The 288,358-nt window shown below is 41.5% G+C and overlaps 4 protein-coding genes, 1 long non-coding RNA gene and 1 pseudogene across 7 annotated transcripts; 1 reads left to right on the forward strand and 5 right to left on the reverse strand.

Annotated features, from left to right (window-relative positions):
- Positions 1 to 8,049: 8,049 nt before the first annotated feature.
- Positions 8,050 to 142,541, reverse strand: LOC133767106 (uncharacterized). Of its 3 annotated transcripts, XR_009866809.1 has the most exons (6): positions 142,257 to 142,541; positions 98,652 to 98,783; positions 27,939 to 28,053; positions 23,648 to 23,770; positions 11,995 to 12,249; positions 8,050 to 9,965 (listed from the first exon to the last, which is right to left on the reverse strand). It is a non-coding gene; the product is annotated as an uncharacterized LOC133767106 (long non-coding RNA). The 3 variants fall into 3 exon arrangements; XR_009866808.1 differs by lacking the exons at positions 8,050 to 9,965; positions 11,995 to 12,249 and having other exon boundaries at positions 15,771 to 23,770; XR_009866810.1 differs by lacking the exons at positions 8,050 to 9,965; positions 11,995 to 12,249; positions 142,257 to 142,541 and adding an exon at positions 131,632 to 131,707 and having other exon boundaries at positions 15,771 to 23,770.
- On the reverse strand, positions 61,708 to 62,549 carry LOC133766539 (syntaxin-3-like). The gene has a single exon (XM_062200215.1). The coding sequence runs from the start codon at positions 62,543 to 62,545 to the stop codon at positions 62,069 to 62,071; it is 477 nt and encodes a 158-aa protein (XP_062056199.1). The 5' UTR covers positions 62,546 to 62,549; the 3' UTR covers positions 61,708 to 62,068.
- LOC133766540 (syntaxin-3-like) lies at positions 62,579 to 62,935 on the reverse strand. Its single transcript, XM_062200216.1, has one exon. It carries the CDS (start codon positions 62,933 to 62,935, stop codon positions 62,579 to 62,581), a length of 357 nt encoding a protein of 118 aa, XP_062056200.1.
- Positions 142,542 to 184,391: 41,850 nt separating the features above from the next.
- Positions 184,392 to 190,863, forward strand: LOC133766682 (nucleophosmin-like; annotated as a pseudogene).
- An 8,969-nt stretch (positions 190,864 to 199,832) lies between these two features.
- On the reverse strand, positions 199,833 to 203,843 carry LOC133766269 (spermatogenesis-associated protein 31E1-like). The gene has a single exon (XM_062199974.1). The coding sequence runs from the start codon at positions 203,841 to 203,843 to the stop codon at positions 199,833 to 199,835; it is 4,011 nt and encodes a 1,336-aa protein (XP_062055958.1).
- On the reverse strand, positions 199,833 to 205,381 carry LOC133766683 (spermatogenesis-associated protein 31E1-like). The gene is made up of 2 exons (XM_062200330.1): positions 205,199 to 205,381; positions 199,833 to 203,885 (listed from the first exon to the last, which is right to left on the reverse strand). The coding sequence occupies exons 1-2, from the start codon at positions 205,379 to 205,381 to the stop codon at positions 199,833 to 199,835; spliced, it is 4,236 nt and encodes a 1,411-aa protein (XP_062056314.1).
- Positions 205,382 to 288,358: the final 82,977 nt, after the last annotated feature.

Raw genomic sequence — 288,358 nt, forward strand, 5'->3', positions numbered from 1 at the left:
TGTTTCTTAAAAACTTTGGAAGTCATTTGAAAACTCATTGAAGTTTCTCTGGTTTTACATTCCAGGAATGATTTCCTTGAGGGACTTGGGGACATTCCCTTAAAACATAATTGTGGAGCAAATAGCACCTGTCTCGGGTAGCTTAATTAGGTGCCTGGCTGCTACAAGTTGCAACTTCCTGGTTGCCGGATATGTGAGGAGTTTTTCTGTAGATAAAGAGAATCAGCTCATACAGATGGCCTCCCCCATTTCAGGGGAACTTGGGGTGATCTATGTGGGGCAAATTGTGCTGCTATGTCCTCATGAGCACTAGTTTCACTAGAGAACAGATCTGTGTATGTAATTGGCTGTATCTACCTGGCTATGTAAATTGAGATTTATTTCTGTCTTTTTTATCTTAATAGCAAGTACCTAAGTGTGCATCAAAGTCTGGCTTAATATTCACTCAATACCAAAATTACATCTTTTCTGCCTTGGGAAGGGGAGCCCCTAAATGGACAGGTGATTTGGTCTTTGTTTCCACAAAACAGCTTCCATTATTTGAGGAGTTGAAAAAAATATTTGAAATATGTTAATTTTGTAGGTGTATGGCTCATTCTTTTATTTTGAATTTTCAAAATACAAACACCATGTGTCCTGTCCCTGCTGCTGAATATCTCCAGGTCTTCCGCGGCTTATCTTACATCTAAGTGGAGACAGATCTCAACATTTCAGCTGCAGAATTGTTCCAGAAGTACTTTTACTTATTGTTTTAAAAAAGATCTGTTTAAAAAGTTAGAGTTACACAGAGAGAGGAGAGGCAGAGAGAGAGAGAGAGGTCTTTCATCTGATGGTTTACTCCCCTAATTGGCCGCAATGGCTGGAGCTGCACTGATCCGAAGCCAGGAACCAGGAGCTTCTTCAGGGTCTTCCACACAGGTGCAGAGGCCCAAGGACTTAGGCCATCTTCCACTGCTTTCCCCAGGCCACAGCAGAGAGCTGGATTGGAAGTGGAGCAGCCAGGTCTCCAACTGGCACCCACATGGGATGCCTGCACTGAAGGCCAGGGTGTTAACCCACTTCACCACAGCACCAATCCCCAGAAGTACTTTTAAATAACACTCCACCCTCTGAGTTCCTTCACAGATTTTGAATCATATATTCACCCAGCAACATGGTAACAGCACCTGGTCCAGTGTGTTCCTGACTTACAAAGGCATCCTTCTTTGATGACAGCCCCCTGGAGCCTCCTCCTTGTTAGACTCTCTACTATCTTAAGGAAAGCTTCCATTTTCTTCTGATGCTAACTTAAGTCTGATGCTGATTCAAGAGTCAGATCTTGTCCTAAATTTGCAAATGCAGTCTGCAACATCCAATCAGCTCTGTGTTTACTTGCCCACACCACACTGGACATTAGCAGCCAATCAGTCAGCGTATATTATTACTCAGTCTTACATTATGGGAATTAAACTGTCCTAACCCTGCTGTTAGGTAGGAAGTCAGAAATTGAGCCTATGTGTGTATGAGAAGGCCTGAAAACCAGCACCTACTGTGGAAGCTCCAGAAGCCCAGCATCTTGTACTTCAAAGTCCTGCCAGGACCTGATAACCTCCCAGATGGTCCCAACCCTTCCCCCAAGGAAAGCTCCCAGGAGAATTTTCTCTCCTCAGGACCAAAGGGGTTACCTGATTACATGAGGCAATAAAACCTTCTAAGACATGCCCTAAGGGAAGCCCCTCTACTCTGCCCAGCGCCAGCAAATCTGGGGAGGAATTTTCTAATTTTCACCCGACAAACCCTTCCACCAGGACTCTCCATCCTTTCTCTTGGAGAAGAGGAGGAGGTGTGTAAACAGAGTCCTTTAAAAACCTAGAGAATCCACGGGAGCGGCAAGATGGCGGAATAGGCAGGGAGCACACTTAGTCCGGGGGGAGAGAAAGTTTAATATAAGTGGAGATACTGCAGGGTCAAGGAAGAGTAGGGGATGAAACAGCAGAGGAAACTCTTCCGGAACTAGTGATTCACAGAGGACCTGCGTGGAGAGCGTGGGAGCCCAAGTTCGGACACCAGCGGCAGACTCAATGCACCAGCACTGGAACGCGAGGTGAGCCGAACCTCCATAGCCCGAGATACCAGCGAGCAAGCGGAAAGAGGAGGCTAGAGGGAACGAGGCTTGAAACTCCGTGGGGAAAAGTTCACCAGGCTAACTAGAAGAGAGAGAAAAAAAATAAAAAAAGTGACTGATACGGACACAAGTTTCTCTCTCTCCGCTACCTCCCAAAGGCGAGCAAGACAGAGCAGGCGCCATTTTGGACATACGTCATAAGCAGGGCGACCTCAGGTCTGCACCGGCCCTGAGCCTAGCAGAAACACCTGACTCTGTGGGGAGGGGTGAAATAACAGGAGATTAGCATCTAACTTGGCAACCCAGTGGGAGACTGCAGGAGAATTGGAGCCCACACTGAGGGCAGCAGAGATTCCCTGTGTGGTCCTTGGGAAAGAGCTTCCGATCTCTGGCTCCTGTGGGTATATCATTTGCCTGCTAACTACCTCCAATTACGTTCAGCTGTGCGGAATTACTTCCCTTTTGAATCAAAAAAAGAAAGAGAGATCTACCATGCCTAACCTGGGAGTGTCATCTTTGACACACCCTCAACCCTGAGGAACCAAACACAGCTCTCAGTCCACACTCATCTCAAGCCTCTAAGGCTCCACTGAAAGCAGACAGTCCACTTAATATAGAGCCATAGTGTAACAAGAAAAAACACCACAGTGAAGAAACCAAATATCTCCAACATGCCAAACAACAAACGCAAAAACCAAGCTAACAAGAACAAGGAAGACACTATGACGCCCCCAAATGAAAAAGACACCCCAATTCAAGATTATGAAGATGATGAGATCGAAGAAATGCAATAAGCGGATCTCAAAAAATTGATAAGAACAGTAAGAAGTTCTCAAAAACAAATTCTTGAACTACAGAAATCCTTCATGGACAAGATAGAAAATCTCTCTCGTGAAAGTGAAATATTAAGGAGGAATCAAAATGAAATGAAACAACTAGTGGAACAAGAAATTCTGATAGTGACGAGAAATCATAATGAAATGAAGAGTTCAATAGATCAAATGACAAACACATTAGAGAGCCTTAAAAACAGAATGGGCGAAGCAGAAGAGAGAATATCAGACTTAGAAGACAGAGAACAGGAAAGGAAACAGGCAAATCAAAGAAAAGAAGAAGAAATCAGAAATCTAAAAAATACTGTCGGGAATCTACAGGATACTATTAAAAAACCCAACATTCGGGTTCTAGGAGTTCCTGAAGGCATGGAGAGGGAGAAAGGATTAGAAGGCATTTTCAGTGAGATACTAGCAGAAAATTTCCCAGGTTTGGAGAAGGACAGAGGCATCTTAGTACAGGAAGCTTATAGAACCCCTACTAAACATAACCAAAAGAGATCCTCACAACGACATGTTGTAATCAAACTCACCACAGTGAAACATAAAGAAAAGATCCTAAAAGGTGCAAGAGAGAAACGTCAGATCACTCTTAGAGGATCTCCAATTAGACTCACAGCAGACTTCTCATCAGAAACCCTACAAGCTAGAAGGGAATGGCGAGACATAGCCCAGGTACTAAGAGAGAAAAACTGCCAGCCCAGAATATTATATCCTGCAAAGCTCTCATTTGTGAATGAAGGTGAAATTAAGACTTTTCATAGCAAACAGAAACTGAAAGAATTTGTTGCCACTCATCCTGCCCTGCAAAAGATGCTTAAAGATGTCTTACACACAGAAACACAGAAACATGGTCACCAATATGAAAGAAGGTAAAGGAAGGAAACCTCACAGCAAAAGATCACAGGAAGCTCAATTTCTCTTTGACATAGAATTAAACTCTGATGCTCTGCTAAAGCAATGTGTTAAAGTAATCTATTATGTTCTCTTGATGTCTGTTAAATTCTAATTGTTCAAAAACAGCTGAATTTTTATTAAGAGCTATGGGTTATTTAAATATGTGCTTTTTTCAAAAATTTGAATAATCACCTTGTAACAATGATCAAATTTGGTCTATGTTATGTCATGATTTTAAGAAATCTTATTTCAACCAGATATTTTGGATTTTGAGCCTTCTTGGCATTCTTGACAGGCATTCAAAAAATCAAAGTTTCAAACAATCTGGACTCTAAAATTTCCAGTAAATCCTGGACTTTGGTTTGTCCAGTTTGGGCCCAACTGAAAAAATCGAAGGACCTATGTCACTCATCTTATAGAGACACCAACTAATCAGTCTATTTGGATTATATTAGAAGGACTGTCAAGATGTGATGTGGTACCAGACTTTAAGTTTCTATAATGGAAAATGCTATTAATACAAATGTTTGAGAATTAAAAAGTCTAATGATCTTGTGTTACTAGACATGATAGTTATCTTAATGAGAAAGCCTCAGAGGCCTACAGGGTTAAATACTTGTAAAATCCTACAGGTGCTTTCAAAAATACTGTGAAGTAAGCAAGTGCCTCTTGTTGGTTGATGAGTTTATAATTTTAAACATGGCGACTTAAAGTCTTTTGTCATCCACAGTTATATATGATGTGCTGCTCATAAAACTAAAGCGTTGTTGGTTCTGTGTTTAGCTGTCCTCCTATAGGTTCCTATGGACTTTTTCCAGCCACTTTTATTGTATTCAGTACTTTGGGATGGCTCTGTAAACAGATGAAGCCAATAATGTATTAACAGTACCAACTGAGAGAAAGTATGGTTAACTGAGGTTACTAAAAAGAAAAAGCAATTCAAATCAATTGGCAATCTACAAAAAGAGTTAAAGATTTTAAAAGCTATTATTAAAATTGCTATATTGGTCTATTATGCTATATTATATGTGTGTACATATTGTATGTCCACATGGGGAAATTTTATTAAGAGTTTTATTTTAAATGGCTTATAGATAAGATTGTCCATAAATTTAAGCTGCTAAAATCAATCAAAGATACATTTTAATTTGTGGGACCTGAATCTGTGTATCATATGTTTTAGACTTGTTGGTAGAAAGAAACTAAAAACATTTTAGATGGTTGTGCTTAAGTTTACTGGCTAAACAAACTACACCATGTTAGATATTTAAGAGGTGTTTTCAAATACATGATTCTTAAAATTTATAGAAGGCATTGGACCTTCTGGTAAATGTTTTCTTAAGTTGTTATCTAAGGGTTGAAACGGTTTGCTAAGTATTCATATGATATTGCTATTGTCAGCAAGCGATCTAGGACTTGCTCCCTCATTTCTCTATTCTAAGCCCAACTTGTTCTTTCATTTCTCTATTCTCTTCAAGGTAGGAAACTAATTCTATTATGAAGGAATCTGTAGGACATACAATTTAATCTTTAGACCTTATAAAAGAGATGGCTAACATTTTTCTGCAATAGCATAGCCAAAATAAGAACTCAAATAATAATCTCATAGCTAGATTCACTTCGCCATCAGCGAAGTATACAGTAAGTAGAAAAAACCTCCCTTTCAGACCAAAGGGAAAGAAAGTTTTTAAGTGAGAATATAATTTTCCTCATGGGCATTGTCTACCTTAGAAAAACTACTACAGAACATGCCTGTGACTATAGACTTGTAGTTCAGGCCACCGAAGATTAGAGATGGGACACGGGCACTCCCTTGACTTGCATCCTCTGGTCTGCTTTAACACAAACCAGGAGGAAAAGAAAGCTCGGCATCAGAAGCAATGGGTGGCAGGCCTATTACTGGCTGATCTGTACAGTGATCTGCCCTCAAGGAGACCCAACAGGCCAGTCCACTGCAGTGGCTTTCAATGTGGTAAGCCTGGGCTTCAGCAGAAGTCAGCTTGTGAAGAGCCCTGGCAGCTCTGCCAAGAGTTGGATCACTGGAAATGGACCTGCCCTGGAGTCGAAGGATGCCCAGGTCAGAGCCACAGATCTTATTGGCTCTAAGCTGAAAAGCCCTTCACTCAGCCCAACTTCCAAAGGGACCACGGCAGCTGAGGGGATGGTCAAGTAGGGTCAGCAACATTGCAGGCAGAACTGTAAATTTCTTGTTAGAGATGCCCCCTGACTTTACCTGGCCAGCTCTCCTCCCAGGCCAGCCAAGTAATGAAAGTCAACAGAGTGCCTTCCCCTAGGAGGTTCACACCTCCCTTAGGATATACCCCATGTGAAGAGATAGATAGGTCTGGGCCTCTGAATTTACAAGGCCTAAAGCCCACCAGATTATTATCAAGCCCCTTCTATCAGGTTCTATTTGCCTCTCAATCAGAAAAATTACTTGTAGCTTAGACAGCACCTTTCTTAGCTCCTCTAATAATGACTCTGTCCTTTGTTCTAGGCCCTGTCTAGTGCACTTGGGCCTCATTCCTTTGTAATCATAACCTCTACTCTACCACCAATGGCTCTACTCCCAACCTGTGTGTACTGATGGTCCTCTTCCCCACTTAATGCTGTATAATTGTTCAAACCTGGTAAATGCCACTCTTAGGATCATTGGTTACTATCCTCACTCTGTCTTTTATGACCTTGTCTAAATATGATCAGAGTCGGCAAACTTGGAAGGCTTCCATAGCCTTGGCAACTCATGACAACAGCCTAGGGTGGTTACTGGCGCCATAAACTAGAGTGTCAATTTGTTGGGTCAACAACAGGAGCCCCTGTGCACTTGCTCCTCATGTGGGATCTCTGTCCTTAATGTGCTGTACATTGTGATTTAATGCTATAACTAGTACTCAAACAGTATGTTTCAGTTTGTGTTTCTATGTGGGTGCAAACTGTTGACATCTTTATACTAAATTGATCTTCTGTATATAAAGAGAATTGAAAATGAATCTTGATGCAAATGGAAGGGGAGAAGTAGCGGGAGAGGGGAGGGTTGCGGGTGGGAGGGAAGTTATGGGAGGGGGAAGCCATTGTAATCCATAAGCTGTACACTGGAAATTTATATTCATTAAATAAAAGTTAAAAAAAATAAAAATAAAAATAAAAACCTAGAGAATCCAAACGGACTACGCGCTCAGCTCTCTGTTCTCTGCTGAGCTGCCCGTCTGGCTTGCCCAGGTGTATTCTCCACTCAACCATGTAACCTTGCTCTTTCCCAGTCCTAGTGACTGGGCGCTCTCTCTCTCTGTCCCTTCCTTCCTGGCGGATGCCCTGTCCCCAATAAGGCCTTTTCACTCTGCTCTCTGTCTCACACCTGAATTCTTTTTTGCATGAATACAAGAACTCCACGGCTTCCATGGCCTTCCCTCCGGTAACACAGGGACTGACTATAGGGAAAGACTGGAATCAGAAGACCTGACCAGGAACTACAGCCACTCTCTATAAACAGTCCAACCTTGGATCCAAAAGCTCAACATCAAACTGGTATCAAGTTGACTTTGACAATCAGTTGAGGCCATTGTTTTCCCTAAATTTTCCCACCTCCCATTCATCCTTAAAAAAATTTTTTCCTTGCTAACTAGTAAGCTGAGAAAAGCAATTCTGATACTGAAGATGTCTGCTGTTCTCACTGCTCCCACCCTCCCCAACACTGTTAGTCTCTTGAATAAAGCTATGTCTTTCCATCAACTCTTGTCTCTGGTGAATTGAGATTCAGCAGCCAATAGCCCAGGCCTACCTTTTCCTGCATCTTCAGCATTAACAACGGAGTCTCAGTATAATGTAATTCAATAGGAGTTTATTCTGTGCCAACTAGGAAAGGACTTCAAAAAATTAAAAGTCATGAGAAAATGGAAATAAAAGGCAAGTTTATTTTGGTGGTAAGAGATTTCTAACTATCCTTCTATTTCCTTGGCCCTTGTATGAGGAATGAGGATATAGCAATGAAAAAGAAGTTCCCATTCTCTGAATTCTCCTAAATAGCACACTTCAAAATCCCTGGTGTATCAGTTTCACTGTGTTTACTGATTGTCTTTTTATTAATTAAATCCTTAACATATTGTTTTGGTATTTTTATGGTTCATATTTTTAGCTTTTTCAAAAATTTATGTTGAAAATCTTCCAAATGTTCTTCAAATCTAACAGTTTCATACAAAGTTTTCTTATAGTGTTTTCGGTATGAAAATGTTTTTAAGTCATCAATTATATCTACATTTTCTTGGGTAGATTCTGAGTTTCAGTTGTTCTTAGGAAGTTTCACACTCCCTTGGTCCTGCACACTGTCTCCTAGATTTTCTTCCAGGATTGTATTTTTGTTTCTTATGTTTTCCAGATTTACAAGTTTTTAGCAGATATGAGATAGTTTTACAGATTGGTGTGTTCTTTTCCTCAGCTTAGTATGGATGTAAAAAGCCAGGAAATGGTTGCAAGAAGGTGGAAGCTAGCTTTATCGTCAAAGTGAAAGTAAAGCCTGTTGTCTGAGAGGGACCAAAGGGAGTGCCCCATCAGGATGCTGGTTTTCAGGAAGTGCACCACACTTGTAGGGTCTTGCTCTTCTCTATTGGACGGGGGTCTTACAGACTGTGTCCTCGCTGACCTGGGGCCCAGGGTGACAGAGGAGGTCTTTGGTGTCAGCTGGAATGGGAGTCTCTGAGAACTAGCTTTCTCTTTTGACAGCCTCATTCCTCTCTGTTAGCTCTGAGTGGAAAATTACAACCAGATTGAAGATGCGACAAAACCACAGGTTCTTACACAAAACTGGATGTTAAAGTGAGGTGGCATGATAGAGCAAGTAGATTGTTCCTGAGAAATAGAAACTTGGATAGCGGAGAGGTAAGAGTAAGTAACCAGAGTTACTACATCTTAGGTCAGGCCTGCCTCTTATAGTGTTCAGCTGCAGGTACAAGGATTGTGCTAAAGCGTGAGAGGCCCACAAGCAGCCTAACCTGATGGTCTCAACAGTGATCTGACATGCATTTGTGCCAACTGAATATCTGAGGTAGCTCAGACCTTTCCTGCTGAACTGAACTTGGCACCTTGTCCCTGACCATTTTCCACACACCCTGGGAGCCTTCTGGGTTCCCCATATTGTTCCACCAAATCATCTACCCCTTCCCAATGTCCCCCTGACTGCTATACAGTGGTACTTATTGTGCTGCACGTCTGCTAACCCCCATGTGACTGCTCTCTTCCTTTTCAGTTTTTGTTTTAGTGGTGGGATGAAGGGATGGTTCCTGCATACTTATTATATACCTTGTTTTCCCTCCTTCTTCCTTTTCACCCTGCTCTCTTTTTGCATTTCCCTTTGTGGCGCTTCCCTCCCTGTAGGGGCTGAAAGGGTCTCACTCTGGCACAGCTGTCCTGGGTGACAGGAAGCCCAGTTCAAGCCCTGACAGTGTCACGATGGCCTCAGGTCCTGGGTTACCACAGACTCATATTCGAGCCTAGGCCCACACTTCTCCATCTTTAGTGGCTGCTACCTTGAGAAGAATGAGGCCTGAAAAGGTCCCAGGTGACCCTGGGCTCCTCTGTGAGGCCCACAGCTCTGCCTGGGAGGAGGAAGAGGAGGCAGGAGAGGAGAAGGGAGCTGCGTCAAGCTTTAAAGGCTCACTCAAAATACTGAGTTTGTCTCCCCATCCTTTTTTTCCCCTGGTGGCCAAGATTGTTGAGGATGAGAAAAGTCCAGCAAGGAGAGATCGGCAGGAAACAGTTTCTGTGGACGCTGCTCATGTGAAATTCTGAAAATGGACAGAATTATTCTGGATAATTTGAACTGGGAATCTTCACATGGTCACAACCATTAACTCAGTTTTCTCCCCATTTTCCATGCATTGTAGTGTTGCCTAGGACACAGTTAGTTTCCAGTGTGCCTAAATTGAGCACACAACATTTGGCAGTCCCAACTAAGCCACTCCTTCACTAGATGGCCTGCATGGTTGAAAGGATCCATGCTGGAACTGGTCATGGTTAGTCTGGGAATGGAGCCTCTCATCCCTCATTGGCTTCAGAAAGCCCAGATGGAAAGTTTGCAGCTGATACATCGTCGGGAACCTGCTGTGCATCACCTTACTCCACCTGTGTCTCTCCTGCCCCTGTGAAGAAACAACATTTCTTATTGCTCTTGTGGATTTATTTTTTAAATCAAATCTATATAGCAGAACACATTGTCCATCAAAATAAGTCACCTAATATCATAGGGAAAATGATATTAAAAAGCAATTCAAAGTATAAACATGATGTTTGAGTCAACAGACCACAGCACACAGGCAGAAAATAACATACTTTGTATTGTGGGTTGTATCAGTACCTAATAACCACTGGTAAGAATTTTACAACATTTTTTTTTTCAATTTTATCATCTAGAAACACCTTCACTGAGCTAATTCCAGTGGCTCCTATTTCTTCTCATTCTGCATTAACAAAAAACGAATAAAAGAAGTATTTCTACTACATAAGCTATTTAAGATCATTCTCATATTCAATAGCAATGTCACTCAATTTGATGGCTTTATTTCCAGTAGTGTAACTCATCTTAATCCCTTCACATGCACCCACTTTATTGAAGATTGTTTGTAAAAAAAAAAATTATACACATAGATACCATACTTACTACTGTTTTATACATGTAATAAAGGCCTAGGATTTTAAATAAATAAGCTAACCCACAACACTTTCTCAACTCTTGGCTAATAGTACTGCTAAAGAGTACAGTGATGTATCAACTTGACTAGGCCCCAGTACCCAGCTTTTGGAGAACTCCGCTATAGATGTAGCTGTGCAGATATTTTTTTTGGACAGAGTTTACATTGAAATCAGTAAACTTTAAGTGAAGTAGATCACCATTCTCAGTGTGATTGTTCAGCATCCTATCTGATGTGGGCATGAAGAGAAAAACCTGAGATTTTCTAAGAATGAATTTTGGACTTGAGCTGCTCTATCAGATCTTCACATAGATCTTCAGGGAATCTTCTGACCTGCCTTTCAGATTTCAGATTGCCAGCCCCTACAATCTAATGAGCAAATTTCTCAAAATCTCTCTTTTTTCTTTCCTTTTAAGTTCCCATTAGAACCAGCCTCTTGTTTCTCATTCCCTAGAGAATTCTGACTAATGAAAGCACACACTTGTCTTTTTTTTTTTTTCCTTTTGGAGCTTTGTTGAGGTTCTTGCTGCAACCTCAGAATGACAGTTACGCCATTCTCAGTTCTCTATCAGGGCATATGATTTCACTATAAAGGTCTTAAATATTCAGTTCATTCAAAAGAGAGTTATATAGAAAATCTAAAAGAACTGCCAAAATCAAAGGTGGAACAAAACAAAATCTACTAAAAATTGATAATTTTTTTTTGCTTACTTTTTTTTTTTTTGACACGCAGAGTGGACAGTGAGAGAGAGACAGAGAGAAAGGTCTTCCTTTTGCAGTTGGTTCACCCTCCAATGGCCGCCGCGGTAGGCACGCTGCGGCCAGCGCACCGCGCTGATCCTATGGCAGGAGCCAGGTGCTTATCCTGGTCTCCCATGGGGTGCAGGGCCCAAGCACTTGGGCCATCCTCCACTGCATTCCCTGGCCACAGCAGAGAGCTGGCCTGGAAGAGGGGCAACCGGGACAGGACCGGTGCCCCAACCGGGACTAGAACCCGGTGTGCCGGCGCCGCTAGGTGGAGGATTAGCCTAGTGAGCCGCGGCGCCAGCTTAAAAATTGATAATTTAAAAAAAAATACAAAGATGAAGAAGAAATTATGCTTAGAAGAATATATTTGTGTATTAAAAGAATAAGCACAAAAACTCCACAAACTACTTGAAGCTGGCTAATATCATTCAAGATAATTAGATGTAATTTCCTTAATTATTTAATTTCATGAAACATCACTGTTAATTTTTAATCTCAAATAAACACAGTAAACTGAATCCCCCCCCCCACAAAAAATCATCCATTTATGCAATTTGATTTTTTCACAGAGGGTTGTTTAAAGAAAATCTGAGAGCACTTTGGTTTATATGAGCAAGAGAAATATTCTATACTAGGGCAGAATTCCAGCCCAAAGATGATTCAGAATCTTCTTCGACCATTGGATAAGCAACTTCTATTGCAAGAAAGACAGGAAACAACATGCAAAGATTACCTGTTTGTGAAGACTGTCATTGGCCATATTTTGTCACAATCTGGCAGCTTTCGCCTTTGTTTGCCCATGGGGTTGGCTGCTAAGGTTGGTTGTAGATCAGTTTCTTATTTATAGGAGTATATCCTTAAGGTAGGTTGCAAGCTCCTTGTACATCAGGCTAGGTTACAGTTCACCACGTGTGTAGGCTCCTTTGTACCAAACTCATCACTTCAGTATAGAGGCAGGTTCAGGCTACTTTATTCCAGATCAGTATAGCTAATGGATTTATGGAGAATTAATATACCAATGCATATTGAATAAATAGCACATTCTTCATAAAATATATGTAAACCAAACAATTCTTTCTTAAATAATTAATTGTTTATATGTAATACAACAAAATCTGTTAAATCCAAAGGAAGCTATCTACGATTATTAGATGGCAATAAACTAAGGTAAATTCAAAAAGACTTTTATATTTTGGCAATACTATGATTTCTATGTTTTTATTGACCCTTATGGTGCTTAAAAACAAAGCTTTTATGTGGGATTTATTTATTTGTTTATTTGTTTTTTAAATTTTTTAAATTTATTTTTGAACTTTTATTTAATAAATATAAATTTCAAAAGTACAACTTTTGGATTATAGTGGCTTTTTCCCCCATAACCACCCTCCCACCTGCAACCATCCCATCTCGCACTCCCTGTCCCATCCCATTCACATCAAGATTCATTTTCAATTATCTTTATATGCAGAAGATCTACTTAGTATATACTAAGTAAAGATTTCAACAGTTTGCACCCACACAGAAACACAAAGTATAAAGTACTGTTTGAGTACTAGTTATACCATTAATTCACAGAGTATAACACATGAAAAAAAGTTGACTCAAGGCCAGGTACAGAGTGAGGAGAAGGATTTAGTGTGTTGCAACACAGGCACCACCTTTCTTGACTTTGAAATTGATTCTCATGATTCTTTTGTTGTAGACTGAGAGGTCAGTCTAGTTGAGTAGGAGCAAAGAGGGCTTTCCTCCTCTGATATGGCCTGTGTCCTGTATCTGCCATACAACATTTCCCAAGGGCATTGTTGGGTTAGCGATGCTTTAGACCAAGAGCCATGTGGTGAGCCTGGGCACCAGGTGGGAACATGTTCATGCTGGAGAACTTGTACCTGGAGAGAGGCACTCTGTACATTGGGTGCTGAGGGTTGGCATTTCTATGTTGTTCCATCACCCTGATCATGAGAGACAAAAACTAGAGACCTACTTCTTAGAAACTCAGTATCAAATTTCCTAGATTGTCCTAAAGGAGTGGTTGAATAATTCAAGCTGTACTTAGAATAGGTTTTAAAATCTGGCATCGGAATAGCGCGGTGCGCCGGCCGCAGCGCGCTACCGCGGCGGCCATTAGAGGGTGAACCAACGGCAAAGGAAGACCTTTCTCTCTGTCTCTCTCGTTCTCTCACTGTCCACTCTGCCTGTCAAAAAAAAAAAAAAAGAATAGGTTTTAAAATCTTGATGTGACCCTGAATCTGGTGCCCACAACAGGAAGTTAGATATATCCTCTGCCCAAATACATCTAACGGTAAATGTGCATTTATTAATTTATTTATTTTTGAAATTCTGAACATCAAAATTCTTGAGGTATTTTCCCCATTAATTTTTTTAATTTAACAATGTTTAACATTTTGCCAAATTGATTTCATAATAGGTATAAACATACACTTATATTATTTTTCCTTAACAATATTAATTGCACAAAATGAAAGATTAATGACAATGATCAAAATCTGAGAGAAAAAAGTATGTTGTAATGTACATGGTATAATTCAGTGAAGCATTTTTTATAATGATATACCTAATGATACAACGGCTACATTTTTATACTTGCTATATATTATAGAAATTAATTTCTCCTCTGCATCTGGCTTATTTCACTTAGCATAATGGCCTCTCCATATCCAATGAAGTGAAATCAGCATGTGAAAAATGTACATACACTCCTGTGTTTTATAGCAGTCAAATTCACAATAGCAAAGATAGGGAGTCAGACAAGATCCATCAATGATAACTGCACAAAGAAAACGTGATTTCAGTTTGCACAACTTGGGCAAGGATGCCAACTTTGGAAAGAATCCAGTAATACATGGCAATAATAATAGCTATGTTGAGAGATGCACTGGGATTATTCTGTGCCAAGTACAGTTGAAGCCCTGTCGGAAGATCAACTCTTTTAGTCAACAGACAACTCTGAGAAGTCTTTCCCTACTGTCTTGTTTCCGATTACATACTGGGAAGCAGCACAGAAAGGCTAAGCCAATCTCCTGAAGTCATGTTGCCAGTCAGTGGCAAAGCCAGGATTTGATCCTCACTCTGTGTGTGTGTGTGTTTAAAAATTTGCTGCAATATCATTTGTTTTCCCTGATTGGTGACAACTGAGCACCAAAGGGGAAACCTGTTGAAGTGAAAGGGACACTATAAGAAACAATGACCTGATCAGCTCTTGTCCTGACTCTAGATGTACAATGTAATACTTTATCCTTTTTAGTATTTGTTGTTGTTGTTGTTCTAGACTAGTGGTTGAACTCTGTAATTAAAACAATTATTCTTAGGTGTTTAAATTTTAACTGAAAAGTGATCCCTGTTAAATATAAAAGTGGAAAAAGAGGGAGGAGATGTACAATTTGGGACATGCTCAATCGGACTTGCCCCAAATGGTGGAGTTAGAAGTGTGCCAGGGGATTCCAATACAATCCCAACAAGGTGGCATGTACCAATGCCATCTCACTAGTCCAAATGATCAATTTCAGTTCACAACTGATGGCTCTGATAGGTCTAAGAGTCAAAGGGATCACACAAACAAGACAAGTGTCTGCTAATACTAACTGATAGAATCAAAAAGGGAGAGAAGGATCCAACATGGGAAGCGGGATACACAGCAGACTCATAGAATGGCAGATGTCCTAAACAACACTCTGGCCTCAGAATCAGCCCTTAAGGCATTTGGATCTGGCGGAAGAGCCCATGAGAGTATTGTAGGCATGGAAAGCCAAGATACCATGGAAAAGAAAAAAAAGAAGAACCTAAATGAAAGATCTCTGTGAGTGAGATCCCAGTGAAAAGAACGGGGCCATCAAAGAAGGAGGTACCTTTCTCTGAAGGGAGGAGAGAACTTCCACTTTGACTATGACCCTGTCAGAATAAGATCAAAGTCGGCGAACCCTAAAGGCTTCCATAGCCATGGCAACTCATGAATAGAGCCTAGGGAGATTACTGACGCCATGAACAGGAGTGTCAAATTGTTAAGTCAGCAACAGGAGTCACTGTGTACTTACATCCCATATGGGATCTGTCCTTAATGTGTTGTCTAATGTGCAGTGATGCTATAACTAGTACTGAAACAGTATTTTTACACTTTGTGTTTTTGTGTGGGTACAAACTGATAAGATCTTTACTAATTATATACTGAATCGATCTTCTGTATATAAAGATTATTGGAAATGAAAAAAACAACCTGGTGTTAAATTGGAAATGGCATAGAAAATTAATTAATTTTAAAAAATATATTATGTAGGATCTCTGTCTTTAATGTGCTGTACAATGTTATTTAATGCTATAACTAATACTCCAACAGTATTTTTTTTCACTTTGTGTTGTTATATAGGGGCAAACTGTTGAAATCTTTACTTAATATATACTAAACTGATCTTCTGTATATAAAGAGAACTGAAAATGAATTGTGATGTGATTGGAAGGGGAGAGGGAGCGGGAAAGGGGAGGGTTGCGGGTGGGAGGGAAGTTATGGGAGGGGGGAAGCCATTGTAACCCATAAGACGTACCTTGGAAATTTATATTCATTAAATAAAAGTTTAATAAAAAATTTGCTGCAATAATAATGAAATCCTGACATTTGCAACAAAGTGAATGGAGCTGACAATTTGTATTTAGTTGTATACTTCAAAATGACCTGGTACAATTTTGAAAGTAGTATTGCATAATACGGTAAGAATGCAGGTGTTGGTGTTAGATTTCCTGGTGTGAATCTCAGCTCTGCATTTTCTCACTGTGTGACTTGGGCAAGTTACTTAACCTCTCTGTCTTTCATGATAAAATAAAATACTTTTGACTCCAATGGATCATTAGGAAGATGCGAGAATGTTGTACTTAGAGCCCTTAATATATCTTTTAGCAAATGTTAAACACTAACACTAAATGGTAGTGTTTTTATGAAGAGATACTGGACACTTGGAATAAAGGTTTGTGAACTGTTTTAGTATCCACGTCACAGGTGTGGACAGAAGTTCTTCAGAAGAGGGGGCAGGGAATAGCACTTGTGATGAATGCTATAAAGAAATATCACACATGTCAGTATATCTCTTTGCTAAGGATTTAGAGAAAATGGATTACAAATGCTGTAGAGTTAATTTGAAAATCTAGTACTTTGGTGCCTTCTTAACTAATTTGAAACTGTTGAACCAACTGTTTGGATTGGTGTGTGATACAAGATTTGTTTTCTATAGTGAATTTAGTAAATATTAGCCCTATTTTGAGGTTAAACTTTTATTTTTAAAATGGAATGTTAGTGATCAAAGTACTTCTTTACGCATATTCTTCTCTGATAAACTTGATTTCCTTGAGGGATCTGAAATCCATTGCATGGGCATTACGCCCAGCATATGAAGTGGGGTTAGAAGTGAGAGAATGTTGGCTCCTGCTGTTTTAAGTTCCCTCTGTATGTTCCTGCACAGTAGGCCTGTGTAGGGGATGATAATTTTCATACACATTAAGTGCTATGAGGGACGTATTGAGGGAATAACGTGGAAGCACATTCAGGGATACCTGACGCAGTCCAGGGTGGCTTCCTAGAGGAAGGGCCCACCTCAGTATGGTCTGGCGTGTGAGTAAGAATTAATCAGAGTAGGAAGCAAACCATTTTCAGGAAGAAGGGGAAAAGAATGAGCCAATTCTCAAATATGTGAATCAGCTGGGGTGTGTGTGTGTGTGTGTGTGTGTGTTTGAGAGCAGCAGTATTTGGCATCCAGTTTAAGGCAAGGACTGGTGACATGTGACTGGGGTCCTGGGCTATCTGTCAGCTTAAAAGCTTGAACTCAATACACCAAGCAGTGGAGAGGAGGGATACCATACACCATACTCAGAGTGGTGAGTAAGTAATGTTTGTGTATTTGAAAGCATGATGGTTGTGCTTGTGTAAAGGAGTGACTTCAGAAAAGCAGATATTGAAGAGCAGATTATAAGAGATGTCCAGAGGAGCAGTGATGGGCACCTGAGAGTGGTAATGGGGTAGGGAAGAGCAAATAGATTGAAAAAATATTTAAGAAGCCAGATGATGGTGTAGTAGTGGACTTGGGTGTGGGAGTGAAAGAAGTCTGGCTGTATAGAAGCCACCTCTAGCTAGAGGATATGTGTGTGATCCATTAGTTGTTCAGGTATAAATTAATTTTCCTATATTTATATGGACTACAAAGTTATTCTGTTTGTGATTTTCAGTGTTAATAGATTGTGTCCAGAAAGCATTGATACAGTTTCTGTTGTTTGAAATTGTTGAGGCCTTTTTGTGACCTTGAATTTGTTCTATCTTAGAGAAATTCTCATGGACTATTGAAAGGATTGTGTATTGTGCAACTTTTCTTAAACATTTTTAATTTCTCTTTTTTGAAAGATTATTTTATTTTAGTACAGAGAGGGAGAGACAGATACAGTGACAGTTTCTCCAGCCACTGCTTCCCTCCCCAGATGGCTAAAAAGCCTGGGGCTGGGCCAGGCCAAAGCTGGATCCTGGAATTCCTTCCTAGACTCCCACATAAGTGGCATTGGAAGAAGTAGTTGGACCATCTGCTGCTGCTTTCCTCAGGAGTAGAATTGAAAGTAGAGCAACCAGCCCTCGAACCACTGCTCACATGGGATGTTGGTGGTGGCCCAGGTTGTGGCTTAACCTGTCATGCCACAATGCTGCCCCCTATTCCACAGCTGTTTGAACGTTTTGTACAAGTGTGTCAGATCCCATTGTTCTAGAGTTCAGTTTAAATCTGTTGTTTGTTGATTTTCTGTTTGGATTAGCTGTCTACTTCCGAAAGTATTATATTAATATATCCTACTATCATTGTATTAGAACCTATCTCTTTATGTGTGTTAATGTTGCTAAAATATTGGGGTGCTTCAATATAGGTCCATGTATATACTTTCAATTATTTTTCCTCTTGCTGGATTAGACCCTTCATCATTGGTGACTTTCCATGCTGTTTTTATGCTTTTGACTAATTTATTTATTTATTTTTGTATTATTTCAAAGGTCAATAAAAAGAGACATTTCTCACCCACTGGTCTATCCCCCAGATGCCCAAAACAGCCAGAGCAAGGGAGCAAGGAACAAAATCTGAGTCTCCTGCATAGGTGAGAGTGACCCAACTGATCAAGCCATCATGTGCTGCCTCCCACAGTGTGCACCTACAAGTGGAGTTGGGACTAAAACTGAGGCCCTCTGGTATGGGATAAGGGCATCACATCTAGCAGCATGAAAGCACAATGACATTCCTGTGTAGGCTGTATTTACTGAGCACTTAGTATGTGCTAGACACTGTCCTACTTACGGTCTATACAGTGTTTCCCTTATGCCTCACAACAAAACTTCCTAAAGTATATTAAGTGATGCATCCATGCTATCCTCCTTGTAATCACTGGGACAGCTCACTTGGGAAGCCTGTGTTCAGTCACTTTTTAAAATCAACACTTCCCATTTACTATGTAATTAGCACATTACAAACATTACTTCATTCAATCCTGACACCAACTTATCAGATTGGTTAGAGTACAATATTTCTATTTTGTAATAGGGAAACTGAGTCATGAAAGGGCTTAGTGGCTTAGTTGAGATCACATATCTAGTAGTCAGTAGCCAGAATTCAAACCCAGGCAAGCCACATTCCTGCTATTTTCTCACAGCCATTGCATATGTTGTCACTGTGCTTTCTGTTGTTTACTAAGGAATCTTTCTTTTTTAAATTTATTTAATATTTATATACTTGAAGTTCAGAGTTACAGAGAGAGAGAAGGAGAGGTAGAGAGAGAGACAGAGAGAGAGAGAGAGAAAGAAAGGTCTTCTATCCAATAGTTCACCCCCAGTTGGCCACAATGGCCAGAGCTGTGCCGATCCAAAGCCTGGAGCCAGAAGCCAAGAGCCAGGTGGTTCTTCTGGGTCTTCTATGTGGTTTCAGGGGCCCAAGGACTTGGGCCATCTTTTATTGCTTTCCCAGGCCATAGCATAGAGCTGGATTGGAAGAGGAGCAGCCAGGTCTCGAACCAGAGCCCATATGGGATGCTGGCACTGCAGGCCACAGCTTTACCTGCTACGCCAAGTGTCAGCCCTGAAAGGAGTTTTTCTTGACTCTTAACCCTCCAGGTTTTTTACCTTCAACTTGTATCTGCATATTTTTCTCTCTTGGAAAGCGTAATGAGTGGCATTATGAAATCTGCCTGGGAGACCAGGTATGTGATAGTGAGGATCAGGACTTGGGACCAGTGAGGGCCTCTGTGGCATTCCCCCTGGCTACCTGGTATCTAAGAGCAGAGCATCCTGGCCTCAGAAGATTGCCAAGGCCTTGAGGCCAGAGAGTCTGATTCCTCCACTCATCTTTCCTCAAATATTTTTTGAGCACCAATGCTGTGCCAGCGTACATCCTAGGTATTGGGAGTAAAGCATATAGTAAGACAGACATAGTCCGTGCTGCCTGAAGTCAGAATCCAGATGGAGTCACAGTGACAGAATAGGTACAGGTAGACAAGTAAACCCAACAGTGACTGAGCATAACCCTTGTTGTGTTTAACACAATAGCCAACTGGGTGAGTGAAGGCCCGATTCCCTACTAGAGCCTGGGTGTGCTAGCATGCAGATTTGGGTGGCCTTTAGGAGCCAGTTATAGGAAGAGGCAGAGGAGAAACACTGTAACTACTGAGAAGAAAGGCTCTAGGATGTGAACAGTCGTTAACATGATAGGAGGAGAAAGTTTCTAAGAAATATGGTCAAGTCCTTCTTGCTAAAATAAGCATGCTTCTCAGTGCCATGTGTGTGTGTGTAAATCCACATATTGTTGGCTCGACCATGTCTCTACCTAAGAGGCAGTTTGACAATGGAATGAACCCAGTGTTTATAGTCAGATAGTCCTAGCTCTTCCATGACCAGGTTCTCAGTTGTTTAAATTCTTTGAGCCTCCCATTACACCCTTCTTCATAGGTGGAAAATGTCTGCCTCACCAGAATGACTAAGAATATAATGAAGGAATGTGAATCAAGGGCTTAGCACTAGATTGGGCATATTCTTTTTTAATAAAGATTTTATTAATTCTTCTGGGGCTTCCACTTGGATACAGTGCCCCAAGGACTTGGGCCATCTTCCACTGCTTTCCCAGGAATATATTAGCAGGGAGCTGGATTGAAAGTGAAACATCCAGGACTAGAGCTAGTGCCTGTATGGGATGCTGTCAATGCAGGCAGAGGCCTTACCTGCTCTGCCACAGTGCTGGCCCCAACTGGGAATATTCTTAAAACAGTACAGACAGCAATGAACTGCCTGGCTCTGCATAACTTCTTCACCTGTAACATTCATTATGGTCTCAATACCAGCTTGCATCCTTACCCTATCTTGGAGAGTCACCTCTAGATTACATCAGTTTTAAAAAGATTCATTTATTTTTATTTGAAAGACAGGGAGAGGAAGGGTGAAGGGGAGGGATAAGGAGATATCTTCCATTCACTGATTCAATCCCCAAATGACCCCCAACTACTTGGGCTGTTCTAAGCCAAAGGAAGAAGCTGCAAGCTCCATCAAGATATGTCATGTGGCTTGCAAGATTAAAAGTATTTATGATACCTGCTGCGTTCCTAGGCACCTTAGCAGAGCTGGATCAGAAGCAGCAGCCAGAACTCAAACCATTGCTCCAGAATGAGATGCCAGCACTGCATGTGGCGACGCAGAGCTCTGAGTCACAGCACTGGCTCCACTTCCTCTGATCGTGCTGTTTTTCTGTTGACTTTTCTGCCCGTTCACTGTCTGTGAGATGCTCCCCTGCACACTTCATACCTCATCCTTGTACACAGAACCTACATCCTCCCTCCATCTAATTCTACTCTAAGACAGTAGCAAGGAAGAAGGACCATGTCCCAGGCAGGACATCTCACTTCACATCACCAGGCATGGCCCCTCTCACCCTGTGCCACAGCCCTTACACCCTACTTTCAGTCCTTGAGCCAATCTGCTGCTGCTCCTTACTGTGCTTTTCCATATAACTCACCTGACGTGCTGTGCCTCAAACTGTGATCACCTCCTCCAAGATTTCCTAGTCTCTGCTCCCTTCGCTTAAACCTGTTTTCTTTGATGTTTTCACACCTTCCTTATTGCCTCTGTTCTTGTCTGTTTACTAGTTTTCTTTCAAATGGTACAAGATTCTCCTACTTAGCCCCATTCCAGTGACTGCCACTTAGTACTATAATAACCAAAATTTATTGACTACCATGTACAAGATACATTGTTTTAATCCTCATAATGTCTGTTAGTTTCAGAGGTTCCATAGTCTGCTTGAAGTCACAAGTTAACGAGCCACAGAATTAGGATGTGAACCCAGGTAGTTTGACTCTAGAAGCTATGCTCTTAATATCAACATCTAAATTGTTTAATGAATGAATGTTATTTTATGTATATAGGAATGTATCTGTTGCCATAGGAGTTAATAAATTGGCTGTATAATGAGCATGTTTGTTGTTTGTTTGATTGGTATTGGTCTAGTTTCCAGCATTAAAGTAGAGAACTCTGATGCCTGCTTTGAGGCCATGCTACCCCAAGAGAGCTCTGTCTGTTCTTCTGTTCTCTATTTCAGAGTGATTCTCAAACCCCAGGAATACTATCTGCAGATTGTTCTAGGTTATTATGACAACACATGAGCTCTGGTGTTTGTGTGCGCCACAGTGAAATAGGGTTGCAGTACACATTCAAACACTCTCTTCCATCTCTAAGAAACACCTTAATCCAGGCACCATTTAGTCATTACCATCTGGCCCATGCCAGATCTTGTTCTGTGTGTCATGGAACAAATTTAAATAAGCCCCCCTCAACCTCCCAGTCTAGAGAGACTTTGTCTAGTTTGGTGCATTAAGGGGTTATTTGAATGGTTGGAATGGATCAGGATTCCATAACCATTCATTTGTTTTTCTGAAATTAGTGGATGGGCATTCATACAAAAAGCAGTTCAGTTATTTAGCAAAATGAAGATATTGTAATTGCTCTGAATATCCAGGCTGCTGTAGACCACAGCTGATGAGGCACAGAAGTTGGGAGAAAAGTTCAGGAAGAAGGGACAGTGTTTATGGGAGAAATTCAGTAGAAAATATCATGATGTACTATGGAAATCCATTTAACTAAAATTGCAGGGTGAAAGGGGCAAATCTCTGAGGCCTTTGCATTGACTGACACACAGTAGTCACAGGAATCTTTGTTAAAGGCCTGTGGGCTATAGAGGGAAGACAATATAGGTGTGGATCCATTTAGGAGCCTGAAGGGGCCTTGAAATGCACAGTGTTAGTTTACAAGTTCAGCTCAGAAGCTTTGGAGCCACTCAAGTGTTTGACACACTGACATGATCAGTGTGGCCTTTTAACATAGCTCTATATCTAGTAGTGTTACACATGAGGGGTGGGGACAAGGAAGTTGGAAGGGTGTGAGAGCCCATTGAATCTATCCAGGCGCTGGTGAGATTTGATTGAGAAGCAGATCTAGGCACTAGGAAGAAAGAATTAATTGACTAGGGGTAGAGATGCCTCCATACTTGTGATGGAGTCTTTTGCAGTGAGGAAACTTGAAAGTATTGACTTCTTGGGTGTGTGAAGTGAGGGAGGAAAGCACGGCAATTAGTCAAGGGCTTCTCCCAGCAGAGTGAATGACTAGTTCTGTTAGTACAGATTTTCTGGAGCAGCAATGGGTGTGAAAGATGGTGCAGAATGAGCCTGATTTTAGCTTGTGAGTGGACTCCAATGTGACCCAAAGTGGTGGTTGTGGATTTGGAGTTCCATATGAGGCTCACATTTAGCGGATGCTGATGTTTCATGAATGTTGAGTGCACAAATGTAGTGAATTAGGAGTACTATGGGACTAGAATCCACAACCAAACTCTCCCCATCACTCAGGCAAAAGTAAAAGTATGAGGAAAAAACAATCCAGTAAACACAATTCTTCAAAATACAAAAATTTGGAAAACAGAATTGTAAAAAATTCAACTTTTATAATGCCCACTTTAGGCGACATGGCTACATTTCCATGCATGTAATATATGTGCTTTGATGTGGCTTCAGGGGTTCCTGAAGTATCCACTTTGGCTGGGCAACAAGAGGCATTTTCTCTTTGAAAACTGCAGTTATGAGTATTCCTTGTTCCCTAATGCCTTCTGGAGCACTGCTTAAACTTGTGGAGAAATTCAGCCAATGTAGCTGTAGAGTTTCTGCAATGTTGAGATATTTCTCTGAAAATCCTAGTGAGGTGATTGGGACCCAGGCCTTCTGCACTTTGGCACTGACATCCTTCTGCCATCTCTGGGCAGTGGCATGTCAGTGCACCCTCCTGGGACCAGCACTCCATGCTGTTACCCCACAATCACATCACCATGGCACACCATTGCCTTCCTGGCTCTCTGTCTTCAGGCTCTTGGCCGTGTGCCCGCCCAGCTTCTCAGGACTCCCTGGTACTGGAGCTGCTTGACTCATGGACAGGAAAGACTCCACCTCACGTGGCAAACCTAGAAGGTAAAGAACTGATGAGCGGATTTCACCTTGAATAATAAACCTCTGAAAAAAACATTGAATGAGTCAGACACAAATTTAAAGCAGATGCCACAATCAAAACCCTGTTGTCAAAGTGCATTTGTTTCTATTGAAGTACTTGAAAATAAACAGTTCATCTGTTTGTCTCTGCACTGTGAGTATTCCTGGGACAGTAAGGACAGATGTGGGTTTGGTGTCTGCTGGCTGAGGACATATATGACCTGTTAGCGTGATGGCTTCTCCTGTTTACCCTTTTATATAAACCTTTACATCATCTAGAACTCCAGAACCATGAACAGCATCCATCCCTTGCTGGTTAAGTTACAGAACCATCTTTAATACTTGCCATGGGGATCCTTTCCTGGGTCCCTTAGTCCTAGTAGCACGCAAACCACCTGCTGCAATCTTCACAGCTTCCTAACACTAAGAAGAAAGTGCACTCTCACTCTACTGAGAAGATACACTGTTAGCTGGGGAAGAGCCAGCAAGACTGTGCCCTGCCAGCTGATCTCTCCCTCCGCCAGGGCCAGCTGAAGAGCCGCTCTTGCTCCACATGGGGCAAAATTAGAATGAGACTGAGTCTCAGATGTAATGAGAATCTCTCATTTTCTCTGGTTATAGATCCACAATCTCATAATTGCTAGGGGTCCAATAGAGGCATTTGACATATGAGGTGACCTCAAAAATTTATGGAAAAAGTAATTGAAACATTAGTTTAATTGACATAAAACTTGATTATTTTTCTTAATATCTATACTTTCATTAATTCTTGAAAGACTTCTCAGAATCATGAATTTAATTATTTATTCCAAAACATCTGTAACCACATTCATCATCTCACAACTCTACTTCCCTGTGAAGTCTGAACTTTAGAGAGGCAGTTTGACAAAGGAATGAACCTAATCTTCATTTTCAGATGTTCCTTGTACTTTTACTAGTAGCCCCTTGACTTCTTTAGGCCTTACTTAACTCACCTATAAGTAGGAGGAAGATGTCTATCTTAACAGCATGCCAGAGAATCTAATAAAGGCTTGTGAATGAAGGCTCTAAATCTGACCTGGCATGTCCTTAATACAAGGCAGATAGCACGACTGCTCTGTTCTGAAAATCCTAATCACCTGTGTCATCCCTCATTGCCTCAAGTCTCGGATTGTATCATTACTCTAGCTAGGAGGCTCCCTCAAGATAACCCTGTGCTTTCTGTGCTTATTGTCTATTACTCTGTCCTCTGGTCCTTCATAATGCTGCCATAGAGGTGATGTAGCCTTAAGAAAACAGGCTAACCTGGACTTCCCTTACCACAGACAAGAGTCAAGCTATTAAAATACAGCCTGACACAAGTAGCCAACATGTCTGCCAGGAAAATTTGTACCAATTTTAAAGCAGGTCAACAAAATTCAGCATTTAACAAATTTTCATTCTCCATGAATAGCATCACTTAAATGTACAAATAGAGTATAGTAATGAAAGAGGAAATTAGGATCTCAGACCTATGGAAAAAAAATCCACAGAGACAGAAACCAAAATGACTGACATGGTGTCTGGTGCTGTGGCACAGTGGGTTAATGCACTGGCCTGAAACACTAGCATCCTATCTGGATGCTGGTTCGAGACCTGGCTGCTCCTCTTCCAATCCAGCTCTCTGCTACGGGCTGGGAAAGAAGTAGGAAATGTCCCATGTCCCTGGGCCCTTGCACCCGCATGAAAGACCCAGAAGAGCTCCTGGCTCCTGGCTTTGGATCAGCGCAGCTCTGGCCGTTGCTGCCAATTGGGGAATGAACCATCGGATGAAGACCTCTCTCTCTCTCCCCTCTCTATGTAAATAAATAAATAAATAAATAAATCTTTTAAAAAGAACAAAATGACTGATGAAATTAATATCAAGGAATTGAAAATGGTTATTGTTCTTTTGTTACTGTTCTATTTTGTCTTGTTAAAGATTAAGGTAAAACAAACATAATGACAGAAATAGAAAACGTAAAAGAATAAAAGCATATAGAATTTTGGACGCTAAAAATGGATGATAAGGAAAAAAATGAATGTTGTTAGCAATGAAGACACAAGCACTGATGAATCTTAACATACTTCAATAGGGATTATCCAGGCTGACACAGTAAAATGCATTCAAAGCAAAACAAGCTTCAGTCCCCAATGGAAAAAGCAATTCTTTAACACACATGCACTCGATCTCAGAAAGAGAGAAATGGAGCAATATGACTATATTCAAAGAACTAATGAAAGAATGATTTCCAATTTCCAGAAAATAATAAACCTTTAGAGCAAAAAATTTTAATGTATCCAAAGAAGGTTGGAAACAAAGAACCCTACACCAAGGCATATCATAATCAAATTATGCATCAAACCACTCATATGAATAGACACAGGTAATAAAAGATAGTGTACATAGAATACAAGTAGAGTATTTACAGGGGTTTGGTCAGAGATACAGAAAGACCAGAACCAATAAAACTTCAATAAATATCAAAAGAAAATAATCTTTCCAGATGAATTCTATAATCAATGAAAACCTCCGTCAAAATTGAAGGAAAATACTGTGGTAAGGGAAGTCCAGGTTAGCCTGTATTTTCAGGTAAATGTAAGCTGAAATTATTGTGCACTGGTAGATCTGCCCTATAAAAGTGTTCTAGAAATTTCCATGTCAATTTTCCAGCATTCACATTAAAAGGAGAAATAGATAAGATTAATTTCCATTTTTTAAACCAGAATATACTAATCTTCTTCATTTCTACATTTCCATTGCTTTTTCATATGTAACCAGGCACACACAGAGCAATTAAAGATTGCTTGCTTTTAAGTTTTCAAATGTGGATGTATTTTTCATGTAAAATATGTTCTTGATTATTTCTAAATAACTATTCATCTGTCCTAGCATGACTGTTGAATAGAAAGTCCTGTCCCCATCATTCTGCTGTGCTTTTGTGTCTTGAAGTGTATACTTGTGTCTATCTGTGCAATCTGTCCATGCTTGTGCCAACATTACACTATTTCAGCTAACCATAATTATTGTAATAAATATTGCTATGGGCCGGTGCCATGGCTCAATAGGCTAATCCTCCACCTGCAGCGCCGGCACACCAGGTTCTAGTCCCAGTTGCCTCTCTTCCAGTCCAGCTCTCTGCTGTGGCCCAGGAGTGCAGTGGAGGATGGCCCAAGTCCTTGGGCCCTGCACCTGCAAGGGAGACCAGGAGAAGCACCTGGCTCCTGCCTTCGGATCAGCACGGTGCACCGGCCACAGAGCACTGGCCGCAGCGGCCATTGGAGGGTGAACCAATGGTAAAGGAAGACCTTTCTCTCTGTCTCTCTCTCTCACTGTCCACTCTGCCTGTCTCAAAAAAATATTGATATCTAGGGAACTAATACCTACTTAAGAAAGTCTTGATAATAAGCTTTTCATCTTAGAAAAAAAAGATGTTTGTATTCTGATTGGGTTTATATTGAGTCTAAGTTTTTTTTTTTTTTATTTGACAGATAGAGTTAGTGAGAGATAGAGACAGAAATAAAGGTCTTCCTTCTGTTGGTTCATCCCCCAAATGGCCGCCATGGCCAGAGCTAAGCAGATCTTAAGCCAGAAGCCAGGAGCTTCCTCCTGGTCTCCCATATGGGTACAGGGGCCCAAGCACCCGGGCCATCCTCCACTGACTTCCTGGGCCACAGCAGAGAGCTGGACTGGAAGAGGAGCAAATGGGACTAGAACCTGGCACCCACATGGGAGGGCGGAGGATTAACCAAGTGAGCCTCAGCGCCGGCCCTGAGTAGATCAGTTTTGAGGAGAGGGGATAAAAATACTATCTGTTCTCTGATGCTATCATCTGGGTAGGAACTGGATGTGTTCATGCCATTTAGACTCTGCTACCTTTCACACTATGGGACATAATATGCTGAGAGGGAGGCTTAACCTTGGGAGCTTAGATCAGAACACAGTGGGTGGCCCCTCCTTTCATGGAGGCAAAAAAAGAAAGAAAAAGGAAAGAAAACAGCTTTGACTCTCCACTTGTAACAGTGGCCTGGTGTCCGAACACTTGTCAGGGGTCACCCTTACTCAAAATCCTTTGAAACTAAGACATCCCAACAGGACTTTCTCTGCCAGAGCAGATTTTACGTATTCTGTTCCAGGTTCTTTACCTTCTCTGTCATTAGTCCCAATGTCAGCTCTGTGATTTGCTTTCACTGAGTAGCCACTTGTAGGCCTGGAGGTTTGTGAAGGCTGATTCATCAGGCAAGAGAGGAATTGCAGAGTCTGTTTGGAAAAAGCACATCATCATTGATACCTCTGGTTCTGAAAAGGATTAACAGTTGAGAATGAAGGTAAAATAGAGTGGTATAATAACCAGGATCTTGTCATTGGGAAAAGGATCCTGTAATTATCTGAGCTGACACTATAGGCTGTTCGTCAGCTGGGCTATCCTCTCACATTCTCTTTACTCACCAGGCTAGGCTGCTGGGAAGCCACTGTCCTCTCGTCTGAATTGCGCCAGAACTGCCAAGGCTCTTAGAGAAGGTGAGATCTCAAAGTAAGATCTGTGAATCCCCAGGTCTGGGCTGGGGTGGGTGTCCGTGGAGAACAGAGTCCAGAGGACTAATAAGAGGGGCTGGGAGGAGGAGTCGGGGCCCAGATAGAGGAGAAGCAGGAAAGGGGAGCCAGACGAACAGGGCGGTGAGTGGGTGACTTGGAGGGGACAGAAGCCAGGGTGCGCTTGGAGGTCTTGGAGGTAGGAATGTCCTTGTGGGAAGACATGCTGGTCAGAGCAGGGAGACGGGCAGGGCAGGCAGCTGAAGATTTCTTGTGCTGGAGGACAGGCTTAGGTTTGCCAGAGGGAGGAGCGAGGTGAGGCAGGCAGGTTGGAAAGCGGGCATCTGAAGGAGCAGGACTGTGAGGCTGAGGTTGACGCGGAAAAAGTGGAGGTAATTTTTTCGTCATTTTGGGCAAAAATGCTTCTAGTTACACATTTGACCAAAGTGAATCAAAATGAGTAACTGGACACATGCCCAGGCCCACACCCACATTTATCTCCTACACCATCCCCCAGGTTATTGCATCACAGAATACCCATTATGATGTGTGCATGCCCCTCCCCACTTGAGATTCATCCCACGAGGGACACAACCCCATGGTGTAGCTGAGAGTCTTCATGACAAATATTAACCTCTGCCCTTAGAAATGGATGCACTTTTGTACAAAAGACAGACTATTGAACTGGAGATCATATGGATGCCACCATCACAGGCAGCAGTTTAAACCATGGTACCATAACACAGGCCCTTCTTTCAAAATAGGTGGCCAGTTATACTTCACTTAATTTTGTATTCTGACTTTCTTGTGCCTTGACATCATTTTGGTCATGTCTGGAATACTTTCTTATGATCATTGTATATTTGTTTTTCACCCCTTTCCAGAGGAATAACACTCAAATATCATTTCCTGATGTTTTCATGTCACAGTTTGTAAGCTTTTCAATCATCATTTTGACCTCTTTTGTTGTTTCATTAGGAACTTTGAATCTTATGACCATGAAAATCTTTAATCTCTAATGAGGAGATAAGCAAGCCATGTGGGTATATCCTTCATATCTCATATTTTCTTTACCTTTATATAGCACCTTCTGGGAGCTAACAAGAGACATCTCTTTCAGTCTGTATTTGTTTATATGCAAATACAAGCATTGTCAGATAGTGTGGGCCAGTCCTAACTTTCATATGAGGGACCAAGATAATACTCAGGCCTCTGCCCACTCAGGCATGTTATTTCCATCCACAGGATGCCCAAGAAATCCAAAGTAGTCCCATTCTTCAGTATATAGGTGGGGCTACAACTTCAGGGGCTGTAACTGAATTTATGCTTAACATTCCTAGGTTTCTCAGTCTTCTCAGTTATTGGCATTGTGGGTTCCAAAATTCATCATTGTTCGTAGGAAGATGTCCTATGCATGACTGGATGTTTAACAGCATCTTTGTTCCCCTAACACTAGTGGTCAGGAGTGGCATTTTCTTTTTCATACACACACCTACACACTGAAAAGTGAGAGCATACTCTTTCCTAATGTCATTATTCATAGGCTGGCCACTCTATTTTCTCCCACACACCAGTCAGGAACCTGGTACTTATGAAGTCCAAACCATTTCATCTCCTCACATTAAAAGTTCTACAGCTGTACACTATGCCTTGTAGAGCTCTAGAAATTTACCATGGTTTCAGGCAGGGATGTAGAACATTTTTCTCTGCCACAAGCCATTTGGCTCTTTATAACATTATTTGCAGACCATACAAGGCAGGGACCCAGCAGGCCCATGCGGAGTGTTCATGGCTTATACTTAGAGTGAAGGGTTCCATCTGTAGAGATCCTTGTGTAGTTCAAATTAGAGTTCAAATGTATAGATATTGAAAGCAAGTCAAAGACACAAGAACTCATTAGCAAGTTGCCAGAAACCTCTTCTGAATGACAGTATGCATTTCTTTAAAGGTTCCAGACCTTCATGCACCAATGGAGACAAGGAAAAGGAGAGACTGTTGTCAAGGAGGCTGAGGAAGTTGGGTTCTACCAGTCCCCATGTTAACCAGGTTTGGAAATGCACACAGGGGTCAACAGGTAAGAGATGGAAAAGGTTGATTGGACAGTACAAGGCTATTAGATAAGAGGAGGGTCTGCAAGGACACCTAGAGTGGCAGGGATTTTGGCGACCATCTTACGATGGAAGTTTCTCTAGTGATCACTTACTGAGGAAAGAGCAGATGCCTCTTACACAGATACCTGCAGTCCAGTCCCCTTTCCAATCACCAGGGTAGCAGCGCTGAATGTATAATGTGGCATGTTCAACTTTCCCCCTTCCTGTTCCTTCTGCCTACTCCTCTCTCAGTACCCCTTGCTGTTTCCCAAATTATGCAGTTTTTTTGTGTGCTCTGGGAGACATAAGTGGTAGTGAAATGCTCTTTTCTAAGACTGCCTCTAAAACACTATTGGAGTGAGTAGGCCTGGGAGATTGGATTCACAAGTGAGCATTTGCTACAGTACTGCAGGTATTAAGCATCTGTAGGATGTGAAGTGAGACCATAAAGGGTACTGAGAAGATGGGGCATTTAGATCATTAACTGTACAGAGAAGGTTGGGAGTCTCTAACTCTGTAAGTTTACTGAGCCTCAGCAGATTTGTTACTCCATTATTCTCATAAGTCCAAGTCAATAGCAAGGCATCTCTAATATTGTCCTAGTATTTTGATCTCCTGGAGGCTGGAAAGTCTGAGATTGGGGTACAACATGGTCAGTTATTATGAGGACCTCTTCCTATTTATCTCCTGACCTGTCCTCCTTTGTCTCCTCTGTTATGATGGCATTCATATAATGATATATTCCAATGCTAATTAAGTTCCTCAGAACCCACCTCCTGCTATCATCCCATTGAGGGGTATAGTTTCAACATACAATTGTGGAGGGGAGAAAATGGTGAACTGACATAAAATTGAATACTTTCCCTTCTAAGATCCTAAATTGTTTGCTATAAAAACAGACAAACTTGAGTAAACTTCTTCTAGACTTTTTACTGTGGCCCAAGAAACGGATGAGGTGAATTCTGTTTTCTGAGCTCCTGTAGCCATTGGAGACTCTGATAGCCTTTGGGTTCTTTTTTAGCTTATTTATTTATTTATTTATTATTTACAGCCAATGAGAGGGAGAGACAGAGAGAAAAGTCTTCCATCTGCTCAGTCATTCCCCAAATGGCTGCAATGGTAGTAGCTTGGTTCATCTGAAGGCAGGAGCCAAGCAATTCTTCCAGGTCTCTCATGAGGTTGCAGGGGCCCAAGTACTTGGTCCATCTTCCACTGCTTTCCCAGGCCATAGTCAGTGAGGTGGATCAGAAGAGAAATAGCTGACACACAAACTAGCACCCATATGGCATGCTGGCACCTCAGCAGAGGCTTAGTCCACTATGCCATAGTATCAGCCCCTACACGAAGTCTTGTAAAAGAAAATATTTACTGTCTAGAATCCAAAAACGTAATGAAAAAAATTCAAATGTAGGATTATCAAGGAAGACTGTGTCACTTAGAATATTTCAGAAATATAATTATGAACTGAGGCTAATGACTTTATCCTCATCCCCTCGGGTACTATGTCCATAATAAAACCTGCCAGTCTACTATCATTATGAATCACACATACACATACCCACATGACTCTAAAATATATTTTATGTTCTGAGATCCAGTTCCAAACTAAATTACTAATGAATCTAAATACTTAGTCAATGATAGTGATCTATCTTCTGGGTTTATTTATCCATTAAAATCCAATAGCAAAATGATCCATGAATAGTTTTAGACAGTAACACAGTTATCACAAACATAGAAGCATTTCAGAATTAACTACAAGATCACTTTCATAAGACTAGGGAATAGTTTCCACCATTAAAAAAGAGGCAATCATCAAAAGCCAGCAAAAGTTGCAAAACAGAGACCTTCATAGATCCAAAGACACAATTTAATGAGTTACTTATTGAAAATAACTTGGTCATTCATTGCCCAGAGTTCATATTTTTAAAAGATCTACATTTTTGCAATCTTCCATTTGAGTTGCCTTTGTTTGAGAAGCTATGATCATCAGTACAGAGAGCTTCTCTTCCTCTCTGTTTCTCTCTCTCTCTCTCTCCCCTCCAAATTTGCTTCACAAATAAATAAGAATTAAAATGAATGTTTCTCCTGTTCTGATACCTTAGAAATATGATACAAAATAAGTCCATAAAAACAAAAGTTACTTTACATAATTTGTATTCAGATTTTAAACAAAATAGGAGAAACATGGATCCTATTTACATTTGTCAAACTTTTTTCAGAATGAACCTATGTTCCACAGAAAATTAAGCACAACAAAACAAACAAAATTCATATTCTTAGGTTTATGACACACAATAAAATTCTACATCTAAATAATTCCAAACACATGGAAAGGAATGTTTTTAAATATTTACCCCTGTGAAACCTGTAAATGTACTCTGTAATGACCCCTACATTTGTGTGTTGGAATCCTGAACTTTCTGGAGTTTCTACTCTGTATCCTTAGACATTCAATCTTTTTTTGCCAGCACCAGGCTCTTTTGATTTTAACTGCCTTGTAGTATATCTTGAATATTGTGATGCATCCAGCTTTGTTTCTGTTGTATAAGATTGATTTAGCTATTCGGGGTATCGTGTGTTTCCATATGAATTTCAGCATTTTTTCTAGAGCTGAGAAGAATGCCCTGGGTATGTTGATGATTATCACATTGAATCTGTAAATTGCTTTAGGTAGTATGGACATTTTGATGATATTAATTCTTTCAACTGATGAATGTGGAAGATTTTTTTCCATTTTTTTGTCTTCTACTTCTTTCTTTAATGGTTTGCAATTTTCATGTAGAGATTTTTGGATATCTTTGGTTAAATTTATTCCAAGTTATTTAATTTTTTGTAGCTATTTAATATGGGATTGTCTTAGAAGTTCTTTCTCAGCCATGGCGTTGACTGTGTATACAAAGGCTATTGATCTTTCTGTGTTAATTTTATTTCCTGCCACTTTATCAAACTATTTTATGAGTTCCAATAGTCTCTTAGTGGAGTCTTTAGGATTCCTTATGTATAGAATAATGCAATCTGTAAATAGGAATAGTTTGAGTTTCTCCTTCCAATTTGTATTCTCTGATTTAATTTGCTTGCCTAAAGACACTGGCAGCAACTTCCAGAACTATATTAAATATTGATGGTGAGATGGGCATCCTTGTCTGGTTCCAAATCTTAGTGGTAATGCTTCCTACATTTCCCCATTCAGTAGGATGCTTCCCATGGGATGTCATAAATTGCCTTGATTTTGTTGAGGAATGTTCATTCTATACCCAATTTCCTTAAGATTTTCATTCTGAAAGGATGTTGTATTTTATCAAATGCTTTCTTTGCATCTATTGAGATAATTGTAGGCTTTTTGTTTTTCAGTTTGTTAATGCAATCACTCACATTGATTGATTGTGAATGTTGAACCATCCTTTGGTCTGGGTGAATGAATTTTCTGTTGTGTTGTTGTATTTTGTTGATAATTTTTGTATTTATTTTCATCAGGGAAACTTGTCTATAGTTCTCTTCCTCTGTTGCATCTTCTTTTGGGTTTTGGAATTAAGGTGATGCTGGCTTCATAGAAGGAGTTTGGGAGGATTCCATCCTTTTCAGTTGTTTAGAATAACTGGAGAGTAATTGTAGTTAGTTCTTCTTTAAATGTCTGGTAGAATTCAGCAATGAGGCCATCTGGTTCTGGGCTTTTATTTGTTGTGAGGGTTTTCATTACTGATGTAATTTCTGTCTTGGTTATTGGTCTGTTTTGATTTTCTGTGTCTTCATGGCTCAATTTAGGTAGGTTGTATGTGTCCAGGAATCTATCCATTTCTTCTATGTTTTCTGATTTGTTGCCATACAGCTCTTTGTAGTCATTTCTGATGATACTTTTTGTTTTTGTGGTGTCTGTTATTACATTCCTTTTTAATCTCTAATTTTATTGATTCTGGTCTGTTGCAGTTGATTCCTCAACAATGTTGCAGTGGATTCATTTCTGAGAGGCAGAGCGTGGTGAGGGCAAGAGGCACAGAGTCACCACACAGACCCCGGGAGTCGAGTGAAAGCAGGCTTGAGGCAAGCAGCCCGCAGACTCGTTTATTTCAGTTGGTACAACATCTTATATAGCCAAGACCAGCCAATCTGGTCAAGGGGCAGTCTATGCCCCAACCAATCACAGCCTGTTGCCAGGCAGTTTCCCAAGCCATCCAATCACAGCCTGTTGCCAGGCAGGCTCCATTGCCAGGTGGGTTTCAAAGCCATTCCTGAGTAACTAATGCTTGCTTGCCAGTGGCCACCTTGGCATGGCCTTTTCATTCCACCACACTGGTCTTCTCATTTTTACTGTTTTGGGCCAATGGTACCTCAATTTTGCTTATTTTTTTTTCCAAAAATTAGCCCTTCATTTCACTGATGTTTTCTATTTTTTGTTTCATTTCAATTTTATTTTTTCTTCTCTAAATTATTTCTTTCCTTCTACCAATTTTGGGTTTAGTTTGCTGTTGTTTTTCTAGACCCTTGAGATGCATTGAGCTCATTTATTTGTGTGTTTCAAATGTCTTGATATATGGAACATTGCTATAAACTTACCTCTTAACACTGCTTTTGCTGTATCCCATACATTTTGTAATGTTATATTGTCACCTTCATTTGTTTCCAGAAATTTTTATTTGCATGTGTCCTAGAGATTCTTGAGTTGTTGATTTACAGGTTCATTTTATGTGGTCAGAAAAAATGCATGGTATGATTTTGATTTTTTTTTATTTGCTGAGATTTGCTTTATGGCCCTATAGAAAGTTCAATGTACTGATGAGAAAAATGTGTATTGTGAATCTGTAGGATGAAAAGTTATGTAGATATCCATTGGGTCCATTTTGTCTATGATGTCAATTAACTCTGTTGTTTATATGCTGATTTTCTGTCTGATTTATCTGTCCATTGCTGAAAGTAGCGTATTGAAGTTCCTCATTACTATTGTATCGGAGTCTATGTTTCCTTTAACATTTCTTTTAAATAGTCATGGGCTCTGTAATTAGGTGCATGTACATTTATTGTAGGTACATCTTCCTTTGAATTGATCTTTTAATCATAACACAGTGCCCTTCTTTGTCTCCTTTAATAGTTTTTGTGTTAAAGTCTAATTATTTTAATACTGGGATGACTACACCTGCCATTTTGCTTTCCATTAGCATACAATACCGTTTTCAACCTTTCACTTTCTCTTTATTTATTTTTTTTTAATTTTTTTTTTGACAGGCAGAATGGACAGTGAGAGAGAGACAGAGAGAAAGGTCTTCCTTTTTGCCATTGGTTCACCCTCCAATGGCCGCTGTGGCTGGTGCATCATGCTGATCCAAAGCCAGGAGCCAGGGGCTTCTCCCGGTCTCCCATGCGGGTGCAGGGCCCAAGGACTTGGGCCATCCTCCACTGCCTTCCCGGGCTATAGCAGAGAGCTGGCCTGGAAGAGAGGCAACCAGGATAGAATCTGCTGCCCCAACTGGGACTAGAACCCGGTGTGCTGGCACTGCAAGGCGGAGGATTAACCTGTTAAGCCACGGCGCCGGCCCCAACCTTTCACTTTCAGTCTGGGTGTATGTTTGTAAGAGGTATTTCTTTTGGCAGGAAATATTTGGGTCCTTTTTTTTTTTGACAGGCAGAATTATACAGAGAGAGAGACAGACAGACAGACAGAGAGAAAGGTCTTCCTTTTCTGTTGGTTCACCCCACAATGGCCGCTGCGGCTGGCATGCTGTGGCTGGCGCACGGCGCTGATCCGAAGCCAGGAGCCAGGTGCTTCTCCTGGTCTCCCATGCGGGTGCAGGGCCCAAGCACTTGGGCCATCCTCCACTGCACTCCCAGGCCACAGCAGAGAGCTGGACTGGAAAAGGAGCAATCCGGTCAGAACCGGTGCCCTGACTGGGACTAGAATCCAGGGTGCCGGTGCCGCAGGCAGAGGATTAGCTTTTTGAGCCCCGATGCCAGCCTGGGTCTTGTTTTTTAATCCATTCAGCAGTCTGTATCTTTTAACTGGAGAGTTGAAGCCATTTACATTGAAGGTGACTATTGACATGTAATGACTTGGCCCTGCCATTTTTCAATATTCCTATTGTTTACTTTGAATTTCCTTTGTACTTTTATGGGAGATTTTCTTCTTTAACCTTTTTCCATAGTAATGACCATGTTTCTGTGTTTCTGTTTATAGCACATCTTTAAACATCTTTTGTGAGACTGCATGAGTGGTTACAAATTCTTTCGATTTCTGTTTGTTATGGAAAGTCTTTATTTCACCTTCATTCATAAATGATAGAATAGAGTACAGAATTCTGGGTTGACAGGTTTTTTCTCCTAAGACTTGGAAAATCATTCTCTTCTAGCCCATAGGGTTTTTGATGAGAATCAACTATGAGTCTAATTGGAGATCCTCTGAACCTAATCTGATATTTCCTGCACATTTTAACATCTTTTCTTTATGTTTAATTGTGAAAGTTTGATTAAAATGTGTCACCTTGTAGTGAAATGAGAAGGTCATGCCAAGATGGCCGCTGGCAAGCAAGCATTAGTTACTAAGGAATGGCTTCGGAAACCCCCTGGGAAACCTGCTGGGAAATCCCATGGGAAACAATCTGGCAATGGAGCCTCAGGAATGGCTTCAGAAACCCCCTGGGAAACCCCCTGGGAAACTACCTGCCTATGGAGCCTGCCTGGCAATGGGCTGTGATTGGTTAGGGTGTAAACCGCCCCTTGACTGTATTGGCTGCCTCGGCTATATAAGCTGCTGTACCAACTGAAATAAACGTGTCTGTGGGCTGCTCGCCTCTGGCCCACTTTCACCAGACTCCCGGGGTTTGTGTGGTGACTCCACGCCTCTTGCCCCCACTGCACTCCACCTCACAGAATGAATCCACAGCAACAGGTCATATCTGTTAGGAATTCTATTTTCTCTTGGTACTAGACATCCCTTTCTTTCTCCAAATTGGGGAAGTTTTCTATAATCATTTCACTATAAGAGTGCTTTCTAACCTGTTCTCTTTCTACACCTTCATGAACTCTTAACACCTACATGTTGGGTCATAAATCTCCAACACTGTTTTTAAGTTTTTTAATTTCCTCCTCCTCCTTCTCCTTTTGTTTTTTGTTTTGTTTTTTTGTTTTGTTTTGTTTTGTTTTTTTTTTGGTCGGACAATAAAATTTCCAGAGATTTATCTTCTGATATTCTTTCTTTTGCCTCACCAAGTCTATTGTTAAAGCTTTCCACCACATTTTTTATTTGATCTGTTGAATTCATTTCTTTTTTTAAAAGATTTATTTATTTATTTGAAAGTCAGAGTTACAGAGAGAGAGAAGGAGAGCTAGAGAGAGAGGCCTTCCATCCACTGGTTCACTCTCCAATTGGCCACAACAGCCAGAGCTGTGCCTATCTGAAGCAAGGAGCCAGGAGCTTCCTCCAGGTCTCCCATGTGGGTGCAGGGGCCCAAGGACTTGGGCCACATTCTGCTGCTTTCCCAGGCTATAGCAGAAAGCTAGATCGGGAGTGGAGCACCCAGTACTCAAACCAGTACCCATATGGCTTGCACTGCAAGCAATAGCTTTACCTGATAAACCACAGCACCAGCCCCTGTTGAATTCATTTCTAATAGTTCATTTTGATTTCTCTTTAAAATCTCAATTTCATGGGAAAACTTTTCCTTCACCTATGGATTTTATTTATGGATTTGCTTCTGATTACATCTAAGTAATCCTACAATCAATTTTTGAATTCCATTTCCAGCTTTTTTTCCTTCTCTTCATCTTCATATTCTAGTATTGAGGCATTGTTGTGTTTCTTTGGGGACATGATGTTGTCTTCCTTATTCTTGTTTCTTGAATTTCTGCCTTTATTTTTAGGTATTTGTGGAGATACTTGTTGGAGTTTTTTCCCTCTGATGACTTTTATCTTTGGACTATTCCTCTGTGGCTTATTGGCGTGTCTGCTCTTTCATTTAATTCAGAGAGGCATGTGCTGGATGTGGTCAGGGAACTTTGTTCAGTGCTCCAATGTGAGGGGAGTGCCTAAGGTAACACCCAAGTTGGGCGTGGTCAAGTTCCTCTTTATACATCAGAGGGGAGGTAGTGTAGTCTCATGCCACCTCCTCTCTTCCAAGGAGATCAATGCCTGGTCACCAGCCCCAGTGGCTACAATATTCATCCATGCTGCCACAAGAACCACACAAATATCCATGCAGTCCTTATTGTGAGCACAGATCCTGCAGCAGTGACCCTCACCAGGCAATCAGGGAGTCCAGAGCATGTGGAGCCACTCATGTTAATTGCCCAGAGACCCAGCAGAGTGTGCTCTGTGCCCTCCTTACAGCCACAGTGTTTTCACAGTCCCAGCAAACAATGTTCCCACGTCACAAGCACCGAGCCCCCTGTCAATTTTCTCAGCAAGACTCAGGTGTCTCCTCTCAGCTGTTTTCTGGGCACATGGACACAATCTGGCACTTCTGTTATGTATGTCCAAAATTATGTCTACCCTTTCTCAGCTAGTTATAGGACACTGGTGCCAGGTGATCAGGAGAAAGAAATATGCCCCTTGTTTTCCCCTCTAGAGCTGTCCCTCACAGAGCTCCAAGCTGGAATCATGCCAGGCTCTTCCCGAAGTTTTATTGCCAGTGGCTTGGGCTGCTGCTGTCTGGTTTCAACTCAGTCTCCAAGGCTGGTGCTGAGGATCTTGGCTGCTGGTGTCCTTTTGTGTGTCCACATTCATGCTGCATGTCCACACCCTCTACATTGATCCACATTGTCCCTCTAACTGCGTGGAGTTTCCTTTGAAGTATTCTCCCTAACTCTTCCTTGAGATTACACTCTATCCACCTTTTATTAAACTATATTACCCTCGACTACAGCAGTAAGCTCCCTCCCTATTGCATAATCCATCCAATGAATTTTATGGGTTACGTGTGTCCAGGTGAGGGTAAGTGAAGCCCAAGATTTATAGCCTTGGTATTTCTTCCAGCACTTTATCTCCTTCTCAGTGGTCTTCAGACTTCTCTCATAGTCTGTTTCTTTTTTTGCCTGAGTTCTCTGGAGCTGAGTAGTTAGAGAGCTTCCTGCATCATAAGCCAACTTCCTGAACCTTGACCTTCCTTCATTTCCACTTAAAAGAGCAGAAAGTGGAATGTAGAAGTTTCTCTACATAGTGGCCTTTATTAAATGAAGGAACTGAAATTATGCAAAATTTATTCAGTGTCTCGAGTAGCATAAGTTTTCTTTCCAATTAACTGAGACCAAAAGCAATTATAATATGGTAACAGTATAAAACAAAGAAATAAGGTGCTATCCTGAGTGTTAAATAAATAAATTCATTCCATTTAATTATTCTAATGATTTTAATCAGTTACCACTTCTTACAGTTTTTACATCATTTGAAATGTCATACTAACATTCTCTCTGTGTAAAGATGAACTCTAACAATATGTCACAGAAAATAAATCAAAATTATAAGTGTTCTAGAAATTTTCTAAAGAAGCAATTTAATTATATGGTTAATATCAAGATTTTTTTCTATGTGATTTCTTGGGAGGGGCAATATCATAATATAACTCCTAAGTTGAGAATTCAAAGCAGATATTGAGAGCAATTAAAATTAAAAATAATGTATTTGGGTCGTAAAACTTTATCTTCTCACTGCTCTCACTCTTAGGTGTACTGAAAACATTTTATATATAAAAAAGTTAAGAAATTTTAATAATAGGTTTCAAATTCTTAATTATGAAAAATGTAAGACAAAAATACTTAATCCCAAATATTATTTGAAATCAGGAGATAAAAGTGTGGCCAATATGTGGAATCAAAACTGAAATATATTGTCTCTACTATATATAAGAATTCTTTCATTTTTTAAATGACATTCCATTTCAGCTTCATTGATATTTTTGCCCATATTGAGTAATTGTATCTTTTTGGGTTTGTTTTGGTATATATTTCTCTTATGTTGTTTCTTCTCAAAATTATAAGTGTGGAATATGTTTTCTGGTATTGTTTTGAATGTAATAGGTTACAATAATGTCTTTTTCAATCACATGTCTTTATAATAACATGTTGCCCAAAGATATATCATGACAAATTCATTACTTTTTCAACACATGGAATTGCTCTTGCAGATTTGAAATTTTATTTCATTTTCTTCTGTCCCACTTGTCTCTCTTCATTCTATACCATAAACCTATTTACTGGAAGTGCTCCCAAGATATGAATTTGACAAAAATCCAGTAGTAGCATGAAAGCAGACAAAAGAAGCAAAAGGCCAATAAAAATTATAATTTCTGAACAACTACAAAAAATTTAAAAATTGCTTTTTTCGGGACCAGCGCTGTGGTGTAGTGGGTAAAGCCGCCACCTGCAGTGCTGGCATCCTATATGGGTGCCAATTCATGTCCCGGCTACTCCGCTTCTGATCCAGCTCTCTTCTGTGGCCTGGGAAAGCAGTACAGGATGGCCCAAGTCCTTGGGCTTCTGCACCCAAGTGGGTGACCCAGAAGATGCTCCTACCTCCTGGCTTCAGATCAGCACAGCTCCAGCCATTGCAGTCAATTGGAGAGTGAAACAGTGGATGGAAGACCTCTTTCTCTCTCTCTCTAACTCTTACTTTCAAATAAATAAATAAATCTTTAAAAATTACTTTTTTCATGTTGTACAGTAGCAGCAAGGACTCAAACAATTTTCATTCACAATCATAGGTAAAGGATGAGAAATATGGGATCTGGCTCCTTCCACTCCAACTATGACATTCTTTGTAAGATACTTACATTTTACATTATACCTTGAACTTATTTTAGATGATCATAAACATGCATTTTAGTGGTATTGCATGTTCCATTGTAGTAGGTGATGGGGACTTGGGCATATGTGTTACAACAATCTTTCAACAGAATCTGCAATCATAATCAATTAAAGATGATTTAATTGCAAAACCTCACATAAAAGAGTTTTATTACTATTATTCCACAAAAATCAGAGATCAATAATGTCCCAGCAGAGTGAGGCTAATTTGAATATGTTTATTCTTGAAAAAATACATGTCTGATGTTCATTCAACAAAATTTATCAAACATTTTATTAATTTATAGCATGAAGGGACTTATGAGAAATAAGTAAATAGAAGTCAGAGAATTTTTCTTTCTCTTTTTAAAATTTTATCTAGAATCTCTCTAACAAACCTATAGCCAGCCTGCACCCACATGGGAGACCAGGGGAAACACCTGGCTCCTGGCTTCAGATCAGCGCAATGCGCTGGCCGCAGCGTGCCAGCCACAGCAGCCATTGGAGGGTGAACCAACGGCAAAAAGGGAGACCTTTCTCTCTGTCTCTCTCACTATCCACTCTGCCTGTCAAAAAACAAAAGAAAACAAAACAAACAAACAAACAAAAAAAAACCTATAGCCAGGTAGCACAGAAACCACTGATACCCTTCTGTTATTACACCTAGAGAGGCAAAGGTACAGCCAAGTTTGTATGACAATAGCAAGTGGAGTGACCTTGTGATTTTAGTCACATCCTCCAGCAGAAAAATCATACAGTGCAACACTGCCAAATCACATTTACTTATTAATAGTTCCTCTTACATGCTTGGGACTTTAACAAAACAGAAATGTGAGATCCTACAACTAGGTATGAAGGCAAAAGCCCCACAGGGAGATGACCTAAATGGAGGAAGAGGGTCATCAGGGATAGGCAGAGGAGCTTGGGGCTACGTGTGTTGTTTGCACACCAGTGTGGTGTGGTTGGAAGTAGAGGGACCAATAGTGTTGAAGTCAGGGAAGACAGGTGTGGTCAGCCAGTGGTGGTACAGCAGCTTAGACCTGCAGAGCGTAAGTGGACAGGGACAGGGAATCTACAGTCTCTGCCACAGGTCGGGGGAAAGAAAGGTCAAGTGGAGAGAACACTGCAGGCTTCTCTGGCATCTATTACATCCCCCAAGTTCTCCTTTTAACCCTTCCAGTCCTTGAAGTACTTTCTTAGACACTCAGTGCCAACTCTCACCCTCAATAGCAACACAAGGCAACACAATACCAACACAAATTTAAGATATGGGACAACTAACTTGGGCATCTCAGTGGAAGAGTCCTATAGGAATCTGTAGTGGGAGCAACTTCAGCACAGTGAGGCCCTCCAGGCCCATTCGATGACCTGCAAAGACAGGTGCAGCACAGGGAGGTTTGGTGTTCACATGGGCCCTGCCTTTGTGGGCCTGGAAAGATGGGCTGCTCCTCCTTCAGCACCTCCACTGCACACCCCCTGAAAATGTAGTCAGAATGTCTATGCTTGCACCTTGTCAACAGGCAGGGCCCGGGCAATGCTGATACTTGAGAGGGAGACCAGTCAAGAGCTCCCAAAGGAGATTGGGCTCCAGAGAGAGCCTTGGGCCTCTTGATCACCAGGTGGTCAGAACTGGCATTTTTCCACCAGAGGTCCAGGACTTTCCTGGAACACAAGGCCCACTCCTTAGGCCTCTCAGGGTAGTGGTGATTCTTCACACACAGCAAGGCCCACGTCCTCCTCCTCTGCCTCTCCCTTCTCTGCCTTCTCCTCTTTCTTCCTCCTCCTGCCCTGCCCTTCCCAGTGCTGCTCCTTAGTCCTCCCTTGGGGTTCCAAGGTGCCTGGAAGGGGAGCATCTCTGGAATCCTCCTCCTCCTCTTTTTCCTCTGGTACAGAGGGAAGGACATTGAACTCCAGCCTTCCTTCCAAGAGGTCTGCTTTCTTCTTGTCCATTTCTTACAGCAAGGCCTAGGAAACTTGGATCTAGAGCCAGCAGGTCTGGGGTCCCTATACCAACTGGGAGAAGGTGGCAGGACATGGAGAATGTGGGTCACCCAGTCAGGAGGGCCAGTGCAGTATGGCAGGGGAATCATGCGGTTCCTGCAGCAGCACAATTTAGGACAGCAATTTCTCATGGCAGGGGCAAAGCATGTGAGTCTGGAAAGTGCAGGAATGAAGATTATTTTAACTCTGAACTCACTGTGTACTACTCAGCTGACAGCTCGTGAAGTGGTAGCAGTGTGGATAAAGCCAAGGTGTAGTGTGAGGTAGGTTACCTGGAAGCTGGAGTGGGCAAGGGATTTCAAAAGGGCACCCAAAGGCTTAGGGCCTGGCAAGGCACTTGGCTCCAGCTGGACTTTCTAGCACCTAGGGGCATCCTGCTGATGCCCTGGGAGTTGGTGCCCCACAGATCACTGCACAACCTGTTGGGGCCTATGGCTGAAATGTGCCCAAGCTCTTGTGACCTTGGGCTCAGCAGGCTCTTCGCCACTGTGTCTGGGGTCTAACTTAGTCACAGTGACCCTGTGTAGTATGCCCTATCACCTTCAGCAGAGCAAGCTCACAGCTGAGTCTGGGAACAACCCAAACTCCAAAAGGTGCATCCCAGAGTCCTGTTCTGCACCCCCTGAAGATAGGTGCTCCTTCTCCATGGACACCCTGGCAGTTCTCCATCACCAGGCTGGCTGCTGCCAAAGGTTTCCTGCGAGGGGATTTGTTGCCCTGATTTGAGTGGCTGCTTCCTGCCACTACACCCTTTCCTGGTATGCAGCTTTTCTTCCCTATGGGTTACAAATGCAACCAAACATTTAAGAATCAAACTTTCTTTTTTTTTTTCCATGATATCTTGGCTTTCCATGCCTGCTATACTCTCATGGGCTCTTCCGCCAGATCCGAATGCCTTGAGGGCTGATTCTGAGGCCAGAGTGTTGTTTAGGACATCTGCCATTCTATGAGTCTGCTGTGTATCCCACTTCCCATGTTGGATCTTTCTCTCCCTTTTTGATTCTATCAGTTAGTATTAGCAGATACTTGTCTTGTTTGTGTGATCTCTTTGACTCTTAGACCTATCAGAGCTATCAATTGTGAGCTGAAATTGATCACTTGGACTAGTGTGATGGCATTGGTGCATGCCATCTTGATGGGATTGTGTTGGAATCCCCTGGCACATTTCTAACTCCACCATTTGCGGCCAGTCCGATTGAGCATGTCCCAAATTGTTCATCTCCTCCCTCTCTTTTTCCACTCTTAGATTTAACAGGGATCACTTTTCAGTTAAAATTTAAACACCTAAGAATAATTGTGTGTTAATTACTGAGTTCAACCAATAGTACTAGAACAACAACAAATACTAAAAAGGATAAAGTATTACATTGTACATCTAAAGTCAGGACAGGAGCTGATCAGTTCATTGTTGCTTATAGTGTCCATTTCACTTAACAGGTTTCCCCTTTGGCGCTCAGTTGGCACTGATCAGGGAAAACAAATGATATTTTTCTCTTTGGGATTGGCTTGATTCACTCAGCATGATGTTTTCCAGATTGCTCCATCTTGTTGCAAATGACTGGGTTTCGTTGTTTCTTACTGCTGTATAGTATTCTATGGAGTACATGTCCCATAATTTCTTTATCCAGTCTACTGTTGATGGGCATTTGGGTTGGTTCCAGGTCTTAGCTATTGTGAATTGAGCTGCAATAAACATTAATGTGCAGATGGCTTTTTTATTTGCCAAATTAATTTCCTTTGCGTAAATTCCAAGGAGTGGGATGGCTGGGTTGTATGGTAGGGTTATGTTCAGGTTTCTGAGGAATCTCCAGACAGACTAAATGAATGATCTCTGTGTGTGAGATCCCAGTGGAAAGAACGGGGCCATCAAAGAAGGAGGTACCCTTCTCCGAAGGGAGGAGAGAACTTCCACTTTGACTATGACCCTATCGGAATAAGATCAAAGTCAGCGAACTCTAAAGGCTTCCATAGCCCTGGCAACTCATGACTAGAGCCTAGGGAGATTACTGACGCCATGAACAGGAGTGTCAAATTGTTAAATCAGCAACAGGAGTCACTGTGTACTTACACCCCATGTGGGATCTGTCCCTAATGTGTCGTCTAAAGCCAAGTGATGCTATAACTAGTACTGAAACAGTATTTTTATACTTTGCGTTTCTGTGTGGGCACAAACTGATGAGGTCTTTACTAATTATATACTGAAGTGATCTTCTGTATATAAAGAGAATTGGAAATAAAAAAAAACAACCTGGTGTTAAAATGGAAATGGCATAGAAAATTAATTAATTTGAAAAAAAATTATGTAGGATCTCTGTCTTTAATGTGCTGTACATTGCTATGTAATGCTATAATTAGTAATCCAATGGTAGTTTTTTCACTTTATGTTGCTATATGGGCAAAATGTTGAAATCTTTACCTAATGTATACTAAACTGATCTTCTGTATACAAAAAAAAAAAAAGAATCAAACTTTCACATGGATGGTAGTGGCTTTGAACTCATGCTTTGTTATTCTGACTACATACTTTGAAATGTGTCTCTGTGTCTTCATCCATGCATCAGGATTGTGATGTTTTCTATTCTCTGTAGGGTATTGAACACCATGGCATATCTCTAATGAGCACCTGTGCACCTCCATCTAGGCACATCTCAACAAAAGCATGGTCCTAAGTTGACCATGGCCCTGACTGGGCTCTAGTTTCATCCAAAGTTGTAGAGTAGGGGTAGGGATCACAGTTGCCTGTGTATCATCATTCCATATTCGTATTTGAGCATTGCAGCCCACATTGTTTTGGAGGAGGGTGAATTTGAAGGATCTAAAATGTAAAGACTGTATTCTAGATCAGTGTTTATCTCTTCTGAAAGAAATGTGTCAGGGCTAATTCCATGTAATAAGAAGACAATTTCTCTGACCTTCAAGGAAGATGTCCAGAAAGTAAATGCATGTCTTGTTTGCAAGTTCATAGTGGAGCAATGCATTGAGGGAAAGATGAACAGATCGTGCACATTGTGTGCTTGTCAACTGGATTTACTTTTTTCTGTACATAGGATTGTCACCTAAATATCACTCTGGATATTCTTGAGCCCAAGACAGGGCATCAGGACATGGAGAGAATGTGTTGTTAGCCTATGAGCTCAAAGCTTTGGCATGACGAGATACAAAAAGCCCTACACACAGCTTTATTTACTATGAATGTCATTTCTTTGGTTTACTCCATTGGGGTGTTTTTATCTCTCACTGACCTGATGTGTATCAGACTTTTGATAAGAAAACATTTCAAAAGTGAGAAAAATAGAGGAACATTTTAAATGCATGTTTTAGTTTAAACATCTGTTTATAATAATATTGAGCATACTTTATACATTGAAAAATTGGTTTTAGCCCTTGGTTCGTAAAATTCCTTTCACAGTGTTATCAAAACAAATTGGGGCCGGCACCATGGCTCAATAGGCTAATCCTCCACCCGTGGCGCTGGCACACCGGGTTCTAGTCCCGGTCGGGGCCCCGGATTCTGTCCAGGTTGCCCCTCTACCAGGCCAGCCCTCTGCTATGGCCCGAGAGTGCAGTGGAGGATGGCCCAAGTGCTTGGGCCCTGCACCCGCATGGGAGACCAGGAGAAGCACCTGGCTCCTGGCTTCGGATCAGCGTGATGTGCCAGCTGCAGCGTGCCAGCCACGGTGGCCATTGGAGGGTGAACCAACGGCAAAGGGAAGACCTTTCTCTCTGTCTTTCTCTCTCTCACTGTCCACTCTGCCTGTCAAAAAAAAAAATTGGGCCTTCCACCCCTAACACACTCTGAGATAGGTAGGAAATAAAAGGTTTTGCTACACCAAGATTTTTTTTGAGAAGTAATATCAGCACTTTCTGACCATTTTAGGGTCAGAAGTGATGTACAGTTACGGCACTTCACTGTAATTCTTTGACATCATTGGAGGAGAGTTGAACAATTAACATGATTTGTTTGAACAAAAATAATAAGTGAGTACACATTTTGGGTAATGGCTTACTGAAGGAAGTCTGGAAAAGATTACAACATGTTACATGGCATGAAGGAGGGTGGGGGAGGAATCACTCTGTTTCTAAATCTGTATACATGAATTGCATGAAGTTTGTATACCTTAAATAAAATTTTTTAAAAAAGAAAATGGCAAATTTCTCTCGTGTTATTTCCATTTTATTTTTCTCAAAGAGGAAAAAGTACATTCAACATGCAATGCATATTGGGGCATCAGGACAATAAAAGGGAATTCGGAAAGAGTATTTAAAAAATTACAACTCTTGATTTTCCTTATCTAATGGGAATACATGATCCAGAAGCTCTTTTAAAATCTACAGTAGTCTCCAACATGTTCCTCTAAGGCAAAATACCATTGGATGGTAAGAATTTACTCTGAGATAATTTGGATTGGCAGAAAAAAAGTGCACCATCAAGGCAAAGCATCTTAAAATAAATCAATAGCAATATTTACATAACTTGCAGTTCTAGATGAGATAGCTTTTCACTTGACAGTTTGTAAACAACACATCTTCAGTTCTATTAAATGATCCAAGGAGAAGCCAGCAGCAGGTGGAATTTTGGTTGTGATAATAACCACAGCTGACTACCTGTGGTGGAACTCTCTCTACTCCTGTTTTCTTGTCTTGATCTTCAACAGTTCATTGTAAGCCATACAGGATTCGTGCAGGGACACCTGAGTGACTTATTGGATTCAATAAATGAAATTTTTTCCTCTACAATGTCTTTTGCTTCCTTGTTTTAGCCCCTATTTCTCTGCTGTCCTTTCCGATAGCCAGGATTAAACAAAAACAGACTGGTTTTTGTGCAGCCCCTTTTTAGGATGCTCTTTTCCTGACTTATTTCTCCATGGGTACTTTTTGTTTCCAAAAATGTATCAAATCCTTCCTATGGTTAATGACTTCCATAATTTCTTGGCTTTTATTAGTTTAATAGTCTGAGTATTCCTACATTTTATTTAAGTGTCATTTCAATAAGAATGCACTAAATATGTCTTCCTCATCCAAAATTTGAATGGCGTGCCCAACCATCCCAAACAGAAGAAAACTAACCTTAGCATAACATATATAACATTGAAGACTTCTTTTCTTTAAAAGACAGTAAGTATTTAGGATGTGCTCATTTCTACTGGAGAAATAATTCCTTCCCTTGGAATTGATTTGAATACTAAATCAGATGGTGAATGTAAGAATTGTCCTATAACGTTTAACAAAAAATGCTTTGTGCTGTTGTTTACTTCTTGCTATGTCAAATAATTAATGCAAGTGTCCCTCTTCCCAACTTCATTGCGAGCCTATGTCCAATCAGAGGCTTTACTTTACATGTTGCAAACATTTCCTAAATTTGAAACTTTTGGCTCTATGAACCATAGGTCGTATGGATTTTCTGTACTTCCTCCAAACTTCTTCAACAAATGTCACCAAATGTAAGAACCATTCTTTGCTCAAAGCAATGCAAAAATTGCCTGAGATTCTGATTTGGCCTGTCTTTTTTTTTTCCATCCATACCTGATCTCCATCTTCACTGAATACAAGACACATTGGTAGTAAATCCCTTCTTTGGATCAGTTGTGGATCTTCTCAATCTTAGTCTCTTACAATGAATTGAAATGATAGCCCACAGTGTTCGGAGGGGAGGAGATTACTAAATTTGAGTTTACCTTGCAGAATAATGCAAAACTTTGTGAAATCTCCCCTAAGCTGTATACAACCTGCCAGAATTGCTGTTAGAAATGTGATACTGACTCATAGGATAGCTTATCATGTTTTGATCTACATACAGAGAACATGTTAAGACCACCATTTCTGAGCATAAGATGCATAAGGAGGCATGCAACTGACTTATAAGAAGACAACTCTCATTTTTAAGCTGTCCAATCCCAAGGCTCATTCCCTTCAATATAAACGTCTCTCACAAAAGCTACCTTTGTAGTAATATTTAAACATAGCTCCTGGCTTCTGCCTTGGCTGTCTTTTAATAGAATTTCTCTCCACAAAAGGGCATGACTTCAGTGTATGGTTTTCTCATGCATACTGGAAATTGAAATCATATGATTTGGTAACAAATTTGTGACCAGAGAGGGCCTTACTGTCCCTGTGTTAATGAGTATAACACCAGTTGGGAATCTAAGTGGTTGCTCCAGCATTTGGCTTGGTGATTCTCATTTCACTTCCTTCCCCCAACTTGATGTCATTGATCATTTGTTTCACTTTTGCAGGAGTCTATGGGGATGAACGACATCTCCTAGTGATCAAAGTATTAACATACATATATAAAGTGACATCTCAGAAATTTTCCTTTCTCTGATCTCCCCACATAGCATGCGGGGGGGGGGATTTTGTTTGTGGACATTATTCAGTTAGTTGGAGTTTTATGTTCCAAAGGCATTTTATCCTTTTGCATAGAAGAAAAAACTGATTGCAGATTGTATTCTCTGTTTCTCTTGTTATTCTCAGAAATGAATGAGAACATTGTATCTACTAAAGGAATCGAATGTGAGCATTCCACTGGAATTTATCTATAAGTTAGTATCTAATTACTGTTTTTCCCTTTATATATATAATATATATATATATATATATATATATATGGCCGGCGCCGCGGCTCACTAGGCTAATCCTCCGCCTTGCGGCACCGGCACACCGGGTTCTAGTCCCGGTCGGGGCACCGATCCTGTGCCGGTTGCCCCTCTTCCAGGCCAGCTCTCTGCTGTGGCCAGGGAGTGCAGTGGAGGATTGTCGGAGGCCACCCGACAAACCACATGGAGACACGCAGCACTCAGTCAATTCATCACCACGTTTATTGCCTCATCGTGTTCCAAGCCAAAGTAGGGGGCCCGGCGATGAGGGACTGGAGGCATTCTCCCTAAGGAAACCCTTCAGTCTCCAGCCCCGAGCACACAGAAAGACAAGGTTATATACCCCAGACCCCATACAGATAACATTCATTGTGTGCAATCAAGCATAGCACAGGAACAGAGCAAGTTTACAAAGTAGCAATGATCAGGGTACAAGCTCTGCAGATAGAGCAAAGAACATCATAAACCTTCATCAGAAGTCACATCCTGCCTGCAGGAATGTGTCTTGTGCCTTCAGAACAACAAGCACAGGAAACAGGATTAGATAAGGGACAGCCTCAGCCTGCTGCATCTCATGTCGGGCCAGGGCCACTGGCCCTGACAAAGGATGGCCCAAGTTCTTGGGCCCTGCACCCCATGGGAGACCAGGAGAAGCACCTGGCTCCTGCCATTGGATCAGTGCGGTGCGCCGGCCGCAGCACGCAACCGCGGCGGCCATTGGAGGGTGAACCAACGGCAAAAAAGGAAGACCTTTCTCTCTGTCTCTCTCTCTCACTGTCCACTCCGCCTGTCAAAAAAAAAAAAAGAAAAAAATATATATGTGTATATAATTATGATAAGTTTCTTCTGAGAACCCAGGGTTCTCTTAGAAAAAGGCTGAGAAGCTGGTGAGAGACATTTTTAAGCACCAGTGAACCCTTTATATGTTCAAGTGGATTTGGCCATACCAGGCTCTGTGGGGTGCCACCACCAACTTTCATACTACAGAAATGACTTTGCAGCAAGATTATTAAAAGGATTTTCAAAGCAGAGGAACTTAACAAGTTTCAATACATGAGACACAACCAAATGCAGACCCTGGAGAGAATTTGTAGGCCCACCACGGGTACATTAACAACTAGGCCCAGAAAATTTTTTAAAAATAAAAACATATCTAGTATACAACAGGCAGCCTCTGACAATGTTACAGAAATTGGTATGAGCTGTTTGGATACTCATGCCTGAGGTGCTGAAGATTGCTTTTTGGATATTAAGTAAATGGGACAGATGTTCCAAAGGAAGAAGAAAGGGAATATGAAGCAACGGGCCACCCTGCTGACAGTGGGATTGAATTAAGGAAGATCCAAACTTTATTTTTTTAAAGATTTATTTATTTATTTGAAAGAGTTACAGAGAGAGAGAAGGAGAGCTAGAGAGAGAGGTCTTCCATCCATTGGTTCACTCCCCAATTGGCCTCACCGTCCGGAGCTATGCAGATCTGAAGCTAGGAGCCAGGGGCTTCTTCTGGGTCTCCAATGCTAGTGCAAGGGCCCAAGGACTTGGGCCACCTTCTACTGCTTTCCCAGGCCATAGCAGAGAGCAGGATTGGAACTGGAGCAGCAAGGTCTCAAACTGGCACTAATATGGGATGCTGGTACTGCAAGCAGCAGCTTAATCTGCTATGCCACAGCACCAGCCCAGATCCAAACCTTATGCATACCCACCACAACATGGAGTCAGAACCAAGGAATACCACAGATACCTGATTCCAAACTGCAATGGTCAGCTGGTATTTGCCAATGCACTACTACCTAGGGATATAATTCATGAGCTCATCAACTGCCACAGATAATCATTAGAACTGTGGAACCCAGGGCCTCCCACAAAACTTCGTGGTTCTATAAAGGTTTCCTGGTCAGAGCCCCAGGTAACCATGACAATGAGAAATAGACTCACAGATATTTTGGTCCACACAGGTAACACCTACTCACTACTGAAGGCTGGAGTGGGTAAACTCTCAGAAAAATCCCTCCTCTGACTATTTCAAGAAAAATTGGCAAAAATATCACAAGTATAGTTTTCAATATATGCCTGAATACCTCATACCCTGTTGTCATGAGATTTGCTAACTAAATTTAATGCTGAAGTCTAGATATCCAGCTTTAACTTTTGAAAATGCCCATACCTTTCATGCAGTGCTACTTCAACAAGAAATGGACCTGGGAAATGTCATCGCTGAATAGATCTCACAGCAGGTAAGCATTCATTTGTGGACAAAAAGGGAAACCAGGAAGAGAGAAAACAGCCTTTTTTTTTTCAGGGAAGCAAAGGCTTCACCTCAATATTGAAATTCCACATTTGAAGGGCTGGTGCTGTGGCACAGGGCATTAGCCCTGGCCCGAAGTGCCGGCATCCCATATGGGCACTGGTTCAAGACCCGATTGCTCCACTTCTGATCCAGCTCTCTGCTATGGCCTGGGAAAGCAGTAGAAGATGGCCCAAGTACTTGGGACCCTGCACCCGCTTGGGAGATCTGGAGGAAGTTTCTGGCTCCTGGCTTTGGATCAGCACAGCTTTAGCCATTGCGGCCAACTGGGGAGTGAAGCAGCGGATGGAAGACCTCTCTCTATTTCTCTCTTTTATTTGGCAGAGTTGGACAGTGAGAGAGAGAGAGAGAGAGAGACAGAGAGAAAGGTCTTCCTTCCGTTGGCTCACCCCACAAATGGCTACTATGGCCGGAGCTATACTGATCCGAAGCCAGGAGCCAGGTGCTTCCACCTGGTCTCCCATGTGGGTGCAGGGGCCCAAGCACTCCACTGCCTTCCCGGGCCACAGCAGAGAGCTGGACTGGAGGAGAAGCAACCAGGACTAGAAACTGGCATCCATATAGGATGCAGACGCCGCAAGTGGAGGCTTAATCAAGTGAGCCACGGCACCCACACACACACACACACCTCTCCTCTTTCTGTGTAACTCTGACTTTCAAATAAATAAATAAATCTTTAAAAAAAACAAATTCCACATTTGAAACAATACCCTCTGAAAGCATGTGAAAAAGAGGCTCCCAAATGTGAATACTGGGCTTCCTTCAATACCAACACGTATGCTCCTGCCAATCAAAATATAATACCCTGATCCTGCCAGTACAGAAGTCAGGGACCATCTTCCCAGTTCCAAAACAGAAGAAAACCAGCTCAGAACTTGGCTCCACAGGATGATGAATTAAGTCCAGCAGGGCATGGTGAATGATCTGTGCAGCTCACTCTACACCCAACAGAGGATTTCACACCCTGCATGGTTCTCACTGAGCTCCCTTACCCCAAGCCCTCCAACACACAAACACATACAACATAAGCATGTACAATGTATTTTACTGGCTTCTCATAAGTCACAAGCAGGTGACAATAGTGTTCCAGGGGCTGTCTACAATGCTTATAGCACAGGCACAGTAGCTCTGACCCAGAGCTGTCAAAAACAAGGGTTTCAAAATAATGCTGGCTTCCCTAAATCAAAAGGGACACCCTATACCATCTGCATGGACCCATAAAATTTGCCTCATACCTTTGTGTATTTACAGATCTTAATTTAGATAAATTTCAGTTATTAAAATGTGGAGTGGAGAAAGAATGATTGAAGAACCAATATGAATTCCAAGATAAATGAGCCTTGACTGTAGGCTAAGTAAAAGAAAACCATCATAAAAGGATGGAGCATAGGATTTCATTCACACAGAATGGCCAGAGAAGAAAAATCTGTGGAGACAGCATTAGATTAGTGTTTTCTGAAGGTGGCATGGTGATTAAGATTGGAGGATTGTGGAACAGGGGATAAAGTTTCTTATCAGAGTACTAAAAACACTGAAATCAAGTGTGTTCATGAGTATACAATTCTATGAATACACAAAAAGTTACTGAATTGGGCACACTAGATAGCTTAAGTGTATAGTAGGTGAATTACATATAAAAATGATTTTAGGGGACCCATGTTGTGAAACAGTGGGTTAAGACATTACCTGTGAGTCTGGCACCTTATACTGGCACTGGTTTTAGTCCTGGCTGCTGCACTTCTCATTCAGATACCTGATAATGCACCCAGAAAAGTAGCAGAAGATGGCCCAACTATCTGGGTCCCTGTCAACTACATGGGATACCCCAGTAGAATTTCAGGCACCAGAATCATTTCCTGACACCTTTCAATCCTCACATAATGTCAGCATCAATTGATGTGCAGTTATTCCTGACTCACTAATGCCCCTGGTCATTAACTGCTGCATTGCTAGGTGTTAATAAATTCTGTCACATATGGAGGCTGGACCAAACTTGGACAGTCAGAGAGGTGGGTGGGGCCGTGGTTCCCATCCTCCTGCCCCAGGTGCAAGGGCAGAAACTGCAGTGGAGAAAGGGAAAAGGTAAGAGGAGGCTCCTAGTGCTTCTGCCTCACTATTGACTGCCTCCCCTGAATACTCTGGCATTAATTTTTTGTGCAAATATTTTTGCTATAAATTACAAATTTATCTCTTTATGAGGTCATGAAAAGGAAATCAAACCTGATGGTGCTTTTTTTTTAAAGATTTATTTATTTATTTGAAAAGCAGAGTTACAGAAGGAGAAGGAGACACACTTGAGGGGTTGGAGAGAGAGAGAAAGAGAGAGATCTTCCATCATTTGGTTAACTCCCTCAATGACCACAATAGCCAGGACTGGACCAAGCTGCACGCAAGAGTCAGAAGCTTCATCTGAATCTCCCATGTGATTTCAGGGTCCCAAGTACTTGGGCCATTTACGCTGCTCTCCTAGGCACATTAGCAGGAAGCTGGCTCAAAACTGAAAGTCAGGACTCAAACAGATGTCCATAGGAATAGTTTTACCCTCTGTGCCACAATGCCAATCCCCAGCCATTTTTCTTTTTAAAGTATCCTGTGAAGAGTCTACATCCATGGTGTTCTCAACTAGATATTTCTTATTTAAATTGTTGGAGAAATAAATGTAAAATCAGCAGGTGCTGGTTTTATAATAAAACAACAATACATTGCTAATCTGAACTGACTGCTTCAGAAGTACTTTATTAACAAACACATAGAGGACCCAGAAGATACTTTTATAGAACTGAGGTTCAGGCCTGGCTCTGAATTCCCTTCATATGTTTAAATAAATGTGTATATTCTCAATCAATAAAATAAATGTACATATGAATGATGGATTTTCTAATTAAATTTTACATGCTAATTTTTATGCAAATGATAGTTTAAATGACCAAATGTTGGTATTTTACAATTTTATTCTAAAATATACATGCTCCCAAAATGAACACTGTTTTTTTTTCACAATCAATACAAAGTCATTTATTTTTTAAGTTAGCAATAAAATAATCATTTACATTTTTAAAAATTATAAACAGAAAAAAACCTTCACATGCTGTATCCCAGTCTGTGAGCCCGAGGCCTCACTCTAAGTGGTCATTAAAGGCCTATGATTAAAGTTTGTTCCCCTGTTGCTGGATTCAGTCCACTATTTGACATCATAACCACGGGCAAAGGGGCAATCCGTTGGTTCTGTCTGATTGCTAGGTGATGACTAGGAGTAAGTAGCCTTTGCAAAAAAGCTAATGAGCAGCATCTGGATTAGGGTGCCGCTCACCCTACCCTGAAAAGCTTTAACGTCAAAGCTGAAATATAGCCGGTACCCCAAATCAGGGAGACTGGCCAAGACCAGCAGGGAATCTGAGGCACTTGCCACTGAGTTAACACAGACACTAGAAGATATCCTACCTGTTGCCTCCTGCATGATAAGAATTAGGGGACACAAGATGGCGGAATAGGCAGGGAGCACACTATTAGTCCGGGGGAGAGACAGTTTAATATAAGTGGAGATACTACAGGGTCAAGGAAGAGTAGGGGATGAAACAGCATAGGAAACTCTTCCGGAACTAGTGATTCACAGTGGACCTGCGTGGAGAGCGTGGAAGCCCAAGTTCGGGACACCAGCGGCAGACTCAACACACCAGCACTGGAACGCGAGGTGAGCCGAACCTCAATAGCCCGAGACACCAGCGGACAAGCGGAAAGAGGAGGCTAGAGGGAACGAGGCTTGAAACTCCATGGGGAAAAATTCACCAGGCTAACTAGAAGAGAAAGAGGAAAAAAATAAAGTGACCGATACGGACACAAGTTTCTCTCTCTCTGCTCACCTCTCAAAGGCGAGCAAGACAGAGCAGGTGCCATTTTGAACATATGTCATAAGCAGGGCGACCTCAGGTCTGCACCAGCCCTGAGCCTAGCAGAAAAACCTGACTCTGGGGGGAGGGGTGAAATAACAGGAGATTAGCATCTAACTTGGTAACCCAGTGGGAGACTGCAGGAGAATTGGAGCCCACACTGGGGGCAGCAGAGATTCCCTGTGTGGTCCTTGGGAAAGAGCTTCCGATCTCTGGCTCCTGTGGGTATATCATTTGCCTGCTAACTACCTCCAATCACATTCAGCTGTGCGGAATTACTTCCCTTTTGAATCAAAAAAAGAGAGACAGATTTACCATGCCTAACCTGGGAGTGTCATCTTTGACACACCCTCAACCCTGAGGAACCAAACACAGCTCTCAGTCCACACTCATCTCAAGCCTCTAAGGCTCCACTGAAAGCAGACAGTCCACTTAATATAGAGCCATAGTGTAACAAGAAAAAACACCACAGTGAAGAAACCAAATATCTCCAACATGCCAAACAACAAACGCAAAAACCAAGCTAACAAGAACAAGGAAGAAACTATGACGCCCCCAAATGAAAAAGACACCACAATTCAAGATTATGAAGATGATGAGATCGAAGAAATGCAAGAAGCGGATCTCAAAAAATTGATAAGAACAGTAAGAAGTTCTCAAAAACAAATTCTTGAACTACAGAAATCCTTAATGGACAAGATAGAAAATCTCTCTCGTGAAAATGAAATATTAAGGAGGAATCAAAATGAAATGAAATAACTAATGGAACAAGAAACTGTGATAGTGACGAGAAATCATAATGAAATGAAGAATTCAATAGATCAAATGACAAACACATTAGAGAGCCTTAAAAAACAGAATGGGTGAAGCAGAAGAGAGAATATCAGACTTAGAAGACAGAGAACAGGAAAGGAAACAGGCAAACCAAAGAAAAGAAGAAGAAATTAGAAATCTAAAAAATATTGTCGGGAATCTACAGGATACTATTAAAAAACCCAACATTCGGGTTCTAGGAGTTCCTGAAGGCATGGATAGGGAGAAAGGATTTGAAGGCATTTTCAGTGAGATACTAGCAGAAAATTTCCCAGGTTTGGAGAAGGACAGAGGCATCTTAGTACAGGAAGCTCATAGAACCCCTAATAAACATGACCAAAAGAGATCCTCACCACGACATGTTGTAATCAAACTCACCACAGTGAAACATAAAGAAAAGATCCTAAAATGTGCAAGAGAGAAACGTCAGATTACTCTTAGAGGATCTCCAATTAGACTCACAGCAGACTTCTCATCAGAAACCCTACAAGCTAGAAGGGAATGGCGAGACATAGCCCAGGTACTAAGAGAGAAAAACTGCCAGCCCAGAATACTATATCCTGCAAAGCTCTCATTTGTGAATGAAGGTGAAATAAAGACTTTTCATAGCAAACAGAAACTGAAAGAATTTGTTGCCACTCATCCTGCCCTGCAAAAGATGCTTCAAGATGTGTTACACACAGAAACACAGAAACATGGTCACCAATATGAAAGAAGGTAAAGGAAGGAAACCTCACATCAAAAGATCACAGGAAGCTCAATTTCTCTTTGACATAGAATTAAACTCTGATGCTCTGTTAAAGCAATGTGTTAAAGTAATCTATTAGGTTCTCTTGATGTCTGTTAAATTCTAATTGTTCAAAAACAGCTGAATTTTTATTAAGAGCTATGGGTTATTTAACTATGTGCTTATTTTCAAAGATTTGTATAATCACCTTGTAACAATGATCAGATTTGGTCTACGTTATGTCATGATTTTAAGGAATCTTATTTCAACCAGATATTTTGGATTTTGAGCCTTCTTGGCATTCTTGACAGGCATTCAAAAAATCAAAGTTCCAAACAATCTGGACTCCAAAATTTCCAGTAAATCTTGGACTTTGGTTTTTCCAGTTTGGGCCCAACTGAAAAAATCGAAGGACCTATGTCTCTCATCTTAAAGAGACACCAACTAATCAGTCTATTTGGATTATATTAGAAGGACTGTCAGGATGTGATGTGGTACCAGACTTTAAGTTTCTATAATGGAAAATGCTATTAATACAAATGTTTGAGAATTAAAAAGTCTAATGATCTTGTGTTACTAGACATGATAGTTATCTTAATGAGAAAGCCCCAGAGGCCTAAAGGGTTAAATACTTGTAAAATCCTACATGTGCTTTCAAAAATACTGTGAAGTAAGCAAGTGCCTCTTGTTGGCTGATGAGTTTATAATTTTAAACATGGCGATTAAAGTCTTTTGTCATCCATAGTTATATATGATGTGCTGCTCATAAAACTAAAGCGTTGTTGGTTCTGTGTTTAGCTGTCCTCCTATAGGTTCCTATGGACTTTTTCCAGCCACTTTTATTGTATTCAGTACTTTGGGATGGCTCTGTAAACAGATGAACCCAATAATGTATTAACAGTACCTACTGAGAGAAAGTATGGTTAACTGAGGTTACTAAAAAGAAAAAGCAATTCAAATCAATTGGCAATCTACAAAAAGAGTTAAAGATTTTAAAAGCTATTATTAAAATTGCTATATTGGTCTATTATGCTATGTTATCTGTGTGTACATATGGTATGTCCACATGGGGAAATTTTATTAAGAGTTTTATTTTAAATGGCTTATGGATAAGATTGTCCATAAATTTAAGCTGCTAAAATCAATCAAAGATACATTTTAATTAGTGTGACCTGAATCTGTGTACCATATGTTTTAAACGTGTTGGTAGAAAGAAACTAAAAACATTTTAGATGGTTGTGCTTAAGTTTACTGGCTAAACAAACTACACCATGTTAGATATTTAAGAGGTGTTTTCAAATACATGATGCTTAAAATTTATAGAAGGCATTGGACCTTCTGGTAAATGTTTTCTTAAGTTGTTATCTAATGGTTGAAACTGTTTGCTAAGTATTCATGTGATATTGCTAATGTCAGCAAGCGATCTAGGACTTGCTCCCTCATTTCTCTATTCTAAGCCCAACTTCTTCTTTCATTTCTCTATTCTCTTCAAGGTAGGAAACTAATTCTATTATGAAGGAATCTGTTGGACGCACAATTTAATCTTTAGACCTTATAAAAGAGATGGCTAACATTTTTCTGTAATAGCATAGCCAAAATAAGAACTTAAATAATAATCTCATAGCTAGATTCACTTGGCCCTCAGCGAAGTATACAGTAAGTAGAAAAAACCTCCCATTCAGACCAAAGGGAAAGAACGTTTTTAAGTGAGAATATAATTTTCCTCATAGGCATTGTCTACCTTAGAATAACTACTACAGAACATGCCTGTGACTATAGACTTGTAGTTCAGGCCACTGAAGATTAGAGATGGGACACGGGCACTCCCTTGACTTGCATCCTCTGGTCTGCTTTAACACAAACCAGGAGGAAAAGAAAGCTAGGCATCAGAAGCAATGGGTGGCAGGCCTATTAATGGCTGATCTGTACAGTGATCTGCCCTCAAGGAGACCCAACAGGCCAGTCCACTGCAGTGGCTTTCAATGTGGTAAGCCTGGGCTTCAGCAGAAGTCAGCTTGTGAAGAGCCCTGGCAGCAGCTCTGCCAAGAGTTGGATCACTGGAAATGGACCTGCCCTGGAGTCGAAGGATGCCCAGGTCAGAGCCACAGATCTTATTGGCTCTAAGCTGAAAAGCCCTTCACTCAGCCCAACTTCCAAAGTGACCACTGCAGCTGAGGGGATGGTCAAGTAGGGTCAGCAACATTGCAGGCAGAATGGTAAATTTCTTGTTAGAGATGCCCCCTCTCTTTACCTGACCAGCTCTCCTCCCAGGCCAGCCAAGTAATGAAAGTCAACAGAGTGCCTTCCCCTAGGAGGTTCACACCTCCCTTAGGATATACCCCATGTGAAGAGATAGATAGGTCTGGGCCTCTGAATTTACAAGGCCTATAGCCCACCAGATTATTATCAAGCCCCTTCTATCAGGTTCTATTTGCCTCTCAATCAGAAAAATTACTTGTAGCTTAGACAGCACCTTTCTTAGCTCCTCTAATAATGACTCTGTCCTTTGTTCTAGACCCTGTCTAGTGCACTTGGGCCTCATTCCTTTGTAATCCTAACCTCTACTCTACCACCAATGGCTCTACTCCCAACCTGTGTGTACTGATGGTCCTCTTCCCCACTTAATGCTGTATAATTGTTCAAACCTGGTAAATGCACTCTTAGGATCATGGGTTACTATCCTCACTCTGTCTTTTATGACCTTGTCTAAATATGAGCAGAGTCGGCAAACTTGGAAGGCTTCCATAGCCTTGGCAACTCATGACGACAGCCTAGGGTGGTTACTGGCACCATAAACTAGAGTGTCAATTTGTTGGGTCAACAACAGGAGTCACTGTGCACTTGCTCCTCATGTGAGATCTCTGTCCTTAATGTGCTGTACATTGTGATTTAATGCTATAACTAGTACTCAAACAGTATGTTTCAGTTTGTGTTTCTATGTGGGTGCAAACTGTTGAAATCTTTATACTAAATTGGTCTTCTGTATATAAAGAGAATTGAAAATTTATCTTGATGCAAATGGAAGGGGAGAGGGAGCGGGAGAGGGGAGGGTTGCGGGTGGGAGGTAAGTTATGGGAGGGAGAAGCCATTGTAATCCATAAGCTGAACACTGGAAATTTATATTAATTAAATAAAAGTTAAAAAAAAAAGAACTCAAAAAAAAAAAAAGAATTAGGGGACACAAGCGGTCTAGTTCATTAACCCAACAGGCAGATCTACTCTGTAGTTGCTGGTCTCTCCCAACAGACTCAGTCCTGGAGACACAATATCCCATAGGTCATGTGATAACATCAAATTGCTGTGGGATATTCTTGGGATGAGGCTATCATAGGCAGCAGATAGGGAAGATGTCAAAACACTACACTTCTCTGCTATGCAGAAAAACTGAGTAGGGATCAACTAGATAGATCTTCACTCCAAAAATCTCATTTGATCATTTGATTCTCCCATTCCTCAACTAGAAAACAAGTTTCTTGATGACATGGGAAGATCATATTCCTATAGTGATTCATTTGCAAGTAGGCAAATGTCTGCAGTTTTTAGCCTAATCTTTTTTTTTTGAGGTCATATATTTCACTTCTAGTTTCTTACTTCCTGAGACACACACACGTACATGCACATACGTCTAACACACACAGTTATATATATATATATATATATATATATATATATATATATATATCTGGAACACATGTGTGACCAAATACTCAAACTGATATAATACCAGTCTCAAATATTTCTGGAGTCTGAAACTCTAGCACCTTGTCCCTGGCCCAGTTTGAAATCCCTGGTTATTTTTGATCTCAAAGCAATGGCTTCACAAAGAATCACTCTCTAATAGCAAAGTTTCCAAGCCTCAGACATGGAAACAAATATGCAATACTCTCAGCCTTTGCAAATGATAGCCTCAGATGACCATATCATCCTGGTCCCTCCTTAGTAAACATGAGAGAATACGACATAGATAAAGAGTAAATTGGCCCCAAGCTGAACATATGAAATTAAGAATTTCAAACAAGTCAGCCTCTCCGACCAAAATGGCATCTGCCAGTCTGTGTGTTTTTAGAACATGGGGACAACAAACTGAGCATTGGCATCAGGTAGAAGACTCAGATCCAAGCCTTACTGTTGCCAAACTAAGAATCCCTCTGCTTTGTTAAAGATACTCTCCTAAAAAGTACATTGAAGTTGCCAGGAGAATACCCCATGAGGTAGAACATACAGCACCTTTGGGAGGGTCTCATGTGGGCTCTCCAAGGTGCAAGGCATAATTTGGCACACCCCAGGAGGAAAAAGAAGCCCACTGGTTCATATGGTCCAGGAGAATGGTACGTCAGAGCTGGTGGGACAGCAGGTGGTTCTGAGAACTCAGGGTTGCTTCAGGTAGATTAGATTCCTCCAGGGGTAGACTGTTTGCTGAGTCAGGTCCAAGGATGGTTTACAAGGAAACAAAGGAACAGGTCCCACGCACTCTCAGGAAGGCCATTCAAACTCCGTTCCCATCTGCAGACAACGGTGGCCACACCAGGATTTCACTGCAGCCGCCTTTTGGGGCACTCTTATTACAGTGCAACAGAAAGTCCAATAATCAATGCTAAAATGCCCAGCAACACAACTACTATCACAATGATAATTATCAATTTCTTCCGGGCCTGACTCTGGTATTTCACAGCTTTTTTAGTCTCATCTCGTGCCTTCTCCACATGGTCCACTGTGTGCATGACATTCAGCTCTATGTTATCTAACATCTCACTCTGATTCTCCACCAGCGTGACGATGTCCATAAGCATGTCGTGAAGCTCCTTGATGCTGCTCTCCAGCCTCACGATGTCCTTGTGCCGACCCTCGATCTCACTGAGCGCTTGTTTGGAAATCTGGGAGTCAATGATCCCAGAGGTGAAGATGGCTGGGTTGCCACTCTCTAACATCTCCTCCAGTTCCTCATCTGTTGTCTTTTTGCCAGTGATTTCAAGCTGCCGCTGGATTCTCCCTTTGCTGCGTTCACGGAAGTCCACCTGAGCTTCGTTGTATTTGGTCATCACCTCCACAAACTTCCGGGAGAGGACAGAGTGCTAAGATTTCCTAATCCCAAGGTCTGCAGATGACCGGACCTCATCTTCTTCAATGTGCCTCTCCATGCTCTTCAGCTTTTTCCGGACATTGTTGGCTCTTTTCTTGATCTCAGTTGTGAGCTGCTCTAGGTCATCCTTGGTTTTTGGCTCCGGAATTGGTGCGGAAAGAATGATACTGTAGAGTTTCTTGGCTTCCTCCACGTGCTCTGAGATCTTGTCAATGTTGAGCCGAGTTTCTTCAATCTCTGAAAAGAACTCATCCATGAAAGCTGTGTTGTCAATAGCGATCCCAACCTCATCAGTGTCATCATCCTGTGTCAGCTGCTCGGCCTTCAGCTGCTCCAGCCGGTCCTTCATCCTGCCGCAGTGGCGCCCGAGGCCGGGAGCGCGCCCCAGGTGAGCGCGCCCCAAGTGAGTGCCCGGAAGTGGCGAGGGAGCTAGGCAGGTGCATCCCACACCGAGGAGGCACCACCGCACCACCCCTCCGGCCCCCGAGGCCGCCGCGCGCTCCAAATCCAGAACTCTGGTTTTAAAACTGAAAGTATCTTATGTATTATTATTTTTTAATACAAACCTGTGTAGAAAAAAGTACCAAACAGCAAAGTGTGGAGAGAAGGAATCACCTAAGAAAGTGAACACTTTTCTTTCCGAGGTACAGGGACTCCCACACCCCGTCTGACCTCTTCTCTGCCCTCCCCTCCTCCCTGCCCTCAGAGTGCTCTGCATAACTGAAAGCCTACGCAGTTCCTGTCTGCCACTCCCAACCCTCTCCTTTGGACTCTTGACTCCTGACAAGCATACACAGTGCCTTGTCTTGACCATTTCCTCTTCATACCACAGTTTTGCAATATCTCAGGAAGGCTCAGGATGCTGCAGATGCCCAATATTTTGCTGTTCACTTCTTTTTCATGTATTTATGACCTTTTTAGGGTCCCTTTACTGGTCACCAGTATGCATGTGTCGAAATGCAGGCCATAACCATAGTTATTACTCCGTATGTTAGGGGAAACATTTAGATTCCCTTACATCAGGCTTTCTCTGGGTACTATGAACATCTACGTCTAAATTACGCACACATTAATCAATCTCAAAATGTTTGCCTTTGTAACTAAAGAATCTGCATGTTATATGGCATTGTGGATGACCTCATTTTCTCTAAATATTGACAAAAGTTAATATTTTAAGCCGGCGCCGTGGCTCAACAGGCTAATCCTCCGCCTTGCGGCGCCGGCACACCGGGTTCTAGTCCCGGTCGGGGCACCGATCCTGTCCCGGTTGCCCCTCTTCCAGGCCAGCTCTCTGCTGTGGCCAGGGAGTGCAGTGGAGGATAGCCCAAGTGTTTGGGCTCTGCACCCCATGGGAGACCAGGATAAGCACCTGGCTCCTGCCATCGGAACAGCGCGGTGCGCCGGCCGCAGCGCGCTACCGCGGCGGCCATTGGAGGGTGAACCAACGGCAAAAGGAAGACCTTTCTCTCTGTCTCTCTCTCTCTCACTGTCCACTCTGCCTGTCAAAAATAAAAAAAAAAAAAAGTTAATATTTTAAATTTTATTTAAGGTATACAAACTTTATCAGTTTCATATATATACAAATTTAGGAACATAGTGATGTTTCCCAACCTACCTTCTCTTCTATTCATACTCCCACTCTTCTGTCTCCTCCCTCTCCTATTCTCATTCTTACTTTTTACAGAGATCTATTTCAGTTAATTTTAGAGTAATAAGTTTAACCCTACACTAAGTAAAGAGTTCAATAGTTAGTATGAATAAAAACAAAACAAACAAATAAAAAAAAATCACTGTCCTCAAAAGTCAAGACAATGGCTGTTCAAAATCATTAGATCTCAAAGTGTCAATTTCACTCCTACAGATTACTTTAGGTACTCTATTAGTTGCCACAAATCAGAGAGCACATATGGTATTTGTGTTTTTAAAAGATTTATTTATTTATTTGAAAGGCAGAGTTACAGAGAGGCAGAGGAAGTGAGAGAGAGAGAGAGAGAGGTCTTCCATCCCCTCGTTCATTCCCCAGATGGCCGCAATGGCCAGAGCTGTGCCAATCTAAAGCCAAGAGCCAGGAGCTTCTTTTGGGTCTCCTACATGCACACAAGGACACAAGTACTTGGCCATCTTCCACTGCTTTCCCAGGCCATAGCAGATAGCTGGATCAGAAGTGGATCAGCTGGGATTCAAACTAGCACCCATATGGGATGCTGGCACTGCAGGTGGTAGCTTTAACCACTAAGACATAGAGCAAGCCCCCAGTATTTGGCTTTTTGAGACTGGCTTATTTCACCAACTATAATGGTTTCCAATTGCATCCATTTTGTTGCAAAAGACAGTTTCATTTTTTTACTGCTTGTATATTACTCCATAGTGTATATAAAACATAATTTCTTTATATAGTCAATAGTTGATAGACACCTTGGTTGCTCACAGATCTTAGCTATTGTAAATTGAGCTGCAATAAACATGGGAGTACAGATAAATCTTTCAAATACTGATATCTTTTGATTTGGATAAATTCCCAGGAGTGATATGGCTGGATCATATGGTAGGTATATATTGAGTTTCTTGGAGGTATCTCCATAACCTCTTACACAGTGGCTGTAACAGTTTACATTCCGACCAACAGTGAACCAGGGTACTTTTTTCCCCACATCCTCACCAGCATTTCTCATTTGTTGATTTCTGTATGTGGGCCAATCTAACTGGTATAAGGTGAAACCTCATAGTGGTTTTGATTTGCATTTCCCCGATGGAAAGTGATCCTGAGCATTTTTTCAAATGTCTGTTGGTCACTTGAATTTCTTTTCTTGAAAAATGCCTGCTCAAGTGTTTGCCCATTTCTTAACTGGATTCTTTGTTTTGTTGTTGTTGAATTTCTTAAGCTCTTTATAGATTCTTGATATTAACTGTTTATCAGTTTTGTAGTTTGCAAATATTTTCTCCCATTCTGTCAGTTGCCTCTTATCTTCACTGAGTATTTGGCAGTGCAGAAGATCTCAGCTTGAGGTAATCCCACTTCTCAATTTCAATTTTGGTCGCCTGTGCTTCTAGGGCCTTTTCCAATAAGTCTTTGCCTATGTCAATGTCTTTTAGAGTTTCCTCAATGTTCTCTAATAATGTGGTGGTATTGGGTCATAGATTTAGGTCTTTGATCTAATTTGAATGGATTTTTATGTAAGGTGTAAGGTAGGGGTCTAGTTTCATACTTCAGCGTGTTGAGATCCAGTTTTCCCTGAACCATTTGTTGAAGATACTGTCCCTTCTCCAGGGAATGATTTTAGCTCCTATGTCAAAGATAAGTTGATCGTATATGTGTGGATTGATTTCTGGAGTTTCTATTTTTTTAATTTTTTCAACTTTTATTTAATAAAAAAAAATTTCCAAAGTACAACTTTTGAATTATAGTAGCTTTCCTCCCCATAAGCACCCTCCCACCCGCAACCATCACATCTCCTACTACCTCACCCATCCCATGCTTCATTAAGATTTCATTTTCAATTATCTTTGTATACAGAAGATACTAAACACTGCACCCACACAGACACACAAAGTATAAAGTACTGTTTGAATACTAGTTTTACCATGAATTCGCATAGTACAACACATTAAGGACAGTGATCCTACGTGGGGAGTAGGTGTACAGTGACTCCCGTTGTTGATTCGACCATTGACACTCTTATTTATTTTTTTTCTTTTTTTAAAAACTTTTATTTAATGAATATAAATTTCCAGTGTACAGCTTATGGATTACAATGGCTTCCACCTCCCATAACTTCCCTCCCACCCGCAACCCTCCCCTCTCCCGCTCCCTCTCCCCTTCCATTTGCATCAAGATAAATTTTCAATTCTCTTTATATACAGAAGACCAATTTAGTATAAAGATTTCAACAGTTTGCACCCACATAGAAACACAAACTGAAACATACTGTTTGAGTACTAGTTATAGCATTAAATCAAAATGTACAGCACATTAAGGACAGATCCCACATGAGGAGCAAGTGCACAGTGGCTCCTGTTGTTGACCCAATAAATTGACACTCTAGTTTATGGCGCCAGTAACCACCCTAGGCTGTCGTCATGAGTTGCCAAGGCTATGGAAGCCTTCCAAGTTTGCCGACTCTGCTCATATTTAGACAAGGTCATAAAAGACAGAGTGAGGATAGTAACCAATGATCCTAAGAGTGGCATTTACCAGGTGTGAAAAATTATACAGCATTAAGTGGGGAAGAGGACCATCAGTACACACAGGTTGGGAGTAGAGCCATTGGAGGTAGAGTAGAGGTTATGATTATGAAGGAATGAGGCCCAAGTGTGCTAGACAGGGTCTAGAACAAAGGACAGAGTCATTATTAGAGGAGCTAAGAAAGGTGCTGTCTAAGCTACAATTAAGTTTTCTGATTGAGAGGCAAATAGAACCTGATAGAAGGGGCTTGATAATAATCTGGTGGGCTATAGGCCTTGTAAATTCAGAGGCCCAGACCTATCTATCTCTTCACATGGGGTATATCCTAAGGGAGATGGGAACCTCCTAGGGGAAGGCACTCTGTTGACTTTCATTACTTGGCTGGCCTGGGAGGAGAGCTGGCCAGGTAAAGGCAGGGGGCATCTCTAACAAGAAATTTACCGTTCTGCCTGCAATGTTGCTGACCCTACTTGGCCATCCCCTCAGCTGCAGTGGTCCCTTTGGAAGTTGGGCTGAGTGAAGGGCTTTTCAGCTTAGAGCCAATAAGATCTGTGGCTCTGACCTGGGCATCCTTCAACTCCAGGGCAGGTCCATTTCCAGTGATCCAACTCTTGGCAGAGCTGCTGCCAGGGCTCTTCACAAGCTGACTTCTGCTGAAGCCCAGGCTTACCACATTGAAAGCCACTGCAGTGGACTGGCCTGTTGGGTCTCCTTGAGGGCAGATCACTGTACAGATCAGCCATTAATAGGCCTGCCACCCATTGCTTCTGATGCCTAGCTTTCTTTTCCTCCTGGTTTGTGTTAAAGCAGACCAGAGGATGCAAGTCAAGGGAGTGCCCGTGTCCCATCTCTAATCTTCGGTGGCCTGAACTACAAGTCCATAGTCACAGGCATGTTCTGCAGTAGTTTTTCTAAGGTAGACAATGCCCATGAGGAAAATTATATTCTCACTTAAAAACGTTCTTTCCCTTTGGTCTGAAAGGGAGGTTTTTTCTACTTACTGTATACTTCGCTGATGGCGAAGTAAATCTAGCTATGAGATTATAATTTAAGTTCTTATTTTGGCTATGCTATTACAGAAAAATGTTAGCCATCTCTTTTATAAGGTCTAAAGATTAAATTGTGCGTCCTACAGATTCCTTTATAATAGAATTACTTTCCTACCTTGAAGAGAATAGAGAAATGAAAGAACAAGTTGGGCTTAGAATAGAGAAATGAGGGAGCAAGTCCTAGATCGCTTGCTGACAATAGCAATATCACATGAATACTTAGCAAACAGTTTCAACCATTAGATAACAACATAAGAAAACATTTACCAGAAAGTCCAATGCCTTCTATAAATTTTAAGCATCATGTATTTGAAAACACCTCTTAAATATCTAACACGGTGTAGTTTGTTTAACCAGTAAACTTAAGCACAACCATATAAAATGTTTTTAGTTCCTTTCTACCAACAAATATAAAACATATGATGCAGAGATTCAGGTCATGCAAATTAAAATGTATATTTGATTAATTTTAGCAGCTTAAATTTATGGACAATCTTATCTATAAGCCAATTAAAATAAAATTCTTAATAAAATTTCCCCATGTGGACATACAATATGTACACACATATAGCACAATAGACCAATTTAGCAATTTTAATAGTAGCTTTTAAAATCTTTAACTTTTTTTGTAAATTGCCAATTGATTTGAATTGCTTTTTGTTTTTAGTAACCTCAGTTAACCATACTTTCTCTCAGTAGGTACTGTTTTTTTTTATTTTTTAACTTTTATTTAATGAATATAAATTTCCAGTGTACAGCTTATGGATTACAATGGCTTCCACTTCCCATAACTTCCCTCCCACCCGCAACCCTCCCCTCTCCCGCTCACTCTCCCCTTCCATTTGCATCAAGATTCATTTTCAATTCCCTTTATATACCGAAGATCAATTTAGTATAAAGATTTCAACAGTTTACACCCACATAGAAACACAAAGTGAAACATACTGTTTGAGTACTAGTTATAGCATTAAATCAAAATGTACAGCACATTAAGGACAGAGATCCCACATGAGGAGCAAGTGCACAGTGGCTCCTGTTGTTGACCCAACAAATTGACACTCTAGTTTATGGTGCCAGTAACCATCCTAGGCTGTCGTCATGAGTTGCCAAGGCTATGGAAGCCTTCCAAGTTTGCCGACTCTGCTCATATTTAGACAAGGTCATAAAAGACAGAGTAAGAATAGTAACCAATGATCCTAAGAGTGGCATTTACCAGATTTGAACAATTATACAGCATTAAGTGGGGAAGAGGACCATCAGTACACACAGGTTGGGAGTAGAGCCATTGGTGGTAGAGTAGAGGTTATGATTACAAAGGAATGAGGCCCAAGTGCACCAGACAGGGTCTAGAACAAAGGACAGAGTCATTATTAGAGGAGCTAAGAAAGGTGCTGTCTAAGCTACAAGTAATTTTTCTGATTGAGAGGCAAATAGAACCTGATAGAAGGGGCTTGATAATAATCTGGTGGGCTATAGGCCTTGTAAATTCAGAGGCCCAAACCTATCTATCTCTTCACATGGGGTATATCCTAAGGGAGGTGTGAACCTCCTAGGGGAAGGCACTCTGTTGACTTTCATTACTTGGCTGGCCTGGGAGGAGAGCTGGCCAGGTAAAGAGAGGGGGCATCTCTAACAAGAAATTTACCATTCTGCCTGCAATGTTGCTGACCCTACTTGACCACACCCTCAGCTGCAGTGGTCACTTTGGAAGTTGGGCTGAGTGAAGGGCTTTTCAGCTTAGAGCCAATAAGATCTGTGGCTCTGACCTGGGCATCCTTCAACTCCAGGGCAGGTCCATTTCCAGTGATCCAACTCTTGGCAGAGCTGCTGCCAGGGCTCTTCACAAGCTGACTTCTGCTGAAGCCCAGGCTTACCACATTGAAAGCCACTGCAGTGGACTGGCCTGTTGGGTCTCCTTGAGGGCAGATCACTGTACAGATCAGCCATTAATAGGCCTGCCACCCATTGCTTCTGATGCCGAGCTTTCTTTTCCTCCTGGTTTGTGTTAAAGCAGACCAGAGGATGCAAGTCAAGGGAGTGCCCGTGTCCCATCTCTAATCTTCGGTGGCCTGAACTACAAGTCCATAGTCACAGGCATGTTCTGTAGTAGTTTTTCTAAGGTAGACAATGCCCATGAGGAAAATTATATTCTCACTTTAAAACTTTCTTTCCCTTTGGTCTGAAAGGGAGGTTTTTTCTACTTACTGTATACTTCGCTGATGGCGAAGTGAATCTAGCTATGAGATTATGATTTAAGCACTTATTTTGGCTATGCTATTACAGAAAAATGTTAGCCATCTCTTTTATAAGGTCTAAAGATTAAATTGTGCGTCCTACAGATTCCTTTATAATAGAATAGGTTTCCTACCTTGAAGAGAATAGAGAAATGAAAGAACAAGTTGGGCTTAGAATAGAGAAATGAGGGAGCAAGTCCTAGATCGCTTGCTGACAATAGCAATATCACATGAATACTTAGCAAACCGTTTCAACCATTAGATAACAACTTAAGAGAACATTTACCAGAATGTCCAATGCCTTCTATAAATTTTAAGCATCATGTATTTGGAAACACCTCTTAAATATCTAACATGGTGTAGTTTGTTTATCCAGTAAACTTAAGCACAACCATCTAAAATGTTTTTAGTTTCTTTCTACCAACACGTTTAAAACATATGGTACACAGATTTAGGTCACACTAATTAAAATGTATCTTTGATTGATTTTAGCAGCTTAAATTTATGGACAATCTTATCCATAAGCCATTTAAAATAAAACTCTTAATAAAATTTCCCCATGTGGACATACCATATGTACACACAGATAACATAGCATAATAGACCAATATAGCAATTTTAATAATAGCTTTTAAAATCTTTAACTCTTTTTGTAGATTGCCAATTGATTTGAATTGCTTTTTGTTTTTAGTAACCTCAGTTAACCATACTTTCTCTCAGTTGGTACTGTTAATACATTATTGGGTTCATCTGTTTACAGAGCCATCCCAAAGTACCGAATACAATAAAAGTGGCTGGAAAAAGTCCATAGGAACCTATAGGAGGACAGCTAAGCACAAAACCAACAACGCTTTAGTTTTATGAGCAGCACATCATATATAACTGTGGATGACTATAGACTTTAATCACCATGTTTAAAATTATAAACTCATCAGCCAACAAGAGGCACTTGCTTACTTCACAGTATTTTTGAAAGCACATGTAGGATTTTACAAGTATTTAACCCTTTAGGCCTCTGGGGCTTTCTCATTAAGATAACTATCATGTCTAGTAACACAAGATCATTAGACTTTTTAATTCTCAAACATTTGTATTAATAGCATTTTCCATTATAGAAACTTAAAATTTGGTACTACGTCACATCTTGACAGTCCTTCTAATATAATCCAAATAGACTGATTAGTTGGTGTCTCTTTAAGATGAGAGACATAGGTCCTTCGATTTTTTCAGTTGGGCCCAAACTGGAAAAACCAAAGTCCAAGATTTACTGGAAATTTTGGAGTCCAGATTGTTTGGAACTTTGATTTTTTGAATGCCTGTCAAGAATGCCAAGAAGGCTCAAAATCCAAAATATCTGGTTGAAATAAGATTCCTTAAAATCATGACATAACGTAGACCAAATCTGATCATTGTTACAAGGTGATTATTCAAATCTTTGAAAATAAGCACATAGTTAAATAACCCATAGCTCTTAATAAAAATTCAGCTGTTTTTGAACAATTAGAATTTAACAGACATCAAGAGAACCTAATAGATTACTTTAACACATTGCTTTAACAGAGCATCAGAGTTTAATTCTATGTCAAAGAGAAATTGAGCTTCCTGTAATCTTTTGCTGTGAGGTTTCCTTCCTTTACCTTCTTTCATATTGATGACCATGTTTCTGTGTTTCTGTGTGTAACACATCTTTAAGCATCTTTTGCAGGGCAGGATGAGTGGCAACAAATTCTTTCAGTTTCTGTTTGCTATGAAAAGTCTTTATTTCACCTTCATTCACAAATGAGAGCTTTTCAGGATATAATATTCTGGGCTGGCAGTTTTTCTCTCTTAGTACCTGGGCTATGTCTCGCCATTCCCTTCTAGCTTGTAGGGTTTCTGATGAGAAGTCTGCTGTGAGTCTAATTGGAGATCCTCTGAGAGTAATCTGACGTTTCTCTCTTGCACATTTTAGGATCTTTTCTTTATGTTTCACTGTGGTGAGTTTGATTACAACATGTCGTGGTGAGGATCTCTTTTGGTCATGTTTATTAGGGGTTCTATGAGCTTCCTGTACTAAGATGCTTCTTTCCTTCTCCAAATCTGGGAAATTTTCTGCTAGTATCTCACTGAAAATGCCTTCTAATCCTTTCTCCCTCTCCATGCCTTCAGGAACTCCTAGAACCCGAATGTTATGTTTTTTAATAGTATCCTGTAGATTCCCGGCAATATTTTTTTTTTTGACAGGCAGAGTGGACAGTGAGAGAGAGAGACAGAGAGAAAGGTCTTCCTTTGCCGTTGGTTCACCCTCTAATGGCCGCCGCGGTAGCGCACTGCGGCCGGCGCACCGCGCTGTTCCGATGGCAGGAGCCAGGTGCTTCTCCTGGTCTCCCATGGGGTGCAGAGCCCAAACACTTGGGCCATCCTCCACTGCACTCCCTGGCCACAGCAGAGAGCTGGCCTGGAAGAGGGGCAACCGGGACAGGATCGGTGCCCCGACCGGGACTAGAACCCGGTGTGCCGGCGCCGCAAGGCGGAGGATTAGCCTGTTGAGCCACGGCGCCGGCTACCCGGCAATATTTTTTAGATTTCTAATTTCCTCTTCTTTTCTTTGGTTTGCCTGTTTCCTTTCCTGTTCTCTGTCTTCTAAGTCTGATATTCTCTCTTCTGCTTCGCCCATTCTGTTTTTTAAGGCTCTCTAATGTGTTTGTCATTTGATCTATTGAATTCTTCATTTCATTATGATTTCTCGTCACTATCACAGTTTCTTGTTCTACTAGTTGTTTCATTTCGATTCCTCCTTAATATTTCATTTTCACGAGAGAAATTTTCTATCTTGTCCATTAAGGATTTCTGTAGTTCAAGAATTTGTTTTTGAGAACTTCTTACTGTTCTTATCAATTTTTTGAGATCCGCTTCTTGCATTTCTTCGATCTCATCATCTTCATAATCTTGAATTGGGGTGTCTTTTTCATTTGGGGGCGTCATAGTGTCTTCCTTGTTCTTGTTAGCTTGGTTTTTGCGTTTGTTGTTTGGCATGTTGGAGATATTTGGTTTCTTCACTGTGTTGTTTTTTCTTGTTACACTATGGCTCTATATTAAGTGGACTGTCTGCTTTTGGTGGAGCCTTAGAGGCTTGAGATGAGTGTGGACTGAGAGCTGTGTTTGGTTCCTCAGGGTTGAGGGTGTGTTAAAGATGACACTCCCGGCCGGCGCCGCGGCTCACTAGGCTAATCCTCCGCCTTGCGGCGCCGGCACACCGGGTTCTAGTCCCGGTCAGGGCACCGATCCTGTCCCGGTTGCCCCTCTTCCAGGCCAGCTCTCTGCTGTGGCCAGGGAGTGCAGTGGAGGATGGCCCAAGTTCTTGGGCCCTGCACCCCATGGGAGACCAGGAGAAGCACCTGGCTCCTGCCATCGGATCAGCGCGGTGCGCCGGCCGCAGCGCGCTACCGCGGCGGCCATTGGAGGGTGAACCAACGGCAAAAGGAAGACCTTTCTCTCTGTCTCTCTCTCCCTGTCCACTCTGCCTGTCAAAAAAAAAAAAAAAAAAAAAAAAAAAAAAAAAAAAAAAAAGATGACACTCCCAGGTTAGGCATGGTAGATCTCTCTCTTCTTTCTTTCTTTCTTTCTTTCTTTCTTTCTTTCTTTCTTTCTTTCTTTCTTTCTTTCTTCCTTCCTTCCTTCCTTCCTTCCTTCCTTCCTTCCTGATTCAAAAGGGAAGTAATTCCGCACAGCTGAACATAACTGGCGGTAGTTAGCAGGCGAATGACGTACCCACAGGAGCCAGAGATCGGAAGCTCTTTCCCAAGGACCACACAGGGAATCTCTGCTGCCCTCAGTATGGGCTCCAATTCTCCTGCAGTCTCCCACTGAGTTACCAAGTTAGATGCTAATCTCCTGTTATTTCACCCTCCCCCCAGAGTCAGGTTTTTCTGCTAGGCTCAGGGCCGGTGCAGACCTGAGGTCACCCTGCTTATGACGTATGTCCAAAATGGTGCCTGCTCTTTGTCTTGCTCGCCTTTTAGGGGCGAGCGGAGAGAGAGGAACTTGTGTCCGTATCGGTCACTTTTTTTTCCTCTCTCTCTTCTAGTTAGCCTGGTGAACTTTTCCCCACAGAGTTTCAAGCCCCGTTCCCTTTAGTCTCCTCTTTCCGCTTGCCCGCTGGTGTCTCGGGCTATTGAGGTTCGGCTCACCTCGCGTTCCAGTGCTGGTGTGTTGATTCTGCCACTGGTGTCCCGAACTTGGGCTCCCACGCTCTCCATGCAGGTCCACTGTGAATCACTAGTTCTGGAAGATTTTTCTCTGCTGTTTCTTCCCCTACTCTTCCTTGACCCTGCAGTATCCCCACTTTTATTAAACTGTGTCTTCCCGGACTGTCAGTGCTCCCTTCCTATTCCACCATCTTGGCGCTCACGTCCCTGGAGTTTCTATTTTGTTCCATTGGTCTATATATCTGCTTTTGTGCCAGTACCAGTCAGCTGTGAGTCTAATTGCAGATCCTCTGAAAGTAATCTTGAATTTCTCTCATGCACACTTTAGAATCTTTTCTTTATGTTTTACTGTGAAAATTTTTACGACAATGGATCGTGGTGAAGATCATTTTTAATCATGTCAAAGAGGAGTTCTATGTGCTTCCTGGACTTGGACATCCCTTTCTTTCTCCAAATTGGGGAAGTTTCTGCAATTATTTCACTAAATAGGTCTTTTAATCCATTCTTTCTTTCCTCACCTTCAGGAACTCCCAAGACCCATATATTGGGCAATTTGATAACATCCCATAAGTCTCCAAAAAACATTTTTAAGTTTTCTAATTTCTTCTTGTTTTGTTTTGTTTGTTTTTTAGTCTGATTGAAAGTTTTCTAAAGATTTGTTTTCTAGCTCCAACATTCTTTCTTCTGCCTCAAAAAGTCTATTGTTAAGGCTTTCTACCACATTTATATTTTGATCTATTGAATTCTGCATTTCTAATATTTCATTTTGATTTCACTTTAAAATCTCAATTTGATGGGAAATTTTACATTCACATTATCTATGGATTTGCTTCTGATTGCTTTTGAAGTCCTGTGATCAACCGTTTGAATTCATCTCCCAGCATTTCATCAATCTTTTCATCTTTACATTCTAGTGTTGAAAGTTTATTTTGTTTCTTTAGGGGTCACAATGTCTTCCTTATTCTTGTTTCTTGAATTGCTGCTTTTATTTTTAGGAATTTGTGGAGTTATTTATTGATTTTTTGCTTTTATGGCTTTTATCTTTGAATTATGCCTCTCTGAGTGGAATGATAAAGAATTTAATCCATTTACATACTATTCAATTTTTCATTGGATACTGGTGCTACCTGCTTTGTTAGTGAATTTGAAGATGTCATATGGAATCATGTTTACTTCTAATGCAGTGATGCCCTTCAGAATTCCTTGTAAGTATGGTCTAGTGGTGGTGAATTCTCTCAGTTTTTGCTTATTTGGAAAATACCTTATTTCTCCTTCATTTTAAGGATACCTTAGCTGGATATAAATTTCTTGGTTGGAAGTTTTTTGTTTGCTTGTTTGTTTGGCTCTTTAAGACTTTGAATACATCGTCCCACTCTCTTCTGGCCTGTAGGGTTTCCCCTGAGAAGTCTGATGTTAATCCAATTAATTTTCCTTTATATGTAATTTGATGTTTTTCTCTTGTTATCTTTATGATTCTTTCTTTGTCTTTATCTTTTGACAATTTTACTTTAATATATCTTGTAGAAGATCTTTCTTGTTCAAATTCTTCTTGGTATTCTTTGAGCTCCTTAGCTCTGGATATCCATGTCTCTTTCAAGACCTGAGAAATCTTCAGCTATTATTTCATTTAGCAGATTTTCAACTCCTTATTCCTTTTTCATCTCCTTCAAGGAGATCTTTAATACAAATATTTGGAAGTTTAGTGGTATCCTATATTTCACATAGATTTTCTTAATTCTTTTTCTTTTCTCTTTATTTTTTGTATAGTCGGCTTATTTTAAAAGCCTTATCCTCTGGATCAGAAATTCTTTCTTCCACTTGGTCTATTCTGCTTTGAAAATATCAGTTATATTTTTAATTTTAATTATTGAAGATTTCTTCTCTGGAATTTCTATCTGCTTCTTCTTAATGAGTTCTCCTTTGTTATTATTTCATTTATGTCACTCATTGATTTTCTCTTTTCTTTAATCTCTCTATATTCACTTCCATCTCATTGAGTTTATTTACAATAATTATTTTGAATTCTGTATCTGTCATTTCATAGATTTCCTTCATACCAGGATTTAATTCTGGAGGATTATTGTGTTCTTTTGGAAGTGTTGTGCTACCAGTCTTCTTCATGTCTCCTATCTCCTTGTGGTGACATCTGCCCATCTAGTGTAATCATCCATTTTGATGGAGTAAGTTTTATTTGAAAAGAGTTTATGTTTTAACTGGAATGGAGGGTGTCACTTTGATTGTTGCTTTGGTTCTAGATGTGCCCAGGAATGTAGTCTCTGAATTACTTCTTTTTATTCTTTTGCTTTGTTTTGTTTTAAGAATTTATTTGTTAATTTGAAAGAGAGAGAGAGAGAGTGAGAGAGAGAGAGAGAGAGAGAGATCTTCCATCTGCTAGTTTACCCCCAAGATGGCCACAAAAGTTGGTGGTAGGCCAGGCCAAAGCCAGGATCCAGGAGTTTCTTGCAGGTCTCCCACATAGGTGACAGGAGTCCAGACATTTGGGCCATCCACCACTGCTTTTCTCAGACCATTAGCAGGCAGCCAAATTAGAAGTGGAGTGACCATGATATGAACCAGTGCCCATCTGGGATGCCAGCGTTGCAGGCGGTGTTTTACCCACTATGCCACAATGACCCATCTGAGTGATTTCTTTGATCTTGATAAATGTCAGTTGTGTCTATAGCTGATACATTGATCTAGTCTGCTGCAGTTGTTAGGGGTAGAAATCTGGCTTTGAGATGAATATGTGTTTCTTACAGTGTGGTATATTTGTCTACAGAGAGTTCAGTGTCAGTACCTCTCATGATCTGAAAGTAATGACCTTGTTTTTTGGTGTTAAGAGAGACAAGGGTGGCTGTCTTCTTGTCCTACTCACATGCCTGAAAGGTGCTGGGACTTGTGGCACCAATTGCTGTGGCTCTAGGACTGTGTGATGTGAATGGACCATTCCTCTGGTCCTGCTATGGGAGTCCAATGTGATTGTGTCTCATAACACCAACAGCCCTAGTCCTAAGGCTAATGGATGTGAACTGCACTCCACTCTGGTCCTACAGATTAACTACTAGGTATATAGGATATTTTGTTCTGTAGGGTAGGAATCCAGGTGGAATGTGAGTAGGTTCTTCCTTCGGTCCACGGGGTAGATTTCAGTGGCATTGAGAAATTTAGAACTATCATAGTGTTGGTGTTGCAGAGTCTAATGGGGTCATTAACCAGATCTTTCAGTGTGGGAGTGGCTTTTTTATGTGCTGCTTCTGTTGCTAGCTCCCAGAAGCTAAGGTGAATCCCCCTGACTCACATAGAATGTGTAAGTGTAGCTTTGGGGCTAATGCTACAGAACTTGCACAATTGCAAGATGCAGGGATCTGACCTTTGCCCCACACATTGCACTGACTCTGTGATGCTGGTAAGAGTGGAACAAAGGCACACTGACTTTTCACTGCCAAGTACTACACTGGTAGGTGTGTAGGAAGGGAATGAAGTGGGGCGGCTTCCCTGCTTCTAACTTGGCAGTTGCTCAGAGCCCAGTCAGCTCCACCGGCTGAAGTAAAAGTCAGTGGGTGGTAGTGGAATTCTCTCTCAGCTAAAACTGTGAGGAACAGGGGATTTGGACATTTCTTCCTACCTTGAGGTGGTAAAATGGTGCTTGCAGGGTAAGATGTGGTAAGATGTCTGTCTGTGCTACAGGGCTGGCTACAGTGGTGTCTCTGTCTTCTCTCCTCTTGTCCCACAGACCCTTCATTGTTTTTTTCACTTCTTCACTGAAAATTTCTGTTAGTGAGGCTCCTGGAAAAATGGTCCTTCCATTGTTCTTCTCATATCCCAGAACAGCTGAAGTTAGTGTGGCTATACCCTACTGAGCCATCTTGGATCTTTCCCACACTTTATTTTTTTATTTATTTTTATTTATTTATTTATTTTTGGGGGGGGACAGGTAGAGTGGACAGTGAGAGAGAGACAGAGAGAAAGGTCTTCCTTTTTGCTGTTGGTTCACCCTCCAATGGCCGCTGCAGCCAGCGCATCTCGCTGATCCGAAGCCAGGAGCCAGGTGCTTCTCCTGGTCTCCCATGCAGGTGCAGGGCCCAAGGACTTGGGCCATCCTCCACTGCACTCCCGGGCCACAGCAGAGAGCTGGCCTGAAAGAGGGGCAACCAGGATAGAATCCGGCGCCCCAACCGGGACTAGAACCCGGTGTGCCGGTGCCGCAAGGCAGAGGATTAGCCTGTTAAGCCACGGCGCCGCCCTTCCCACACTTTATTTTTTAAATGCAAAATATTTTATTAAAATAATTATACATATTTGTGGGGTATAGTGTGACATTTTACTTTTTTATGTTCCTAGAACATTTTTAAATTTTATTTTATTTTATTTTAAAGATTTTTATTTATTTGAAAGAGTTACACAGAGAAAGGAGAGGCAGAGAGAGAGAGAGAGAGAGAGAGAGAGAGAGGAGTCTTCTACCTGATGGTTCACTCCCCAGTTGGCCCCAATGGCCGGAGCTCTGCCTATCCAAAGCCAGGAGCCAGGAGCTTCTTCCATGTCTCCCACGCGGGTGCAGAGGCCCAAGGATGTGGGCCATCTTCTACTGCTTTCCCAGGACATAGCAGAGAGCTGGATCAGAAGCGGAGCAGCCGGCTCTCAAACTGGTGCCCACATGGGATGCTGGCGCTTCAGGCCAGGGCATTAACGCACTGTGCCACGGCCACCAGCCCCTAAAATTTTATTTTCTTTTAAGGTTTAACAATATTCAACATTTTGCCAAATTTACTTCAGATGTAGATATTATTCTTGAAAACAGAAATATTAATACTGATTATAAGTAGGAGAAAGTAAACAAGGTTAGGTGAGACAGGCAGACGGCTAAGGATACAGGGAGGGCTATGTGATTGGAGTATAACCTCTGGTTTCTAAGCAAAATTAGGGCATGCACTTATGATAAATGCTTTACAAAACCCCAATAGGGAACTTAAAAAAAGCAAATGCCTGAAGACTTAATTAACAAGAGACATGAGCCTGTGTTCATAAGCTAACAAGCCCAAGGTCATGAACAAGGAAACAGGGAGAGACTAGCTCAAGAATGTGAACTCAGAACCATAAGGAACCATAGGATAACACACTCAGGATCAGAGATTGACCAAATAGGAGAAATGGAAGATAAGGAGGTAGGATGAGCTCACAGTAGGGTGGATATTAAACAGAGTTACTTAAAACACCTTGTGTAAACAGAGAATATAAATTCCTTCACTCCTCCTCTCAATGGTCTCCTTTCAGCAGGTCTCTCCTGCTGGGCTGCTGTGCCACAGGAGCTGTCTACATTTTAATACAGTCTTGTTTTATTCTTCACCCACTCCTCTGTGTTCCTACCTTCCTTGTCATGGAACACTAAGCCTGAGCATTTAAATGCTACTACCCAAGCCTCCTTCATTCTGGGGGACTTGTCCAGGGTTGTCAGAAGAAGAGTGAGGGAAGATAGACTGCTCATGTTTGTTTCAGAGATTATTATTCTCCAGTATGGTTTACATCAACTAAAAGACATTGGATCTCCAACAGTCAAAAACAGCACAGCTGCTGGTCTCAAGACCCAGAGGTGGGCTGGCATTGTGGTGCTGTGTGCTAAGCCAGCGTCTGAAATGCCAGCATCCCATTTGAACACTCGTTTGAGTCCTGGATGCTCCACTTCTGATCCAGCTTCCAACTAATGTTCATGGGAAAGTATTTGGTCTTCTACCCACATGGCAGACTGCAATATAACTCCTGGCTCCTGCCTTCACCTGGCCCTACCCTGGTCATTGTGGCATTTAGTGAGTGAACCAGCAAGTGGAAAATTCTCTCTCTCTCTCTGTTTATCTCTCTCTCTCTCCCCTTCTCCCTCTCCCTCTCCCTCTGTCTTTTCCTCTCTTTCTCTCTAACTCTGCTTTCCACATAAATACATTAATATAAAAAAAAGACTCAGAAGCAAGGTTTGCTGCTGGGGGACAGGCAGGTTGTAGAGGCTTGATCAGTCCCCCTTCACCTCCTGATACTAGGAAAGGTGCATTACTTTCACAGAAATCAGCGTGAGACTGGCAGAAGGTCTTGGAGCAAATGCTGGGGTCAGGCCAAGGCAACTCCTAAGCATCTTTCAAAGACTCCTTGAATGGATCCCAGACTCTGGCAGCATAATAGGGTATCATGCTGAAAACTGAAAAACTGTACTTTGTTCCTTCTACAGAGACCTGTCAATCACATGAGTCTGGGATAAGGTCCCATATGAACTGAAGATTTCAAGCTGAAACAACTATTTAGCACCATCTGATGCATTCCTGACTGGACCTAGACTCTGACAGCCCTTCAGGGTGTCACACTGAAATATGCAACCCATCTTTTGAACCTAGCCAATTGTACCCCTTCACACAACTTTTCATTGCCTTTCCTCATGACCTCTGAATGCCCCTGTTATAAATTATCTATGATAGACCAAGGTCTGGGAGGAAACCCCTTTGCTTTCCTTAAAGAGACTGAGAGAGGCCCTATTCAAGCATATGTCACTGTATCCAAACTCGGTGGAGGGACAGGAAATCATAAAAGACAGGTTTATATTTCAGTATGCTTTAGACATTAGAGGGGAAAAAGTTTAAAAAAAGCCACTGGGCCTGAGAGAACATTGGACAATCTCCTGAAGGTCACCATTTCAGTATTTTATGGTAGAAATCAGGATACTCAGGAGAGGGAGATGAAACAGGAAAAAAGCCACAACTCTGGTGCCCACACTATTGCCACAAAAGACTGAGAGTCACTGGGAATCTCCAAAGTGCTGTGCTTGTGGTTAGACAGGACTCTTCAAAAAGGAATGTCCTGGTACCAGCATTGTGGTGCAGTGGGTACACTTCTGATCTACCTCTCTGCGAATGGTCTAGGATAAGCAGCAGAAGATGGCCTAAGTGTTTGGGTACCACCATCTCATGTGGGAGACTCAAATGAAGTTCCTAACTCATGGCTTTTGCCTGGCTCAGCCCTGGCAATTGAGGCCATTTGGAGAGTAAACCAGTGGATGGAAGATCTCTCTCTCTCTCTCTCTCTCTCTCTCTCTCTCTCTCCCTCTCTCCCTCCCTCCTCCCTCCTCTGACTTCCAAATGAATAAATCAATCTTAAAAAAGAAATGTACTGATCAGCAGTGAAACCCCTTGAGACCCTGTCTTACTTACAACAGGGATCACTGGAGAGCTAGCTGCTGCCAGAGATACAGTGTTATAGTTAAATCCATATTGTAACCCAAAGAATTCATTTATTTAGTTGAATTAATTAAACATTTACTTACTTAATACCACATATAGTGTATTGAACACTACTAGCTACCAGCCAATAATCCAGGAGCCAGATAGCTTATATTTTTCCTATGGACTATAGAAGTATCTTGCTTTATGGAAACACAGGCTATTAGCTACTTTTGTCTGCAAGACTGTACCTAGAAGATCTCAAGGTCCTACACTGATGCATCCTATATTGGTTTAAAATGTTTGAGTTAAAAATTTTTAAAAAAGAATTACTTAGTTAACATAATTTCTTTTAACAGAAACCTTACTTTATTTGTAGTTTCTCTGTGTGGGCATACTTTTCTTTATATTTAACAGCTCATCTCAGATGTCATCTCCTCTTGAAGTTTTCACTGAACTCTGCATGCAGGAACGATTCTACTCCCTCTCATTGTTCCTATATCACTTATTAATGTTGTGTATGTGTGTTTGTGTGTGTGTGTGTGTGTGGATTGGTGTGGGTGTTTAAGGTTTAAAGGCATGAATTTTAATCATTTTACAAGGTCCTATCAGAATATCTCACACTTAGAAACTATTCAATAAATATTCAGTGAATGAAAAAAATCTTCTGATATTTTCATCAAATAACTGTATAAGTGGTCAAGCACAATTTAGCAGTGGATTTTAGGTACTATTGAAATTCAGACTAATGGCCTTCATTTGAAATATATACAAGTCATATGCAAGTCAGTAATAGCTCAATAAAAATAGGCAAAGATTTAAACAGATACTCCATTAAGAAGATGGAAAAATGACCCATATTCCTAGTCAAGTTAGACTCCTGACATATATTTTTGAATGTTGTCCTCGAGATGTGATTGGTTTGCTCAGTCTTCGATCTTGATTGGGGTCTGCAGTAAGCATAGAGTCTCCATAATCATCTCCACACTCCAGAGACCTCTACAATCAACTGGGCAACAGATTATCCTCCATTGTCATCACTTTGCATGGAGAAGGGCAATCCAAACCCAGGAGCGAAGTCTTTCAGTGAAAGCTTCAAGGCCCCTGAAGCTGTGCCTGTGATATCGGAGATGACTCCCTAAAATCTATACCCCCTTAAAGTTCCCCTTAAAGTTCCCCAGAAGTCCCATCTGGGGTGCCATATAGGCTATTGAAATTTGGGGTGCCATAAGATATCACCAAATGCTTATTAATAAATCTCCAATATTAATAAGCTTGAGAGGGTTTTTGCCTAATATTTAGAGAATAATTCTAAATACCAGCATCAATAAATGAGGCAGCATAGTGCATTTTAGGCTTTTATTTAGTGAGAGAAATCATAGAAGAGAGAGAGCTTTACTAAGAGAGAGGGGTAAATCTGGGTTCATACCGAGCATCAGGAACCAGCCATGTGGAGGAGCCTCTAGGCCAGGAAGCCTAGGGTGGGTGGCCCAAAGGCCACACGCCCTGGGGTGCAGGGCTATAGCAAGCCCCCTCCTGGCAAGAGGCCAGGGCGAAGAAGAGAGAAGAAGGGAGGGACACACCATGCCCCAGGCTTTTAACCCACTTCCAAAGGGGAGTGGTTAATTAACCTGATTGGCTGGTGGGCAACCAGGTGTGGCCAGGTAGGGGCATGAGGTCACACAGGGGCGTGGCTAAGGCGTCGTCTTCCAGCTCACAATCCTAATCAATTTTAACCTGTATGCCTGCCCATGTCACCTGAGCTGCAAGGAAAGGTTTCTACCCATGCTGAGACAGTGTGCAGACACCAGCAGACCCTGATGTCCCCTGTGACATTTGGTGTCATGGTAAGTTCTATTTGCTAATCTTCACTGGGGCCTGATTCTTGGGCAGAGATGCTTTGTAATATGGGGGTGGGCCCATTTAGGCTTATTTTTAGCACATATTTTGCAGTTTTGCATTGCCTTTTGAGTTGCTCTTTGCATATTTGTCTCAGAAACATAATTCCTTATCTACTGTAAAATCGCATTCCTGCCACAGTCAGTACTCTGGTGGATGTGCTCAGTGCCTCTCCAAAAGATGTTCAGGAATCACCATGGCTCCTTCTTTGCTGTGCCTAATTTTGGCAACCTGGGACTATGCTGGTCTTTTATCAAATCTCCATTCATGAGCCCTTTGTAGATCTTCTGGTGAAGATTTGAGTATACTTTTTGGCCAATCTATGTCTGATATAAAGGATAATTAAATTAGAGTTGTTGGAGTCTTAGTCTTTGCTGCCTGCCTATTTTGCCAGTTAGTTGGCCTTAGAGTTTCCCTTTGCTACCAGGTTGTCTGTCTTCTGATGGCTACAGCAAGGCTCTGTGGCTAGTTGTACAGGGTCCATTGCTGCATCTAACAGATCCTAGATCCCTATAGTGTGCTTAAATTCCTTCTTCCCCATTGTCAATATTCCTCTTTCCTTTTATATTATTCCATGAGGATGTCTCACAAAAGAGTGATATTTTGGAGAAGTACAAACTGTTATCTTTTCTCCCTGGCCTATGTGCAGGGCACACCTGAGGGGAATTACTTGTGTATTTTCAGCAGAGGTAGCTCAGGCTAGGGCTTCTGTTTCCAGGACCTCTAGATGAGTTGCCACTGTACAAGCAGAACCCCAGTGGCCTTAAACCATGAAGCTCTTTCCACTTATAAACATCTCCATGTCTGGTTTTCCAAGGGTTGATCTGTCAGTTCAGGTCTGTTGCAACAAAATTGTGCAACTATTTGTACACAGTCATTGGTATACATACTGCTTGTATGTATCAAGGTGAACTATGGTAGGTATCAAGGTGAACCCCAGTTTCAGCTTAACATTTGAGTTGTGAAACAGAATGGCCTGATTTTTTTTTCTAATCTCCCAGAGGTGAGTCAATATCCTCCTTGTTACTATAAAAGCAGCAGTCAATATTGTGGAGCATGCACTGTGGTAGGTTGGGTCTGGAGTTTGTCTCAAGCTGCTACCACTGCCCAAAGGCAGATGAACCACTCCTTTGTTACTGTGCCTGGCTGTGAGGAAACAGGCTGATACCTGAGACTCCTCACTCATGAACAAAGGGGTGCAATGCTGTATGAAATCTGAGAGTTTCAAATAAAAGGCCTTTATTACTATTCCCTTAAAAGTCTGGAATTCCTTCAATTCTTTAGTCCATTCAATGGTTTATTGTCTCCTTTCTCCAAAGCTTCATAGAGGAAAGGAAAGAGGAGGGAGGGTGGGATTGAGTGAGGCAAGGAGGGAACATCCAAGTGTTGGGTTCAACTTAAAACTGTACTTGTTGACTATTATGGTTAGTAGTACATTAAGGCTTGATTACAGAGTGGATTGAAATTATGTTTTTGCAAAAATTAAAGAGAAAAAGAAGCAATGGGGGGATTGAGGGAGGCAGAGGGGGAGGATGGGGGATATGGTCATCTTAGAGTTGCACTTATAGGGGGCTGGCACTGTGGCATAGTGGGTAAAGTTGCCATCTACTAGTGCCAGTATCATATATGGGTGCTGGTTCGAGTCTGCTGCTTCACTTCCAATCCAGCTCTCTGTTATGGCTTGGAAGAGCGGTGCAAGATGGCCCAAGTACTTGGGCCCCTGTACCCATGTGGGAGACAGACCCAGAAGGAGGTTCAGATCAGCCCAGCTCTGGCCATCACAGCTATTTGGAGAGTAAAGCAGCAGATGGAAGACTTCTTTCTGCCTCTGCCTTTACCTCTGTAACTCTGCTTTTCAATAAGGAATCTTTAAAAAATAATAATTTCACCTATGAAATATGTTCTTTATAATAAAAATTTTAAAAACTGTATATGTGAAATATATGAATATGCTCCCTTTATATAAATTTTTAAAAGCTTCATAGAAAACTGGGTGTTTGGTGCAGTGGTTAATTGCCACTTGGAATACCCCCATACCATATCCAAGTGTTGGGTTCAAGTCCTGGCTTTGATCCTGACTTTAGCATCTAGGTAATGCATACCCCAGAAGGAAGCAAGTGATGACTCAATAATTTGGGCCCCTGACAGTCATGTGAGGAACCAGGGGGGAATTATGTGCTCCTGGAGTTGGCTTGGTCCAACATTTATGATTAATCTTATTTGAGGAGTGAAGCCAGGAATGGACAATTTGTTTCTGTCTATGTCTCTCTCACTCTCTGTCTATTTACCTTTCAAATAAAATGAAATTTTAAAACCATAAAGGTTGATAGAGGGACCCAGCCATGAGTCTAAATGTAGCAAAATCCAGTCAGACAAAGTAATTATTTTAGTGGTTCTATGCTGACAGGCACCACTACTCCCGCCAAGCCTTCCCTTCCACCAGGTCTTTTTGTTTCTAATGTAATTGTAATGTACACATCTTCCTTTCTCTTTTCATGTTCTTTTGAACAAAAGCTAAGGGCTGATCTTGGGCTAATCAATGTTTGTTCAACACATTAATAATGGTTAAATATTCAGGGCACTGAATGCAGGGCCATGGCTAGAACTGAAGACCTCAGACAAAAATTTACAACCACCAGCTGGAAACAGCCAAGCTCTGTGTCAAAAAACTCTGCACCTAATAATGTCAGGATGGTTATCCAAACTGACTCTGGGATCAAGTCTGACAATCCATCAACTGAACTCATTATCCTTCCTAACCTTCCCATCTCCCTTTCTCTTTCGAAAGTTCTTCTCTTCACATGAGATTGGGAAAAGCAACTTGAGCCTGAAGATGCCTGTTTCCTGCTCCCAAAGAATGGTAGCCCCTTGAACAAACCTGTTTCTCTGATCAACACCTATCTCTGGTTATTTGGCTTTCCATTGCCAAGCATTCTGGGCTTTGTTTTACTTTTACCAACATCACTGAGACAACCCGTTGTGGAAATATTTCACAGTTTATTGGGAAAACTTGGACATTTTATTAGACACCTTATACATCTTCTCACCAGGAAATTTAAATTTATGTTTCTGTTTCATCTAAACTTTCCATACTTTTAATAGCAACAAGAATATCATCCACATACTGAAATGTCCTCTCATTTAATTGTAAGCTTCTTCTTATGTCTTTGGCTAAGGCTCCTCCTCCTCCCCTTGAGCATGGTGGGGGGACTGGGCAGTCATTGGCCACTGGTTTTACCCTCAATGTCCATGGAAGAGAATCAGCACCACACAGTCACTGGGGGCAATTCTATGAAGGGAGGGTGACGAGGAGCCTTCAGAGGAACCTAAGCCCATGCTGAAAGATCTGTCCATGGCTGATCTCACCCCTCATGTCCCAACATGCCTCAAAATGTCCCAGCTAAGGCTCAACATCACAGCAGTAATCTCCCAGGCACCAGAAAGTGAGGCTGGGGCCAATGACCAGGCTTAGTCTTTTTGCCATTCAGCATCTTCTACAGAACCCCACCCTGCTGGGTTTAAGACACATTATCTTCACTCTGTGTCCTTGTCACCTCTTGTGGTGTGACTTTCTGAGTGCATGACCATGTGAGTGCATGACTCATGCACTAAAGGACTGGGTGAGAGCTTCCCTGCCATACATCACTCTTGCTTTGTGACCACTCCCATTTGGCTCATCATGGGTAACTCTTGCATTCACTTGGTCATGACACCTACCATATTGCTCTGCTGCCCTGCGGTTATGCCCAATATGACTAGAATCCTCCCACTCCTCCTTCACTCCCCTAACCATTGCTGTGACTATAGGATCCTCAGAGTGTATGCTGGGTCTCAATGACGATGGCCAAAAGGAGGAAAAATCTCTTGGAAAATTCTGAAGTTTGGTACAAGCAAAAGCCAGGTGCACGGAGATAACTGAACCCTTGCAAGATGGGGTCTTCAAGGCTGAGGAGCCTTATACAGGTTTCATCCCGTCACTTTCACTTGCTGAAAGCAAGGTGGGGGCAAAAGGAAGACTCCAGGAAGGGAGAAGTGGAGGAGGAGAGGTGAACAGAGCCTCCCTCACTGTGGGGCCACCTGGTGGGAGAGGGATGCTACCCTTCTTGTGAAGCAATCCTGTGTACTCAACACCTACAGTCCTACATCCTTTAGCACCTTCTACTGTATACACACCTGCTGGTCTCAGGAGCACCCCCGTTGCACTGTGCCCTTCATCATCTGCTATGATGCAACTTCCCAAGCACTCAGCTGAATAATGTGTATGAATCACTGTTGGGGAGGACGAGAACTTCTCCACTATACTTTACTCTTGCCTTATGACCACTTATAGACATTTTGCATATCTCAGGCGCACTCAACTTGGTCATGGCATCTTATCATGAACTCCTGGTATTTGATGCTATCCCACTTGACCAGGCTTACCCCACCCTTCCTTCTCTCTCCTAGCCAGGGCTGTGACTATAAGAATCTACACCTTAATTGGCTATATCATCCCTTTTGGAGTTTGGGCTACTTATAAAGAAATCAAACAGGTACAAGGAAAAGAAAATGGCTGGCAAATTCCAGAGGTTGGCCCAGATAACAGCCAGGCACATGGATGTAACTGAACATAACCAGCTCATTTCATCAATGTTGAGGAGACAGACATAGGCATTGCCCATATCTCTGACAGAGACCAAGGTTGGAGCCAAAGAAAAGCTCCAGGAAGGAAGTGGAGAGGGAGGTAAACACAGGCCTCCTCACCGTGAGGACAACACACCAAGGCTACCAGGAGGCTGAGGGATACTTCCCTTCCTTGTAGCACAGTCCTAGGCCTTGTCATTCATTTGATACTGACCAGCATGGGTCTAGGGCTCTCCGAGGAATGTTGTCTCCAAAGTTATGAGGAGACCAGATCAAGTCAACTCCCCTTTTTCCTGCTTTACTGAGACCGAGGTGAGGGCCAAAGAGCACCCCTATGGAGGGATGGAAAATGAGAAGAGTAGAAAACCAGTCCCCTCTGTGTGAGAAAGAGTCCCACCCAGGCCTCTGGAGGCCCTAGAGACTGCCCTTCCTGGAGGGGCAGTCTGGCCTCCTCAACACTCATTCAACATCTGTAAGGAGGAGGCCCATGGCTCTCCTCAGAGCACTGCCTTGGAGTCCTGCTGTAGGACCATGCATGTTGGGCAGGCCCATGTAGAGCAATAGAGGCTCCCTAAGTCATCAGGCTGCTCACCAGTGCCTTAGGATGAGTCAGCAAACCAACCGAGCTCTGAGGCCTGCAGGAAGCTGAGGGCAGACATCCATCTGGGAACTGATGGTGCTGTGCCCCTATCTGCATGTAACCTGCTGCATGTGGAGAGAATCACTTTCCTAGGGCAGCTGCCACTTCTAACAGCCTTATTACTCCTGCCCCTCTGAAACCATGCAACACTGGCCCACCCCACTGGGCTGATCCCCACTGCCTGTACCACCACCCTTTCCCTGCAGGAATCACAGACCGTGGGGAAAGGAATCGGGGCTCCAGACCCTGGCTCCCCACTTTCATAGGATGCAGCAGCCGCTACTCAAGGAAGGTCCCTGGGCTGGGTGCTGTCAAAAGAACTGGGCTGACAAAAGTTTAAGACTTCCTAAAAGCCAGGCACAGGTGTGCATTTTTTTTCTATGCTTCAGGAAGAAACCAAGGAGGAGGATCTGGAGACCTGGCAACACCCTAGGCCCAGCCCCTTCAATTCTCAGGGGAGACCCGAAGAACAGCTCTGGGAAGGGCATGGTAAAAAAGAGGAAGAGAAACTGAGCACTGACCTATCCAGAGAAGATGCACCCATGACCAGTGAACTCAAGAGGATTAAACTTCATTCTGAGGAAGTCTTGGTCCTCTGTTGGGAAACTGCCACCATTTCTAACCACTGCACAATGTAGAGGCCCAGGGATCTCACAGAGCTTGATTCTCTGTGGGAGGGAATTCCAGGGGTGTGTCAGGTCAAGGCATTTACGTTGTTTGGGTCCTGACTATCGGAAAGGCGCAAATAGAAACAGCATGCCAAACTGAGCCAGCCTAGGCTGCTCTCCACAGCCTCACGAAGAATCAGTGGTAGAAATACTGAGGCAGAAACAGCCAAGTTCTTCAGGCACATAGTTCTGCAGCAAATCACCACTTGGAGCTTCATCTGCCTCTGCAGGTGATTGGGCTTGCTGCCACCACTGACTACTATCAGATTCCTGCTGATACACACAGGTGAGTTCCCCCCACCTCCTAAACTGCCTTGCATTGCTACTGAGGGAGAGATGGCATCAGTTTTCCAAGAGTGCCAGGGTCTTTGAAAATCAATCAGAGGCCATGGGGTTGTAAAAGGCACCAGAGTGTACTGCAGTGCCTCTCCACTGTCCCCTTCTTTCTCTCCAGTTGAGAACAACACTGCAGAATCCCTTCCACTCTCTGAAAGAATCAGCTTTCGCTACCACCACTGGCTTGCCAGAATGATCTTTGCCTACAAAACTCTTCCTCTCTACCCAGCTTCTCCTACCACATACATATTGGTATGGAAACAGAATACACATCCTTAAGTCTTTATCTCTGCCTGTCCTTGCCAATTCTCTTCCTGCCTTCAGGTATAGTCTCAGGGTGGGTATTCTGCATTCATGCAGAGTTGCAGCACCTCCTATTTCTGAGCTCTCCCAATCCAAGCCTTGCACCCTTCCCTTTCAGCCTCCCTCCTACAGAAAGAAACCTCAGAATCCAATGTGTATAGAAACCTTTCCCTTTTCTTTCTCATCCCTCTTGCAGGTCCTTCTGCCAGTATCCATGAGAGCCCATGCCTCCTACAGCAGTAATTTCTTCTGTTGCAGCCAATACATCTACACACTTAAGCCTTTCAGTCTCCCTTAGTCTCTGAGGTCTCTTACAAGGACAGTACCCTACCTCCTCCTGATGCTGTCATCCTCAGCTCCCTTCCCAGCACCAGTAGGAGTGGGAATCTTATCTCCAAGGCAGAGTAGATCAAGGCACCCTGCAAAGACACCACCAGCCCACTTACCCCAAGACTTCCCCAAAGCCCTTCCAATTTTTCAGTCATCCCTTTGGCCCAGAAACTGCCCTTCAGTCCGTGCTGGAGACCCTGGAAGGGCAGGAACACAGAGGTTCTCTCCAAAAGCCCCTGTACTTATAGGTCTTCCAATAACATCTGCTGCAGCCTGCTCCATCCCAGCAGGAAGGGTCTCTGCAAGGTCACTGTCCTCACTTGTCATGAGCAACAGCAGGGTGAGGCGCTACTCTTCCTTCCAAGGCTGGCATCTACCTCTGTCTCCATGGAGAACTACATCCCATTTTCCATGGTGCTGTGGACACCACTCAATGGCAGCATTGCCTCAGCACAAGTCTACGGTAGTTTTCCTGACCAGTCAGTTCAAGTACCAATTAAAACTTTCAGCCATTCCTTTATCTCAGGAGCTACCCTTAATCATTATCATATAGTATGCACTGTGGCTGTTCTTTCTTACTCAGGAGCCAATGGTCTCAACACAAGCAAATGACCTAACTCCTCCTGCTTCTCAGCCATTTAGTGCTTGCACAATGCAATAGTGTGAATGAGTTTGACATGTACACAGTCTGCATTTGTTACACCAGACAAAGTCAGACCAGGTTTCCCAATCGGAATGGCCCTTGCTTCTGGCTTAGGGATTGTTCCCAGTGTTCCCAGCACTGAGAAGACGAGTATCTCTTTGTTTTTCAACTTCAATCTAGAGCTGGTAGTGACAATGAAATTAGCAGAATTCATTTTAAAGGGAATTTTGGGATTTGAATGTTCATCCAAAGTACCACTTTGAGTGCAATGAATTTAGGAACATAATACCTAGCCCTCATTTTTGTTGGGGAGCTTTGGATTCATCTAGCCATAGCATGGCTGCTGTACTGCCCCTAATTTTGGATTTACATTCAGTGTTCATCTCATTCCAGGCACCTGGAGCTCAAGTGCCCACCACACAATGCCATGCTAAGAGAGAAGATGGTGCTACACTCATACATGTAGATCTTCATGTTTCAGCTTCCCACCAGTACATCTGAACACACCTGGACAGCAAAAACCTATATGTAGAGGATCTATGACCTTGTTCAAGAAACATATTAGAACACCTTTCTCCACATTCTAACCTGACATTGAGGCTGAGTGAGCCATACCACAGCTACTACAGTTGAAAATACCAGCATTGACCCTACGTATGGACACAGTTCCAAGGGTCACTATGTGACAGTCACTTGCTCAGAACTCAGGTGGTTATTTGGGCAGGGATAGAGCCATACACATGATGAAGAGCTCTGTACTATAGATTTTCAGTGCACCTACAACACAGCTGGAAAGGAAAAAGAAAGTTTCTACAGTTAGAAGAACTACTATGTTGGCCAAGAAACTTGTGTTGGAAGACTTGACTGCCTTCACCTTCCAGCCTAGCAGTTGGAGCTCTTTTGGTCATAACGAAGCCACTGTAGTTGAAAACACAGCAATTTTCAGGTGTATGGACACATATTTTGCTCTATCTTCAAGCCAGGAACTTAGGGCATACCTCTCCAGAACACAAGTGGTACCAAAGGATGGAATAAAACCATTCCTGTGAATGGAGTCCATTATCCCTCAGTACCATGGGGGACCACAGTACACTTGTTATAATGGAAAATACTTGAGGTCCCAAAAATAGCAATGCAGGCCCAGCTTCTAAAGCCCAGATTGTGGCAATGCAGGACAGGACCAGGCATTTACAGGAAGACAGCTCTAGCCTTGCTTTAAGTAAGAACATCAGAGGTCATCCCAGCCAGGGTGCCTCCTTTCATTTGAAAAGACCCAGCATCATTCATAAATGAAAAGTGTGTTTGGAGATTCGTTGTCAGAGCAACTGTGTCTGCTATGGGCTTGGTCAGCAGTCCCCAAGGCACCATCTTCACCTTCCCTGGGCTTTCTAGGAACCATCAACACCTTTCTTTCTCCTACTGAATAAGGTCCAAATGTCCTCCCATAGATGGTCCCCTGTGAATGGGCAATGATGGCTCACAGAGAAGTGATTCTGTACACTGAGACAAAACAGACTTACTCTATGGCCACAAAACCTCACTGGGTTTTGTGTGCATTGTCTGTGTATCTGCATGATGTGTGTGAGTGTGCTGGAGAGTGTGGGTAAGATAAGCACAGTAAGAACCACATAGGCAGAGAAACAGTCTCTGTAGAGAGATAACAAGGAGATCCCCAGCCCTCCCAGGTTTGCCTGGTGACCTGACTCATCACAGATCTCTGCTGTGTTACTACAGGCTTGGGACTGGCAGGATACCCCTGCTGTTCCCCGAGTACTCTCTCCTTGCCTTTTTCCCATGGTGGTTGTGATTTTCCCAGATGGTATCAGAAATGGGAATTTTGTGCTTGTTCCATGTCCTTTGCATCTTTGTTCCTTGACTCAACAGTGGTGGAAGATTTGACATTGGTGAGCCGTGGATGATCTGGGCCAGGTTCAGTGCCAATTTTCTGTGTTCTAGGTTGTAGGATGTGCAAGTGGTGTCCCACCACACCTGTACCTGCTGACATTGAGAACTCTGTGATTCCAGGGCCATGAGGAAGTCTGCCCTGGAGTCTCTTCCTTCCAAGCTTTCTTTCCAGCACTATGACCTCTTCAGAGGCCACACCCTCTCTGGTATGTTAGAACAGCACCCTTTATGATTGTCATGCTTAATAAGTGTCTGAACATCTTTTGGGTTGCACAATTTTCTCCAACTGAGAAATATGTCATATGTCATATGTCCTCACACTTTCTGCTGCTTCTTAGACAGTTGGCATGGAATCCAGATACATGATCTAGAGGAACCAAGAAAGAGAGTTCATGCCTGCTTTGCAATCATTAAAAATGAAAGTTATCTGAGATAGTTCCTGCTCCTTATAAATATCAGGAAATGTCTATCTTCAATAACTGGTCTAGCTTTATTATAAACCTCTAAAAGATCAACTTCTAATATTTACACCCAATTTTACACCTTGCAATAGTTCTTCTTAGTCCTCCCTCAATTAAATGATGCAAAGCACAGCCTTTACTTAGACATAGACAACCCAGGAGAACCCTGTTCAGGTGGGAAAAGAGAAAAGCACAACACTTGCCTTAGGCTTGTAACACATTACTGTGAAATATAAGATATGAAAATGCCACACAACACTCTATGCTGGTCTCTCAAGATGGAGTGTTGGAAGACTTCTGTTTGCACATGAGAGTTTACTATGTCCTGGATGAAACAGCTAATCTCACCCAAAATTGGAAATGGGGTGTAAGTGATTGTGAGGTACAAGTGATAAGATCCTTAGAGTAGGTAATAAGACACATGAATCATTTCTGGGGGATATGAAACATGAATGACACCTTAGAAAAGGAGGAGACAACCATCAAGTGCAGAAGGGCTATTTCTGGGTCTAAGCTACAGCATGTGAAACATTAGGGCAGGAAGAAATGGGGCAGCCAGCAGAAAGCACACAGCTGGGTGGGTGGGGCTAAGAAGTTAAATGAAAGCTGGAAGGTGCAACTTTAGGGTGAGACAAGGGCCAAGAGTGGAGAAGTCACACACTTTGTCAGGAGTATTTGGGGCATGTTTCTGTAAGTATGGGAGTCATGACAAGATTTCTAAACTAGAGGAGCATGCCTGTAGATCTCACAAACATTCCTGTGACTGTGTGACAGGGAAAATTTTAAAGGCATCACAGCAGAGGCAGTGAGCTTGTGGGAAACTCCACAGTGACTGGAGCAGAGAGGAAACCCTGATCTCCTGGTCCACAGGAGATGTCAGTGGGGATGGAGCAAAGGGGAGAGAAGAGAGAAGTGCACCCAGAAACGGCAATGAACCCAGGTCTATTGTGGACTTCTGACTTGGAAAAATGGACACCAATAATTTTGGCAAAAGTATATGCTCTATTTTTGTTAATCTTTACATTTAGTGGGAAGGTAGAGAGGCACAAATAAAGAGAACAGAAACAAATATACAGAGAATGCCATCCACTGGTTCATTTCCCAAATGTTCACAATGGCTGGGGCATGGATGGGCTGAACCTGAATACCAGGAATTCAATCTATGTCTCCCAACTTAGCAAGGCCCCCTTTACCTAAATGATCACTGCCACTCTTCAAGGTCTGCATAAGCAGGAAGCTGGTTTCAGGAGTCAGAGTGAGGAATCAGCCTCAAGTATTCTTGTATGGGATGTGGGTTTCTGAGCTTCTGGGCCTAATGACCACCCCAGGTTTCATTTGAGTTGTGTGAAAAGCCTGTGAAAGATCCCAATAGGTTTGGCAGGCAGTTCACTTACTGTCAACAACTTAATGTATTTGGTGAGCATCTGGGATGTGCTATGTAATGCTGTAGACAGTGACGTCAATGACAAGAAAGCAAAGTTCCTGACTCTGTGGAGCCTACATTCTAGCAGAGAGGGGAAGCAAACAACAATCCTCCATGAAATACCAGGTGGTTTAGCCACATGCTATGGAGACTTAAGCAGACTTGGAAGATCAAATCTGGGTAGACAGAAGCACGGTTTCCATTTATATCATGCACAAGACAAGGCTCACTGGAAACAGATATTTTAAACATGTCTGAAGAGAGACAGGGCAGAATTGATGATGGGCCCTGTCTCACAGGACAGCATCTATGGCCTCTGATGTGTGGGGTTACAGACCTGGGCCACGGTGGCCATGTTCTGTGTCCTGGTACAGAGCCAGGTAGAACGGAGTCTTTAAGAGGAAGCTTGGCTCTCATAGGTCATTAGCACATCCGGAGTCAGCCTGGCTCTACTGGCTAAAGAAGCTACTAAGTCCTATAGCTACTCACATATGTGAATGCTGACATGTGCTATACACATTCTAGAACAATGTTGTGGCATAGCAGTTTCACATCCCATATCAGTCACTGGTTCATGTTCTGGCTACACTGCTCCTGATCTAGCTCCCTTCTAATGTGCCTGGGAAAGCACAGATGATGGCCCAAGTACTTGGACCCCTTCCACCCATGTATGAGACCTGGATGGAATTCTTGGATCCTTGCTTTGGCCTGGAACAGTCAATATATAACACTCATTTGGGGAGTAGAATATCAGATGGAAGTCCTCTTTCTCTCTGTATCTCCATCTGTTTGTGTAAATCTGTCTTTAAAATAAACAATTTTTAAATAAAATTTCTGCAATATATTGTTAAGGAACTTTCAAAATATTTCTACCTACTTGAAAGGCAGAGTGAAAGATAGAGAAGGAATGCCAGGGGTGAGAGGGGAGAGGAAGAGAGGGAGGGAGAGAGAAAGAGAAACAGAGAGAGAGAGAGAGAGAGAGAGAGAGAGAAAGTCCTGCAGTCAAGGTACACCTACATAAATACCTGCAAAGGACAGGGCTAGGCTAGTCCATATCCAGGAGCCTAGAGCCATCATCTCTGATGGACAGGATGCATAATAGGAATCTGGAAAGCTAGCAGAAGAGCAAGGAATGGAACCGGTCATCCAGTATGAGATTCAAGACTCCAAAGTGGTGGCTTAAACTGCTTTGACTCAAGGCCGTCTCCTGTTAAGGATCCTGAGATGATGTTTTAAGGTTCTGTTTTCTGAAAGGGCCCTAAATACAACAATCAGTGTCTTTAGTAGAGGATAGCAGAGAGGCATTTGAGACAAGAGAAGATAGGAACACCCAGGGAAAAAGTGGCATGAGACAAAGGCAGAGATTGGGGCCACAGTCACGGAAGACAGCAACTTCCACAAGTTACAAGAGGCAAGGAGTGGATTCTCCCTCAGAGCATTTGTTAGAAGTGTGGCCCTGATGACCTCTGCATTTCAGACTTTTAGTCTCCTTAGAGGTACATGAGCAAGGCTGCATTGTTCAGAGCCACAAAGTTTGATATAATTTGTGACATCAAGCATGAGGAAAGAGAAAATCATAGGGGGGTAAGACAGTAGAGTTTCTCCAGGGCTCTAGGGATTTACTGTACATACCTGTCTGACCAAACCTCAGTATTTTCAAACTGTCACAGCTAAAGTATCTCACTGCACAATAAAGACCAACACACAAAGCCACCTTCCCACAATGCACTGCAAATGGGCATTTTTCTCCCTAAAATATGTCCCTTTCATTTCATTCCTCAATATGCCTGGATAATGCACCAAATGCTGGAATCCTGTTAAGGTTTTCAGAGAGTAACCCCTGCAACTCCCTAGGGCTGGGGCATACAATAAATAAAGAGAAAATGGATATTAAGATAGTCTTAATATTGGTGATGACCATGATGTAAGAGTTTCATTTTGAATGAACAAAATAGCCCCAAACAATCTCCAGAACTGCATAGATTTGCCAAGTAGTAACACACACGATTGCAGGCAGAAGGAGTCCAAGTGTAGCTTCAAAGAACAGAACAGAATTAGGGAAGCTGAACATGCCTAGGGAATTCTTCCCAAAGTTTCCTCATGAGCCACCAGCCCACCCCAGGAGTAGTCAGTCCAGGAACACAGCCTGGAGTGGCCTTAGGAGCTCCCTTGTCAGGAGGGAAACCCCAGGATAAGAGAAGATCACTTCAACATACCCTCCTCTGCCCACAAACCCCACCTTTAAACAGTAAGACATCAGAAACCACTTCAGCCTTGTTTACCCTTAGTTGATAATGGCCATCCAGGAGCTGAAACAGTGTGATCCCCTCCTGGGGCACCGATTTCTCCACACCCTCAAAGGAAGGAGATCTGTGCATTTCTGAATTCTTTCATCAGAAAAGCATACCACGAGCTTGCCATATCAGCCTTCCTCTCTGATCTCCTTGGGTCAGTCCTGAACTCTTTATTGGGAGCAAGGAATGGATCCAAGGATGATGCGTATAAGAGTGCAAAAACAATACACCTGGAGTTAAGCACTGGCACCACGGAACAGAGGTGGACATTAGGCACCATCAATAATGGGCATGTTTTTTCCTGCATATCTGTAAGTTGGTGGTAAGTGATCTGTATACAGATTTTCTAATGTGCTTAAATCTCATTTTGTGAACAACCTCTGCACTTCCACAAAAAGTCCAAGGCGACACCATTATTCATAAACAGGTAATCCTGGTCCCCAAGAAGCCTGTTGCCTAGGAGAGGAAATAAGGGGTCATTTCACTAGGAGCTCAACACTACTCTGAGAATGAAGGCTGAACCCTACACCAACTTGTGGTGTCCACTTCTTACATGACAAGATGCCATGCTGAAGGTACTCTCTAGAAAATGACTATTTGGTATAAATGTAATTCAAAAAGTGACAAACCTCAAGAGTTTCAAAGTGTTTGCTCCTTATTCACAAGTTCAGGTTTAAGCTCCTTTCAAACTTTACAGTGCATAACAGGTTAATACTCTGCAGTCTATGCATTGACAAAGAGAGCTTGAGGATGGGAAGGAACTTTTAGTTCCTTCTACTCTGGAGTTTCAGGTCAAGTCATATGCTCCTGCTGCATCTTGGTCGTATCATCTAGAAAATGGAGAAAACTCTGAAAACATATTTATAGAGCTGCTACTCTGTTCCATGTGTAATTGGCCTCCTATTTTAGAATACCTATGGTATTTAGGGTATTTCTGCAAAGGATTCAGATATACAAGAATAATTCAAAATGATTGAGAAAATAGATTTAAAAATAATTTTAGGAGTAGATATAGAATTAAGATGTTAAGACACTGATTAAGATGCCCATATCCCATGGTGGAGTACATGGATGTGATAGCTGCCTTTAGTTCCTGCCTTTAGCTTCCTGCAAATACCAAACTTGAGAGGCAATGGCAACTTCAAATATTGTGTTCCAGCCACCCATAGGGAAGATCTGGGTTAAGTTCCCCTCCCAAGCCGATGCAGGCAATTGAGTACTGAACCAGTGGATGGAATCAATCTCTCTCTCTCTCTCTCTCTCTCTCTCTCTCTCCCTCTCTCTGACACTCCGCATTCCAGATTAATTAATTTTTCATTATAAGTTTAGATTTGTGTGAAAATTTTGAAATCCATGTATGTTTTTTCATAGCATTCATTGCCCGTGAACTTTTCACAAGCCCATAGTATTTCAAGTCTTCTAGTATGACCCTGTCAAAAGACAAAGAAATAGGCCTCAAACTAGTAAGACTTTTCCAAGGGGACATCATTATGTTCTATTGGATCTGCTACAAGAACCCCATCTCCTTCATTTCACTCCAATGTAATTTCATTGGTTCCAAATGCAGTAAAATACAAGCAAAAAATATAATTCTTGTGTTCAGTGTAAATTGTGTGGGGCTTGGTAACTTGAAATTGGAGCATTGTTTGTTAAGCGGTATCAGGGCAAATAGGAACATTAAATAAGATACCCACCAGGAATGCAAAGAGGTGCCTCTGAGGATGATCTCATAAGATGGGCGTGGCTGACTACCACAGTTGTGTGTGGGCTGCAGTTCCCCAAAGGCTGGGTGAATTCTTGTTTTCCAGCAACCTGAAGCATCCACCCTGACAGACAACAGTAAAATAAAATCAACATTTGGAAAAAACCACATTGAATTCTGCATACCCATGCAAGTCTACAAAAGATTCCATGCACAGTTTGAGTTATCATTGAATTACTTAACAATAACACTTTCTTTTTTTTATTAAACTTTTATTTAATGAATATAAATTTCCAAAGTATAGCTTATGGGTTACAATGGCTTCCCCCCTCCCATAACTTCCCTCCCACCCGCAACCCTCCCCTTTCCCGCTCCCTTTCCCCTTCCATTCATGTAAAGATTCATTTTCAATTCTCTGTATATACAGAAGATCAGTTTAGTATATATTAGGTAAAGATTTCAACATTTTGCCCATATAGCAACATAAAGTGAAAAAAACTACCATTGGGTTACTAATTATAGCATTAAATAGCAATGTACAGCACATTAAAGACAGAGATCCTACATAATTTTTTTTCAAATTAATTAATTTTCTATGCCATTTCCTTTTTAACACCAGGTTTTTTTTTTCATTTCCAATTCTCTTTATATACAGAAGATCAATTCAATATATAATTAGTAAAGACCTCATCAGTTTGTGCCCACACAGAAACACAAAGTATAAAAATACTGTTTCAGTACTAGTTATAGCATCACTTGGCTTTAGACGACACATTAGGGACAGATCCCACATGGGGTGTAAGTACACAGTGACTCCTGTTGCTGATTTAACAATTTGACACTCCTGTTCATGGCGTCAGTAATCTCCCTAGGCTCTAGTCATGAGTTGCCAGGGCTATGGAAGCCTTTAGAGTTCGCTGACTTTGATCTTACCAATGCCATCGCACTAGTCCAAGTGATCAATTTCAGCTCACAATTGATAGCTCTGATAGGTCTAAGAGTCAAAGGGATCACACAAAGAAGACAAGTATCTGCTAATACCAACTGATAGAATCAAAAAGGGAGAGAAAGATCCAACATGGGAAGCGGGATACACAGCAGACTCATAGAATGGCAGATGTCCTAAACAACACTCTGGCCTCAGAATCAGCCCTTAAGGCATTCGGATCTGGCTGAAGAGCCCATGAGAGTATAGCAGGCATGGAAAGCCAAGATATCATGGAAAAAAAAAGACCTAAATGAATGATCTCTGTGAGTGAGATCCCAGTGGAAAGAACGGGGCCATCAAAGAAGGAGGTACCCTTCTCCGAAGGGAGGAGAGAACTTCCACTTTGACTATGACCCTATCGGAACAATAACACTTTCTACCATTTTTGGCTTAAAATAATTGAATAAGAGAACATTCCCTCAAAGACATACCTGAGCCTTCCACTTCCATTTGGTCAGAAAAATCCCGAGGTAAAAGTTCACAAAATCCCATTTTATTGTCCTGAAACCTCAACATTTCTCATATGTCTAATGAATTTTCTTCTTTGATAAAATCCATGGAAATAATATGACTATTTTTTTCTTTCTTTTTTTTTTTTGACAGGCAGAGTTAGAGAGTGAGAGAGAGACAGAGACAGAGAGAAAGGTCTTCCTTTTTCCGTTGGTTCACCCCCAAAATGGACGCCATGGCTGGTGCACTGTGCCGATCCGAAGCCAGGAGCAAGGTGTTTCCTCCTCGTCTCCCATGCGGGTGCAGGGCCCAAGCACTTGGGCCATCCTCCGCTGCCTTCCTAGGCCACAGCAGAGAGCTGGACTGGAAGAGGGGCAACCGGGACAGAATCCGGCACCCCAACCAGGACTAGAACCTGGGGTGCTGATGCTGCAGGCAGAGGATTAGCCAACTGAGCCACAGCGCCGGCCATGACTGTATTTTTTAAATCACATGTAATCTTTTTCAGAACTAGTATAGGAAAGGATTTTTAAAAAAATTAACGATCTTTTCCGCAAACAAAATATTATTGAATTCTGCTCAAATGATTTAAATGAATTAAAATGCAAAATTGCCCATAATTTCTGCTTCTGAAGAAATTATAGGTGGCATATAAGAGCTTATTTCTCCTGTCTTCAAATAGAATTTGGATCTGAAATAAAATCTTGCATCTAAATTTTTTTACTATAAAGGGATAATCTTACGAGCAGAGGGCCAAAATATATTGTGTAATATACGAATTATGTCAGATATAATTGTAAATAGATTTTTAAAAACTAAACAGAAATTTGAATGATTTTACAGATTCCTAGTCTTGAAACTTCTGCAAGTGATATGCTGGACACACATCAGCCCCAGTGAAGCAAACCGAGGAAACTAGGTTCAAGTAAATTAAGCCATGGGGGAGGACTGTCTCAATCCTTGTCACGCTGAAACAATGATCCATGTTTCCCTTGTCCTGACACCAAAGGACATTTGCTCTGTTGAGCAATAGATATCTCAGGTGGCATTCAGGTCACAATAGTGTACAGTAAGGGGAGCACCCAGCTGACATTGGCACAATGACTGAAAGGTATAAGTCTTCTTGGAATCCAATACATGACTACACTAATAACTCACGAGATGATGTGTTTGCTTTCCTGACAAATTCCTGGGGGTCAGAGAAAGTAGCTTTTAATTTACGAGGAAATTTCCACCAGAATGTTTCGTTCAAAATAAACCAAAACTGGTCTAGAATACAAACTTCACATGTTTGTGAGGGATGATGCTAGGATGACAATTGGGGATCCCTGTCCTGTATCTTTTCAGGAAACCATAGCCCAGTGTGTGTCCTGTGCCACTTAGGACCATGCTTTTGTGCCCTCTGCATAGGTGGAAGCAGTGCGTACACTCAAAGATATGTCATGGTGCAAGGTACCCTACAGATTACAGCACAGCAATGAGGAAAAAAATCAGAGTAATTCCCAAGAATATGAGGCAGCACCACTTTCAGACCCCCTGCTGTGGATACACAGCGTTCAAAGACTGGCAAGACCACTGCCATTGGCTGATCTAAGAGAGGGTCTAATTTTTTTTTACTAAATTTCTAAAAAGAGGGGAAGAGAACCCGCCTTCCAGGAAGGGAGATGGTGTTGGCAGCATCTAAGAAGCTCTGGGCACCACACACCTGCTAGGAAGCCTTTGCATCCAGGTGGATGACAGCTGTGGGCCATGGTGGGGGTGCCCTTGTCTCCAGGAGATGCACAGCAGGACACTCCAAGAAGCCTTGTGGGATCAGGATTGCCCCATCCCTGGCTTGCTGCAGGCGCTGCCTTCAGAGACCCAGGGAGAGCACCAGCAATATGTGGTCTCTGGGGCCCAGCCGGCGTCCTGGGCAGTGCATCAAGAGCCTGTAGAGATGGTGCCCAGGCCAGTCTATTCGGTTGGATTGGACCCGTGGGCCCCAACGGTTCTCACACAGCAGCCCGTGCAGCTCCAAACGCCAGCAACCGTCCTGCTGGGGACAATGCCAGCCTCACCCTGGGCGACCTCAGTTGATGCCCACGCCGGACTCGTGCTTCCCAGCTTGCGCCTTCTTGCAGGAATCCTTTCCCTGCCACCAGTTCCGTTGCGAAGTCACCAGCGTTCCTCCACAGACTGCACGAGGCCTTAGGGCAAGAAAGCACTCTGGCTGTTCCTCTCGGACTGTTTCTCTCTTCTGCGGACCCCACGCGTACAAACTGCTCTAAATAGCCAAGTTTTAATCAGCACTGTCCCTGCTCCCTGTCGGCCCCTGCAGGCTCTCCTCCCCTGGGTCCCTGGGCTGTGATGCCGCCCCACGTGGCCGGCTCAGACCCATTCCTGCGCGGGTCTACCCTGACCCCAGGCTTTCTCCTCCAGGCCTTTTCACAGCGACCCTGAGATGTGGTGCCCCTCCTGCAGGATTTAGGCTCTTCTCCAGGGCCCTTCACATTGAGTTCTGGGGGTGTCCAGACCTGCGGATATCAGTACAGGGGTGCAGGAGGGCAGCTTTCAGTTGTTCTTTCCCAGAGTCGTCCTCCACTCCACTGTCCTCTGGGTGCCAGGGCTGCTGTTCTGCCAACAACCATGCCACTGATACTGAGACCACAGGGAGTGGTGCCCATCTCTTCAGCTGCCTGGATGTAGACCCCATCAAGGAAAAACATGAAGTAGCCAAAGAACACCAGGAACCTGGAGGACAAATTGAGGACTTGGGGGAAAAAATAGATGCAGGGGAGCCTGCACTCTCTCTCCACCTGCCCCCTTTTCCTTCTATCTGTGTCAGAGATTGCATACTCCCTGTCTCTGCCCATGAACACCATGCATATCCCAGCTGCTGCTACCGCTTGACTTTCCAGACTTGCCTGCTCTACCCTGAATTCTCTGCCCCTCTACTCTCCCACATGTCATGTGTTGACAAAGATGATGACCTAATTACTTGGATCCCTGTCATCCATGTGGGAGACATGAATGGAGTTCCAGCCTTCACACTTCAACATAGTCAGCCCTGGATGTTGCAGGTACTTGGGGAATACACCAGCAAATGGAATCTCTGAGATGCTCTGTGTCTCTCTGCCCTTCAAATAAAAGTTGAATTTAAAAATTTTCAAGAGAAGCAAGTGAATCCAAAATAAAGGGAAATGATATAACAAGGAATTTCAGAGAAAATCCTTTTGATAGAATAGGGATTTGAAGTTCCTTAACACAGATGGGGCCTTGCATGGGGATTCTTGTACAGTGCATGCCATTGACCATGGCCTCCCTGCAGACTGCAGCACCAGCCTCTAGATTGTGCAGAGGCAGAGGAAAACACTTCTGAGTGTGAATTGTAACCACAGTGAGCACCGGGGCAGCTTCTGAGGGTCACAAGGAAATGAGCAGTAGCACCATGAGGGCTGAGGGAGGAGCTGGGGAGGATGTAGGGTGTCTAGGCCTGGTCTTGCACCTCTATAGCTGCTAAAAGTGAAGCTTTCCATTCATCTTTGCCTGAGCAAAGAAACTACTGAAAATCTGAGTTTCTGAAGCATGGCATTACTGATAATTATACATATGTAATATCATATATATAATAAGTATCAGTAATTCCATGAGGACTTTATATATATTTATATTTATATATTATTTCATTTATACTTATATTTCTATTTAAATATATTATATTTAATATTATATTATATCTAAATATTTATATTATAATTTAAATATATTTATATGTATATAAATATTTCTATCTATAAATATAAATTATATAAATTTATGTAAATATAAGCATATGTATATATAACACTCACTCCATTTACTTCCTAATGACCACAACTTCAGGCACCTCAAAGAAAGGAAAGAAGCTAGTATTGTCCCCGGTCACCCTTGTATATAAATCTTTGTAGTGTAATAAATACTGCTTTGTTCAGAACACACTATGCTTTCAGAATAGATGGAATTAACTGATGTACATTTCCAAACATGTGTGTCAACGTAATAATAAATTATGAAGTGTCATTTTTTTAAGGTTTCTCATTTATTTATTTATTTGAGAAGCTGAGTTATAGAAAGAGAAAGAAAGGTCTTCCATCTGTTGGTCCACTCCCAAAAGTCCACAATACCAGAGCTGAGCCAATCAAAAGCCAGGAGCCAGGAGCCTCTTCCAGGTGCCCGACATGGGTGTGGGGGCCCAAGTACTTGGGTCATCTTTTACTGCTTTCTCAGGCCATAGCAGACAGCTGGATAGGAAGAGGAGCAGTTGGTACAGAAACCAGTGCCCACACGGAATGCCAGCACCGCACGTGGAGGCTTTACCTACTAAGCAACAGCGCCAGACCCAAGGAGCATCATTTTTGCATATCAGATACTATCTAAATACTTTGTGTGTGATGGTACTTAAAACTTTGGGACAAGTGCAATTACTGTTCTCATTTTATTAAAAGAAAAAGAGACACAGAATTTAAGGTCATGCTTAAAAACACACTGCAACAAAGTATTAGAGACTGGATTTTGATACCATTCTGTACTCAGAGCCCATGATGTTTTACTTCCACTACCATGGGGTAATTGTGTGTATAATGGTGTTTACAAGGGCGAGTGCTGATTAGCACCCTCCCGATGCCTGTCAATAGGGGGAAGTTAAAGAAATGATGTTCTGAGAAGGCTATGGAATACCATAGCTATTAAATTAGAATTTTTAAGGAAATACACTCTAAACATGGTAAATGTAAATAACAAAGTCATGCAAAGAAGAGCAAAACAAACCATTTGTGTGACTACAAGAAGGTATACTTCACACAGCTGTAAACATGAATGTGTGGGTATATGTGTGCACATAGTCTGTAATGAGGGGTTGACCAGATGGCCTGGGCTTCTGGGCTCAGTGTGATCAACTCTGCCTCTGGAGAGGGTGGAGACTGATCTGCTCAGGTCAGCATGCAGGATCTCCAGACCATGATGTCTTGCTTGGGCTCCCCTATCACCCACCTTATCTGCAAGGATATCTTTTAAGACCCTCAAGGGATGCATGAAAGTGCAGTGTCAGATCCTGTGTCTGCTGTGCTTTTCCTGTCTGTACATCTACAATAAATTTTAATGTATAGATGAGGTGCAGCAAGAGATGAGTAACAGGAATTAATAATAAATCAGAATAACTATAACAATGCATTGTAATAAACCTGTGTGAATGACGACACTGCCCCTCTTGCAGGGAGTGTATATCACGTGGAGACACTGGACAAAGGGATGCTCTCATCCCAGGTGGGCTGGCAAGGATGACACGAAATTTCATCACGCGGCTCAGAAATCATGTGTTATTGATTTCTGGAATTTCCTATTAACAGTGTCAGATCATGTTGACTGCAGGTGACTGAACCTACAGGCATGGAACCCCTAGATAAAGGACAACAACTGTACATTGTGCCTGTTGCCCACATCACTAGAGCACTGTTTTAACTCAGAACTCAGAACTGTCCCTTCACTATAACAAACAGTAACCATGAGCACAACAGCTTGTCTCTGTTCTTCCAGGCTCTCCAGCAATCACTGAATCTAAAGGTAGTTTTGAGAACACCAACACAGATGTACAGAGGCAGAGAAATAGAAAGAGAAAGAAGTGTGCAAAGCCTGAGACAGCATTCTTCAACATTTGGAAAGCAGATTGGGAATTAAGGCAGATGAGAAAGTCTTCTGATTTTTTATGTTTGCTTTTTAATTTTCAAACACTTTATGACAGCTGTGATCTAAGCATGGCTCATGTAATTACAATACACAAAGATATAAAGACTATAAGCACAGTATATTTAAATAATTTATTTATTTTTGTTTTTTGTTTTGTTTGTTTTTGACAGGCAGAGTGGACAGTGAGAGAGAGACAGAGAGAAAGGTCTTCCTTTTGCCATTGGTTCACCCTCCAATGGCCACCACGGCTGGTGCACTGCTGCCAGCACACCGCGCTGATCCGAAGGCAGGAGCCAGGTGCTTCTCCTGGTCTCCCATGGAGTGCAGGGCCCAAGCACTTGGGCCATCCTCCACTGCACTCCCGGGCCACAGCAGAGAGCTGGCCTGGAAGAGGGGCAACTGGGACAGAATCCAGTGCCCCGACCGGGACTAGAACCCGGTGTGCCAGTGCCACAAGGCAGAGGATTAGCCTATTGAGCCGCGGCGCTGGCCTTAAATAATTTATTTTTAAAATATGGAGCTTACAGCCTTCCTGTCTTTTCCAAGGACATGACTGTCCTGATCTCTCAGTGAAAACGCTAAGTGAATGTCTACCAGAGCCCTTGATTGGAAACAGCAGGACTCATGAGTGCCAGATCGGTTGAAGGGGTGACTGGCTGCTTTGTCCTGGCAAATATTCTTTGTTGTGACATGGGGATGATCTGAGTAACGTGAAATTGATGTGGGCAATGAGTATGTTAATTTCCATCCCAGGTTCTTGCCTCCCACAGAGATACAAACACCACACAGATACTACTAGTATCTTGTGCAAAGAGAGACAGAATTTATTTAGCAGTGATGGACTAAACACACATTCATGCATGAGTGTGGGCCACCCCACATAGAGAAATAACCAATACAAGTGAGCCTAAGTGTTACCTGTAAGACAGCGATGAAAAAAGAGAGAGAGAAACTTGGAAAGTGTACATATCAAATTAAAAGTTAAAGAGAGGCCGGCACCGTGGCTCAATAGGCTAATCCTCTGCCTTGCGGCGCTGGCACACCAGGTTCTAGTCCCGGTCGAGGCACTGGATTCTGTCCTGGTTGCCCCTCTTCCAGGCCAGCTCTCTGCTGTGGCCAGGGAGTGCAGTGGAGGATGGCCCAAGTGCTTGGGCCCTGCACTCCATGGGAGACCAGGAGAAGCACCTGGCTCCTGCTTTCAGATCAGCGCGGTCCGCCGGCTGCAGCGCGCTGGCTGTGGCGGCCATTGGAGGGTGAACCAACGGCAAAGGAAGACCTTTCTCTCTGTCTCTCTCACTGTTCACTCTGCCTGTCAAAAAAAAAAAAGTTAAAGAGATAGTATCACTGTGCAGGGGTATAGGAATTCCAGCTCATCTATATCCTCAGGGAACCCCATCATTTGCTCTCCTCTGACATAGAGCAAGGGATACCTGAAAACCCAGTCTCATCTCAGGAGCTGATCTTCTGGCTTCTTTCTGAGAATGACAGAAAACACCAAAATATTGGTTAACACAAAACTTGTTCCCTGAGTTTGCATTTTGCACAATGACTTCTCATCACTCTTTATGCTCTGTGATCAAATTGCACAGGCCTGTCACGTCATTTTGCATTTCTATGATTGCCTGTCTCTCTATTGGGAATGCTTTTCCTTCCTTGCTCAAGTCTGCCTTCCTGTTTCTTATACCTAAGATGTCATTTTACTACACTTTTAATATTTTTTTTCATTCCCAGAAAGTGTGTACTGGAATAAAGAAATGAAAAATAAGTAAATGATAATGAAATCAATAATATTTAGGAATATATCTCATAATCTAACTCCTCAAAAGACACTAGTTTTAATATCCACCAAAGAAATGTGTGTAAAATACTTACAAAGCATTTTCTTTACCCACACAGGCAGTGCAAGACTCAGAGGAAGGAAGCTGGATTTTGGAGTGTGCACAGTAAAATCTACTTAATGAGAATGCTTAGTGTAAACAGGTGTTTACATAATTTATTTAGCAGTGATGGACTAAACACACATTCATGCATGAGTGTGGGCCACCCCACATAGAGAAATAACCAATACAAGTGAGCCTTGTGTTTGATAATTTAATTCCTCTGCAAGGTTAAAAACATTTGTATGGAGAAGGCAGCTTCCATGAAGGCCCCCAGTGACCTACATCTTGTGTTCATATCCTTACAAAATTAATGCCACTGAGTGTCAGCTGGATTTACTGAATCTCCACTATTGCATAGAATGAGGAGGAAGTGATGGTGTGACTTGGAACTCAGTCTGGGTCTACCCCATGAGTGACAGGGACTTAAGTAGTTATCCACCACTTGCTGCATCTTAGGATGCACATGAGCAGGAAGCTGGATGGGAAGGAAAGTGGAACTCAAATTCAGGTACTCTGATATGCGATGCAGGTGTTCCAAATATCAAGTTAACCGCTGCACCACAACAGCAGCCTTTGTAGCAATTTTTTTGGATGACCGAAAATGTGAACATTTTTGGTTGATTTAAAAAATTATGGAATTTGTGTTAAGGTTTAAGATCAAAGACAAAGAGACAGAATAAGCTAAATAAGAGACCATCCACAAACACAATCAGCGTAGATTTACTCATGGACAAACCTGAGAGGCCCACTACTAGAGAGGGTATAGAGGGTTTATATAGACGGGGTGGGTGGGCTCTAAGGTAGCAGTTTGGTGAGCTCTGAGGCTGTGGGTGGGGTTGTGCTGACTGAAGAAGGATGCAGGAAGATGAAATCTGCTCTAAATCACACAGGCAATAGACAAAAGCACATCTAAGGCTTTTGTTCTTGCTCCATCAGTCCTGACTCTGAATGTACATGGGAAGGAAGGGCATTGTGAATTTTCTTAGGCTACTTCCTGCTGAAGAAAGGAGGTGTGTCTGTTCTTTGGATCAGATTGTGTGGAGAAGAGCAGTTTAGTAATGTCCCTTTGTGACAGCTGTCACTTATTCCTGTAAGAACTTTTAAAACACATGAGTTACATCTGGTAGTAATAAAAGCACTATTATTATGTGGAGAAGAGGATATAGTAGAGATAGTGCCTATGGTGGGAAAGATGGCTACAATGAGGGAGGGCTATTTTGGGAATAGATTTCATGAACACACTTCTTTATGAGTCCAAACCCTTCTCTTACCACACCCGATTTAGTGATGTAAAAACAGCACTCTCGACATAAAAAGAAACACAGCTTTCAAACAGAGGGGTTCGGAGACACACACACACACACACACACAGAGAGAGAGAGAGAGAGAGAGAGAAACCATGTCATTGAGGTATCACAGTCTTGGGGTATTTGTATGTCTTTAACATATCATCTGCAAAGAGCAAAAGTAATAGTTATAAACTATTTATTGTGAAGGCAGGGGTAGTCTTAATGGAGCCATTTCTAACTTGTTTTTGATAAAGTCTAAATCTTCTTGTCCATTGGAAAATATTTGCTAGAATGGACTTCCTCCCTGTTTTGATTATTGTGTACTTGCTGGCAAGAAGCTATGGTATGGAGTTTGCCCAGCTTGCTTCTAGTCCTGGGCTTCTTCATTCCTGCTTCTGTTATGGAAACCCTGGCTCCTCACAGGGGTTAGGACATTTACTGCCCTGGCATCTTCAGGCTTAGTAGGGGCAAAGTAAGGACCTAAAGCCTGGCCATGTATATGTGAGGCCCAGACCTACCTACCTCTTCACATGCGGTACTGGAGAAGACATCAAAAGGGAGATTTGAACTTCCTTGGGGAAGCCATCCCACTGAATCCTGTTACCTGACTGGCATGGGAAGAGAACTGCCCCGATTAAGAGGTTGGTAAAGGATAGGGAGTCTCTCTAAAAGGAAATTTACAATCCTGCCTGTAACATTACTAATCCTAGGCCATCCTGTCAATAGTGATGGTTACTATGGAATCTGGGTGGCATAGAGGGCTTTTTCAACTTGGTACCAACAGGGTCTGCAATTCTCACTTGGAAGTTCTTATGATGTGGGACAAGTCAGGCAGATAGGCAGTTTAAGTTCATAAGCTGGAAGCCACATCTCCCTCACTCTGTCACCATATCAATCTACTTGTCAACTGGATGACCCCTTTGCCAGGACATACCTCCTCTTGCCTGGGACCAAGGGGCAGTGCTATGTAACCACTCCCCTTTCTAAGCTCATAAGAAGCCTAGTAAAGGGGAGGGTGCTCTCTCTCTCTCTCCCTCTCCCCACCCTCTACATGGACTCAGGGAAAGCAGGGAATATAAGTCCCTCTTAACCCTTCCTGGACCACTCTCACTAAAAAAGCCCTCATATGCCCTGTGTATTCTTCTCATTCTATAAATAAACCTTATCACACTGCACATCATGTTTGTACTTGTACTTAGAAGTCTTCTATAAGTAAAAGGAAAGTGCCTGGAATAGATTTAGGCCCAACCCAGCTCACAACACTTTGACCGCAGGCAGTTATGTTTCCAGGGACTCAGCTCTTGGCAGAGCTGACAGTGTCTTTGGAAGCTATTTTTCTGTCATTACCCCTACTTGCCTAAAACCCCATGGAAAATCATTTCCATTTTGGAGTGGACTGGCCTTGTTGAGTCTCCTTGATGGCAGATCATTGTGTAAAGCTGTTATTAATTGGCCTGTCACTCATCTTTACATTGTTCCTGTTGCATAGCTTGCAAGCTAGACCATGGAATTGACCACAGAGGCAGTCCTTAGAATGTCAGCCAAGGGTGCTCCCTCCAATCCCTAAACTTTAGTAGCCTAAGATAGAAATCTATAATCACAAGCATGCCTTGACAGTATTTTTCCTGTGAGATAAGACTGTCCTTCTAGGTAAAATCAAACATAATGGCCACCTTATCCAACCTGTCTATAAATTTTGAAGTCATTAGTAAAATTTTTATCTCTCCCTCAGTTTGGTTTGAAAAGGGTAGGTGTTGCTTATTTATTGTGCCCATGGCAAAATAAATGTAGCTGTAAAATCACAATTTAAGTTCTTATTATTTGGCTCTGCTATTTGGTGTTCTGTAAGTGGCCAAGCATTATTATACAGAAAGGTTAGCCATCTCTTTTTAAGGTCTGGGGAATCAAACTGTGTATCCTAGTGGAGAGTGCTTTAGAATAGATTTGATTTTCTAGCTAGAATGAAATAGAGAGGAAGTGAGGCAACAAGTTTGGCTTCCAATTTGCTTACTGTGCCTCTCTGGGCTTTCATACATAACCAGTGCTCATCATGTGGCCAGTGGGTTTATAGGCCTGAGTTTTTGGGCCTAACTAGTATCCATGTAAGATATCTCCAATTACTTCTAAGTCTTTTTGGAAACTTGCTTTTTGGCTGAATGCCCAATATTATTTAACTGAATTTATTATGAATATATGATAAAGCAATTACCAACCAATCATTCACAAGATACTTTTTCATAACACCTTCGCCTTATTTAATTGTATCAGGGGTTGACACCAGTGACTGCATTTTGATTTTTACTTTTTACTTCTGATCAAAATCCTTTTTGAGCATAAATCATCTTGTGGCTAGCTCTTATTTGTCCCTCACTTCCCATTCAGATTTGACCTGTTTGTTGATGTGTTCCCCATAGTGGGAGAAGTAGTTGATGACCAGTAGTCAGTGCCAATAACCGTTTTAGCCACATTTAAGCAACAAAGAGATTTTAGGAGAAGTGGTACCTAGGGACCTATACCTGTAGCCAATTTTTAAATAGCTTTATATGTTTACAGAGCTGTCCCAAAGTACTGAATATAATAGAAATCACACTAAGAAAAAAAAAAAAACTTTGGAACCTAAAGGTGGAAACATTGAAATACAGAACCATCAATGTTTTAATTTCAATGGGTAGTTTGTTTTTGCATTTTTCAGAGTTTTTGAATCTCTTATGTAGATTGATTTTATAGGTTTTCTAAAAACCTACATTTAACAACATTTGTTAGAGTCTTTCTAATAAATCTGATTTTTTTGAGAAGACTACAAAACTGTGGATGACAAACTACTTTAAATAGCCATTGTTAAAATTGTAAAACTCACTATTCCGCAAGAAGAGACAGAGGCACTTGTTTATTTCAAACAGTATTTTAGAAAATACCTGTAGGATTTTAAAAACTTTTATCCCTTTTAGGCTTCTGAACCTTTCTCATTAAGATAACCATCATGGCTGATAACAATAAAACAAGATCATTAGACTTTTTAACTTTTGGACATTTGTATCAATAGCAATTTACATTATCATAACTTAAAGTTAGCACCATTGCACACCTTGGCAGCTCCCTTAATATAATCCAAATAGCCTAATTAGTCAGTGTCTGTACAGGATGAGAGATATATCATTTGACATTTCCAGGGGCCAAATTGGAAATATCAAAGTCCAAAGAATTTGGAACTTTGATCCCTAGAATATCTGTCAAAGATGCCAATGGAACTTAAAACATCTGGTTAAAATAGCATCCTTTAGTATTATTAAATAATATCACTCACTTAATTAGGGTGATTTACCCAGTTACAGGTAAGATTTAATAATGATTATAAACCAGTAATTTCAAATATTTTTAAATTATTATTACTATTATTATTATTTTTTAGAACACATTTAAACAAACTCTTTTAAAACTCAGCAATGGGGCCAAAGTTGTGGCACAACTGGTTAAAGCCTGGACTGAAGTGCCAGCATCCCATTTGGGCGCCGGTTCTAGTCTCAGCTGCTCCTCTTCCAAGCCAGCTCTCTGCTATGGCCTGGAATAGCAGTATAGCAGTAGAAGATGGCTCAAGTCCTTGGGCCCCTGCACCCACATTGGAGACCTGGAAGAAGCTCCTGGCTCGTGGTTTTGGATTGGCAAAGCTCCAGCTGTTGCAGCCATCTGGGGAGTGAACCAGGAGATGGAAGGCCTTTCTCTCTGTCTCTACCTCTCTCTGTAACTCTGTCTTTCAAATAAATAAGCCATTAAAACCACTCAACAGCTTTTAAACAATTAGAGTTTAATGAAAGAGAACACAAAAGGTTAACTCAATGGAACCCCAAATCTGTATATTTTTGGTCTGTCATCAAAATGGGAAATAAAAACATTGAATAGAAGAGCTAGCACATAGACTCATCCCCCAATTTGGAACAATTTAACAGAACCAAAAAAGACATTTATGGGACCCAACTAGAAAATTTATAGAATTAAACAGAAACTGCTAAAAGGAGATGTTGCAGTTTTTGCAAAAACATATTTTATTTTTCAAGATTAAGATCAAGATTAAAACTACTTCCAGATATTTATTATTATATTGTTCAAAACCTCCATTGCTTCAACAGAGGATTGGACTTTAACTTTATGTCACTTAGAAATTAGAATCAATTTTATTGCACACATTTTCCTTACAAGACTTATTCCTTTAAAACCGTTTATGACTTGCTCAGACCTTCTTCAACTTACTTAAACCTTTAGGTATCTTGTCTTATCTTTTCCCTTTCTGTATTCAAAGTTTCTGTTTTCTTCTTAAATTTTCTCACCAAGAAAATATTTTCATGTTCATAACTTTCTTATTACTTTTTCTTATTTCTTAAATTATATATTGAAATAATCATTTAAAAATAAGTTTAAAGCACATTATCAATAATCCAAATTTTAAAGAGGGCTCATGGGAGTCATCTCCAGGGAGACCCATGAGTGTCACTGCCCTGGGCTAACAGGTAACTGGTTTTCCTCCTCTTCTTCCTATCAGGGACAGGGGTGGAGCTTACATACCATAAACCAAAGAGAGAGAGGAAAAAAAGTTTAAACAGTCATTTTTTAAATCAAAGACTGCCACTAAGGAGAGAATGGAGTGGGATTTTGAAGATGCCCAGGGTGGGGGTGATATACTGGAGAGTCGTCAGCTGTGTCTGGATGGCAAACAGGGTTTGAGGAAGAAGAGAATGGTGTGTGTGCAGCTGCCTCTGGGTGTTGGGAAAAGAACTGGGCAGTGAAGAGAGAAAACAGAATGAGAGGGAAGCCATGTTCTTGAAGCAGCAGTGGAGGGCTGTGTTCTTTAGGCAGTAGGGTAGGCCACGTCTCAGATGGAAGAGGAAGAGAGCAGGGAGGGAGGGCAGAGGTTTGAATGGTGGGAAGAGGGTAAGGACCACTGACCATTTTCTGTTTCTCTATGTAAAGATGTCAAGGTTTTGAAGAATTTGGACATTGAAAATACCAAAATTTTCACCACTGAGAGTCATTATCCAATTTATAATGAGGCAAAGATGTGGTACAGAAGAAAATTATTTTGGCTTTATCTCCACCTTCAGGCCACAGCCACCAATACATTTTTAGGAGGCAGGCCAGGGGTAATTTGGGAGAAAAATGAGAAATTTTGAAACCTACAGACCAGGCAAAATATGGACAGGACCAGGGACTTAGCTGGCTCCAGAAGCTTCCACAACCAGATTCTTCTCCCAGAGAAGAGAAACATTAGGGAAAGTATCTCTAGTCCAGGATGTGAGATTGTTCCCCAAAACATTTTGAAAATTTCTCTCTTGTTCTTGGAACTAAGGGAGAGGAGCTTGGCTGGAGTGTAGATCCTTGTCTGGAGTGTAGATCCTTTGACGGCATGGACAACAGCTAGAGTCTGCCTCAGCATGACTGGGCAGATGGAGGCCTATTTCTTACCAGTCCATGAGTTGAAAATCAAGTCTGCTGTGACAAGTGGCAGAGATCTGACAAGAGGCTTCTGGCTGGAGTTCATGTGGGAGTAGAGAAACAAGAAAGTAAAGGTGTATTTAATAGGGTCAGTTTGGGAGGAAAAGGGCAGGGTTAGAAGAGGAAGAAAAATGGAGGATGAGAGATCTTTGGTGGGTAGCCGGGGGTGTCACCCAGAAGTGAAGGAGTCCACAAGGGCTGGACAATCAACAGCCATGGTCCTCACCCCCTGTTTGCTGCAGAGAGGAGAAGGAAGTTCAGAGGAGGAGAGCATCACAACCCTCACCCAGAGGGTATTGGCGCTTTTAGCGTAGGGTAGGTTAGTACACACCCATGACCAGGTAGAAAGAGAAGTTCTATTGAGAGCAGGTTCTCCAGCTAGTACTTACCATGGTAGATCCCTTTGTTTTTAATTAAACTTGTTTCTAACTAACATGGTTAAAGTTATAGTAAAAACCTTCCCAAGGTCAGAAGAAAATAAACAGGGAGGAATTTGTCCCGGGAATGAAATATGGTTTTATCTGCTTGCCTGTGAATGCTTCAACTGTAGTAATGTTGTGGGTTAGCTTTATTAATTATTTTATTTTATTAATATCTTGAGGGTTCTTGCCATCTATTCAGATAAGATTTCTGAATATCAGCTAGAATAAAACAGGTGACAGAGTAAGGCTTTAGCATTTATTTAGTGAGAGAAATACACAGGACAGCCGGGGCTTTATTTAAGGGAGAAAGGATTCTAGAAGCCTAAAGTGGATCCATACCAGGCAGAGATCAGACCAGGAGCTATGTGGAGCAAAGCATGTGGTTAGGAGTAGCCAGAGGTAGCCTATCAGGCAGGAAAGCAGAGAGGGGCTACTGGAAGACTGTGAGCCTGGCGCCATGTGACAATGGGAAGGGGGAGGACTCAGCATGCTCCACACCTTTTATCGGTTTCCAAAAGGGGACTGGTTACATACAGGTAAGATCCAGTAGGGGCATGAGATAACAAAAGGGTGTGGGGCAAAGGTGTGGTCTTCTAGCTCATGAGTCTAATTGGGTTAATCCCATCTGCCTGCCTATATCGGTAATCATTTCAGGTTCTGATTGCTAGTATAGAGCAATAGTGTTAACTGTTGCAAGGCAACATAGTATTCAGTATGTATGTGGGAAAAAACATCAGAAACTATGTACACATGTGCAGTATTGTATCAATGCCTGTGGCTGCCATATAACATTAGACTATCCAATCAAATGTATGCGTGTAATCATATAAGGGAGACAAAGAGGTTAAAGCCATATATAAGGAAAAAGCCCTCTTCATACCAGTCTCAGACTTCTGAATAAGGAATTCCATCTGGGCCTTATGCCAACATAAATAATAAAAGACTATTAGGCTCCAGTTCAATCTAAAATCTAAACAGACATAGCTAATAAATAACAATCTCACACAAAAAAATGAAAGGACACTGATTCTCATGCTAATTTGCTGTTACTGAATATTATAAACCTAAAATTCACTACCTTTAAAAAAAGACATAGTGTTTTGTAGCAACACTGTCTGTCTTCCTAAGACTAAATGAAGAATGGCTATTTAATAGATCTCAGGTTGATATCACTGATTTTCAGTTTGAGTTGCTTCATAAAAAAACAAAATACAATTCCATATAGATGTAATTTGACCTTAATTCAGATAAAGGCTTATATAATATCAGCCTCTTAAGTCATCTAGGTGTAATAACTAAATGTAAACTGTATAAAGTTAAATGCGATAAATGTATCTAAATATAAATTTAAGCACTCTTAGCACTTTATATTCTATTGAAAACTTTGTGTTTGTTAACAAATGATTTCATAAACTGTCCATATATGAAAACTAATTCAATACTGCTTGAAAGTAACTAAGGTTGAAATTTGCTATGTTCTTTTGCTTTAAAAAAATGTTGTCTTAATTTAAATATTTGTGAAGGATTATTTCAATCTAAACCAAGAAAATCAGCAGATAGAATAAAGGTCACAAGCATAAAAATGTGTTCTTGGTGAAAAGGTTAAAAAGAAGAGACTTTTTGAATAAAAAAATGACACAGCTTGTAAGAATTACTCTAGACTATAATGGAAAATATAGAAAAGTTTAAGTAAGTTACAGAAGATGTGAGAAAGTCACAGAAGGTTATGAAAGAAAGAGTTTTTTGTATACAGAAGCTATCAGTCTATTTTTCTTTGATTGATGTAGAATCTGATCCTCTGTTAAAACAATGAGACTTTTGAAATGCATATATGTGAGTATGTTTGGTTTAATTTTTAATTTGATTTCCCTCTGCTATGGGCTGCTATGGGTCTGTGCCAATTGCCAGTGTAAGCATGTAGCTCCACCTCCTAGAGCTTTGTTTTTTTCTAGGAGCTGAAGGAGGCAGGTAAACGGGCTTTGATGTTCTAAGCCCCGCCCTCTGGGGGACAGTCTTCCTGTTCCTTTGTTCACTCCTGGGCCTCTGTTGTTCAGCCTTCCCCGTCGCTGTGCCCCCTGTACAATGAGGGGGGAGTCACTCTGAACCATTGTGATCCTTGTTCTCGGGTTGGGTGTCCCAGCTATTGATGTGTGTGTGCGGGAGGCAGAAGCACAACCTGCCCTCCTGGGCTTGGGAATGTAAACAAACAAGGTGGTGCTCTCCACCAGATGCAGCTCTGGTTGTGCGGGGAGACACGGAGGGATCCTGGCGTGTTCAACATCTTACTTGTCTTTCACATTTAAGTGAGGTGACTCATTACACTTCATGACCCCACATGAATCAAAAGAATTGACATTGGCAGTTCTGGTTTGGTAAAGCAGAGTTGTAGTGACAGCCAGACCTGATCAAGTAATGCGAATACATGAACTGTCAGATGAGGGCCTCAGGTCTACAGGAAGCCAGATTAGAAGCAACCAATGACAGCAAAACATCCTGTCTGTTATACATTAATGTTAGCCATCACAAAACACACCGAAGGCTGGAATAAGAGAAAGGGTTTATTGGGGAACACCCAACAGACCAGAGTGAAGAGGTGGTGAAGGGAAAGAGAGAGAAAGAGAGTATAAGAGAGAAACAGAGAGGAGAGGAGCTAGCCAGGAGAGAAGAGAGCAGAGAGGAGCCGAGAGAGAGGAGAGAGCAGAGAGGAGCTGAGAGAGAAAGCCAAGAGACCAGAGGAGGAGGCTAGAGAGAGCCATGTGTTCAGGAACAGGCCCTTTTAAAACTTTGCCTGAGGGTGGGCAGGGAAGCAGGAGCAGCGAATCCCATTAGGATGAGGGTGGAGCTTGGCACAGGTAGCTGGGCCATGTGGCTACCTGGCTTCCAGCAATGGCGGTGGGAACCGGGGTATAGATCGCGCCATAGATAAAACTGTGCCAGTTTCCTAATACTGTCCACAGAAAGTTAAAAAAAAAAAAAAGCTAATAGAAGCTTCTTAACACAGTCTCTATTGGCCGGAGTGGTTGTCACCAGTCCTATTGTTAACACATAGAGCTAAACATATAATAACAGAGAAATGAGGATCTACAATGCATTACAAGAGAAAACCAGTATTTAGAGGCAATAAATCAATCAATCAATCAATATTTAAAAAAGAATCTCCAGGGCTGGACCAAAAAAGGTAAGAGGACAGAACTCATACTAAGTGCTGTTACCATGATTAAAAAACTACCATAAGGCCAGTGCCACGGCTCACTAGGCTAATCCTCCACCTGTGGTGCCAGCACCCCGGGTTCTAGTCCTGGTTGCGGCACCGGTTCTGTCCCCATTGCTCCCCTTCCAGCCCAGCTCTCTGATGTGGCCCGGGAAGGCAGTGGAGGATGGCCCAAGTGCTTGGGCTCTGCACATGCATGGGAGACCCTGAGGAAGCACCTGGCTCCTGGCTTCGGATCTGCGCAGCACGACAGCCGTAGTGGCCATTTTGGGGGGGTGAACCAACAGAAGGAAGACCTTTCTCTCTGTCTCTCTCTGTCTAACTCTGCCTGTCAAACAAACAAACAAACAAACAAAACTACCATAAAATATGTATAAGACTTTTCAAAAATATAATACAAAATCTGCTGGCAAAATATGTCTTAGGAGCAAGTGACCATTTGGAGAATTGTACCCTTTAGTACATCAGCTATACTTACAGTGAGTCTTTAAAGTGGAAAACTTCTTTTCCTCCTCTACTTTAACATATAAATATTTCCTGTGTGGTTACAAGATAATAAGTTCATTTAGCATGTCATTTTCTCTCAACAGTTTAAGTCACAGGAATAATTTTATACAGATTGCAATGCAAATACTTACACATTACATTTTTTGTACTCTACTAGATACTATAGATCAGGGAAAATATGCTACACAAAGAGTTAAACTTTTTTTTAAGAAAACAGGCTTATGTGGATAAATAGAGAAGATTACAAACATCCACAAATCAGAGTAATAGGCCCAACTTATAAAGTGTGAAATAATTCATGTATTAGGAGTATAATTATAAATTGGTAAAATGTCCTTTTTATCACATGATGATACATGTTTATTGCTTTAACTGCTCAAAAGTTTTTTGCTGAAACATATTTGGAGGAAGGAACTATACATTGTACAGCCATAGAATTATCTTAGAAACACTCAGTTCAGGGATTGGAGTTGTGTCACAATGGGTTAAGCCACTGTCTGTGATGCTAGCATCTTATTTGGCTGCCAGTTTGTGTCCCAGATGCTCCACTTCCAGAACAGCTCCCTGCTAATGGGCTGGGAAAAGCAGCAGAAGATGATCCATGCATGTGGGAGACCCAAATGAAGCTCCTAGCTTCATTCAGGGCCAGGCCATTTGCAGCCATCTGGGGAGTGAACAGGCAGAGAGAAGATCACTCGTTCTCCCTCTTTCTCTTTTTTGATTATTTTTTTTTATTTTTGACAGGCAGAGTGGACAGTGAGAGAGAGACAGAGAGAAAGGTCATCCTTTGCTGTTGGTTCACCCTCCAATGGCTGCCATGGCCAGTGTGCTGCGGCCGGCGTACTGCGCTGATCTGAAGGCAGGAGCCAGGTGCTTCTCCTGGTCTCCCATGGGGTGCAGGGCCCAAGCACTTGGGCCATCCTCCACTGCACTCCCCGGGCCATAGCAGAGAGCTGGCCTGGAAGAGGGGCAACCAGGACAGAATCTGGTGCCCCAACCGGGACTAGAACCCGGTGTGCCGGCGCTGCAAGGTGGAGGATTAGCCTGTTGAGACATGGCGCCAGCCTCCTTCTTTCTCTTTAACTCTGACTTTCAAAAAAAAGAAATAAAAAGAAACACTCACATGTTCTCCCTGATAGGGAACAACTAACTGAGCACCAAAGGGGAAAACCTGTTGAAGTGAATTGGACACTATGAGAAACAGTGACTTGATCAGCTCTTGTGCTGTTGATGTACAATGCAATACTTTATCCATTATAGTATTTTTTTTGTTCTAGTACTATTGTTTGAACTCTGTAATTAACACACAATTATTCTTAGGTGTTTAAATTTTAACTGAAAAGTGATCCCTGTTAAATCTAAGAGTGGAAAAAAGAGAGGGAGGAGATGTACAATTTGGGACATGCTCAATCAGACTTGCCCCAAATGGTGGAGTTAGAAATGTGCCAGGGATTCCAATACAATCGCATCAAGGTGGCATGTACCAATGCCATCTCACTAGTCCAAGTGATCAACTTCAGTTCACAATTGATCACACTGATAGGTCTAAGAGTCAAAGGGATCACACAAACAAGACTAGTGTCTGCGAATACTAACTGAAAGAATCAAAAAGTGAGAGAATGCTCCAACATGGGAAGCTGGATACACAGCAGACTCATAGAATGGCAGATGTCCTAAATAGCACTCTGGCCTCAGAATCAGCCCTTAAGGCATTCGGATCTGGCTGAAGAGCCCATGAGAGTATTGTAGGCATGGAAAGCCAAGACACTCTGGGAAAAAAAAAAAGATTTAAATGAAAGATCTCTGCGAGTGAGATCCCAGTGGAAAGAACAGGGCCATCAAAGATGGAGGTACCTTTCTCTGAAGGGAGGAGAGAACTTCCAGTTTGACCATGACCCTGTCAGAATAAGATCGAAGTCGGCGAACTTAAAAGGCTTCCATAGCCTTGGCAACTCATGACTAGGGAGCTTATTGATGCCATAAACAAGAGTGTCAAATTGTTAAGTCAACAACAGGCGTCACTGTGTACTTACGTCCCATGTGGGATCTGTCCTTAATGTGTTGTCCAATGTGAAGTAATGCTATAACTAGTACTGAAACAGTATTTTTACACTTTGTGTTTCTGTGTGGGTGCAAACTGATGAAATCTTTACTTAGTATATACTGAATTGATCTTCTGTATATAAAGATAATTGAAAATAAAAAAAAAACCTTAGTTTTAAATTGGACATTGCATAGAAAATTGATCAATTTTAAAAAAATATCATGTAGGATCTCTGTCATTAATGTGCTGTACATTGTTATTTAATGCTGTAACTAGTACTCAAACAGTATTTTTCACTTTGTGTTGCTATGTGGGTGCAAACTGTTGAAATCTTTGCTTTATATGTGCTGAACTGATCTTCTGTATATAAAGAGAATTGAAAATGAATCTTGATGTGAATGGATGGGGAGAGGGAGCGGGAAAGGGGAGGGTTGTGGGTGGGAGGGAAGTTATGGGGGGGAAGCCATTGTAATCCATAAGCTGTACTTTGGAAATTTATATTCATTAAATAAAAGTTTAAAAATAAATAAATAAATAAACATTTAAAAAAACCACTCAATTCATATACTATATCCTCTAGCACATACTTCTGCTCCCCCTCAAAAAATTGTCTCAAGAGAAATGATGATGGAGGCACAATTTACCCTAGTTTCCAATGTCATTTACTTATTGTAACATTTTATTTAACTAGTTTTAGTCATTTCTTGGGAGATGCTGTATACTCTCCAAAGTCTATCCTGCTCATTGTCTGTTTCCTAATCCAGTGCCTGGCCCTGTTCTAGTTTAATAAATATTTCAAAGAAATTAATGAGCAAGTCACTGACTGTTTAGAATCCTTCCCTCCCCATCAGTGAGGGTATTTAAGATTTCCTTAGCCAAAATGATGAATTTGAAAATCAGCCTTTACAGGAGCTAAAAACCTGTACCAAAGACTACCTTGCTGTACCAAAGGGTACAGCGACTTCTCTGGGAAAAGATGGAGCCAGTGCTTGAGTTTGGCCAGCACTGAAGGACTTCCTAACCCTGTGAGGGAGGAGTTTTTTGATGTGTAAGCAATTTCCACCCATTCCTCTTTCGTATATGTGCTTCCTTAGAGATCACCTTTTCCAACAGGAAAAACAATCCCTGCTTTCCCCATCTTGATGTATCTCTATTCCTCTCCCCTTCCTCCTTCTCCTCCCTCCTGGAAAAGCTGTGGGCCTCACTACAGCGAAGGTGGGGTCATTTGGGAATTTTTCAGCCTTATTCTCAGCGCAGCAACTACTGCGGAAGAAGTTGGGAACCATGGGTGACAGCAATTAAGTCCAAGGAAACCCCAGACCAAAGATCACTGCTGTCATCCAGGTCAGGATGGACTCCCTCTTGCCCCAGGGAAGTGAAGCCAGAGGGAGACCCACTGGACCTCTATTGGTGATTAGTGCCATGAGTGGGACAGGCAAAAAGGGGACAGTTGGTGAAGAGGAATGAGTAAAGGGAGAAAAATATGAAAAAGAGGCATTGCCACATCCTAGGAATCTTTCTTTCCTCCCACTCCTTTTTTTTTGAAAAACCATCTGGGTATTCTTTTATTTCCCTTAAAGATTTATTTATTTATTTGAATGTCAGAAGTCAGAGTTAGAAAGGGGGCTGGAGAGATCTTCTATCTACTGTCTCACTCCCCAAATGGTTGAAATGACTAGAGCTGGATCAGGCCAAAGCCAGGAGCCAGGAGATTCAACTGGGTCTCCCATTTGTTTGCAGGGGCTCAAGCACTTGGGCCATTCTCTGCTGTTTTCCCAGGTGTATCAGCAGGAAGCTGGATCAGAAGTGGAACAGCTGGAACTCAAACCAGTGCCCAAATGGGATGTCGGTGCTGTAGATGGTAGCACTACATGTAGCACTGGCCTCCCTTTCTCCCACCCTTAAAAAAACAATAAAAAGGAAGGGCAGAAAATAGTCACATAGGACTTGCAGCCACTTAAAGGCCTCTGTACTACAGTCAGTATTGTGGGAAAGAAGCCTACCTGAGACCACCTACCCACCAAAGGATGGACTTGGAAATATGAAGAAACCAGAAAGTGAGGCATTTATTGTTACCTGGTCTCCAGAGTGTGACCAGCAAGTGGAAGCAGGCACCTCTCTCAGACTGTTCCTTTTATCTTTGCCATGCAGAGGCCCCTTGCCCCACTTTCTCATCAGCTGACAATCTTGGGAGGTACAATGTAAACCTGACAAGGTGCCTAAGGCAGGGTGAGGGAGGGGTACTACGGGTAGATGTTGCTGGGCAGATCTAGGACAGGGCAAGGACTTACATTGTATTCTCAGAAAGGCTAATACAGTTCCAAGAACTGAGATATAAGTGTACTGTGTGTTACACAGATAACAAGTAGTGTACAGTTTGCAAAGCATGCTTGGCAGATGCCCTAGCTTGGGTTTTTTAGCAACTGTCTATCCTATAATCTACTGAAGCCTAGTTTCATACCACACTAAGGCTATGTCTTTTATGAAAATACACCATGGTCATTTCTCACAATTTTATATTGAGAAGGAGCTGGATAGGAAGCGGAGCAGCTGGGACTCAAACCGGCGCCCATATGGGATGCCAGCACTGCAGGCAGTGGCTTCACCTGCTACACCATAGCGCTGGCCCCCATGACTTCTTTTTGAAGTGTTTTTGTATTTGGCACAGAATAAACTCCTATTGAATTATAATACATTGAGACTCCTTTGCTAATTCTGGTGATTCAGGAAAAACTCCAGACTGGTGGCTGCTGGAGGGCCAATTCACGAGAGAAAAGAGTCTATGGAAAGGCATAGGTTTAGTCAAGAGGCTACCAATCTTGGGGGGTGGGGGGGTGCCTTTCCCACCTTGCTAATTAGCAAAAAAAAATTAAAGGATGAATGATTGGTAGGGAAAGTTGAGAAGGTAAAGACCTCTGTTGATTATCAGGCAGATTTCTGATGTCAGCTTGAAACAAGTTTGTTTGTGAGTTCTTTGATCCAAGGTTTGACTGTTTACAGTGGTCATAGTTCCTGTCAGGTATTCTGATTCCAGTCATTGCCCTGCAGTCAGTCCCTGGAGTTCTTAAGCAAGCATTACTTATCTTTCAAAATGTGATTCTTATGAGTCACAATATCAGCAAGGGGCTTTTGTTAATACAAATGTGAAAAGAGAAAGGAAAATATATTCATTATTGTTAAAATGGCAAGTAGAGACCTGGAACATTTCATCCAAAGACAAAGAGAAAATAAAGCCATAATGTTAGGTTTGACTAATAATTATAAAACATTTGTGGGGAAACAGAATTTAAAAATAAGTTTCTTTTACTGCAAAAAACTTTGTAGACATATTTATTTTCATTTGTTTGAAAGACAGAGTGACAGAGAGAAGGATTGGGAGAGGGAGGAAGAGAGAAATACAGAGAGAGAGAGAGAGATCTTTCATCCACTGGTTCATTCTCCAAAAGCCATGATTGGGCCAAGTTGAAGCCAGTTACCCAGAACTCCAGCTGTCTCTCCCTGGATTCATTAGCAGGAAGCTGGATCAAAAGCAGAGGTGTTGGGCTCACTGTTGCAGTACAGTAAAAGATGCCAGTAGATACCAAGAGGCATTGTGTTTTTGCTGATGGCTGACTGGCTTTCTGAGACAGCCTGGGCCCAGGGAGAAGTCCCAGATCCTCAGGCTACTGCCCTGCTGTCTGCAGATCGGCGACCCTCCTTAGCCTCAGTTGTTTTCACTTGTGAAAGGCAAACCTTGAAGAAAAACTGAGCTTAGGAGCATAGTAGCCACTCCACACACACACACACACACACACACACACTGTGAAAGAGCCCTAGGTGTCCCCATCTCCCATCAAAGACCTATTTTTTTTTTAAGCAAACTCTTTGCCTGCTAATTTGGGGCTTTCCAATTCCTGTGAAGCAAGACTGGGTAAAAACAGATAGTGGGTGACTTGCTTCTGAAGCCCAGTGAGCTGTTGGCAAGTCTGTAACAATAGGGCTATTTGGATGTGGCTAATTGCATTTGAAAATTTAAGGCTGATCAAGGTAGGAGGCACCTTTCTCTGAAGGGAGGAGAGAACTTCCACTTTGACTATGACCCTGTCGGAATAAGATCGAAGCTGGTGAACTTAAAAGGCTTCCATAGCCTTGGCAACTCATGACTAGAGCCTAGGGAGATTAATGACGCCATAAACGAGACTGTCAAATTGTTAAGTCAACGACAGGAGTCACTGTGTACTTACGTCCCATGTGGGATCTGTCCTTTATAGGTTGTCCAACGTGAAGTAATGCTATAACTAGTACTGAAACAGTATTTTTACACTTTGTGTTTCTGTGGGTGCAAACTGATGAAATCTTTACTTAGTATATATACTGAATCGATCTGTTGTATATAAAGATGATTGAAAATGAAAAAAAAACTTGGTGTTAAATTGGAAATTACATAGAAATTTAATCAATTTTTAAAAAAAAATCATGTAGGATCTCTGTCATTAATGTGCTGTACACTGTTTTTTAATGCTATAACTAGTACTCCAACAGTATTTTTTCACTTTGTGTTGCTATGCGAGGGCAAACTGTTGAAATCTTTATATATACTAAACTGATTTTCTGTATATAAAGAGAATTGAAAATGAATCTTGATGTGAATGGAAGGGGAGAGCGAGAGGGAAAGGGGAGGGTTGCGGGTGGGAGGGAAGTTATCAGGAGGGGGGAGCCATTGTAATCCATAAGCTGTACTTTGGAAATTTATATTCATTAAATAAAAGATAAAATAAAATAAAATAAAATAAAATAAAATAAAATAAAAAGAAAATTTAAGGCTGGGGCCGGCGATGTGGCACAGTGGGTTAATGCCCTGGCCTGAAGCGCTGGTATCCCATATGGGCGCTGGTTCTAGTCTCGACTGCTCCTATTCCAATCCAGCTCTCTGCTATGGCTTGGGATAGCGGTAGAAGATAGCCCAAGTCCTTGGGCCCCTGCACCCACATGGGAGACCTGGAAGAAGCTCCTGGCTCCTGATTTTGGATTGGCAAAGCTCCAGCTGTTGCGGCCATCTGGGGAGTGAACCAGGAGATGGAAGGCCTTTCTCTCTGTCTCTACCTCTCTCTGTAACTCTTTCAAATAAATAAAATAAATCTTAAAAAAAGAAGAAAATGTAAGGTAAGATCTCAATATTGAATCTGCATTTGACATAAAATGGTATCAGAACCAAATGGAGGTTTTTCTGAAGCTGTAGAGAGTGTAACAAAGAAGAGGAACCATGGGATTTTTCTCAAAGAAGGATGCCTTTGGCCAGTTAGATACACACTAGACCAGCTGCTATTGCTATTTTTTGTGTACATCCCTGAATCAACCCTATGAAGAGAGGCTAGCACTGCGGCAATAACAGGTAAAGCCACCGTCTGCTGTGCCAGCATCACATATGGGCACTGGTTCAAGTCCTGGCTGCTCCACTTCTGATTCAGCTCCCTGCTGATATGCCTGAGAAAGCACTGGAAGATAGGCAAGTCCAAGGGGCCCTGCACCCACCTGGGAGACTCAGAGGAATCTCCTGGCTCCTGGCTTCAGATCGGCACAGCTGTAGCCATTTGAGGAGTGAGCTAGTGATTAGAGGACCTTTCTCTCTCTCTCTCTCTCTCTCTCTCTCTCTCTCTCTCTCTGTGTGTGTGTGTGTGTGTGGTGTGTCTGCCTCTGCCTTTCTGTAGCTCTGCCTTTCAAATAAATAAATCTTAAAAAATAAAAGACCTATGAAGAAAGAGCTCAGAGGGTTGAGCTGTATTTCAATACTTGTAGAACAATCTAGCAAGGTCAGAGGTTAGAGGATGTATCCAATTCTGTGTTAAGAAAAACTGTGGAAGATAAGATAGATACTCAATGGGTGAGGGGAAGTGATACATAGTCTTTATAAAGAAAATGCAAATCCACTAACATTTCCCCTTAAACAAGATTTTTATCAAGAAAATATAAAATCATGACACATACAAAGCCAACATATGTCAAAGATTTTATTTAATCAATTAATGAGGGAACCTGTTTTACTGAAACAATTAAATATCAAATGTTAGTGGCTCCCCTTCACCAGAGAGAAAAGATTTATTTTTATTATTGAACAAATATTAAAACAGACAGTGATACACATCTAGGCATTCACTGTGGGACTACAAAGACAGAAAAAAAATTCATTCTTTCACATAACCAGGCATATAAAGCCCACTATATCCACAGGTATCCTCTCTAAGTAAAAGGAAACTAGTGCTCAAGTGTGAGGACATGACAGGACCATTTGCCACATGTTGTCCACCCAAAACTTACCTAGTAATGAATGAAGCCATCTGTATGAGCTCATTGACTACCCAAAGGAAAACTAAGATTCCTCAGATCTCTGACAATGAAAAAGTTACAGTTTGGAGCCAGACACCTAATTAATCTACCACAGGGAGAGGTGCTACTTCCTCCGTATTTACATTTTTTTTTAAAATTGTCACTGCTATCCTCAATAAAATTAGTCTTGAATTATAAAACCAGAAAGAGGATATATCTTTCTCCCTCCCTCTCTCCCTCTCTCTCCCTCACTCTGCTTGTCATATGGATGAAAATGAATAAACATTAAAAGAACACAATGATGGCCGGCGCCGCGGCTCAACAGGCTAATCCTCCACCTTGCGGCACCAGCACACCGGGTTCTAGTCCCAGTTGGGGCGCCGGATTCTATCCTGGTTGCCCCTCTTCCAGGCCAGCTCTCTGCTGTGGCCCAGGAGTGCAGTGGAGGATGGCCCAAGTCCTCGGGCCCTGCACCCGCATGGGAGACCAGGAGAAGCATCTGGCTCCTGGCTTCCGATCAGCGTGGTGCGCCGGCCGCGGCGGCCATTGGAGGGTGAACCAACAGCAAAGGAAGACCTTTCTCTCTGTCTCTCTTTCTCTCACTGTCCACTCTGCCTGTCAGAAAAATTTTTAAAAAAATAAAAATAAAAAGAACACAATGATAAAGATTTAAAAGTCCTAAAGGTAAGATAATCTTTTCACTGAAAAGAAACCCATTAATCTCTCGCCCATATCAAAGACTGCTTTCACTTTCTCCCCCTACAGTAGATACACTATTTCTGTAGTTCTTGACAGGAGATCATTTTCACACACAAACTTGTTTAGAATAGCATCTATGTTTTGGGCAATCATTTGATTCTGATTCCTCATTAAAATATTCAGAAGTGTCTGATTTCCTTGGATATAAACTATGGTCAATGGCCAACAGAAAAAATTAAATGTCAAATTACAGATGTGAAAAAGCATACCAATATCTGATTTTATTTATCTAAAGATATTTTTGGATAGGGTGCCATCAGGAATTTATAAAAGAACATGTGGAAATTTTATTTAACTCATCAGCTAATGAGGGAATTAGTAAAATGTTGAAGCAGATTAAAAGGAGAATTCGAAGATTTGTAGATATGTAAACAGTAGCTGCAGTGCATTTATGTATAGTACAAACCTGGCTTACTCCAAAAGATGGAGTGGTGGGAAGGAGGGAGAAGAATCAACCATGAGTTCACCAGATGACATTTATTTGCATGTCTGTGAACTGTGATCATCTGCTTAATTTCAATTTTTCACATTTTATGAGTTGTAAAATAACTCAAAGGTGAAAGGCACAGAGACCCCTAGAATCTGATAACTCCAGACACTGGGATTAAGAAACTCCTAGTTTACACTGAAGATATATAGTAATCTCAGCTGATTCTAAAGTATACTTTCTCCACTTACACTTTACTATTATTTGCTTCTGTCTTTGTTGCACACATCTCTGAAGGTTAAAAGAGAAAAGCTGGAATATTAATGTTATTTTTGTTTAATTTTTAAGAAGTACTAAACTTGAAAGGCCAATAATATGCTAACTTTACAAAAAAATCACATTTTGAAATGAAATAAGTTGAGCCCAGATGTATTTTTAAAATAAATAAGCTGTGGTTATAAAGTAAATTTAAAGCAGTTTACTGCAAAAATTTAAGGAAAATAAGAATGGAAGAAACGAAGGAGGGTTGAGGGTGGAAAGGAAGGAAGTATGGTTATCTTCTTAGAACTGTATCTATGAAATACATGAAATCTGTTTTCATTATATTAATAACTAATTTAAAATTAAAAAATGTTAATTTGACTCATGAAGCATCTTGATCTTGGCCTAATTCCAATCACCAGTGTAATGTTGATATAATAGTTTCATTCCTAACTGATTTATTGTCACATGTCAATGACATCCCTTTCTATATTGCTTCTTAGATGTCCCTGGCCAGGCTCATTGAAGGCACTGTGTTGAGTGATTTAATTCTATTCCTTATACAGAAAATGGTTCTCTAGCATTTCCAAGTAAGAAAATTTACATACTAAAGCTAATTCATTTGTGTTGACAATATTTATTCATTCAAATAAATGTCCTAATGAGAGAGGTATCTTGTCTGAGCACTTTGCAACTTTTTAAGCACAGGAGAGGGAAGTCCTGTGAAAGAGTGAGTTCTGTTTATGAGTCATGGGCCCTCTGAAGCCCCTGGGATAATGGCACCCCTTGTGACGATTCCAGAGGAGAAACTGGGTTGTGGGTAAGACAGGCCCAGGCAGTGGCTGAAAATGACAGTTCTGCAACTCCAAAATGTGGCTCATTCTCATCCCCAGAAAGAGGAAGGGGCAATTCATATTCCCAAAACTTAATCTCTAGACCCAAGTTGTCCTACAACTATTAGAGGGAGGAGGCTCAGGATGAGACAGCCCTGGACTGTAGGCGTTTAAGGAACAGCTATTGTTCTGAAGTCACGACCCTTCCACATACTCTAAGGAGTTTGTGTTCCAACCATGACCACCTGCATATAATTATGCCAGCTGCCTTGCACAGACTTTCACACCTTGTGAAGGCCCTGCAAGAATTCACTCTGCTTTCTCTGACATACAAAATAATTTAAAAAACACAAACTTCCACAAAGCAATTATCCAGTTCTTCTGGAGTAAGATCCTCAGTTTCAATAATAACATCCCCTGATGAAAACAACCTCTGTTTAGCATAACCAAGAATATTTATCTTTTCCACTGTGTGTACCCTAACAGATAATATGGTACTTTATATCCAATACTTGCAGGTGGGTTCTAAGTAAACCCAAAATTGTGCCTTGGGAAAGGAAGAAGTTAGTGTAGCTCTTAATGCCACTGAACTCTTTTGGTTTTTAAATATGACCAGTTCCTTGTACCATGCCTCAAAATGACTTTTGTATTCTTATTCTGTGGTCTTTGACTTGACCCTTTTCTAATGTCCAACAGATATGTAGAATGTTTATTCTAAAACCTTTCAGGGCTTCTTCAAAAGATAAAAATTATGTCCAGAAACCAACCCCAACCATCTATGCACCAGCTCACTTCCTACTCTGAACTCTATGCAGTGACAGTATATGGGAAGTAATTCTGGCACAGCAGTCATACGCTTGCCTGATGCTTCTAGGAGGTCTTAGAACTGAAAGCATGGGTGTGTTTAGGTCCTAACATCAGTGGTAGGGAGAAATCCTCATGAGTCCTTTGGTGAGGAATAAATGTCAGCTGCTTCCAAGAACCAGCTCTTCTCTTCCTCATGAACTTGAGTCAATGAGCCATGTTTGCTACTTCTTACATCACCCTAATAAATATAGAAAATGTGCAGCCATCCACTCACTCCCCTTCCTCTATATTTTGAAATGGTATGGAGAATAAAACATGCAGCTTTGGAAGGTGTGAGATAAGAATATTTTCCTGAAAATAATGGTTTACCTTGAGTTAACAAAAACATTATAGGGTACCTCACAGGCACGTGGTCCCCGTTATGGGCATGTCTGGATGGGTTTTGCAATTGAGGATACTGGGCTGAACAGGGCAGTGTCCAGGAACTGAGTGGTGGTGACAAATCTGTGATGAGTGGCCAGTTACTCTGTCTGGAAAGCACACTTCCAACATGACAAAGAGGTCCCAGGAACTTGTCAGACAACCTTGAGCATGGGAAAAAGCCCTTCTCAAGAACATCTCTAGGTTACTTGGCTTAATGATATCATTTAAAGACCAGGAAAGCATATGCCAATCACTTTCCGGAATAGTAATCAGGTGATCTCCCCAAATTCTGGGGAGAGAGAGAGACAGAGAGAGAGGAAAATGTAATGATGGAATAAATAGGAAAGAAGGAAGAAAATAAGGAAGAGAAGACAATGTTTATTATTTCCAGGAATGGCCCCATTGTGGCCATATTCTCCACAGTATACTTATCTCACCTCCTGGAGGGAAATGAGGGCTTACCAAAGTACAATGATTCTATTTTGGTATAAAGGTATGAGGATTGGTCTTTAAGCATGAAACCACATCTGCAGGGACGTTAATGGACACTACTTCTATTTGGGATTGCAGATACTGGTCCCTGCCTTCCAGTCCTGCTATATTTTGAATCAAAGTTACAATGATATAAAGCTATATTAGTTATCTTCTGTTGTACAACCCCAAAATTTAGTTGTTTTGAAAAAAATGTACCTAGTAACTTGAAGTTTCTGTGGAATATAAATACAGGTTTATGTGTGTTCTCTGCTTCAGGGTCTCTCTCAAGGCTGCAGTAAAGATGTCAGCTGGAGACAAGGTTTCATCCAAAGGCTCAACTGGGGAAGGGCACACTTCTGTTTACTTTAATAGTCTTGACAGGATTCAGTCATGAGCGTTTGTTGTGATAGTCACAGTTCCTTGATGGTGTTATTCTCTATGAATTCTTTATGTATGGAGTTGCCAATGTGGCATCAATTGGCATCATTCATTTCATCCAAGCCAGTAAGCAGAGTTTGCTGGCAAGGCAAAAGTTACAATTGTTTTAATCTAAAATAGAAATAATATCCTGTTTTCATTACTCTTCTGCTTAAAAAGAAATCACTAAATTTATGGAAGAGCAAGGTACAAATTTGTAAATACCAGAGGGTAAGGTCTGGATCTGAGAAGTCTTCCTAACATAAGGGTCTCTTCTTCAAAATCCTACTCACATTAACTGAAGTCAAATTTGCCAGTGGTGCCAAATGCATCCTCAAGCTCATCAGTATCCATTCCATCAAAACTAAAGCTTGGGTGGAAATGAAAGAAAAAAAAAAGGCAGACATTCAGTATAGCAGTTCAGCTTCCAGTTTGGATGCTCACATCCCTTAGAGTTCTTGGGTTTGAGCCCAGACTCCATTCTCAATTCCAGCTTCTCCTTAATGAAGACCCTGAGAGGCATTAGGTGATAGTTGATGTCATTGCGTCCTTGCTACCCAGATGGGAGACCTGGTGAGAGCCCCTCTCCAACATTGATCATAGTTAGTTGCTTTTGTGGGCATTTGGGGAATTAGTATTGGGGAAGAGAGAGAGAGAGAGAGAGAGAGAGAGAGAGAGAGAGAGAGAGAGAGAAAGAAGAGGAGAGGAGAGGAGAGGAGAGGAGAGGAGAGGAGAGGAGAGGAGAGAGGAGAGAGGAGAGAGGAGTGAGGAGAGAGAAAGAAAGAGAAAAAGAGTTGAGGTCATCCTGAATGGATAATGGGGCCCTTAGACAACCTGTCAATCTTCAGACTTCAACGAAATGAGAAATTAGATGCAATGTGGTTGATCCTGGCTCCACCACAGCACATCTACTCTGTCCTATCTCCCATAAAACAGGTCTAATTAATTAACCTTCAGCTACTGCAGAGACAGGTCTAATCCCACAGGATACAAGGTTTAATTTCTGCTCTTACCAATATATTTAATCCAGCACACTCATCATTTCAAATTGGATTCTCATAGGATCATCAAGAGAAAGAATGAATCACTCCACTCATATGAATGACAATACCAAGGATCTCAGAACATGTAACTCATGCTAGGATGTTTTCCACGAACTCAAACAATGAAGACTAAGGACATAAAAAGGCTGAGGGATTGATCTGGGGCCACATAACATGTCCTAACTGCTGCCGAGATACTTGCTTCCAATCAAAGAAGCACTAGTTGAGGAAGTGAGATAGAATTTACACTCGCAGAGCACCCAGCAAATAACTTATCCAAAGTGATGTGTATCAGGAGTGATCCCACTTGATTATGAATGTAGTTTTCTAACACATTACTGTAGCAAGATGTGCTGACAATGATAAGACAGGGTAATTTCCTCTATAGGAATTCTGAAAAACTGCCTCACCCAGCACTAGGTAATCTCCATCTGTGCCAGGGTCATTTACCAAGCTATTGAGTTCTGTTCCTTTTTTAAAAAAACGACTTATTTATTTGAAATGCAGATTTACAGAGAAGGAGAGACTCAGAGAGAAAGAGATCTTCCATCCACTATTCACTTGCCATTGTAAACAATGGCTACAATGCTCAGGGTGGGCTAGGTCAAATCAGGAATGAGGAATTCCATCAGGGTCTCCCACATGGGTGTCAGGGGTCCAAGTACTTGGGCCATCTTCCACGGCTTCCCTTGTCACATTAGCAGGGAGCTGGATGAAAAAACAGTGCAGTCAGGGCCTGTGCTGTGGTGAAGTAGGTTAATCCACCTCCTGTGGCACCAGCAACCCATATGAGCATGGGTTCTAGTCCTGGCTGCTCCTCTTCCAATCTAGCTCTTTGCTATGGCCTAGGGAAGCAGTGGAAGCTGGCCCAAGTCCTTGGGTCCCTACGCTTGCATGGGAGACCTGGAGGAAGCTCTTGGCTCCAGGCTTTGGATCAGCACAGCTCCAGCCTTTATGGCTATTTGGGGAATGAAGACTCTTTTCTCTGTCTCTCCTTCTCACTGTCTGTTTCTCTGCCACTCAAATAAATAAATAAAATCTTTAAAAAAATACAAGAGCAGCCAAGACTTGAACCAGCACTCTGATATGGGAATCTGGTATCCCAGATGGCAGGATACACCACTACAAAACCCCAGCCCATGATTACTGTTCCTGCTCACTGCTAGGAAGGACTAGAAGGGAACCAGACTTGGTTTTCCACTTTTGTCTTCCAGGATATTCTGCACTATTTGGCTCAGGTGTTAATAATGTTTTTCAAGTTTCCTGACCCAAAAATGTAAGCTTCAATGCACCCATTAGACAGTGATATCCACATTCTCATATGGGAGGGGGATCTCTCTGTGTGTTCTTATGAGGAAAACATGTGCTGGGTTGAAGAGAACGATAGGAGTAATGGCTGAAGTGCTGCAAAGACTTGAGAACAGAATGTAAAGACGGTTCCTTGAATGGTTGGCTCTTGGGTGGAAGTCATCTTAGAGGCATCAGGATTTCATAATGAGAGAACTAATGCTTTCAAGAATGACCTGACTTCAAGCCCCAGTGACACCTTAGCTATACTGCAATTATGCACAGCTTTGATATCTTTGTCTGACAGTGAATACCAAGCTATCTAGGCAAAAGAATGCTAGGAAGAACTACTGTTGGATATAATTTTACCTTTTGAAATAGGGACAATAAGCCCAATTTAGCTTAGAATAGTGAATTAATTAAAATTAAACTAAATTAAATTATTATTTTTGAAACAAATCTTTTTATGCTTATTATCCTACTTTATCCTTATAATGTTTTGACACACTTATCTCCTTTTCTTCAAGGATAACACTGAGGACAAGGTAATTCTATATTCTTAGCTGGAGAACACTGAAGAGGGGGCCAGAAATGTAGAAGCACCTTTTATTGCAGGGAGTGATTTGGATATAAACAAACAAACAAACAAAAAAACACAAGTATTTGCTTCAGGTTCAGGGAGAAATACTGGTCTCAGGCAGCAAAAATAATGGAGCAGCTCAACTGATGCTACCAGGCATCATAGTCTATGCATTTCTGGCTTCCATATTCAGGAGTAGACTTATTTTTTGTCTGTCAAATTCATGACTCTCTCTTTCACCATTATGTGCAGCTGAAAATGGTTGTGTCTCCCACTGGTCCCTCAAATTCACCATTCCAGTTAGTCATCCTCAGTTGAGTAACCTCCCCATTCCTTCCCAAACACCATAGCCAAAAACGTAGAATTTTTTTTTTTACCATCTGTAATAAGATTTTCAGGAAAACTATTTGCACCTGGACAGAAATTGAGAGTGGCATAAGTTATCCAGAGAATGATGGGAGTAATGCATCCAGAATGTGAGGAAATGCTCCATGAAAAATTAAAAGGAAACGAAAACATATCGTCTATGACAATTTTCTTTCTTTCTCTCCAACTGCACCATCTCTGCCTTTCTGTCCAGAGTGATGTCACTGACTGAAGCTTGAAGTTGTGGAAAGAATGCACATCCTGTGGAGGCCAGGTAGGGGAAAGAGGTGTGATGGCTCTTGGGTATGGAGCATAAAGTGGGGAGAATCAGTTGGAGAATCCCATTTCCACACGTGTAGAAGATCCTATAATGTCTCTGTCTATCATATCTTGTTTTAGAGTTCTTTACCTCTTTCTGAGTTCAGTTACTGCCAAACCCAAGAATTTATCACGAACACCTCTGCGTTCTTAACAAATGCAGTCTAATATTCAAACCTTTATCCTTCTAGCCTATGCCCAGCTATGACTATGCTTCATCCAACTACAGATTTGAAAATCACTGCTTTCTTTGTGTCCACTCAGCAACCTTTGGAGTTAATATCCTCACTCCTGAAGGAGTACACCATGTTCCACCTTTAACCACAAACCTATATAGTTCTACTCCAATCAGTAGTCCCCCTCGATCTCTTTTCCTCTTCCCTGCCTTGAAAAATCCAACTGTCTAACTTTTCTAGGCTTGTCATGGACAAAAATTACAAAGTTGAGTGCACTGATATCACATTAATTCAGCATATACACATGATTATCAGATCCTCCACTTCGGGAAGATAATTCATTCACTCCTCCAGTGATCTATTTGTGCTAGGTAGGCTTTTATGGAGTTAGTAAACACCACTGAGGAAACAAACACATCCACCTTCCTCACACTCTGAACTTATGTGCTGGATCACCACAGAGTACTAAGAATCCAACCGAAGAAATTTTATATAATAGAAACCTAAAAACGACCCAAAGGCCCTGAATCCATATCCCACTTTGCTCTTTACTTCCCACTGCACTGAGAAAGGTTTTCCTGAATGTATGTCTTGATCCATCCAATGTGGGATCCGTGGCTGATTTATTCTCTAGTTTTATTATTTCTTTTCTTTAACTTTGAGTTATTTTTCTTTTTTATTAGCATATACAGAATTCAACATCAAAATGTACCAGTTTCTCAAATGAGGCCATGAAAAGCAATGCAGTGTGTATAAAAACCATTTCAGTCTTGAGACTGGCTGCTTCAAACAAATGTGAATAACAGAAAATTTGATGGCAAATGAGTTTTTTGAAAATGTTACCTGTTTACAAAAAAAATTACTATTAAGGAAAGCTTCTTCACTGCAATACCACAGTTCAGGGAGACCATACAGTATTTGTCTCTTGGGGGCTGGCTCATTTCACTAAGTATAATGGTTTCCAGTTGCATCCATTTTATTGCAAAAGACAGGATGCCATTTTTTCCACTGTATAGTATTCCATAGTGTAGAGATACCATAATTTCTTTATCCAGTCTTCAGTTGATGGACATATGGGTTGATTCCATATCTTAGCTATTGTGAATTGAGCTGCAATAAACATGGGGGTACAGATCACTCTTTCATTTACTGATTTATTTTCATTTGGGTAAATTCCCAGTAGTGGGATGGCTGGGTCATGTGTTAGATCTATATTCAGGTTTCTTAGATTTCTACAACCTGTCTTCCACAGTGGATACATGAGTTTGAGTTCCCACCAACATTGGATTATGGTACCTTTTTTCCCTACACCCTCGACATCATTTGTTGTTTGTTGATTTCTGTAAAAAAGCCATTCTAACTGGGGTGAGGTAAAACCTCATTATGGTTTTGATTTGCATTACACTGATTGCTCATGATATGGAACATTTTTTCAACTGTCTGTTGGCAGTTTTAATTTCTTCTCTTGAAAAATGCCTGTTTAAGTCCTTTGTCCATTTCTTAACTGGTTTGTTTGTTTAGTTGCTGAATTTCTTGAGCTCTTTATGGATTCTGGATAGTAATCCTTTATCAGCTGCATAGTTTGCAAATATTTTCTCCCATTCTGTCAGCTGCCTCTTTAATTTGCTGAGTGTTTCTTTTGCAGTACAGAAGCTTCTCACCTTATAATCCCATTTGTCAATTTTGGGTTTGATTGTCTGTGCTTTTGGGGTCTTTTCTAAGAAGTCTTTGCCTATGTCAATGCATTGCAGAGTCCTAATAATGTTCTCTAGTGATTTGATGTTATTGAGTCACAGATTTAGGTCTTTGATCCATTTTGAGTGGATTTTTATGTAAGGTGTAAAGTAGGGGTCTAGTTTCATTCTTCTGCATGTGGATAGCCAGTTTTCCCAGAACCATTTGTTAAAGAGGTTGTCCTCAAGGCTGGTGCCGTGGCTCACTTGGTTAATCCTCCGCCTGTGGCGCCAGCATCCTATAAGGGCGCCGGGTTGTAGTCTTGGTTGCTCCTCTTCTAGTCCAGCTCTCTGCTGTGGCCTGGGAGGGTAATAGAGGATGGCTCAAGTTCTTGGGCCTCTGCACCCACCTGGGAGACCAGGAAGAAGCACCTGGCTCCTGGCTTTGGATCAGCGCAGTGCCAGCCACAGCGGCCATTTAGAGGGTGAACCAACGGAAGGAAGACCTTTCTGTCTCTCTCTCTCACTGTCTGTAACTCTACCAGTCAAATAAATAAAATAGAGGTTGTCCTCACCTAAGGGGTTGATTTTAGCTCCTTTGTGAAAGATGAGTTGGTTGTAGATGCATGGATTGATTTCTGGAGTTTCTCTTCTGTTCCGTTGGCTACAGGTCTGTTATTATGCCAGTACCAGGCTGTTCTGATTATAACTGCCCTGCAGTGTGTCTTGCTATCTGGTATTGTAATGCCTCTGGCTATGTTTCTGTTGTATAATATTGCTTTATCTATTCTGGATCTTTTTTATTTCCATATAAATGTAAGCATTTTTTCTAGATCTGAGAAGAGTGTCCTTGGCATTTCAATTGGGGTCACATTGAAACAGAAAAATCCTTTCAGTAGTATGGACATTTTCATTATATTGATTATGCCAATATTGAAAATTTTTCAGTCACACCAACAAAAAAGAAGAAATTAGAAAAAATTAAAATCAGTAATGGAAATCTATGGTATACCACCAAACAAGCCAGCAGAGTTGTAGAAGTTCATGAAGGTGTACAAAGAGCTAATGGATTAGAAAGCATAGTTCATGAAATGATTACAGAAAACTTCCCAAATTTGGAGAAAGAAAGGGATGTCCAAGTAGAGGAAGTGCATAGAACTCTTAATAGATATGACCAGAAAGGACCTTCACCACAACACATTGTAGTCAAACTTTCTACAGTAAAACATAATGAAGAGATTCTTAAATATGCACAAGAGGAACATCAAATTACTTTCAGAAGATCTACAATTGCACTCACAGCTGTTGAAGATACAGACTCGCTAAATGGATTAAAAAGCAAAACCCATATATTTGCCGCCTACAAGAAACACACCTCACCAATAAAGATCCCTCAAGACTAAAAGCGAAGGGATGAAAAAAGATATTCCATACTAACAAAAAGCAAAAAAGAGCCATGCAGCCATCCTAATATCAGACAAAATAGGCTTTAACACATAAAAATGTTAAAAGAGACAAAGAGGGGATCAATTCAACAGGAAGATGGGACTACAATAAACCTATATGCACCCAACTATAAGGCATTTGGCTATTTAAAAGAAATGTTAATGAACCTTATAGAGAGAGATAGATTCTATACAATAGTAATGGGGAATGTCAGTGCCCCAATTTCAGCAATGTACAGATTAATCAGACAGAAAATCAACAAACAACAGAGCTAATCAACACAATAGACCAAATGTGCCTAATGAATATCAACAGAACTTTTAATCCCACAGTTGCAGAATACACATTGCTCTCAACAGTGCCTGAGACTTTCTCTAGGACAGACTACATGCTAGGCCATAAAGAAATTCTCAGCAAAGTCAAAACATCAAAATCATACCATGGATCTTCTCTGACCACAATGGAATGATACTGAAATCAACAACTCAAGAATCTCTAGAACATATGCAAGCATATGGAGACTGAAGAACATTTTCTGGAATGAACAGTGTGCCATTGAAATGTCAAAAGAGAAATGAAAAAATTTCTGGAAGTGAATGAAGATGACAATACAGCACATCAAAACTTGTGGGATATTCCAAAAGTAGTGTTAAGAGGGAAGTTTACAGCAGTTGGTGCCTACATGAAGAAATTGGAAAGGCACCAAATGAATGACATTTCCATGCCCTGAAATACCTAGAAAAACAATAAACAAAACCCAAGATTAGTAGGAGAGAATAATACATAATCTCTGTACAAGAAAAATTTATATAAGATAAATAACATTTTTAGATGAGTATGTTCACACTACATAAATTTAAAATAAAGTACTATTAATTTTTTCTAACTTCCTCATTTGTTTGACATGTTTTAGTTTTTCAATTATTGTTCATCATCACCTGCATTAAAGACACACAATCTCATCTTTAAAAGGGAACAAATTTCCCTTAGGTGTAACAGCACTCAAATTTTAGCAGCAATTATATTTTTAGAAGCAAAAATTTCTAGAAAATATATTTTTAAAATTTTTATTTTTTTATTTATGTGTTTATGTGAGAGGCACAGAGGCAGAGAAAGTGTGACAATGAGAAAAACAGAGGAGGGCGGAGCCAAGATGGCGGATAGTGAGGACGTGCGCCGTAGTTTAGGAAAATAAAGTTTCATAAAAGTGGAATTACTGTAGCCTCAGGAAAAGACTCAAGAAAAAAACTACAGAGGAAACGCTTCCGGATCTAGTGGATGTGACACAGAGGACCTACAGGGAGCCCACCGCGTGGAAACCCAACCGCAGGAGCCAAGCCGCAGAATCTCACCAGCGCGGGAACGAACGGAAGGTAAGACAAAGACGTCAGAAACCTGAGACATTGGGGGAGGAAAGGCAGAAACCTCTCTCCTCACCCACGAGCAAAACAAAGAGCAGGCGCCATTTTACATATGTAAAGCGCCACCAACGAGTACACAAACTCAGTAACTTTGGAACTTTGGTGAAACTTGAGAACACATTGAGGGCTGCATAAACTCTTTGTGTGGTCCCAGGGGTAGATCAAATGAATACTCACAGAGGCCAGATTTCAACTACCCTCAATTCCACTAACCTGTGCCGAATTACTTCCCAACTGAGTCAAAAAAGAGAGAGAGAGAGAGAGAGAGAGAGAGAGAGAGCGATCCAGCAAGGAGCAAGGGAGAGAACAATCTGGGTGAGTCACTTTTTGCACAGCCTTAAACCTGAAGAATCAAGCAAAGCTCTCTGGCCACACCCATCACAGCCTCTAAGGATCCATCAAAGCAGACAGCCCACTTAGAGGCATAGTATAACGAGAAAAAAACACCACAGCCAAAAAAAAAAAAAAAACCCATAAATTATCTCCAACATGCCAAACAACAAACGTAGAAACCGAGGTAACAAGAGCAAAGAAGACACTATGATGCCCCCAAATGAACAAGACACCCCAATCCAAGATTATGAAGATGAAGAGATAGAGGAAATGCAAGAAGCGGATCTCAAAAAATTGATAAGAACATTAAGAAGTTCTCAAAAAACAAATTCTTGAACTACAGAAATCCTTAATGGGCAAGAGAGAAAAACAGAGACATGCAGGCAGAGATCTCTCATTTGTTCAAATGCCAAAGACAGCACAGTTTGGGCCACACTGACTCAGGAGCCCCAAACATCATGCAGATTTCCCATGTGGGTGGCAGGTACCCAAGCACTTGAGACATCTGCTACATCCCAGGGTGTGGACTAAAGGAAGCTATTATAGGAAGCACAGGTGAGACTTGAACCCAAGCATTCTGATACGACTATGAGCCATTCCAAGCATCCACGAGGCCAAACACCTGTTCCTTCACCTACTCCTATAATAAATGCTTTAACTTCCTTTCTTTTCTACTGTACAATAACCAGAGACAATAATTACATAAGGCTAAATTCTACATATGAGATAGTTTTTACTCTCCTTCGCCCTACATCTTAGTCAAAAGTTTTCCCTCCCTCCTCATTTCTGAATTATTTGAAGAGGTACAAGAGTTTTAGATAAAGTACAAGTATGTTTCAAAGCAGATATGAAGTGGGTATGAGATGAAATAATGCTCAGTCAAAATCGTCCAGCGGCTCAAAAGTTAATCATGTGACAAACAGGCCCTACTGACAAGCTAGAAAAGATGAGACCTTCTAAGGTGCCCTAACACTTTTAAGCCTATAATAGCTGAGCAGCACGAAGGCCATCTGACTCTACTAAGGGGTAGTCATCACTGCCTGGCATGGAAGATAAACTCCACAGCTCACAGTTAGTGAAAACGTGGAAGCTAATTGAAAAAGTCACCTAAAAATGAAAAATACATATTACGATCAATTTATAATAAGAATTATATTATTCTAAATTATTCTGTTCGAAGAGAGATTGTGAATAAATTGATTTGCTAACAGAGCATCCTAAATTGAATTTTACAAATACAATTTTCTTAATATGTATTTATTAATTATTTTCCTAAAATCACCAACACTGTGGAGTTACACTTCATCTGAAATGACTATTGAATAATAGTGAAACATTCACAATGGGAAGCTGGGAACAGAACTTAAATCTGAGGATTCAAATGAGGTGACAAGTTCCTGAACATAACAAATTGTTATGGCAAAATAGTTAATTGTGTCATACTGAAATAACTAAAATCTGCAATATACAAAACAATGCTGTCCTAGGAAACAATATTAAAAATGGATGGATTTCTTCAATACCAATAACATATTTGATTCATTATCACCACAGGATTTATGGAATACATTAATGCTGTGAATGACAAAACAATTTATGGGAAAATACATCCACAAGTATTTTAATTTGATAAATCAGACTGATGCTAAATGGGAAATAAATGCATAGAAATAAAAAGAATATTGTTGTAAAGAAATGACATAAGGGGAGGGGAAACAGATAAGACATCTAACATAAATTCGACATGACTTTGACTTACTAAATTATTTTATATTCTTTTTTACCATAATTTTAAATTGTCTAATAAACCTACAAGTAGACTGACAAAATTACATGACAAATGCAGAGTTTTCAAGTTTCATTCAGGTGATTGACAAGGAAGATAAACGCCTCTCCGGATGAGATCACATGGCGTGGCTGTCAGGATTCTGCTTCCTAGGAGGCAGCCACGAGGTGTGGGCAGCAGTTACAAACGAGGAAGTGGCCTTGGAATCCCCATTGCTGGGAACCTACCCAGGTTATTTTTTTTCCAGCGACTCTGCCTGTGCAGATTTATTGCAGGACACATCTGAGATGGAATCACTTCCTCCTGCTTCCTATTTAGACAGAGGCTAGCCCATCTTTCACTCTTCCCGTGACTGTGACAACAAAAATCGACACGACTGTTCTTCGGCCTAGGATCTCAAATATACCCAGGAGCCCCCATTACCCTCCTACACTCCCCAGCAGTACCACCAGGCTCCCCTGGGCGCGCCGTGGGTCTGGGTCTTCTTACCAGCAGCCTGTGGTCCTCCGCTCCCTGCAGAAGCTCGGGCAGCTCCTCCTGCTTCTTGCAGCCCTAGCGATCCAGACGCTCCGCTCCGAGTCTGGTCGGCCTTGACTGGATCTTAGAGGCAGCCATCACCACCTTGCTGTGAAATGGGAACCAGGGTGAGTACAGCTCCGGGAGCTGGAGGCACAGGAAGACGGTGACGCCGGTCGGTCCAGAGCCTATGGCCAATCCAAAGCAGAGAGGGAGGCGCTCGCCGCTCCTCGCAGCCCGGGGCCCGGGTGTGGAAGCCGCCTGCTTCCTGCGCTGCAGCTCTCCGGTCAGTCGCGTCCGCTTCCTGCTGCTGCCACCAGGGGGAGCCGCCGCCGCCGCGGCCACGCGGAGACCGTTGGACGCGCGCCCACCCGCCCGCGCCGCGCGCCGCGCCTCTGGGAATCTGAGGAGAAGCCGCTGTGCAGCCCCTGCTCCACCAGAGACCCCGAGGAGTGAGGACGACCACAGGTGAGTCCTTTGTGTCAGCCCCCAGGGGAAAAACACAGGAACTGGGCGCTTTGGGGACCAGGCACGCGCTGTCCCCAGGGAACCTGCGCCCACCTCCTGGCCAGGGCAGGAGAGCCGCCAGGAGGCCCCTGCGCTGGCGAGGGCTTGGGGCCCCGGAGGAGGTCAGCGTGGCAGAGATCTGTCCATGCCCTGGGTTTTGCTTCGTGATTGTTGTCTCTGATTAAGCAATTGTCAGGGGCTGTGATCCTGTGACTTTTCCCGGAGTTCTGGAGTTGATTCTGACCCTTTCTGTAGATTTTCCATGCTTCTGAGGCGGGGCAGCTTCCCAGAATTCTCCACTTTCCCATTTTGCAGACACGCCCCTCTGCCTCACATTCAGATTGATTCTGATGATTTATATTCTGCTGCTTTTTTCTTTACTACGTTATACCTACTAGGATTTATCCTAGGGATGCAGTGGTGATCTTGGTCAGAGAGGTGGGACACCAAGGCTTTTATCAGGAAGCAGACTTCATTTGATACCTGCAGTCCCAGGGGGTTTTTATCCAGAATCTTGGGGCCCTGAATATAACAGTGCATTGTCTTACATACCCTTGCACAAGTGACTTTAAGTTTCTCTTTATATATTTGATTATACATATTTTTGGTATTTTAGAGCTATAGCACTGCTTACATAATTTTGCAAGGTTTCACATGTGTAACTAACACTGCTTAGGTTGGGAAGTGGCTTTTCTTGGAAAGATCCTTTTGCCCCCTTGTTCTCAGAAAGCCCCTGCTGGAAATCCTGCACCATATCTGCCCTTAGCTGGTTCTCCTTTATAGCTTAATTATTTGTGTTCTTTAGTTTTTGGAGACATCCTTGCTGCTTTAACCCCTTTGATGCACAGACTCTCTCAGGATCAAAGAGAGTCACCTTGGTTTAAAGGTTTATATATTTTTAAAAATTATTTGTTTATTTGAAAGGCAGAGTTACAGAGAGGCAGAGAGGAGAGAGAGAGAGAGAGAGAGAGAGAGAGAGAGAGAGAGAGGTCCTCTATTCACTTGTTCACTCTTCAAATGGCCGCAATGGCCGGAGCTGCGTCCATACAAAGCCAGGAGCTGAGAGTTTCCTCGGGTCTTCCACATGGGTGCAGGGGCCCAAGCACTTTGGCCATCTTCTCCTGCTTTCCCAGACATAGCAGAGAGCTGGATCAGAAGTGGAGCAGCCAAGACTTGAACCTGTGCCCACATGAGACACCAGCACTACAGGTGGCAGCTTTACCGCTACACCACAACGCTGCCCCCTATTTTATTTTTCATGACCTTGACTTTATACCACTTTATAAGAGTTATTCACACTATCCAAAAGAGGTGAAGCCCTGAGTCCAGTCAGCTGAAGCAGTTTTAGTAAATCGGTTTTATTTTTTTTTTCACAAAAACAGTTTGTAAACATTCTGTTTTACAGTTGACTATGACGTATTGTAATTATTAGAGGATAAGAACAATGTACTTATTTTGTTAGGCAGTTAATTCATCAAGCATCTGCAGTGCATAGATTAGTCAGCTTTCAGAATGACTAAAGCACAGCTGTTGTCTTCCAGGGATCGCTTGAGACTCGGCTTGTTTATTTTAGATTATTGAATTGTATGGTGTTGGCCAGCGCTGCGGCTCAATAGGCTAATCCTCCACCTGCGGGTTTTAGTCCCGGTTGGGGTACCAGTTCTGTCCTGGTTGCTCGTCTTGCAGTCCAGCTCTCTGCTGTGGCCTGGGAGTGCAGTGGAGGCTGGCCCAGGTCCTTGGGCCCTGCACCCACATGGGAGACCAGGAGGCGTCTGGCTCCTGGCTTCGGATCAGTGCAGCGCCAGCTTTAGGGGCCACTTGGGGGGGTGAACCAATGGAAAAAGGAAGACCTTTCTCTCTCTCTCTCTCTCTCTCTCTCTCTCTCTCACTGTCTAACTCTGCCTGTCAAAATGAATAAATAAATGAATGAATTGTATGGTGTCATTGCATCAGAGATGTACTCCCAGTCGCCTTTTGATGCCATATTTACTTTGTGGATCCAGGAGACCACCTCTGGTTCCCTTTTCAACAATTGCTATGCAGAGACCTAATGAATACAGCTCCTTTTGTATCTCCACAGATAAGGAACTCTAACTTTGAGTTGTTGGCATTAAACAGACCCAAAGTTTCAGAGGCTATCAGGCAGCAAGGTACCTTGAAATTTAGAAATAACAATGAAAGCCTAGGAACAGATATGAGTGCTGTAATAGTTTACAATCTAGGCCTTTGTTTTTGTGAGAACATTGACCACATATTATAGCAGCAATAGTAGAAATGTAGTGTAAGCAAGAGACCCCTTTTTGGCTCTCATCACCTGACTTGGCCTAGGAAGAGAGTTGGCCTGAGAAAAGGTTAGCGACGAATAAGCAGCATTTTTAAAAGGAAATTTACAGTCCTGTCTTTAACATTATTTGCTCTAGACCATCCCCTTAATAGCAGTGGTTACTTTGGAAGCTGGGAAGTTTGAAGGACCTTTTCAGCCTGGGGTGGGGGGGCAACAGGGTGTGCAGTCCTTACCCTGGAGTTATTCAACCCTGGGACCATTTTGTTTTTAGTGGCTTAGCTCTTGGCAGAGCTTATAGGACTCTTTAGAGATTCGCTTTTGTTATGACTGCTGTTTGCCCAAAACCCTGGTTTTCCATATTGAAAACCTATGCCATAATAAGAGTGCCAATTTTAAATCAATAGTAGGAGTCACTTTGCACTTACATCCCATGTAGGATCTCTGTCCTTAATGTGTTATACTATGAGAATTAACAGTAAAACTAGTATTAAAACAGTACTTTGTACTTTTTGTGTCTGTGTGGGTGCAGTCCATTGAAATCTTTACTTAATATATACTAAGTTAATCTTCTGTATATAAAGATAATTAAAAATGAATCTTAATGAAGAATGGGATGGGAGAGGGAATAGGAGATGGGATGGTTTGCGGGTGAGAGGGTGGTTATGGGGGGAAGAACCACTATAATCCAAAAGTTGTACTTTGTTTTATTTTTATTTATTTATTTATTTTTGAGTGGACAGTAAGAGAGAGAGAGAGAGACAAAGGTCTTCCTTTTCCGTTGGTTCACCCCTCAATGGCCGCTGCGGCCGGCACACCATGCTGATCTGAAGCCAGGAGCCAGGTGCTTCTCCTGGTCTCCCAAGCGGGTGCAGGGCCCAGGCACTTGGGCCATCCTCCACTGCACTCCCGGGCCACAGCAGAGAGCTGGACAGGAAGAGGAGTGACCAGAACAGAATCCGGCATCCTGACCGGGACTAGAACCTGATGTGCAGGTGCCGCAGGCGGAGGATTAGCCTATTGACACGGCACCAGCCCAAAAGTTGTATTTTGGAAATTTATATTTATTAAATAAAAGCTTTCTAATAAAAAATAAAATAAATTTTAAAATAAATAAGAAAAGAAAAAAAGAAAACCTATGCCATTTGGCCTAGACTGGCTTTGGTGGGTTTCCTTGATGGCAGATCAATGTGTAAAGCTATTATTAGTTGATCAGCCAGCCATCCCTCTATTGTTCCTGTTGCCAAGCTGGCTCCTTTTCTTACTGGGTCTCTTTAAAGTAGACTATAGAGGCAGACTTTAGGACATCAGCAAAGGGGGTGTTCAGTCCCATCCCTGATCTTTAGAGTCCTGACCTAGAAATCTGTAGTCACAGGCATAATTTTTTTCCCCCATGAAGATAAGACTATGTCCATGAGGAGAGGTATGTCCTTTTATTTATTTATTTTTTATTAAACTTTTATTTAATGAATATAAATTTCCAAAGTATAGCTTATGGGTTACAATGGCTTCCCCCCTCCCATAACTTCCCTCCCGCCCGCAACCCTCCCCCGTCCCGCTCCCTCTCCCCTTCCATTCATGTAAAGATTCATTTTCAATTCTCTTTGTATACAGAAGATCAGTTTAGTATATACTAGGTAAAGATTTCAACATTTTGCCCATATAGCAACATCAAGTGAAAAAACTACCATTGGATTACTAATTATAGCATTAATTAGCAATGTACAGCACATTAAAGACAGAGATCCTACTTAATTTTTTTTTTCAAAATAATTAATTTTCTATGCCATTTCCATTTTAACACCAGGTTGTTTTGTTTTTTTTTTTTTTTTCATTTCCAATTCTCTTTATATACAGAAGATCACTTCAGTATATAATTAGCAAAGACCTCATCAGTCTGCGCCCACACAGAAACGCAAAGTATAAAAATACTCTTTCAGTACCAGTCCTAGCATCACTTGGCTTTAGACGACACATTAGGGACAGATCCCGCATGGGGTGTAAGTACACAGTGACTCCTGTTGCTGAGTTAACAATTTGACACTCCTGTTCATGGCGTCAGTAATCTCCCTGGGCTCTAGTCATGAGTTGCCAGGGCTATGGAAGCCTTTAGATTTCGCTGACTTTGATATTGTTCCAATAGGGTCATAGTCAAAGTGGAGGTTCTCTCCTCCCTTCGGAGAAGGGTACCTCCTTCTTTGAAGGCCCCGTTCTTTCCACTGGGATCTCATTCACAGAGATCATTCATTTAGGTCTTTTTTTTTTTTTCCATGATATCTTGGCTTTCCATGCCTGCTATACTCTCATGGGCTCTTCAGCCAGATCTGAATGCCTTGAGGGCTGATTCTGAGGCCGGAGTGCTGTCTAGGACATCTGCCATCCTATGAGTCTGCTGTGTATCCCACTTCCCATGTTGGATCTTTCTCTCCCTTTTTGATTCTATCAGTTAGTATTAGCAGATACTTGTCTTGTTTGTGTGATCTCTTTGACTCTTAGACCTATCGGAGCTATCAATTGTGAGCTGAAATTGATTACTTGGACTAGTGCGATGGCATTGGTACATGCCATCTTGATGGAATTGTGTTGGAATCCCCTGCACATTTCTGACTCCACCATTTGCGGCCAGTCCGATTGAACATGTTCCTAATTGTTCATTTCCTCCCTCTCTTTTTCCACTCTTAGATTTAACAGGGATCACTTTTCAGTTAAAATTTAAACACCTGAGAATAATTGTGTGTTAATTACTGAGTTCAACCAATAGTACTAGAACAACAACAACAACAACAAATACTAAAAAGGATAGAGTATTACATTGTACATCTAAAGTCAGGACAGGAGCTGATCAGTTCATTGTTGCTTATAGTGTCCATTTCACTTAACAGGTTTTCTCTTTGGCGTTCTGTTGTCACCGATCAGGGAAAACAAATGATATTTCTCTCTTTGGGACTGGCTCAATTCACTCAGCATGATGTTTTCCAGATTGCTCCATCTTGTTGCAAATGACTGGGTTTCATTGTTTCTTACTGCTGTATAGTATTCTATGGAGTACATGTCCCACAATTTCTTTATCCAGTCTACTGTTGATGGGCATTTGGGTTGGTTCCAGGTCTTAGCTATTGTGAATTGAGCTGCAATAAACATTAATGTGCAGATGGCTTTTTTATTTGCCAAATTAAATTCCTTTGGGTAAATTCCAAGGAGTGGGATGGCTGGGTTGTATGGTAGGGTTATGTTCAGGTTTCTGAGGAATCTCCAGACAGACTTCCATAGTGGCTTAACCAGTTTGCATTCCCACCAACAGTGGGTTAGTGTCCCTTTTTCCCCACATCCTCTCCAGCATCTGTTGTTGGTAGATTTCTGAACGTGAGCCATTCTCACCGGGGTGAGATGGAACCTCATTGTGGTTTTGATTTGCATTTCTCTGATTGCTAGTGATCTTGAACATTTTTTCATGTGTCTGTTGGCCATTTGGATTTCCTCTTTCGAAAAATGTCTATTGAGGTCCTTGGCCCATCTCTTAAGTGGGTTGTTTGTTTTGTTGTTGTGGATTTTCTTGATTTCTTTGTAGATTCTGGTTATCAATCCTTTATCTGTAGTATAGTTTGCGAATATTTTTTCCCATTCTGTTGGTTGCCTCTTCACTTTCCTGACTGTTTCTTTTGAAGTACAGAAACTTCTCAATTTGATGCAATCCCAAATGTTAATTTTGGCTTTGACTGCCTGTGCTGTTGGAGTATTTTCCAGGAAGTCTTTGCCTGTGCCTATATCTTGCAGGGTTTCTCCAATGCTCTCTAATAATTTGATGGTTTCGGGTCGTAGATTTAAGTCTTTAATCCATGTTGAGTGAATTTTTGTGTAAGGTGAAAGGTATGGGTCTTGCTTTAAGCTTCTGCACATTGAAATCCAATTTTCCCAGCACCATTTATTGAATAGACTGTCCTTATTCCAGGGATTAGATTTGGATCTTTGGTCAAATATAAGTTGGCTGTAGATGTTTGGATTGATTTCTGGTGTTTCTATTCTGTTCCATTGGTCTATCCATCTGTTTCTGTACCAGTACCATGCTGTTTTGATAACAACTGCCCTGTAGTATGTCCTGAAATCAGGTATTGTGATGCCTCCGGCTTTGTTTTTGTTGTACAGGATTGCTTTGGCTATTCGAGGTCTTCTGTGTCTCCATATGAATTTCAGCATCATTTTTTCCAGATCTGAGAAGAAGGTCTTCGGGATCTTGATGGGTATTGCATTGAATGTATAAATTGCTTTTGGGAGGATAGACATTTTGATGATATTGATTCTTCCAATCCATGAGCATGGAAGATTTCTCCATTTTTTGGTATCCTCTTCTATTTCTTTCTGTAAGGTTTTGTAGTTTTCATCATAGAGATCTTTAACGTCCTTGGTTAAGTTTATTCCAAGGTATTTGATTGTTTTTGTAGCTATTGTGAATGGGATTGATTTTAGAAGTTCTTCCTCAGCCGTGGCATTGCCTGTGTATACAAAGGCTGTTGATTTTTGTGCATTGATTTTATATCCTGCTACTTTGCCAAACTCTTCGATGAGTTCCAGCAGTCTCTTAGTAGAGTTCTTTGGGTCCCCTAAATAAAGAATCATATCATCTGCAAAGAGGGATAGTTTGAGTTCGTCCTTCCCGATTTGTATCCCTTTAATTTCTTTTTCTTGCCTAATAGCTCTGGCCAAAACTTCCAGAACTATATTGAATAGCAGTGGTGAGAGAGGGCATCCCTGTCTGGTACCAGATTTCAGTGGAAATGCTTCCAACTTTTCCCCATTCAATAGGATGTTGGCCGTGGGTTTTTCATATATTGCTTTGATTGTATTGAGGAATGTTCCTTCCATACCCAGTTTGCTTAGAGTTTTCATCATGAAAGGGTGTTGTATTTTATCAAATGCTTTCTCTGCGTCTATTGAGAGAATCATATGGTTTTTCTTCTGCAGTCTGTTAATGTAGTGTATTACGTTGATTGTTTTGCGAATGTTGAACCATCCCTGCATACCGGGGATGAATCCCACTTGGTCTGGGTGGATGATCTTTCTGATGTGTTGTTGCATTCTATTGGCCAGAATTTTATTGAGAATTTTTGCATCTATGTTCATCAGGGATATTGGTCTGTAATTCTCTTTCAATGTTGCGTCTCTTTCTGGCTTAGGAATTAAGGTGATGGTGGCTTCATAGAAAGAATTTGGGAGGATTCCCTCTTTTTCGATTGCTCTGAATAGTTTGAGAAGAATTGGAGTTAGTTCTTCTCTAAATGTCTGGTAGAACTCAGCAGTGAATCCGTCTGGCCCTGGGCTTTTCTTTGTTGGGAGGGCCTTTATTACTGTTTCAATTTCTGTGTCAGTTATTGGTCTGTTTAGGTTTTCTATGTCTTCCTGGCTCAATTTAGGTAGGTTGTATGTGTCCAAGAATCTGTCCATTTCTGATAGATTTCCCTGTTTGCTGGCATACAAGTCCTTGTAGTAATTTCTGATGATTCTTTTTATTTCTGTGGCGTCTGTTGTTAGGTTTCCCATTTCATCTCTGATCCTATTGATTTGGGTCTTTTCTCTTCTTTTTTTAGTTAGTTGGGCCAATGGGGTGTCAATTTTGTTTATTTTTTCAAAAAACCAGCTCCTCGTTTGGCTGATTTTTTGTAATGTTTTTTTGGATTCAATCCTGTTGATTTCTTCTCTGATTTTAATTATTTCTCTTCTCCTACTGGGTTTGGGTTTGGTTTGCTGCAGATTTTCTAGATCCTTGAGATGGCTTGAAAGCTCATCTATTTGGTGCCTTTCCAATTTCTTGATGTAGGCACCTATTGATATAAACTTTCCTCTTAACACTGCTTTTGTTGTATCCCATAGGTTTTGGTATGTTGTGCTGTTATCTTCATTTACTTCCAGAAAATTTTTGATTTCTCTTTTAATTTCTTCTATGACCCATTGTTCATTCAGGAGCATGTTGTTCAATCTCCATGTGTTTGCACGTGCTCTAGGGATTCCTGAGTTGCCAATTTCCAATTTCATTCCTTTGTGGTCTGAGAAGCTGCATGGTATGATTCTAATTCTTTTGAATTTGCTGAGACTTGCTTTATGGCCTAGTATGTGGTCAATCCTAGAGAGGGTTCCATGTACTGCTGAGAAGAATGTAAAGTCCTTAGATGTAGGATGAAATGTTCTGTAGATGTCTGTTAGATCCATTTGGGCTATAGTGTCATTTAAATCTACTGTCTCCTTGTTGATCTTCTGTCCTGTTGATCTGTCTATCTCTGAGAGTGGAGTATTGAAGTCCCCCAGTACTATTGTATTGGGGTCTAAGTCTCCCTTTAAGTCCCTTAACAAGTCTTTTAAATAAGCTGGTGCCCTGTAATTAGGTGCATATACGTTGAGAATCGTTATATCTTCCTGTTGAATGGATCCCTTAATCATTATATAGTGCCCCTCTTTGTCTCTCCTAACAGTTTTTGTGGTAAAGTTTATGTTGTCCGATATTAAGATGGCTACGCCCGCTCTCTTTTCATTTCTGTTGGCGTGGTATATCTTTTTCCAGCCTTTCACTCTCAGCTTGTATGGATCATTGTTGGATAGATGGGTTTCTTGTAAGCAGCAAAAGGATGGGTTTTGTTCCTTAACCCAATCGGCCAATCGGTGTCTTTTAACTGGACAGTTCAAGCCATTAACATTCAATGTGACTATTGAGAAGGAGTAACTTTGCCCTGCCATTTGCCAAAGATATTTTTTAATATATGGTTTGAGATTCCTGTGATCTTTTGCTCTGAGGTTTCCTTCCTTTACCTTCTTTCATATTGGTGACCGTGTTTCTGTGCTTCTGTATGTAACACATCTTTAAGCATCGTTTGCAGGGCTGGACGAGTGGCGACAAATTCTTTCAATTTCTGTTTGCTGTGAAAGGTCTTAATTTCACCTTCATTCACAAATGAGAGCTTTGCAGGATATAATATTCTGGGCTGGCAGTTTTTCTCTCTCAGTACCTGGGCTATATCTCGCCATTCTCTCCTGGCTTGTAGGGTTTCTGATGAGAAATCAGCTGTAAGTCTAATTGGAGATCCTCTGAGAGTAATCTGGCGTTTCTCTCTTGCACATTTTAGGATCTTTTCTTTGTGTTTCACTGTGGTGAGTTTGATTACGACGTGTCGTGGTGAGGATCTCTTTTGATCATGTTTATTAGGGGTTCTCTGAGCTTCCTGTACTAGGATGTCTCTGTCCTTCTCCAAACCTGGGAAATTTTCTGCTAGTATCTCACTAAAAAGGCCTTCTAATCCTTTCTCCCTTTCCATGCCTTCAGGAACACCTAGAACCCGAATGTTGGGTTTTTTAATAGTATCCTGTAGATTCCTGACAGTATTTTTTAGATTTCTGATTTCTTCTTCTTTTCTTTGATTTGACTGTTTCCTTTCCTGTTCTCTGTCTTCTAATTCCGATATTCTCTCTTCTGCTTCATCCATTCTGTTTTTAAGGCTCTCTAATGTGTTTGTCATTTGATCTATTGAGTTCTTCATTTCATTGATGTTTTTTGCCAGTATCGCAGTTTCCTGTTCCACTAATTTTTTCATTTCATTTTGATTCCTCCTTAATATTTCATTTTCACGGGAGAGATTTTCTATCTTGTCCATTAAGGATTTCTGTAGTTCAAGAATTTGTTTTTGAGAACTTCTTAATGTTCTTATGAATTTTTTAAAATCTGCTTCTTGCATTTGCTCTATCTCTTCATCTGCATAATCTTGCATTGGCGTGTCTTGATCACCTGGGGGCGTCATAGTGCTTTCGTTGTTCTTGGTACCTCCGCTTCTATGTTTCTTGCTTGGCATGTTGGAGATAATTTGTGGTGTTTTTGTTTTTGTTTTTGTTTTTGTTTTTTCTCTCGTTATACTATGCCTCTAAGTGAGCTGTCTGTTTAGTTGGAGCCTTAGGGGCTGTGATGGGTGTGGCCAGAGAGCTATGCTTGTTTCTTGAGGTTTAAGGCTGTGTAAAGAGCGACTCTCCCAGAATACTTGCTCCTTGCTGGGATACTCTCTCTCTCTCTCTCTCTCTTTTTTTTTTTTTCTTTTGACTCAGTTGGGAGTGGAGTTGAGGGTAGTTGAAATCTAGCCTCTGTGAGTATTCGTTTGATCTACCCCTGGGACCACACAAAGAGTTTATGCAGCCCTCAATGTGTTCTCCAGTTTCGCTAAAGATACTGAGTTTGGCTGAGCTTTACATATGTAAAATCGCGGTGCTCTGTTTTGCTTGGTGAGTGAAGGGAGAGGCCTCTGTTCCCCCTCCCCCCAATGTCTCGGACTTCTCAGGTCTTTGTCTTACCCTCCTGGGTTCCCGCGCTGGCGAGATTCTGTGGCTCTGGCTCCGCTCCCGCAGCTGCCGCTCGGCTTGTCTCGGTTGGTTTTCCACGCGGTGGGTTCCCTGTAAGTCCTCTGTGTCTCATCCACAAGATCCGGAAGCGTTTCCTCTGCAGTTTTTTTTCTTGAGTCTTTTCCTGAGGCTACAGTAGTTCCACTTTTATGAAAGTTTATTTTCCCAAAGTAAGGCACACGTCCTCACTATCCGCCATCTTGGCTCCGCCGTCCTTTTAGGTAAGATCAAAAGATGATGATCACCATACCTAACAGTCTATACATTTTGAAGTCATTAGTAAAACTTTTTATCTTTCTCTTTTATTGTTTAGTTCAAAAGGGGGGCTTTTAAAAAATCTAACTACAAAACCGTAACACAGTTAAGCTTTTATTTTTGTTGTTGTTGTTGTGTTGTTTGGTCTTTTATATATGACCATGCATTATTACAGAAAAAAGGGTAGTTATCCCTTTCATAAGGGTTGGGGAATTAATCTGTAAATACTGATAGAGACTGGAAATATTTAATCGCCGGGCTGTGGTAGGTAGTAGAAGATACAGTGTTGTGCAAGATGGGAGACCCTTCTCTGGCTCCCCAGATGAAATGAGCTATTTTAGGATCTGGTCAGCATTTTTAAGGTCATTTGACTTTTTTTAAAAAAGATTAAGGCAACCCATTTCTATGTGAACAAAAAATATTTTCAGTTAATTTAACACTTATATGTGTGTGTGCATGTTATTTTATCTGTACACCAATTAAAACAGAGCTCTGAACAAAATTTTTCCCCATAAACATACAACATGTACACACATATAACATATGCATAACATCTATTATTTCTTTTCAAAAAGTTTTTATTACACAAGCAACATTTCTAACCCACCACCCTAATTCCTAAGAATTGCAACTTTCATCTCAGCAGAGCCTTCCCACCTTGGTACTCCCTCTAATCTTGTGAGACTACATGGCAGTTTTGGGAGGTGGTCAAGCTTCCCTTCTGCCTTTTATATTCTTCCACTTTGTAAACCCAGGTTCCAACTAGTCTTAGTAGTCTTTTGGTTGGTGGCTCCCTTCACTGGTTTCTGCACCTCACTGGACACTTCTGGTGCTTCACTGGGTTCTTTTGTTCTCCCAGAGTCTTTGCCATGGCTTATCGGGAAGGCTAGTCCCATAGGGATCAGCCAGTCTGCTAGTGCATGGGGGCAGGGTGTCTCTCTGGGTGTCCCAGGGGTTTGTACCCTAGTGACAAAGGAAGTGAAAACACTGTCTCTGAATCCTGGACTAGAGGCCCCTTACATGTAGCAGGAATCTTGAGTCAGAGAGGCGGGACACCAGAGCTTTCAGCAGGAAGCAGCCTTTATTATATGCCTGCAGTCCCAGAGGATTTGTATCCAAAATCTGGGCCCTGAACAAAACAGGCCATTGTCTTACATACCCTGGCACAAACAACTGTAAATTTCCCTTTACATATTTGGTTATACATATTTTGGTTGGATATTTTAGAGCTATAGCACTGCTTACATAATTGTTATAAGGCTACACATGCATATACTAAAACTGTAAATTGTGAGGTGGTTTTTCTTGGAAAGTCTCCTTTGCCCCCTTATTTTTTGAAAGCCCCTACTGGAACGTACCTACCATATCTGTCCATAGCCACCATCCCTTTACAGCTTAAATATTCATTTTCTGTTGTTTAGGGAGGGGTCCCTGGCACAGGAAAATAATGCTTGGTTAATATTCATTCAAAAGTCAATCCTAGTAACCGGCTAATGTTGAAAAATAACATGATCACATAAACTGATGCAGAAACAAAAAAAGATCTGATATTCATTCACTATTAATTTTTTCACAGAAATTTTTTTCACAGGAAAATTCACATAGAGAAATAGAAAAAACGAACTTCTTCAATTTGACAAAGTGCATGTATGTATCTTTTTTAAAAAGTCTATAGTTAATAGTGGCTTAACAGTGCTTTTCTCCTAAGGGACAAAAAGGGAATTGATATCTTTCCTCATCAGTTAACGTGGAGCTTTCCGACAATCCCAACCAGTGTGATAACACAAGTTAAAATATATATAAGACATACAAATCTAAAAGGAAGAAATAAAATTGTTTAGTTGCAGATGACATATTATCTTTGTGGAAAATCCCAAGAAACTTTCTTCTTTTTCTTTCAATAAGTTTTTGTTTATATTTAAAATGAGTTTCTTGTACACAAGTTATTGTTGAATCTTGTCATTTTTACCAGTGGTTAGACCATGTGGTGTGCACATTAAGGACTTCCCAAAGATGCCCATGTTTCAATTCCTGGAACTTGTAAATGTTACAGTAGATGGCATGGAGGAGCTAAGTTTTCAGATGCAATTAAGGTTATTGGTTATTTTAAATATGGAAGATTCTGAATTTTGGGGGGAAATAAGTCAACCAAAGACAACCTACCCATGAAAGAATGGACTCAGAAAAATGAAAGAAGCAGAAAGTGAAGCGTTGTTTGCCCTGCAATTTCAGGAATGGTGACCAGCAGTTGGCAGCAGGCACCTCACTCAGAAACTCAGCTCCTTTTAACCCTACCACACAGAGGTCCTTTCAATTAGCTCCTCATTGGTTGAGCAACTTGGGAAGTACAATCTAAACTTCACATGGTGCCTCAAAGTTTGGGAAGTGGGGTTGAGTGTTATTGGGCAGATTTAAGATAAGGGAGGGAGAGTTACATTGTGATAATGGCAGGGTTTCCATAATTCCAGGAACAGAGACTGGAGAGCACTGTGTAATGGGTAGCCAGTTATTGTGACAGTACAGGTTTCAGAATTGCTGAAGATTATAAAGATTGGAAGTGGTGCATGGTCTGCAAAGCAAACTCAGCGGTTGACATACTTTGGGGTTTTTCAACTCTATCCTACTTGCTAATGAGGCTTCTTATCATGGCCCCACTAAGCTAAGCTAATACTTTTATAAAAATACATCATGGCAATTTCTTGCAAATCTCTTCTTTTTTTCTTCATACTGTTCGGTGTTATTTTTATTTTATACTCTGTCATTAAACTGGCTTAAGAGTTTTTTATGCTATTCTTCATAATCTTCATCCATTTGTATGTTAATGGCATTTGTTTATTAATTGCCACTTCTGTTGGTCTTTGGGCAAGTCCTCTTACACAGGGAAAATACAAAATCCCACAGTCGTTAGGAACCCTGCCACAGTGGTGAGAGAGATTAGAATTGAGGCTGCCATTCTACTCCATTTTCCAAATCAGTCTTCTAGCCATCCTATAAAGGAATCATTAATTCCTAAATTTTCAGGTAATTCATTTGATAGGGCCTTCAGGCCTAGTAAGGCTCTAGGAAAGTATCCACCAGGTATAGTATTATTAGGAATTAAAAAAAAATACTGTCCTCCAATCTTTACACAAACATCATTTTTTTTCTGCCAATATCATGTTTAGAATCTTTCTGTTTTCCCAAGTCGTCCTGCTGGTGAAACTAATTAATGACTACTCCTTTGAGGGCATCAAAGATATAATTCATAAATTTTTGTTGATTATAGTAAATATAATTAATCCAATCAACATTTTCTATCAATGGTTACCCAACAGAAGACAGAAGACTCAAAAACCATTACTATTTGGTTTGAGCCTTGAATTCATTAGGGAATCCTCTAAGGACTCCTGTTGAGTCTAAGTATACATGCTGGTCAAAAGATCCTGTTATTGGTGACCTCTGTGATTGATGATGGTCCTCACCAGTATAGGATATATTTTGAAACCCTGAGGTGAAAGGGATCAACAGTTGCACCACAGCATGAATCCGTGTCCCACTTAATGGCAACCAGTCATAAAGTTTTCTCCCTCCATTAAACAACCAGACATCAGCCTGTGTTATACTTACGGTTGAATATTCCTTTCTAGTAGACTCACCAGAGACATTTCAGACCTGAGCACAGATTGATAACTGTTCTACAGATTGATCAAACTCTGTCTCCCTCCTGGACAGAGAGGAAGAATAATTCAGATTGCCTATATGGGGGGAAAAAAAGAACAAATTCCAGGGATTGGGACCTTGCTGGAAATGGCAATGACAAATTATCATATGTCTCATTTCCCCATGCATCCTTGTCTTGGTACAGAGCCGGCATACAACTCGTTCAAACTATATCAGAGTCCCGTCCAAGAGGAAAGTTGACAATGTTTGCCCTGCCGGTCCAGCCATACATACATAACACTTTTTTAGTGGCCTATAATGAAAATTTTACCCAACTAACCCAGGTGTTTATATCTCCATATCCCATCTTTATTTTTATGGTTTGTCTTAATTCAGTAATTTTGAGACTGTTTTTATCTGTTTTGGATCAACTACAGAGATCATTTAATATTATAATCTCACTGGTGGAGACTTTGAGTACAATTAAAAAGGCTCAGTGCAAGAAACATATTATTCTGGCCTTGAATATGGATAAGAACAAAAATATTCCCTCTAAACACAGAAAATATAATACTATAGTATCTCCTTTATCAAGAGTGCATTCAGGAGGTAGAAGTCACTCCCAACTCTAAAGCTAGGGTCAGGATTGTTATAACCAATGAAACACCTCTAGAGTTTTAGTACTAGTAGTAGTCATGTAGAGTTATATAGTTATATAGTAGTCATAGAGTTATAGTAGTAGGTCAGTATATAAGACCTGTGTTAAGATCTTATAAGCAATTACAGTCTTTTTTTAACTTTTATTTAATGAATATAAATTTCCAAAGTACAGCTTATGGGTTACAATGGCTTCCCCCCTCCCATAACTTCCCTCCCACTTGCAACCCTTCCCTTTCCCGCTCCCTTTCCCCTTCCATTCACATAAAGATTCATTTTCAATTCTCTTTATATACAGAAGATCAGTTTAGTACATATTAGGTAAAGATTTCAACACTTTGCCCATATAGCAACATAAAGTGAAAAAACTACCATTGGAGTACTAATTATAGCATTAAATAACAATGTACAGCACATTAAAGACAGAGATCCTACATAATCGTTTTTTAAAAAAATTAATTAATTTTCTATGCCATTTCCAATTTAACACCAGGTTGTTTTTTTTTTTCATTTCCAATTCTCTTTATATACAGTAGATCGATTCAGTATATAATTAGTGAAGACCTCATCAGTTTGTACCCACACAGAAACACAAAGTATAAAAAATACTGTTTCAGTACTAGTTATAGCATCACTTCACATTAGACAACACGTTAAGGACAGATCCCACATGGGGTGTAAGTACACAGTGACTCCTGTTGCTGACTTAACAATTTGACACTCCTGTTCATGGCGTCAGTAATCTCCCTAGGCTCTAGTCATAAGTTGCCAGGGCTATGGAAGCCTTTAGAGTTCGCTGACTTTGATCTTATTCCGATAGGGTTATAGTCAAAGTGGAAGTTCTCTCCTCCCTTCGGAGAAGGGTACCTCCTTGTTTGATGGCCCCGTTCTTTCGACTGGGATCTCACTCACAGAGATCTTTCATTTAGGTCTTTTTTTTTTCCATGGTTTCTTGGCTTTCCATGCCTACAATACTCTCATGGGCTCTTCAGCCAGATCCAATTGCCTTGAGGGCTGATTCTGAGGCCAGAGTGTTGTTTAGGACGTCTGCCATTCTATGAGTCTGCTGTGTATCCCACTTCCCATGTTGGATTTTTCTCTCCCTTTTTGATTCTATCAGTTAGTATTAGCAGACACTTGTCTTGTTGGTGTTATCCCTTTGACTCTTAGACCTATCAGAGCCATCAATTGTGAGCTGAAATTGATCACTTGGACTAGTGCGATGGCATTGGTAGATGCCACCTTGGGGGATTGTGTTGGAATCCCCTGGCACATTTCTAACTCCACCCTTTGCGGCAAGTGTGATTGAGCATGTCCCAAATTATACATCTCCTCCCTCTCTTTTCCCACTCTTAAATTTAACAGGGATCACTTTTCAGTTAAAATTTAAACACCTAAAATAATTGTGTGATAATTACAGAATTCAACCACTAGTACTAGAACAACAACAACAAATACTAAAAAGGATAAAGTATTACATTGTACATCTAGAGTCAGGACAAGAGCTGATCAGGTCATTGTTTCTTACAGTGTCCATTTCACTTCAAAAAGTTTCCCCTTTGGTGTTCCGTTGTCACCGATCAGGGAAAGCAAATGATATTTGTCTCTTTGGGACTGGCTTAATTCACTCAGCATGATGTTTTCCAGATTGCTCCATCTTGTTGCGAATGACCGGGTTTCATTGTTTCTTACTGCTGTATAGTATTCTATGGAGTACATGTCCCATAATTTCTTTATCCAGTCTACTGTTGATGGGCATTTGGGTTGGTTCCAGGTCTTAGCTATTGTGAATTGAGCTGCAATAAACATTAATGTGCAGATGGCTTTTTTATTTGCCAAATTAGTTTCCTTTGGGTAAATTCCAAGGAGTGGGATGGCTGGGTTGTATGGTAGGGTTATGTTCAGGTTTCTGAGGAATCTCCAGACAGACTTCCATAGTGGCTTAACCAGTTTGCATTCCCACCAACAGTGGGTTAGTGTCCCTTTTTCCCCACATCCTCTCCAGCATCTGTTGTTGGTAGATTTCTGAATGTGAGCCATTCTCACCGGGGTGAGATGGAACCTCATTGTGGTTTTGATTTGCATTTATCTGATTGCTAGTGATCTTGAACATTTTTTCGTGTGTCTGTTGGTCATTTGGATTTCCTCTTTCGAAAAATATCTATTGAGGTCCTTGGCCCATCTCTTAAGTGGGTTGTTTGTTTTGTTGTTGTGGATTTTCTTGATTTCTTTGTAGATTCTGGTTATCAATCCTTTATCTGTAGTATAGTTTGCGAATATTTTTTCCCATTCTGTTGGTTGCCTCTTCACTTTCCTGACTGTTTCTTTTGAAGTACAGAAACTTCTCAATTTGATGCAATCCCAAATGTTAATTTTGGTTTTGACTGCCTGTGCTGCTGGAGTATTTTCCAAGAAGTCTTTGCCTGTACCTATATCTTGCAGGGTTTCTCCAATGCTCTCTAATAATTTGATGGTTTCAGGTCGTAGATTTAAGTCTTTAATCCATGTTGAGTGAATTTTTGTGTAAGGTGATAGGTGTGGGTCTTGCTTCAAGCTTCTGCATGTGGAAATCCAATTTTCCCAGCACCATTTATTGAATAGACTGTCCTTATTCCAGGGATTGGATTTGGATCTTTGGCCAAATATAAGTTGGCTATAGATGTTTGGATTGATTTCTGGTGTTTCTATTCTGTTCCATTGGTCTATCCATCTGTTTCTGTACCAGTACCATGCTGTTTTGATAACAACTGCTCTGTAGTATGTTCTGAAATCAGGTATTGTGATGCCTCCGGCTTTGTTTTTGTTGTACAGGATTGCTTTGGCTATTCGAGGTCTTCTGTGTCTCCATATGAATTTCAGCATCATTTTTTCCAGATCTGAGAAGAAGGTCTTTGGTATCTTGATTGGTATTGCATTGAATGTATAAATTGCTTTTGGGAGAATAGACATTTTGATGATGTTGATTCTTCCAATCTATGAGCATGGAAGATTTCTCCATTTTTTGGTATCCTCTTCTATTTCTTCCTTTAAGGTTTTGTAGTTTTCATCGTAGAGATCTTTAACGTCTTTGGTTAAGTTTATTCCAAGGTATTTGATTGTTTTTGTAGCTATTGTGAATGGGATTGATTTTAGAAGTTCTTCCTCAGCCGTGGCATTGCCTGTGTATACAAAGGCTGTTGATTTTTGTGCATTGATTTTATATCCTGCTACTTTGCCAAACTCTTCGATGAGTTCCAGCAGTCTCTTAGTAGAGTTCTTTGGGTCCCCTAAATAAAGAATCATATCATCTGCAAAGAGGGATAGTTTGAGTTCGTGCTTCCCGATTTGTATCCCTTTAATTTCTTTTTCTTGCCTAATAGCTCTGGCCAAAACTTCCAGAACTATATTGAATAGCAGTGGTGAGAGAGGGCATCCCTGTCTGGTACCAGATTTCAGTGGAAATGCTTCCAACTTTTCCCCATTCAATAGGATGTTGGCCGTGGGTTTTTCATATATTGTTTTGATTGTATTGAGGAATGTTCCTTCCATACCCAGTTTGCTTAGAGTTTTCATCATGAAAGGGTGTTGTATTTTATCAAATGCTTTCTCTGTGTCTATTGAGAGAATCATATGGTTTTTCTTCTGCAGTCTGTTAATGTAGTGTATTACATTGATTGTTTTGCGAATGTTGAACCATCCCTGCATACCAGGGATAAATCCCACTTGGTCTGGGTGGATGATCTTTCTGATGTGTTGTTGCATTCTATTGGCCAGAAGTTTATTGAGTATTTTTGCATCTATGTTCATCAGGGATATTGGTCTGTAATTCTCTTTCAATGTTGCGTCTCTTTCTGGCTTAGGAATTAAGGTGATGGTGGCTTCATAGAAAGAATTTGGGAGGATTCCCTCTTTTTCGATTGCTCTGAATAGTTTGAGAAGAATTGGAGTTAGTTCTTCTCTAAATGTCTGGTAGAACTCAGCAGTGAATCCGTCTGGCCCTGGGCTTTTCTTTGTTTGGAGGGCCTTTATTACTGTTTCAATTTCTATGTCAGTTATGGGTCTGTTTAGGTTTTCTATGTCTTCCTGGCTCAATTTAGGGAGGTTGCATGTGTCCAAGAATCTGTCCATTTCTGATAGATTTCCCTGTTTGCTGGCATACAAGTCCTTGTAGTAATTTCTGATGATTCTTTTTATTTTTGCGGCGTCTGTTGTTACGTTTCCCTTTTCATCTCTGATCCTATTGATTTGGGTCTTTTCTCTTCTTTTTTTAGTTAGTTGGGCCAATGGGGTGTCAATTTTGTTTATTTTTTCAAAAACCAGCTCCTCGTTTGGCTGATTTTTTGTAATTTTTTTTGGATTCAATCCTGTTGATTTCTTCTCTGATTTTAATTATTTCTCTTCTCCTACTGGGTTTGGGTTTGGTTTGCTGCAGATTTTCTAGATCCTTGAGATGACTTGAAAGCTCATCTATTTGGTGCCTTTCCAATTTCTTGATGTAGGCACCTATTCATATAAACTTTCCTCTTAACACTGCTTTTGTTGTATCCCATAAGTTTTGGTATGTTGTGCTGTTATCCTCATTTACTTCCAGAAAATTTTTGATTTCTCTTTTAATTTCTTCTATGACCCATTGTTCATTCAGGAGCATGTTGTTCAATCTCCATGTGTTTGCACGTGCTCTAGGGATTCCCGAGTTGCTAATTTCCAATTTCATTCCTTTGTGGTCTGAGAAGCTGCATGGTATGATTCTAATTCTTTTGAATTTGCTGAGACTTGCTTTATGGCCTAGTATGTGGTCAATCCTAGAGAGGGTTCCATGTACTGCCGAGAAGAATGTAAAGTCCTTAGATGTAGGATGAAATGTTCTGTAGATATCTGTTAGATCCATTTGGGCTATAGTGTCATTTAAATCTACTGTCTCCTTGTTGATCTTCTGTCCTGTTGATCTGTCTATCTCTGAGAGTGGAGTATTGAAGTCCCCCAGTACTATTGTATTGGGGTCTAAGTCTCCCTTTAAGTCCCTTAACAAGTCTTTTAAATAAGCTGGTGCCCTGTAATTAGGTGCATATACATTGATAATCGTTATATCTTCCTGTTGAATGGATCCCTTAATCATTAAATAGTGCCCCTCTTTGTCTCTCCTAACAGTTTTTGTGGTAAAGTTTATGTTGTCCGATATTAAGATGGCTACGCCCACTCTCTTTTCATTTCTGTTGGCATGGTATATCTTTTTCCAGCCTTTCACTTTCAGTCTGTATGGATCATTGTTGGAAAGATGAGTTTCTTGTAAGCAGCAAAAAGATGGGTTTTGTTCCTTAACCCAATCGGCCAATCGGTGTCTTTTAACTGGACAGTTCAAGCCATTAACATTCAATGTGACTATTGAGAAGGAGTAACTTTGCCCTGCCATTTGCCAAAGATACTTTCTAATATATAGTTTGAGATTCCTGTGATCTTTGGGTGTGAGGTTTCCTTCCTTTACCTTCTTTCATGTTGGTGACCGTGTTTCTGTGTTTCTGTATGTAACACATCTTTAAGCATCTTTTGCAGGGCTGGACGAGTGGCGACAAATTCTTTCAATTTCTGTTTGCTGTGAAAGGTCTTTATTTCACCTTCATTCATAAATGAGAGCTTTGCAGGATATAATATTCTGGGTTGGCAGTTTTTCTCTCTTAGTACCTGGGCTATGTCTCGCCATTCTCTCCTAGCTTGTAGGGTTTCTGATGAGAAGTCAGCTGTGAGTCTAATTGGGGATCCTCTGAGAGTAATCTGGCGTTTCTCTCTTGTACATTTTAGGATCTTTTCTTTGTGTTTCACTGTGGTGAGTTTGATTACGACGTGTCGTGGTGAGGATCTCTTTTGGTCATGTTTATTGAGGGTTCTATGAGCTTCCTGTACTATGATGTCTCTGTCCTTCTCCAAACCTGGGAAATTTTCTGCTAGTATCTCACTAAAAAGGCCTTCTAATCCTTTCTCCCTCTCCATGCCTTCAGGAACTCCTAGGACCCGAATGTTGGGTTTTTTAATAGTATCCTGTAGATTCCCGACAGTATTTTTTAGATTTCTAATTTCCTCTTCTTTTCTTTGGTTTGCTTGTTTCCTTTCCTGTTCTCTGTCTTCTAATTCCGATATTCTCTCTTCTGCTTCACCCATTCTGTTTTTAAGGCTTTCTAATGTGTTTGTCATTTGATCTATTGATTTCTTCATTTCATTATGATTTCTCGTCACTATCACAGTTTATCGTTCTACTAGTTGTTTCATTTCATTTTGATTCCTCCTTAATATTTCATTTTCGCGTGAGAGATTTTCTATCTTGTCCATTAAGGATTTCTGTAGTTCAAGAATTTGTTTTTGAGAAATTCTTAATGTTCTTATCAATTTTTTGAGATCCGCGTCTTGCATTTCTTCGATCTCATCATCTTCATAATCTTGAATTGGGGTGTCTTTTTCATTTGGGGGCGTCATAGTGTCTTCCTTGTTCTTGTTACCTCGGGTTTTGCGTTTGTTGTTTGGCATGTTGGAGAAATTTGGATTCTTCACTGTGGTGTTTTTTCTTGTTACACTATGGCTGTATATTAAGTGGACTGTCTGCTTTCAGTGGAGCCTTAGAGGCTTGAGATGAGTGTGGAGTGAGGACTGTGTTTGGTTCCTCAGGGTTGAGGGTGTGTCAAAGATGACACTCCCAGGTTAGGTGCGGTAAATCTCTCTTTCTTTTTTTGATTCAAAAGGGAAGTAATTCCACACAGCTGAATGTAATTGGAGGTAGTTAGCAGGCAAATGATATACCCACAGGAGCCAGAGATCGGAAGCTCTTTCCCAAGGACCACACAGGGAATCTCTTTTGCACTCAGTGTGGGCTCCAATTCTCCTGCAGTCTCCCACTGGGTTGCCAAGTTAGATCCTAACCTCTTGTTATTTCACCCCTCCCCCCAGAGTCACGTTTTTCTGCTAGGCTCAGGGCCGGTGCAGACCTGAGGTCGCCCTGCTTATGACGTATGTCCAAAATGGCACCTGCTCTTTGTCTTGCTAGCCTTGAGGGGTGAGTGGAGAGAGAGAAACTCGTGTCCGTATAGGTCACTTTTTTTTTCTTCTCTCTCTTCTAGTTAGCCTGGTGAACTTTTCCCCACGGGGTTTCAAGCCTCGTTCCCTCTAGTTTCCTCTTTCCGCTTTCCCGCTGGTGTCTCGGGCTATTGAGGTTCGGCTCACCTCGCGTTCCAGCGCTGGTGTGTTGAGTCTGCCGCTGGTGTCCCGAACTTGGGCTCCCATGCTCTCCACGCAGGTCCACTGTGAATCACTAGTTCCGGAAGAGTTTCCTCTGCTGTTTCATCCCCTACTCTTCCTTGACCCTGCAGTATCTCCACTTATATTAAACTGTCTCTCCTCCGGACTAATAGTGTGCTCCCTGCCTATTCCGCCATCTTAAATAAATCTCAATTACAGTCTTTTTAAAGTTATTTTTAAATCATTGTCAGGTGATGTAGACCTCTCACTGCTGTCTCCCTCTTTCTCTGCAGTCTAAGCTATTGAACCTTTGCCTCTTGTACAATAAGTCCATTATTGTGAATGGAATTAGTCTTAGAACTTCTTTCTCAGCCTTGCCATTTTCTGGGTATACAAAGGCTACTGATTTTTGAGTGTCAATTTTATATCCTACAACTTTACTGAATCCTCTTTTGAAGGCAGATAGTCTTTTAGTGGACTTTTTTTTTTTGGATCCCCTATGTATAAAATCAAGGCATCTGCAAAGAGGGTTAGTTTCACTTCCTCCTTTCCAATTTGTATCCCTTTGATTTGTTTTTCTTGCCTAAAAGCTGTGTCTAAAACTTTCAGGGCTATGTTGAATACCAGTGGTGAGACTGGACATTCTTGTCTAGTTCTGCATCTTAGTGAAAATGGTTCCAACTTTCCCCCATTTAAGAAGCTGGCCTTGGCCAGCTCTCTGCTATGGCCCGGGAAGGCAGTGGTGGATGGCCCAAGTCCTTGGGCCCTGCACCCGCATGGGAGACCAGGAGAAGCACCTGGCTCCTGGCTTCGGATCAGCGAGATGCTCCGGCTGCAGCGGCCATTGGAGGGTGAACCAATGGCAAAAAGGAAGACCTTTCTCTCTGTCTCTCTCTCTCACTATCCAATATGCCTGTCAAAAAAAAAAAAAGAAAAGAAACTGGCCTTGTATTTGTCATAAATTGCCTTGAATGCATTGAGAAATTTTCCTTCTACACTTCAGGTCTTTATCATGAAAGGATGTTGTGTGTTATTAAATAGTTTCTCTGCATCTATGGAGATGATCATATGGTCAATATGTTAATGTGATGTATCATATTTATTGAATTTTGCATATTGAAACATTCCACCATAGGAGGGATAAATCTCACTTGGTGGGTGATTTTCCAGATATATTGTTGGGTTATATTAGCAAGTATGTGATTGATGATTTTTCACATCTATGTTCATGAGTATTATTGGTCTATAATTACATTTCTTTTTTTGTATCTTTTTCTGTTTGGAACTAAGTTGATAATAGCCTCATAAAAGTAACTTTGGAGGATCTCCTCTCTTTCAATCATTTTTGAATAGCTTGAGAAGGATTGGTATTAGTTCATCTTTAAAAGTCTGGTAGAATTCAATAGTAATTCAATAGTGAAGCTATCTGTTGCTTTTCTTTGTTTGGAAGGTATTTATTACTGATTTGATCTCCATCTTGGTTATTTGTCTGTCTACATTTTGGATGTCTTCATGACAGTTTTGCTAGATTGTATGTTAAGAGGAATCTCATCATTTCTTCTATATTTTCCAATTTGTTGGCAAATAGCCATTTGTAGTTATTCCTGATGATTCTTTTTTCTTCTGTGGTGTGCATTGCTACATCTGCTTTTTCAACTCTGATTTTAATAACTTGGGACTTCGTCATCTTTTTTTGATAATTTGTGCCAATTGTGTATCAATTTTGCTTATGTTTTTAAAAAAAACGACTCTTCACTGATATTTTGTATTGTTTTTGTTTCCATTTTGTTTATCTATTCTCTAATATTATTTACTTATTTCCCCTATTATTTTGGTTTGGTTTGTTGTTGTTTTTCTAGGTCCTTGAGATGCATTGGTAACTCATCTATTTGATGTTTTTCCAATTTCTTAATATATTTTTATATATTTCCAATTGCTATAAACTTCCCTCTCAACACTACTTTAGCTGTATCCCATACATTTTGATATTGTCATCATCTTTCTTTTCCAGGATTTTTTATTTCCACTTTAATTTCTTCTATGACCTACTATTTATAAAATAGACTATTGTTCAATCTCCATGTATTTGCACATTTTCTAAAGACTCTTCAGTTGTTAATTTTCATCTTCATTACATTCTGGTCAGAAAAGATGCTTGGTATGAACTTGTGGGGCGAGTATCCAGTGTGATACCCTAGCTGGTGTTGCAGATCTACTCTTGTTTTCAACAAGGGAGAGGGTATAGTCACCTCTCTTGGCTAGGTCATCAATGTCTGGGGTTATCCCACACTGGGTGCAACCCACACTGGTGCTGCCATGTGAACTGCACAGACGATCTGAGTAGTCCTCAGTCTGAGCACAGATCCCTCTCCAATGACCCACCTCGTGCAATCAGGGAGCTCTGAGCCCCTTGTGCCAGATACAGTGATGGCTCAGAGAGCCAGTTATACCCTGTGCCCTGTTCAGTCACCAAGTTCCCACAGTCACAACATACAAGGCTCCCACAGTCACAGGATTTACAGGATCTTCTCTGTTCTGATAACTTATCATATCCACAGAGATAGCAGAGACATTCGCTGAGCCAGCTGACTGTGGGTATTCCACCTTGGCATTTTAAGTGCCTGTAATATGTTGAGAGAATGAGGGCACCTCACAGTCCTATATGGGTGCCAAGTCCTGTAAACCCTCCCAGCCATACTCAAAGTCAGTGGAGAATGTAGATTTTTTTCATCTGGTAAAATCCCTTGATCACATGGAAGCACAAGAGCCATGGCAACTGCCACTTTTGTCAAAATGATGCCTTCTCCCCACCAGTTTCCAGACACTTTTGTGGAGGGATATGAAGAAAGAAAAGTGCTTTTCTTTTGCTGGATTAGGTGGGTACATTGACCCACGTTAGGGCTCCAGGTAGGACTCAAAGACAGTGCAGTCTGCAAGGCTCTCCCTCTGGCAGCATCACCAGTAGTATGGGCTGCCACAGTCTGCTTTCACCTTGCACTCCAAAGCTGGTGTATCCTCCAGCTCTTGGCTGTGTGGGTCAGGTGTTGTATCTGCACTTGTTCCTGTGCAGTCTTCACCTTCCATGCTGCTCCACAACATCCTTCTTCCATCTGTAAGATTTTTACCACAAATTTCTCTGTAATTCTGCCATGGGAATGCAGTTCCTCCACTTTTTTTTTCTATTTCTTTCCCCCTTATCTAAAATAGTATGTTTTTTTCACTATGAAGCTATCTTGGAATTGCCTATCCATTTCTTTTTTAACAAGATTTGATAGATCCTGATTTTCAAATATTTATTTCCATTACTTTTTTTAAAAATTTTATTTATTTATTTTTTTGACAGGCAGAGTGGACAGTGAGAGAGACAGAAAGAAAGGTCTTCCTTTTCTGTTGGTTCACCCCCAAAGGGCACAGTGGCCAGTGCGCTGCGGCCGGCGCGTCATACTGATCCAAAGCCAGGAGCCAGGTGCTTCTCCTGGTCTCCCATGTGGGTGCAGGGCCCAAGGACTTGGGCCATCTTCCACTGCACTCCCGGGCCACAGCAGAAAGCTGGACTGGAAGAGGAGCAACCCGGACAGAATCCGGTGCCCCGACCGGGACTAGGACCCAGGGTACCGGCACCACAGGTGGAGGATTATCCTATTGAGCCATGGCACTGGCCAATTTATTTCCATTACTTTTTACTTTTCTAGGTTATTGACATAATATTGAGTGGTTCACATATTTTCTTGTTATACTTTTTCTTTTTTAAAAAATTTTAAAAAACTTTTATTTAGTAAATATAAATTTCCAAAGTACAGTTTATGGATTACAATGGCTTTTTCCCCACTATAACTTCCCTCCCACCCAAACTCCTCCTATCTCCCGCTACCTCTCCCATTCCATTCACATCCAGATTCACTTTCAATTATCTTTATGTACAGAAGATCGATTTAGTATATATTAAGTAAAGATTTCATCAGTTTGCACCCACACAGAACATAAAGTGTAAAATACTGTTTCAGTACTAGTTATAGCATTAATTCACATTGGACAACACATTAAGGACAGAAATCCTACATGAGGAGTAAGTACACAGTGACTCCTGTCATTGACTTAACAATTTGACAGTCTTGTTTATGGCGTCAGTAATCTCCCTAGGCTCTAGTCATGAGTTGCCAAGGCTATGGAAGCCTTTATAGTTCGCTGACTTTGATCTTATTTAGATAAGGTCAAAGTGGAAGTTCTCCCTTCAGAGAAAGGTACCTCCTTCTTTGATGGCCCCATTCTTTCTATTGGGATCTCACTCACAGAGATCTTTCATTTAGGTCCTCTTTTTTAATTTCTTTGCCAGAGTGTCTTGGCTTTTCATGCCTGAAATACTCTCATGGGCTCTTCAGCCAGATCTGAATGCCTTAAAGGCTGATTCTGAGGCCAGAGTGCTGTTTAGGACATCCGCCATTCTGTGAGTCTGCTGTGTATCCCACTTCCCATGTTGGATCCTTCTCTCCCTTTTTGATTCTATCAGTTAGTATTAGCAGACACTAGTCTTGTTTATGTGATCCCTTTGACTCTTAGACCTATCATTATGATCTATTGTGACCTGAAATTGATCACTTGGACTAGTGAGATGGCATTGGTACATGCCATCTTGCTGGGATTATATCAGAATCCCCTGGCACATTTCTAACTCCACCATTTGGGGCAAGTCCATTTCTTTATTTTTAATAGTAACATAGTAATTATACATGTGTTTGTAAAACAGCGTGATAATTTCATATGAGTGTACAGTACAGAATGGTCAAATCAGGATAACTTGCATTCCCATCTCCTTAAACATTTTCAATTTGTTGAATTTGGGAAGCTCTGAACTCCTCTTTTCTAGATACTCATAAAATCTGGAGAGGACAACACTGTGACATAATGGGTTGGGCCACCACTTGCAGTGCCAGCATCCCATATAAATACTTGTGAACTCTATTGTGTTGTTGGTCATTAGAACTGATTCGTCCTGTGTACATGTACAAATTATCCAAGCTCCATCTTTCCCTCATCACTCTTTTTTTTTTTTTTGACAGGCAGAGTGGATAGTGAGAGAGAGAGACAGAGAGAAAGGTCTTCCTTTTTGCCATTGGTTCACCCTCCAATGGCTGCTGCAGCCGGCGCATCTCGCTGATCCGAAGCCAGGAGCCAGGTGCTTCTCCTGGTCTCCCATGGGGTGCAGGGCCCAAGGACTTGGGCCATCCACCACTGCCTTCCCGGGCCATAGCAGAGAGCTGGCCTGGAAGAGGGGCAACCGGGATAGAATCTGGCGCCCCAACTGGGACTAGAACCCGGTGTGCCGGCGCCACAAGGTGGAGGATTAGCCTGTTAAGCCACAGCGCCGGCCTCCCTCATCACTCTTGCTATTTCCAACATCAGTGATCAGTTTTCTGCTGTGTACATCTAGGGAATCTACTTTTAAGTATTTCAACATGCAGGTGAGAATCTGTGGCATTGGATTTTCATATCTGACTTTTGTCACTACTTAATATTCCCCAACTCTATTTTTGTTACCACAATTGATAGAATTTCAGCCCAATGGATGAATAATATTTCATTGTGTGTTTATACTATATTTATTTTGTCTATTTTTCAGTGGACGCCTTGATTATTTCTGTGTCTTGGTTATCATGAATAGTGCTGCATGGGAACAAGATGTCTCTTCAATACACTCATTTCATTTCCTCTTCATATTTCCTCATCATAAGTAGTGGAGTAGTTGGAGCATATCATAGTTCCATTTGCAGTTTTGGAGAAATTTTCATGCTGTTTTCCATGGTGGGTGTACTAATATTCTCATAAGGAAAGAGGTCCTCTTTGCATTACTTTTTGTCTTTTTATAACTAGGGTGAGTTGATAAATCATTGTGATTTCAGTTTCTGTTTCCCTGATTTTTGGTGATTAGATCATTTTATATTCTTGGGGGCCATTTATATATATTCATTTGAAATATTTATTTAGATCATTGACCCATTTTAAAACTCAGATTATTTGCTTTATTGCTATTTAATCTTTTCAGCTGTTATGTTTATTGGGTATTAATCCCCTGATAGATGAGATGAATAATTTGTAAATATATTCTCCCATTCTACAGCTGTCCATTCACTCTCTTGATTGTATCTTTTTCTGCACAGTAGCTTCTTCATTTTATATAATGCTAATTGTTTAATTTTGTTTTCTTTTTGCTTTGGTTTCTTGGATCATATCTAAAAACTACTACCTATACTAATGTCCTGAAGTCTATTCATTGTGTGCTATTTTTCAGGTCATCTTTTTAATTTAATTTTTTTATTTTTTTTTATCTTTTATTTAGTGAATATAAATTTCCAAAGTACAGCTTATGGATTACAATGGCTTCCCCCCCCCCATAACTTCCCTCCAACCCGCAACCCTCCCTTTTCCCACTCGCTCTCCCTTTCCATTCACATCAAGATTAATTTTCAATTCTCTTTATATACAGAAAATCAGTTTAGTGTATATAAAGATTTCAACAGTTTGCCCTCACATAGCAACACAAAGTGAAAAAATACTGTTGGAGTTCTAATTATAGCATTAAATAACAGTGTACAGCACATTAATGACAGAGATCCTGCATGATATTTTTTTTAAAAAATTGATTAATTTTCTATGTAATTTCCAATTTAACACCAAGGGTTTTTTTTTTTCATTTTCAATTATCTTTATATACAGGAGATTGATTCAGTATATACTAAGTAAAGACTTCATCAGTTTGCACCCACACAGAAACACAAAGTATAAAAATACTGTTTCAGTACTAGCTATATCATTACTTCACATTGGACAACCCATTAAGGACAGATCCCACATGGGACGTAAGTACACAGTGACTCTTGATGTTGATTTAACAATTTAACATTCTTGTTTATGGCGTCAGTAATCTCCCTAGGCTCTAGTCATGAGTTGCCGAGGCTGTGGAAGCCTTTAGGGTTTACCGACTTCGATCTTATTCCGACAGGGTCATAGTACATCTCCTCCCTCTCTTTTTCTCATTCTTATATTTAACCAGGATCACTTTTCAGTTAAGATTTAAATACCTAAGAATAATTGTGTGTTAATTACAGAGTTCAACCACTAGTACTAGAACAAAAAAATACTAAAATGGATAAAGTATTACATTGTACATCAACGGTCAGCACAAGAGCTGATCAAGTCATTGTTTCTCATAGTGTCCATTTCACTTCAACAAGTTTCCCCTTTGGTGCTCAGTTAGTTGTCACCGATCAGGGAAAACAAATGATATTTGTCTCTTTGGGACTGGCTTAATTCACTCAGCATGATGTTGTCCAGATTGCTCCATCTTATTGCATATGACCGGGTTTCATTGTTTTTGACTGCTGTATAGTATTCTATAGAGTACATGTCCCATAATTTCTTTATCCAGTCTACTGTTGATGGGCATTTGGGTTGGTTCCAGGTCTTAGCTATTGTGAATTGAGCTGCAATAAACATTAATGTGCAGATGGCTTTTTTGTTTGCCAATTTAATTTCCTTTGGGTAAATTCCAAGGAGTGGGATGGCTGGGTTGAATGGTAGGGTTATGTTCAGGTTTCTGAGGAATCTCCAGACAGACTTCCATAGTGGCTTAACCAGTTTGCATTCCCACCAACAGTGGGTTAGTGTCCCTTTTCCCCCACATTCTCTCCAGCATCTATTGTTGGTAGATTTCTGAATGTGAGCCATTCTCACAGGGGTGAGGTGAAACCTCATTGTGGTTTTGATTTGCATTTCTCTGATTGCAAGTGATCTTGAACATTTTTTCGTGTGTCTGTTGGTCATTTGGATTTCCTCTTTGGAAAGATGTCTGTTGAGGTCTTTGGCACTTCTCTTAAGTGGGTTGGTTGTTTTGTTGTTGTGGAGTTTCTTGATTTCTTTGTAGATTCTGGTTATCAACCCTTTATCTGTTGTGTAGTTTGCAAATATTTTTTCCCGTTCTGTCGGTTTACTATTCACTTTCCTGACTGTTTCTTTTGCAGTACAGAAACTTCTCAGTTTGATGCAATCCCAAATGTTAATTTTGGTTTTGACTGCCTGTGCTCCTGGGGTATTTTCCAAGAAGTCTTTGCCTGTGCCTATATCTTGCAGGGTTTCTCCAATGCTCTCTAATAATTTGATGGTGTCAGGTCATAGATTTAAGTCTTTAATCCATGTTGAGTGAATTTTTGTGTAAGGTGAAAGGTAGGGATCTTGCTTCATGATTCTGCACGTGGAAATCCAGTTTTCCCAACACCATTTATTGAATAGTCTGTCCTTACTCCAGGGATTGGTTTTGGATCCTTGATCAAATATGAATTGGCTGTAGATGTTTGGGTTGATTTCTGGTGTTTCTATTCTGTTCCATTGGTCTATCCATCTGTTTCTGTACCAGTACCATGCTGTTTTGATAACTACTGCCCTGTAATATGTCCTGGAATCTGGTATTGTGATGCCTCCGGCTTTGTTTTTGTTGTACAGGATTGCTTTGGCTATTCGAGGTCTCCTGTGTCTCCATATGAATTTCAGCATCATTTTTTCCAGATCTGAGAAGAATGCCTTTGGTATTTTGATTTGCATCGAATTGAATCTGTAAATTGCTTTTGGGAGAATGGACATTTTGATGATGTTGATTCTTCCAATCCATGAGCATGGAAGATTTCTCCATTTTTTGGTATCCTCTTCTATTTCTTTCTTTAAGGTTTTGTAATTTTCATGGTAGAGATCTTTAATGTCCTTGGTTAAGTTTATTCCAAGGTATTTGATTGTTTTTGTAGCTATTGTGAATGGGATTGATCTCCCAGTACTATTGTATTGGGGTCTAAGTCTCCCTTTAAGTCCCTTAACAAGTCTTTTAAATAAGCTGGTGCCCTGTAATTAGGTGCATATACCTTGATAATCGTTATATCTTCCTGTTGAATGGATCCCTTAATCATTAAATAGTGCCCCTCTTTGTCTCTCCTAACAGTTTTTGTGGTAAAGTTTATGTTGTCCGATATTAAGATGGCTACGCCCGCTCTTTTTTCATTTCTGTTGGCATGGTATATCTTTTTCCAGCCTTTCACTTTCAGTCTGTTGGAAAGTCTTGTTGGAAAGTCTTGTTGGAAAGATGAGTTTCTTGTAAGCAGCAAAAAGATGGGTTTTGTTCCTTAACCCAATCAGCCACTCGGTGTCTTTTAACTGGATTGTTCAGGCCTTTAGCGTTTAATGTGACTATTGATAAGTAGTAATTTTGCCCTACCATTTTTGGGTTTCCTGTGATCTTTTGCTGTGAGGTTTCCTTCCTTTACCTTCTTTCATATTGATGACCGTGTTTCTGTGTTTCTGCATGTATCACATCTTTAAGCATCTTTTTCAGGGCTGGACAAGTGGTGACAAATTCTTTCAATTTCTGTTTGCTGTGAAAGGTCTTTATTTCACCTTCATTCATAAATGAGAGCTTTGCAGGATATAATATTCTAGGTTGGCAGTTTTTCTCTCTTAGTACCTGGGCTATATCTCACCATTCCCTCCTCGCTTCTAGGGTTTCTGATGAGAAGTCAGCTGTGAGTCTAATTGGGGATCCTCTGAGAGTAATCTGGCGTTTCTCTTTTGCACATTTTAGGATCTTTTCTTTATGTTTCACTGTGGTGAGTTTGATTACGACGTGTCGTGGTGAGGATCTCTTTTGGTCATGTTTATTAGGGGTTCTATGAGCTTCCTGTGCTAGGATGTCTCTGTCCTTCTCCAAACCTGGGAAATTTTCTGCTAGTATCTCACTAAAAAGGCCTTCTAATCCTTTCTCCCTCTCCATGCCTTCAGGAACTCCCAGAACCCGAATGTTAGGTTTTTTAATAGTATCCTGTAGATTCCCAACAATATTTTTTAGATTTCTAATTTCCTCTTCTTTTCTTTGGTTTGCTTGTTTCCTTTCCTGTTCTCTGTCTTCTACATCCGATATTCTCTCTTCTGCTTCACCCATTCTGTTTTTAAGGCTCTCTAATGTGTTTGTCATTTGATCTATTGATTTCTTCATTTCATTATGATTTCTCGTCACTATCACAGTTTATCGTTCTACTAGTTGTTTCATTTCATTTTGATTCCTCCTTAATATTTCATTTTCGCGAGAGAGATTTTCTGTCTTGTCCATTAAGGATTTCTGTAGTGCAAGAATTTGTTTTTGAGAGCTTCTCAATGATCTTACCAATTTTTTGAGATCCGCTTCTTGCATTTCTTCTATCTCATCATCTTCATAATCTTGAATTGTGGTGTCTTTTTCATTTGGGGGCATCATAGTGTCTTCCTTGCTCTTTTTATCTTGGTCTCTACGTTTGTTTGGCATCTTGGAGGTGTGGCCAAAGAGCTCTGTTTGGTTCTTCAGGGTTAAGGTGTGCCCAAGATGACTCACCCAGATTGTTCTCTGGCTTGCTCTCTTGCTCTCTATCTTTTTTTTTTTTTTAGACTCAGTTGGGAAGAAATTCCACACAGCTCACTGGGTTGCCTAGGGTACAGAGTTTGTTTTACATATGTAAAATGGTGCCTGCTCTTTGTCTTGCTTGTCTTTGTAAGGTGAGTGGAGAGAGAGGCTAATGACCCTGCTGGTTCTCCTTATTTATTCACTTTTTTTTCTCTCCTCCAGTCAGCCTGGTGCGGTTCCCCCCCCCCCCCACCATGGGACCCCAGACCACGCTCTAACCTTCCCAGCCAATGTCTCGGGTTACCTTTCCTTCCAGCGCTGGGGCTCAAATTCTGCGGCTGGGTTTCTGTGGCTGGGTCGCTGGGTTCCCCACTCTTGCTGTTCCAATCTTGCGGCTCCGTTCCCATGGTGTGGCTCGGCGCGGCAGTGGGCCACCTTGCTCTCCCCGTAGGTCTTCTGTGTCACATCCACTAGATCTGGAAGAGTTTCCTCTGCTGTTTTTTTTTTCTGAGTCTCTTCCTGAGGGTACAGTAACTCCACCTTTGTTAAACTATCTTTTCCTGGACTGTTGGTGCGCGCCCTCACTCTTCTGCCATCTTGGCTCCGCTTTCAGGTCATTTTTAATTTTATTCAGATTAAAAGAAGTTTACAAAATGAAAAGAAGTAGAAATTATAAAAATAATAATTGTCGGGGCCGGCGCCTTGGTTCGCTTGGTTAATCCTCTGCCTGCAGCGCCAGCATCCCATATGGGCTCTAGGTTCTAGTACCGGTTGCTCCTCTTCCAGTCCAGCTCTCTGCTATGCCCCGGGATGGCAGTGGAGGATGGCACAGGTCCTTGGGCCCTTGCACCCTCATGGGAGACCAGGAAGAAGCACCTGGCTCCTGGCTTTGGATTGGCTCAGTGCCAGCCATAGCGGCCATTTGGGGGGTGAACCAACGGAAGGAAGACCTTTCTCTCTATCTCTCTCTCTCACTGTCTATAACTCTACCTGTCAAATAAAAAAATAATAATAATTGTCAACATTTACTTAGAATTAAGGCATTGTAATTAGTACCTTAAACTGGTGCTATAGTTTATTCTTCATTGCATCCCTATAATGTAGATATTATCATGTTTATCATATTTATCATGAGGAGGAAACAAGAAAGGTTAGCGTTTTTCTAAGTTCACAGTGTGACAGACCTGTTTTGGGATTTTTTTTTGACAGGTAGAGTGGACAGTGAAAGAGAGAGTGAAAGACAAAGGTCTTCCTTTTCCGTTGGTTCATCCCTAAAAGGCTGCTGCGGCCAGCACACCGCACTGATCCAAAGCCAAGAGCCAGGTGCTTCTCCTGGTCTCCCATGCGGGTGCAAGGCCCAAGGACTTGGGCCATCCTCCACTGCATACCCGGGTCACAGCAGAAAGCTGGACTGGAAGAGAAGCAACCAGGACAGAATCTGGCACCCTGACCAGGACTAGGACCCTGGGTGCTGGCGCAGCAGGCGGAGGATTATCCTATTGAGCCGCGGCGCCGGCCTGTTTTGGGATCTTAGTGTAAATCTATTATATTTTTCTAACATTTAAAAATATTAATTTTTTATTTTCAAATTCTAAATTAATGTGATATACCAGTTCATTCCATGAAGTGTAATGCAATATTTCAGCAGATAGACACACAGCATTAACCAATCTATTAGTTTCAAAGTTGTATGCCTTACATTTAGATCTTTGATTCATTCTGATTGATTTTTGATTTTTTAATGTATGGAAAGAGATGTAGGGATATATTGATTATTTTTCATATGAATATCTGGCTCTTCTGGCAGCATTTATTGAAGAATTGTCCTTCATCCAAAGCATATTTTTATGCCTCTGGAGAAAATCAGTTTGTTACAGCTCGATGGATTTGTTGCCGATGTTCCTATTATGTTCCTTTGGTCTATTTATAAGTTTTTGTGCCAATATTATAATGTTTTGGTTAGTATAGCTTGGTAGCATGTTTTGAAGTCTGATATTACGATACATTGATACATTGTATGATACATTATGATACAAAGATACATTGATCTTTCTGCAAAGTATTAAATTGTCTTTTTGTGGTCTTCTGTGGTTTCACACAAATTTTAGGAATTTTTCCTATTTATGTAAGTAGTACCATTGATATTCTGATGAGAATTATGTTGAAGGTTATGTAAATTTATGTAGATACTATACATACTGAAAGAATAGTAATTGTTCCAATACATGAACATGTGATGTCTTTCCATTTTTTAGGACTCTTCAGTTAATTTCCTCAGTGCCTGGTAATTTTCACTGTAGAGATCATGTGATTTCTTTGATAAACACATGCCTAGATATATTATTTTATTCTGTTGTAGTTTTGTAAATTAGATAGCTTTGTGATTTTTCAAAAATTTCATTTTTGATGTCTTTCTGAGTATTACATGTTAATATTGTATCTGGGAACTTTGCTCAGTTTAACTTTTCAGTTCTTGCAGTTTTTAGTGTAATTTTTGAGTTTTTCCATATTTTAAATTATGTCATCATCAAATATGATAATTTGATCTCTGCCCATTATATTTGTCTTATTTCTTCATCTCACTTTAATGTTCTGGCAGTGACTTACAGTATTTTGCTGAATATGATTTAAATATGACTAATGAAAGTTGAACTCTGTTTTGTTTCAGATTTATTGAAGAAATGAACTCAGATTTCCCCTATTGAATATGACATGGACTGTGGGTTTTCACATACAGTCTTCATTGTGTTAAGAACTTTCCTTCTGTACTTAATTTTATGAATTATGATAAAGGGACATTGAATTTTAGTGTTGTTTGGCAAGTAGGAAGATAGAATTATCATTTGGGGTTTGCAAGGGCTTCCAGCTCATGCATACCTAAACCGGTTATACCATATCACACTCACTAAAAGAGTGAAAGATTGGGAAGAATCTGTTTACAAAGGAAGTGAGAGAAAGTGGTTGAAGCACAGATGCAACTCCCAGTCTCCACCATTGTTAACCTGTACAAGAAGAGTCCCAGGAAAACTAAATTTAGGCTTCTCCTCAACAATGGGAATTCTAAGCTTCCTTCCCTTATTTGTAGCAGCTACCCAGATCTCTGGGTTGTCACTTATTATGAGACAGAATTGGGAAGACTTCTACTACCACCTGTAACCTCATGGGGACAGATTTAGTTATTTTCCTTGTCAAACATCTGAGAGATGCTTGAAAACTGTGTGAGTTTTCTAAATAGGTTTTCAAGCACTTTGCATGTTTCCTAGAAACTCTGAAATCTTCCTGAAAATTACAATTGAAAAATATTTTAATATGCTGAATATATGTGATGTTTTTCAATTCTTTTTTTTAAGATTTATTTTATTTATTTGAAAGATAAATTTATAAAGAGAGGTAGAATCAGAGAGAGAGAGAGAGAGAGAGGTCTTCCATCTACTGGTTCACTCTCCAAATAACCTCAGACTCCAGACCTGAGCTAATCTGAAGCTAGGAGCCAGGAGCTTCCTCCAGGTCTCCCACATGGTTGCAGGGGCACAAGGACTTGAGCCATCTTCTACTGCTTTCCCAGGCCATGTGTTTCCACAGCAGGCATTATCGTTCTGCCTTCTATAACACAATAGTAGTTTCACATGGTGAGTTTTGGGGAAATTTTACTAGCAAAATATATGTAATGAACATACCAGGAAACCAACATTCATGGAATTTGGTTTAGCATAGTTACTTGCCATTTCCATTTTTCTAGTTTCTGTTTAAACAAAATACCTTAGAACACAAAGCCCACAATATATACTTGTTCCTCAAATGCATTTTCAGTATTGTAATTTAATGACACTTTTTCAGTTAAACTTCCATATTCACCAGTAACTGCAGCATCAGAGTCTCATATTTCATGACAGGCAGTGGACAGCTGCTTCTCCGTGGAGGCAAGTGGCCTTGTGTTGCTCAGGAGTTGCAGGCTTAAGGTTTATAGGGCACACTGGAAGTTCTCACCTTTTGTAGATATCTGTTAGATCCATTTGGGATATAGTGTCGATTAAATCTGCTGTGTCCTTGTTGATCTTCTGTCCGGTTGATGGGTGTATTGCTGAAAGTGGAGTATTGAAATTCCCCAATACTATTGTATTGGAGTCTAAGTCTCCCTTTAAGTCCCTTAACATATCTTTTAAATAAACTGGTGCCCTGAAATTAGGTGCATATACATTTATTATATTTACATCTTCCTGTTGAATTGATCCCTTAATCATTATATAGTGCCCCTCTTTGTCTCTCCTAACAGTTTTTTTTAAGATTTTTATTTATTTATTTGACAGGTAGGCTTACAGACAGTGAGAGGGAGAGACAGAGAGAAAGGTTTCCTTCCATAGGTTCACCCCGCAAATGGCCTCTATGGCCGGAGCTACGCCGATCCAAAGCCAGGAGCCAGGTGCTTCTTCCTGGTCTCCCATGCGGGTGCAGGCGCCCAAGCACTTGGGCCATCCTCCACTGCCATCCCGGGCCACAGCAGAGAGCTGGACTGGAAGAGGGCAACTGGGACTAGAACCCGGGGCCCATATGGGATTCTGGTGCCACAGGCGGAGGATCAGCCAAGTGAGCCACAGCGCCGGCCCTCCTAACAGTTTTCGTATTAAAGTTTATCTTATCTGATATTAAGATGGCTACCCCAGCTCTATTTTGGTTTCTGTTGGCATGGAATATCTTTTTCCAACCTTTCACTTTCAGTCTGCATGCATCTTTGTGGAAAGATGTGTTTCTTGTAGGCAGCAAATAGATGGGTTTTGTTTTTTAATCCATTCAGCCAGTCTGTGCCTTTTAATTTAAGAGTTGAGGCCATTTATATTCAATGTGACTATTGATAAGTAGTGACTTTGCCCTGCCATTTTTCCAAAGATATTTCTAATATATGCTTTGAACTTCCTGTGATCTTTTACTGGGAGATTTTTTTTTCTTTTACCTTCTTTCCTATTAATGGCCGTGTTTCTGTGTTTCCGTGTGTAACACATGTTTAAGCCTCATTTGCAGGGCTGGGCGAGTGGTGACAAGTTCTTTCAATTTCTGTTTGCTATTAAATGTCTTTATTTCACTTTCATTCAAAAATGAGAGCTTTGCAGGATACAATATTCTAGGATGGCATTTTTTTCTGTTAGGTCTTGGGCTATATCTCGCCATTCCCTTCTAGCCTGTAGGGTTTCTGATGAGAAGTCTGCTGTGAGTCTAATTGTAGATCTTCTAAGAGTAATCTGACGCTTCTCTCTTGCACATTTTAGAATCTTTTCTTTATGTTTCACTGTGGTGAGTTTGATTACTACGTGTCGTGGTGAGGATCTCTTTGGTCATGTTTATTGGGGGTTCTATGTGCTTCCTGTCTCTTTCCTTCTCCAAACCTGGGAAGTTTCCTTCTAGTATCTCACCAAAAAGGCCTTCTAATCCTTTCTTTCTCTCCATGCCTTCAGGAATTCCTAGAATCCAATTGGGTTTTGTAATAGTATTCTGTAGATTCCCAACAATATTTTTTAGATTTCTAATTTCCTCTTCTTTTCTTTGGTTTGACTGTATACTTTCCTGTGCTCTATCTTCTAAGTCTGATATTCTCTCTTCTATCTCAATGATTCTGTTTTTAAGGCTCTCAAATGTGTTTTTCATTTGTTCTATTGAATTCATTTCAGTTTGATTTCTCTTCAATATCTCAATTTCATGTTCTACTAAATTCCTCATTTCATTTTGATTCCTCCTTAAGATTTCTTTTTCGCCGGTGCCGCAGCTCACTAGGCTAATCCTCCACCTTGTGGCACCGGCACACCGGGTTCTAGTCCTGGTCGGGGCGCCAGATTCTGTCCCGGTTGCCCCTCTTCCAGGCCAGCTCTCTGCTGTGGCCAGGTAGTGCGGTGGTGGATGGCCCAAGTGCTTGGGCCCTGCACCCCATGGGAGACCAGGAGAAGCACCTGGCTCCTGCCATCAGATCAACACGGTGCGCTGGCCACAGCGCACTGGCCACAGCGCGCCAGCCACGGCGGCCATTGGAGGGTGAACCAACGGCAAAGGAAGACCTTTCTCTCTGTCTCTCTCACTGTCCACTCTGCCTGTCAAAAAAAAAAAAAGATTTCATTTTCACGAGAGATATTTTCTGTTCTGTCCTGTTATGTTTCTGTAATTCATGCATTTATTTTTGATAACTTCTAAATGTTCTTTTCATAAATTTTTTGAAATCCGTATCTTCCATTTCTTCTATCTCATCATCTTAATAATCTTGTATTAGAGTGTCATGTTCATTTGGGAGCATCATGTCTTCCTTGTTCTTGTTTCCTCAGTTTCTGCGTTTGTTGTTTGGCATTGTAGATATTTTTTGGTTTCTTCTTTTTTCTTTCTCACTGTGCTGGCTTTTCTCATTATACTAGGACTCTAGATTATGTGGACTAGTCTGATTTTGGTGAATCTCTAGAGGCTTGTGATAGGTGTGGCCAGAGAGCTCATTTCAGTTCTCCAGGGTTAAGGGTGTGTCAAAGGTGACACACCCAGGTTTAGCATGGTAAATCTTCTGTCTCTCTCTTTTTTTTATTCAGAAGGGAAGTAATTCCACTCAGCTGAGCTCCTCTCCTTGATGGCAATCAGTGCCTGAGCACTAGCCCCAGTGGGTATAATGTTTGCTCTGTCCCAAGGACCGCACAAAGGATCTGTGTAGTCCTCAGCGTAAGCTCAGATTACCCTGTAATGTCTCTCACCGAGTAGCCAAAGCTGCCCGAATTTGTGGGATCTCCCACTGAGACTACTCACATCTCAGCCACACCATGCGTTCTCCCACTTACCCTCAGTTTTTTTTTTTTCCCACAGTCCCAGCTCATAAGCTCCACACATTCACTAGGTCTTAATCTCATGTTATTTCTCTGCACCAGAGTCAGGTTTTTCTGCTTGGCTAAGGGCAGGTGCAGCCCCGAGCTGGTGCAGCTGTTACGTATGTCCTAAATGGTGCCTGCTGTATTGTCTTCCCTGCCTTTGTAATGTGAGTGGAGAGAGAGAATCTTGCCCATACCAATCCCTTTTATTTTTTTCTCTCCTCTAGTTGGGCTGGTGTACTTTCCCCCATGGAGCTTCAAGCCTTGTTCCCTCTAGGCTCTTCCTGCTGCTTTTCCGCCAGTGTCTCAGGCTACTGTGGTTTCACCTCACCTCCCTTTCCAGTGCTGGTGCATAGACTTGGTGGCTGGGGTCCCAAGCTGATGGCGCCCGTGCCCTCCATGTAGGTCCACCATGTCCCACTAATTCTGGAAGAGTTTCCTCTGCAGTTTTTTCTCTAACTCTTCTTTGAGACTACAGTATCTCCACTTTTATTAAACTATCTTTTCTCGGACTATCAGTGAGCTCCCTCCCTATTCCGCCATCTTGGAGCACTCCTTTATCTTTTCCAAAATACTTCTAACCACGATAACGGGAAGGGGAGACAGAGAGGGAAGGCAGGACTACCTCCCGGGGAGAGATAGACCATGGTCTAGGCTCAGCAGGAACCACTGTACTCTCTGCAAAGAGAAAGGACACTGGAAGAATGAATGTCCTAAGTGAGAAAACAGAGAAAGAAACAGGACAAAGGGCAGTCAGGCTGAGGTCTTGTTCACAAAAGAGGGGAATGACAATGAATAGGGGGGATGGAGCTCGGATCCCCTTCCCGAGTCCAGGGTAACTTTTAAGGTGGAAGGGGTTCCTATTGATTTCTTGGTGGATACAGGAGTGCAGTTCTCAGTAATTACCTGAAGAAAAGGCAAGATGGATAGTAGAACCAACATTGTATAGGGGGCTACCGGGTGCAGAGCTTATCAATGGATTGCTGCCATGTATGTGAAGGATTATTTCAGGCTTCAGAAAGAACAAGCACTAAAGCTATTGAAGTTTATAGAAAGGAAAAAGAAGAAACACATGGCAAAAATGAAAAAGGAAAAAACAAATATAGATTTAAGATATGAAGACTGCTTCCTGTCAATACTAGATATATTTGATATAGAAATAGCAACAAACCCCAAATTAGACTGTAGGATATGTATTAATAAATACTTATGGACACTTCCACAAATAAAAAGCCCAGTATATATAGAAAATTTTGGCTTAGATTATGCATTTTCCATGTTAAGGCATAATGATGTTTTTAAATGTAAAAATGCTAGGCAAAATGAAGAGATAAAATGGCCTGAATACTTCTTTTAGTCACTGAAATGCAAAGCATTATATGAATGTCTATGGAAGCCCATATTAGAGAATAAAAATGTGAAACATATAAAACGTAATAATAAAGTTTTTCCTTAATTAGTTAATTGTTATATGTTTAATTATTGATTGTTGATTACTGATTATGGATTGTTAGTTATTGCTATTAGTATGATTATGATTGCATGTTAAGCTTGTAGGTATAATGGTCAAATTAAAACAAATCGTTAAGCTATAGACTGTTAAATATAAAGTTATAGGCTGTTATATATATACATATATATGTATATATGGACCTTTTATAACATATCAGCCATGGACAATGGTGACATAATCAAGATAAACCCATGGAGATGTCTAAAAATTAGAGAATATGTTTATCTTCCATTTTACTGAATTTGTGGAAACATGGTATAGATTCCCAGCAAGGTAATCACTATAACTCAAGAACTATCCCTCCTAATAAATAAAGGTGAAGCGGCGTGGACTTTAGAGGCCACTGGAATGACTTGGGATTGCTCCCTCTTGAGCCTCACAATGCCTCTCATTCGGGAGAGATGTTGAGAGCCTAGGGGGTGGACTGTGGGAAATCCCACAAGAGTCTCAAAAAGTCATGGTGATTTTGGATCACCGCTTACCTGACCAACAAAAGGAGGTGAACTGTGGAAACTCCACAGTAATATATTGAGTTAAAAAGTTACCATTAGCCACAAAATAAAAATAAAAATAAAATGGAGTTATTCTTAATAAGTCAGGAGCTGAGGCAGTACCTAACGGCTGTTAGGGGGACGCTCCTAATCATACCAAACAGGCATCTCTGGTCAGTCAGATAACAGTGTGCAATGGACAATACCCTCCTACCCCTACTGACTGGACTGGCCTGGGGCATGTAAACCACCTGGAGTGGAAGAAAGAAGAGCAGAGCTGAGACGAGCTGTCATCGAGCTGTCACTTTAAAGTTTCTGACCCATGCCTGCGCCGTTCCAGCCGCAGTTTCCTGAGTGGCCTTAGCTGCATGAGCTGCCCTGTTCCTGTCTAGTTCCTGTCTAATAAAAGTTGCTGCAACACTTTCGGCTTTGCAGCCGAACCAAGGGCCCAGTGTGTGTGAACCTCTGGATCTCCACACATCCAGAGCTGGAGAGGCAGTCAACTACTCTGCATGGAGCAGGTAGCAGCATGAGCCGACCCGCAAAGCCATTCCTGAGTTGTAACCCCACCTTCTGTGCATATGTGTGTGAGCGTGGGCCCAGCACGTGCGAACCTCTAAATCTCCTCATGCTTGGAGCTGAAGAGCCAGCCCACTAGCCTTTAAGCTATGTGGCACAAGGCAACAATGGGATCAAGAGGACAGTAGAGCTGCTGTGTCGCCGCCGTACCACTGTACCTGACCAGCGGAGCTGTCACCTTACCTCGCTGCCTCGCCGCCTCGTCTAGCAGCAGAACTGTCACCAAGCCACATGAACTATTGCCTCACACTTCACTGTTTGTCCGAGGACTCCAGGCCTGCTGCCTGTAAGTGACTGATCCGAGGTCCGTTGTCATTGGGATGTTAAACCCTGGACGTTGTACACCCTCCACAGGAGAAATACGCACATGAGAGTAATACGAGCCTAGATACATAACAAACCAATATTATGTATCAAATCTCTTGCTATGCTTATATTGTTCATTGTGATAGTACTCAAGATGACTTTAATAATGTTTGTGTGACTTATGATCTAATATTGATTTCCTGACAAATAAATGATATCGTTAAGTTAGATATATATTAAGATAACTAGTTATGTTAAACTAAGTAACTCAGTAATTATGTTAAATAAGCTATAAGTTATACTAAGTTTAATTATTGCTATTATTGTTGTGATATTGATAAATATGTTAAATAATTAAGTGATCTGTCCAAGTAGTTAAGTAGTTATATTTAAAATGTTAAATGAAAAAAATTGACATACTAATAAGTATCTTGATCCTAATAACTAAACAATAAAGAAAAATAATGATCAAATTAAGTCACAAACTTAAAAATACAGAAAAGTCAATACATAAATGCATAAGACCACATGAAGATTCCTCATGAGCAAGAGAAAAAGGGGGGAATGTGGAAGCCTAAAATTAGCCTTGACCTGCTAATTGCTCTCTCTGCCTCTGCATCTGAGCTTGCTTGCTTGCCCATTGTTAACGCCATGACAGGCTCGAAGTCAGGCAAAAGAGGAACAGGCCAAATTCTCGGAAATGAGAGATGGCAAATAATTCCTGGAATCTGGATTACAGCTTCCTTTTTTGCCTGACTTTCTCCTTTGAGACTTCCCATTTTTGTGATGTATAGCCCTTTACATTTAACAACACCAATGAAATGCCTAAGTTTGTAAAAGTTGCAATATAGGGAATAAGGAAGTAGCCTATGTGTGTAGGGACATGCATACTTGTTTGTTAGAGAATATAAAATTGCTGGGGAAAGGGGAGAGGGAGTCTTTGCCTCCAGCAGCATGTGGGGCAGCACCACTGTGCATGTAGGTAAAGGCCCCAGCTGGCTAGAATAAATCTTCTGCTTATTGCATCCATAACTGCCATTTGTGTAGTGTTTGGGAATCAGGACACAACAAAGTCACAATAGCTAAGATGTGGAATCCACCCAGATGTCCATCAACTGATGAATGACTGGATAAAGAATATGTACATATGCATTCTGGAATACTACTCAGGCATAAAAATAGAATGAAATCCTGTCCTTTGCAACAAAATGGATGAAGCTGGAAACCATTATACTTAGTGAAATAAGCCAGTTCCCACAACACACATATTATGTTTTCTTGGATCTGTGGTAACTAATAGAGTACAAAAAAATGTAATGTATATGAACGAAACTGAAATTTTGAGATTTGGTCATTGTTTACAGCCCATAAGCAATCCACTAAGTAAAGAATTCAACAAATAGAAGAGAGGGCAGTGTTTTTTCTCTTCTATTTGTCAAATCCTTTGCTTAGTTGACGGTTAACCTCATGATTATAAAATAATCAGAAATTGTGCATTGTAAAAATTAAAATAAAAAATAGGAAAGAGGAGGGAGGGTGGAAGCATGGGGGAAAGGGGGCATTTGGGGAAGTATCAATATGCTCCTAAATTTGCATATATTAAGTTTGTTAGTTGATATAAATAAAAAGAATTTTAAAGGCAATATTTACAGGCTAAATAGTTGGATCTAGGGAATATAACAAATAATGCCTATTGAATCAAATCTAAACATTTGAAGAGTACTGGGAGAGATATTTTTGCTTTTTTTCTAGAGTAAATAAAATAGGGCAACTCAAATTTTCATATACCTACATGAAAAATAGAAAACAATTATGTATTGAAATTTGACTTGCTAATAAAAAAAGAAACTGCTCTTTGTACTCTAGGTTGTTACTTTTTGTGAAGAAGTAAACTTTTACATCCAGGCACAAGTATCCAGGATTCTATTGGTCACACCATTTCATAAAACAGCAAAATTAAGGGGAAGAAGAGGTATTATACACACTGATCTGCTTTGTGTGGACTTGTTTGAAATCACTCATTTGAGAATTTTGACTTTTTATATTTGGAAACATCAAAATGGAGAAAAGAAAGGAAAAATACAGAAAAGCAAATTAACAAACAACTTCTATCTGATGCAAACATTAACAGTAGGGGAAAATAATATGCACAACAAACATTTTCAAATATAATCAAAGAAACCAGAAAGTCACACAGATATACAGGAGAAATACTCAGAAAAGACCTGAGCATAATACCATTGTGCTTTCGCTTTATGCTAATCTTTATGCTCAAAATAAGCAGGAAATGAAGGCCAAGGTTGAGTTGTAAACAGTCATAGAAAGCTAATTTCAAAGACATATGGAGTCTTTCCTTTGTTTACTATTTTTTGGTTTTTGTGGGAGAGGAGGCAGGCATGTCTTATAATTATTTTTTGTTGATAACTTGGCATTTTAAAGTTTAGAGTATGGAAATCAGATTCCTTCTTCTCCCTGGGATTGCTCTGGGCTCTACTATTTCATTTGGTGACTTTTCAAGAAAAATTCATAAACAATTTTATTGGTACAATTCACCAATTTGAAAGGATTTTTAACATAGTCTTAGAAACAGACTACCATCATCATACACAAATTTGGTCTAAATTAATTTTGCAAAGCCTGCTTATTTTGTCTGTGTCTGTAATTTGTTTCTTTTAGCTTAGTGATCCACTAACAGTTTATCTTAAATGCCCGTTCTGATAGGAGTAAGGTGGAACCTTCTTGTGATTTTGATTTGCATTTCCCTGATATGCAAGTAATCCTGAGCATTTTCTCAAATGTCTTTTGGCCATTTGAATTTGCTCTCTTGGAAAATGCTAGTTTAAGTCTTTTGCTCATTTTTTAACTAGATCGTTTTGTTGTTGTTGAATGCTTGAGCTATTTATGGATTCTGGATGTCAACTTTTAATCAGTTTTGTAGCTTGCAAATACTTTTTCTTATTCTGTCAGTTGCCTACTCATTTGTCTGAGTGTTTTCTTTTTCAGTACAGAAACTTCTCACCTTGATGTAATCCTATTTGTCAGTTTTGCCTTTGATTGCCTGTGCTTCTGGGGTCTTTTCCAAGAAGTCTTTGCCTATGTCAATGTCTTGGAGAGTCTACCCAATGTTCTCTCATGATTTGATGGTATTGAATCACAGATTTAGGTCTTTGATCCATTTTGAGTGGATTTTTGTGTAAGGTGTAAGTAGGGGTCTAGTTTCATACTTCTGCATGTGGAGATCAGATTTCCCCGCATGATCTGTTAAATAGGCTGTCTTCGCTCAAGGGATTGATTCTAGCTCCTTTGTCAAAGATAAGTTAGTTGTAGACGCATGGATTGACTTCTGGAGTTTCTATTCTGTACCGTTGGTCTACAAGTCTGTTGTTATGCCAGTATCAGGATGTTTTGATTATAACTGCCCTGTAGTATGTCTTTTTCCACAGAAAATGTTATTTAAGGAATATGGGCTTCATGCATTTTATAAATACAACTTTAGGAATATAGAAATTCTTCCCACCATACCTGCCCTCCCACCCACACTCCTGCAAATATTGAACCATCCCCACATACCAGGGATAAATCCACTTGGTCTGGGTGAATGATCTTTCTGATGTGTTTTTGGATTCTATAGACTAATATTTTTTTGAGGATTTTTACATCTATGTTCATCAGAGATACTGGTCTATAGTTCTCTTTCTCTGTTGCATCTTTTTTGGCTTGGCAATTAAACTGATGCTAGTATATTGCTTATAGACAGGGGGACAGATTGAAAAAGTGAATATATTAAGGATAAGGGGAACCAGATTTCTCAGCTTAGGAGAAGGAATTTATCTTTTTTATTTTTTTATTTTTTGACAGTCAGAGATAGAGATAGAGATAGAGATAGAGAGAGAGAGAGAGAGAGAGAGAGAGAAAGGTCTTCCTTCCATTGGTTCCCCCCGCCTCAAATGGCCACTAGGGCCGGTGTACTGCAGCCAGCGTGCTGCGCCGATCTGAAGCCAAGAGCCAGGCTTCTCTATGTATATAGAGAAACGTCAGAATTTAAGCATGTGTGTGTATGTGTGTCTGTGTGTATGTTTGTGTGTGTGTGTTAACCCACATATGTATGTTCCCTAGCCCCATCCACTGAGAGTTGCCTAGAAACAGCAACACCTAATGATAATGAGCACAAGTAACACCCTGGCCTTGACTTCAAAATGCATTCTCTATTGAAGGAACCAAGGATATGCACAGAAAATTAACAGGTTTAGGGAATGAATAGAATGGGCTCTTATCATCTTTTCATGTCCCAAAGTAAGCAATAATAGAAAAATATCAAAATTATAAAATTCAGATTGATAAAACTAGTCAAATCTGTGCCAGCTTGGACACCAAAGTACCAATGGTTCCAGATTGAAAGGAATCAGTCAGAAACCAAGAGTCTACATGGATATAAATGAAGGAAAGAAGGAGGGAAGAACAGAAAGAAGGAATGATGGGAGGGAGGAAGAAAGGAAGTAAAGAAATAAGGAAGAGTAGCAGGAAGGGAGGGAGAAAAGGAAAGAAGGAGGGAAGTTGACTTGGAATGGGATAATTAACCTTAGTGGAAATGTTTTAATTTTCAATAAGATGATACGTGTTATTGATATAATTGATAACTAATTTCAAAAATAAAGCTCATGAGCTTGAAGGACCTTAAAGTCAGTTTGGGAGAGTACAGTGGACTGTGAGACTTTCAGGATGTCCCTGGCCAGCATGTTTTATCCATCTCATCCTTGTAGTGGCCAACTTGCTATGGGGAAAATGATTAAAAGAGTATAGAATAGTTTGTTGTTTGATGTCTTGATACTAATAACTTTTAATAATATGAGAAATATCAATGAATTATGAAGGATCAAATTAAAGTAACGCTGACAACTGACACTGACAGCTGAAAATGTCTGTACAGCCAATGATTTCTCTTGGGGGTTTTGAAATAACACTACTTATGGTCTCAAGGTTGAAGTGTGGTTCAGGGCCTCTGCATATTAGTGGACAATACTTTGTAGCAGTGGAGGAAGATGCAAAATCAAATGACAAAGAGGAGGAGGTTGTGAAACTATTAAGTATATATGGAAAGTGATCTGTCTCTGAAGGCGGTACCAAGATACCACAAAAATAGTAAAGCATGCAGCTGATGAAGATGGTGATGACAACGATGATGATGATGATGGTGGATGATAACAGAGATGATGATGATGGTGATTTTCATGATTAAGAAATTGAAGATAACTTCCAGTGAAGAAATCTAAACAAGATATCCCAGCTGAAAATGGACAAAAATGAAACCAGGAGGGAAAAGACTCAGAACGATCTACACCAAGATCAAAAGGTCAAGAAGCCTTAAAAAAACAGGAAAAATCCCTAAAACCTAGTTCTGTAGAAGACAGTAAAGCTAAAATGCATGCAACTGTAGAAATAAGTGGTTCTCATCCCAAAGTGGAAGCCAAATTCATCAATTATGTGAATCATTGCTTCCAGATGACTGACCAGGAAGCTATTTAAGATATTTGGCAGTAGAAGAAGTCTCTTTGAAAAATAGTTTAAGTGGTTAGTTTAACTTTTCCGTCTTACTATGTGTCTGTAACGGTTGATATCTGGCAGGCCCTTTTATAATAATGCAGAGTGAGAACTTTCCCTATCAAGTTTGATAAATGTTGTCTAGGCTCCATTGCCAAGAATTAGTTGCCTAAAATGCCTGTTTAGTTTTTGAAGATGGAACTCCATGCTGTGCTTGGTTTTAAGTATATATGGAACAATATGATAGGACACAGCAGTAGCAGTGGTCAGACATGGACATGGTAGGGAGACAAAAATATATATGTGAAATAACTTAAGTATTTTAATATAGAAAAAAAGCAAGATCAGGCTGGTGACAGAGGGAAAGAACAGGTTAAATTTGGAAGATTTTGGATTGAGAATGACTAGTAAGCAGTTTGTTAGTGCTGTTTATAATAAAGTACAATCTCAGTGGTTTTTTTATTCGAAACTACCTGAATGTCAGCAAAAATGAGAGAATATCATAGCATATCATGGTACGTAATTAAATGTTTTGTCTACAAAAGTTAATAACATAAAAGTGTTTATAATGATGTGCTTTTTAAAAATTTTTAAGAGACAAAATGATACAGAGATGGGGCTCACATCCTCTGGTTCATTCCCTAAATGCCAGCAATGGCATGGGTCAGAGGTGAAGATGGAAGCCAAGAACCCAGTCCAGGTCTCCCACATGCATGGCAAGGACCCATCCACTTGAACTCTGACGTACTTCCTCCCATGGCATGCATTAGCAGGAAGCTGGATTTGGGAGAGACTTGAGCCTAAATACTATGATATGTAATGCCAACATTCCAGGCAGCATCTTAGCCAATATGTCACAACCCATCCCTATTTTTCTTTTTGAGTACATAATTAAACAATATAAAAATATAAATAGATAAATATGAAAATCAAACTACTAAGAGTAATTATTTTGAGGATATAAATCTATGTATTTCTTTTTACTTTTCCCTATCTTTTGAATTTGCTACATAATACTTTCTAGAAGAGGAAACTGTCACAAAAATGGTCCCTTTTCTGCTTTTTATGAAGACAAATATAGTTACAGTTCTGTGTAACAAGGAACAAATACAGACACATATCAGACCCTCAATACATATGTGAATGCACCAATATCAGCAAAATTGAAAGTATTTGCAGGAGATTTTTTTTCTGCCCGGAAGGCCTGTAGTCCCCATTGCTGCAGAGTTTCATGTCATTCTATCTTGTATCTTGAAGGGCACGATGAAAAACTATGCTTCCACCCTCAGTAGTAGACCTCATTTCTGAGTTTTAGAATTATACCTTGATAGGCCCTTATTTATTTATTTATTTATTTATTTGAAGGCAGAGTTGCAAAGAGAGAGGGAGAGGGAGAGAGAGGCAGAGAGAGAGGTCTTCCATCTGTTGGTTCACTCCCGAGATGGCCGCAATTGCTGGAGCTGCACCGATCTGAAGCCAGGAGTCAGGAGCTTCTTCTGGGTCTCCCATGCAGGTGCAGGGGCCAAAGGGCTTGGGCCATCTTCCACTGCCTTCCCAGGCCATAGCAGAGAACTGGTTTGGAAGTGGAGCAGCCGGGACTCAAACTGACACCCATATGGGATGCTGGCATTGCAGACAGTGGCTTTACCTGCTACGCCATGGCACCAGCCCCTTGATAGGCTTTTATGTAGTCCCCACCAACTATTCATACTGAGCTCACTGTTGGGTCCATTGGGGAAGAGAATAAAGCACATGTTTGCTCCTTAAAACTCACATCTACCAATTGTGACATGTTGTGTTTGTAGAAAAATTGAGGGCAAATATTTATATTCAATACCTGCTTGGGGATTGATTGATCAAACCTTTGCATATCTCTGAAGTTTCTGCAAAGCAAGACAAGAGGGAAGTTTTTTTTTTAAGATTTATTTATTTATTTGAAAAGCAGGGTTGAAGGGAGGGAGGGAGAGAGGGAGAGGGAGAGAGAGAAACAGAAAGATCTTCTGTCTGCTGGTTGACTTTGTAAATGGCTGCAATAGCCAGAGCTGGGCCAATCTGAAGACAGAAGCTTCATCCAGATCTCCCACATAGGGGCCCAAGCACCTGGGCCATCTTCTGCTACTTTCCCAGGCACATTATCAGGCACAGGGATAGAAGTGGAGCATCCAGATCTCAAATCAGTTCCCATATGAGATGCCAGCACCACAGAGAGAAACCTTGGGCCCTTCAGTTAGCACTCCCTTACTGCCCAGCACCCCATAGCTCTATGCAATCATGAATCTCCACAAACCTGTCTCCACAGATTTGTCTGTTTTGCAAAATACACAAAAATGGAATTATATGATATGTGATATTTTGTAACTAACTCCTTATGATAGTTTCCAGGATCATCAATGTTGTATCATGTATCAGTACTTAATTTGTTTGTAGTTGATTAATATTCCATTTCAGATATACAATATTTATTTATCCATTGATGGAACTTTGGATTTTCCCTACATTTTGATTATTTTGAATAGTGTGGTTATTAAATTTATGGGTGAGCTTTTCTTCACACACCTGTTATCAATTGTTTGAGGTATATACTTCAAAGTACAATTATGATGATTCTGTTTAACTTTTTGAGAAATGGAAAAACTGTTTTCCACAGTGATTGCACCATTTTACTATTCAATAAAATAATAACTAAAGTCATCCCAAATTTGTTAACAACAGAAACCTACAGATGCAAGTAGCTAATTCAGTCCTAAAGAGGTAAACTCAAATTCTTATCAAAACATGTCATACAAAATTTCTGTAAACTAAAAAAGAAAGGAAAATTCTTTAAAGTATTCAACTAAAATCATATGTATACATAAAAGGAGATTAAAATTTGAATGACCAGTTTTTTTCATACGAAACAGTGAAGGGAATAAGGAGGTGGTCTAACATTTTTGAAGTGTTGACAAAAAAAGAACTGTCAGCCAAAAAGTCTAACATTCATCAATGAAGGGAAAATAAAGGCATTAAAAGGTTATGTTATGTTATGTTTTTAGCATGTACATCTATTTGATACCATACTTGATGTTTGAACAAAAAGTATACCACCATCTAATGTGGTATCTAATGGATGTAGGAGAATTACCTTTTTTTCTATTTTAAAAAGAAAGGAGGGTAAAGAGAAATATTTGGAAGTAAGGTTTCTAGACCTCTAGTGATGAAACATAAATATGATTTGACAGTGGTAAGTTGTGTATAATATGTCTAAAATGCATAATAATAACTGAAAGAAAAAATAATAAAATCATATAAGGAGATATAATTTTTAAAAACCCTCTAATGCACAATCAATGTGAAATCCTAAAACTGTTTAAGTAACCCAATGAAAGATCAGGAAAGAGAAGAAAAGAGAAAGACAAAACTCAAAACAAAATAATAAAGTGACAAAGTTAAGCCTTAACGTGTAACAGTTTTCTTTTGCTTCTTAGAGATGGCAATAATTCTGGTACCTGATATAAAATGTGCTAAGTTTTATGTACAGTAGCATAAATAGCATCCATGCTCCAATTGAATTCCAGTAATCAAAAATATGCTATTTACAAGAAGTTCACTTGCAATATAACAGCATCGGTAGGTTGGATATAAAGGAATGGAAGAAGATTTATCACTCAAACATTATTTTTAAAATACATACTGGCTATTTTAATATGAGAGAAAGTAGGCTTCATAACAAAAAATGCAGATGAAAATGGTCAGTATATATAGAGAAAACAATCAACCCATAAGGAAGATATAAGATCGTATTTAAATATGTATACATAGAATAAGACGTCCTCTGAACACAAGTCACCAGCTGATACAACTGAAAGTAAAAATAAATAAATCCACAATTTTAATTGAGGACTTTAACACTCTACTCTAGCCATGGAATAGACAGAAAATCAGCAAGGGTATAGAAGAATTGAATAATGCAATCAGTTAACACTAATTGGTATTAATGCAGTCTAGTTCACTCAAGAACAGCATGCACACTATATTTCTAATAATCCATGTTGAATTCACCAAAACAGACCACCTTCTGGGTCTTAAAATAAACCTCAACTAATTTAAAATAACTGAAGTCCTACAAGTATGTATGCTGACAATGGGAAATCAAATGAGAAATCAATGAAAAAGATAATGGAAAATTCCCAAACATCTGGGAATTGAACAACATATATTTTGGTAAGCTATGAGTCTAAGATTAAGGCTCCAAGGGGAAAATATATAGAACTGAAAGAAAATGGAAAAGTGACATTACAATGTAAGGGTGCTGCCCAAACAGCATGGGGGATGCGTCCAATGTGAGCAAGAGAAGCTTAATCAATAGTCTCAGTTCTCAACTCTAGAAACTAGAAAAAGGAACAAAATAAACCGAAACTATGCATAGAAACAATAAATACAGGAGCATAAAGTTATGAAACAAAATCAGAAAAATAAGTTGTTAGTGCTTCAAAAGTAAACAAAATATCAAATCTCTTGCAAGCTAAGAAAGACTTCTTCACCCTCCTCTCACTCCTGTTCCTCTGTGTCAATCTTTCAAATAAATAAATAAAACCTACAAAATACACAAGTAAAAAGAAAGAAGAGATTTATTGTAAATGAATGGTCCATGTCATACCAGACTCTGAAACACTGAAATGATATTGAGTGCATAGGACAAATTTAGGCTCATCTGTTGAACTACTTCTTAGAAATCAAATAGTATCTTAAAAAAAAACACCAAAATTGAGGTAATATGAACTGCATAGCCTGAATATCTCTCTTTATAACTGATAATGAAATTGAATTTGTAATTACACAGCTTCTTCTTCCCCCAAATCTCTCGGACCACATGATTTCATCAGGGAATTTTACCAAGCATTCAAAGGAATCACACCAATGTTACATAAACTCTCCCAAAACATTGCAGAGGATTGCTTACAAAGTCGGTATTGTCCTGATTCCAAAACCAGACAGAAACCATACAAATAAAACCTCAGACCAATACCTCTCATGAGCTTAGAAATCTAAACCAAAATACCAAATTGAATCTAGAGAGGTATATCAAGAGAATTATAAACATGAGCAAGTGAGATTTATTCCAGGTATTATGCATGACAGGTTCATCATTCAAAACTCAATCAGTGTTACACACTGTATCAATAAGCTAGGGAAGAAAAAGCATTTGATTATGTAAATATATGAAGAAGAGGAATTTGACAATATTTAAAATCACTTTATGTTAAAACTGTTATGTTGGTAGTAGAGTATCCATGACATGGAGTGTATCATTCCAAGCAGCAGCTTAAGTCCCCTAAGTGGCATCTTAACCACTATGCCAAATGTCTGTTTCAAATTTTTAACTTACAGTTGTTCCTCCATCCCTTCATGTATCACTGCATCATTAAGAGAGTATCATTATGAAATGAAATATCTAACTTGACAGCTACATATATGACAGAAAGTTGCAAGACTTCCACATTTTCAGAGTCTTGATGACATCTGGCTTCATCTTGGCAAGTACTCCTGACCCATCACTGTTAAATATCACAGAAGTGTGAAAAATATCATTCCCCTTTGCAGAAGATTTCTGGGTAAGGTAGACAGTGTGCAGTGGATTAACTAGTGTGAGGTTTTATTTAAGCCCATTTATTTATCTAGTCCAAGAGATTGATTTTTTTATCAAAACTGAAATATTTTTTCAATTTGACTTCAGAATCACTGTTTAGCACAAACTTCTAACAGCTACGTATGCTGGCTTCACGAAAACTTGATCATTGATTAAATATTAATAATTTTATTTCACAACTTTGAAGTAATGTGGTGGAAGAAAGTAGGTCCAACCTTCTCATATTTAAGCTAGCACTTCACTTTGCTTGACTTTGTAACTAGAACTTTCTTACAAAATTTATCAGTTTTTGAGCAGAATAAACTAATTTGAAATATTATTATTATTTTTTAACTCAACCAATATTTTAACAGCCTCACTTTTCTGATCAAGCTTTACATCCATGTTTGATGTATTTAATAATATTTTTTCAGTTCTCTCCCCTGAACTGCTTAAATGATCCAAAATAAATATCTTTGAATTTTTTTCCATACTTGAAAATGAAGGATTTTTAACTTAGTAAATAGAATTACTGATTTCTATTGGCCTTTGAAATCAATAGGATATAACAGTCACCACTTAACCACAACAGTATGTCCCAAGAATCTTAGTTGATGCATGAAACCACAGAAAGTCAAACTCTTTATAGACTGTGTTTTTCTCCCATAGACATACAAACCTAGGGTGAACTTTAATTTATAAATTAGATACAGTAAGAGATTAGTCACTACGAATAAAATATAACAATACAATAAAATGTTCTTTAAAAGTTCCTGGAAATGTATATTATGAAAAAAATTATGCGTGGATTTCAAAATATTTTGCATTAATATAAATTTGTCTTGATTCTATTTTCATACACTTTTTATCATCTCCTCATATAATGGATTAATTTAAAACTTATGAAATTTTTATTTCTGTAATTTGACATTTAATATTTTCAGACCACTTGTTGACCTTAAGATACTGAGAGCAAGGAAAGTGAGACTGTAGATTACGGGATGATGTCACTTCAAATGCTCTAATATTAATATAATCAATGTATTTTGGGCTGTAATTCATTCTCTGGGGTATGATTGTACTGCTCTTTACCAGTCTTTGAGAGATGCTACCTGAGGTCCCCACTGGTTCCAGCCCCTGTTCCCCTCAGCTCTGACAGTACTGAGGTTCCACCTCCCCTTCATATATTGATACATCCATAAAGAAATTATCTTGGTCCAATGAAATATCTCATCTTACAGCCAGATGTCTGATAGCAAGTGTCTGAGCTCTCTTTCTGTTGTACTCAGCAAAGCCTTTCACCACTGATTTATTGACCCTTCTGGGCTGGAGTAGCAATTTCTGCAGGCAAGTAGGGAGAGGAAGGCTCGCTCACTTCTATGATTCCCACCTTCTTCCTGGGAGATGACACTGAAATGGGTTTGCTGTATCAGAGTGGCTCCCACTCTCTCTAGATAAGCCTCACAGTGGTTTGCCTGATAGAATCCAGAGCCAATGGTTGTATTGGATTTCGAGTCCATTGCTTTGGAAAGATCATGACATTCTGGCTCATGTCAGTATTTCCCTCAGGTTTCTGTCATTCTCCCAGTCAGTGAAATATTTCCTGAGTATGCAACTCCAATAATGTACATAATTATTTATTTGGAGATTATATGAAAGAACCCTGGTTCTATAATTTATAGGTCTCACAAAACATATATGTATAGATATATTTTTAAAGTATGTGATGTAAATCAATTTAAATGGGATTTCTAACATTTCCCATCTGCCCCTAAGTGAACTCTGTCTTATTCATATCCTTGAGTTAGTTCCCCACCCACCTAGGGCCTCACTACCAAGGAACCTCCATGCCTGTCAGGAAGGTTATATGTGTGTGTGGTGGTTGGGTTATGTTAAAGAAAGGAAGACATATCAAGGAACTGGATTTTGGTACTTTGCCTTTACTATTCAACATCTCTGAGATGACTAATTTGAAGAGTAGATTCTGCTCTGTTGTTCATGGAAGTAAATGTCAAATTTTCATTTGTAATGATTTTCCTAGTAAACCATACCATGATTGAAAATAACAGAATGCTATCAGAAGGGTTTCCTTAACTCTGAAATATGTTATCTAAATGGTGAAGAGATTTCTTTGGGGGCTGAAATGGTAATATGTATCATAAATGGTAGTGTAGGAAGTATTACCCCCTAGGGATATCACCTTGATTAACGTGTCCTCAGCATATCACCTGGCTGTCTGTGAAGAGAATCCTTCCATGTAGATTGTATGCTGCCATGTGGAAAGCATTTGTTCTGAGTCAAAAGAAAGCGAGAATATGTATGGCTTGGGGAACATTTCTATGCCTCAAGGTTTACATTTGTTAATTACATGTCTGGCTAGAGAATGGGATCAATTGTTGATAATGACTCTTCTTTCTCATGTTTCTACTCCCTTCCCATGGTAACTTTTCTTCCTCCTTTTCTTGTCTTTCATTTGAAGTGCTGGGGATTCTTCAGTCAATGAGATATGGTTATGGGGTGAACTGGTGGTGAAGGGAAGGAAGTTTCCTCCCTGAGCAAATGGGGGAGCAACAACACTATGCCCACCATCAGGTAGATACTACACAGGAAGCCGTGGACAGAGAGGAAGGCAGGTAAGTATCAGCAGGGGCTGGATGGCCCTCAGCAGCCATCCTGTAGCTCCCACTCAGCCACACTCAGAGCTACTGGTTCTGTCATTGCTGCAGCTCTAGAGAGGGAGGCAGAGAGGATGATTCTGTCATGGCATCAAGGCTGAGACAAGACAGGCTGGGAAGGCCCATCTTTCTCTCAGCCCTCATTTGAGAAAGAAGGGGCTCCTGGGGCAGGTTCGTGTCTGTTCCCTACCAAGAGAACCAGTGAGGGAAGTGTTCCCCACCTCTGAGCTCATGACCAACTCATGACACCCCGTAAACTTCTTGTGCCCTCTTTGTGATGTGTGAAGCCTCTTGACCCTATAATGTCTGTGTAAGCCTTTCCACAGCTGCACAAAAGTTCAAGGTCAGGGGGAGGCAAGGAGGATCAGTTGAGTGAATTCCTGGGTGAAGTCTTCATAAGGTTTGCTCAAACTGAGAAGTCCTGAAGGCTCTCTATTGCTAGTTTCTCAAATGACTAGATTGTGAAAACCTAAGGAATCATGCAGGAATTTAGAATGAGGGTCTGCAATGTCACTGTCAGGCTCCCTCCATGCCCAAAACCTTTTAGAAGCCAAGTCAGGAAGAGAAACTCTGACCCCTTCCTAAACCCCATCATGGCACAGACAGAAGCCACTAGCTCTGGACAAAATACATGTGTATTAGGAAGTAAGAGATACCTTTCTAGGAAGAAGCCATCAGTTCCCAGAGCATCAAATGACATGAGGCTAAACAACTTTTCTCTGCACAAACTGACATCTTTGTAGTAGAAAAGTTTTTGCACCAGAAAAGGTGTGGGAATCATGACCTGGTTGATGAGATGAGACACATCTCTCAAGGTCCCTCTCTGTTGGGTAATGATGAAGGTGGCCAGAGGCACCTGCCACACTTGGCCTGACCTGGCAGGGGCTGCCTAGGGACACAGGCTTTCTGGGTGGAGAGTCCCAGTTGCTGTTCCTGTCTCTGACACATCTATTGCTGATGAGATGTCTTTGGTCTTTGGGGTTGACTTGGTGACCAAAATCCACTTCTGTCACCACTCTCCTTTCTTCTAGATATAAGGGACTCCTGCGGCCAGGACTCCTCTGGCCCACCAGAGTCTGAGCATCCTCCCTAGCCCAACTTAACTCTAAGGAACCACGTCCATAGTGAAGCCTCAGTTTGTCTGCCAGAATCTTGGCAACAAATGTCATGATGGCCCGGGCCTCCTGCTCCTTCTTCTCCACAAAATATCTGCTTATGACTGTTCCTTTGCTCTGTGAAATGGCAGATGATGGCTTCATTTTTTGCAGATAATCTCCCCACCCTTTGCCTTTTTTGTTGGGGCTAAGGCACGCCATTTTCTTGACATGGTTTTCTGGAGGTAGCTGTTCCTTCTTTGGCAGGAGTGGGGAAGACTTACTCCCCAGGGTGTCTCCTGTTTCCCTGTCTTGGGCAGGGTGGCTCCTCCCATGGGCAGGGAGGATCTGCTGTCCTACAATCCTTTCTTTCTCTCCTGGTTTAGGTCTCTTGCAGACGTCTCTCTTGTTAGGAGAATCAATTGTTTTTATCACACTCTTATGTGGGTCCTTCATTTTTGGGATTCTGGGTTCTTGCTGCCCTTGGCTGCTGCTTTCCCTTGATAGAGGGTCACATAGCTCCTGGAAAGCCGATATGTCACTAGTGGATACGCTCTGAGAGATGCTTAGTGGGCCCCGAGATGTGGGCATACCTGTATCATAGAGTAACACAGAGGGTCTATCTTGCTGGATAATGCTAGTGGTTGTGTCTTGAGGCTGATTCCCTGACTCTACCTCCACTTTGAGCTCCAATTCCTTGGTAATCCTTCTTTTCCGTCTTGGCTCTCCTGGATGCTGGTCAGTGGAATTTTCACAAGGTGATGATGTTTTCTTCATCCCCAGAGATTCTAAACTCTTCAGACTCACATTAATGTGGGACTTTGCTGCCACACTGGTTCCCACAGAGACTTCCCAAGTAGAGACCTTCTCCTTAGCCTCCCCTGTCTCCTTGGTCTTTTTCTCCCTTGGAGATTTGGATCCTGCATTGATCATAAATGTTCTTGTGCTGCAGCAAGGGTCTGATGATCCCAGGTCTCCTCTATCCTCCCATGGCTTATACTTTGTCATGGCATGCCTTGAACTCAGTTCTAAGCAGTCTTTTCCAGCTCCATGAACAGTACGACTCTGCCAGTTTCTGCCTGGGAGGTTATAAGTGAGAGGCTGAGCAGGCAGCCTGCCTGGCTGTCCAATCAGAGGAGCCACTGAAGACTTGCGGTTACTACCACATGGCATGGCTTTCAGGGCCCTCTGGACTTCCTTATGTGTAGGTGAGGGAGAAAGTGGACACTTCTCCAGGGTGGGAACTGGTTTTTTGGTCATAACCTTCTCTCTTTGACCTTTCCAAGGAAGTTCTCTTAGGAAGTCAGCAGCCTTGGCTCTCAACTTGGCACCAGATTCACGGAAGGCTGAGGTTGAAAAGGCTGACTGTGTAAGGGCTGAGGATTGAACTGCACCTAAATTGAGATTTCTAGACTCAAGAGCCTGGAGGTGTAGCCCCCACTTTTGCCTCACTCGGAACCTTATAATGTGTGTTTCTAGCATCAGTCGAATGTGTGGATCAAGAAATGAAAGCTCCCTGGTGGTGTCTGTGAAGGACCTCTGGCCTTTTGAGGTGGTGAGATTTCTGGGTTTTGGATGGGTGTCAAACTTGGGAGAAGCACAGTTGACTGCAAACAAGGATCGACGCACTTTCACAGGGATCTTGCCCTCCTGGATCTGCCCCAACTTCCTGCCCAAATGGGCTTTCAGATTTTTTTCAAGATACTTCTTGTTGGAGCTCTTAGTTACATAATTTTCATAGTCACCCCTCCCAGATGTTGTCAAAGAACTTTCTGATTTCTTACTCTCCAGAAGCTTCATTGAGGTGCTACCTGGACTCCAGACTATATCTTTTGAGCATTTCCAATCTTGCCCTACATTCTTGATTGGTTTGTCTAGTTTGAACCTTACCGAACCCTTGCCAAAAATTCTTCTAGAGCGCATAGACCCCATAATCTGCTCCTCATTGTTGCCTTTACATGTAAATGCACTGGACTGGCAGGTCTGACAGGGCTGGTGCCTGTCCTTTGCCTGGCACTGACAGGTCTGTAAGAATTGTCCTTGAGGTTGTATCACTTTCCAAGATGCTTGGGCTCTGTAGGGGGGACCATCTTGACATTCATCTTTGAAGAATCTCACCTGACTTTGCTGTTTTGGTGGCTCACGGAGCTTAGAGCTATTATAATAATCAGGGACAGTGGAGGAAGCCTTGTAGGTGTGGGAGGCCTGGCTGCCCTGGGGAAGTTTGGGAGTGGGTTGGCCAGTGACTTCCTGTGGGTTCGGGAAATGAGAGACTAAAGTCCTCCTCTGTTTCTGTTGCTTCTGCAAGGGCCATTCAATTTGTTGATTTTCAGTTGAGAGGATAGAGCCTGTTTTCTCCTGAAATGTACAACAAGATGTTGTATCCTCCTGGTTGTCCTGGGGATGGTTGAGAGTAGGTTGGCCAGTGAGTTCCTGAGAGTTTTGGCAACGAGAAAGTATTGCCCTCCTCCCTTTCTCTGGCTGCTGAAAGGGCCATTCCATTTGTTCATTATAGGTTGGGATGATAGATCGTGCCCTCTGCTGGGATGTAGGGCAGGATGTTTTGCAGGTCCTAACCTCAGATGGAGATGAAATTGGTTGTTTTGTGGGAAAGCATGGGACATGGTGTGGGGTCTCTAACTTGTGTGGTTGGGGCGATGAATGAATTTGAACTGGAGAACTAGAGCTGGTATTGAATTTAACTGAGGGATTTTGGAATCTGGAGACATAGGCATTAGCCACTAGGGATTCACTGTGCAGGGAGGGGAGGCCCCAGAAAAGCTGGCTGTATTCCTGCTCCAAGTGATCCCCAAAGACCTTAGGGTAAGAGAGCTGCTGAGGATGCAGTGGCTGCACTGGCTTGTATTTTAGCCCACATAAAGGCTGTGAGATGGTGGCAGCCTGCTTATCACGCGGAGACCTCAACAGATTCCCCAAAGAATTCAGGCAGTGGCCTGGGTGCATTTCTTTCAGAAGTGACCCATCTTCTTTTGCCTTCCACATCTGTTCTACTTTCTTGGAGATGAGTATTTCTAGCAGCTTCCGAACATCAGAGCTGACAAACAAGGAGCCACTAGCTTCCAATTGCCTGCATGTGGGATCACCCCAGAATGAGGCCTCTTGTGGACGGTGGGAAACATGCTCTTGCTGGCGTCTGCCATGCAGCGAACCGAGGAAGACAAAGGTCTTGGTAGCTGCCCACCACCAGGAGAAGAGTGAGAAGGAACCACTTAAGTGGTCAAGGCCTGAGATGGCCATGATGAGAGAGGCCAAATTGGAGTTACCTGGAGGGGAGCTATCTGGAACAGGGCCAGCTGGGATTCTCTGCAAATTAGAATGGAGTTCATGAGGTTCCTGTGAGAGGCAGGAGGCTGAAGGCAGAGGAGCTGGGGAAGCCGGTGAGGTAAAGATGGCAGGTGAAGCATCACACTCATGAGGCTGGTGGACTCTGGCCAGTGCTGGTTCGCGCTGCTCTCCCAAGAAGTCTTGATATAAGAGATGAGGAGCTCTGTCCTGGTCAGGGGGCTTCCCCTGGTGGCTGCAGGAGACAGGAGGCACAAGCTTCAGCCAGAGGCAGACAAGGTCAGGAGGACAGGCCAGCTGGTCAGGCTGGGGAACCATGTCCCCTTTGAGGCCTCCCAGAGATTCACCCTCATTCCAGTGCTTCAATCACATCCCTCTCCATCTTGTAGCCTTTCCACCCATGTCAGCCCCAGGCCCAGGGTCAGGTCATAAGTCCCAGAAGCAAGAAGGACAACGGACAAAGAGAGAGGTAGAAATTTGTCACCTTTGAAGAAGTGAAAGCAGCCCCCGTGCCTCCTCTACTTCCTGCAGGAACACTCTGCAAGCTGTAAATTAGGAGATGGGGTTATAATGACATAAGGAAGGATCTGGGGCCCTCCTAAGAGGCCAAATAGAATGTCCCTTCAGGGGGAAACCCCTGGGAAATTAAACTCTGGAACCTCAGCATCAGTGTTCAACCCACATGACCCCAGAGAGTGACAGCAAGGCCTACAGAAGGGCAGCTCTTTCTGCTTTACAATGTGCTTGCACCTGGGTCACCAGCTATGGTCCTCACAATTGCTCTATAGGGGAGAAAAGACAGGTTCACTTCAAAGAATTCATCTTATTAAAGTGAAACAGCTTGTCCACATCTGGACTTCACATTCAAGCAGTGTTGGCTCTCTACAACTCACAGTGCCCCTATTCAGTGTCGCCAATCTCTTGTTTACCATGGCTTCATTGCCAACAGGAAGCTGAGAAGTAACCCAAATTCTGATTGCCTTCCCAGCAGCCTGCCCCTTAAGCCTCTGCCACTGACTTCCATGAGCTGTGGCTCTGTCCCTCAGGGCTGGTGAGTACAGGTCATCTGTGGGGGCTCCAGGTGGAAGGGCAGAGCCTTACCTTTCAAAGTGGTGCTCTTCTTCCTGCTTCTGCTCCTTCTCCTTCTCTGCACTTGACTCTGAGAGACATAGGAGAGAGCACCTGGGACCCCGTTCGCTGTCCTCTCCCCACATAAGCTGCCTACATTCAGTGCTCATGAACACCATCACTAGCTGCTATGTTTGGCTAATGGACCTTGGTATTCTTTTCTTTTATTTAAAAATATGTATATCTTTTATTATTATATTTCTTATTACATGTATGTATAGCTGCTGCTTGAAAGGCGCACAAAGAGCTGTTCTGTGTGAGGTTCATGGGGGATTTATTTATTCCCTGTTCTGTGCTGAACTGTCCTAGTGATCCACTCATGGGCCATTGAGTAACAGTGTTTGATTTTGTTCTGGTGTGAACCCATGAATATGATCTGAGAGCTTTTGATAGAAATCATAGTGCCCAGTGTAACCTTTGCCCTGAGGGATGGTGTCTGTTTCCAAAATTTACCATCTTAGAGTCTCTCTAGTTGGTTTGGAAATAAAATGAAAATATGAGTAGAAAAAATAATTTTCTATTGTGTTTGACCAAGAACTCCTTACCTTCCTGATATTCCCCTTTTGTCTAGCAGGTGGGGATGGGTCACTCTTGAGGCAGGGGAGTATCAGGAGAAAGAGCCCCACTCCACACAGGATGGGAAAGATGATGTCCACCACCCAGGAAGTGAAGCTGGTGTGCAGCCATGTGGCACTCACACCTTTCAGAGGAGGAAGATGTCCCTCCATCATGACTCACACTGCTACCCTCAGGACACTGAGCTCTGGGAGTTCCTTTTTGTAGAAGGGACCAGGGTCCTAGCACACATCACGGAACTGTGGCTCCTCATCACAAAGAGCTGCTGGGAATGGGGGAGGGGCGATAAAAAGAAGCAACTGACCCACAGCCCCTCCTCTACCATGCCTCCCCCCAGGTCACTCCACACTCCAGGACCTTCCAGATCCTTTATCTGTACCCTGCTGCCTGAGCTGTCAGAGATGAACCTTAGTAAAGTTTCAGTTTTTCCCCTTTGTCACCCAGATATCACCTGGTTTCTTTTATCCCAGGAAGATCCACTGGTTTCATGGCTTCTTGAAGTCTGAAATGATCCCCAGAGCTTAGATTATTTTCCAAGAATTTTCTTGCTTTCAAAATCTTCCAAAATTTCCTAATTTTCTCTCATAAGTTTGTTTTGTTTTATTGCTATCAATACAGTAGAAATTTACTATATACTTGTTTGAATAATTCAATTATTAACCTACTCAGAACAATGACATAAAAATCAAATGACTATTATTATTTAACATTTCCCAGGATAAATAACTAATAAAAATATAAATACCAAAATATCAAAAAGATGTTTTTTAGTAACATTTATACTTCTGAGTTAGAAAAGCTATACAAAGACATGGATTTACTGTAAAAACACATTTGGATAAAAGAGTTCATTAGCTTTGAGTTAAAAAAAAAACCCAAGTATTCCCTAAATTCTTTAAATCTTTCATATGAAGTCTTGATCACATTTCTTCTCGCTCTGTCTAAAATACATTCCCCACTCCCCAGAGCCTTGAAATTTGTGTGCCACACCCAAAAATCAGGGATGGGATCACATAAGCTAAATAAACTACTGATTAGTGAGGTAAAGAGTAATACTGGGAAACCCAGACCTAGCTTTGAATCTAGTTTAAGGTAGCCTCTTCTGATATCATCAAATATTAGATTCTCTTAAAAGAGTGTGCCTTACCTATTACATTCTGTCCCCTGAATACTGCTAGAACCTCAAGTATTGTTTGTACCTCCTAGAGGTAATTTTAGCCTTAAAGGAAATTTTCTCATGGCACTGTTAGACATCCCTTTGGCAGTAACAACTCAGGATCAGAGATTACACATTTAAAATAATTAAAAATTAATTAAAATCATCAAAAATTGGGGCCAGCGCAGTAGTATAGCTGGTGAAGCCACCACCTGCAGTGCTGACGTCCCATGTGGGTGCTGGTTCAAGTCCCAGCTACTCCACTTCTGATCCAGCTCTCTGCTGTGGCCTGGAAAAGCAGTGGAAGATGGCCCAAGTCCTTGGGCCCCTGCACCCACATGGGAGACCTGGAGGAAGCTCCTGGATCCTGGCTTCTGAGCAGTGCAGCTCTGGCCATTGTGACCAATTGGGGAGTGAACCAGTGGATGGAAGAACTCTCTCTGCCTCTCCTCTCTTTACAAAACTATGACTTTCAAATGAATAAACAAATGTTTAAAAAATTATGGTGGGATCTTAAGTCTTACTTCATTTGAAAGGGCACTTAAGACTGAGATGTGGAACTTGTCTTGATCTTGAAACCAAAATTTGTCTCTCAAGGAATTGTCTTCTTATATAAAACTCCTACCAGCCATTGCTTTGTCAGCATGTGAGCTCCGTGCAAGGAATAGGAAATGGAGAGCAGAGAGAGCTGGCCATATTTACTCCACACTTAGATTTTTAAAAAAAGATTGTTTTTGGAGCCAGGCCTCATCAAACTGATGCTCCTGTTTCTGGATAAACAAAAAGAGTGCGTGGAAGTCATGGGGTTCTTGTTCTCTGAGACACTAGTCTCCTATGTGTATGTTTGCATCCACACACATGTCCTATATGTACTTGACTTTGCTGACACATCTTAATTGCTGTCCATCAACTTGATTAGCCTATCTGCCTTCTGCAATGATAGTGAGTCTTCACAATTATCCATGCTTCTTCTCTGGATGCTTCAGATGAGATGAGTCTAGAGGTATTCCTTGCAGACTACATTTTCTGACATGTTAATCCCCAGAATAAATCCTTGAGGAGTGTTTCTGTGATGTGACACTCACTTCAGAAGAACTCTGTCTTTCATCTTATATAGGCAGACCTAGATGTTTTAAGCTTTGGCTCCCTCACTCTTGTCAGTCGATATGTTATTGTAGTTAATTGCAACTCCTTGTGGTGCCTATACTTTATGCATTCTTCATGGATTTCACAAATCTCTGGTATTTGGGCATCTCAAAGACCTTGTGAATCTTTATGGGATCTTGTGTGGGCTAGTGTCACAGCTTTGATCACTCACATGTTTCTACTGCTGGGAAGCAGATGAAATAAAAATCTTCACAAACGATCATAGTGAATTTATATTTTCCAGAAAACTGTTTTACATGTCCTTTTATCATCTTTAATTATTTAAAACAAACATAGTAAAACAGACATTTCACTTTGTAAAGGTTAATTTTCTGTAGATAATCTTGTTTCTTACACTTTTTCCACATCCTCAGTAGCAAAGTATTAGGATAGTAAATTTGTGTCTGGCTCATCAGAGACCTTGAGTAGCATACTTTGATTGTCAGACTTTGTGAACTCCCTATCCAATCATCCTTCCATAATATCTGAGTGAAGAAGGTGATTTGAGCATGTGGGGTGGTAGGGAATTTGTAGAGTCAAGATTTGGTAGACAGGAAGATCCATACACATGTTTGTATCCTCCTTTGAACTTAATAATTAATCTAGAGCATGTATTTGGCCTAATGATTAAGACACTGGTTAGGACACCTGTGTGCTACATTGACCCCAGCTCCTGATTCCAGCTCCCTGTTCATGGAGAACGTGGAAGGTAGTGGTAATGGCTCAAGTAATTGAATTTCTGCCACCCATGTGGGAGACCTGGATTAAATTCCTATCTCTTGTCTTCAATATCCTGATTGTTGAAGGCATTTGAGGAGTCAACCAATGGATGGGAGCTCTGTGTCTGTCTTGCTCTCTTTTTTATCTCAAATAAACAAATAATATAGAAATCCACTGGAACAACACAAATGACATGCATGGAGTACAAGTTGTAGATTTTCTGAATACTTTGATTCACATAAATACATAGTATGCAAAATTATAGTTCTTATACAATTATACATATCCAAAGATACTTTTATGTTTGATGACACTGTAGTCTCAGTTCTACCCAAAGAAGTTTTGTATAAATTGTTCTTACCCTGGACTTTTACATTTACTTACAATTCATATTTCAATCAGAGAATTATTTATTGTTAAATGAATGCTCTCAGAAATTGCATAAACTTTTTCATTGCCTTTCACAACAGAAACAAACTACAACTTGATAACTCAAACAAAGTCCTTCTAATTGAAGCCAGAACTTAAATTCAAATCTGCTATTCTACTTACAACAATGGGCAAATTATGCTGAAATAAATTAAGAAACCCAAAGAAGCATTTCAAGAAAGGTGAGGGTCACTTGGAGATGTTATTTTATTTACTCTGTTTACTTATGTAACATTTATTAAGAATCACATATGGCTTTTAAGAACCTTTAAAATACTAAGTGTCAGGCCCTGCAAGGCACAGGGGGTTAAGCTGAAAATGAGACTCTGGTATCCCAAATGAATACCAGTTTGAGTTTCAGCTGTTCCACCTTTGATTTAGCTCCCTGCTAATGTGCCTGGGAAAGAAGCAGAAGATGGCCCAAATGATTGATCCCCTACCACCCACAAGGGAGACCCAGGAGGATTTCTAAGCTCCTGGCTTCTGCCTGGCTTAGCCCCAGCCATTGCAGCCACTGGGGAGTGAACCGGTGGATAGAACATATCTATCCGTCATCTATCATCTGTTCATTGATATTTCTCCCTCTTTCTCCTTCTCACTGTAATTCTGCATTTCAAATAAATAAATCTTTTTTAATTAAAAGTGTCTAATTCTGAGGCCAGAGTGCTGTTTAGGACATCTGCCATTCTATGAGTCTGCTGTGTATCCCGCTTCCCATGTTGGATCATTCTCTCCTTTTAATTCTATCACTTAGTATTAGCAGACACTACTCTTGTTTATGTGATCCCTTTGACTCTTAATCCTATCATTATGATCAATTATGAACTGAAACTGATCACTTTGACTAGTGAGATGGCATTGGTACATGCCACCTTGCCGGGATTGAATTGGAATCCCCTGGCACGTTTCTAACTCTACCGTTTGGGGCAAGTCCGATTGAGCATGTGCCGAAATGTGCATCTCCTCCCTCTCTTATTCCCACTCTTATATTTAACAGGGATCACTTTTCAGTAAGATCAGGCTAAAAAGCCCATGAGAGTATTTCAGGCATGGAAAGCAAAGACACTGTGACAAAAAAAAAAAAAAAAACTAAATGAAAAATCTTTGTGAGTGAGATCCATTGGAAAGAACGGCCATCAAAGAAGGAGGTAACTTTTCTCTGAAGGGAGGAGAGAACTTCCACTTTGACTATGGCCTTGTCTAAATAAGATCGGAGTTGGCAAACTCAAAAGGCTTCCATAGCCTTGCAACTCATGACAAGAGCCTCAGGTGATTACTGATGACATAAACAAGAGTGTCAGTTGTTAAATCAACAACAGGAGTCACTGTGCACCTACTCCCCATGTAGGATCTCTGTCCTTAATGTGTTGTACTATGTGAATTAATGGTATAACTAGTACTCAAACAGTACTTTATACTTTGTGTGTCTGTGTGGGTGCAAACTGTTGAAATCTTTACTTGTATATACTAAATTGATCTTCTGTATATAAAGATAATTGAAAATGAATCTTGATGTGAATGGGATGGGAGAGGGAGCAGGAGATGGGATGGTTGCGGGGGTGGGGAGGGAGGTTATGGTGGAGGAGGAAAGACACTGTAATCCAAAAGTTGTACTTTGGAAATTTATATTTATTAAATAAAAGTTAAAAAAATAATAAGTGTCTAATAATTGAGTGATAATAGAAACAGTGGGGCATTAATGATAGAGACATGAGGGAGCTGAAGCTAAAGGAACATCACATGCACACACACACATACACACAAATCTGAACAATGGAATCATACTTGGCTGTGAGTTCCACCTAGCTCTGTGTTTGCATGGGACCTTCTTACCAGCGAGTCCGGGTGCACTCCCCATTTCCAATGATGCCATGGATTCATTGTTTTGATCATTTTTTCCTGTTGCATTTTCCCAATACTGTGGCAACACCGTAGCAATGCACCTCAGTCATAAACAGGCTGGCTTATAAATGACAGAAATTTATCCTCACATTTCTGGAGGCTGAGATTTGGTGGCTGGTGAGATCTGATTTTCTGATTCTTAGAAGTCTAACTTCCATGATGTCTCACATGGTGGAAGGGACAACTGGGCTCCCTCAGGCCTTTTATACAAGGGTACTAATTCCATTCATGAGGGCTCAACCCTCATGAACTAACCACTTATAACACTGTCAAGTTTGGTGTTAGTATTTCTATATAGGAATTTTAGGAAGGACACAAACATTCAGATCATAGTACTGTGATTCCAATTATTTTTATATTATTTGCAACTCCTTCAAAACTTGTAAAATTATGTTATTGAGAAAGATGTAAAGAATAATAGTTAATGAGGGGGCAGGTGCCGTGGCACAATAGGTTAATCTTCTGCCTGCATCGCCGGCATCCCATATGGGCGCCAGCTCTAGTCCTGGTTGCTCCTCTTCCAGTCAAGCTTTCTGCTATGGTCTGGGAAAGCAGTAAAAGATGGCCCATGTCCTTGGGCCCCTACACCCACATGGGAGACTAGGAAGAAGCACCTGGCTCCTGGCTTCGGATCGGTGCAGCTCCAGCCGTTGCAGCCATTTGGGGAGTGAACCAACGGAAGGAAGACTTTTCTATCTCTCTCTCTCTCTCTCACTGTCTGTAATTCTGCCTGTCAAATAAATAAATAAAATCTTTAAAAAATAGTTAATGAGCATTCACATACAACCACCCTGTCTATAAACACCTACCCACATCTTTAAAGGCTTCTATTGGCCCCTCTTTAATCCCATCCTGTTTACTAATTTCCTTATTTTAATCTCATTACATTGGCCTAAATATGAATACAGGGCTAATCAAGATATTACTTTGACATATAATTTTGAGCTCTGGAATCCTACTGTTTATGTCATTCAATTTACTGAGTTTGCTTTATACTATACTTGTAATATTTATTCTTAGGCATTACAGTGTAGGTTATTTTCATTAATTTATTGTGTCCTATTATAAAGGACATATGGAGAAAATTTATCCACTCTAGTTGAATTGATTTGGGTTGGTCCTTATTTTTGGTATTACAATAAAAGCAGCTATGCAGATTATTAGATAGATTTCCTTCATTCAATACTTGAAGTTTCTCTAAGCTATGCAGAATGGCATTCATGTAACAGAAAGCTTTCAAATCTTCAAATAAACTAGGTTATAGCAAAGTGTTTTCCAACGTGTTTGTGCTCATTAACTCACCATGAACATTTAAATTTCAAGAACATTAAATTTCAAGAGTTCCACATGTGTCCAAATTGTTGATTGGTTAATTGTACCTTGTTATATTTTCAGTTCTTTCTAAGCCATGTCATTTTCTGTGCAAACAAAGTCTATTCATTTTTATGTGTTGATTTTATATTCTACAACTTTTCAAACTCTCTTATGAGTTCAAATATTCTCTTAGTGGAAAATTTTGGTTCCCCTATTTAGACAATCGTGCCATCTACAAATAGGGACAATTTTACTTCCTCCTTTATAATTTGTATCACTGTGATTTCTTTTGCTCGCCTAATGACTCCCGTTGAAACTTCCAGAACTATATTTAATACCAGTGGTGAAAGTGGGCATGCTTGTCTGGTTCTGGATCTTAGTGGAAATGCTTCCAATTTCCCTTCATTCAATATGCTTCTAGATTTGGGTTTGTCAAATATTCCCTCAAATGGATTGAGAAATGTACATTCTATACCCAATTCTATACCCAATTTGCTTTAGGTGTTTTTTTTTTTTGTTTTTTTTTTTTTGTTTGTTTTTTTTGTTTTTTTTTTGGACAGGCAGAGTGGATAGTGAGAGAGAGAGAGACAGAGAGAAAGGTCTTCCTTTTTGCCATTGGTTCACCCTCCAATGGCCGCTGCGGCTGGCTCATCTCACTGATCTGAAGGCAGGAGCCAGGTGCTTCTCCTGGTCTCCCATGTGGGTGCAGGGACCAAGGACTTGGGCCATCCTCCACTGCCTTCCCGGGCCATAGCAGAGAGCTGGCCTGGAAGAGGGGCAACCGGAATAGAATTCAGCGCCCCAACCGGGACTAGAACCCGGTGTGCTGGTGCCTCAAGGTGGAGGATTAGCCTGTTAAGCCACGGCGCCGGCCTACTTTAGGTTTTTATCATGAAAGGATGTTGTATGTCATCAGATGCTATTTCTACATCTATTGAGATAGTTGAGATAGTCAGATGTTTTTTATTCTTTGTTTTTTTAACGTGATGTATCACATTTATTGATTTGCTCTGTTGAACCATCCCTACATACCAGGGATAAATCTCACTTGTTCTCGTTAAATGATCTTTCTGAAGTGTTGTTGGATTTGATTAGCTAGTATTTTGTTGAGGATTTTTATATCTATGTTAATCAGAGATATTGGGCTATAGTTCTTTCTCTTTGTTTCATCTTTTCTTTGTTTTGGAATTAAGATGATACTGGCTTCATAGCAGGAGTTTGGGAGGATTCCCTCCCTTTGAACTGTGTTGAATAGCTTGAGAAGAATTGGAATTAGGTTTTCACTAAAAGTTGGTAGAATTCTTGTTTAAAGAAAATCTGAGAGCACTTTGGTTTATATGAGCAAGAGAAATATTCTATACTAGGGCAGAATTCCAGCCCAAAGATGATTCAGAATCTTCTTCGACCATTGGATAAGCAACTTCTATTGCAAGAAAGACAGGAAACAACATGCAAAGATTACCTGTTTGTGAAGACTGCCATTGGCCATATTTTGTCACAATCTGGCAGCTTTCGCCTTTGTTTGCCCATGGGGTTGGCTGCTAAGGTTGGTTGTAGATCAGTTTCTTATTTATAGGAGTATATCCTTAAGGTAGGTTGCAAGCTCCTTGTACATCAGGCTAGGTTACAGTTCACCACGTGTGTAGGCTCCTTTGTACCAAACTCATCACTTCAGTATAGAGGCAGGTTCAGGCTACTTTATTCCAGATCAGTATAGCTAATGGATTTATGGAGAATTAATATACCAATGCATATTGAATAAATAGCACATTCTTCATAAAATATATGTAAACCAAACAATTCTTTCTTAAATAATTAATTGTTTATTTTTGAACTTTTATTTAATAAATATAAATTTCAAAAGTACAACTTTTGGATTATAGTGAAGTATACAGTAAGTAGAAAAAACCTCCCTTTCAGACCAAAGGGAAAGAAAGTTTTAAAGTGAGAATATAATTTTCCTCATGGGCATTGTCTACCTTAGAAAAACTACTACAGAACATGCCTGTGACTATAGACTTGTAGTTCAGGCCACCGAAGATTAGAGATGGGACACGGGCACTCCCTTGACTTGCATCCTCTGGTCTGCTTTAACACAAACCAGGAGGAAAAGAAAGCTAGGCATCAGAAGCAATGGGTGGCAGGCCTATTAATGGCTGATCTGTACAGTGATCTGCCCTCAAGCAGACCCAACAGGCCAGTCCACTGCAGTGGCTTTCAATGTGGTAAGCCTGGGCTTCAGCAGAAGTCAGCTTATGAAGAGCCCTGGCAGCTCTGCCAAGAGTTGGATCACTGGAAATGGACCTGCCCTGGAATTGAAGGATGCCCAGGTCAGAGCCACAGATCTTATTGGCTCCAAGCTGAAAAGCCCTTCACTCAGCCCAACTTCCAAAGTGACCACTGCAGTTGAGGGGACAGCCAAGTAGGGTCAGCAACATTGCAGGCAGAACTGTAAATTTCTTGTTAGAGATGCCCCCTGCCTTTACCTGGCCATCTCTCCTCCCAGGCCAGCCAAGTAATGAAAGTCAACAGAGTGCCTTCCCCTAGGAGGTTCACACCTCCCTTAGGATATACCCCATGTGAAGAGATAGATAGGTCTGGGCCTCTTAACTTACAAGGCCTAAAGCCCAACAGATTATTATCAAGCCCCTTCTATCAGGTTCTATTTGCCTCTCAATCAGAAAAATTACTTGTAGCTTAGACAGCACCTTTCTTAGCTCCTCTAATAATGACTCTGTCCTTTGTTCTAGACCCTGTCTAGTCCACTTGGGCCTCATTCCTTTGTAATCCTAACCTCTACTCTACCACCAATGGCTCTACTGCCAACCTGTGTGTACTGATGGTCCTCTTCCCCACTTAATGCTGTATAATTGTTCAGACCTGGTTAAGGCCACTCTTAGGATCATTGGTTACTATCCTCACTCTGTCTTTTATGACCTTGTCTAAATATGATCAGAGTCGGGGAACTTGGAAGGCTTCCATAGCCTTGGCAACTCATGACGACAGCCTAGGGTGGTTACTGGCGCCATAAACTAGAGTGTCAATTTGTTGGGTCAACAACAGGAGCCACTGTGCGCTTGCTCCTGATGTGGGATCTCTGTCCTTAATGTACTGTACATTTTGATTTAATGCTATAACTAGTACTCAAACAGTATGTTTCACTTTGTGTTTCTATGTGGGTGCAAACTGTTGAAGTATTTATACTAAATTGATCTTCTGTATATAAATAGAATTGAAAATGAATCTTGATGTGAATGGAGAGGGAGAGGGAGCGGGAGAGGGGAGGGTTGCGGGTGGGAGGGAAATTATGGGAAGGGGAAGCCATTGTAATCCATAAGCTGTACACTGGAAATTTATATTCATTAAATAAAAGTTAAAAAAAAAAGTTGGTAGAATTCAGCAGTTAAGCCGGTCCTGGGATTTTCTTTTTTTGGGAGCATCTTTGTTACTGATTCAATCTCTGTCTTGGTTATTTGTCTGTTTCAATGTTATATGTCTTCATGACTCAGTTTTGGTAGATGGTATGTGTCAAGGAACCTATACATTTTTCCTGATTTTTCAAATTTGTTGGCAGCTGTATGTAGTAATTCCTGATATTTCTATGCTATACTTTGTAATAAATCTTTTCATCTCTCATCTTATCTATTTGTGTCTCTTTGTTGTTGTTAATTAGGCCAATAGTGTATCAATTTTGCTTTTTAATTGTTTTGTATTTGTTTTTCAAAAAAATCTTTCATTTAATTAACCTTTTGTATTGTTCTTTTTGGTGTCAATTTCATTTATTCTTTTAATTTTAATTATTTACTTCCTCCTGCTAATTTGTGGTTTGGTTTGTTGTTGTTTTTCTAGGTTCTTGAGATGCATTAATAGCTCATTTATTTTATGTCTTCCCAATTTATTGATGTAGGCACTAGTTAATATAAACTTCCTTATTAACACTGATTTTGTTGCATCTCATAAGTTTTGGTATGTTGTACTGTCATCTTCATTTGTTTCCAGGAATATTTTTATTTATTTTTGATGCCTTCTTTGACCCACTGTTCATTAGGGAGCATGTTGTTCATTATGCATTTATTTGCATATTTTCTACAGATCCTTAAGTAGTTCATTTCTGGCTTCATTCCTTTTTGGTCACAAAAGACACAGGGTATGATTTCATCTTTTTTAATTTGCTGAGATGTACTTTCTTGGCCTAACATATGGTCTACACTAGACAAAATTCCATGCATTGATGAAAAGAATGTGCATTAAGCTGCTGTGAGCTGAAAGGTTCTGTAGATATCAGTTAGGTACATTTGGTCCATAGGGTTGATTAGTTCTCTCGTTTTGTTGTTGGTTTTCTGTCTAGCTGATCTGTCCACTGATGAAAGTGGGAGTTGAAGTCCCCCATTATTATGGTATTGGAGTCTATGTCTCACTTTAGATTCATTAACATTTCTTTTAAACAGCTATGTGCTCTGACATTGGGTACATACATATTTATGATAGTCATATATTCCTCTTGAATTGATCCCTTGATCATTACATAGTGACCTTTTTCTAACAGTTTTTGTGTTCAAGTCTATTTTGTCTGATATTAGGATGCCTATATCTGGTTGATTTTTGCTTTCCATTAGCATGAATTGTCTTTTTTCATGCTTTCATTTTCAGTCTGCACATGTCTTTGTATTGAGTTGGGCAAATAGTCATGTCTTGGTTTTTTTACTCCATTCAGTCAGTCTGTGTCTTTTAATTAGCCAACGTAGACCATTTACATCAATGGTTATCATTGAAAGCTAAGCATTTGGCCCTACCATTTTTCCATAAATATATATTATATGTTTTGGATTTTCTTTGTACTTTTACTGGGAGATTTTCTGCTTTCACATTCTTTCATAATGATGACTATCATTCTCTGTTTTTTCTGTGTAGCACATTCTTAAGTATAAATTGTAAGATTGGACATGTGGTTACAAATTCTTCCAATTTTTGTTTATTTCAGAAAGTCTTTATTTAACCTTCATTTGTTCATCTCTTCCAAGTGATAAATGTTCAGTGTTAGCCCACAGTGGCTACAACCCTCACCCACACAGGTGCATGGACTCCACAGTGGATCTGTGCAGTCCTCAGTGTGAGCACAGAACCATCTGTGATGACCTATGCAGACTGTCAGGGAGCTCTGAGCCTCTGACACCAGACACAATGATTGCCCAGAGACCCTGCTACACTACCCACATCTTTTTGTGCACAGAATTCCAAAAATCACAGCATGCATAGGTTTCCGTCTCAGCCCCATGAGCTTGCTCTGCCCATGGAGTAAACAGAGATATTCCCAGAAGCCAGCTGCCTATGGGTGCTCCAACTTGGCAGCTTGAGCCCCTACCCTGTGATAGGGTTAGGAGATGATAGCACATCACATTCCTAAATGGATGCCCAGCCCCCTACCAAGCCTCCCGGCCACACTCAAGGTCAGCAGGAAATGTAGACTTGTGCCTCTGTTATAACCCCCTAGCCATGAATGGTGTGAGTGCCTCTGCAGCCTCTACTGGCATCAAGATGGCACTTTCTCCGCACTGGTCCCTGGGTGCCCTTGTCAGAGGATGGGGAGAAAGAAATGTGTTTTCCTTCACTGGATTGAGTGGGTACCATGCCTCTGACTAGGACTCCAGGATAGATTGAAAGTCATTGGCCAGTGCCGTGGCTCAACAGGCTAATCCTCCACCTAGTGGCACCAGCACACCGGGTTCTAGTCCCGGTCGGGGCGCTGAATTCTGTCCTGGTTGCCCCTCTTCCAGGCCAGCTCTCTGCTATGGCCCGGGAAGGCAGTGGAGGATGGCCCAAGTCCTTGGTCCCTGCACCTGCATGGGAGACCAGGAGAAGCACCTGGCTCCTGCCTTTGGATCAGTGTGGTGTGCCGCATGCTGGCCATGGCAGCCACTGGAGGGTGAACCAACTGCAAATGAAGACCTTTCTGTCTCTCTCTCTCTCTCTGTCCACTCTGCCTGTCAAAAAGAAAGAAAGAGAGAGAGAGAGAGAGAGAGAGAGAGAGAGAGAGAGAGAAGAAAGAAAAGAAAGAAAGAGAGACAGAGAAAGAAAATAAGTCGTTGTGGTAAGCAAGGCTCTCCCTCAAGCAGTAAAACCAATGGCATGGACTGCCACATTCTGTTATCACCTCACCCTCAGAAGCTTGTGTCTCCCCCCATAAAAGAAAAAAAAGATACTTTCAAGTAAACAAGACATATATTACTAAAACAGTAAAATTAAAATATATACCTGTCTTCAAAGATCTTAAATATGATTTCCTATATCTGGATTACATTGTGGTATAGTTTTACAAAAAATTTTGTGTACATACAATATGTTCCAGTTTGTAAGAAAATTATGAAGACAGGAGGAGTTTACACAGAGAAGTCAGTATGAAAGCACCTGGTAACGTCATTAATGTTCCCATTTCATACTTCGTGAGGAAGCTGATGATGAGAGAAATCAGGAAGTTTCTTTGCAGTCAGGCACTGAGCAAGAACCATGTCCTCCTGAGCTGTTGTATCTTTTCTTTCTTTCAGTGTATGCTATGCCCTGAAAAGACATACGGTCCATAGTAACATCAGATATCCTTTTCTTATCAGTTTGCTGCCTGTGGCTACTGCTGAGTAAAAACTATGTGATGCATGTAGTTTACTTAGTGGTCCAGGGTGCAATTTCCTACATTCCTAGAGTGTCTCTGTGTAATTTAGTCAGTCTACCAGAAGCTTCCCAGAACTCTGTAATTCAGAAACAGACAACCTGGGCAGAGGTGTCCTGCAATGAATAAATTCTTACTTCTAACAGGCTGAAGTGGACCATCTGGATTCCTTAAGGAACTACAAAAGTATAATTTTAGTGGAAGACTCTGTGAAGTAGTTTGGGAAGCAATGTAAATATTTTAGCAAATTAAGAGAGTTTATCAGCACATGCAGGAGCCGGCACTGTGCTGTAGAAGGTTAAGCCTCCGCCTGCATTCCTGGCATCCAATATGAATGTCAGTTCAGATCCCAGCTGCTCCTCTTCTGACCCAGTTCCCTGCTAATGTGCCTGGGAAAGCAGTGGAAGATGGCCCAAGTGCTTGGGCCCCTGCACCCACATGGAAGAGCCAAAGGAAGCTCCTTACCCTTGACTTTGGCCTGGTCCAGCCCCAGTCATTGTGACCATTTGGGGAATGAACCAGCAGATGAAAAATTCTCTCCCTGTCTGTCTGTCTGTCTCTCTCTCTCTCCCTTCTGCCCTCCCTTTCAAATAGATAAGTAGATAAAAAAATAAAAAAAGGAATTCAGGGCTTTTATTGTTGTCCTTCCATTCCTTATTTATCACATGCTCTTGCTGCAATGCACCATATTCTTTTGCTTCACTATGAAATATCAATGATATAAAAGGGTGCTAGAACTAACTTTCGTAAAGTATACTGTATTGGGCCCTGCACCTGCATGGAAGACCAGAAGCACCTGGCTCCTGGCTTTGGATCAGCACGGTACACCGGCTGCAACGCGCCAGCCATGGCGGCCATTGGAGGGTGAACCAATGGTAAAGGAAGACCTTTCTCTCTGTCTCTCTCACTGTCCACTCAGCCTGTCAAAAAAAAAAGAAAAGTTAGATTTTTCCCTAACCCAAAGCCCTTCCTATAGTTGACCACTGACACCTTTTAAAAACTTTGCATTATGCTAATTACAGACTTAAAAGCAGTTGCAGAGACAGTACACAGAGGCCAAATATACATATTGCATATATGTATGTATTTATATTATATTATTATAAATATATTAATACAGCTAAGATTTATTTATTTATATTTGAATGGCAGAGTTACAGAGAGAGGAAGAGCCAGAAAGAGAAAGATATTTTCCATCCTCTGGCTCACTCTTCAAATGACTGCTGTTGCCAGGGTTGGGTCAGGCCAAAGCCGGGAGCTAGCAGCTCTATTTGGGTCTTCCTCATGGTTTTAGAGACCCAAGTATTTGAGTCATCTTCTGCTGCTGTCCCTGGGCACATTACCAGGGAACTGAATTAGAAGTGGAGCAGCCAACACTCAAACCAGTGCCCATTCAGGATGTTGGTGTTGCAGGCAGTGGCTTAACCTGCTGCACCACAATGCCGGCCCCTATTGGTTACATTTTATATACCAATAGTGCACTCCCAAACCAGGGGTATACACTGATATACCATTGTAATATGCATGTATAGTTCTACGTCCTATTACAACAAATAGATTTAAGAGTCACCGTCACCAATGCTAGTTATTCTATCACCAAAAAAGATCTCTCATTTATAGCTACACTCATCGCTGCCCTGCACAATCTCCAACCCCAGGCAAACAGCATATTTTATATGGAAAAGATAGTGTGATTTAGTGTGTAGAATGTTACATTAATGGGGTTATACAATATGTCCCTATCATTTGCCCATTTTCTAAGTTATTATATATTTAATTTATAAAGAACTCTCAAATCTCAACAGCACTAAAGGCTTCCATAGCCTTGGCAACTCATGACTAGAGCCTAGGGAGATTACTGACGCCATAAACAAGAGTATCAAATTGTTAAATCAACAACAGGAGTCACTGTGTACTTATGTCTCATGTGGGATCTGTCCTTAATGTGTTGTCCAATGTGAAGTGATACTATAACTAGTACTAAAACAGTAGTTTTACACTTTGTGTGTCTGTGTGGGTGCAAACTGATGAAATCTTTACTTAGCATATACTGAATCGATCTGTATATAAAGATAATTGAAAATGAAAAAAAAAACTGGTGTTCAACTGGAAATTGCATACAAAATTAATCAATTTTTAAAAAATATCATGTAGGATCTCTGTCTTTAATGTGCTGTACACTATTATTTAACTCTATAACTAGTACTCCAACAGTATTTTTTCACTTGTGTTGCTATGTGGGGGCAAACTGTTGAAATCTTTACTTAATATATACTAAAATGATTTTCTGTATATAAAGAGAATTGAAAATGAATCTTGATGTGAATGGAAGGGGAGAGGGAGCGGGAAAGGGGAGGGTTGTGGGTGGGAGTGAAGTTATGGGGGGGAAGCCATTATAATCCATAAGCTGTACTTTGGAAATTTATATTCATTAAATAAAAGTTTTTAAAAAAATCTCAACAGCAAATAACACACACACACACACACACCCCGCCTGTGACTGGTAAATATTTGTTCCCAGACTCTAGTGGACTTTCCCATCCTCTCATCAGGATCCTATGTGCTTGGCCACACAAGGGTGAAGAGGCTGCATCTCGGTTCTTTTCCTGGCTCTTTGATCCTAAGTGTCTCTTCCTACCGAGACCACAGAGTTTCAGTTACTGTAGCTTTGAAGCAAGTCTTGAAATCAGGCAGAGTGATTTCTTCCACTTTCTTCTGCCAAAGAGCCTCCCATGATCTGTTACAGAAAAAAAATCATTTAATTGGGGGTCTTAGAATTCACATTCAGGGAACACAGATTATATTCCCTTAAGGAAGGATTTAGAGCATCCTTTTAAGGTAAAAGAGAAGTTTGAATGAATTACAAAAGTCCCTTTTTATGAATTCTAACTTGAAGGGCTGGCACTGTGGTGTAGCAGGTAACGCCTCTGCCTGCAGTGCTGGCATCCATATGGGTACCAGTTTGAGTCCTGCCTACTCTACTTCTGTACCAGCTTCCTGATAATGTGCTTGGGAAAGCAGTGGAACATGGCCCAGGTTCTTGGGCCCATGCACCCATATGGAAGACCCAGAAGAAGCTCCTGGCTCCTGGCTTCACATTGGCCCAGCTCTGGCCCTTGCAGCTATTTGGGGAATGAACCAGCAGGTGGAAAGGTAGAAGATTCTCTCTCTCTCTCTCTCTCTCTCTCTCTCTCTCTGTGTGTGTGTGTGTGTGTGTGTAAAAAAAGAATGAAAAAGATTTATTTGTGTGTTAATTCAGACTTACCTCTAATAGTAGAGCTAGAAATGTGTCATGGGACTCAAAATCCCATTCAGTTGGCATATACCAATGTCATCTTACTAGTTAAAGTGATCAGTTTAAGTTCATAATTGATCATAAAGATAGGATTAAATGTTAAAGGGATCATATAAATAAGACTAGTGTCTGCTAATAATAACTGATAGAATTAAAAACTAGTATTCAAAGAGTACTTTATACTTTGTGTGTATGTGTGGGTGCAAACTGTTGAAATCTTTACTTAGTATATACTAAGTTGAACTTCTGCATATAAAGATAATTGAAAAATCTCAGTGAAGAATGGGATGGGAGAGGGAGTAGGAGATGGGATGGTTTGCTGGTGGGAGGGAAGTTATGGGGGGGATAAGCTGCTATAATTCAGAAGTTGTACTTTGGAAAGTTATATTTATTATATAAATGTGTAAAAAATAAAAATAAAAACAAAAAAAGATTTATTTAATTTATTTGAAAATCAGATTTACACAGAGAGAGAAGGAGAGGCAGAGAGAGGGGGAGGTTTTCCTTTCACTTGTTCACTCCACAATTGGATGCAATGGCCGGGGCTGTGCCAGTCTGAAGCCAGGATCCAGGAGCTTCCTCTGGGTCTCCCATGTGGGTTCAGGGGCCCAAGTACTTGGGCCATCTTCCACTGCTTTTCCAGGCCATAGCAGAGAGCTGGATCGGAAGTGGAGCAGCCGGGACTCAAACTGGCACCCACATGGGATGCCAGCAGTGCAGGTGTAGGCTTTACCCGCCATGCCACAACGCCGGCCTGGAGGATAAGTTTACTTCTACAGCTCATTTCACAGACTAGCTTAGGGGAGTATATTCAATACAGTCCTCAGGATGTTCCTTCTCAGCAAATGGTTTTCTTTGTGAATCTGTGTGTGTTAGAGAGAGAGAGAGAGAGAGAGAGAGAGAGAGAGAGAGAGAGGTATGTCATCCACTGATGTGCACCCCAAATGCCAGCAACAGTTAGTGCTAGGTTAGTGTGAAGCTGGGAGCTGGGAACTCAATCCAGGTCTCTCATATGGGTGACAGGAATTCAATTACAGGAGTTGCCTTCCAAGGTCTGCATTGTCAGGAAGCTCAAGTCAGTAGCCAGATTTGGGCAACAAACCCAGACACTTTGAATATATAATACAGCTATCTTAACTGCTTAGGCTAAATATCTGTTACCAGTGATATTATGATTTTTTTCTTTCTGTTTTCACATTTGCTGCTAGTTTATAGACGTAAAGTTAATTTTGTAGAATGGTTTTTATATCCTGCACCCTTGTTAAACTCATCTAGTAATTCTAGCAGGGTTTTTTTGTAGATTGTTTTGGATTTTCAAAGTTGAAAATTTTGGTGTCTACAAATAAGGACAGTTTATTTCTTCCTTTTGTATACACGTTTTATTTTCTCTTCTTGCCTGACTGCACTCTCTGCAACTTCCGGTGCCCTGTTGGGTAAGAGCATTGAGAATGGACACTGTTGATCTGTTCCTGACCAGAACAGAAAAAGTTACACTTTTACAATTAAGTATTGAGTCAGCTGTAGGTTTTTGTGGGTGTTCTTTATTAAGCTGAGTTAAATCTTCATTAGTTTTGATTTGCTGTGTTTCCTTTTACACTTTCCCTAGTGCCTTCTTCCAGTCTCCAAGACAGAGAAGAGGCAGTGGAGAGCCGTCGATGGCACAGCAGAGCTTCCCATATGACTGGCCCAGAGGAGCTGAGCAAGTCCCTGTACGAAAGGGCAGCTTCCTGGAAGGGACCCAGAGACTGCTCTGAGAGGGTGTCAGCGCTAGGAACTTTCCAGACCCAGTAGTGGAGGGTGCCTGCCCCCTTTTGGCTCACCTGAGCTGGATCTAGCCCAAGGATGACCCTGGGCCTGCAGGTGGCAGAAGCAAATTGGTAACCGTGGCCTTGATTCTCTGGGTTCAACTTCCCTCAGAGCCTGAGCACAGGTTCCACGTTCTCTGCCCCTCTGCAAAGATTGGAGCCCACCATGCTGGGAACCCTGTCTTGCGTGTGCCCTGACCCCTCCCGGGCACCCGCGCACCCCAGGCCCAGGGTGTCCCACTGGGTAGCTGCGAATGGCATCCCGGTGTTGAGCCAAGAACATGAAATGCCAGAACGGGACCTTGTACCCCACAGCCACCATGCGGCGGCCACTTGGGAACCTGAATTAAATCGTTTCCTAACCCAGTCAAAGCTTTGTAAATTTTTTTCTTTAATCATGAACAGATGTTGGATTTTGTCAGACACGTTTTTTTTCTGTATAAGTTATTATAATTATGTGACTTTTTATCTTTTCATTTGGTACATTACATTGATTTTAACTAGGCTTGCATCCCAGAGTTATTGCTGAAATATACTCCCTGAAATCTTATTAAGAAATATGTCTAAACATGGAGGATATTGGTCTATAATCTTTCTTCTCTCTTTGGAGCTGGTATCCTGGGAGAAGTTTCAGCTTCAGGTGGGTGTCTTTAACAAGGACTCACAGTGCTAGGTGGTAATGCTATGCAGCATTGCAGTTCAGGGTTGTGCAAAAACAAGCATGAGCCTACATATTTTTAACAGGCAAGCAAAACATACATAGCATATAATGTCAAAGCTTATGTTAAATGTTAATGTTAAACTTAAACTTTAACCATGATAAATGTCTTTGTAAACAAGTTCTTGTGTGCTGGACACACATGTTTCTCAGAGAGGATACACATATTTTTTAATTAAACTTTTATTTAATGAATATAAATTTCCAAAGTACAGCTTATGGGTTACAATGGCTTCCCCCTTCCAAAATTTCCCTCCCACCCACAACCCTCCCCTTTCCCGCTCCCTCTCCCCTTCCAATCACATCATGATTCATTTTCAATTCTCTTTATATACAAAGATCAGTTTAGTATATATTAGGTAACGATTTCAACAGTTTGCCCCCATATAGCAACACAAAGTGAAAAAAAAATACTGTTGGAGTACTAGTTATAGCATTAAATAAGAGTGTACAGGACATTAAAGACAGAGATCTTACATAATATATTTTTTTAAAAAATTAATTAATTTTCTATGCCATTTCCAATTTAACACCAGGTTTTTCCTTTTTTCATTTCCAATTATCTTTATATACAGAAGATCAATTCAGTATATAATTAGTAAAGATCTCATCAGTTTGTACCCATGCAGAAACACAAAGTGTAAAAATACTGTTTCAGTACTAGTTATAGCATCACTGCACATTAGACAACACATTAGGGACAGATCCCACATGGGATGTAAGTACACAGTGACTCCTGTTGCTGACTTAACAATTTGACACTCCTGTTCATGGCGTCAGTAATCTCTCTAGGCTCTAGTCATGAGTTGCCAGGGCTATGGAAGCCTTTAGAGTTCGCTGACTTTGATCTTATTCCAATAGGGTTATAGTCAAAGTGGAAGTTCTCTCCTCCCTTCAGAGAAAGGTACCTCCTTCTTTGATGGCCCTGTTCTTTCCAAAACAATGAAACCCAGTCATTTGCAACAAGATGGAGGAATCTGGAAAACATCATGCTGAGTGAATTAAGCCAGTCCCAAAGAGACAAATATTTGTTTTCCCTGATCGGCGACAACTGAGCACCAAAGGGAAAACCTGTTGAAGTGATATGGACACTATAAGAAACAATGAACTGATCAGCTCTTGTCCTGACTCTAGATGTACAATGTAATACTTTATCCTTTTTAGTATTCGTTGTTGTTTTTGTTTTTGTTGTTCTAGTACTAGTGGTTGAACTCTGTAATTAACACACAATTACTCTTAGGTGTTTAAATTTTAACTGAAAGGCGATCCCTGTTAAATTTCAGAGTGGAAAAAGAGAGGGAGGAGATGTACAATTTGGGACATGCACAATCAGACTTGCCGCAAATGGTGGAGTTAAAAATGTGCCAGGGGATTCCAATACAATCCCATCAAGGTGGCATGTACCAATGCCATCTCACTAGTCCAAGTGATCAATTTCAGTTCACATTCGATGGCTCTGATAGGTCTAAGAGTCAAAGGGATCACACAAACAAGACAAGTGTCTGCTAATACTAACTGATAGAATCAAAAAGGGAGAGAAAGTTCCAACTTGGGAAGTGGGATACACAGCAGACTCATAGAATGGCAGACGTCCTAAACAGCACTCTGGCCTCAGAATCAGCCCTTAAGGCATTTGGCTCTGGCTGAAGAGCCCATGAGAGTATTGTAGGCATGGAAATCCAAGAAACCATGGAAAAGAAAAAAAGAAGAAGACCTAAATGAAAGGATACACATATTTTTAAGAGCAGTCATGATGATGGTTCCAGTTTATTCCTTCACCAGCAAAACTTGAGGACCTTACACATGGTGGTACCCTCACCAATAATAAATACTATTTTTTCTGGTACAAATTTTCTAATTTTATTATTTTCTTGGCTCATTTTCCAAAGGAAGATATTCTTTTCTTATTGATGATTATCAAGATGATCTTTTTTGGCAATATCTTAACTTTCACCAGCTATAATGCATTATCATTTAATACTTGGAATGTTTTCTTTTTACCACTCAGTATTTTGGCATGTCTACATTTAAATAACTGTATTTATAATTTATAATAAAAAACTAAAATTAATAAAATATTCAAGAAAACCTGATTTAGTTCGAAAGTGCCTCTTTCCTTCAATTTACCCAGGCTTTTTTATTGGATAATTTATAATTTTCATACAGATGTAAAAATTGTCTAAATGCACCCCTTAAATTGTCACCTGGTATTAGTCATTCCATACATGTATTACTATTTACTTATATTATTTTCTTGATTTGTTAGCCTTTGTTTATACTTCTGTGGATCTTTATTCTTCCTACATTTTACTTGTTGAATATGATGGTTGGTGATGATTTAAGCCTGTGACTATAGAGTGGATTGAAATTATATCTTTGTGGCTGGTGCCATGGCTCAATAGACTAATCCTCCACCTGTGGCGCTGGCACACCAGGTTCTAGTCCCGGTCGGGGTGCCAGATTCTGTCCCGGTTGCTCCTCTTCCAGGCCACCTCTCTGCTGAGGCCTGGGAGTGCAGTGGAGGATGGCCCAAGTCCTTGGGCCCTGCACCCGCATGGGAGACCAGGATAAGCACCTGGCTCCTGGCTTTGGATCAGCGCGGTGCGCCGGCTGCAACGCACTGGCCGCGGTGGCCATTGGAGGGTGAACCAATGGAAAAGGAATACCTTTCTTTCTCTCTCTCTCACTGTCCACTCTGCCTGTCCAAAAAAAAAGAAAGAAAGAAAGAAAGAAAGAAATTATGTCTTTGTAAAAAATTAAAAAGAAAGAAAGGAGGAGTTAGTGAGGGGGTAGAAGGGAAGAATGGTTATCTCAGAACTGTACCTATGAAATATATTCTTTATATTAATAAAAACACACAAAAAATCTTGATTGCCATTCATCTATGAGCATTGTTTCATGAAACCAAATGAGAATTTCTTTGCAAGAACTTAATTCTAATCACGGTAGCACTCTCAGACAAAAATGAACTCTTCAACCAGGGACCCATAATTGAAACCACTTTTATCTTCCAGCCATAGCGTCTTCATAAACAGGTAGACCTCTCTTAGTGCTCATCGAGCTCCACTATTTTAACTGAAACTCCTCTACAGGAGAATAATTTGCTTTTTCATATGGTCTTTCAAACATGGATTTTTATAAATGGTACACAGCCTTTACTTCATGGGAAATAAATCTGCCCTCCAAATTTAGTTTAAATCAATCTGGGCCAAACATTAGAAAGTTAATTCTGTTTTTGTCAATACATCAAAACCTGAAAACAAATACACTAAAACCTCTCTCTCTGTCTATATATATATATATATATACATATATATATATGTGTGAAGATTTTATTTACTTATTTGAGAGGCAGAGTTACATACAGAGAGAGAGAAAGACAGAGAGAAAGTCATCCATCCACTAGTTCACTCCCTAAGTGGCCACAATGGCTGGAGCTCCTGAAGACGGGAGCCAGGAGCTTCTTCCAGGTCACCCATGTGGGTGCAGGGGCCCAAGCACTTGGGCCATCTTCTACTGCATTCTCAGGCACATTAGCAGGGAGCTGGACCAGAAGAGGAGCAACTGAGGCATGAACTGGCACCCTTTTCATATCTCCCAACAAATCTTTCTAGGATATTTTTCTTTTTTTTCTTTTTTTTTAATTCTTAGTGATTTAATATGGTAATATGCATTGTGAAGATCTTTATGGGCATATATATGGAATATATTTTTTCTTGAATTTATTTAGACTATTCTGACAGCATAATTTAGAACTAGTGCTTTGCCAACTGACGTAAAGAAATATACTATCATTTCTCTCTATATATCATTTATCTATCTAATATATTATCTATCTAATATTTCTATCACATTTGATTTAATTTGAATTCAACCTGAACAATGACATAATTTTACATTTTCAGGTTTAATTCATTCTTAGCATATTTTCTTTTTTTTTAAAGCTTTTATTTAATGAATATAAATTTCCAAAGTACAGCTTATGGATTACAATGGCTTCCCCCCCATAACTTCACTCCCACCCACAACCCTCCCCTTTCCCGCTCCCTCTCCCCTTCCATTCACATCAAGATTCATTTTCAATTCTCTTTATATACAGAAAATCAGTTTAGTATATATTAAGTAAAGATTTCAACAGTCTGCCCCCTCATAGCAACACAAGTGAAAAAATACTGTTGGAGTACTAGTTATAGCATTAAATAACAGTGTACAGCACATTAAGGACGGAGATCCTACATGATATTTTTTTAAAAATTGATTAATTTTCTATGCAATTTCCAATTTAATGCCAAGGTTTTTTTTTTTCATTTTCAATTTTCTTTATTTTCAGGAGATCGATTCAGTATATGCTAAGTAAAGATTTCATCCGTTTGCACCCACACAGAAACACAAAGTGTAAAAATACTGTTTCAGTACTAGTTATAGCATTACTTCACATTGGGCAACCCATTAAGGGCAGATCCCACATGAGAAGTAAGTACACAGTGACTCCTGATGTTGATTTAACAATTTAACACTCTTGTTTATGGCATCAGTAATTTCCCTAGGCTCTAGTCATGAGTTGCCGAGGCTATGGAAGCCTTTAGGGTTCACCGACTTTGATCTTATTCTGATAGGGTCATAGTCAAACTGGAAGTTCTCTCCTCCCTTCAGAGAAGGTACCTCCTTCTTTGATGGCCCCGTTCTTTCGACTGGGATCTCACTCGCTGAGATCTTTCATCTAGGTCTTCTTTATTATTTTTTTTCCCAAAGTGTCTTGGCCTTCCATGCCTAAAATACTCTCATGGGCTCTTCAGCTGGATAGGATATTTTTCAGATTTCAAATCTTCCACCTAAATCACACATCCTTCCAGCACTTCTCTCTGTGACCACCCTGGACACAGGCAACTGCGATAGACTACAGATTAGTTTCCCTAGTGCCCTGTCTGCTGTATCAGTTCAGTCCAATATAGGCCAAAAGATGATGCTTGTTTAAGAGAAAACCACAGGGAGAGGACGGGTCATGAATAAAGTCACCAGGTGGACTATGAAATCCACAAGCAAAAAAAGTCTGCATCTGGTTGAGGAAACTTCCTATTCTGAGCTCATAACAGATTTTAATAAAAATAGATGTTGGATATTTTAAAATACATTTCATGTCTACTGATATATACATACATATACACTTCTTGACAGAGGTATTTTCTTTTTTTTTTTTTTAACTTTTTGACAGGCGGAGTGGACAGTGAGAGAGAGAGACAGAGAGAAAGGTCTTCCTTTGCCGTTGGTTCACCCTCCAATGGCTGCCACGGTAGCGCGCTGCGGCCGGCGCACCGCGCTGTTCCGATGGCAGGAGCCAGGTGCTTCTCCTGGTCTCCCATGGGGTGCAGAGCCCAAGTACTTGGGCCATCCTCCACTGCACTCCCTGGCCACAGCAGAGAGCTGGCCTGGAAGAGGGGCAACCGGGACAGGATTGGTGCCCCGACCGGGACTAGAACCTGGTGTGCCGGCGCCGCAAGGCGGAGGATTAGCCTATTGAGCCGCGGCGCCGGCTTGACAGAGGTATTTTCAAGATGAATTTTATGTCAATGTAAATTATAAATTTATCCATATAGAAAATTGTTATTAATATGAGGAATTATGTTATTGGTTTTGAAATGTTAAGCCCACTTTGCATATCTGGGTTAAATTTAGTAACAACATATAACAATTTTTGTATGTTTTTAAATTAATTTCCCAACATTTAGAATTTCACAAAGATTAAAGAGTATAATTTCTTGGGGCCGGGGCTGTGGCATAGCAGGTAAGGCCACCACCCACAATGCCAGCAGCCCATGTGGGTACCGGTTTGAGTCTTGGCACCTGCATGAACAACCCAGAGGAGGCTCAGGTCTCCTGGCTTTGGATTGGCACAGCTCCAGCCCACGCGGCCAAATGGGAATTGAGCCAGCGGATGGAAGACATCTCTCTCTCTCTCTCTCTTTCTGCTTCTCCTTCTCTATTTAACTCTGACTTTCAGATAAATAAATAAATCTTTAAAAAAGAGTATAATTTGTTGTATTCTTTGCCTGTAACATGTTTATGATTTTTTTATAATACTGTACTCGTTAAGTGAACTTAGTATGTTCTTCAGTATTCTGGAATAGTTTGTACATAATTGATTTTATTTTATCCTTAATAACTTATGAAATTCATTAGGATAGCCATTTGAAATTGGATTTTCATGGCCGGCGCCACAGCTCACTAGGGTAATCTTCTGCCTATGGAGCCAGTACTCCGGGTTCTATTCCCCATTGGGGTGCAGGTTCTGTCCCGGTTGCTCCTCTTCCAGTCCAGCTCTCTGCTGTGGCCCAGGAAGGCAGTGGAGAATGGCCCAAGTCCTTGGGCCCTGCACCTGCATGGGAGACCAGGAGGAAGCACCTGGTTCCTGGCTTTGGATTGGCACAGCGCGCTGGCAGTAGCGGCCACTTGGGGGATGAACCAATGGAAAGGAAGACCTTTCTCTCTGTCTCTCTCTCTAACTCTGCTGTCAAAAAAAAAAAAAGAAAAGAAAAGAAAAGGAAAGAAAAAGAAATTGGATTTTCATTTGTTGACAGGATGTTAAGTACAATGTTAATTTCTTTAATACAATAAGACTACCGAAATTATTTTTGAGTGAGCTTCGGATTAATCTTTCAAGTAGTTTGTTCATTTCATCTTTCTGTAAAATTTATTTTTTTGCAGCCAGCGCGCTGTGCTGATCTGAAGACAGGAGCCAGGTACTTCCTCCTGGTCTCCAGGCCCAAGGACCTGGGCCATCCTCCACTGCACTCTGGGGCCACAGCAGAGAGCTGGACTGGAAGAGGGGCAACCAGGACAGAATCCAGCGCCCCAACTGGGACTAGAACCAGGGGTGCTGGCGCTGCAGCGGAGGATTAGTCTAGTGAGCCACAGCGCCGGCCACTGTAAAATTTGTTGACATAAAGCTATTCACATGCTTTCTGATTACTTTCTTAGTACCTGCATACTATGTAGAGATATGATTATATCATCCCTGATATTGGTAATCTACATCTATTCTCAGGTCCTATTGATTATCCTGGATATTTTTCAAGATTAACATATTTCTCCCATAATTGACTTTTGGATTTTGGTTCTTTAATTTGCTTTGTATTATGATTTTTATAATTTCTTTTCTACAGATTAATTTGCATTTCATTTGTTCTTTTGTCTAGAGTGCTGAGGTGGAAACTGAGACCTCTGATTACAGTGCTTCATTCTAACATGCAATAGCACTGTAAACTCCCCACTCAGTACTGTCAGTAACATCTCAGTAAGTTTCATGTTTTCTTTTTCATTCTGTTCTAAATGCTTTCTTATCTCCCTCTTAATATTGCTTGAAACCCACAGATCATTTAGATGTTTGTCATTTAGTTCTAAATATTTAGAGGTTTCCACACATCCCTTTGCTACAGATTTCAAAATAATGAATGGTTTTCAATAGTTTTATATACACAGAATTGACAGATCATAGAGTTCACACCTCTACACTGTATCTGCCCCTCTGCCTCCACATATAATTTCCCTTACCATTACCAGCTTGCATTGATGTAGTTCATTTATTAGAATTAATGACCAAATATCGACCCTATATTGTTAATTATATTCCATACTTTTCATTTAGGTACAGAGTTACGAGGGCTTTGACAAAACATAATGACAGATATCCACTATTATATTTTATACAGAATAATCTTCACATCCCTGAAATAGTCTGAGCTTGCCAGTTCTCTCAACTGCCCTCCACTATCATACACCAGCCCTGTTGATGGACTGGAGGGGGGAGACCCCATCGGCAATACTATAAGTGAGTCTGTGTTTCAGTGCGTGTGCCTCTGGGCTGTGATATTCTTGGCTTTTTTATCCTCCCTCTAAGAAACAGGACGGATGGTCAGAGAGGCTAGATGTTCCTCATTTCCCTTCCCCCAAGCTGGATAAAACCACAGTGAAATCCTTCACCATCTAGGGAGGCCTGTGTTGCAAAAAAAGTACTTGTTTATTTCAAAATGGTTACTTTTCTCCTCCCCAGGGCAAAAGAGGAAGGAAATTTCTCAGAGCCTCACTGTGAGAGCCTGAAGGCGGTCCTCCTGGAGGTAAAGCCCATGAAATGCGCCCTCCATCCTGCACCAGATTGGCTCCCAGGAGTTTTTCATTCTCAAGCTAACCCAGGCTCAGCTCATAAAGCATTTTCTTAGGGAAAACTCAAAGAAATCTGTCCATCTAGAAGTTTTCAAATGAAGAATAAGAACAAGAAATCAGAAATTCATAATGAATGAAATAGCTGAGTCCACCTCCAGACCCTAAGCTTTCCTATCTCCTCTCAACAGGAAACTGCAGACCAGGAACATACATCTGGAGACTAATAAATAAATTCATCTTTTCTTCAGGAATGTTCATCAAGCCAGAGTGCCAGGCAAACAGCTGACTCATCTGAGGAAACAGGCGTCCTCCCAGGACAAAGATCAACCCCCTAGCCAGCGCTGTGGCTCAACAGGCTAATCCTCTGCCTTGCGGCGCCAGCACACCGGGTTCTAGTCCCGGTCGGGGCACCGATCCTGTCCCGGTTGCCCCTCTTCCAGGCCAGCTCTCTGCTGTGGCTAGGGAGTGCAGTGGAGGATGGCCCAAGTACTTGGGTCCTGCACCGCATGGGAGACCAGGAGAAGCACCTGGCTCCTGCCATCGGAACAGCGCGGTGCGCCGGCCGCAGCGCGCTACCGCGGCGGCCATTGGAGGGTGAACCAACGGCAAAAGGAAGACCTTTCTCTCTGTCTCTCTCTCTCACTGTCCACTCTGCCTGTCAAAAAAAAGAAAAAAAAAAAGATCAACCCCCTGGGAAGGCAGCTCCCCTCTCAACATCTGAGCTCCAGATGTGCCTTCAGTGCTCACCATACTCCACCCCCAAATAAAAACTACGTTGTCTTGAGCTTCATTCAAACCTAGCCAGAGCCTATCATGTAAAATCTCATGTTAGGTTGTCATTATTACAACAAAACACCTCAGGCAACAAATTCACAAAAACAAAAGGTTTATTGTGTCACTAGGTTCACGGGCCAGGATCGGGAGGAAGAAGCTTGTCCAAACTCTGGTGATGTTCCTATGGGCGGGCAGTGCAGAGCATCACTTGGGGATAGAGAGGGAGTGCATGCTCGCTGTGTCTTGCAAGCCACCAACACTTAATCATGGTGCATCTACCCTGACAACCCAATCTAATCATTTTCCAAAGGCCTCAAGTCTAAACAACACATTTCAGATTTTTTACCCTCTTAGTACCAGGAACTTAGGAGGTCACCTTTCAAATGTCTATGTGAGTTCAGGGCTCAACATTCTAACAATAGCATCACCATTGAGCCACCTGATTTCAGACCCAAATGAAGTAAATATCTTCCCACAAGAACTGTACATGCCTGATGCCAGGACCCATCACTGGCCTCATCCTACTGATGGATTAATAAACGGTGCTTCAGCACAGACTTCGAATTGACCATTTCCATTTCCATGGTGTAATTTCCAATTGAAAGCTGCAATAACTATTTAGGAATGTATTTAGATATAGAGTGTAATGTTTAAATAGAATCTTTTAATTTTTGCCTAGGTATGATTTTCACAAAGAACTTTTCTGTCATTGTAAAAATTGCTATGCAAAAGATGTGCCATTGGTTTTAGAAAAGTAGACAATTTTCCACTTAAAATTCCTTCATTTGTTAAATTTGCCTTGTCTATTCCTTAATATTTAATAAGGATTTTACAGGATTGCTGCCCACTTTTGTGGGTTGATTCATACAAAAACTACTCTGGAGAAAACTCCATTTATAACACCACAACAAGACAGGAATCACAGGACTTAAAATGCTAAAATTTCATCCCAACCTCTCCTGACAATATAAACTCCAGTTTCGAGACCAAGGTAGGTTGATATGAAAACTGGTGACTCAAAATGTGTTTTATGCCAAAATGCACTCTCACTGGACTTGTGTACTTATTTAATTCCCACTGTGCTGCCAAGGCCATTTTCTCTGAGGTGTTTGTACAAAACACAGGTGAGCTCTTTCACGATAACGACATGGACAGGAAGTCACAAAACTTTGGGGTAGAGGGGAGCTCCTGGGTGCTGTCCCTGTGTGCTGACTCACTCTGATCAGCTCCCTCTTCTGCACATGTGGACCACCAAGCCTCAACAGACTGGAATTTGGTTTTCTGCCTTCAGTGCCAATCAGCTTATCTTTTTTATTTGTTCTTATTCCCTATCAGGCCTCTTTGAGTTGTGGCCTGGGGGATCTTTAGGCAGGGTTATTTGCGCTACACTACAGGAAATCCATTCACAGATGTTTGACCTGAAGCATAGATTTCTATCCATGGCATTGGTGGGAATTCTCTGGGTTCGCCCTGACACTGTGTTGTGCCCGGTTTTCCCAATCAATACACAAAGCACAGTAACATGCAAAAGCAGAGGATTATTTATTACCAGCCGGCTGGGACCCCTTACCTACACACGGCCCTCCAGCAGCGCACAGGCAAAAGGCCCCCTCCCTTGGATTTTAATGTTTTTATACATTTAGATAAACAAGTACATAAGTCATTCTATATGCAGGCTACTTCCATATTCTCTATATGGCAAATTCCTAATTCTGTGCATTGCATTGGTGTATGTCAAATGTAAAGGGCTATAGATCACACAAAGGAAATGGCGGCAGGCAAGGGGCCCTACATTCCAGAAATTGTTTTGTACTCTTTGTTTCTGAGAATTGGGCCTGCCTCTGTTCTAACCTGCAAGGATGCCTGTCATGGCGTTACAGAGGGCAAGCAAGCAAGCCGGGATACAGAAGCAAAAATTTAGCAAGCAACGGGCTCCCTAATTCCCACAACTGTGAGTATTGGCATCTGGGTTGGAGCGTTCTGGCAGCTGAATGCCCCATCAGTCACCATTGAACTGAACCTTTCCTCTCCTGGCATTTTACAGTCTGGAAATTAAATACACACATTACAGGTGGATGGTCAGTAAATTTTTTTCTGTACTTTTCATCTACATACTAGACTTTGAAACCTTGGGTTTCTTTGTGTACTTTATCTTGTCTTGTGGCTCTATGGGATTACTGCCTTTGAGACATATATCATACAATCTAATCACCATGTGAGATCCATCCTGGGCCTCAGGATGTGATGGTTCCTTTGGAAATAAAATACCACTTTCTAACTGAATGCTTGCTTTCAACTACTACTTGGCACATTACAAAGTTTGCAAACCCAGCCTTTCTTCTTTCTAGTGGAAGACTATCCTACAATTCAGAATTATCCCAGAACCACAGTTACCTGCATGAAAATTAAACAATTCTTTCATTGACATTGAGGTGCATCTGGGTGCCAACATTGTGATGAAGATGGAAGGACTGAGGTGTGGTTACATACACTTTTCCTAAAATCTTTCAGTTACTCTCTGCTTCATTGTAGTGAGAAATGATTGTTTGCCATGAAGTTGGAGGGGCCATGAAACACATGTTGAAGTACACATAGTTCTTTTTTTAGTTCTTTTTTTAAAATTAATTGATGTATTTGAAGGCTGAATGATAGCAGTGGGAGAGATCGAGAGCTATTCCATATGCAGGATTATTTGCCAAATGGTCACCACTGACACGTCTAGGCCAGGCTGAAGTTAAGAGCCAGGAACTCTATCTGAGTCTCCCACATGGATAGCAGGGATCCAGATAGTTTTGCAATGTGCTTTTCCAGGCACATTAGTAGGAAGCGGGATCTGAAATGGAATATGGAATATAGACTTTCTAAGTGGCATCTTAACCACTAGGCCAACCATCTCCCCCTAGGTTTTGGCATTTTTCAAAGTTTTGTGCATGACTGAGTAACAAAAACTTTGTTAGAACCCGTAAATATACGGTAAAACTTTGATTTGTTATTGTACCTGTAGGTTCTAAAATGGTGGTCTTGTCTAGCTCCATAATTTCTTATTTATACAGAAGCCACTGAGCTAACAGAATTTTCATTAAGAATTAGAGTGATCTTACGTATCACAACTTCTTTTTTAAAAAAGATTTATTTCTTTTATTTCAAAGTCAGAGTTACACAGAGAGAGGAGAGGCAGGGAGAGAGAGAGGTCTTCCATCCAATGGTTCCCTCCCCAATTGGCCACAACAGTGGGAACTGTGCCGATCTGAAGCCAAGAGCCAGGAGCTTCTTCCGGGTCTCCCACACTGGTGCAGGGTCCCAAGGACTTGGGCTATCTTCTACTGCTCTCCCAGGCCATAGCAGAGAGCTAGATGGGAAGTGGAGCAGCTGGGACTCGAATTGGCGCCCATATGGGATGCCAGCGCTTCAGGCCAGGGTGTTAACCTGTTGCACCACAGCGCCAGCCCCACATATCACAACTTCTGCCAAGAATGTATATACAATAGCTTATCATTACATAATAGTTGGTACAAGAAGCTGATGAAGGTAATTTGTTATATAATTTCAGGATGCATACAGATATGAATTTCATCACTTTATAACCTCCCCAAAGCCAAAACTTTTTAAAATGTAAGGTATTCTCTGGCTTTAAATACATCTCTGATTAAACATACAGAAAGTATTGAGTCAATTATAATTCACTCTAAATTGTTTTCTATTTTATGTGCATAATTTTGTATCATCATTAATGCATTTATTTTCTATCAATCTCTAAATTTAATTAATTGTTAAATAAACACTTGTATTTTTTAGGAAACATGTCTGTGAAAGTCACTGAGAGTTGGTGGGATGGATAAATCTGGGCAGGTACTGGCCTTTTTAGGACCATAAGTGGAGGAGAGGAAGTTACCCAAGGGATCAGAAGGTCACAACTCCTATCTTTGGCACTGTATTCTGTCAGTGTTTTTATGTGCTTGCTAATGAAATAGCTGGTTACTACAGAGATGGCAATGGGTTAACATCATCACACACAGAATAGGAAGTAGAGCACTTACTAGAACCTCTGCTTGTAATTTCTTTAGAAATCCCTGTGAAGTCAGAGGATGATTCTAGATACTACATTCCACAAAATGTCTACCCTGATGTAATATCCATTCTCTTTATACAAAGAACAGGTATGGTTGAAAACTCACATCTAAAATAGCCTAGCCATACAATGTTTCAAAACTGACTGACTTTAAGTAAAATATATAACAGATTGAGAAAATTGATGCCTTGGGTATAAAGTTCGTGAAAACTGAGTTTGTCCTAGTTGTTTCCATCCATAATAAACTGATATTCCCCAAAATTAAAAGCTAATCAGGGTACAGATTTGACCTAGGGGCTAGGAGACCAGTTAAGACAGCTATGTCACATTTTGTCGTTCCTGGATTCAAAACCTCGCTCTGGCACTTTGCCACAGCTCCTGACTCTGGTTCATTGCTAATGTGGACCCTGGGAAGCAGAGGTGATGGAACAAATAGTTAAGTTCCTGCCACTCACCAGGAAGACCTGAATTGAGTTCCTTGCTCCCACCTAACCATAGCCATTGCAGGCACTGGGTGATGAACCAGTGGAAAGGAGCTTTGTCTCTCTTTACCTCTTAAACAGATTTTTTTAAATATTTCATATTTCATAGTTTTCATAGAAAATGAAGAGTGTTGAAATCTGTACACATTAAGAACATCCATTATCCTCTCAAAAACCTCGAGAAACTTTGTGCTCCAAGTTTATCCTGAAAAACTTGCTTGATCTCTAAATTTAATTAATTATTAGACAAACATTTGTATTTTTTAGGAAACATGTCTGTGAAAGTCACTGAGAGTTGGTGCTTCATCTGCTTCCCAGGGTCCACATTAGCAGTGAACTGCAATCAGGAGCTGTGGCAAGGTGCCAGAACAAGGTTTTGAATCCAGAACTACAAAATGTGACATAGCTGTCTTAACTGGTCTCCTAGCCCCTAGGGCAAACTGGTACCCTAATTAGCTTTTAATTTTGGGGAATATCAGTTTATTATGGATGGAAACAACTAGGACAAACTCAAACAATGGAAGCAAGAAAACTGTCTCTTACTAAGGCATCCTAGACTACTATTATATATTTTGCTGGTGGCTATAGCCCCATTTTACAATGATTGTGGCTCTAGGAGTTCCTAGTCAGTGGGCTCAGCAGCATTTCGTAGGTTTCTGTTTCCAATTCTCAACACTGAGTGTAACTTGGTGCTGTGGTCTGCAAGGCTGGCCTGGTAGTGAGGCTCAGGGTCTTGCCAGCTGTTTGAAGTTGACCAGGAAGAAGCATACGAATATTTTGTTCTCCTTCTCTGTTCTACAAAAAATTGTTTCCTAAGCACTTGTTTCCAGAGAGAGTGACCACTTTATACCCAAAATCATAGGTTGACAGAATGATCTCTGAGGTTAAAAGTGCACTCTGCTGCTAGACCCCTTCAGAGACAGACAGAGGTAATGAGGTTGATTTGAATTTCACTTTATCAAAAGGGCCATTTCAGGACACTAATGGAATTTATTGGATATTTTCTTTCTCCTTGTAATTCTCAGCATATCCAGTACTGAGCCATTGAGTGTGTTCTTCAAAGCATGGCCAGTATTACTATGTCTCAAAATTCAAAATTTTGGATTCAAAATAGGTTTTGTCTAACTCTGCAAATACTGTTAAGAATTGAGCATTTTGGAAATTATACTCAACATTAAGATACTAATCCTCACTTTAGGAAGTACAGCTACTAGTATAAATTTATATTACAGATTTTAGTAAAAGAAACAAATAAAATTATTACTTTGGGGGAAAAGGCTTAGACTATGAAACAAGACACTAAACAGCTTCTTTTAAAACTTTTTTACATTTATTTTCATATTATTTGAAAAGCAGAGTCACATGCAGAAGGGAGGGACATATATGAAGTGTCCATCACCAATTCACTCCTTTAATGAATACAACAGCCAAGACTGGACCAGCCTGAAGCCAGGAGTCCAGAATTTCTTCCAGGTCTCCCATGTGGGTGGCAGGGACCCAAGTATTTGAGTCATCACTTACTGTCTCCCAGAATGTACATTAACAGGGAAGCAGTATCAGAAGCAATTCTGCTGCAACTCGGACCTGGCAATAAAATATTAGGGTGGGCATTCCAAGTGATGACTTAACTTCTATACCAAACACCCACTCAATAGATTCTTATACCATGGGACATCTGACAATTTGTACTCAATAATAACCTAAATAGTGTATGACGTAAAAGTCAGTTTTTTTACTCAAATAAATACTTGAACAGATTAATAATAATTTAAAATAACCTAGCGGCCAGCGCTGTGGCATAACGGGTAAAGGTACTACCTGCAGTGTGATATGGACGCTGGTTTGAGTCCCAGCTGCTCCACTTCCAATCCAGCTCTCTGCTATTGCCTGGGAAAGCCAGGCTCAAGTCGTTGGGCCCCTGCATCCACATGGGAGACCTAGAAGCTCCTGGCTCCTGGCTTTGGATCGGCACAACTCCAGCCATTGTAGCCATCTGGGGAGTGAACCAGAGGATGGAGACTCTCTCTTTCTTTCTTTCTCTCTCTCTCTCCCTCTTTCTCTCTCTCCACCCCCCCACCTCTCTGTAACTCTGATGTTCAAATAAATAATTAATTAATCTTAAAAAAAATAAAGTATGACAACTCCTGATGCAGTTAAAAGCGTATGCATTGAAATATTTGAGGTGTACTGTAATAGTCAACTTTTCCTATATAGTTTTTAATAAAATCACATTCATGTGTTTTCCCCTCTTTTATTCATAGGCTAGGAGCCTGATGGAGGTTTTCATAGTTTAAGATACAAAAAGTGAATTAATGCTATAACTAGTACTCAAACAGTATTTTATACTTTGTGTTCTGTGTGGGTGCAAACTGATGAAATCTTTACTTAATATATACTAAATCGATCTTCTGTATATACAGATAATTGAACATGAATCTTGATGTGAATGGAATGGGTGAGGGAGCGGGAGATGGGAGGGGTGCGGGTGGGAGGGAAGTTATGGGGGGGAAGCCATTGTAATCCATAAACTGTACTTTGGAAAATTATATTTACTAAATAAGTTAAAAAAAAAAGAAAAAAAAGATACAAAAAGTATTCCAATCACAACAAAAAGCTTGCAAACCGGATATCATAAAGGTTCTTGGAGAACAGGGAAATGTCTATGTCTGCATGTCACACACTGAATTTTGTTTATTTCTTTTTCCTGAAAGTTTTTAGACTTATTAAAGCTAATAGGTACTCTATTCATAAGCCACCACTTTTTTCTGAATTTTTGAAATCAGATGAACTTGCAGATGCTCTTGAGCATACTGAGTGCTGTGGGCATATCATGCATATAAATGTACCTGTAAACATATAAATGTGCTTAAAACTGCACAGAGTGTGGTCATGTAGCTTTATTAAATGAAAGCTTGTCTAAAACTTTGTAGCTATATTATCAGGTGACCTTAAGCCAAAGTTAATATTCTGAGTTCTTGTTTCAAGCTTAGAGAAGCATTTTAAGCTCAGACACAAACAAGACAGGCAACATGGTAAAGCTCTGAATTTATTTGGGGAAGTGAGAGAAATACACAGGAACTTAAAGCTTTTTTTAAGGCAGAGGGGCCCAAGGTGGGTGAATGGGATACTCCATAAAATAATCTCAGATGGCAGACCAGGGGCCACGTGCAAGAGTCTGTAGTCTGCAGCTGTGTGGAGGAACTGTGCAGGCAGGAACGGCAGCAAAAACGGGTGGCATGCAAGAGGTGCACAGAAGAATAAGGGAGGGCCTAGGGCATTCCACACCACTTATTCACTTCCAAAAGGAGAGTGGTTAAACAGTCTGATTGACCAGTGGGTGGATACAGGTGGGATCACTTAGGGACAAGGAGTGGAATGGTCTCCAGCTCATGAATCTCATCAATCTAATACCTTCTCCTTGATTGGGTCCCATATCATTCCCCCCTCAGAGATCCCAGGCCCTTAATCTTAAGGGTACGCTGAAGGACGTGGACTCATCCTATCTTCTATAGCTACTTCCTGCTGATCAGGGACCCAGACCCTGCCTGTCCTGGATCTAGAATCTCTTCCTACCACATCCATTGAATTCATTTCCTGAGCCGGAGAATGCTCAGTTATCGCCAGTGGTTGTGTCGCCTGCATGGACATCATTCGTCGAGTTCTGAAACATACAAGTTTATCAGTCAGTATAAGCAAAACTGGAACAAAACAAATTGCAAGTGGAGTGCCCCTTAAGATTGAAATAACATGTTTTATAGACTCCTAGATAGTGGGCCATAATGGGCTATCCTTGTGCAGCTTAAAAAGCTATTTAGCCTGAGCAGAGAGACTCTTTGACTGAACATACTACTGTTTGAGTAAAGATGGCAAATTCCATCAATCACTATGCATATTCCTCCTTGTTCTATTAATATATAGTCCAAGGCCTAATGAAGAAACTACTTTGGACAGTGTGACAACTGATTTAAGCAGTTGCTTTAAAGCTGAGGCTGCCCACTGGAGCTGGGGGTCTGTGCCACTCAGACATAGGTTGAATGCTGTGGCTGGAAAGCTTGTCTCCAGACTGGCTGGCATATCCCCCACCAACAGCTTCTTGTGCTGCATGTGTGAACTTGTGGCTTTAAATCATACCTTCACAGTGGTTACAATTTTTCACCCAGAGCTAGCAGAACAGGGGGATAAGTCCCTAAGAAGATACAAAGTCTCCAGGAGACTCCCACTATCTCCATGAGCCCTAAGCCGATCAACATATGTATGTGAAACCTCCCTATCCAATGGGCACCCCCAGCAGGAAAACCCAATGGACAGATAGTAATATCTTAAAAATTCGAAACACTTTCTCAAAGCCAGTGCCAGCTCTGCCACTCCACTTGGTCTCTTCTCAGACCACAAGCTTTTCTGTTGCTTGCTAGCCAAATGAAAGTTTCTTTTCTGTCAAAATGTTTCTACCTGTTTGCAAATTATTTCTTATTTCTATACGAAGCTGAGGAAAAGAACCCACGAAATTCTCCCCTACCATTGTTCCCCCTCCTCTGTGAATGGTAACAAAAGCTGGCCTGAAGTATAGGCCAACTTACCCAAAACCATGCCCAGGTTTTTAAAATCAGCTTCATGTGGCTTCACCAGGATTTTCAATCATTGTAACAAGAACTCACTAAACAGTTTTTCTGCCAATATCAGTTTTCCAGAAAGAGTCAAAGGAAGAGGTAGGTACACTATGTCTGCCTTCAAGTGCGACATTCTTGATGTGACTAAAGCAAAAGCTTTAATTATCTTTTTGCTTTTTAAAGAAAACGCAGGATCATGCAGATATATATTTTGAGTTCACTTGCAAAGGCTCAAGATGCAGAACCCTTGGCCAGTGCCGCGGCTCAATAGGCTAATCCTCCACCTGTGGCGCCGGCACCCCGGGTTCTAGTCCTGGTTGGGGCGCCGGATTCTGTCCTAGTTGCTCCTCTTCCAGGCCAGCTCTCTGCTGTGGCCCAGGAAGGCAGTGGAGGATGGCCCATGTCCTTGGGCCCTGCACCCGCTTGGGAGACCAGGAGAAGCACCTGGCCATTGGAGGGTGAATCACCGGCAAGAGGAAGACCTTTCTCTCTGTCTCTCTCTCTCTCTCTCTCACTGTCCACTCTGCCTGTCAAAAAAAAAAAAAAAAAGATGCAGAATCCTTGACAAATGCACCCAGCTTAGGATGCCCTATAATTTCACTGAGTTAGGCATGCTCAGTAGCACCTGATAAGGTCCCTTCCATTTAGGCTGCAACTGGTCTGAAGGGGATCCTTCCTTCCAAGTTTTTAATAAGATCAAATCTCCTGGGGAAGTAGGCTGCTCATTAGTCTCAGGATCTGGCACTGGGAGAACTTTATTACCACAGAGCATTCCATACCTGGCCTAAATTGATAATATACTCTATCTGATCTTGCATCTCTGATTAAAGTTAGAACACAGTGACTCCTGTCATTAATTTAACAATTAACACTCTTACATATGACGTCAGTGTTCACCTGAGGCTCTTGACTTGAGCTGCCTGAGCTGTGGAAGCCTTTTGAATCTGCAAACTCCATCAGTATTAGATAAGGCCATGAGCAAAGTGGAAATTATCTCCTCCCTTCAGAGAAGAGTACATCTTTATTTTTTAAAGAATTTTATTATTTATTTGAAAGGCAGAGTTACAGAGGCAGAGAGAGAAAAAGAGAGAGAGATCCTCCATTCACTGTTCTACTCCCCAGATGGCTGCAACGGCTGGAGCAGAGCTGACCCAGAGCCAGGAGCCAGGATCTTCTGGTTCTCCCACACAGGGGCCGAGGCCCAAGGACTTGGGCCATCTTTCACTGCTTTCCCAGGCCATAGCAGAGAGTAGGATTGGAAGTGAAGCAGCCAGGACTTGAACCTATGCCCATATGGGATGCTGGCACTGCAGGTGGCATCTGCAATTGGCACTGCAGGTGGCAGGCATATGGCAGCTGTGGCCCCAAGTACATCCTTCTTTGATGACCACTTCTTTCCACTGGGGTCTCACCCCCAGATATCTTTCATGTAGGGGTACTTTTTGTACTATTGTCCTGGCTTTCCATGCCTAAAATGCTTTCATGGACTTTTCAGCTAGACCATAATGCTTTATGGGCCAACTATGAAGTCACTGAATGCTTCTTTTTTTTTTTTGACAGGCAGAGTGGACAGTGAGAGAGAGAGACAGAGAGAAAGGTCTTCCTTTGCCGTTGGTTCACCCTCCAATGGCCGCCGCGGTAGCGCGCTGCATCCAGCGCACCACGCTGATCCAATGGCAGGAGCCAGGTGCTTCTCCTGGTCTCCCATGGGGTGCAGGGCCCAAGGACTAGGGCCATCCTCCACTGCACTCCCTGGCCACAGCAGAGAGCTGGCCTGGAAGAGGGGCAACCGGGACAGGATTGGTGCCCCGACCTGGACTAGAACCCGGTGTGCCGGCACCGCAAGGCGGAGGATTAGCCTAGTGAGCCGCGGCGCTGGCCCTGAATGCTTCTTAAAGTGATTCCCATTCTGTGAGCCTACTGAATGGACTGCTTCCCAAATTGGAGCATTCACTCCTCATTAATCCTATCTATTATAATTACTAAAAGCCTAGTCCTATGTATATGGTCACTAAAGACTTAATCCTATTTATGTTGTCACTAAACACCTTTTTACCATCCAGCTCAAGGGGATTTGAAATCCCATGGCAAGTTTTCATATGTACCCTTAGAAATAAGTCCATAGGAAAGTATGCAGAGCAATACAACTTTACAATCTCTGTGTAGGACCTGAGAAGATTAAAAAAAAAAAAAAGACAATTTTCTAGGAACCTTAATTATCCTTAATCATGTGTGTTGGATATATTGCATTTGCTATAATTTTGACACCTAGAGTCTCCATTTGCATATAAAATGGAGTCCATTGTTTTACCCAGTCCACTGAGGGGGCTCCCAATTTTTTCTATTTATTTATTTATTTATTATATTTTTAACCCATCATAAAGCTAAAATGTCATACCAAAGAAAAGCAGATAAAAAGCAAACACTGCTTGTTCTGGAAAATGCCCTCACAGAAATCCAAAGTGAAAACTGCCTGGTCTGAGATGAAATCTTGGAAGGCCTGCTGTGCCTTAGATACTGAAATTCAGGAGGACAAAGAGAAAACACCACTCCTGTAGTACCAAATCTCGGGAGACCAAAATGAAGGCTGCCTTGTCCAAGATGAAATCTCACTGTGCCTAGAAATAGAATCCCAGGAGGCCAAGAGAACCATTGTAGAACCAAAATTTTTTAAAAAATTAAAATAATAAGCCAGCATTAAAGCCGAACTAGCATACAGCCAAAGTTAGAAATTGCAAATTAAAATAGTAAGGGCCAGTGCTGTGGCATAGCAAGTAAAGCTGCCACCTGTAGTGCCAGTATCTCATATGGGCACTTGTTCAAGTGCCAGCTGCACCACTTATGATCCAGCTCTCTGATGTGGCCTAGGAAAGCAGTAGAAAATGGTCCAAGTATTTGGGCTCCTGCACCCACTTGGGAGACCCAGAAGAAGATCCTGGTTCCTGGCTCCAGATTGGCTCAGCTTTGGCTGTTGTAGCCATCTTGGGAGTGAACTGGTGGATGGAAGATCTCTCTTTCTCCCTTTGCCTCTGCTTCTGTCTCTGCCTCTCTGTAGCTCTCTTTCAAATAAATAAATCTTTTTAAAAATTAAAATAATATACAAGCACTGAAGCCAAGATAACAAGCTACAATTAAAAAATAATAATAAAATGTCACTCTGCTAATCAGGCATGTAGCATGTGGCCAGCCACGGGGGCTGCCATCTTAGGGTGCAGTCTGTTGCTCATATTCTAGTAAGAGCTGAAGTCCCTATGGGGGCTGCCATCTTGGCAATCTCGTGTCCTTCATGGGGGTTGCAATCTTGGAAACCACGTTTCTGATGGAGGTCGCCATCTTGGAAGGAAGCCCCATCCCTCCATGGCAGGAAGCAGAGCCTTCACCATGTTTAAAGTTCCGCCTTCCTGATGGTAAAGTTGCTAGGCAACAGGACCTGCTCCCAACCTGAAATTACCAATTGGAAAGCATGCCTGGTTTGAAAATCAAAGAACCTGAGGTAGACCAAAATTTTGGTAATGTTAAAACCCATCCATGAAATGTAAAAAATTTTTAAGCTTTCCCCTTAGAAAATATGTAAATTAGCCTTAAAAAACACATAACAAATAGCTTGGAAACTTCCAGACATCGATAAACTTTCTCTGATAGCACATTTCTCTCACCTTTCTGCCAGATTCCATTAACGCTAATATACCATTCTCCTGAAGCTACCAAAACAAGAAACACACACACACACACACACAAAAATCAATCTTTGCATTTTTACAGTCTCTTCCCAAACCACGACCACTGAGAGAAAGCCAAAAACTGCCTGAGCTCTGTCGTTCATAAGACCAAAGTCATCTGAAGCAAAACCCTATGCATTTGTTCAGGCATATTTCTGAGAGAGATGAAACTGCATGTCTGAAACCACAAAAGCCGAGAGAAGAGAGGCTGGGAGGCACAAAGATTTTCAGAACTTGGAAGCCATGTGAAGCCGTTTGAATGTCTCCTCCCATGTTGCTTGTTTTTAAACAGATTAAACAAGTATCTAGTCCCTTTTAGGGTCACCAAATGTTATTGGATAACTTTAAGCCAAAATTAATATTTCAGGTTCTTGTCTTAAGCTTAGAGAAACATTCTAAGCTCAGGAACAAACGAGACAGGCAACATGGTAAAGCTCAGAATTTATTTGGAGAAGTGATAAAAATACATAGAACGTAAGGACTTTATTAAGGGAGAGGGGCCCAAAAAGGGTAAATGGAAAATTCCAGAATCTCAGGGGCCACATGCAGGAATCTGCAGGCTGGAGTCTCATGGGCAGGAATGACACCAAAAACTGTGGTGCCTAAGAGTCACATGGAAGAGCAGGGGCAGGCCCAGGTCGCTCACTCTTACTCACTTCAAAAAGTGTAGTGGTTATGAAGTCTGATTGACAGGTTGGTGGGCAGAGGTTGTATCAGTTAGGGGCAAAGGGTGCATGGTCTCCAGCTTATGAATCTACTTAATTTAATCCTATCTCCTTGGTTGGGTTCCATATCAGCAGCAGGTGGGAGAGGCTGCCAAAAAAAAAAAAAAAAGCAAGGAGTGTGCAGATGAGCTCAGGAGTCATCATGGAAACTCAACTGCTCTGAAGACTGTCATGGATGTTTTACAACCTCAGTTTCTAATCGATCTATAGAGTCCAGATCACTAAATGGGATCTTCTACCAAGTATGCCAAACATTGAATTATTTCCAGAATAAAGCAATTACATACCTGTACTGACATAGCAGGCAACTGTATATGGCTGAGCATCTTCCAGGAGTTCTCAGATGTATTGTGCTTTCCCTACTTCCTTCCAAGATGACACCTAGATACACAAGATTGGATCCCTGTTTTCTTGGCACTATGGCACGGGAGACTTCCTGTACATATGTGCTTTGTGGTTTGCTGATGTATGCTGAGGAGTAGTTGTAGCTGGCCTTAACTCCAAGGCTCAGGTGGCACCTGCTCCTGAAGGCTGAGGGTGAGGCCTCACTGGAATTTCCCTGGTTAGGCCATGCTGCCAACAAATCCACTGTCAGTTCTTGATGATGCTGTAGCCTCCCTGACTCGAGTCCTCTTTGATTTCTAGCCTGAGCAGTTAAAGCCATAGACACCCATGGATATGTTTACTTTGCCCAGTCAACTTGATTTTCTATTCAGAGCTGGATCTCTCACTTCACTTCTATGCCCCATTTAGATAAGCTAAGGGGCATTCAAGATATGCTAAATGGGGAAAGAGAGCACTGAATGGTTCTGTCCTGGCCATTTGAGCTCTACCTAGCTCCTGTCCCAGAACTACACATATAACTCTAGCCAACCAAAAGCAGACATGGTAGTTCAATAGTGAAACAACAACTATTTGGCAAAGAACAGTAATTTTTCAGCCCCCACATAGTGCTCTCCCCAAATGACAATGGATGCCAAGTAAAAACCTATCTTCTACCACATATCTGATGCCTCAGGAGCTTCTATCCCAAGTGAGGTGTCTGGGCCACTGTTGCATTACCTGCTTTACAATTCATTTCCAGTCCTTCCTACTATCCCAAGTCCTTACTTCCTTTTCTGGCCCCATGGGAAGTCATCATTCATTGGTTTTTTTGGTTGGACTTCACCTTCCCTGGCTTCTCTGAAGTCAGTGCTATGTATGGAAATTGCTGCCTACCAGGATTTTCTGGAAGAAAGGAATGAAAAAGAGGACTTCCTTCCAGAATCATTTCTGTGTTTAAAATCTGCACATTTAGTAAAAACATGTTTGACAAAAAACTTTGCCATGTAACTTGTCTACCCTTTCAAGAGTAAATGGTGGCTGGTGCCATGCTCGCTTGGTTAATCCTCCGCCTGTGGTGCCGACATCCCATATGGGTGCCAGGTTGTAGTCCCGGTTGCTCCTCTTCCAGTCCAGCTCTCTGCTGTGGCCCGGGAAAGCAGTGGAGGATGTCCCAAGTGCTTGGGCTCCTGCACCTGCATGGGAGATCAGGAGGAAGCACCTGGCCGCTGGTTTGAGATCAATGTAGCTCTGGCCGTAGTGGCCATTTGGGTGGTGAACCAACGGAAGGAAGACCTTCTCTCTGTCTCTCTCTCTCTCTCTCACTGTTTAACTCTATCTATCAAGTAAATAATAATAATAAGAGTAAATGGTATCCATGGCCTGCACCTTCTCAAGTCATGTGTATAAGCCCTTCCAAGGAACAACAGCCTACAGTAGTTTTGTAGCGAGTTCATTTTTTTTCTTTTTCAAAATCATTAACTTTTTATAATATCTTATAATACTGAGTTATATGACAGCTCTTTAATTGTTTCTACCATTGACATGAACTGTGATGTCTTGGTTCACTTTACATTTTTTATGAAAGTACAAGCAAGTACATTTATCCATGCACTTACACACACTGATTCCCCATCCACATGCAAAACAATGCCCCTTCTAGGGAATGAGTGATTTCCTCCTTTACCTGTTCAGGGACTATGGCAACTATGGTGAAAGATGTGCAAACAAGGTGAACTTCAATCCAGAGCAAAAGGGTGAGGTAGAACTTATGGTTTTTGTGACACAGCATGGAGCACTGACAGTGCACAGATCCTATGTTAAAGCATTTGGGATTCCTGTACATCTCATTTCATGTGTGGCACAGAAACTTGTTACAGATGATGAAAGTGACAGAAGCTGATGACATTTCCCAGTCTGTTCTGAACATCAGTATACCTTCTTGGACTTCAGGGAAGTCTAGAGAAGTATTTAAGTGACTATTGGAACTCATAAGAGAATTTGTCAAAGTTTAGGATATAAAATTAGCACACACAATCAATTGCCTTTGTACATACAGAAAATATCACATCTTAGAAAGAAGTGCTAAGAACAATCACATTCACAAAAGCTACAGAAAAAATTAAGTAAAGCTCTTACAAATTCAGCAGAGGCACATAGGACACAGCTAAGAAAGAAGAGGACTGAAACTGCAGCTCTGCCACTTTGAAGCTGACTGGCTGTGTAACTGAACCTCTCAGAACCTAACGTTTAACAAAGAATATCAGTACTATAATAATATGAACAGCATTACTAGCCTTGCCTACTTGTACATGGTAGAGATGATGAAAAAATTCAACAGTGGAATAGGGAACTATTCTGCTGTCAAGTGCAATATGGACATACCCAATATAACCGTTCCTTGCTCTGCATGCAGGACAGTTATCACATAATGCTAGTAAGAGTTTGTCACTTTAAAAGGATGATCCCCAAGAAGAGTAATTTTCACAGTGGATATTGTATTGTCTGGTGAGAGTCACTTATGGCTCAAGTTTTCTTTCCATTTATAGGGATGTGGCTTCGTGTTGAAACTACCAAAGGAGGCTGACTAATACCACACGCAGTCCCCCTAGCAGCTCAATGCAGGGATTACAGTTCCACACATAGGGACCTCTACCTACAGATGACACAGCCCAGCATTCATGATGGGGTCATTTAAAAAAAAACCCACACCTTATATATCAGCAAAGCCATTTAAAAAAGGTTGACATGTGCCTAAAATTCCTCAAATCAAAGTGTGCTAATCACTCCCCTTGCCCAACCAACACACCCTGAAGCCCCTGGTATGCAGAAACTCAAAAGAAGCCACCAGGATCAATGGGAACTTTGAGAACAGAATAACTTTTTATTATTATTATTTAAGAGGCAGAGAGTCACAGAGAGAATAAAAGAGCTCCCATTCATTGGTTCATCCTCCCCCAAAAAAGCCTACAATAGTGCAGGCTGGGCCAGGCCAAATAAATGAGCTAGGAATGCAAACTAGGTTTCCCACATAGGTGGCAGGGACCCAATTACTTCAGTCATCACCTCTGCCCACCCCCAACTGTCTGCTTTGGCAGGAAGCTGAAATTGGAAGCAGATCCAGGACATGAACTTGGATATTCTGGAATGCAATATGGACATCTTAACAGGCACCTTGTCCACTAGGTCACATGTTCGTCCCAGAATAACTCTTGATCTTACCACACTGAGCATCTTTACTGGCTTTCATGCCAAAGAGTCTCTTGAATCACCCTGAATTTTAATTTCTTCCTCCTATGATTGCAGATTTCTCTAATCAGATATATCAGACCATATTCTCTGCAGGTACAATAATATGGCTAAGAAACTGAGCAAGAAACTAGAAACTAGCTTGACTGGGGTGGAACTGATGAATAAGAAGAAATAGGTCTCAATTCCTTTTGCAAATCCACTCTTCATTATATTTCCAAAGGCATCACATTTTGGGATTCAGAACATTCATCTGGACCAATAATCTATGTCTGTGTTCAGTAACATATCCACCTATTTCCACAAAGTTCTGAGGCAACCTCAGGTAACGCCGATGTCCATATCCATCCATATTTATCTTTGAAGATGTACATTTAAAAATTCCATACCATATCCAGCATCAAATCATATGGGAATCATGGTTCTGGCTTTCCTTTAAATATATGTTACTTCTACAAGAGGCTTGAAAGCTTGTAGACCTCAAGATTCTCTCATTGGTGTCCCCATTGCCCTAATAATAGCTCCTCCACATATGTTGGGCACATGGATGGTTAATGAAAAGAGGTTTATTGATAAGTTTATTTTTGGAAAAATCATTCTATTAGAGTAATCTCTAAAGTCAGCTACTGGGTCTCAATAGGACCTTTAACTAGGTAGCCAAAGTTCATTTACCACTCTCAGGATATTATAGCTATAACTCAGTACCTATGACCCTTCTTTCCCTAAAGTACCAATGCTAAATATTAGTCTCTGTATGGGTTAATTTTAAATTTGCTCCATGGATATATAGTGTGTTCAGAAAAAGAAGCCTACACTATATGACAATAAATGAAGCATTTTTCCACCCAGAAATGCGTAGAATGAGCGGTGAACAACACATAAATCCATAAAATTCTTACTTTAGCTGTTTACACAAACTTGCACAAAAGCCAAATATAACAAGTGATTTCTGTGGCCTCCCTTACATTTGTTGTTTCTTCAGATCAATTTTCTATGCAGAAATGATCATTGTTCCCCAACTCCTTGTAATATTTCCCAAATGCAAATTCCAATGAGAGGACTATTAACTGTATAAACCTCATTAGACTTCTTTCTTGGTGTTCTCTACACAACTTCATCTTCCTGTTCATCCAGGGAGGGTATACTATTACCCGTTCCAACAGAGAGCTGAGTAAAACAGAGTAGAGCAGTCTTCAGGCAGGAGAAAAAGAAGTAATGTTTTAACTTTCAGGGCAGCAGCAGCAGCACTAGCAGAAACCTGTGCTCTTAAGTTTCAGGGACTCTCAACAAACTTGCACAGAACATGATCAATATCATAATTCAATAATATGGTGTCAGCATTGTGGAACAGTGGGTTAAGATGTCTCTTGTGAAACTGGCATCCAATATCTGAGTGCTGGTTCAAGTCCTTGGCTGCTTCACCCCCAGTTCAGCTCACTGTAATGCACCTGGGAAGGCAGCAGCAGATGGCTTAAGGAATTGAACCACTGTCACCTGTGCTGGAGACCAGAATGTAGTTACTGGCTCTTGGCTTTGGCTGAACCCAAACCTGGCTGTTTCAGGCATTTGGAGAGTGAACCACAGGATAGAAAATCTCTTATTTCCCTCTCTCTGGTGTTCTATCTTCCAAATAAATAAATGAATAAATAAGTAAAGAAATCTTTTAAAATTAACTACTATATACTGGTAGTGAAACAATTGATAAGAGAAAATCATGAAAACAATTCCATTCATAAAGCATAAAATGCTGAAGAATAAATTTAACAAAAATACAAAATTAAACTCTGCAAAATATAAAATACTGTTGAAAAAGCAAAATTTTAAATAAATGGGTTGCAACATATATTTTTCTTAACAGTGTTAAGATGATAATACTCTCCAAACTAATACACAGACTGAACACAACCATGTTAGAATCCAAGCTGCTTTCTTTGTAGAAATCAAAATATGAAAATTTAAGAGACTACAGCAGTCAGAGATATCTTGAAAAAGAATGAAGTTGGAAGACTTGCTTTTCCTCATTTCAAATTTATTAGAAAACACAGGAATCAAGACAGCGTGGTGCTGCGACAGACATATAGATCAATGGGATAAGAACACCACAAAGAATCCTTTAAATTTATAGTCCACTGATTTATACAATGTATGCTGAGAGAGTTAAATGGGGTAAGGATTCAACAAATGATGCCAGGATGATGAATAACTATATGCAGAAGAATGACATCAGGCTGAAATAACTATGCTCATGTATAAATACTAAATCAAAGTTGATCAAGAACCCAGTAAATAGCATCAACTACAAAACTCCTAGAAATAGCTGATGAAGTGGATTTCAGAAAACTTAAAAAAAAATCTTTGATTTACTGGACACCCCTCAAAGAAAGTTAAAAAAAAAAAGCAATAAACAGAATAAGAAAAAATATTCACATCTCATGAATTATTAAAAGACTTGTACTCAGAATATGTAAACAAACTCTAACAACTCAACACTAAAGACAAATTACCCAAATAAAAGATAAGCAGAGAGCATGAATGGATAATTCACCAAAGGTGATATACAAATAGTGAGTAAATCAAAAGATACTGTTATTCTTCACTAGGGAAATACAAATAAAAAACACAGTGAAATGGGGCCAGTGCTGTGGCATAGCAGGTAAAGTCTCTGCCCACAGTGCTGGCATTCCATATGGATGCCAGTTGGAGACCTGTCTGCTCCACTTCTGATCCAGCTCTCTGCTGTAGCCTGAGAAGCCAGTGGAAGACGCCCCGTGTCCTTGGGCCCCTGTACCCACATGGGAGACCTGGAAGAATCTCCTGGCTTCTGGCTTCATATGGCCTCAGCTTCAGCTGGTGCGGGCATTTGGGGAGTGAACCAGCGGATAGAAGACCTCTCTCTCTCTCTCTCTCTCTCTCTCTCTCTCTCACACACACACACACACACACACACACACACACACACATTCTGTTCTTTTGCCTCTCTGTAGCTCTGCCTTCCAAGTAAATAAATAAATCTTTAAAAAAGCACAGTAAGCTATCACTTCACACACCTTAGGACAGGGACAATAGGAAAGACAGAGTATTGGCACAGAAGTGGAGAAAATGGAACCCTCATTTATTGCTCATGTGATTGTAAAATCATGCACTATGTAAAACAGTTTGGAAGCTCCTCAAAAATCTAAACACAGAGGTACCATACAACCTACACATATTGCTGTCCCATGTGTACTTTAAAAAAATTGAAAACCTATGTACACACACACATACACAGAGACACACACATACACCAATGCTCATAGCAGTGTTAGTTCTACTAGTCAAAAATGGAAACACTTCTCATGTCCTGATGATGAAAGGATAGAAAATGTGTGGCAGAATCATACTTCAAAACATTATCCAGCTATAAAATGAATAAATAATCAGTATGTACGTCACCATGAATGAAACCTGAGAAAAGATATTTCACACTGAGGAAGCCAGTCATATAAGACCTCATATTAAATGATTCCACCTTTAGGAAATAAGCAAATCTATAGAGACAGGGCAGAGATTAGTAGTTGCTCAGGATTGAGGAAGGGTGGGATGAGGAGAAACTAAGAGGAACTGATTCCTTTAGGGCTAATTAAAAAGTTCTAGAATGCACTGTTGTAATGGTAGCAAGATACCAACTATAATAAATGTTTATACTAGTATACTTTAAATGAATTACTTATGTGGATTATAAATTATGTCTCAATATAAATTTTATTAAAGAAATAATACTCAACTAAATTTATAGCAGTCTCAAGATGTCATCACATGAATGCTATAGTGAGCCACTCCCAACCCCGGTGTGGCCTGCACAATGGCAGGTGGAATGGATGTGAAAGAGGAGGGGTAGCATTGCATGCGTGAGCATACAGCAATGATGACTGGACAACTGACTCCGTGTAGCAGCCACATTCAAGCTTCAATATCAAAGAGCAGGAAGTGCTGCTCTAGGCAGTTTTTCCAAAGTGGTAAACAAATGTTATAAAAAATGCAATTACATTCCCTCAACTAGCAAAGCAGGGATTGTTAAACACACTCTTGGCTTACTCCAACTCACCTGAGTGCAAGTGAGTAAACCAGAAAATATTGGGTCTCTTCTTTCAAAAGCATATTAAATAAAGGAAAGAGTTCATAATCCTCTTCCTTATGACAAATGGTACTAAACACTGATAATGCTACAGAAATGTATGTTTTTTTTTTTTAACACAGAGGTAAGTGTTTAGCCTAGTAGTTAAAATGCCAGTTAAAAGGCCCCATCCCAATGAGTGCCTGGGTTCAATTTCCAGATCCAGCTTATACCAGGTTTCTTGCCAATGTGGGCCCTGGGAGAAAGTGGTAATGGCAAAGTAATCGAGTTCCTTCCACAGATACGGGAGACCTGGGTTGAGTTCCAGTTCGTGCTGGACATATAAGTTTTTGGGAGATAAACCAGCAGATACCAGCATGAACTCTCAAATATATAAATATCGAAAACAAATAAAACCAAGATGAAGGATACTCATCCTGAATTTAACATCTCAAAATTTGCTGAAATGCACATAGAAACAATCTGAGGCCTAATCATTTCTTAAGTATCATTCTTTGTTCTAAAATTATTAACTTCTATGCAGTCCCAGCAGATTAGCCAACTGGACACTACTTGTGAACACTCTCCATGCACATGATGTCTTTACTGGGAGGCTGTTGCTGAGGTATGAGCCAGACAGAGTTGTCTGTAAGGAAAAAGATTCAGTTTTACTGTCTTTTAGAGAGGCTGCCAGCATGGTCAGGAGAGGTAAACACGGTCAGGGAGAGAGAGAGAGATAGCAGTCAGCAAAAACACTATCTTTTTTTTTTTTTGACAGGCAGAGTGGACAGTGAGAGAGAGAGAGAGACAGAGAGAAAGGTCTTCCTTTTGCCGTTGGTTCACCCTCCAATGGCCGCCGCGGTAGCGCGCTGCGGCCGGCACACCGCGCTGATCCGATGGCAGGAGCCAGGTGCTTCTCCTGGTCTCCCATGGGGTGCAGGGCCCAAGGACTAGGGCCATCCTCCACTGCACTCTCTGGCCACAGCAGAGAGCTGGCCTGGAAGAGGGGCAACCGGGACAGGATCGGTGCCCCGACCGGGACTAGAACCCGGTGTGCCGGCGCCGCAAGGCGGAGGATTAGCTTGTTGAGCCACGGCGCCGGCCAAAAACACTATCTTAAATCTGCAAAACCTCAGCCATCTCCTTCAGCTCCCTCAGAAACTGCAGATTCAGGCTCTATCCCCAAGGAAAAGAAGGCTGACTATCCATTTTGCAATCCGCACCATGGAATCAAATCCTAAGAGTGGTGCTGGGGTTGCTCTCCAGAACTTCTTAAAAACAAAAGAAAATGGTTTAGGAGTGTGCCATAGATGCAATGAGAAAAATGTTCTGAGAAGTAGAAAGAGCAGTCTATCCTTCAACATCAATAGTGGGAAAGGAGAAGAAAGTCAAAGACAACCATTATCTCAGAAGAATGCAAAGCAAAATCTCTGGAGGTGGGTGGCAGGGAGATTTCCTTTTCCCTCTCCAACAAGCCTCACAAACTTAAAATTTTTGTTTGATTTATTTTTCAGAATCATGATTTTTTAACTTCTATTTCACAAATATAAATTTCCAAAGCACAGTTTATGGATTACAGTGGCTCCCCCCCCCCCATAACTTCCCTCCCACCGGCAACTCTCCCATCTCCCGCTCCCTCTCCCATTCCACAGAATCATGATTTAAGATCTGGCTATACTATTTCCACACACAGCCCATATTGTGCTTTCTCCTTAAGCAGGGTTCTGAATTAAACAGGTAGTGTTGACTTCACTGTTAATAACAACAATAAAATCATCTGCATCAATAACTCCAGTTCACAGAATCCCACCAAGAGCAGCCACAGAACTTGGATGACTAAGGAAATCAAGAATTTTGTGTTGTAAATGCGTGTATATACGCAAGATGAGAAAGAAACACTTTTTTTTTTTTTGACAGGCAGAGTGGATAGTGAGAGAGAGAGACAGAGAAAAAGGTCTTCCTTTTAGCTGTTGGTTCATCCTCCAATGGCCGCTGCGGCCGGTGCATCATGCTGATCCGAAGCCAGGAGCTAGGTGCTTCTCCTGGTCTCCCAAGCGGGTGCAAGGCCCAAGCACTTGGGCCATCCTCCACTGCCTTCCCGGGCCATAGCAGAGAGCTGGCCTGGAAGAGGGGCCACCGGGATAGAATCCGGTGCCCCAACTGGGACTAGAACCCGGGGTGCCGGCGCCGCAAGGTGGAGGATTAGCCTGTTAAGCCAAGGCGCCGGCCAAGAAACACTTTTCAAAGAAAATTAAATGCACCAGCAAATCCATCCTGTCATTTCAAGTTCACAAAGAGCAGGAGACTGATGAGGCAAAATTAGCCTTGGCAAGAATTTGCTACAGAATGACCTGCAGCAAGTGTCTCTACAATATCACCCATTGATAACCTTGACCAAGCTGACAGAGTAGGGCCTCCCATTGCCAGATCCTGCAGATGCTTCTACGTGGGGAGCCACCTAACATTGCTATCAGGTTCTCAATTCAAGCACTGATGCAACCCAGACAGAACTCACCAGTCACTTGCTAATGATGCAGAATGGATGCATCCTCCCCACACACTGCCCCTCAAAGCTACAATGAGTCTGCCTTGGTCCCAAAGGCAAATTCTGCTTTACAAAACAGACAAACTGCTCCCTTTGAGGCAATCATGAAAAGCTCCTTGGGAGAAGAGAAGAAAATGGGAATTACCAACAGTATGTCTTTCTTTTCACACTGAAAAATCAGAAATGGCTGCTCAGTGATCTATCTACAATATGGTGAACTACATGAGAAATGACCCCATGGTGTTTTATATTTTTTTCTCTTTTTTTAAAGATTTATTTATTTTATTTGAATGTCAAAGTTACACAGAGAGAGGAGAGGCAGAAAGAAAGAGGTCTTCCATCCGATGGTTCACTCCCCATTTGGCCACAACAGCCAGAGCTGTGCCGATCTAAAGCCAGGAGACAGGAGCTTCTTCCAGATCTCCCACATGGGTGCAGGGGCCCCAGGACTTGGGCCATCTTCTACTGCTTTCCCAGGCCACAGCAGAGGGGCTGGATTGGAAGTGGAACAGCAGCGTCTTGAACTGGTGCCCATGTAGGATGCCCATGCTTCAGGCCAGGATGTTAACCCGCTGTAATAGAAAGAGTTGAAGAACTAAAAAGTAGATCAACTACTGAGCTTGCATTAAAAACTGTGTATCACTTGTTTTTTTGAAACAATCAGTGATTCTTACATAGTGCTCTCTTGTTTCAGTTCCTGGAGTCTTGATGATACCACAATGTAACTCAGCTTCCTCTGTCCTAGATCTGCTCAGCAACACCCACCTGTTACCCCTACCCTGCCCTAGGTGCTATGTTGGGTTTAGATTGCAGCTCCCAGTTTCTGGACTTCTGGAGGGCAGAGATAAAAGGAGCTGCATCTCTGAGGGAGGTGCCTGCTTCTACCTGCTGATCAGAACTCTCAAGACCAGGTAGCAACAAACCCCTCACTTTAAGCATTCCTTTGTTTTTCTGAGTCCATCTTTCATTGAATAGGTGTTCTGAGGTGGGCTTATTCCCCACACCTACAGAGGCAGAGGTGGGCTGGGAAACCATTCATTCAATCAGCAACATACGCATGTGTTGAGTGTGATGACAAGGCCAAACACGATGGGTTTCGTGAATGTACACAGGCGATGCCTTCAGAATACCTTGCTGGCCCCCATCCAGCTGCATATAGACCTTGTCACATTCATGCACTCATAAAAAAATCAACATCTCCTGTAATGATGGGAAGAAATAAGCAAAGTGATTCTGCTAGGCCTACAGCCCAGCACAACCATTTCAGGAGGCAATCAATCACTGTGCCCCCAAAGGCTGCCATCTCTAGCCAGGTGATTCCCAATCAAGGAACCACATCTAAAGTCTAGAAAGTAAATATTTTTTTTAAAGATTTTATTTATTTATTTATTTATTTGAGAAGTATAGTTACAGACAGTGAGAGGGAGAGACAGGGAGAAAGATCTTCCTTCCCTTGGTTCACCCCCCAAATGGCCACAATGGCTGGAGCTGAGCCAATCCAAAGCCAGGAGCCAGGTGCTTCACCCCGGTCTCCCATGTGGGTTCAGGGTCCCAAGGGCTTAGACCATCTTCTACTGCTTTCCCACGCCATAGCAGAGAGCTGGATTGGAAGTGGAGCAGCCTGGACTAGAACCAGTGCCCATATGGGATGCCAGTGCCACAGGCAGAGGATTTTCACTGCGCTATGGCACCAGCCCCAAAAAGCAAAGATCTGTGAACAAAGTGCTCTTCACAGCATTTTCTTTGACAAGGAAAACTGGTAACCCCTTAACTGCTCAGCAACAGTACTTGCACATCAAAAGAGCTGAGGATAAAGTGGCTTTGAGAACCGGACTCATGGTGAAGGCATTGTGACACAGTAGGTACAGTCCTGCCTGTGATGCTGGCATGCACGGTTGCCGCTCCACTTCTGATCCATTTCCCTGCTAATAACCTAGTAAAGGCAGTAAACAATGGTCCATGTATTTGGGTCCCTTCAACACATGTGGGAGAACTGGGTGAAGTTCCTGGCACCTGGCTGCTGCCTGAATCTGCCCTGGCCATTGTGGCCATCTGGGGAGTGAACCACCAGATGGAATAGTTATTTCAAAATGAATACATAAACATTTTATGAATATATACATATATGTATATATGAGACAGAGAGAAGAAAAAAAAGTACACAAAAAAGACAAAGTATGAGAGCTAAACTGCCATCTTGTGATTTGATTATTGTTTAGAGTTGTTGCCTATATTCCTGTGGAACACTGGTATTTCCATTTTTTACTTGTTGAACACTATCTATAGAGGAGTATTAAACCAATGATTACACAGTAAACTGAAAGTATGCTATCTCGGGGCCGGCGCCATGGCTCACTAGGTTAATCCTCTGCCTGTGGCGCCAGCATCCAATATGGGTGCCAGTTTCTAGTCCCAGTTGCTCCTCTTCCACTCCAGCTCTCTGCTGTGGCCCAGGAGGGCAGTGGAGGATGGCCCAAGTGCTTGGGCCCCTGCACCCGCATTTGAGAATAGGAGGAAGCACCTGGCTCCTGGCTTTGGATCAGTGTGGTTCCGGCCTTAGCAGCCATTTGCGGGGTGAACCAACAGAAGGAAGACCATTCTCTCTGTCTCTCTTTCTCACTAACTCTATCTGTCAAATGAAAAAAAAAAAAAAAAGAAAGTATGCTATCTCAAAATTAACATCATAAGAAAGAAAGGAAGGAGGAGAGAGGGATGGAAGCATCATGTTCTTAGAACCATATATCTAAAATACATAATTCTGTTCTCTTTATGTTCATAAAGAAACAGAAGAAAAAACAAGAGTTTTTCTTCCAAAATGAGAATTGGTATTCTTCAACAATCTGGATAACTTTTTAATAACACTGGCAAGAATTACAACACAGGGGAATCCAAAAGGACCCAAGATTTCTATTATAGCAAGTATATATCCACAGGGAGCTCATATATAATATTTCATTCAAGACAGTAGAAGCAACACTTTTCCAGACATGAGTAGCGTGACAGAAGAAAATTAGATGTGAAATCCTCTTAGCAATCTTCCCTGGTCCCAATCTCAAATCTTTCATGGTGTCTGACCCCAGAGAACACACATCAGATTCACACTTGTTCCTGAAGCTGGCTGTCCAGGGGGATGAAGGCCTGGAGTTATGGCACAGAGAATTCTGGTTTGGGCTGCCAGTGGAGCTCTCTCAGATTCTCTCAAGTGTGGGCCTCTTGCCAGGTACAAAAACTAAGGTATGAGAAGTGGGTAGCAACGGGCTCTGAGGCCAAGGCTTAGGAGAAGGTTATCCTGATTCTTAACCCACCTCCTAAGAGGAAGACATTCTACAGTTTCATAATAAAGTCAGAAAAAGGAAGAAATTGATTCAGATGCCCAGAAATCTGGGTTTTACCTGAACCTCACAACTCTGCCACCATAGGCCCTTCAGGACAGGCAAGCAAACTGAGGAGCAAGGAGGCACCAGGAGCCTGTGTGAGTGGCCAGTAGCCTAGAGCTCAGGAGGTCCAGGCAAACACCCCTCCACATACAGAAGAGGCTCACCTAATAGCTCAAACATTTGTCAATCACTAAGGTCAGCTGGGCCATCTGCCCTCCCCAAACGCCCTCACACTCCAGGCCACAGCATTCTCTTTGAGCCTACAGGCCTAAGAACACCATGGGGATATGCACAGGAGCTAGCTAGCTGTCCCCAGGGTTAGGACTTGGCCACTGACTGCCAGGCCGTGTCCAACACTGGGAGCCTGGCAGCCTGTGCAGGAAGAGGCCTGGTGCACTCTCCCCCCTGCATAATCTCAACAACCCACTCAGAATCTTGACTACCAGCCACAGTCTGCTTCCCCAGGATGCCTGGACTCCACAGCACACCACTCTTTGGGGCCCTGCCTACACCGTCCGTGCAACCCAGGAGGAGACCCTTTAGCCCATGGGCATGATGGCAGGCCAGGGAGAGCGGTGACACTGGAGTTCTGCACTTCGTCATGAAGTCCCAAGGAGCAAGGCCCGGGCTTCAGCTAAAGACTGTGTACAGCACACCGAAGTCCAGGGCAGGAGCAGCAACAGTGGGAACTTTCCATCTCCGCTGTCCTGAAGGCCCAACTACGGGAAGCCCAGAAATACACTTCCCACACCGCTCAGCTGCAGAGAAGCAGTGGCCAGGGCTGCGGACCCCACCCGGTTCCTAGCCCCTTGGGGCGTCCTCAGACTTGAGGGCCCTGAGTTCTAGGATCCAATTTCACCACGATCTTCCCATGGTGAAAGGACCCGAAGAATCCAGCTACTGCCCTCCAGGGTCATTCCCACCCAGCTCCTGACGCCTCTGCCAACCAGGGCTCTGCCCTTTCCCCTGCCCGTCAGGTCCCTACCTGCTGCTCCGGAACACGCTCTGTTGCACTGGGCTTTGAGGTGACGCTGTTTCCTCGCTGTTTCCTCGATGACCTCCAGGCTGTGCTCAAACGCAGGGCGTCCTCAGGGAGCGCAAGTGCACGAAGGCGCCGCCCAACAAAGACCCGCTCCAGCACCGGTGAGAAAGGCGCTGCTCCAGGGCGCAGGGCGAAGGGCACAGCTCTGTCCAGGCAGCCAGAGGCCCAGGAGCACTTGGCTGCCTTCTGCGCCTCAACCGCCGCGCTGCCCCATCCGGCGCTGTAGGTGGCGCCCACCTGCATCAACGTACAGAGGCGCGTCTACGCCACGCCACGCCACGCCACGCCACGCCACGCCACGCCACGCCACGCCGTCTGCTAGCTCGGCATGCTCGCGTTCGGCGATCCGGCGGTTGAAACGCGTTGGATCCTATGACGGTAAGGAAAGTACCACTCCAGATTACAGCACTCCCTGTGGGTCAGGGGAAGACGGAGGACTTTGTCCCTGTCGTGAGTACTCCTGTTCTGTGTACTGTGGTAGGGGCAGTAGTGTGCACGGGAATGAGTCGTGGTCGGGATGGAAGAGGTCATTCTGTAGCTGTCAGTTCAGGAGTTAGACCAGCACTTGTTCCTTTTTTTTTTTTTTAATGATTTATGTATTTGAATGGGAGGGAGGGAGGGAGAGAGAGAGAAAAAAAAAAAAGAGAGAGAGAGAGAGAGGTATCTTCCATCTGCCGTTTCCTTCCCCAGATGGCCCCAATGGCCAGCCGTAGGCCTGGCCAAAGCCAGGAGCTTCTTCCTGGTCTTTGAAATGGCCTGGATCCAAACACTTGGGCCATTTCTACTGCTTTCCCCATGCCATTAGCAGGAAGCTGGATGGGAAGGGGTGCATCTGGTACATGAACCAGTGTCTAAGGTTGCATTACTATAATGAACTTCCTGAGAAAACTGAATGTATGAGAAGAAAGGTTTATTTAGCTCAGAGTCGGGAGGTTCAAGATTGGGTGGCCTCATTGGTTTGGTTTCTGGGGGTTTGGATGAATGGAATGCTGGAACGTGCGGCTTGAGCAGAGGAATGATCACATCCCACTGAGAGCTGAGCTGGGCCCAGTTCAGGCTTAAGTAACCCTCAGTTAGTTCATGGAGAATTACCTTCCCAGGGCACCCTCTCCCAGTGGCCCAAGAACCTCCCACAAGGCTCACTGCATAAACACAATGATTGGATTTAGTTCTATCCTCTTAGTACCATTATCCTATGCCTTTGGGTATTAGAAGTCTGCTTGAGTTTGTGAACCACATCTTGCACAAACTATAGCACATACATATTGCACTTTTAATTTGCATTATTTTCCCTCCCATGCTAGAATGGAAGCACCATGAAGACGGTGTTGTGTGTGTGTGCTTGTGTGTTTGTGTCTGTTTTGTGCATGTGTGTCTCTGTGTGTGGGATATATATACTTTGTTCCTTCCATACAGGGCATGCTGTGTGCTTTGTTGGGTGAACAACTGCAGATGCGTTATGACTTCAGGAGCCAAATGTCATCTCCCTTTTTTAAAAGATTTTTTATTTACTTATTTGATAGGTAGAGTTACAGACAGAGAGAGAGACAGAGAAAGGTCTTCCATCTGATGGTTCACCCTCAAATGGCCACAATGGCCAGAGCTACGCTGATCCAAAGCCAGGAGCCAGGTGCCTCTTTCTGGTCTCCCACACAGGTGCAGGGGCCCAAGCACTTGGGCCATCCTCTACTGCCTTCCCGGGCCACAGCAGAGAGCTGGACTGGAAGAGTAGCAACCAGGACTAGAACCTGGTGCCCATATAGGATGCCAGAGCCACAGGCAGACGATTAACGCCATGTGCCACGACACCAGCCCCCATCATCTCCATTTTTTAGGTGAGAGTGACATTCTGTAAGCTTAAGAAGTGCAGGTCCAGATCAAATTCAGATCTCCCAATTTCATGATCTGCATGTTTTCATTTCATCAATAATACCCTGGGACTGAGTCAGGCCCCATGTTTTAGAGTGCTCTCCTGTGCTCCTCCTCTGGCTGCACACTTACCATGCAAATGAATGGAGGAGCCATCGGGAGTTTGTGGTCCATCCTTCATGCCTCACCCCAAGGCACCCATGACTCTGGAACTCCCTGCTCAAATGGTCCTGAGTCGGGTGACAAGATCAGCATTGGCTTCTCCCAGGGGTCTTTTTCTACTGAAGGGGTGTGTAGGAGTGAGGGAGGAATGCAACACTGGTGTGGGAAATGTTCTGTCTCCTGGCTAATTGGGTTCATATGTCTTCATTTTATTGTAATTATAGATGTTTCATTTAGTGTATATGTATGTCACAATAAAATGTGTTGACTGTATCATCGAGTGAGGGAAAGTGATTTGGTTGTTGAGATCATGCATATTATAGATAAGAGTAGGGTCAATGAAACCAAATGTATGTTACACAAGTGGTTATTTGGGACTTGGGGTAATAGTGCTAGTGTCTCATACATGTTTGCAAAAGTTGCTGCGATGAAGGTAGTCTACTCTGGAAAGCTGCTCAACAACTCTAGGAGTGGCTCTGGTGATGACAAAGAAAATGATGATGCATAAAAACAGCCTCAACCTTTTTTTCATAAAATGACAGAAAAAGTGCTTTTTATATAATGTTGTACCTGATTTTAACTATGTGTGTGTGTTTGATTAACATTGTTCTGATTTCAGACACATTCTCATTGACATATGCGCAGGGTAGAAATGTTTATAACTGGAATGGAATTTTTCCTGTTTTGTCCCATCTTGCAGTTCACACACTGGTCTCCAGAGTAGAAATAAAATGATCAGCTCATCAAAGAATAAGGTACTGGGGGCCGAGGTTGTGGCATGTCAGATAGTACTGGTGCCTGTAATGCTGGCATCCCATATGGATGTTGGGTCATGTCCTGGGTGCTCCACTTCCAATCCAGCTCCCTGCTAATGGCCTGGGAAAAGTAGTGGAAGATTGATCATGTGTATGGGCCCCTGCCACCCACATGGGAGACCCAGATAAAGCTCCTGACTTCAGCCTGCCCAACACTGAACATTGCAGCCATCTAGGGAAGAAACCAGTGGATGGAAACTCTCACTGTCTCCCTGTTGCTGTAACTCTGACTTTCAAAACAAATAAGTCTTTTTTAAAAAATCAGGTACTGTTGTTTGACCACATGGAATCAGAGACAAAAGCATGGAGTAACTCAGCTACCCCTGTGTATAGGGTCCTGGCCAATAATTTCTTCTGAGACAGAGCAGCTGATTTTAGAGGGAAAGTATTCCACTCCAGAGGATGTCTATGGCTTTGGGACACATCTGACCCTGCCCTGTCCTGGAACACAGATCATACTGTATCCATGCTACTCCTAGACACCCCAAGCAATCTGCATAGCAGTGACAAACTGGGAAGAGTGTGTTGGCAGGAAGTGGAAGTCCTGATCAAAAAGTTGACTCAAGGCCAGGTACAAGGTGAGAGGCTGGTGTGATGCAAGCCAGGCACCCCAATTCTTGGTTTTGGAATCAGTTTTGGTGCTTTTGTTGCAGACCAAGCGGTCAGTATGACCGGAGCAGATGCAGAGAGGGCATTCCCCTTCTGATATTGCCTGCATCCTGTATTTTCTGGATGCAGTTTTTCTCAAGGGGTCCTGAAACAAGGCCCATGTTGTGCTAGAGGGGCATTAGGAGACCAAGAGCCATGTGGTGAGCCTGGGCACCAGGTAGGCACACTGTCATGATGGAATACCTGTACCTGGAGAGATGCACACTGTACATTGGGCACTGAGGGTTGGCATTTGTATGCTGTTCCAGCACCCTGGGTGTGGGAGAGAAAAATTCAGGGGCCCATGCTCAGAAACTCAATGTCTGGATTTCCTAGATTGACCTAAAGCAGTGGCCAATTGGTCACTCTCTCAAGATATTTCGCTTGGTTTAGCTCAGCATGTATTGGGGAGAGGGCTGGGATCCTGCTCCACACCCAACTGTGCACAGGCAGGTCCTGCCTCCAGCAAAGAGTTATCCTGTCCAGAGTTTCAGTGGAGGCACTGTTAAGAAATTATACTTTGGAGAATTCAGTGTTTCCTTTCATTGTAAATATCTTTTTGTTTTCTGTGAAGATGATTTCTTCTCTTTCATTTTGTTACTTCCCATGACTAGTAACAGGGAGTTAGATATTTCCTCTGGACACATGCAGCTGATGAGATAATGTTATATTTATTAATCAATTTATTTACTTATTTATTTTTGAAATTTGAACACAGCTCTTCCAGGTACTTTTTTTCACTTTTGAATGTTTTTTAGTTTTAAAATTTAACAATTTTAAATATTTGCCACATTCCTATGTACATATACACATACACATATTTTTTCTTAAATAGTGATATCAATGTCAGAAAATGAGGGATTCTTGACAATGATGTAATATGGGGAGAGAGCAATATATTTAACATATATGGTAGACTACAGTGAAGCATTATTTATAATGAAATAACAAATAATATGACATCCGCAGTTTTTATAGATGCTGTATATTAACTTCCACAAAAAATTTGCTCATGCTTAGCAAAATGATCACCCCATATGCAGTGAAGTAGAATCTGCATGTCAGGGAGATCCCTGTACTCCTGTGTTTTATAGCAGCCCAGTTTACAATAGCAAAGATAGGGAACCAGCCAAGATCCATCAGATGATGACTGGATAAAGAAAATCTGTGTGTGTGTGTGTGTGTGCAGGATTTAATATTACTAAGCACCCATAAAAACTGAAAGCTTATTTGCAACAAAGTTAATGAAACTGACAATATATGTTTAGTTGTATACCTCATCCTGATGTGCCATGATTTGGTAAGTAGGATTCTGTAATGAAGGAAGGATGCAGGCTTTGGGGTGAGAATTCCTGGATGTGAATCTCAGCTCTGCACTTTCTCACTCTATACTTGGGGAAGTTAGTCACTCTGTTTCATGATAGGGGATAAAAAGAATTTTGACTTCACTGAATTTTAAGAAGATGGAATGACAATATACATCTAGTCCTCCACATAGCTTTTAGCGGATGCTAAACACTAGCTTTAAATAGTAGTGGTTGATTGATGGTGCTATTAGGAAGAGATTTTGAACTCTTGAAATAATGTTTGAATGGTTTGCATAGGTTGTAACTGTCCCTGTGTCCATATCACAGGTACAGAGAGAAGTTTTTCAGAAGAGGAAGCAGGAAAAAGCAAATATGATGAATTACATTAATAAATATCAAAAAGGTCAGTGAGTTTCTTTGCTAAGCATTTAGGAGAAAATGGGTACAAGGTACTGTTACTTTGAAATCTAGTGCTATGATGCCTTAAATGATTTGTAACTATTGGACCTAAGTTTGGAGACTGGTGTGGGGCTCAGGATGTGCCTGCTAAAGAGAATGTAATAAATATCAGCCTTATTTTGAGTTTTAACCTTTTCTTTTTAAAATGGAATCTTGGTGATCAACATACTCCAGTCACAGGCTTCTCTGATAACCTGATTACCTTGAAGGATCAGAAATCCATTGCATGGGGCTTGGTGGCAGGAGATAAAGCTCAGTTGATGAAGGAGGGGTTAAACGTGGTTCTGTTTGATTCTGTGCAGGGTGATGGAACAGAGGCTCCTGAGTGAGCTGGAAAACCTCCACGAGGAGTGGACTCAGCATGGAGAGGTTACAGCTGCTGCCAGTCGCCTCGGCTCAGTGCCAGGTCATGAGTCCTTCTATCTGTATCAGTCTCTGATTATTAGGATAATAGATGTATCCGACACTTTGTGAATGTTTGGCCATTGTGTGCATGTCATACAGTTTGGTGGATTAGGATACAGACCTAGAGAGCAGAAGCTAATTTTGCCCTCAGGAAAAAGGTAGCTTGGAGCAGGACACATTGCCTTTCTAAGCATCAGGGACAGTGTTTACTACAGAGAGGAAACTGTGTGTGCCTCATGGTATTGCCAACATCAAAAGGGAGAATGTTGCCTCCTGCTGTTCTTAGTCTTCTTTACTGTGTTTCTGCACACCAGGCCTGTAGGGAGGGGTGATAATTTCCATATAACACAGTATTATAAGGGAGACATTGAGGGATTCCCGACACAGTCCAGGGTGGCCTACTAAAAGGTCCCAACCTTGCCAGGTGCATGTGTAAGAATGAACCAGAGGGGCTGACACCATGGCATTGTAAGGTTAAGCCTCTGCCTGCAATGGCAGCATTCCATACGGGTACCAGCTTGTGTCCCAGCTGCTCCACTTCCTGTCCAACTCCCTGCTGATGGCCTGGGAAATCAGTGGATGATGGCTCTCGTGCTTTGGCCCTTATACCCACGTAGGAGGCCTGGAAGAAGTCCTGGTTCCTGGCTTTGGGTTGGCCCAGCTCCCACTGTTGCAGCCTTTTGGGGAGTGAACCAGCAGATGGAAGACCTCTCTCTGTATCTCTGCCTCTCTCGTGTGACTGTGACTTTCAAATAAATAAACAAATCTTACAAAAGAATGAGCCAGAAAGGTGAAGAAGCCATTATGAGGAACAAATAAAAAAGCGAGTGATCCAAGGATGAAAGATGTGAATTGGCAGCTATCTGAGAGAGGAACCATGGATATTTGGCACCCGGGAGTCCAGGATGAGGCAAGGACCAGTGAGATGCGACTGGGGGCCTCGGTGATTTGTTTGTCAGTTGCAAAGCTTGCAATTTATCCACCAGGCAGTGGGGAGATACCATGTGTTATACTCAGAATAGTGAGCAGGTAGTTGGTATTTTTGAAAAGATGGTGGTGGTGCTTGTGTGATGAGTGGCTTGACAAAAGCAGAGATATTTAATAGCAGAGTGTTAGAGGTGTCTAGATGAGCAGTGATGGACACCTGAGAGTAGTAGTGGGACAGGGAAGAGAAAATGGGTTGAAGAAATATTTATGAAGCAAAGTGGACAGGTTTCAGTAGTGGAATTGGCTGGCTCTATAGCACCAGCCTCTGGTTAGAGGATATATTATAATATACATTGTATAATTCAGTGATGCATTATGTATAATGATATTCCCAATGATATGACATCTACATGCTTTCTATATTTGCTATATATTCCAGAAATGCTTTCTCCTTCTGGTTCTGGCTTATTTTGTGTAGCATAATGATCTCTCCATATCCAGTGACGTGAAATCAGCACGTAAAGAGAGAACCTGCACTCCTATATTTTATAGCAGCCCAATTCGCAGTGGCAAAGATACAGAATCACCAAGATGCATCAGATGATGACTGCATGATGAAAATGTGTTTTAGATGATTTCTGTAGGCCCAACTTGGGAAAGGTTGCCAACTTTGGGGAGAGGCCAGGATCACATGGCAGTAATAATAGCTACTGTTAAGAGACACACTGTGATTATGCTATGCCGGGTACATTTGAAGCCCTGTCCATAATAAATCAACCCCTTTAGTCCACAGACAGTTCTGTAAGGTGTGTTCCCCTACTGTTTTGTCTCTGTTTACATTTTGGGAAACAGGCATAGAAAGGCTAAGCCAGTTGCTTCAGGCCATGCAGTCAGTGGCAAAACCAGGATTTGATCCATATGTATAATTAGCTACAACAAAAAAGGAAATCCTGAGATTTTCAGCAAAATGAGTGGAGCTGGCAATTTGTTTTTAGTTGTACACTTCCAAATGACCTGCTACAATTTAGTAAGTAGGATTGCATAATGAGGTAAGAATGCAAACTTCGGTGTTAGATTTCCTGGGTGTGAATCTCAGCTCTGCACGTTGTCACTATGTGACTTGGGCAAGTTACTTAACCACTCTGTACTTCATGACAGGGGAATAAAAACAATTTTGACTTCCCTGGATTGTTAAGAAGAGGGACTGAGAATCTACTTAAAGCCCTGAATATAGTTTTTAGCAGATGTTAAACATTAACACTAAATGCTAGTGGTTTATTTGTGCCACTATTAGGAAGAGATATTGGACACCTGGAATGAAGGTTTGTGACTGTCCTTGTGTCATTATCACAGGTCTGGACAGAAGTTCTTCGGAAGAGGGAGCAGGGAAAAGCACTTATGATGGATGCCATTATGAAATATCACTAAGGTCAGTAAATCTCTTTCTTAAGGATTTAGGGAAAATGGATTATGGGTGCTAGAGTTCATTGGAAAAGCTGGTGCTTTGGTGCCTTAAGTGATTTGGAACTATTGGACCTAACTATGGGGATTGGTGTTTGGTGTAAAATGTGCTTCCTACAGTGAATTTAGTAAATATCAGCCGTATTCTGAGGTTTAAACTTTGATTTTTGAAATGGAATGTTGCTGATCAAAGTATTGCTTCAATCACAACATTCTTCTCTGATAAACCTGATTTCCTTGAGAGATCAGAATTCCATTGCATGACATTAAGGCAGGAGCTAAATCCCAGCAGATGAAGGAGGGATTAGAAGTGGTTGTGTTTGGTTCTGTGATGTGTGCTGGATCACTGGCTCATAAGTGAGCTGGGAAACCTCCACCACGATGGCCTCTGTATTGAGAGGGTACAGGTGCTGCCTGTGGCCAAGGCTGAGCATGACAGGCATCGAGTCTTTGTGCACATATCAGTCTTTGATGATTAAAGTGAGATAACTGGAGTATCTGCTACATGGTGAGTGAGTGTTCATTATGTGATTCCGTGTCATCGATTTCGATGGTCACGGGTACAGACACAGCGATTAGATCTCTGTTCTGCCACTCAGGAAGAAGGTAGCTTTGAGCAGGCCACGTTGCCTCTGTAATCATTAGGAGCCATGTCTGCTTCAGTGAGGTAATTGTGTGTGCCTCATGGTATTCCTGACACCAACAGGGAGCATGTTGGCTCCTACTGTGCTTAGTCCCCTCTGCATGTTCCTGCACACCAGGCCTGTGTGGGGATGATAATTTCCAAACCCATTACGTGCTATGAGGGACATATTGAGGGAATAACGTGGAAGCACATTCAGGGATACCTGACGCAGTCCAGGGTGGCTTCCTAGAGGAAGGGCCCACCTCAGTATGGTCTGGCGCGTGAGTAAGAATTAATCAGAGTAGGAAGCAAACCATTTCAGGAAGAAGGGGAAAATGAGTGATCCAACACTCAAATATGTGAATCAGCAGGTGTGTATGTGTGTGTGTGTGTGTGAGAGAGAGAGATAGTGAAAGAGAGAGAAATAGTGAAAGAGAGTGAGAGAGAGAGAGAGATAGTGTGAGCAACAGTGAGTATTTGGCATCCAGTTTGAGGCAAGGACTGGTAACATGTGACTGGGGTCCTGGGCTATCTGTTTGTCAGCTTGAAAGCTTGAATTCAATACAGTGGGGGAAATAGCATACATTATAGTCAGAATGGTGAGTAGGTAATGTTTGTGTTTTTGAAAACATGATGGTTGTGCTTGGGGCTGGTGCCATGGCACAGTAGGTTACTCCTCTGCCTGCAGTGCCGTCATCCCATATGGGCACCGGTTCTAGTCCGGGCTGCTCCTCTTCCAATCCAGCTCTGCTGTGGCCTAGGAAAGCAGTAGAAGATGGTCCAAGTGCATGGGCCCCTGCACCCGCATGGGAGACCAGGAAGAAGTACCTGGCTCCTGGCTTTGGATTGGCACAGCTCTGGCCATTGTGGCCATTTGGGGAGTGAACAAATAGAAGGAAGACCTCCCTCTGTGTCTCTCTCTCACTATCTGCAACTCTACCTCTCAAATAAATAAATAATTTTTTTGACAGGCAGAGTGGACAGTTGAGAGAGAGAGAGACAGAGAGAAAGGTCTTCCTTTTGCCGTTGGTTCACCCTCCAATGGCCGCCGCGGTAACTCTCTGCGGCCGGTGCACTGCGCTGATCTGAAGGCAGGAGCCAGGTGCTTATCCTGGTCTCCCATGCGGTGCAGGACCCAACAACTTGGGCCATCCTCCGCTGCACTCCCTGGCCACAGCAGAGAGCTGGCCTGGAAGAGGGGCAACCGGGACAGGATCGGTGCCCCGACCGGGACTAGAACCCAGTGTGCCGGCGCTGCAAGGCAGAGGATTAGCCTAGTGAGCCGCGGCGCCGGCCAATAAATAAAATCTTAAAAAAAAAAACATGATGGTTAACATGATGGTTTTGCTTGTGTAAAGGATTAACTTCAGAAAAGCAGATATTGAAGAGCAGATTATAAGAGCTGTCCAGAGGAGCAGTGATGGGCACCTGAGAGTGGTAATGGGGTAGGGAAGAGAAAATGGATTGAAAAAAATATTTAAGAAGCCAGATGAACAGGATTTAGTAGTGGACTTGGGTGTGGGAGTTCAAGAAGTCTGGCTGTATAGCAGCAGCCTCTAGCTATAGGATATGCATGTGATCCATTAGTTGTTCAGGTATAAATTAATTTTCCTATATTTATATGGATTACAAAGTTATTCTATTAGTGATTTTCAGTGTTAATAGATAATGTTCTGAAAGCATCAATACAGTTTCTGTTGTTTGAAGTTTGTTGAGACTTTCTTGTGACCTCTAATTTGTCCTATCCCAGAGAAATTTCCATGGGCTGTTGAAAAGATTGTATATTCTGCAACTTTTCTACATTTTTGTTTTCCCTTTTTTGCAAGATTGTTTTATTCATTTTGAAGGTGGAGTTAGAGAGAGGGGGAGAGGCCGTGACAGATCCTCCATCTACTGCTTCACTCCCCAGATGGCCAAAAAGCCTGGGGCTTGGGCAAGCCAAAGCCGGATCCTGGAATTCCTTCCTAGTCTCCCACATCAGTAGCAGGGGAAGAAGCAGTTGGGCCATCTGTTACTGCTGCATTCCTCAGGAGTAAGAAAGCAGAGCAGCCAGCCCTCAAACCACTGCTCACATGGGATGCTGGTGACGGCCCAGGTTGTGGCTTAACCTGTCATGCCACAATGCTGCCCCCTATTCCACAGCTGTTTGAATGTTTTGTACAAGGGTGTCAGATCCCATTGTTCTAGAGTACATTTTAAAACAATGTGTTGGTTTTCTGTTTGGATTAGCTGTCTACTTCTGAAAGTAGGATATTAACATATCCTATTATCATTGTATTAGAACCTATCTCTTTATGGGTGTTAATGTTGCTTTATATATCGGGGTGCTTCAATATAGGTCCATAGATACACTTTCAATTGATATTTCTCCTTGCTGGATTAGGCCCTTTTTCATTAAGTGGTGACTTTCCATGCTCTTTTTATGCTTTTGATTAATTTACTTCTTTAGTTATTTTCATATTATTTCAAAGATGAGAAAGAGAAATAGTTCCCACCCACTGGTTCACAACTCAAATGCCCAAAACAGCCAGAGCTGGGCCAGGCCAAAGCAGGGAGCAAGGAACAAAATCTGAGTACCCCACATAGGTGACAGCAACCCATGTGACCAAGCCATCACGTGCTGCCTCCCACCATGTGTACAAGCAGGATCCTAAAATTACAAGTGGAGATGGGACTAAGCCTGAGGCCCTGTGGTATGGGATAAGGGCATCACATCCAGTAGCATGAAAGCACAATGACATTCCTGTGTAGACTGTATTTACTGAGCACTTAGTATGTGCTAGACACTGTCCTACTTACGGTCTATACAGTGGTTCCCTTATGCCTCACAACAAACCTCTCTGTTTAGATGCTGTCATTATACCCATCACCAGACAGAGAAGTTGAGGTTAAGAGAGATTAAGGTCACACACCTGGAAAGAGATTGAGCTGGTCCTTGAACTCAGGCTGTCTGGCTGTAGAGCTTCCAGGTCAAACTGAGGCACAAATGAAGGGTGTGGGACAGCACAGGACACACAGGGCTACAGGAGCAGCAGGAGGAAGCAGTGTGCAACTCTGCCTGGTGGAGAGTGGCATGGTAAACATCAGTCAGTGGGACTCTGTGAAAGAGGAGGCTGCTGAGCTGGCACTGAAGCACATCCCCAGTGACCACAGGGCTTGCTGAGGGGTCAGGACCTGAGCAGGAGTGAAGCTGAAATACAGCTGATGAACAGGGTCTCCAACTTCAGTCCACATGCAGAATGCAACAAATGGGTTACATCCAAATGCTGAGAGCAGGGGGGAAGACATACGAACTTACAACAAAAACTGTCTGGCAGACCATGTGTGTGAAAACAAACAACAAATACCCAATGGCAAAGTATGTGTCGTAAAAGTGTGGTTGTTGAAGATTTTCCTAAGTGATGCTCAAAACCCAGAACCCATAAGGAAAATGATTTGCCTGTGTGACAAGTTGAATGGTAAAATATTTCTGCATGATGACACACATAAACAGATGTAAAAGACAGGCATGGGAGAAATTTGAAGTTGTGTACTTCAAATTCTGCATGTCTTCCTTAGTCACTGGAGCCCTTTATTATGTAATGTGCTGAGCTGCATTTCCCAGGCCCCCTTGTGGTTACTTGTCACTCTTCCAACCTAATCAAGTGAAAGCTTCTGTTAAAACACATTGCTATTCTGTAGGTAAGAGAACTCAAGGATATTAAGTGATGCTTCCATGCCACCTCCTTGTAACCACTGGGAGAGCTCACTTGGGCAGCCTGTGTTCAGGTACTTTTTTAAAATAAACATTTCCCATTTGCTATGTACGTAGCACTTTACAAATGCTACCTCGTTCAAACCTGATGCCAACTTATCAGGTTGATTACAATAGGTAAGATTACAATATTTCTATTTTACACAGGGAAACTGAGTCATGAAAGGGCTTAGTGGATTATGTGAGATCACACAGCTGGTAGTCAGTAGCCAGAATTCAAACCCACACAAGCCTCAGTCCCTGCTATTTTCATACAGCCACTGCCCATGTTGTCACTGTACTTTATGTTGTTTACTAAGGAGTCTTTCTTACCTTGACTCTGATCCCGCTAGGTTTTTTACCTTCAACTTGCATCTGCATAGTTTTTTCTCTTGGGAAGCATAATGAGTGGCATTATGAAATATGGGAAACCAGGTACTTGGTAGTAAGGAGCCGGGGCTTGGGACCATTGAGTGCCTCTGTGGCATTCCCCCAGCCACCTTGTATCCTAGAGCAGAGCGCCCTGTCCTCAGAGGATTGCCAGGGCCTTGAGATAAGAGAGTCTGATTCCTCCCCTCTCCATTCATCAAATATTTTTTGAGCACCAGTGCTGTGCCAGGGTACATCCTGGGTACTGGGAATAGAGTACATAGTGAGGCAGACATGGTCCCTGCTGCCTGGGATCAGAATCCAGATGGAGTCACAGTGACAGAATAGGTACAGGTAGACAAGTAATCCCAACAGTGACTGAGCGTAACCCTTGTTGTGTTTAACACAATAGCCAACTGGGTGAGTGAAGGCCCGATTCCCTACTAGAGCCTGGGTGTGCTAGCATGCAGATTTGGGTGGCCTTTAGGAGCCAGTTATAGGAAGAGGCAGAGGAGAAACACTGTAACTACCAGGAAGAAAGGCTCTAGGAATTGAACAGTCGTTAACACGACAGGAAGAGAAAGGTTCTAAGAAATATGGTCAAATCCTTCTTACTAAAATAAGCATGGTTGTCAGTACCAATAATGTGTGCGAATCCACATATCATTGGCTCTGCCAATGGAGTGAACCCAGTGTTTATAGTTAGATGTTCCTGGCTCTGCTAATAGCAGGTTCTCAGTTAAATTCTTTGGGCCTCCAATTAACCCTGCTTCATGGAAGAAAATGTCTCCCTCACTGGGATGACTAAGAATATGAAACAATGTAAAACAAAGGCTTAGCCTCAGGCAGGACACATTGGTTTTTTTTTTTTTAAAGATTATTTATTTGAAAGAGGCAGAAGGAGAGAGAAAAGAGAGAGATCTTCCATCCTCTGGATAACTCCCCAAATGGGTATGACTTCCAGGGCTTGGCCAGGCTAAAACAAGGAGTTGGGTGCTTCTTCTGGGGCTCTCTCATGGATTCAGGGACCCAAGGGCTTGGCCATCTTCTGCTGCTTTTTCTGGCATTTTAGAGGAAGCTGGATTGAAAATGGAGCAATCAGTACTCCAGCCAGTGCCTATATGGGATGCTGGCGTTTGCAGGCAGAGGGTTTACCTGCTGCACCACAGTGCTGGCCCCAACTGGGTATAGTCTTTTTTTATGTTTTTTTATTTATTTGAAAGTCAGAGTTATACAGAGAGAGGAGAGGCAGGGAAAGGGAGAGGGAGAGGGGGAAGGAGAGGGGGAGGGGAGGGGGAGGGAGGGAGGGAGAGAGAGAGAGAGAGAGAGAGAGATGTCTTTCATCCGATGGTTCATTCCACAGATGGCTGCAATGGCCGGTGGTGTGCAGGAGCTTCTTCCTGGTCTCCGACGTGGGTGCAGGGGCTCAAGCACTTGGGCCATCTTGTACTGCTTTCAGAGGCCATAGCAGAGAGCTGGACGGGAAGTGGAGCAGCTGGGTCTTGAACTGGCTCCCATATGTGATGCCGGCGCTTCAGACCAGGGCATTAACCCACTGCACCACAGCGCCGGCCCCAGTAGGTATATTCTTAATACAATACAGACAGATAGCATTGAACTGCCTGACTCTGAAGAACCTCATCACATGTGACATCCATTTTGGCACCAATTACCAGCTTCAATCCTTACTCTAACAAGGGGAGTCACCCCTCTGTAATATCATTTTTAAAAAGATACATTTATTTTTATTTGAAAGACAAGGAGAGGAAGGGTGAGAAGAGATGTGGTGATATCTTCCATCCACTGGTTCACTCCCAAAATGAACCCAACTGCTGGGGCTTGTCAAAACCAAAGGCAGAAGCTACAAGCTCCATCCGGATATGTCAAGTGGCTTGCGGGCTCCCAAGTATTTATGATACCTGCTGCGTTCCTAGGCACCTTAGCAGAGCTGGATCAGAAGCAACAGCCAGGACTGAAACCATTGCTCCAGAATGAGATGCCAGCACTGCATGTGGCGACATAGAGCTCTGAGTCACAGCACTGGCCCCACTTCCTCTGATCATGCTGTTTTTCTGTTGACTTCTCTGCCCGTTCACTGTCTGTGAGATGCTCCCCTGCACACTTCATACCTCACCCTTGTACACAGAACCTACATCCTCCCTCCATCTAATTCTACTCTAAAACAGTAGCGAGGAAGAAGGACCATGTCCCAGGCAGGACATCTCACTTCACATCACCAGGCATGGCCCCTCTCACCCTGTGCCGCAGCCCTTATGCCCTACTTTCAGTCCTTGAGCCAATCTGCTGCTGCTCCTTACTGTGCTTTTCCATATAACTCACCTGACGTGCTGTGCCTCAAACTGTGATCACCTCCTCCAAGATTTCCTAGTCTCTGCTCCCTTCGCTGAAACCTGTTTTCTTTGCTGTTTTCACACCTTGTCAGTTTACTACTTTTCTTTCAAATGGTACAAGATTCTCCTACTTAGCACCATCCTAGTGACTGTCACGTGGTACTATAATAACCAATATTTACTGAGAGCCATTTTCAAGATACTGTTCTAAGCACTTACGTTGTTTTGGTTCTCATAAATTCTTTAAGTATCAGAGGTTCCAAAGTCTGCTCAAAATCACAAGCTAATGACTCACAGAATTAGTATGTGAACTCAGGTAGTTTGGCTCTAGAATCTTGCTCTTAATATCAACATCTAAATTGTTTGATGAATGAATGAATGTTATTTTATGTACATTAGGAATGTATCTGTTGCCACGGGAGTTAATACATAGGCTGTATAGTAGGCATGCCTGTTGTTTGTGAGCCTGGTTGGTATGCCTCCAGTTTCCAGCACTAAAGTAGAGAACTCTGATGCCTGCTCTGAGGCCACACTACCCCAAGATAGCTGTTCCTCTGTTCTCTATCCCAGGGGGCTTCTCAAACCTCAGGCATACTATCTGCAGATCACTCTAGGTATTGTGCCAAGGCATGAGCTCCCGTGTTTGTGTGAGGATTACAATACACGTTCAAGCACTCTGTTCCATCTCTAAGACCCACCTTAATTCGCACCATTCAGTCATTACCTTCTGGCCCACTCCAGGTCTTGTGCTGAGTGCTGTGGAACAAACTTGAATAGCCCCCCACACACACCCATTCTAGGGAATCATTGCCTAGTTTGATGCATTCAGGGGTTATTTGAATGGTTGTATTGGACCAAGTTTCCACAATTGGACATTCATTTGTTTTCCTGAAATAAGTGGATGGGCACTAATGCAAAAACTCCAAGCTATGTGGACCATAGTTGGCGAGGCGTAGAAGTTGGGAGAAAAGTCAGGAAGAAGGAACAGTGTTTATGTAGGAAATTCAGTGGGAAATATGATATGGAAATTAATTTATCTAGACATGGCAGGGTGAAAAGGACAAGTGTTGGAGGACTTAGCATTGGCTGACGCACACTAGTCCCAAGAATCTTTATGAAAGTTAATGGTCTAGAGAAGGATGGATCTGGTTAGGAGCAGAACCAGACCTGAAGGGGCCTTGACCTGCACAGGGTTAGTTTACAGGTTCACCTCAGAAGCTTCGGGGCCTTGTTTGAAACAACTGACATGATCAAATTGGCCTTTTAAAATAGCTCTACTTAGCAGTCCTGCACACGAGGGACTGTGACAAGGGAGTTGGAAAGAGTACAGAAGTCCATTAAATCTATCCAGGCACTAGTGAGATTTGATTGAGAAGCAGATCTAGGCCCTGAGAAGGTATGATTAAGTGAGTAGGGGTGGAGATGCCTCCACTCTTGTGATAGAGTCTTTTGCAGTGAAGAATCCTGAAAAAGTTGACTTCTCCATTGTGTGAAATGAAGGAGAATGAATGACTAGTTCTGTTGCTTAGTGGGGGTTTTCTGGAACAGCAATGGGTGTGCAAGAAGGTGCAGAATAAGCCTGGTTTTGGCTGGTGCGTGGACGACAATGAGTGATCCAAAGTGAGTTTTTGGTGGATTTGGAGTTCCATACAAGCCCCAGTGGCATTTAAGGGATGCTACTGGTTCAGGAATGTTGATTGCACAAATGAAGGGAATTGGGAGTACCATGGGATTAGAATCCACTAAGCAAACTCCTCACAGCACTCAGGCAAAAATAAAATTATGAGGGAAAAACATTAGTTTATTATAAAGAAACAAAAATGCAGTAAATACAGCAATGCTTCAAAATATAAAAAAATTTGAAAAGCAGAATTATAAAAAGTTAAACTTCTATAGTGAGCAGTTTAGGTGATACGGTTGCGTTTCCTTGAACATAATATATGTGCTTTGATGTGGTCTCAGGGGTTCCTGAAGTATCCACTTTGGCTGGGCAACAAGAGGCATTTTCTCTTTTGGAAAACTGCAGTTATGAGTATTCCTTGTTCCCTAATGCCTTCTGGAGCACTGCTTAACCTTGTGGAGAAACTCAGCCAATGTAGCTGTAGAGTTTCTGCAATGTTGAGATATTTCTCTGAAAATCCTAGTGAGGTGATTGGGACCCAGGCCTTCTGCACTTTGGCACTGACATCCTTCTGCCATCTCTGGGCAGTGGCATGTCAGTGCACCCTCCTGGGATCAGCACTCCATGCTGTCACCCCACAGTCACATCGCCATGGCACACCATTGCCTTCCTGGCTCTCTGTCTTCAGGCTCTTGGCCGTGTGCCCAGCTTCTCAGGACTCCCTGGTACTGGAGCTGCTTGACTCATGGACAGGAAAGACTCCACCTCACGTGGCAAACCTAGAAGGTAAAGCACTGATGAGCGGATTTCACCTTGAATAATAAACCTCTGAAAAAAACGTTGAAAGAGTCATACAAATTTAAAGCAGATGCCACAATCAAAACCCTGCTGTCAAAAGTGCATTTGTTTCTATTGAAGTACTTGAAAATAAACAGTTCATCTGTTTGTCTCTGCACTGTGAGTATTCCTGGGACAGTAAGGACAGATGTGGGTTTGGTGTCTGCTGGCTGAGGATATATATGATCTGTTAGCGTGATGGTTTCTCCTATTTTCCCTGTTAAATAAGCCCTTGCATCACCCAGAACCACGAACAGCATGAATCCCTTGCTGGCTGAGCTGTAGAACCATCTTTAATGCTAGCCACTGGGAGCCTTTCATGGGTCCCTTAGTCCTAGCATTACTCAACCTGCTGCTGCAATCTTCATAGCTCCCTACACTAGGAACAAAATGCACTCGCATTCTACTGAGAAGACATGCTGTTAGCTGGGGAACAGCTGGCAAGACTGTGCCCTGCCAGCTGATCTCTCCCTCCGCCAGCGTCAGTGGAAGAGTAGCTCTTACTCCACATGGGGCAGAATTCGGATAAGACTGAGCCTCAAATGTAATGACAGATTGGAATCTCTGTAGACTCTTTTTTTCTGGTTATAGCTCCACATTCTTATAAAGGCCAGGGCACCAGTAGAGGCATTTGCCAGATGAGGTGATCTCAAAACTTTATGGATAGGGTAGCTAAAACATTAATTTAACAGATGCAAAACTTTATAGTTTTTCTTAATAGCTACATTAATAACTCATAAAAATTTGGAAAACTTCTCATATGCATGAATTAAATCATTTATGCCCCCCAAAATCTATAATTATATTTTTCCAGGAACTTTTAAAAAATTACTTCTTTATTCAAAAGTCAGAGTTACACAGAGAGAGGAGAGGCAGAGAGAGAGAGAGAGAGAGAGAGAGAGAGAGAGGTCTTTCATCCGATGGTTCACTCCCCAGATGGCCGCAACGGCTGGAGCTGTGCCGATCCGAAGCCAGGAGCCAGGAGCTTTCTCTCGGTCTCCCATGCGGGTGCGGGAACCCTAGGACTTGGGTCATCTTCCACTGCTACCCCAGGCCACAGCAAAAGGCTGGATCGGAAGAGGAGCAGCCAGGACTAGAACCGGTGCCCATATGGGATGCCAGTGCTTGAAGCCAGGGCGTTAACCCACTGAGCCACAGCGCCGGGCCATCCAGGAACATTTTAAGTAACTGAATTTACCATCTCACAACTCTTCTTCCCTATGAAGTCTGAACTTTAGAGAGGCAGTTTGACAAAAGAATGAACCTAATCTTCATTGTCAGAATGACAATGTACTTTCTTGTGCTTTCACTAGTAGCCACTTGACCTCTTTAGGCCTTACTTAATTCACCTATAAATGGAAGGAAAATGTCTATCTTAACAAGATGACAGAGAATCTAATAAAGGCATGTAAATCAAGGCTCTAAATCTGGCCTGGCATGTCCTTAATACAAGGCAGATAGCACGACTGCTCTGTTCTAAAAATCCTAATCACCTGTGTCATCCCTCATGGCCTCAAGTCCTGGAGTGTACTGCTACTCTAGCTAGGAGACTCTCTCAAGATAACCCTGTGCTTTCTGTGCTAATTGTCTATTACTCTGTCCTCTGGTCCTTCATAATGCTGCCATAGAGGTAATGTAGCCTAAAGAAGACAGGCTGGGTCAGGTGCTGTGGCATAGTGGGTAAAGCCGTGACTGCAGTGCTGGCATCCCATATGGGTGCCGGTTCGAATCCAGGCTTCTCTACTTCCAATCCAGCTCTCTGATATGGCCTGGGAAAGCAGTAGAAGATGGCCCAAGTACTTGGGCCCCTGCACCCCCATGGGAGACCCAGAAGAGGCTCCTGGCTCCTGGCTTCAGATCGGCTCAGCTCCAGCCTTTGTGGCCAACTGGGAAGTGAACCAATGGATGGAAGACCTCTCTCTCTCGTTCTCTGCCTCTTCTCTCTCTGTGTAACTTTGACATTCAAATAAATAAATAAATCTTTAAGAAAAAAGAAGACAGACTATCCTGGACTTTCCTTAACACAGCCAAGAATCAAACTATTAAAATACAGCCTAACACATAAGTAGCCAACATGCCTGCTAGAAAAATTTGTATCAATTTTTAAAGCAAGTCAACAAAATTAAGTATTCAACAAACTTACATTCACAATTAATAGCATCAACTAAATGTAGAAACACAGTGTAGTAATGAAATAGGAAATGCAAACTCATATCTAAGGAATAAACATCAACAGAGATAGAAACCAAAATGTCTTACATGGAATTAATGTCAAGTAATTGAAAATCATTATTATTCTCATGTTATTGTTGTATCCTTCTCCTGTTAAAGATTAAAGGGAGAACAAGAACATAATGACAGAAATAAAATATTTAAAAAGAAAAAAAATAGATGGAATTCTGGAGGTTAATAACACATGATTTAAACAAATCCTCTGAATACGATCAAGCATTGAAGACATAAGGACTGGTGAATCTAAAGTACTTCAGTAAGGATTATCCAGGCTGACACAGAAAAAGGCAACCAAAACAAAATAAGCCTTATTCCCCAGTAGAGGAAGCAGTTCTTTAACACAAATGGTACTCAGAACTGAGAAGTAGATGAATGGAGAAATATGAGTATATTCAAAGAATTAATGAGCGAGTCAGTTCCACAAAATAATAAACCCAAAGAACAAAAAAAGAATAATTAACATTCCTGAAGAAGGTTGGACACAAGGAACCCCACGTCAAGGCATATCATAATCAAATTATGAATCAAACCACTCATATGAATATGCACATGTAAAGAAAAGATAGTATGCACAGAAGACAAATAGAATATTTACAGAAAATTTTTCCAAGATACACAAAACTTGGAGGCAATAGTACTTTATTAAAGTATCAAAGGAAAGAAGTATGCCTAGCTGAATTCTGTAATCAATGAAAATCTTCACAAAAACTGAAGGAAAATATGCTCTTTCAGATAAACATAATCTGAAATGTGCACTGACATACACCTGTCCAATAAAAATGTTCTGGGAATTTCAATGTCAGTGTTCTAGTAGTCATATTAGAAGGAAAAATAGGTAAAATCATTTTGAATTTTTTAACACAGGATACAAAACTTTCTTTCAACATTTCCATAGCTTTTTCATATGTAGTCAGGCACAGGCAGAGCAATTCTATATTGCTTGCTTTTAAGTTTTCCAGTGTGGATGTAATTTTCATATAAAATGTTTTATTTCTAAATAACTCTTCAACCAACATAGCATGAACTTGGTGAATAGAAAGTCCTGTTCCCATCGTTTGTGTCTTAAAGTGTATACTTTGTAGACCTTGTACAGTTTGTCTATGCTTGTGCCAATAGTAGATAATTCAGCTAACCATGATTATTGTAATTAGCAATGATATCTATGAACATAATACCTACTTAAGAAAGTCTTGGTTATTCTTGCATTTGTTAAAAATTCCTGTCAGCTTTTCAACATCATAAAAAATGTTTGTATTTGGATTGAGTTTGTATTGAATCTGTCAGTTTGAGGAGAGGGGATAAGAATACTATCTGTTCTTGTCATTCTATCATCTGGGTAGGAACTGGATGTGTTCATGCCATTTAGACTCTGCCTCCTTTCACATTGTGGGACATAAGATGCTGATAGGGAGGCTTATCCTTGGGAGCTTAGAGCAGAACACAGTGGGTGGCTCCTCCTTTCATGGAGGCAAAAAAGGGAAGAAAACAGCTTTGATTCTCCACTTGTAACAGTGGCCTGCTAGCCTAACACTTGTCAGGGGTCACCCTTACTCAAAATCCTTTGAAACTAAGACATCCCAACAGGACTTTGTCTGCACCAGAGCAGATTATATGTATTCTGTTCCAGGTTCTTTACCTTCTCTGTCACTAGTCCCGCTCTCAGCTCTGTGACTTGCTTTCATTGAGAAGCCTCTTGTAGGCCTGGGGGTTCCTGAAGGCTGATTCATCAGCAGGAGAGGAAGAGCAGAGTCTGTTTGGAAAAAGCACATCATCATTGATACCTCTGGTTCTAAAACAGGTTAGCAGTTGAGAATGAAGGTAAAATAGATAGAATGGTATAATAACCGGGATCTTGTCATTGGGAAAAGGATCCTGTAATTATCTGAGCTGGCATTATAGGCTGTTCGTCAGCTGGCCATCCTCTCGCATTCTCTTTACTCACCAGGCTAGGTTGCTGGGAAGCCACTGTCCTCTCGTCTGAATTGCGCCAGAACTGCCAAGGCTCTTAATGAAGTTAAGATCTCAAAGCAAGATCTGTGAATCCCCAAGGTCTGCGCTGGGGTGGGTGACAGTGGAGACCAGAGTCCAGAGGACTAGTAAGAGGGGCTGGGGGGAGGAGTCGGGGCCCAGACAGAGGAGAAGCAGGAAAGGGGAGCCAGACGAACAGGGCAGTGAGTGGGTGACTTGGAGGGAACAGAGGCCAGGGTGCGCTTGGAGGTCTTGGAGGTAGGAATGTCCTTGTGGGAGGAGATGCTGGTCAGAGCAGGGAGACGGGCAGGGCAGGCAGCTGAAGATTTCTTGTGCTGGAGGACAGGCTTAGGTTTGCCAGAGGGAGGAGCAAGGTGAGGCAGGCAGGTTGCAAAACAGGCATCTGAAGGAGCAGGACTGTGAGGCTGGGGGTGACGCGGGAGAATCGGAGGTAGTTTTTTTGTCATTTTCTGCGAAAATGCTTCTAGTTACTCATCTGGCCAAAGAGAGTCAAAATGAGTAACTGGACACAGGCCTAAGACTATGCCCACTTTTATCTCCTACACCATCCCCCAGGTTATTGCATCACAGAATGCCCCTTGTGACCTGTGAATGCCCCTCCCTGTTTGAGGATCCTCCCACTAGGGATATAACCCCATCGTAGGTGAAGAGTCGTTATGACAAATAGCAAAGATAAGAGATGGGGCTGTAATATCATCCTTTGCCCTTGGGATTGGGTGTCATTTTGTAGAACAGAGTTAATACAGGCTAGGATAGTGTTAGGTGGTTGGGGTGTAGAAGATAGTTTTGCAACAGTTATTGGGAAATGGAAAAAAGTCTTTGCCCTGGTCTGTTCAACTCATCTTTTCCAAAGCCCTTTCATGTCTTTGTATTCGTGAATATGGGTGAATCAGCAATGAGATGTTATATTCATGTTAGCAATGAGGAGGACATCAAAGAGGAGAGAGGAAACTATCACATGCAGGCTGTGTATTACAATGCTATGTGATTGAGCTTGGGCCAAAAGAAGGGAGGGCAAAGTAGCCCAGAGCACTGACACAGCTACACCCCTCCTGTGCTCCTGGGCAGGATTTGCAGGGCTGCTTCAGAGCTGAGCTTCACTCTGTGTGGCTCAACTCTGTGGCCCCTTGATTTGTTGCCTGACTGAGTTGGACCAGCATCACAGCACCCACGCTAAGAATGGCTGCCCACTCCTGATTGCTCATTGTCTGTGTTTGGATTGTGATTCTTGCTTGATCTCGCCTATACAAAACATCTTATCTCCTATGAGGAATAGCTTTGGTTAGACAGTATCTTGAGGCATGCTTCAGTTTTCCCTGGGAACATTAGGAAGTATTATTCCATTTCTCACATTTTCTAACACAGTCTGAGGCCAATCTAATACTTTCTCCTCATAGAAGGCTTTTCTTTTAACGCCTCGGAAGAAGATTTATCATTATTTTATTTATACCTAGCTGGATACACAGTTTGTTGATAGCCTGATTCAGTTTTTTTTTAAAAAGTATGTTTATATTTCATTTTATTTGGAGAGAGAGAGAGAGAGAGAGAGAAACCACATCTGCACACTCAAGTCTACTACTTTACTTCCTCAGTGTCTACATTTACCAGGTCAGGGTCAAGCTGAAGCCTGAGCTTTAGAACTCAGCCTAGGTCATCTACTTGGGTGAACATGACTCAGTAATTTTGGCCATCATCTGCTGCCCTCAGTGGGCACATTAAGAGATATCTGGAATCAGGAGCAGAGTCAAGTCTTGAACCCAGACTCTCTAACATGGAATGTCAGCATTCAAAATGCACCTTAACCCTGTGTCCTGTATCAGTTCTCATTAGCACATCGTGCTTCATCACCTTTAGACAAAAATTATTATTCTTTATCTATGTTGATTATTGAATTTTGGATATTATTTTCTGTTGCATCTGTTCAGTTTTGTCTCCAAAGGCATAGACTGATTATATCTCATGGTCCCTATTTTTGTTACATATGCATCATTTTCATTGATTCCTTCAAATTCTTTTCATGAAAGGTTTATTTTTTGAAAGGTAGGTAGGTAGGTAGGGAGAGAGAGAGAGAAAAAAAGCATATCTTCCATCCACTGGTCCAATCCTCAAATGGTTGCAAGGGCTAGGGCTCTGCCAATCCAAAGCCATGAGGCTAGGACTCCATCTGGATCTCCAGAGGTGGGTGATAGGTGCCCAGCAGTTGGGCATCTCCTGCTGTTTTCCCATGCGTTCTAGCAGGGAGCTGCATATGACAGAGTGCAGCTGTGACGTGAACTGGTGCTCATGTGGGTGCCAGCATCCCAGGCAGCAGTTTAAACCAGTGTTCCATAATGGCAAGCCTTATTTCCAATTAGATGGCCAGTTATATTTCAACTTAATTTTGTGTTCTGTGTTCCTTGTCCCTTGATGTGTTTTCAGCAATATCTGACATACTTTCCTAGAATCATTGTATATTTGTCTTTCACTCCTTTTAGAGCACTACCACTCAAATATCATTTCCTGATGTTTTCATGTCACACATTTCATAAGCTTTTCAATCTTCATTTTGAGCTCTTTTATCATTTCATTAGGAACTTTGAATCTTACGGCCAATGAAAATCTTTAATCTTTAATGAGGAGATATGCATGACATGTGTACATCCCTTGTGAGTAGGAGCCATATCTCATTTTTTGACATCTATATAGCATACATTCTGGAAGGCTAACAAGAATCATCCTTTTCAATCAATTATATGCAAATACAAGCTTTGTCAGATTAGGTGACCCTGTGGAGGGGACCAGGATAATACTCAGGCCTCTGACCACTCAGGCCTGTTACTTCATCCACAGGATGCCTCAAAAAACTAAAGTATATAGGTGGAGCTACAACTTCAGGGGCTGTGTCTGAATTCATGTTTAACATTCCTGGGTGTTTCAGTCTTCTCAAAAGTGAAATTGTGGATTCCAAAACTCATCATGGTTCATAGGAAGATGTCCTATCCGTGACTGGATGTTTAACAGAATCTCTGTTCTCTACACACTAGTGGTCAGAAGCAGCCTTTTCATTTTCATATACACCACCACACACTGAAAACTGAGAACTTGTTGTTTTAACTTTTCTCTTTCCTAATGCCATTATTCATAGGCTCTCCTCTAGTTTTTCCCACACACCAGTCAGGAGCCTGGTACTTCTGAAATCCAAATCATTTCATGTCCTCACATGAAATGTTCTGTGGAAGTACAGTATGCCTTGCAGATTCCTAGAAACTTACTATGGTTTCAGGCAGGGGTAGAGTACATTTTTTTTTCTGCCAAGAACCATTTGGCTTTTCAAAACATCATTTGCAGGCCATACAAGGTTATCAACAGCAAAGTAAACTGCTATACTTGTATTGAATTTTGAGTCCCACCCATGGTTGCCTTGGGGAGACCAGAGCAAATGATTTTGTGGTCCTTGTATGGCTTGGCAGCCAGATGTTCCCCACCTGTGTTTTAAGGAGTCTTTTAAATTTCACCCAGCCTCTGTCTTACTTCTCCCCAAATCCAACTCACACATATACTCTAAGATCAGTCCACTGAATTACTTTTCTTTTCACCAACACATGCTGGATACTTAGATACCACCTGTATTTTGCTTTCTTGTACCTAATACTTTCATTTCTTTCCATATGGAGTATTCTTAATCCTATATGCTAATTCAAGTTTTCCTCAGAATCTTATCTGTTACCTCTTCAGAGCCCTAGCATTCCATGCAGTTCTCACTTAATGCTCTAAAGATGTGTTCAATTACTTATTTATTTATGATGCAGAACAACTCTTTAAGGCTGCTGGAGGTATTGCTCAACCTGGGTCCACTCATCTGACAGGTCAGAATCTCATCGCTGACATTGGGTTGGTGGAATAAACTTGCATAACTTGCATTTATTTGCAAAGAAAAGGTCGAGGAGCCTGTTAGCTATTGCTTAATTCCAGTATTCTCCCAGGAGTTAACAGAAAAGATTATTGCAGATTGATGTTGTGGCTGTGAGATGCATGTTTAGTTTGTGGCAAACTTCCTGGTGCCTATAATCTTCCCTTGCTTGGTCAGCAATGCAACACTCAGCAGGGAAATTTTATTGTGGCCAAGTGGGCTTCAGTCCATCTAGAGTGTTACAAGCAGGTGGTACTTAACATTATGCAGACCTGGAGTTTCCCTACCCAGACCTGGAATTCCCCTACACCAAATTCCTCTGGACAGTTTTGGCCAGCAGGGTGTTATCTATTGGAGAGGCAAATAACTTCCTAAGTCAGGTGATTAGAACCTTATAGGGCCAGCTGTACCACTCCCTGAATTCAGAGAATTCTTTTTGATAACTGGTTGATCGCAAAGGACAGTCATGGACACCTTTGGCTGCATGGGACACATGGGATGCTGTGTCTCGCCTCTACTCTGGGGAAACTCATGGAAGAGTTTCATTCTGATTTACAAGGAAAAATTTCCTTTTAACTCTATGTGCCTATTGCCCAATACAAAGGCTGGCCCAGAGGAGAGATGGAGATGTATATTGAGCCGTAGGAGATGGGTTTTCCAAAGACAGCTAACACTGGTTGTCTTGGGAAACAGAGGTCACACAGGTGTGTTAGTGTGGGTTGTGAGCTGGGAAAGCATGCTGAGCTCCTTGGAACCCACCTAGGTCACTCAGAAATCCCAAGGACAATGATGGAGAGTGAGGGAAATAGAAGTGTGAAATAGGCAAAAGATGGGGACTTGGAATTTAGCAGAGACGTGAAAGGAGGTCTTCAGGTGGGGAACATATAAGAGACAAATCAGAAGATGTTAGTATATTTGCTGGTCTATTCCTGTAAGCCAGGTGCAAACTAAAAGGTTTATACTTAACCTATTTATCTTCACAACAAAACAATGAAGTAGTTTCTGTTTTACTGACAGAAGGCCTGGAAGCACAAAAAGGTATTTGGAAGTTGCTGATAGTCACCCCTGGTATCCGAGTAAACCAGGAATCCAATCCATACCATGTGGTACTGACCCAGAAAATA

Source organism: Lepus europaeus, chromosome 9, assembly GCF_033115175.1.
Source record: "Lepus europaeus isolate LE1 chromosome 9, mLepTim1.pri, whole genome shotgun sequence".
NCBI lineage: Eukaryota > Metazoa > Chordata > Mammalia > Lagomorpha > Leporidae > Lepus > Lepus europaeus.

Coding starts and splice junctions, on each gene's coding strand:
- LOC133766683 (XM_062200330.1), bottom strand. CDS start 205,381: ATGGAGGGACATCTTCCTCCTCTGAAAGGTGTGAGTGCCACATGGCTG. Junction 203,886..205,198: donor AAAAGGGGAATATCAGGAAG/GTAAGGAGTTCT, acceptor ATGTGATTGAAG/CACTGGAATGAGGGTGAATC.
- LOC133766540 (XM_062200216.1), bottom strand. CDS start 62,935: ATGAAGGACCGGCTGGAGCAGCTGAAGGCCGAGCAGCTGACACAGGAT.
- LOC133766539 (XM_062200215.1), bottom strand. CDS start 62,545: ATGACCAAATACAACGAAGCTCAGGTGGACTTCCGTGAACGCAGCAAA.
- LOC133766269 (XM_062199974.1), bottom strand. CDS start 203,843: ATGGTTCCCCAGCCTGACCAGCTGGCCTGTCCTCCTGACCTTGTCTGC.